Source organism: Salvelinus alpinus, chromosome 18 (assembly GCF_045679555.1).
Source record: "Salvelinus alpinus chromosome 18, SLU_Salpinus.1, whole genome shotgun sequence".
Taxonomy (NCBI): Eukaryota; Metazoa; Chordata; class Actinopteri; order Salmoniformes; family Salmonidae; genus Salvelinus; species Salvelinus alpinus.
The window spans coordinates 42,129,358-42,395,800 of NC_092103.1; the positions used below are offsets into that span (position 1 = coordinate 42,129,358).

The following is a 266,443-nucleotide window of genomic DNA, read 5'->3' on the forward strand; positions in this document are numbered from 1 at the left end:
GGTAGGGCCCAACGCCCCACTGGCTTTTGACAGAGGTAGGTCAATATCCTACTGTGTGTAAATAGTTGATGTTGACAAGCTGACTGAAGCATGACTCCCCCCAGCCTGCTGACTGAAGCATGACTCCCCCCAGCCTGTTTATTATAGACACAGTTCCTCTGTTGTTGTTTGTTTAAGTCATTCAGGTCAATATCAGTTCAACAGTACAACTCAGACCTATTGTATTGACACACAAGCGTGTACACACACATGCATACATACACACAATATCACTCACTGCTCATCTTACTGACGAATACACAGCTTTGTTTACATTTCAACAAGCCATGCGTCAAAGACACCGTCAGTACGTTTCCATCTCATAGATAGCCAGCCATTCATCCAGTGTCTGTCTGCAGTAGAGATGACCAGGGATGTTCACTTGATAAGTGTGTGAATTAGACAAGTTTCCTGTCCTGCTAAGCATTCAAAATGTAATGATCACTTTTGGGTGTCAGAGAAAATGTATGGAGTAAAAAGTACATTATTTTCTTTAGGAATGTAGTGGAGTAAAAGTTGTCAAAAATATAACAAGTAAAGTACAGATACCCCAAAAAACAACGTAAGTAGTACTTAAAAGTACTTTACACTGCTGCTGAAATTCCAATTCCCTTCAATGCTTTTCAATGAGGAAAATGTGGAATTGGAATTTGGTTTACTTTCTGAATTGACTAGAATTGACATGGAATTGACCCCAACCCTGCTCTACAATGGGTAAAATAAATTATATATATTTTTTAATTTCACCTTTATTTAACCAGGTAGGCTAGTTGAGAACAAGTTCTCAATTACAACTGCAACCTGGCCAAGATAAAGCAAAGCAGGGCAGCAAAAACAACAACACAGAGTTATACATGGAATAAAATGGTGCGTCATGTTTGACCTTGCAGGTCTGCGGGGTACACACATGCAGCACGCCTACGACTTCTACAAGCCAGATATGGCGTCAGAATATCCTGTGGTGGACGGAAAGCTGTCTATCGAGTGCTACCTCAGCGCCTTAGATCGCTGTTACTCTGTCTATCGCAACAAGATCCATGCACAGTGGCAAAGAGGTGAGAGAAATTAGCATTTGTACATTTTGTAAGATGCACTTTGCTTGTTTAAAAATTGATAACAACATTGTTCATTTCAATGCATCCACCATACCTTTTCAACAGGCCGTGGTCAATTCAAACACTCGGGTTAATTCAAACACTTTAGGCTAAATCCTAAGTAGGTAAAGTGGGCTTAGGCCAGGCCTATAGTTCCCTTTATAGTCTTAAGTAGTTAACTAAGGTTCATTTCCACTGCGGCCTGAAATTGGTTTAGTGAAAGTAGTGTGTTGCTAATGTCATCGCAGAGGGTAGTTAGGTTAGGTACAGGATTGGACAGTGATCCTGAATACTTTGTCCTTGTGTCACCTACCTCTATAGTATCAGAGAACATTTTAACCAAAGCTTGTATTTTTGCCCACTATCAATATGGAACTTATCCAACCATGAGCTTGATTGAAATCTTGGTACGGCCTTTCTAGCAGACCTGGGTCAAATACATTATGCCAAATACTTCCAATATGTGTATTTCAGGTGTGCTTGACTTAGTTTATAGTTTGGGACTAGTCCATTGTTTCTGTTGTTCCTGAGATAGCTTGGGTATTTAAAAGTATTTGATACTGTAGTATTTGACTCCAGTCTGTTCGGTTTTATCATTGACCATCTGAGTAAAACTTGTGTATTTTGTTTTAGATGAGTTTATTAGTTACATGCACAGGGTTGCAGGGGACAGGGGGAGCAACTAGGTGACTAGTGGTGGCTGTTCAGCAGCCTGATGGTCTGGTGGTAGAAGCTATTGGCCAGTTTTTGCATTATTGGCCAGTTTTTCAGTTTTTGCCACGATGCTCAAATACTGCCCGCGTCTGAGTGATTGAAGCGGGGAGAACAGGCCGTGGCTCGAGTGGCTGAGGTCCTTGATGATGGTCTTGGCTTTCCTGCGACACCTGTCAGTTTGGCTCAAAACATGTCCTATGTTCTACACAGAGGGTGTGGACAAGCGTTTCAGCCTGGAGGACTTTGGCTACATGGTGTTCCACTCTCCCTACTGCAAGCTGGTGCAGAAGTCCTTAGCCCGTCTGGTGCTCAGTGACTTCCTCAGCCACCCCAGGCCGAACACAGAGACTGGACCGTTCAGTGGCCTGGAGGCTTTCAGGTTAGAACTCCACTGTCAGGCTTGCACCTTATTAGCTACGTAGTTCACTACTTTTTGATTGGTCATAAATTACCATAGATATATTATTCCCACACACATCTACAATTTATTTTTATTTTTTATTTAACCTTCATTTAACTAGGCAAGTCAGTTAAAAAAACTACAGGATTGGTGTGTGTCCCCCACGGGACAGTAGAGCTAATGTAGGCTAATGTGATTAGCATGAGGTTGTAAGTAACGAGAACATTTCCCAGGACATAGACATATCTGATATGGGCAATAAACCAATTAGGGTAATAAACCAATTAGGCACATTTGGGCAGTCTTGATACAACATTTTGAACAGAAATGCAATGGTTCATTGACTCAGTCTAAAACCTTGCACATACACTGCCATCTAGTGGCCAGTGTATGTGCAAGGTTTTTGTAAATAAATTAAAATAAAAACTTATTTACATAAGTTTTCAGACCCTTTGCTATGAGACTCAAAATTGAGCTCAGGTGTATCCTGTTTCCATTTATCATCTTTGAGTTGTTTCTACAACTTGATTGGAGTCCCACAGTTAACAGTGCATGTCAGAGCAAAAACCAAGCCGTGAGGTCGAAGGAATCGTCCGTCGAGCGCCGAGACAGGATTGTGTCAAGGCACAGATCTGGAAGGGTACCAAAAAATGTCTGCAGCATTGAAGGTCCCCAAGAACACAGTGGCCTCCATCATTCTTAAATGGAAGAGGTTTGGAACCATCAAGACTCTTCCAAGAGCTGGCTGGCCACCTGGCCAAACTGAGCAATCGGGGGAGAAGGGCCTTGGTCAGGGAGGTGACCAAGAACCCGATTGTCACTCTGATAGAGCTCTAGAGTTCCTCTGTGGAGATGGGAGAACCTTCAGGCCTTTTATGGTAGAGTGGCCAGATGGAAGCCACTCCTCAGTAAAAGGCACATGACCGCTTGGAGATTGTCAAAAGGCACCTAAAGACTCTCAGACCATGAAACAAATCAAATCAAGTTTATTTTATATAGCCCTTCGTACATCAGCTAATATCTCGAAGTGCTGTACAGAAACCCAGCCTAAAACCCCAAACAGCAAGCAATGCAGGTGTAGAAGCACGGTGGCTAGGAAAAACTCCCATGAAAGGCCAAAACCTAGGAAGAAACCTAGAGAGGAACCAGGCTATGAGGGGTGGCCAGTCCTCTTCTGGCTGTGCCGGGTGGAGATTATAACAGAACTATGCCAAGATGTTCAAAATATTCATAAGTGACAAGCATGGTCAAATAATAATCATGAATAATTTTCAGTTGGCTTTTCATAGCCGATCATTAAGAGTTGAAAATAGCAGGTCTGGGACAGGTGGCGGTTCCATAACCGCAGGCAGAACAGCTGAAACTGGAATAGCAGCAAGGCCAGGCGGACTGGGGACAGCAAGGAGTCATCATGCCCGGTAGTCCTGACGTATGGTCCTAGGGCTCAGGTCCTCCGAGAGAGAGAAAGAAAGAGAGAATTAGAGAGAGCCAAGATTTTCAAAATGTTCATAAATGACAAGCATGGTCAAATAATAATCAGGAATAAATATCAGTTGGCTTTTCATAGCCGATCATTAAGAGTTGAAAACAGCAGGTCTGGGACAGGTAGGGGTTCCATAACCGCAGGCAGAACAGCTGAAACTGGAATAGCAGCAAGGCCAGGCGGACTGGGCCTGGTTCTCATCAGACCAAGATTCTCTGGTCTGATGAAACCAAGATTGAAGGAGGAAACCTGGCACCATCCCTACTAAGAAGCATGGAGGTGGCAGCATCATGGTGTGGGGATGTTTTTCAGCAGCAGGGACTGGGAGACTAGTCAGGATCGAGGCAAAGACGAACGGAGCAAAATACAGAGATCCTTGATGAAAGTGCTCAGGACCTCAGACTGGGGTGAAGGTTCACCTTCCAACAGGACAACGCAGGAGTGGCTTCAGAACAAGTCTCTGAATGTCCTTGAGTGGCCCAGCCAGAGCCTGGGCTTGAACCCGATCTAACATCTCTGGAGAGACCTAAATAGCTGTGCAGCGACGCTCCCCATCCAACCTGACAGAGCTTGAGAGGATCTGCAGAGAGGAATGGGAGAAACTCCCCAAATACATTTGTGTCAAGCTTGTAGCGTCATACCCAAAAAGACTCGAGGCTGTAATCACTGCTAAAGGTGCTTCAACAAAGTACTGAGTAAATGGTCTGAATACTTATGTAAATGTGATATTTCAGTTTTATTTTTTTATAAATTTGCAAAGAAATCTAAACCTGTTTTTGCTTTGTCATTATGGAGTCGTGTGTAGATTGATGAAAAAAAAATGATTTCATCAATTTTAGAATAAGACTGTAACCTAACAAAATGTGGAAAAAGTCAAGGGGTCTGAATACTTTCCAAAGGCACTGTATATATATGACTCTAAAAGGCTCTATCCTTCCGTCTGTGTGCTGAGCAGGGAGGTGAAGCCGGAGGAGACCTACTTCAACAGGGATGTGGAGAAGGCCTTCATGAAGGCCAGCACAGAGATGTTTGATCAAAAGACCAAGGCTTCCCTCCTCGTCTCCAACCAGAACGGCAACATGTACACCCCCTCTGTCTACGGCTGCCTTGCTTCTGTCATCGCACAGTAAGTCTCGTCTGAATCAGAGTCAACTCATTTTACATAATTAAATTATCACATGAAAACTTACTACTTGAATTAGTCATCAGCAAGAAGAAATACACATAATATTAGTGTCATTATTACTGTGTAATTATGTCTGAAAGTACAGTGTGACAACGTTTGTAATTACTGTGTTACATTGTCCTTACTGACCTAAGCACAGTGTAAATACAGTGTAACTGTGTTATTACAATAGTTATACAGTATTTAGACAGATCTCAGCACTGTAGCAATAAGGACACTGTAATTAAGTGTTGCTAAAATGATAGTTATGGAGAGGCACACATAGGGAGTGTTTGTGTGTAACACGTTTGTTCCTGGACAGACACACACCTCAGCACCTGGCGGGCCAGAGAATCGGCCTGTTCTCCTACGGCTCGGGGTTTGCCGCCACACTCTACTCCCTCCGAGTCTCCCAGGACGCCACGCCTGGTAGGTTCACCTCACACTGGGGTCGTCACCTGTATGGGATGGGGGAAACACCTTGTCAATAGAGATGGGTTCCACTGATATTTACCCTCCAAGGAACTAGAAATTAACCCGTTTCCCCTTCCCTCTAGTCTTGACACTTCTGGATTAGATGGCTGAGCAAATGAGGGGAAAGAGAATTGTCTAATGCTAGGGGTTATGAACTGAGCTGGTTGTTTTTGGACTGAGCATTGGTTATTTAGTTGAACTATGAATGAGTAGGTATTGGGTCTTTCCCGGGGTCTGTATTTAATGTCTGTTGGTTGGCCGTCTCCCTCCCTCAGGCTCTGGATTGGATAAGATCTGTGCCAGCCTGTGTGACCTCAAGGCCAGACTGGACTCCAGGAGGAAGGTGTCACCTGCCATGTTCGCTGAAAACATGCAGCTGAGGGAAGAGACCCACCACCTAGGTATGTCCACACACACAAAGACACACACACTACACACACACTACACAGACACACACACAAACTACTCACACACACACACACTACACACACAAACACACACACACACACAAACTACTCACACACACACACTACACACACAAACACACACACTACACAGACACACACACACACACAAACTACTCACACACACACACAAAAAGGCCTGAGCCTTTATTGAACTCATGTTTCATTTGAAGCCATGTCCGTCCCTTTCCCATAAAGCACCGTACGTGCCCCAGGGCGCTGTGGAGGAGCTGTTCCCTGGGACGTGGTATCTGACCCGGGTGGACGAAAAGCACCGTCGGGAGTACTCCAGATGCTCCCTGAACGACGACTTGCCCCTGGAGGCTGGCCTGGTCAACTCCACCACAGCCACTGAGGTACAATACAATTGTATTGTTCAACGTAAATCAGAAATCAAATAATTTATAAATGAAATAATATTCCCAACCCCGCAGACACTACTCATACACATAAACTAGTGGCTGGAAGCAGCACATTGTATGGAGGCTAGGTCACTGAGAGACATTTAGTTTGCATGCAGGCACCACACATAAAAATAACTAAATGCACACAGAGACAGAAAAAAACAAGCTCCATTGTTCCTTAATTAAATCATTATATTAGCTACATAAAAAGTGACATTAGAAAACAGGAACTGATTTTTACGTGTGGCTTCCTTATTCCCAGCAGCACATCCCAAGCCCAGTGAAGAAGATGCCCCGCCTCCCCGCCTCCACAGCTGGTCCTGAGGCGGTCACCGTTAGCAATGGGGATCATTAAGCTAAGCTTACCTCTGTGAGGTACAGGTAGACATGGAGGACGAACAACAAAGGACATTGGAAACACAATTATAATGCTAGCAGAGAGGACCTTCTCCTCAGAGATATGTTTTCTAACATATTGCTGAATGCTGCGTAAAACCAAGCTATCACATCGTAGAATTTATCTTCAACCATCATTGCTCTCTAATATGTAACAGGGAGTAATATTATATGAAATGTGTGTGTTCCATTGGATGCATGGAAAGGAAAAGTGTTTGTCAAGGTAGCAGACATTCCTGAAACTAAAATCCTCATGATTCCACATAATTCCTGAGCCAGGGTGAAAAATTTGATCAGATTTCGGCTATTAAGATTATGTTTTACATAAGTTTGCATTTCCCTTTTTCAAAAAGAATAAAATAAAGTATTTATAGCCCAACAAATTCAACAAGCTATTTTTATTTAATTTTGGACCAATTCTTTGTTCAAAATATTTTTTTATCTTATCATGGCGCAAACTTAACAGTGAAAAAAAAAACAATGTAAAAAAATAGAAGCTCCATTTTAAGTCAACTATTATGTTCACTCTTAGCACCAAGAGGAAATGGAAGCTTGAGGAACATGACTGCCTGCAGGCCTTTGGGGATAAAAAGGGAAGTGAGGCCTCAACTCTGTTTGTTTATCAAATGCTGCTGCTACCGTTGCAGCTTGCTGTAATGACTTGAGCTGTACAAAGGAGCTACACCCCTACTATACCTTAAGATTGACCGCTTTCAGAATACTTCTGTTTGCTATATAGGGGAAACAATAACAATAATAATTAGGTGGGCGCTTATATTTATCCTATTTCACACGTGTAAATTGGAAATGAGTTTTTTGCATATCCCAACTCCCCCCGGAGATACCCTCGGAGAGTGGGGTCACGGCCAGGGATCAGACGTTATTGACAGCAACCCTGGAGCAATTAGGGTTAAGTACCTTGCTCAAGGGCACATCAACAGATGTTTCACCTACTCGGCTGGGGTATTCGAACCAGCGACCTTTCAGTTACTTGCCCAATATTCTTAACCGCTAGACTACTAATAGTCAGAATTAGTTTTCTCTTAGGACTCTTTGTTATACCACCATGAACAAATATCAGGGAAGAGGGACTGAACGGTCTGAGTTACATTTAAGTAATTTAGCAGATGCTCTTATCCAGAGACACTTACAGTAGTGAGTGCATACATGTTCATATTGTTTTGTACAAGTCCCCCGTGGAAATCGAAACCCACAACCCTGGCGTTGCAAGCTCTTTGCCCTACCAACTGAGCAACAATTCAACAACATGTTTAAATCATGTGATCAATGTTTCCCACGGCGGTGATTGCACTACAGACTAAAATGAAATGCCTCAATTGAGCATGCTGTTTTATAAGAGCTTTTATTCTCACCAGGCTCTGATAATCTATACAATATGTAAAATAACATTTTGTTTGAGTTCTTGTTTGTCCTTAAATATTTTTGGGGAAAACATTTCAGCAGATAAATCTATTTCCTGGAATTATGTAAATTGACATGGTCAATCTAGTCTCAGTGCAGAAACTTTTAAATCAGTTTTAAAAGACATATGTCCAACAAGTTATTGTTTTAATGTAGTGTGCAGAAGAAAGTCATGTTCTGTGTCCCTACAACGTGTCTTTCCTTACTAGACTTAAGGGACCGGATGCTGTCCTGAAATGGTTGCTTTCTCCGAGGTCTCAAATGTTTTTTGTTGTTGTTTTTTAACACTGACAGGGATAGGACTAGTTATAGACTGTAAAGAAACCAAATCTTGACACAGGCAGAAAATGCTCCGGCAGAAATACCTGCAAACATCAGCCTTAAAGGGAACAGAGTTCGGGGGCATACTTATTTTTTCTTTCACATAAATGTTTTGCATTTCTTCTGCAACGTTGTGCGACAGAGTTGCACACGTGGCTCACTTATAGTCCATTTCCAATCTCTCAAGTTTGAGAAGCCTTACAATAAGCATGTACTAAATGTAGAAAATAGCTATACTCATAATAATGTACAGATATTTTAATTTTAAACAGCCAAGATAAGTTGCCTCTATGTTTATATCTGTGAATGGCTGATGTTTACATTATGTTTCTCTGAGATCAGATAATTAAAAAATATAATTGGTGAGTAATGTATAGTACTAAGATTATTTATATTTGTAGATATAAATAAATTGGCGTCTGATCAAGTGTCTCTTTTATAGCAACGATCTGTATAGAGATGATGTAATAACAAGGTAGAGATGTATTAAGAGATGAACTGAATAATAAATATCTGTTCATTTAAAGTGGCTGTTTCCTGCTTATTATATGGCTATAGGGTGGGGGTATCCAGATTTCCATACCTTTTATAGATGCGGTAAAAAGGCCAATGGAACTCCCAGCTCTCTTCCCAGCTCTGCAGATTCTGCTGTGAGAAGGCAGAGTCATTAGATCATTTATTTTGGTATTGTCCATATGTAGCTCGTTTTTGGTCACAGGTCCAGGAATGGCTGAAGAATTGCAACATTTGCCTAGAACTAACGCTACAGATAGCAATACTGGATGATTTGAAAAGCCATAGTCAATCAATCAATAATATAATCATTATTTTAGCAAAAATGTTTATTTTTAATTTACAATCTGTAGAAGCTATGCGAATAGGAAGGTTCAATTCTTTTGAAGCATCACAGCACAGTTGAAAAATATATGGCAAATAGAAATCCAAAATGGATGATGTTGAGAGATAGATGGGAGGGGTTGAATGGAGCTGAAGGGTGGGACTAATAACAAGATAAACAATGTAAAGCATACGGGATCTGTAAAATGTATATAGGTTCGGAACCTTTGAAATAGCACAGTTACAAATAGAAATCAAACTGGATGGACATCAGAAATAGAGGAAGGACTAAGAACAAACAAGAGAGAACTATTATAAAGTAGACTGTGTCTGTAAAATGTGTATAAGATGTATAAATTGAAGGTAAAAGCAGAAGTGTTTTAGTTTACTCCAATTGGGGGATCGGTTGTAGGGTTTGCGGGGAATAATAATAAAGGTATATTATTTTAAAAAGTATGTGTGTATGTATATATGTGTATGGATATATATATTTACCCCAAAAATATGGGGGATTGGAAATGATGCAGACAATTACATTGGAAGCAACATTCTTTCCGCAATATTAAGCTGATCCACCCCTTAAAGAAAAAAAAGAACTAGGACATGTTCAGCTTCCAGGAATTGTATACAGATCCTTGCGACATGGGGCCGTGTGTCACGTTCTGACCTTTATTTCCTTTGTTTTTGTCTTTATTTAGTATGGTCAGGGCGTGAGTTGGGGTGGGCAGTCTATGTTTGTTTATCTATGTTTTTCTATTTCTGTGCTTGGCCTGATATGGTTCTCAATCAGAGGCAGGTGTTAGTCATTGTCTCTGATTGGGAACCATATTTAGGTAGCCTGTTTTGTGTTGGGTTTTGTGGGTGGTTATTTTCAGTCTTTGTGTGTGTGCACCAGACAGAACTGTTTCGTTTCGTGTTATTCTCGTTTATCGTTATTTTGTTTGTTTAACGTATTCTATTGAAATGGATACTTTTCACGCTGCGCCTTGGTCCTCCTCTCTTCCTCCATACGACGAACGTTACAGAACCACCCACCACAAAAGGACCAAGCAGCGTGGTAACGGGCAGCAGCGATGTCAGGACTCCTGGACATGGGAAGACGTTTTGGACGGCAAGGGTTGCTACACATGGGAGGAGATCCTGGCTGGAAGGGATCGCCTCCCATGGGAACAGGTGGAGGCAGCTAGGAGAGCAGAGGCAGCCAGAGAGAGGAGCCAGCGATACGAGGGAACAAGGCTGGCAAGGAAGCCCGAGAGGCAGCCCCAAAAATTTATTGGGGGGGCACACGGGGAGTGTGGCTAAGCCAGGTAGGAGACCTGAGCCAACTCCCCGTGCTTACCTTAGAGAGAGAGGGACCGGGCAGGCACCATGTTATGCCGTGAGGCGCACGGTGTCCCCGGAGAGCAGGCATAGCCCGGTGCGGTACGTAGCAGCGCCTAGTATCGGCCGGGCTAGAGTGGGCATCGAGCCAGGTGCCATGAAGCCGGCTCAACGCATCTGGTCTCCAGTGCGTCTCCTCGGGCCGAGGTACATGGCACCGACCCTACGCATGGTGTCCCCGGTTCGCCAGCACAGCCCAGTGCGGCCTATTCCACCTCGCCGCACTGGCTTGGCTACGGGGAGCATTCAGCCAGGTAGGGTTGGGCAGGTTCGGTGCTCAAGACCTGCAGTGCGCCTCCATGGTCCGGTCTATCCGGTGCCACCTCCACGCACCAGTCCTCCGGTGGCAGCCCCCCGCACCAGACTGTCTCTCTGTCTCCTCACTACAGGTGCTCCCGTCTGTCCAGCGCCGCCTGAGCCGCCCGTCTGTCCAGCGCCGCCTGAGCCGCCCGTCTGTCCAGCGCCGCCTGAGCCGCCCGTCTGTCCAGCGCCGCCTGAGCCGCCCGTCTGTCCAGCGCCGCCTGAGCCGCCCGTCTGTCCAGCGCCGCCTGAGCCGCCCGTCTGTCCAGCGCCGCCTGAGCCGCCCGTCTGTCCAGCGCCGCCCGTCTGTCCAGCGCCGCCTGAGCCGCCCGTCTGTCCAGCGCCGCCTGAGCCGCCCGTCTGTCCAGCGCCGCCTGAGCCGCCCGTCTGTCCAGCGCCGCCTGAGCCGCCCGTCTGTCCAGCGCCGCCTGAGCCGCCCGTCTGTCCAGCGCCGTCAGAGCCGCCCGTCTGTCCAGCGCCGTCAGAGCCGCCCGTCTGTCCAGCGCCGTCAGAGCCGCCCGTCTGTCCTGAGCCGCTAGAGCCGCCCGTCTGTCCAGCGCCGTCAGAGCCGCCCGTCTGTCTTGAGCCGCTAGAGCCGCCCGTCTGTCCTGAGCCGCTAGAGCCGCCCGTCTGTCCTGAGCCGCCAGAGCCGTCCCCCAGTCAGGAGCCGCCAGAGCCGTCCGCCAGTCAGGAGCCGCCAGAGCCGTCCGCCAGTCAGGAGCCGCCAGAGCCGTCCGCCAGTCAGGAGCCGCCAGAGCCGTCCGCCAGTCAGGAGCCGCCAGAGCCGTCCGCCAGTCAGGAGCCGCCACCCAGTCCGGAGCCGGCCCTCAGTCCGGAGCTGCCCCTCAGTCCAGTGGGGCCATTTAGTAGGGTTGCCAATCCTAGGTCGGCGGCGAGGGTCGCCGTTCCTAGGAGGGCACTAAAGCGGACAAAGACTATGGTGGAGTGGGGTCCTGCGCCAGAGCCGCCACAAATGCCCACCCAGAACCTCCCCTATAGGTTCAGGTGTAGCGGCCGGAGTCCGCACCTTGGGGGGGGGGAATACTGTCACGTTCTGACCTTTATTTCCTTTGTTTTTATCTTTATTTAGTATTGTCAGGGTGTGAGTTGGGGTGGGCAGTCTGTTTGTTTATCTATGTTTTTTTATTTCTGTGCTTGGCCTGATATGGTTCTCAATCAGAGGCAGGTGTTAGTCATTGTCTCTGATTGGGAACCATATTTAGGTAGCCTGTTTTGTGTTGGGTTTTGTGGGTGGTTATTTTCAGTCTTTGTGTGTGTGCACCAGACAGAACTGTTTCGTTTCGTGTTATTCTCGTTTATCGTTATTTTGTTTGTTTGTTTGTTTAACGTATTCTATTAAAATGGATACTTTTCACGCTGCGCCTTGGTCCTCCTCTCTTCCTCTATACGACGAATGTTACACCGTGCATTATCATGCTGAAACATGAGGAGATGGTGGTGGATGAATGGCACGACAATGGGACTCAGGATCTCATCACGGTATCTCTGCATTCAAATTGCCATCGATAAAATGCAATTGTGTTGGCTGTCTGTAGCTCATGCCTGCCCATACCATAACCCCACCGCCACCACGGAGCACTCTGTTCACAACATTGACATCAGCAAACCGCTCACCCACACGACACCTTACACGCTGTCTGCCATCTGCCCGGCACAGTTCAAATCAAATTTGATTTGTCACATGCGCCGAATACAACAACCGAATACAACAGTGAAATGCTTACTTACAAGCCCTTAATCAATAATGCAATAAGAAGTTAAGAAAAGTAAGTGTTAAGTAAAAAAACAGATAAGTACATTTTTTAAAATAAAAGTAGCAGATAATTTAACAGTAGAAGTCAAATAACAGTAGCGAGGCTATATACAGGGTGTACCGGTACAGTCAATGTGCGGGGGCACCGGTTAGTCGAGGTAATTGAGGTAATAGGTACATGTAGGTAGAGTTAAAGTGACCATGCATAAATAATAAACAGAGTAGCAGCAGCGTAAAATAGGGGCCTGGGTAGCCATTTGATTAACTGTTCAGGAGTCTTATGGCTTGGGGGTAGAAGCTATTAAGAAGCCTTTTGGACCTAGACTTGGTGCTACGGTACCGCTTGCCGTGCGGTAGAAGAGAGAACAGTCTATGACTAGGGTGGCTGGAGTCTTTGACAATTTTTAGGGCCTTCCTCTGACACCGCCTGGTATAGAGGTCCTGGATGGCGGGAAGCTTGGACCCAGTGATGTACTGGGCCGTACGCACTACCCTCTGTAGTGCCTTGCGGTCGGAGGCCGAGCAGTCGCCATACCAGGCAGTGATGCAACCAGTCAGGATGCTCTCGATGGTGCAGCTGTAGAACCTTTTGAGGATTTGACGACCCATGTCAAATCTTTTCAGTTTCAGTTGAAACCAGGATTCATCCGTGAAGAGCACACTTCTCCATCGAAGGTGAACATTTCCCCACTGATGTCGGTTCCGACGCCAAACTGCAGTTAGGTCAAGACCCTGGTGAGGACAACAAACACCCAGATGAGCTTCCCTGAGATGATGTTTGACAGTTTGTGCAGAGATTCTTCAGTTGTGCAAACCCACAGCTTCATCTGTCCGGGTGGCTGTTCTCAGACAATCCTGCAGGTGAAGAAGCCGAATGTGGAGGTCCTGGTCTGTTATGGTTACATTTGGTCTGCGGTTGTGAGGCCGGTTGGACGTACTGCCAAGTTCTCTAAAACAACATTGGAGGCGTCATATGGTTGAGAAATTAACCTTAAAATCTCTGGCAACAGCTCTGGTGGACATTCTTGCAGTCCCCATGCCAATTGCACGCTCCCTCAAAACTTGAGACATCTGTGGCAATATGTTGTGTGACAAAACTGCATATTTTAGAGTGGCCTTTTAAGTTGCACCTATGTAATGATCATGCTGTTTAATCAGCTTCTGGATATGCCACACCTGTCAGGTAGATGGATTATCTTGGCAAAGGAGAAATAAGCTTTTTGTGCGTATGGTAATTTTCTGGGATCTTTTATTTCAGCTCATGAAACATGGAACCAACAATTTAAATTTTTGTTCAGTTTAGATTATATGTATTTATTTAAAAAAATATATATATGAATGATCTTTATTAAAAGAAATAAACAGCACAGTCTATTGCTCCAATACAGTACATTTAATGAATTAAACGTTTTGACAGCCAGCTGCCTTTATCAAGATTTCTGATCAGACATTCTGATCTTCAGAACAGTCTTCGACTTACACCGTGCTTTGTCCTATCCTTCGCCAAGCTCTGCTTTGTCCTATCCTTCGCCAAGCTCTGCTTTGTCCTATCCTTCGCCAAGCTCTGCTTTGTCCTATCCTTCGCCAAGCTCTGCTTTGTCCTATCCTTCGCCAAGCTCTGCTTTGTCCTATCCTTCGCCAAGCTCTGCTTTGTCCTATCCTTCGCCAAGCTCTGCTTTGTCCTATCCTTCGCCAAGCTCTGCTTTGTCCTATCCTTCGCCAAGCTCTGCTTTGTCCTATCCTTCGCCAAGCTCTGCTTTGTCCTATCCTTCGCCAAGCTCTGCTTTGTCCTATCCTTCGCCAAGCTCTGCTTTGTCCTATCCTTCGCCAAGCTCTGCTTTGTCCTATCTTTTGCCAAGCTCTGCTTTGTCCTATCCTTCGCCAAGCTCTGCTTTGTCCTATCCTTCGCCAAGCTCTGCTTTCTTGACAGTCTAAGAGGAAACCAGGTATTAATATAAAGTTAGGCTTCAATTTTATAGAAAATGCCTCTGTTAAATACACATGTATGTTATTAAAGTGATGCTAATGCAATTATTATTTGTGGTTCTGAAAATATCCTCAGCCCACAGTGCTCTTTCATATTCCTAAAACATACCTGTAGACGTCTCTTGAGGCTCCCAGGAGGCAGGAGATCTCTTCAAGGGTCTGAGCAGAGTCACTCCAAGCCTTCCACCCGGGCCCAGAGGTGTTTCTCAAAGTGGTTCCTGGGCCAGAGGTTTGTTGGTGGGGAAGCATTGCTGTGTCACTATTGTTCCATTTTCTTCAAATTAAATTATTAATTAATTTGGGCAAATTACCCTGCACATGGATGATGTCCACCTGGATGGTCAGTTTCCTGGGCCAGAGGTGGGGGCAGTCCCTGGTTGGGTCCTGAGCCAGTCTTCCATCTGGGGGCTGAATGATGGCCTTCCTGGTTCTCACCTGGTGGGTGTTATTCATCCCACACTACCAGTAAGGCTTAATCACTTATTGGGCCAAAGGTGTTGTTAGAAGCATTTACTGGGTCACAGTAGGAACTGGTTCCTGGGTCAAAGGTGTTCTCGTTGGGCCCCCCCTGGTCCTCTGGTGGTGCGGTGGCATTGTGGTGGTCTCGTATAGCTGAATGACAAAATTGTCCACATCCGTGAAGAGGTCCCCCTGCAGGGACAGGGTGCTGGCCCATTGTTTGGGGACCATGAGAGGCATCAGGGTGTTCTGGAGGGCCTCAAGATCTAGAGGCTTGATGTTGAAGATCATCAACAGGACAATAAAGCAGAAAACAAATCTGGAAATCATCATGTCAATCAAACCGTAGAGAAAATAAAATGGTAACCACACTAGAGAGGTAGCCGAGTTGTGATTCTTGTTTGCGGCGAGACTTGCTTGTTTCAATGTTTACTGGAGTGATATCATGGTGCTGTTATGCATTTGTTTATGACCTCACAAATGGCAGCCATCCCCTCGTCTCCTAATGATCTAGAATGGTGAGGAGATGAAGTGATGGCTGTCTCTGTGACTTCATAAAAGATCTTGGATCTGATCCAACAACACACAAACCACAGAGTGGATTTTCATGACATTTTGGCACTCTGTGGTATGTGTGATACTAGTCTTTAATAAGTCAAAATGCCTGTTGCTGTTGGATAGCACCTGATGAGGTTCAGTATAACACTGAACAATAAACTATCAGTAATATAGCCCATGTCATAAGTATGACTATAACTATGCCACTACAGGCTACATCTACCTATATGTACAGTGAATGCCATCAATGCTAATACCTGTATCCAATAGGTATAAAGGTGTTAAACTTTCACCCTACTCAAAGGTTGATTTGTAATTCAAGCATCCTGATTTCTGAGGTGTTGGTTGAAATAATGCAAGACTCTGCAAGGTGTTAACCCAAGCCATAGACTGTTCTCTCTGCCACCGCACGGCAAGCGGTACCAGTGCACCAAGTCTGGAACCAACAGGACCTTGAACAGCTTTGACCCCCATGCCATAAGCAGTGGTGTAAAGTACTTTTTACTCCATACATTTTCTCTGACACCCAAAAGTACTTGTTACATTTTGAATGTTTAGCAGGACAGGACAATTGTCAAATTCACACATTTATCAAGAGAACATCTAAGGTCATCCCTAATGCCTCGGATCTGGAGGACTCACTAAACACAAATGCTTCGTTTGTAAATGATGGCTGAGTGTTGGAGTGTTCCCCTGGCTATCTGTAAATAAAAAAAAACAAGAAAATTGTGCCATTCTGGTTTTCCTAATATAAGGAATTTAAAATTATTTTTACTTTGAAGTATATTTGAGCAATTACATTTACTTTTGATAGTTAAGTATATTTAAAACCAATTTTTTTTTAAAAACTTTTACTCAAGTAGTATTCTACAGGGTGACTTTCACTTAGGTCATTTTCTAATATGGTATCTTTACTTTTACTCAAGTATGGCCATAAGACTGCTAAACAAGACTGCTAAATAGCTAATCAAATGGCTACCAGGACTATCTGCATTGATCCTTTTTTTGCACTGACTCTATCCCCCCCCACAACACACACACACACTCACTCACTCACCACATACGCTGCTGCTACCGTCTAGTCACTTTACCCCTACTTATATGTACATAGCTACCACAATTACCTTGTACACCTGCACATCGACACGGTACTCCCTCTATATAGTCATGTTACTTTTTACTCGTTATTATCCACTGTGTATTTATTCCGCTTGTCAATATTTTCACATTTTTATTTTTGCATCTTTATATTAACTCTACATTGCTGGAAAAGGACCCGTAAAGCAAGCGTTTCACTGGCAATCTACACCTGTTGTTTACGAAGCATGTGACAAATAAAATTTGATTTGATTTGTGGCACAACTTTTCCACCATTTTACAGACTTATACACCTGTAGACGCACTGTTATACCAAATGGTGGCAGCATTTCTGCGGTTTTCTAGAGCAGACGCAAAATGACATTCCTAGCTGACCTGTTATGTTTTAGACCTGATGTGGAGGACTCATAAAAACACATTTGGGACCACTAAAATAATGTGTTAGATGCAGCTTTTGTCAGTGGCCTATTGTTACGATTTCCTTTCAAATGATGTCTAATAGGTTATATTAATTGGTGGCTATACTATCATAATACAGTAAGCTACTTTGAAGTTCATCTATTTGCGGGTGAGGTGACGGATGTAACCAAATCTCTGCATTTGGTAACTAGTCGACTTTTTAAAATGGGGCTTGTTAGGCTAGATGTGTCATTCACAAATAATTCAGTGACGTTGCGGTTTAATAGAAAAGTTTACGTCGATTATCACGAAATCCACAAGTTCTGAGTCCCCCTGATACACCGCCCCATGCCTGCATCATAGTGTGCTGTGCTCTTGAATCGCTGAAGGGTGGAGTTTGTACCACCGCCTCTAAAGAACGGGACTAGGGAGGGAGTTGAAAAATCACTATCTGACATTTACCAGCATTTAGAACACCATTTCTGCTGGGGAAAGGGATTTAATTTCGATATTGCACCTTTGAAAGTGGGAAATCTTCGCAGGAAGAGGAACTAAGAGGTGAGTCGAGATACAATGTATGTGTTTTAGGTCAGAACTATGCCTGACTGCGCGTGACGTCAAGTCCGATTTTGAAGTTTTCAACTCCTCCATTCTCTAAACTTCACCGAGTTATGCACTTCGAATAGTTTGAGGGCCGAATAGGCTACCTATTGACAAATCTTTTAGAGCAGTAGCCTAGTCGTAGCTTATATCGAGAAAAAAAGAAAAAAGATTTTGAAACGACCATTTAACAATACGTAAACTGAGCATTCTAACGTTACTTCGATTTCCGGAGCTTTGTAGCTAGAGAAGTGTTTTAATACGGAAGCGAAACAGTGCCTCAAGGCATGAATACATGCATTACAGATCAGTTCTTGGCCTATTGCTCGTAAATAAAGAAGAAAAAAATGAATTTGTATTCATTAAACACATGGCACGCTGTACATTTTGGTATGGAGTAATTTTTCCCTACAATCGTACAACTAGGTCAGCCTACAATCCTAGCCAAATGTAGCCATGTCACGTCCTAAATCTCTAGACTACATTAAGGTGTGTTACTTTGTATCATTCGCACTGTTGGTTGGCTCCGCCACTGTCATCACCACCACTACCCACATTCATATTCTGGCCAGCCAGACTGAGTTGGGTAAGCTGTCTGTAAACAGTTACCTCACTTGACTGGTCGTTCTTAAAACTTTACATGAAGCCAGAATATGGTATCCAACCTGTATGAAAATGTGTCTATTTGGCTTCAAATAACAATATGTAGTAAACAGCAGTCATTGCGTAACCCAATGCCTTTTGCACCCTTGATTTGTCTATAGAGAAGCTTACCTAACACAGATTCACATTTCAAATAAGTTTTCCATGGTCTAGCTTTGGTTGATTAATCTTTTCCCATTGTTGTAGTTTGGATTGCCTTAACTTCTTCAATAATGTTTCAAGGCCTCGTGTGTGTGTTCTGCAGTTGTCAAACAAGCTACAGAAAATATGCAGCCTCTGGGTGTGAATTCCAACACCAAGATGGGGTGTGGTGTCACCATTTCCGTGTGACAGAACAAACTATGTAGCTGTGGGGACACATGTGCCTCAGGAGAAATGGAGCCAATGAATAGCTAGCAATGTGATTGATATATGCTTGCAGGTGAGGGATTTGATAGGGCCTAGCTAGACTCAGCAGTTTTCAGGTAACGCGGCAGGGCATGTTTCCTGTTGCTACATGTAAATGTCCTCTGGGAAGGCAGTAAGGCACACAGTGGACTTCAGAACAGCACTTCTACATTCTTGCTACATGGTGGAAAAAAACATGTTATTGATGTGATTTCCTTCTAGATTTTTTCTGGCATTTAGTTTTATGGTTTTGTAAAGTCTACTCTTTTATACCGTTTTCTGTGTTTTTTCTGCAATGTGTCGACACCTTAACCTGATTTTATTACAATGCGTCTTACTGTTAGGACACGTGCAATGCTGAGTTCTACAAATTGTCAACTAGTAAATAAATTGGATTAAACAGTTAACTGTTTCAATGAAAAAAGAATGACGGGAAGTACACACAGACCCTAATTATTAAAGCCAACAACCACTGTCCTTGAGCAGCGCACAGTCACTCATCACAGCCGTGTGACAGTTGGTGGGGAGGGGAACGGGTGCCATTGAGAAATTGCTCATGACACAGCAATAATTATAATTTATTTGAGGCTAGCCTAGGCCAGTAGTCGGTCTTGTGTGACTCTGATAGTGTCAGAAGCTTGGTTTTGCCTGAGGCTCTCGACTGTTTCACTGTCTGTTACTCTTTAATCGGTGGTTGAGAGAGCATTCAGTTCAATCATGTCTCTGTGCTTGTATTGTGAATTAAATTCTGTTTTGAATGTGTGCCTCGTTCAGGTTATTGAAAGAAACAGTCATTGTTGAGCAACAGGGAGGGTAAAAGTGTTTTCACAAAATGTCAGTTGTCATGTTTGTACTTATCTGGTTATTTCACAACGTTCACAAGTAAGTGTTTATAACATAAAACAAGTGGATGTTGTAGTCTAACCATCATAGCTGAAAATGGTCCATCCATAACACTCATGTTCGGCTATTTGATGTTTCTATGATGGAAAATTCAAAAAGCCAACAAAGGGCCCACTAGTCATTTCAGCATCAGATTTAGATATTTTTTGTTTTTCTGTGGCCCAGAAGCCAACAAAAAAGCCTTTATTAAAGACAGGATGCCAAACAGGACTTCATGTATCTATTGAACACTGAGAGGCTCAATAGACGAGTCGGTGCATCGGCAATGAGGAGTTGAGTGATTCAGCCCAACAGCATGTTTGCTTTATTTCCATGCCTATTTTAATCCTGTAAAGCTATTGTCAGTATCAGAGGTTAGTCTGGATGGTGGATGGTTAGTCTGGATTAAACTATCACCTTGCTCCTCTGTCATGGAGCCTCAAGGCCATCTAGAAGTGCACTTACTAGTCATTCTATTTCTATGGCGTGTACTGTGCATGTTCATCATGAATTATGTCACTGGTGTCTGCTGATCCATTACTCGTCTGATTCTTTACATGGCTTAGTTTGTCTGAAGGTATTCATAAGGGATCACACATGAAGCAATGTATTGTACATACATTTTTTTTTTTTTATAATAGAGCCCCTGTTGCAAGTGTCTGTCAGTGCATTTTGATCCAGGTGTTACAGAACCTGGAAATGGGCTATGTCCTAAATGTGCCCTGTACTTTCTGCCTCAGAAATGGGCTATGTCCTAAATGTGCCCTGTACTTTCTGCCTCAGAAATGGGCTATGTCCTAAATGTGCCCTGTACTTTCTGCCTCAGAAATGGGCTATGTCCTAAATGTGCCCTGTACTTTATGCCCAGAAATTGTAAAACAGCTACACAGTTTCTTCTCAACTTTGATATAGACTTTGAAAGTGAAAGCCACTCAATGGCCTCCATTGCCACTCCATTAAAGTGTGAAGGGCAATGCATTATACTGCCGACGACCATAGCCAGCTCTGCCTCAGACAAAGCCAAGGCTAGGACCAGCATGTGCCACAGACTCTCCCCTGGGTAACAAGGTTGCTATTGAGGGCCACAACTGTGTGGTATTGTACTGGGCTCTGGGGGAATGAAGGCCTCCTTTGTCCTTAGGGGTGTGTGGGTGCTGCAGGAGAATCCTGCTGATTCCTCAGCAGCAGAGAGGTGGGTACGGGCTGATGTTTCTCCTAGGTACAGATCTAGGATTAGTTTCATGAATCCTAACCTTAACCATTAGTGGGGAAAATGCTAAACTGTCCCAAGATCAGTGTCTAGGGGCACCTTCGCACTACACAAGAGAGGTGCACTGTGGGAGGTGCTCCTGCTCCGCCTCTGGATCTAGCCTGGTCCCAGATCGGTTTATAAACAGGTGACCATAGATGTTTGCTATACAGCACTAACATCTGAGACCAAACTACACTGGTCTCTCAACATATCTGGGACCAGGCTACTCTGGTCTCTCAACATATCTGGGACCAGGCTATTCTGGTCTCTCAACCAAACTGGGACCAGGCTACTCTGGTCTCTCAACATATCTGGGACCAGGCTACTCTGGTCTCTCAACATATCTGGGGTCTGACTATTCTCATCTCATGGCTCCCATCTGGCCTAGACACAGTCATGTTGGCAGGAACCTACTCCTATACAGGGACCTACTCCTATACAGGGACCTACTCCAATACAGGGACCTACTCCTATACAGGGACCTACTCCAATACAGGAACCTACTCATGCAAACAACAAATGTCTCTGAGCAACTCCAAGGACCTATATATCGGCCTAACAACACATTCTTCAGCAGTTAATAGTCATTTATGATTCTCCTGTCAACAACTGCAGCATCTTTAAGACGCATCAAACCCAATGCCCTGCATTCACTCAATCATATACTATATGTTTTATGTTAAACTTATGGATGTGTAATGTAGTTATTTTTAGGGCAATTATAGCAATGAGCTCCTACTGCAGAAATATCTTTAATCCTATGGACAGGAAACATAACTTCCCAAGGGAGAGACATGGCTCTGGATTAGGCCTAGCTGTTGGAATCACTCAAGGGTTCCACTGCTGCAAGATAATGTGTAAGGGTGCTTGCCAGCTAAAATATTGTGGTATTTCTTTTGCTGTAGAAATGGCAGTTAAAATGGTAGAACCGCCCTTGTGGTGGTGCAACATACTTCTATTTCTGTTGGTACTCCATTTATAACTGTTTTGTCTTAAGTTAAACCTGCTAAGGTCACATACGTTTTGCCTCCAAGATGTGCTCGAAGCACCCATTTGACACGGCAGCATGTGACTGAATGGTTGTTTGTTGACAGGCGTTTGTACAGGTGAGTAATCCCATTGACCATGGCAAGTATGCATGTTCTCAACAATGTTTTCTCTCTAAATGTTTTGACATTGTCTGTCCAAACAAACTGAAGGGCTTCATTCTCTCGAATGGTAAATACAAGCAGGAGAGAAATATTGCAATGGACCACCTTTTTTATTTTATTTTTTGCACTTTTTTTTCTAGACACTTTTCCTAGACAGTAACATTTCATACAGCTTTTCAACCTTAAAGATGTCCAATTTTAGGTCTAGATCGTCTGTCCCTTTTTTACATATTGACCACTTGTTTTTAACATCTGATAGACCGTCAGTCTACAATTGTGTTAACCAGCCACACTATCAACTACATTCGTACAGCTTTTTCCCCCCTCTTCCGTTGGTTCCTTTTTGTGGGACGATGTCTGTGCGCACAGCTATTGAACTGTATTTCTGCGGGTGTCAAAGTCGGTGTAGGAGGAGGTCATTCACCACTTTTTTTGGAAGGGTCACTGATAACCGTATTTGATATCTTGAACACTACGGCAGGTAGCCTAGTGGTTAGAGCGTTGAGCCAGTAACCAGAAAGGTTGATGGATTGAATCCCCGAGCTGACAAGGTAAAAATCTGTCATTCTGCCCCTGAACAAGGCAGTTAACCCACTGTTCCCCGGTAGGTCGTCATTGTAATTAAGAATTTGTTCTTAACTGACTTGCCTAGTTAAATATGAAAATATTTACTCTGTAAAATAATAAGGCTGGGAATTGCCAGGGACCTCACAATACGATATTATCACCATACTTAGGTGCCGATACGATATGTATTGCTATTGTCACAATTCTATATGTATTGTGATTCGATCCTGTGATTTTATTGCTATTTTGATGATCCAAACTAATTGCTCACTATATGTCTGCTGCAGAGAGACAAGAGACAGCATGAGAACTAGTTTTGGTCAGTCAGGGAAATTAGTCCTGAAAACAGGCTGAGTATTTAGTATTTAAAAAGAAGATTGAGAACAAGCTATAGGATGAAAAATATTGGAGTTTTGGCGCCGGTACAGCCGACTAGCGCTTGCCAACGCTACCTACCGTAGCAATACATAAAAAATAAAAAAAAGTTTATACTTGAAGTCAAATATCAATATAATATCGTCCCAAAATAATATTGCAATATACAACTGGATCGATGTTTTCACCATCACTATAAAATCAACAATATTTTTTCCCCCACACACATACAAATGGACAGGCTCCCTTGGTTTAAATAGGCGTGTTACCGCTGAGCGTAGATATCACGGTAGATGTCTAGACTCCTAAGCAGCATGGGTCTTGCAGTTAAATGTTATATTTAGGCCAGGAATCTTTTTGAAGTTGCCATGTTAGCCCACACCTTAAGGAAGGGTTCTTGGTAATCTCAGAGACCAAATAAGAAAAGCGGAGAGATGAATTGATGAGGGTAATACAGAGGAACAGAAAGAGAGAACCGGTATGGGCTAGGGAACGAGATCTGATCTGCTATGTTTTGTGGTTCATTTCCCCTTTTCATCATTTAAAGTCTCACCTTCTGTTTTGGTAAAAGACTCCACTGAGACAATGTTACTCCCAATCATCTTTTGCAGAATACACAAACATATAATTTGGACAGTTTGCAGACTGTTAAAGAAAATGTATGAAATCTATCCAGCCATATCTCAACATTAAAAGGCACAGTCGAAGCTGGCCCTGGCTGTTACTTTGCAAGTTCAGATTGTGTATAACTTTGGAGAGAAAAAAGATTGACTCAAGGCAAAAATTATGATCTCACTCACAACGGCCATTTGAATCCACTGTGAAATATACCAGAACAGGAAATGTGTATTTCAAATGCTGGCTGCTCAAAATGATGGAAGTGAACATGACCTTTTTTGAGAACCTGAATATCTAAATCAAATTCAACAGTGAAGATCTATTTATGAAAATAGCAATGTGGAAGTACAGGACTATTGCATTGTGGGCCAAAATTGCACTTTGTATATTTCATAGCTGATCTTAATTTGAATAGTCTAAAACAGTGGTGTTCCACAGTGTTTGCCAAACTCCACATTTGTGCAGAGTTGAATGAATGTCTGTTTACAACAGACATATTTTTTTTCTCAGGGTTTACTCCAAGAGCTTTGATCAACAATGAACTGTACGTCAGTGGTTGAACTGTGCTGAGTGTGAGTTGTACTGCTACTCATATCCAGTGATTTTTGTATTTGCATTACACCTACCGTGATCACTTCTGGCTATTCAAAGCAAGTGAAAGATAACGTCATGGTCATTTCCTAAAGCACCGTCTAGGCTGGTGGATGTCTTCCTGGATAGCACAATTATACGTATCCTCCCGGGGAATTACTGTATATGTGACGTCAACCAACTGAGTGCATGAGTCAGAGAAAAGGTAGGTTTTGCAAGACAATGCAACTTCGTATCACTGTCATGTTTCTCTGATGCTACATCCTCACAAACTAGAATATTCCATTACAACCATTTGAGATCGATTGAAGCCAAATATTTTGTAAGATGTAAGAGCCAGACAGAGTTAGCTCAGTAGCTCATTTCAATAATGGAAGGGGAACATTGAAAAGTGAAGGGATGTTCATGCTGTTGCATTGTCCCAGCTGGTCTCTGCCATTAGGCCTTTTCTGAAGTCAGATCCACAGTGACCCCTGGCACAGTGACCACATGGCCTCAGGATGTTCTCCCTGGACAGCCATTCAGAGCTTCCCCTGAGGAAGCCCCATGGGCGGGAGACTGGCAACGTCAACAGGAAAGTCATGAAGAACCTTTACAGCCAATAAAATAGTATCAGGACTGCTCCCATCCATCTTTGATATCAACTCTGTACTAGAGGTCGACCGATTATGATTTTTCAACGCCGATACCGATTATTGGAGGACCAAAAAAAGCCGATACCGATTAATCGGACGATTTTAATTTTAAATTTTTTAATTTGTAATAATGACAATTACAACAATACTGAATGAACACTTATTTTAACTTAATATAATACATCAATAAAATCAATTTAGCCTCAAATAAATAATGAAGCATGTTCAATTTGGTTTAAATAATGCAAAAACAAAGTGTTGGAGAAGAAAGTAAAAATGCGCCATGTAAGAAATGTGCCATGTAAGAAAGCTAACGTTTAAGTTCCTTGCTCAGAACATGAGAACATATGAAAGCTGGTGGTTCCTTTTAACATGAGTCTTCAATATTCCCACGTAAGAAGTTTTAGGTTGTAGTTATTATAGAAATTATAGGACTATTTCTCTCTATACCATTTGTATTTCATTAACCTTTGACCATTGGATGTTCTTACAGGCACTTTAGTATTGCCAGTGTAACAGTATAGCTTCCATCCCTCTCCTCGCTCCTACCTGGGCTCGAACCAGGAACACAACGACAACAGCCACCCTCGAAGCAGCGTTACCCATGCAGAGCAAGGGGAATAGCTACTCCAAGTCTCAGAGCGAGTGACGTTTGAAACGCTATTAGCGCGCACCCCGCTAACTAGCTAGCCATTTCACTTCGGTTACACCAGCCTAATCTCGGGAGTTGATAGGCTTGAAGCACAGCGAAGAGCTTCTGGCAAAACGCAGGAAAGTGCTGTTTGAATGAATGCTTACGAGACCGCTGCTGCCTACCACCGCTCAGTCAGACTGCTCTATCAAATCATAGACGTAGTTATAACATAATAACACACAGAAATACGAGCCTTAGGTCATTAATATGGTCGAATCCGGAAACTATCATCTCGAAAACAAGACGTTTATTCTTTCAGTAAAATACAGAACCGTTCCGTATTTTATCTAACGGGTGGCATCCATAAGTCTAAATATTCCTGTTACATTGCACAACCTTCAATGTTATGTCATAATTACGTAAAATTCTGGCAAATTAGGCGGCCCAAACTGTTGCATATACACTGACTCTGCGTGCAATGAACGCAAGAGAAGTGACACAATTTCACCTGGTTAATATTGCCTTCTAACCTGGATTTATTTTAGCTAAATATGCAGGTTTAAAAATATATACTTCTGTGTATTGATTTTAAGAAAGTCATTGATGTTTATGGTTAGGTACACATTGGAGCAACGATACGCACCGCATTGATTATATGCAACGCAGGACACGCTAGATAAACTAGTAATATCATCAACCATGTGTAGTTAACTAGTGATTATGATTGATTGATTGTTTTTTATAAGATAAGTTTAATGCTAGCTAGGAACTTACCTTGGCTTCTACTGCATTCGCGTAACTGGCAGTCTCCTCGTGAAGTGCAATGTAATCAGGTGGTTAGAGCGTTGGACTAGTTAACTGTAAGGTTGCAAGATTGAATCCCCCAAGCTGACAAGGTAAAAATCTGTTGTTCTGCCCCTGAACGAGGCAGTTAACCCACCGTTCACCTAGGCCGTCATTGAAAATAAGAATGTGTTCTTAACTGACTTGCCTAGTTAAATAAAGATTAAATAAAGGTGTAAAAAAAATGTTTTTTTGATCGGCCAAATCGGTGTCCAAAAATACCGATTTCCGATTGTTATGAAAACTTGAAATCGGGCCTAATTAATCGGCCATTCCGATTAATCGGTTGACCTCTACTCTGTACCACCTACATTTACAGGTCACTTTGTTAAAAGGTGAACTAAGCACTATGACATCATTGTACACAGTGAGGCAACTTCCTGTTTACAGACATCAACAACAGAATTCAAATGTGCCATAGGCATGCTCACATTGGGAAGAGCACATTGTGGCAGTTTTGGCTGAACCATAGCCTTGTAAACCATAGTCTTAATAAATAGCTTTGATGCTGCAATATGTAACTTTTTGGGCTAGCTCACCAAAATAACATAGAAATGTGACTTATAGAACTTTCCTTCTCATTGAAAGCAAGTCTAAGAAGCGGTAGATATGTTCTATGTGCCCTATTTCTATGCTTCCCGTTAAGTATCGTTTTTGCGTCTTACTTTCGGTTTTGTACACCAGCTGAAAATGCTATATTTTTGGTTGTTGAAAATATATTTCACAGTGGTGGTACAATGTTTAGATGGTACAATGATTATCTACATTATATATTGCTTGTTTTGTCACAAACTGAAATAAGACAAACTATTAGAATTTTAGCAACCAGGAAATGGGGGAGCGATTTCTGCATATTGCACCTTTATAAATTAATAAATAGCGTTTAAAAAATGTATCCCTGGTTGTACTGTATAGTAACAGATTGGCAAGCTATACTGAACAAAAATATAAACGCAACATGTAAAGTGTTGTTCCTATGTTTCATGAGCTGAAATAAGAGATCCCAGAAATCTTCCGTACTCACAAAAAGCTTATTTCTCGCAAATTTTGTGCACAAATTTGTTTACATCCCCGTTGGTGAGCATTTCTCCTTTGCCAAGATAATCCATCCACTTGACAGGTGTGGCATATCAAGATTAAACAGCATGATCATTACACAGGTGCAGCTTATGCTGGGGACAATAAAAGACCACTCTAATATGTGGAGTTTTGTTACACAACACAATGGCAAGTTTTGATGGAGCATGCATTTGGCATGCTGACTGCAGGAATGTCCAACAGAGCTGTTGCCAAAGATTTTAAAGTACATTATGCCTCCAAGCCTAGCTTGAGTAAGAAGCCACCTCCAACGTTGCTTTAGAGAATTTAAAAGTATATCCAACCGGCCTCACAACCGCAGGCCACACGTAACCATGCCAGCCCAGGACCTCAACATCCGGCTTCCTCACCTGCGGGATCGTCTGATTTGGGGGAGGGGGGGTGCTGAGGAGTATTTCTGTCTGTAATAAAGCCCTTTGGTGGGGAAAAACTCATTCTGATTGGCTGGGCCTGGCTCTCCAGTCATGTGAAAGCCATAGATTAGGGCCTAATGAATTTATTTCAATTGACTGATTTCCTTCTATGAACATGTAACTCAATAAAATCATTAATTGTTGCATGTTCCATTTTAGATTTTTTTTGCACAGTATAAGTAAAGAAACACCCTAGATTTAATTGATGTCAGTACAGTATGCGTCCTTGCTCATTCTCACTCATGTTTAGAAGATGTGCGTGTGTTTCGCAGGCTGCTCCATGTCAGTGTTTTCAGCCAGCCAAATTTGGTCAAGGCAACATGCACTGTTATTTCTCCAGCTAAAGAAGTCATTTGTTTTGCATTCCCGACTCTGCTAATGGGCTCACTGTGTGTTCAAATGCCAGCGAGTTCAGTCAGTCCAAGATCATCATTTATGATGCTGATCATCCCTCCCAGATTTGAGTTTGCTGTTGACCTTCTGCAAGCTCCAGTGCACTTTTACACAATGTATTTGATTGAGCTTCAGCAACCAGCGGTAGCGCTTTTAATTTGAAAGTTACTTCATGCATTGACAATTAGCTTTGTGGGGGCTTATGCACTTTGTCTATATACTTTGCTTGTTGAGCTACACTAACACGTATAGTTATAAAGGCCACAATTGTACAGTTTTGTAATGTTTCTGACAAAAAGTTGAGTAGAATGGGGCTCCTGAGTGGCGCAGCGGTGTAAGGCACTGCATCTCAGTGCTAGAGGCGTCACTACAGACCCTGGTTCGATTCCAGGCTGTATCACAACCGGCCGTGATTGGGAGTCCCATAGGGTGGCGCACAATTGGCCCAGCGTCGTTAGGGTTTGGCCGGGGTAGGGCGTCATTGTAGATTTAAAATGTGTTCTTAACTGACTTGTCTAGTTAAATAAAGGTTCGATAAAATGAAAATAAAGAATGCGGTGGATTAAGACTGGATACATCGTTTCCTGGTAGTGTCAGAATTGCCCTCAGTCTAACTACTGTATGCCTGTATGTAAGTTTTTGTTCATCCTATTATTTTTCATTCCCCCCCCCCCCCCCCCTGGCTTCCAAGAATGATGTTTTACCATACCGGCAGAAAGCCTACATGACAAGATGACCTGCCGTTACTGGATGTTAAACGACACGCCGTTAATCATGTGGTGGTGGACAAACTTGACCCTCCTCATGGTCTACATAGGAGCCACTGGAGAGGAACACCTATGAGATCTCTCTTTTACACCAAGTCACTCAGCCGAGGTGTACGGTCGGGTTCCTCTTCAGTGTCTAGCAAGGGGGCGTACAGTACACAAACTAGCAGATATTTGGCATAGCTCGCTAGCTGTGTCATTGCTTACATTAGGAGATCTGCCTGCCACTGGCCTCTGTGATCTGTCAAGTGACTGTGTTGTCTTCTGTCTAGACCTGACAGATGGAAAATTGTCATTCTCACCAGTAAAATGTTAGCTTGTGTTTGACAGCGAGTATGTTGTTAGCACGCAGATGCTGATCTGATCGACCTCTCGAGTGAACGTGTGTAAAGGAATCTCTCTGTTTACTAGAGTGGCCCCCCTCCATACCACTGGTAGCCCTACGTCGTCTTCCCCTTACAAGGTATTGTCTTGACTAACTGGAGTATTATTGAATAATAGGATCGAAAAACGGAAGATATTGGCATCTCATTATGTTCTCCTGTGCTTTAGAAATCATCTTTTCAAGATTAAGACATTTATTTCACGAACATTTTTCAGGATTCAGCTGAGAATCAGCTGCCATGTCATATTATCACACACTCTGCTTTTACGGTAGTTCTCAGAATATCTACATGAATAGCCTACATTTGTTGACTAGAATATTGAATTAAGTCCTATGTAAGTAACCATCTGTAATTGAATATACAAACCTACTTTTATTTCTAGTCTGGAATGAAGTGCCTTTTTCCATGACAGAAATAGCCTTACTTTACCCTCTCAAAGTATCTAACTACTTTGTTATAGAATATAGTTGAAAATAGTTTGCTCGAGGCTGCACTTTGCGTCTTTGCAGACATCAGTCGACGTGAACATGAAGGAGGACGTGCATATCAACTTCCTGTTTCATTGTGGGAATGAAAGCGCAAGAATGTGGAACTCCCGTCACTGCTCATATCATGGTCCCATGGCTGCGTGCATCAGGTCCGCTGGTTCCTGAAGCAGCCCTGTAACATTTTCTCCTCTCATAAATGTCATCTCTAATCGTCCACTTCAGTTACATCATACTTGGTTTGAATTGAGGAAGGATCACTACATGGGAGCCAAGTTATAAGGCCTTGCTTAAACTGTTGATCAACCAAATGGGCTTGTTCTGTAGCAATCTCTTGCACATAGACAATACTTACTCACTCTAAAGATGGTAAAGTGTCAACTTTCCCACCAGATTCTCTGCTGACTGTTAGATGCCATTTTAGCATTTAGCTTGCTCTAGGTCTTAATATCTGCAGTGTTGTTGTAGTGCTCTGGCAGACAAGGCTGTAAAAAAAGAAAACTAACGTTAACTGGTAGGATTGTCTAACGTTTGCCTGCTCACAGTACTTGGCACCTCCTGAACAGAGTTTTGTCAGTCAAGACCCTAATGTCGTCAGCTGCTCAACCTTGTTAAAACACTCCAAACCAGAAGGTGGCAGTAGCATTGTTTCGCAATGCATGTCCCTGTGTTGCTTTATGGTCTATAGCCAATGTTGGCTAGCTAGCTAGCCGCGCTAATGCTGCTATTGTTGTAGATAGCTCATGTTGATACCAGTCATATGGCCACAGCTAGAGAACTAGCTAGCAAGAAACAATTTGAATTCACTCTCCATTATCACATACAGCCTATAGATGGATAGATTTTTAGCTAGCTGGCTAACATTAGCTAAACCTAGCTGTTGTGCTAGCTAGTTAATGACATCATTGACTCACAACAGGCTGCTTCATGGAAACAAATCCATTGTCATTTAATTATAACGTTACTAGCTACAGTGGCCAGATAGCTAGGCTTGGAGGCATTTAGTTTTTTTGTGACAGACATTCAGTGCGGCGTACAATACCTATGTGTCCCCAACACCTATGTGTTTTACAACAGTGGCGGTCGGTACTGTTTTAAGATGAGGGAGGACACTTTTTTTTTTCATGAGCATGGCCTTATTTACAGCATATTATAAGACTGTCATTCATATTCCATTCACCGAGTTCAATGTAACAGCGATAGGTTGAGGCTACTACATGATATAATTTTCCCTATACCCATCATGAGGTTGCTACAACCTAGCCTATGAATGAAAGCCTTGCACACTCTTGCCTGTATCTAGCTGATCTAGGGTGTAGTCATTAGTCCAACAGTTGCAAACTTTTTTTTTTTTTTTTTTTTTACAAATTAATGTACGTTTTATCCCCGTCTCGTTCCGTTTGCTTCCATTTAATCAACTTTTGAACAGAATCGGCAGAATGAATACACCCCTGATCACAATTCACTTTCATAGCAGGCATGTTGTATTCATTCACGCATCTATGCGCTCTCTTCTCACCTTTTCTCTTCGCTTGTGGACTTCAATGCACAACACATCAGCTGCATGTGACCAGGCGAAAAAACCTTCCCAAACCATATCATAACCACTACACACAGTCTTGAATTAATTAATTTGTTCAAAACTGTTCAACTATTGTCTTTCTCTTTGAGTCAACTACTCACCACATTTTATTATATATATAGTAATTATGTTTAACTTTTTTAATGAAATGTACTGAGGATGGTCCTCCCCTTCCTTCTTTGAAGAGCCTCCACTGGTTTACAAGCTACCACCCAGTCTACACACACATCTGGCTCTCCGGCATTATGCTAGCCGTTGGAATTTTCCTCAATTCCTGCTCACAACCGTGCTATCAAAACCAGGCAACTTTGACTTCCTGATGCGCTTTGACACACACAGACTTGTCATGTTCACAGTTCACACATGAAATTCAGGCCTGAGTTTTCTTTTGTGCTTTCTAGATCAGCCAAACTCACATATGACTGAACGTGATCATTTGAAAATGAATCCAGAATTCACGATATCTTTGCAAAAGTTCTTTGTGACTTGGGGGGTGTCCCTTGTATCCGTTCCAATTGTAACAGGGCCTTTCTCTTTTACCATATGGCTGAACCAGGCTCCCGAGTCACACAGCTGGTCTGAGTCACACAGCTGGTCTAGGCACTGCATCTCAGTGCTAGATGTGTCACTACAGACACCCTGGTTTGAATCCAGGCTCTATCACAAACAGGCTGTGATTGGGAGTCCCATAGGGCGGCGCACAATTGGCCTAGCGTCGTCCGGGTTTGGCCGGTGTAAGCCGTCATTGGAAGTAAGAATTTGTTCTTAACTGACTTGCCTAGTTAAATAAAGGTTAAATAAAAAAAGTCTCCTGGTTAACTCTTCTTTGATGTCTTCAGCTCCACCAGGCTGCCTGCCTGGCCTGGCGGCCTTGTCGCGAGTGCAGGTCACAAATGTTACCACAATTAGTTTGACACAGATGTTTTCTGAGAGCACACAACTTCCAAGAGTGCCGTGGTTTCACAGTCTAATTGGATTAAAAACTAAGTGGCTAACTCCATTCACTCCACAAAGGAGGTATTCCACTAACTCACTTGCATTTTCTCAGCAAGCATGCAGGGAGGATGTTGTATCGCCTGAGCTGACCATGGCTTTGTTAAGATGGTGTGAACCAACCCAGTTACTTTGTGATCTCGTAAACATAATCTTAGCCAAGGTCATTTAGTTGTACTGCAACACCGGTTTCGCACGACTTTTAGAATCAACAGTGTCATATCTATATCTGGATATGACTCGGATCCACCTAAGCTGTGGGCAGAGGGTGAAGAATGCACTTGGTTGAAGTGAAGGAATACCTCCATTTCAGACCTCCCCCACTGAAAGCCAACAATAATTCATTCTTGTTTTCTCCATAGCATCCCTAATGAAAAGTGGAATGTGTTTTAATTTTAATTTTATTTTTTACTCCAAACATTGTTTGGCTGACTTCATATCAGTTTGTTGGAAGAGTCACAAAAGAGCAACCTGACTTTGGAACAGCCATGCTTGTAGTAGTCTACTCCAAAAGATCCTGAAGGGCTTGAAGGAGACACCAGAAGATTCAACTGCACCAGACTTATTTGTCTACAAGTGACCATTTTTAGGGTTTCTACCCCAGAGGAAAATATGTAGCTGTCATTTTCAACTGCTTGACATTCCTCCTCTGCTACCTTGTTTCTGCTTGGTTGTGTAGATTACGCGCTATTTTCCGTCAACATGCCAACCGAGCTTCTCAATCGGTTCCCTTACATTCTTGCAAGCCTTCGGGAATAAATTAAATTAGTGTGTTCCTCTCCCTTTTGCCAGTGACAAGGGGCCCAAAAAAGAGCCCTCCCTCTCTCCCTCTCCTGGACCCTGCAGATAATCGTAGCGGAATTCCAATGGAATGTGGGATGGAATTCAGATATGGAGCTGGCGAGCCAGAGTAGCCATGCTGTCTCTGAACCAGTCTCTAGCCTAGCTCATGTTGCTGTTCTAAATCTACTACTGCTTTATTTAAGGATGCTATTAGTCTCTGTGGTAGCAACCTGTTGACACTGTATTACTTCAGGGGATGGTTTAACATTGTGGGATTTCTTTTGACCGATATATCGATAGTTGAGAGCTCGCTTTTGAAAGGGACAGTTGTGACTTTTTAACGCCAATCTTTCATTTTGTTTCTTACTCGGAAGTTCTCTGAACTGGTTTCGCAAGTACTTTACGAAACAGTTGGTTGCTGAGTGTGACCGCACTCGGAACTTCTCTCGAATCAATAAACTGATGAAAGGTGTTACAAAATATATTTCACAGGGATTTAGATGGTACAATGATTTCCTATATTATTCAGTGCTTGTTTTCTCGCATAAACTGAAATTGAGCGAACAGTGTAGAATTTTAGCAGACAGGAAATGAGAGAGCGATTTCCACTACATAACACAGCCACAAAGTCGGAACAGCTTTACCATTTTGACAACAGATGCCGCTCCGGCGGGAGAAATCAATAGGGGAATATCACAGCCACAAGCACAACACTGGCGGGTAAGTAATATTTTGAAATGCTATCATTCCACTTTTTACATTTTCTGAAATTGCAATGCAAGAAAGTGTAGCGCAATTTAAGATTGGTGTAAAAACTCAGAAAACAAACACTTTAATGTCACGTTTTCTGTAACATTGTGAAAATTATGAGAGTTGGCTTAATTTGTTTGACAAGTGACAACATGGAGTTACAAAGAGCTTGACCACAGGGGAACGGAGTCCCTTTTCAAACTGGCTCAAAGCACTGAGCAAAGTTCAGATCTTCCTGGTTGCCATGGCTAGCCACTTGTTTCTCATCACTAAGAGGCTTTCCTCTTTACCACTCCATACTCCATTCATTCTAGAATGTGTGAAGGCATCCTATGTGAGTGTCTGCAGAGAGATTTAAAGCCAATGGATTTGCCCTGCAGATTATACTCCCAACAGATGTTCCTGGGCTATTGCTTACAGTTCCCCATTGGTTAAGCCATCAAAGCATCTTCGAGCCTGCCAGCCAGCAGAAAAACATGGAGCCACAGTGGTGAAGTTCACATCAGTGTGCCAGAATTCACAGTTTAACTGCACTCCCTCTGGGAGAGTTTGTGTGTTTTGTGAGCACCCATTCTGACAAACCCCTCACCACAGGTCTAATTTTAACCATATGCTGTAACAGCAGGGTCTACCTGAGACGCATCATGAGGTTGTTATAATGTTACATCAATGTTAAAGCACATCCGGAAGTTGGAATGCTAGTGTTTCATGACGTAGGGATGAATGAATATGTAGTTCATGAACCTAATGTAAAAACACAGTATCCTATGTGCTCTGCGGAACACAATTTGTGTTACATTTTTTTCCATGTAGAATTGTTTTCCATTGACTACACAGAAATGAATGATTCATCAGAATATATATGTATATATTTCAGTTAGTACTACCGGATGATTCATCAGAATATGTATGTATATATCTCAGTTAGTACTACCGGATGATTCATCAGAATGTATATGTATATATCTCAGTACTACCGGATGATTCATCAGAATATATATGTATATATCTCAGTTAGTACTACCGGATGATTCATCAGAATGTATATGTATATATCTCAGTTAGTACTACCGGATGATTCATCAGAATGTATATGTATATATCTCAGTTAGTACTACCGGATGATTCATCAGAATGTATATGTATATATCTCAGTTAGTACTACCGGATGATTCATCAGAATATATATGTATATATCTCAGTTAGTACTACCGGATGATTCATCAGAATATATATGTATATATCTCAGTTAGTACTACCGGATGATTCATCAGAATATATATGTATATATCTCAGTTAGTACTACCGGATGATTCATCAGAATATATATGTATATATCTCAGTTAGTACTACCGGATGATTCATCAGAATATATATGTATATATCTCAGTACTACCGGATGATTCATCAGAATATATATGTATATATTTCAGTTAGTACTACCGGATGATTCATCAGAATGTATATGTATATATCTCAGTTAGTACTACCGGATGATTCATCAGAATGTATATGTATATATCTCAGTACTACCGGATGATTCATCAGAATATATATGTACAGTGAGGGAAAAAAGTATTTGATCCCCTGCTGATTTTGTACGTTTGCCCACTGACAAAGAAATGATCAGTCTGTAATTTTAATGGTAGGTTTATTTGAACAGTGAGAGACAGAATATCAACAAAAATATCCAGAAAAACGCATGTCAAAAATGTTATAAATTGATTTGCATTTTAATGAGGGAAATAAGTATTTGACCCCCTCTGCAAAACATTACTTAGTACGTGGTGGCAAAACCCTTGTTGGCAATCACAGAGGTCAGATGTTTCTTGTAGTTGGCCACCAGGTTTGCACACATCTCAGGAGGGATTTTGTCCCACTCCTCTTTGCAGATCTTCTTCAAGTCATTAAGGTTTCGAGGCTGACATTTGGCAACTCGAACCTTCAGCTCCCTCCACAGATTTTCTATGGGATTAAGGTCTGGAGACTGGCTAGGCCACTCCAGGACCTTAATGTGCTTTTTCTTGAGCCACTCCTTTGTTGCCTTGGCCGTGTGTTTTGGGTCATTGACGTGCTGGAATACCCATCCACGACACATTTTCAATACCCAGGCTGAGGGAAGGAGGTTTTCACCCAAGATTTGACGGTACATGGCCCTGTCCATCGTCCCTTTGATGCGGTGAAGTTGTCCTGTCCCCTTAGCAGAAAAACACCCCCAAAGCATAATGTTTCCACCTCCATGTTTGACGGTGAGGATGGTTTCTTGGGGTCATAGGCAGCATTCCTCCTCCTCCAAACACGGCAAGTTGAGTTGATGCCAAAGAACTCCATTTTGGTCTCATCTGACCACAACACGTTCACCCAGTTGTCCTCTGAATCATTCAGATGTTCATTGGCAAACTTCAGACGGGCATGTATATGTGCTTTCTTGAGCAGGGGGACCTTGCGGACGCTGCAGGATTTCAGTCCTTCACGGCGTAGTGTGTTACCAATTGTTTTCTTGGTGACTATGGTCCCAGCTGCCTTGAGATCATTGACAAGATCCTCCTGTGTAGTTCTGGGCTGATTCCTCACCGTTCTCATGATCATTGCAACTCCACGAGGTGAGATCTTGCATGGAGTCCCAGTCCGAGGGAGTTTGACAGTTATTTTGTGTTTCTTCCATTTGCGAATAATCGCACCAACTGTTGTCACCTTCTCACCAAGCTGCTTGGCAATGGTCTTGTAGCCCATTCCAGCCTTGTGTAGATCTACAATCTTGTCCCTGACATCCTTGGAGAGCTCTTTGGTCTTGGCCATGGTGGAGAGTTTGGAATCTGATTGATTGATTGCTTCTGTGGACAGGTGTCTTTTATACAGGTAACAAACTGAAATTAGGAGCACTCCCTTTAACAGTGTGCTCCTAATCTCAGCTCGTTACCTGTATGAAAGACACCTGGGAGCCAGAAATCTTTCTGATTGAGAGGGGGTCAAATACTTATTTCCCTCATTAAAATGCAAATCAATTTATAACATTTTTGACATGCGTTTTTCTGGATATTTTTGTGGTTATTCTGTCTCTCACTGTTCAAATAAACCTACCATTAAAAGTATAGACTGATCAATTCTTTGTCAGTGGGTAAACGTACAAAATCAGCAGGGGATCAAATACTTTTTTCCCTCACTGTATATATCTCAGTTAGTACTACCGGATGATTCATCAGAATGTACAGTGCATTCAAATGTTTCAGACCCGTTCACTTTTTCCACATTTTGTTACGTTACAGCCTTATTCTAAAATGGATTCAATAGTTTTTTTCCCTCATCAATCTACACACAATACCCCATAATGACAAAGCAAAAACAGATTTTTACATAAGTATTCAGATCATTTACTCAGTACTTTGTTGAAGCACCTTTGGCAGCAATTACAACCATGATTCTTCTTGGGTATGACGCTACAAGCTTGGCACACCTGTATTTGGGGAGTTTCTCCCATTCTTCTCTGCAGATCCTCTCAAGCTCTGTCAGGTTGGATGGGGAGCGTCGCTGCACAGCTATTTTCAGGTCTCTCCAGAGATGTTCGATCGGATTCAAGTCCGGGCTCTGGCTGGGCCACTCAAGGACATTCCGTGACTTGTCCCGAAGCCACTCCTGCGTTGTCTTGGCTGTGTGCGTAGGGTTGTTGTCCTGTTGGAATGTGAACCTTCGCCCCAGTCTGAGATCTTGAGCACTCTGGCGCAGGTTTTCATGACGCATCTCTCTGTACTTTGCTCCGTTCATCTTTCCCTCGATCCTGACTAGGGATGCACGATATATTGGTGAACATATCGGAATCGGCCGATATTAGCTAAAAATGCCAACATCGGTATCGGCCCGGTGTCTAGTTTAACGCCGATGTGCAAACCGATGTCAAAGCTGACGTGTTTACCTATGTAATGTAGGTACATGACGTAATGACGCCACGTAAAATGTTGTGCTACACAGCATTCCTAACCTAGCCCACGATGTCTGCTGTGTGGATCGAGCAGTCAACAAGTCTAGCAGTCAATTTGAAAGTGTAAGAACATTTCAGCGAGACAACTCAAAGGTGAAATCCATTAAAGCCAAGATTGCCCTTGACAATCAACCGTTCTCTGTCGTGGATGATGTTGGCTTTCGCCGAGTGGTCGAGCACCGGTACACACTACCAAGTGCGCTATTTTTCAGATGTTGCCCTACCGGAGTTACACAGTAATAGCGTCACTGCTATTAGCTTCACGACATACATACTATGGACCGCCATTTTGGGTCATTTTGGGTCATCAAGATTCAGTAGCACTGTCAAAGCTGTACAAAAAGTCTGCAAACACCGGCCACGAACGATGTGTTTACAATACCGCTTTGGTAATAAAGCATAATTTGTTCGACCGCAACTTCTGGGGTAGCCAGCTTTAGCGTGGTACCTAGCTAGTACCAATACAACCAGCCTGAAAACAATGACCAGTAGAAACTGCAGTCATTTTCAGTATTCTTAGCAATGACTTAGGAATCCTTGTGAGTAAGTATTAGCTAGGTTGCCACCTGTTGTTCACCTATTGAAATTGAACTTCAGTTTATGAAAATAAATAGCTAGCCAGCTACTTAACCCTGTTGCCCAAAGCTAACGTTATAAGCAGCCAGCTAGCTTCATCTGGCTAGTGAAGCTTGACCTGACCAGGTTATGTGTTGTGAAGCTAGCCACAATAAGGATTAGGCACAATAGTGGAATTTGCTGTTTATGCCATACTTTTATTTTGAAGGCTAACCGCAAAGTCCGGTGTGGCTAGCTTCACATAGATGGATCTGACAACTATTAATCAAATAAGAACGGTCTTAAAAATTCAGGTTATTTTAGATGATGACACCTAGCTATATAGTTAGCTACTGAAACAGAATATGTCGTTTTGCTATGTTTTTGGGGAAGAACATTGTTTGCATCCATGAGCTTGCTAGCTTTATTTTATGAATTGCACTGTATATTTGCGCGAGACTACTTTACCAGCATCATAGCACACGTATCGACGAATCGTTGTGACATATGAAATACGAGGATAGTGTAATCAATGTGTAATAACTACATAAAAAAATGTATTACCACGTTAAATTATGTGACGTGCAGTTATATTCAGGTCCTGATTGGTCGAGAAGCTTATTTGACATGCAAAGACCCAAACGGTGTTCCATAGCAGAGATCCATACAGCGTTCCATAGAAATCCTGGTTGAGAATGAAACGACTGAAACAGCACAGCAAGTCAGTGAAAGAAATAAGTTTTGATGATGTGTGTGTAACCTTTGTTTAACTAGACAAGTCAGTTAAGAACAAATTCTTTATTACAATGACGGCCTATCCCGGCCAAACCCGGACGACGCTGGGCTAATTGTGCGCCGCCCTATGGGACTCCCAATCACGGCCGGATGTGATACAGCCTGGATTCGAACCAGAGACTGTAGTGACGCCTCTTGCACTGAGATGCAGTGCCTTAGACCGCTGCGTCCATGTGTGTGTGTTAACTGTACTAGAATGCTTAAAAGGCTGCTAAAATTTTAAATCTCAGTTATCGGTATCAGGTTTTTTGGCAAGGAAAATATTGGATATCGGTATCGGCCAAAAATGTCATATCGGTGCATCGCTAATCCTGACTAGTCTCTCAGTCCCTGCCGCACCACAGGATGATTCATCAGAATGTCTATCTCGGTGAGCACCACAGGAATGTTGCCCTTTTGGTATTTATTCCTGCTATAGACTCGCTCAACAGGACAAATATAACTCTCCAACAACACACTCAGTAGCAGAAAGGACACAAACATTCTTGTCGCTCATATTTTTTCAGGGTACAATTGTTACAATTTAGAGGACAGGCATTTCCAAACAGACCAGAGACGCCAGTCTTGTGTGTATTGTAAATATGTGGCAATTCGCCCACTGATTTGGGCACGTGCTCTAGGCCTTGGAATGGAATGGGATGGGGCGGCACAACGCTGATTATGACTGATCTCAGAAAGCCGGTCCTCCTCCCTCTGACATGAAAAGATAGTTCATATTAATACTCATATTGTTGTTTTGGGGTTGTTAACTTGGTGTCACGAGATAGGCACGGGGGCAGATACAGTAGTGCCAACTATGCGAACTAGAGAGAAACGGACACAGCCGGGTGGTGGAGATTGAGTTGAGTACAGGGTCAGGGAAGTCATGCTCGTATGCGGCTGTCATTCATACCAGTGGCCCAGGAAGTGATCTGACACTACATGCTGACATTGGAGGGCGAGGGGAAGGGTGTTGGGTCTTTTTCTGGATCCTGTCACATCGTGCTCCCTCTCACCATAAGTGGGCTGTACGTATGGGACCAACAGTTTATGCCGAGTTGGAGGAAACCATTTGTGCTGTTAAAGCTTTTAAGTGGATTTGGGCATGTTTGGCAGAGCCTTCACCAAGTACAGAATCAATAGAACATTGTCTTGACACAATCACCCCAATTCAAAATGAATCCAACTGCACTTGTTTGCATTTTTCTAACACTACCGTTCGTTTTTTTTGTATCCCTTCAAAGTAAGGATGGGTATGAGTAGTCGAACGGACGTCAAAGCTCAATCTTTAACCAGAGATTACATGTTTTTTTTTTTCAAATACAGTACCGCAAAACTATTTGGTGGAATGTGCTTTGTGACTGCCCGAACAGGCAAGTAAAATTTTGTCTTGAAGACTACGTTAATTTGATTAGACTCTAGTGTTCCATTTGTACATGTGCTTTTGCGGGGTACAACAAAAAAAGAAACCAAGCCGTTCTTCTCCCTAAATTCCCTTTCCCCTCCGTTTCTCATTCACTCAATTGTGTTCACACAAGCTCTGTTTAGGCCTACAAAATGAAATGCCCTATGTAACGTAACGAAATAGATTAGGATTTGTTATCAGTAATGGTTAGGATACATTAGGCATTGTTACGATCTGTTGGCATATAGATAAAGGCACTATTTTTAGTCCAGTGCAGGCCTTGTGCACTACCATTCAAAAGTTTGAGGTCACTTAGAAATGTACTTGTTTTTGAAAGAAAATCACTTTTTTAGTTTTTAATTTAAAATAACATCAAATTGATCAGAAATACAGTTTAGACATTAAAGTTGTAAATGACTATTGTAGCTGGAAATGGGTATCTGGAGCGTCAGCATTTGTGGGTTCGATTACAGGCTCAAATAGCCAGAAACAAATAACTTTCTTCTGAAACTCGTCAGTCTATTCTTGTTCTGAGAAATGAAGGCTATTCCATGCGAGAAATTGCCAAGAAACTGTAGATCTCGTACCACGCTGTGTACTACTCCCTTCATAGAACAGCGCAAACTGGCTCTAATCAGAATAGAAAGAGGAGTGGGAGGCCCTGGTGCACAACTGAGCAAGAGGACAAGTACATTAGTGTCTAGTTTGAGAAACAGACGCCTCAAGTCCTCAACTGGCAGCTTCATTAAATAGTACCCGCAAAACACCAGTCTCAACGTCAACAGTGAAGAGGCGACTCCGGGATGCTGGCCTTCTAGGCAGTGTTGCAAAGAAAAAGCCATATCTCAGGCTTGCCAATGAAAATAAAATATTAAGATTGGCCAAAGAACACAGACACTGGACAGAGGACCTCTGCCTAGAAGGTCAGCATCCCGGAGTCACCTCTTCACTGTAGACGTTGAGACTGGTGTTTTGTTGTACTATTTAATGAAGCTGCCAGTTGAGGACTTGTGAGGCGTCTGTTTCTCAAACTAGTGACCCCAAACTTTTGAACCGTAGTGTATGTATGTATGTTTTAATGATTTTTTTATTCGAGTACTCGGGGGAAGAAGAAAAATCATGCGAGTACTCGAACAGTAAAGAAAATGTCAAATGCCCATTCCTACTTCAAAGGCTAGCCTGTCGGGGAAGATAAGCTGCTAGTTTTCGGCACGCTGATAAGCTGTGTGTGTGTGTGTGTGTGAGGATTTGAGCTAATCTCTTCCTGAAAGTGCAGACACGTTCCGGCCGCTCAGATGTAGAGATCAAACAATTATAGGCATAAGGCATAGCTTAATCATACCCGCAAGCCCTAGAAGGGGAGCTGTGCATTACAAGTTGGTCCCGGTGCCTGCTGTAGACAGTCTGTCATACTGCTACGACCTTGAATTTCACATTCATAGGGTTACTGATTTTGGTTCTACTTTCTAGTGATTCTGATTTATTTATTTCAATGATGTCAGAAGTTGTTCACGGTTATACATGTTTTTTCTTTTAAAGGACTTAGAATTCCATTTCTATTAAAGGGATACATGGAGATTATCTACCTCCCCAGAGTCGGATGAACTCGTAGATACCATTTTTATGTCTCTGTGTGCAGTTTGAAGGAAGTTGCAAGCTAGCGTTAGCACAATGACTGGTAGTCCATGGGATCAGCTAGCATGCTATTGCTTTGAAGTACAGCTAGTTCTGTTGTCTTGAAATCTAATAATGGCTAACACAATGGATTCTGGGAAAATGTAATGAACGATATACAGCACTACTTTTGTTATCCTATTTCACCATCAACAAAACAATGTTCCTGTTATGATTTGATTATTTATATTCACTGTGGTTGCTCTTTGTGCATACTTGTGTATTTAGTTTGATGCGTCTTCATTTTCTCCCTTTTGACAGGATGGGGGAGGAGAAGGGGTGTATTTTTGGCCTCGACTGAGCTGGGAATGCAGGCAGTGTTTGGGGAGGAGCTCGTGTGGACACACACACACACACACACAGAGGCTTGAGCATTGAGGTTATGTCAGGCTGCTGGTTGGGGATGGCCGTTGTTATAATAGTGGTGTGTGTGTGTTTGTCCCTATACAGTCTATGGTGTGTCCACTCTGGGCGTTTGCAGGCGTTGGCATTATGCATCTGGAGAAAATATGTCCTCAGTCAGATCACCACTGCCTATAAGATGTTTTTAGGTCTCAAGAAATTCACCAATGACTCACTTTCCATGGCTGTATCATGTGAATGAGGACTTGACTCACCCACCTTCATCTCTTATAATATGAGTTATTGTTTACTTATTACATCCCAAGCTTTAGGTATGTGTACCCCTATTGGATTTATTTATCTCAAACGGTCTTAGACTGTGACAATAAACACATTATTTGGGGAGGGGGGTGTATATTTGTTGAAGTTAAACTGTTGTCTCAAGACTACTCTGTCCTTTTTGAGTGACCAAAACTAGGAACTAATGTGTCCTCCCTTGTGTCCTAATTGTGTAATAATTACAGTAGGCTGCAACAGCTGTATTGTGTCTGGTGCAGATAAAGGCCCCTGACCTGTGCAGTGATCTGTACTAAAAGACTACGGGATGCACTGGAACATGGAGGGTCCCAACACAATGAGTGACCTGTCTGCTGCAGAACACCAGAGCTACAGATAAAAAGGTTTTGTGTTCATGTTTTCTTTGCAACAAACTTGACGATATTGACTTTTTATTGATTTTATTTGGCCTATTTATCATGCCTTTCTAATCAGTCATTGTTTACATTTCAAAAACGATGCCATGACGCATTTCAGAGATCCATTCATCAGCAAAACCTCTTCAACCAAAAGCTGAAGGTTATAGACCAAAGATTGAAGATGAATTAACTTGTATTTATAGAGAAATATAGATTTTTCTCAACTAGATGGTAGTCATAAATGATGCCCAGCTGTTCTAGGCAGGCTGCTGTTCTAGGCAGACTACTGTTCTAGGCAGGCTACTGTTCTAGGCAGGCTACTGTTCTAGGCAGGCTACTGTTCTAGGCAGGCTGCTGTTCTAGGCAGGCTACTGTTCTAGGCAGGCTACTGTTCTGTGTGGTTGTAGATATTGTGAGACATGGAATATTGCACGGTTTCGCCTCGACACATGTCAGCAGCCATTATGCTGTTGGATCTTGGACAAGTAGGAGTACTTGACGATAATGACTTTGGCCTCTGTCATGCACTGCGCAGATGATCAGATCTCACAATGATTGGAGAAGTGTTCAACATCACCAGTACCACATCCTTGTGATCTTGTCATTTAGCACAACGTGACTGCAAAAGAGACAGGTTGGAATGTCAATTCTCATCAAATAAATGTAGGAAGTCTGACTGAAATATTTTTTGTAAATAAGCGGTGTTTTCATTTGTTGATAAAAATGCGGGACATGATTGTTTGGTTGCTCAACCCGCACAATCGAGAAAGTTAGTCACCCTATATTCCTACCAGTATCTGGATCTAGCACTACACTTGCCTGACAACTCAAACTGCTCTACTGCTCTAAACTTCAGTCGTTCTTGGTCAAAATGAGGGCTATTGTAAAAAAAAAAAGAAAAGAAAAGTCACCAGCGATTGGATCATCTCTAACCAATTAGAGTATCAAAGCCAATGACAAATTTTCAAAAATGCCGCTTTACCCATGTGTGTTCTGGCTCTGGCCCAACCCATTAGTTTCTGGGTCCAACTAGAACTCATTGGGGAGGTAATGAGTCTGGATCTAACGTCCGTAGGCGTAGCATTTGGCCGGAGAAAGGAGTTTGGGTAGCAAGGCAAGCACTACACAAGATCCAGTCCAACTTCTCCCAGATAGATTTTCCACTGACTAAATTGATTATGGGGTTGGAGGTTTGGATTAGAGGTTAGGATTACCTTCATTGGTTCATATCTCTGATTGGGTGTTGATGGTGGACAGGTCAGGATGGGTAACCGGTAGGGATTAAATGGGTTACCTTCATCGGTCCATATCTCTGATTGGGTGTTGATGGTGGTCAGGGCAGGATGGGTAACGATGAGGGTTGGTCTATTATAGTTCATCCGTCTGCTTGTTTTGGTGTCTGCTTGTTTTGGTGTCTCCCGTCTGCTTGTTTTGGTGTCTGCTTGTTTTGGTGTCTCCCGTCTGCTTGTTTTGGTGTCTCCCGTCTGCTTGGGAATAATGTAATGTTGCTTCCAGAGCCTTGGTTGTCTAATCTTTATTCCTTGCAAGAGCCTTTTGAGAGGTTGATTCCTGAAAAGTGAATGGTGCCTCATTGATTTGATTGGTAGTGCTAAAGGGGTTTTTGACATTGGGATTGAGAGACCAAGAGAAACAACCTCTTGTCCTAGACGCCTCAGGTAGATCTGAAAGATCTGGATACAGTGCTTTCGGAAACTACACAGAATGTGGAACAAGTCAAGGGGTCTGAATACTTTCCGAATGCACTGTATCCAGGCATTATGGTTATAGCTCCACCTTGCCCTCTGATAGGCTAGTGCCAGTTGGATTTTTCATCGTAGTACTAATATTGTACCTATCCAATTCTTTCAGATCTTCACGTGTGGTCCAATGTAGGGCAGGGCCCTAGAGAGACACAGGGTTGCACTAGGTAGCCTAATTGATGTGAGGGGGGCCATGGTAATATTTCCACAGTCCCCTACTTGCTTTGCGTGTTGAGTGTATATCACTTCTTCTTTCCCAATTAGCAATTCTCACACTGTGACTGATCTAGTCGGCTCCATTCCCCATCTCTGGCGCCTGGTGGAGTCGCTACGGGGGTTCAGTTACGCTGGCAAGTGCGAGGGAGCATATCCTCATGTCACACAGCTATATTTTCATATCAGCGGTGACACGAGGCCCTCCAAAATAAAACTACCACCATGGTGTCACCTTGTTATGGAGGGCCCGCCGATGCCCCCCAAGTTTCTCTGTAGTTGATTGGCTGATTTGAAGTCGAGTAGTGAGAAAAGTATTGGCTCTAATCTTTTACCTCTGGGGGTGATCTTGAGAGTTCAAGGACCAGAAAATAGCAGGGTTCAGGAAAGGCTGGGAACTTTCAGGGAACTCACCATATCATCACCATACAGAGGGACCTCACCATATTATCACCATACAGAGGGACCTCACCATATCATCACCACACTGAGGGACCTCACCATATCATCACCACACTGAGGGACCTCGCCATACAGAGGGACCTCACCATATTATCACCATACAGAGGGACCTCACCATATCATCACCATACAGAGGGACCTCACCATATTATCACCATACAGAGGGACCTCACCATATCATCACCACACTGAGGGACCTCACCATATTATCACCATACAGAGGGACCTCGCCATACAGAGGGACCTCACCATATTATCACCATACAGAGGGACCTCACCATATCATCACCATACAGAGGGACCTCACCATATTATCACCATACAGAGGGACCTCACCATATCATCACCATACAGAGGGACCTCACCATATCATCACCATACAGAGGGACACCACCATATTATCACCATACAGAGGGACCTCACCATATTATCACCATACAGAGGGACATCACCATATTATCACCATACAGAGGGACATCACCATATTATCACCATACAGAGGGACATCACCATATTATCACCATACAGAGGGACCTCACCATATCATCACCATACAGAGGGACCTCACCATATCATCACCATACAGAGGGACCTCACCATATCATCACCATACAGAGGGACAACACTATATTATCACCATACAGAGGGACCTCACCATATTATCACCATACAGAGGGACCTCACCATATTATCACCATACAGAGGGACCTCACCATATTATCACCATACAGAGGGACCTCACCATACAGAGGGACATCACCATATTATCACCATACAGAGGGACCTCACCATATTATCACCATACAGAGGGACATCACCATATCATCACCATACAGAGGGACCTCACCATGTTATCACCATACAGAGGGACCTCACCATATTATCACCATACAGAGGGACCTCACCATATTATCACCATACAGAGGGACCTCACCATACAGAGGGACATCACCATATTATCACCATACAGAGGGACCTCACCATATTATCACCATACAGAGGGACATCACCATATCATCACCATACAGAGGGACCTCACCATATTATCACCATACAGAGGGACCTCACCATATCATCACCATACAGAGGGACCTCACCATGTTATCACCACACAGAGGGATCTCACCATATCACCTTACAGAGGGACCTCACCTTATCATCACCACACAGAGGGACCTCACCATATTATCACCTTACAGAGGGACCTCACCATATTATCACCATACAGAGGGACCTCACCATATTATCACCACACAGAGGGACCTCACCATATTATCACCATATTATGACCATACAGAGGGACCTCACCATATTATCACCATATTATCACCATACAGAGGGACCTCACCATATTATCACCTTAGAGGGAAAAAGAAACGGAATGGAGCTAAGCACACGCAACATTTTTGAGATGAACCTGGTTCAGTCTGCTTTCCAGCAGACACTGGGAGACAAATGTACCTTTCAACAGGACAATAACCTAAAACACAAGGCCAAATCTACACTGCAGTTCCTTACCAAGAAGACACTGAATGTTCCTGAGTGGCCGAGTTACAATTTTAACTTAAATCTACTTGAAAATCTATGGCAAGACCTGAAAATGGTTGTCTAGCAATGATCAACAACCAATTTGACAAAGCTTGAAGAACAATGAGTAAATTTTACACAACCCAGGTGTGGAAAGGTCTTAGAGACTTACCCAGAAAGACGCACAGCTGTAATCGCTGCCAAAGGTGCTTCTACAAGGTATTGACTCAGGGGTGTGAATACTTATTTAAATTAGATATTTATGTATTTTATTTTCAATAAATTTGCAAACATTTCTAAAAACATGTTTTCACTGTCATTATGGGATTTTGTGTGTAGATGGGTGAGAACAAAAATCTATTTCATCCATTTTAAATTCATGCTGTAACACAACAAAATGTAGAATAAGTCAAGGGGTATGAATACTTTCTGATATGCCCAATAGTGTCAAAGCGATGCACTGTGACTGTATTGTTTGCGAGCTGGCTCTTTGTTACTCGGCAGCGGAAACGCTGCAGTAATTGCAGCTCTGGCCGGTGACTTCCTTTTCTCAGACAGGGTGGGGAAGCGTTCCACTCCCGTCAATAGTGGGCTAGCTGCAGCTAGCTGCTTCATACAGCAACTGGCTCAGACCTACAACAGGACACCAAAACTCTGAAGGCCTGGGTAAGACATATTGAGCCACTATGGACCCGACTTCAGTTGTACTCAAAATAAATAAATCAATGTATAAAAAGTAAAAGATATTGAACTAACTGTAGCATAAGCTGAGTGAATTATTAGATCTTTGGTGTCAATGATACTACTAGACATGATGTTATACAGTATGTTCTGTAGATGATCAGAAGACTAATATCTTACACATCACCATGCACTTTCTCTGAGGGATGTGTCCTCACCTAGGCTAGTGTAAAAGTAAACACATGGAAGGTCTGACATTTTGCCCATCATTAGAAATAACTTCTGTCTCCTTTGTGACAACTTGTGCCTAAACACAACTTCTTTGTTTGCATTGGTGTAGTAGTTCTGCGTCTTTCTCATAAGCAAAACAAACCCTTCCTTCCTTTTACTACTAGCTAACTCTTAATTGCACAGGATACAGAGATCCCGGCTGGGGAAAAGTCTCTCTCTCGCTCTCTCTCTCTCTCTCTCTCTCTCTCTCTCTCTCTCTCTCTCTCTCTGAGCCTACAGATGGCTAAAATTCCCTTTTATGGCGTTGGAGGGCTTTTGAAACAGGAAATGACATCACGCTCTGAGGTAGTGAATAGGGAGCTAGCTACAACTCCGTGGCATTCCAAAGCGGGTGAGTCGCAGCTTGCCTGGAAATGAACCCCAGGCATGACTGACACTCAAATCACCTAGACTCAAAAAATTGACCGGGACGGACAACTTTTCAATTGAGATGTTATTTAATCTATGGTAGATGATAGCAGCAAACCAAAATAATGAATGGTGGGTTGCAGTGTTATTGTAGCAGGGGCTTGTGTTGAGTGATGATGACAAAAATATTTGTGGTTTGAGTAAAGTTCCAGGCCTTGAAAGGAGTTCAAACTAGTGTTTATCAGAGAGAACGAGACTAAAGAAAGAGAGAAATACAGAGAGGGAGAGAGAAGAGTTAACAGAACAGTCAGCGGGCGTACCATGCATGTCTCATTCCCTGGGAGGGGCTCGGTCTGTCTGGTCTGGTACTGCTGACGTGCAACACACACGGCCACTCCCTCTAGTAGGAGGAGTGCAGCCAGGCCACTCCCTCTAGTAGGAGGAGTGCAGCCAGGCCACTCCCTCTAGTAGGAGGAGTGCAGCCAGGCCACTAGTAGGAGGAGTCCCTCTAGAAGTAGGTGGAGCTGCAGCCAGGCCAGAGAGAGAGAGGGAGCGGCAGAAGGCTCACAGTGTTCCAATAGCCTTCTAAGGCCTCTTCAGACAGCAACTGTAACAGATTACTCATAATGGGGATTATCAGGAGTCAGACCTCGGATGACGATTCTTTTCTTTCTATGGGGCCACCTGTATTTATAGAGCAGTTTTGAGTGTTCATTTTATTCTTTATTTCAAAATCACGTTGACTAAGAGCCTTGAAACTGCTAGTTTTCTAATAAAATGTTATTGGTCGCTTACACACATATTTTGCAGATGTTATCGCAGGTGCAGCAAAATGGTTATGTTTCTAGCTCCAACGGTGCAGTAATACCTAACAATACAAAACAAAACAAATAATTCCCCCAAAATTTAAATTAATAAATATCAGAACGAGCAATGTCAGAGTCCGGAATAGAGATATATGTCTGTATTTATGTATGTGTATATATCTCTAAACAAACAAAATAGCACCGACTCGTTTCAAACTAAATGTATCATTCCTGTATCGGAGCCCATGTACAGTGCATTCGGAAAGTATTCAGACCCCCTGACTTTTTCCACATTTTGTTACATTACAGCCTTAAAATTGATTAAATTTTTTCCCCCCTCATCAATCTACACACAATACCCCATAATGACAAAGCAAAAACAGGCTTTAAGAAATTTTTGCAAATTTATTACAAATAAAAAACTGATTACATTCCCATAAGTATTCAGACCCTTTACTCAGTCATTTGTTAATTACAGCGACTACAGCCTCGAGTCTTATTGGGTATGACGCTATAAGCTCGGCACACCTGTATTTGGGGAGTTTCTCCCATTCTTCTCCTCTCAAGCTCTGTCAGGTTGGACAGGCAGCTTTGCTGCACAGCTGTTTTCAGGTCTCTCCAGAAATGTTCGATCAGGTTCAAGTCCGGGCTCTGGCTGGGCCACTCAAGGACATTGAGGCTTGTCCCAAAGCCACTCCTGCGTTGTCTTGGCTGTGTGCTTAGGGTCGTTGTCCTGTCGGAAGGTGCATTTTTGCCCCAGTCTGAGGTCTTGAGCGTTCTGGAGCAGGTTTTCATCAAGGATTTCACTGTACTTTAGTCAGGACCGAGGCAAAGATGAACGGAGCAGTCTCCCAGTCCCTGCCGCTGAAAAACATCCCCACAGCATGAAGCTGCCACCACCATGCTTCACCGTAGGGATGATGCCAGGTTTCCTCCAGACGTGACGCTTGGCATTCAGGCCAAAGAGTTCAATATTGGTTTCATCAGAACAGAGGATCTTGTTTCTCATGGTCTGAGGGTCTTTAAGTTCCTTTTGGCAAACTCCAAGCGGGCTGTCATGTGCCTTTTACTGAGGAGAGGCTTCCGTCTGGCCACTCTACCGTAAAGGCCTGATTGGTGGAATGCTGCAGAGATGTTTGTCCTTCTGGAAGGTTCTCCAATCTCCACAGAGGAACTCTGGAGCTGTCAGAGTGACCATCAGGTTCTTGGTCACCTCCCTGACCAAGGCCCTTCTCCCCCGAATGCTCACTTTGGCCGGGCGGCCAGCTCTAGGAAAGAGTCTTGGTGGTTCCAAACAAAAATGTTTTGGTACCCTTCCCCAGACAATTCCTTCGACCTCATGGCTTGGTTTTTTCTCTGACATGCACTGTGAACTGTGTGACCTTATATAGACAGGTGTGTGTCTTTCCAAATCATGTCCAATCAATTGAATGTACCGCAGGTAGACTCCAGTCAAGTTGTAGAATTCAATGGAAACAGATGCACCTGAGCTCAATTTCGAGGGTCTGAATACTTATGTAACAAAGATTATTTTTTAATACATTTGCAAAAATTTTACCGCGTTGTCATTATGGGGTATTGTGTGTAGATTGAGGGGGGAAAAATAACAACTAAATCCATTTTAGAATAAGGCTGTAACTTAACAAAATGTGGAAGAAGTCAAGGGGTCTGAATACTTTCCAAGTGGTGGGTGGGTGTGTGTGTGTGTGTGTGTGTGTGTGTGTGTGTGTGTGTGTGTGTGTGTGTGTGTGTGTGTGTGTGTGTGTGTGTGTGTGTGTGTGTGTGTGTGTGTGTGTGTGTGCAGTATTAGTTGTTATGAAAGTCCTGACATATTGATGAATCATTGTCATATATACAGTGGGGAGAACAAGTATTTGATACACTGCCGATTTTGCAGGTTTTCCTACTTACAAAGCATGTAGAGGTCTGTAATTATTATCATAGGTACACTTCAACTATGAGAGACGGAATCTAAAACAAAAATCCAGAAAATCACATTGTATGATTTTTAAGTAATTAATTTGCATTTTATTGCATGACATAAGTATTTGATACATCAGAAAAGCAGAAGTTAATATTTGGTACAGAAACCTTTGTTTGCAATTACAGAGATCATACGTTTCCTGTAGTTCTTGACTAGGTTTGCACACACTGCAGCAGGGATTTTGGCCCACTCCTCCCTACAGATCTTCTCCAGATCCTTCAGGTTTCGGGGCTGTCGCTGGGCAATACGGACTTTCAGCTCCCTCCAAAGATTTTCTATTGGGTTCAGGTCTGGAGACTGGCTAGGCCACTCCAGGACCTTGAGATGCTTCTTACGGAGCCACTCCTTAGTTGCCATGGCTGTGTGCTTCGTGTCGTTGTCATGCTGGAAGACCCAGCCACGACCCATCTTCAATGCTCTTACTGAGGGAAGGAGGTTGTTGGCCAAGATCTCGCGATACATGGCCCCATCCATCCTCCCCTCAATACGGTGCAGTCGTCCTGTCCCCTTTGCAGAAAAGCATCCCCAAAGAATGATGTTTCCACCTCCATGCTTCACGGTTGGGATGGTGTTCTTGGGGTTGTACTCATACTTCTTCTTCCTCCAAACACGGCGAGTGGAGTTAGACCAAAAAGCTCTATTTTTGTCTCATCAGACCACATGACCTTCTCCCATTCCTCCTCTGGATCATCCAGATGGTCATTGGCAAACTTCAGACAGGCCTGGACATGCACTGGCTTAAGCAGGGGGACCTTGCGTGCGCTGCAGGATTTTAATCCATGACGGCGTAGTGTGTTACTAATGGTTTTCTTTGAGACTGTGGTCCCAGCTCTCTTCAGGTCATTGACCAGGTCCTGCCGTGTAGTTCTGGGCTGATCCCTCACCTTCCTCATGATCATTGATGCCCCACGAGGTGAAATCTTGCATGGAGCCCCAGACCGAGGGTGATTGACCGTCATCTTGAACTTCTTCCATTTTCTAATAATTGCGCCAACAGTTGTTTCCTTCTCACCAAGCTGCTTGCCTATTGTCCTGTAGCCCATCCCAGCCTTGTGCAGGTCTACAATTTTATCCCTGATGTCCTTACACAGCTCTCTGGTCTTGGCCATTGTGGAGAGGTTGGAATCTGTTTGATTGTGTGTGGACAGGTGTCTTTTATACAGGTAACGAGTTCAAACAGGTGCAGTTAATACAGGTAATGAGTGGAGAACAGGAGGGCTTCTTAAAGAAAAACTAACAGGTCTGTGAGAGCCGGAATTCTTACTGGTTGGTAGGTGATCAAATACTTATGTCATGCAATAAAATGCAAATTAATTATTTAAAAATCATACAATGTGATTTTCTGGATTTTTGTTTTAGATTCCGTCTCTCACAGTTGAAGTGTACCTATGATAAAAATTACAGACCTCTACATGCTTTGTAAGTAGGAAAACCTGCAAAATCGGCAGTGTATCAAATACTTGTTCTCCCCACTGTATATCTAATAGTGTAATTCCCTGTGTATCTGAATATTCCAAAGATGTGATATTTAAGTAGCAATATATTAACCTGAAATACTAGTGTAAATAAATGAACTGTGGAGAAAGGAAGTACACACAGCTTTACAGTATGTTGATCCAAAGATAAAGGATGGTCGTGTGTGTGTGTGTGTTGTAATGCTTTCTTATCTGGTGAACCCTGTGTATGACCCCGTTCTCATTATTTGTAATTCATGTGACAAATATGAATGTGACCACCTAGAGAAAACACTTTATCTGTTGTTCACGCTGCCTATTGCCTTTTTAAATGACTCATAATGGATGTGTCCAGTCATGTTTCAACACCACTATCAATCACAGGGCTGTTTTAAGTTACATGGCCCATCCCAAATGTAACCCAATTCCCTATAGAGTGCACTACATTTAACCAGGACCAATGGGGCTCTGGTCAAAATAAATGCACTTTGTAGGGAATGGGGCGCCATTTAGGACGTAACCACAGTTTGTCAAACCGTCACCGCTCATCTCTGACCCTGACACACTTTGGCATTTTGTATGACAGTGTTTCTGAGAAGCTATCGACAGGAACGTCACTTCTAAGCAGCCAGTGTATTCCAGGAGCAGTATTGTATAAATGTCTTGTGTTTTTGCCAGTTTTGTATTTGCATCTATACCTCAGGTCAGTCTTTCAAGAAAACAAAGCATACAACCATTTTAAGTATGGAAAGTTTTAAGACGATAAAAAGTAGATTAATTAAGAGATTGTTAACGACAATTAGCACAGAAGATTCCATATTTACCGTTGGATATCAATCTAATTTTGACTTGTTGACATTGTCATTTAAGCAGCAATCTCAATAATTCGTTACAGTTTAATGAAAAGATTGATCTTGGTTACACTAAACTCCTCCTTTCTGTTTCTCTGCAGCCGGGCAAAGAACCCTACAGCACCATAACCGACTGGGAGGATATCTCCCATTAAGACCAGTTTCTATCAGGTACTGTCTGTAACCTTGTGCTCTACTGTCATCTACCATCAGCTCTACTCACATGTTGTAAAGAAGCATTTTACATGGATGGATATTACTTTATTAATCCCCTTTTGGAAATTGATTTGTCAACGCCAGCAAGAAAATCAATACACTTTTTCCTCTCATGCACAGAGATCCTATAAATTACCACTCTACACTGTGTATAAAACATTAAGAACACCTTCCTAATATTGAGTTGATGTGATATCATCCCGGCATCGTTTGTCATCAAGTTAATGCAATTACTCATTCCATTGATCTTTGTCATTGGCTGTACCAGAGTGGATCTGGATGGGAGTGCATTGATTTGTCCAGGCTGAGTTGTAGCTTTTTAATTAAAGGAAGACTGGGGCTTCTGTCAACACAGGAGGCTCAGATTCAGAACTGGGTATCTTATCACACGGTTGGTGATGTGCACTCACAATTTAGAAGTGTTGAATGTCAATCCCGTCTAGTGACAACTTGTTTTTCCCAAAGAGCTCACTGGTGTGTCGTTTGGACTAAAAGACTGAAGGCATAATTGGCACTGTCGGGCCCATTTGAACAAGCTGAGGAGCAAACAGCTGTGTGGAGAATACCTTACCCAGAGACCACTACTTACAATGGTATCCTGGTTAGTAGGTCTCTTTTAGCTTGGATAATGTCATTCTTCAAACTATTTAAACTATTTTTGATTAGTCTCGCATAGCATTGCTCTGCTTAAATTGGACATATACATTTAATTTGTTAAACTTACCAGACAAGAAGAAGTCGAGTGCCTTTTTGAGGCGAGATGAGTAAAGTCTCACTTAGGAGCTGATCTTTTTGTTCACTTTTCAAGTGAGTTTGTCACTTAGTATGTCACTCACTCTTTTAATAATGCATCCACCATTTAGACAGAAAGTGGGTTGTGTGCTATGGGGGGGATATCTCCCACCCACAGACTGTCAAACAGACTCAGAAACTTCTCAGTGATAGACAGTCTGTAGTAGTCACCTCAGACTTTGACCAAGCCCACCAATATTTCAAAACCAGGCCTTACAATCAATGGTGGCTTTGTGTTTTTAAGCCTTTGTTTAGTCTGAGGGGCAACGTAAAACCAGACCTGACCGAACTGAAGGTCGATCTAAAAAAAACATTGTGATTGACCCTGACCTGACCCACCTAAAGTTGGGTCTAAACAACACCGTGATTGACCCTGTTCCGAATGTGTCAATGGCTGACTGATGGGGTTGGCTTATCACAAGGTCTTGAAAGAAAGTGCAGTTTGTGTGTTTGTCACGGAATCATTTGTCTTACCCAGATATTCTCCTGAACAGGACTGAAACAGGTCTGTCTGTCTTGTAGGGGACATGATACAAAGGACCACAAGCTACAGCTACAGGTGATTTAAAAACGTTGTTTCTCTGACACCACCGAGTTGTGCAGCTCTGACTGACAGCTCTGTGTGGCTGCGAGCACAAGTGCAAGTTTGTTTGTCTTCAAACGTTGCAAGACAGTCAAGTGAATTGTAATATCAACGTATGAGGTGCAGTTACGCAATTGTTCTACCAATGCTCAAATCAAATTTTATTTGTCACATGCGCTGGATATGCTTGCTTTACAAGCCCTTAACCAACAATTTTAAGAAAATAGAGTTAGGAAAATATTTACTTAAAAAAAAAAAAAATTATGACTTTAGTTTATTTAGTAACACAATAAAATAACAATAGTGAGGTGAAGACTTAACTTCTCGAAGCCATAACTGTATTTAAGTACTTATGAAGCTGACTTTGTGTATTGTTTATACCTTCCTATCAGTGGCCACAAGTGCATCACTGGAAAACAAATTCTGCTTTCACCACTGTATTTTACCCAGGAAAAGAGATTTAATTGAAGGAGAGGCATCTTGATTCTAGCCCACTGAGTTCCTCCTTTGTGTAAAAATGCCATTTTGTATTTGAAGGTTGTTCCTTGACCTCTACGACCTCATCTCAGAGCATCTGTAGAGTGAAAGAGCTCCACACAAATAAGTTGATGTTCCCTGAATAGCCTTCGGTTTGAAAAAGGCAGGAAGAATATCACATCTCAATATGTTATTGTCCCTGAAGAGCATTCAAAAGTTTTTTTTTAAATGGAGCATATTCAAAATATAATGTTAAAATTAAACAAAGGCCTAGAAAATTGCAATATAAGATTTTGACGATTTAGTAGTTTCTTTGGCATAAAATCTGAAAGCATACCAAAAATGTTTAGGGGATTTGGTAACTTTGAATGTATTCAGTGAAGTGACACAATTGAATGTTGCCAGTCATGTTGTGAAAGTATCCCCCATTTTGATCTCTTGAAGCTTTATGCTGCATCAGGGAAACATCCCCCCACTGTGTGAAGGACATGACGACAGTGGCGTGACCCAGGGTGGCCACGGCCCTCTCTAAAATCTGATTGGAAATTCTGAGATCTGATAGGTCGTCCCTGAATACATTGACAATGTTGGTTAACCCTGATGGTGTTTGTGATCATGTCCCTTATCATTCAAAAGGCTGGTGCAAAGTGCACTGTTCAGAAGCTGGACTTGATTAGGAGTAGAGGAACTTGGTTCAGGTAACTTAACCTACTTTTTGAAGTGATTTGTTTGACAAAAAATATGGAAAGATCATGACTGGTTGTGTTCATGACACATTAAAAGGTCTTTTTTTTTTACAGTTAAAATACATGTCTTTTCTATAAAGCCCATAAAGCTTTTTTCTTTTCTTTTGTGTACATTTGTTTATGTGTAACTCTGTGTTGTTGTTTTCTGTCACACTGCTTTGCTTTATCTTGGCCAGGTCGCAGTTGTAAATGAGAACTTGTTCTCAACTTGCCTACCTGGTTAAATAAAGGTGAATGTCACGCACTCCGGGTGGCACTTTCAAGTAAATTTACTGCTCTATGCTAAATACCCTTTTATATAAAATCCTGACCTAGAATGTAAACACTGTAGCAAGACTTTTGGAATAGATTTTTATGCTTTATTTGAACTGGGGAATGTACCAGACTGAAAATGAAGCATTTAATGCGTTGAACCATCATAATAACATTTAACAAATCACGTTTTACGTCCCCCCCCTAAACTGGGTCTGTGCCCTACCTTGACCACCACGTTCAAAATATTCTGCACGACAATGCAAAACAAAAACGAGAAGTGAAACTGAAATACATATCACCACAGAGCGTCCTCTGCTATATTCTCATCGCTTGTCAGCTCTCAAGCGGCTTTTTGTGCATCTATTTTCAGTGATGGATTTTCATGAGAGGGACAGCTACATTCTTTGAGTGGGGTTGAGGTCACTGACTCAAGAATTTTATATTTTTTCCGGGCCAGAATGTAGTCTATTTTTTTTACCAAGTCCTTAGCCTTAGTCTCTGCCTCCATGCTACACCTCTTCCAAATGGTTCATTGTCCAAACAGTAGTCAGAGAGAAGGACTGACACTGTAGTAAATGTCTACAAATGGACATGGCTCCAGATGATTTGGTTAGCATGTGGAACTGTGAAGACACTCTCCCTCTTAATTCTACTTTTTCCCTGTAAAAATGTCGTTGATGGAAGATATTTGACCAATCTTCTTAGATGTTCTCTGAACTTAATCGGTTAACAAAGGCTGGTTGTGTGGGCTAGTCTTTGAACTTTGTGAACTCTTAAAAGTTCCCATCATAATGGTGTGGTACATCGCTTGCCTCAAACAAAATTTCTACCATGTTTAAGGAACAACTTGCAGTGCATGCACTTTATCTATCTAGGTTACTTGTAGCAGGCATGTACTATGCCAGCGAGAAATGTGAACTGAAAGTAGTGCTGCCTTCCTCAATGCCTCCCTCAAACTCAATAGCATTAGATAAACTATATCCTACAGAATCTCACCCAGCAGTTGCACCTTGCCACTAGACTGTAGAAGAGCTAGTGAGGTGGCCTGGGCTGGTCTAAAGGATCAGATGTATTGAAAATCTGAGTGCCAATAGGTACTTACTTAGCACTTAGTGCCCTATTCTTCTGTTAGAGGTTTGTGCTCTCTAATTGGCTCAAAGTCAATTTCTCGCCCACTGACAAGCATTGCGATTCTACAAGTAGAAACAGCAGGTTCGTTGGTACTCCGTCGGTACACAGCAGGGACGTATTTTGTTCTTGCAAGAGAAGGAACGGCCTCCTACTGTTATAAATACCTATCGGAAGTTCGATTTTCTCGGTGTCTGTACCAAAATAAACTGCCTCTGGAGTCTGGAACACACATACCGCTGCAGCATGGGTTCGAATCCGGCCTGCTGCTATTTCAGCAGCACCTCTTCTGTCTTTTCTCTCTCTCTCTATCCAACCCAATAGGGGGGACTGCTCCACTCCGTAATAAAAAATGAATGACAAGTGCTACTGACAATGCAAATACAATCGCTCAGTATGCAGGGCATTTTTGCGGTGGAGCTGTCAAAACAGAGGTTTAAGGAGGGTAACAGCTAAATTACTGGTATTTCATGTCATTTTTATATCTCGTGTAAATCTGGGATGCATTTGGTATGTCCAGTAAAAACATGGTTACAGCCAACTCTTAAAGACTGATTCTTCTCAGGAATTTTGACTGAAAACCAGAGAACACACACACAGAGGGACAGCTTGTCCTTTATTGTATTGGACACAGTCACTTATTTATACTGGTGTAAATCACTGCTTCGAGTAGGAATTAAATAATACAGCCTAACTTCATACACATCTTGTAACCTCTATTTAATTAAAGTTGAACACTGCTATATAAACCTCTGTGTTTCATACAACGGGTTAACGGTCTGAGCGTCTCACACACTCAAAGGCCAGAGTGACGTTCTAATTAAGACTTTGAATATTCATATCATTACTCATCTTATAATCCAAAGTCCCAATTGGTTGTGCAGAATGGTAATTTCTTGAGTCACTTTTAGACACGATGAAAAAGTAAATAGAGAACCACACTATTTTGAAACGTAATCTCTGATTTCCCATAAAACTCAACTCAAGAAATGACCATGCTATTCAAATCCTAATGCTGTAAATGTGTTTTTGGCTGTTGTGCAGGGAACTCATCACGATACTGAAAGCCAGTCAGTTTGACCGAAGTAGTAACCCCAAACTTTCAGCAGGCGTTCTATTGTAAGGCAGCAGAGACACCAGCAGGGATCATCAAAACCATCTCACCAAAATGTAAATGACCACATATATAAGGTTTTTCATTGATCCATCTGAAGGGTTTAGCTATTGGAATCTGATGGATGCCGTGTTTATGACTCCATTGTGCTGAGGTTTGGTATTGGTGCATTCCTAAAGGAACATAATGCTCGATATCGGGCATGCTGCTGCAGGAGCTAGGTTACAAAACCATGTTTGCAGTTAACGTCTGTAACTAAGATGTGTGGGAATACATACATGCATACATACAGTACCAGTCAAAAGTCTGGGCACACCTACTGAGAGAATGCCAAGAGTGTGCAAAGCTGTTGTCAAAGCAAAGGGTGGCTACTTTGAAGAATCTCAAAAATAACACTTTTTTTGGTTACTACATGGTTCCATATGTGTTATTTCATAGTTTTGATGTCTTCACTATTGTTACACAATGTAGAAAATAGTAAAAATAAAGAAAAACCCTTGAATGAGTAGGTGTGTCCAAACTTTTGACTGGTACTGTACGAGTTCAAACAGGTGCAGTTAATACAGGTAATGAGTGGAGAACAGGAGGGCTTCTTAAAGAAAAACTAACAGGTCTGTGAGAGCTGGAATTCTTACTGGTTGGTAGGTGATCAAATACTTATGTCATGCAATAAAATGCAAATGAATTACTTAAAAATCATACAATGTGATTTTCTGGATTTTTGTTTTAGATTCCGTCTCTCACAGTTGAAGTGTACCTATGATAAAAAATTACAGACCTCTACATGCTTTGTAAGTAGGAAAACCTGCAAAATCGGCAGTGTATCAAATACTTGTTTTCCCCACTGTACATATGTATAGTGTATACACAATATATCCAAAATATATTTAGTAGATTCTAACAGTTCTTGATCTTCAGAAATCAACTGAACTCAGTGCAGTTATCACTTCAGTGTCCTGTCTATCTACAACAAGTAATTTGACATTGATGAGTAGGCATCTTCCCATAGGAGCCTCTTCAACACTGCAGCTGAGAAGCGGGTGTCAGAATCCTGCCGTAAACCACCCTCTCTCCTTAATATAGAGTGGGTATTGAGCCCCTGGAAGGCTGCCAGCCAGTCTGTCTGTCGCCCCACCACACACAGCCATGCCAGTGCCAATAGACCGAGACGGACCACACCGGGAGACCGGGGACAAAACACAACAGGCAATGAGCTTCTGACTGGCAAATGAGCTCATGGGGGTCTGATTAGATTTAAAAAAATGTTGATTTAACCTTAATCTAACTCGGCAAGTCAGTTAAGAACAAATTCTTATTTACAATGACGGCCTAGGAACAGTGGGTTAAGGAAGAAAGACAGATTTTTACCTTGTCAGCTCGGGGATTCGATCTAGCAACCTTTCGGTTACTGGCCCAATGCTCTAACCACTAGGCTACCTGCTGCCCCCGATAATACCGTATCTACTATTTAATACCGTATCTACCATTGCTAGATTCACACAATAGTGCCGACCCCAACCGTATTGTGCTGGCTTGGATATCTTCTTTTGACATCGTCATTTCCATCACGGTTACAGTGCAGTTCGGCCCGCCTCTGCTCAGTAGTGTGAAAATGGTACCTGTGTGTGTTTTTAGGGATTTAAAGCACTTACTCAGAGGATAACCTCAATCTTCACAGTTTAGATACCATTTTGATAAAACTAAGTGGAATTCGCCTCAGCTCACAGTGGGGGCTGTGGTGGGGGATGGGAGTGTGAGGTGTGAATTGCTTCCAGCTTTGTGCCTGTGTAAGAACATTAATTGGATCTTGATGTTCAGTTCAACATTCTCCGCATTCTGCCAGAGCCGAATATCGTCAGTCACATTAATCATATTTTGATTACCAATATGTTAACCTACTGGGACTTGACATTCTTATCACACGATTTGAACATGGACATGAGTATTGATCTATCTAACGACATGAGTTTTCATGAATAACTTTGGCCTGAGTCCCAAACGTCACCATAGTTCCTTTGTAGTTCACTACTTTTGATAGGCCCATTTCATGTGATTTAACTCATGATGTGTATTGCTATTGGCTCATTACATTTGACATTTTAGTCATTTAGCAGATGCTCTTATCCAGAGCCACTAACAAGAGCAATTAGGGTTGTGTGCTTTGCTCAAGGGCACATCGACAGATTTTTCACTTAGTTGGCTCAAAGATTCGAAACAGCAACAGTTCGATTACTGGCCCAACGCTCCTAACCACTAGGCTATCTGCCGCCCCTGACAGTCGGACAGTCATTGTTAAAATGGTTGCTCCTCAACCACGCCAACAGTCAACATATTATGACCTACGTGCTGTTTCTCTTTCTGTTGGTGCCGTGACTGTGACACTAGCTACTGTTCGTATCTGTGCTGTCATCACTGACCGGTTATAAATAAGTGGCTCGAGCTCAGTCCAGAGTCTAGGCCGAGGGTCAAATCACTCTTGCTACAGACTTATTTTTATATAATTGTTCAGCTGAGGTGTTCTCTGAAATGCTTCGTAAGTTGATTAACTGGTCAAATGCGAGACAGATGCTGATGCGAAGTATGTCTGTCTGTGTCGCGTTCTGTCTCTGTCTCTGTGTCCATTTAAATATCTGTGTCTCTGTCTGTCTCTGTGTCTGTAGCTGTCTCTATTTCTCTGTCTGTCTTTGTCTGTCTGTGAAGAAAACCCTTACAGTGGCCCATGAGTACAACTCCGAGCCCTTTCTCAAACCCTCTCTCTGGCCCTGGGACTAATGGCTTGCACACATCGCACCGAATATGGATGTTGCATTCGTCTGCCGATCATTCAGTGCCCTGTTTTAGGGACCACCCACTGTAAGATGTGTGACTGCCAACATTTTTCACACGATTCTACATGTAAAATTGGTGTGCACTCGGTTCTCAAATTACGCTGAGAGGGGCTTGGTACTCTTGGCCAGCAGACGCTATTGGTGTCGGAGCCCTTCTAGGCAAACTTTGTGACGTTTTACAGCTGAGGTAGGCTACCAACCCCCGACCTCAGGCAGAGTCTATTGTCCTGCGGCAATAGTACTGTTTGTCCATTCTGAGATGCTGTAGCCAGTATGCACTCCCTTTAAAATAGTCAGAATTAATCTAAGATAACTTAAGAAATATGTAATTCATCTTGACGGTTTTGCCAAGGAGATCTTAGTCGCGCAATTTTATATCTAACTAAGATGTTTGGTGTAGTATTTTTCAATGAAAAAAATGTGCATGAAAACGAGTCGTCTCTTGTTGAATGACAACAAAGACTTTATTGAAGAATCTCTACTGTTAACCAATCACCGACGAAGGGGTATAGACTTTCGGCTCGGAACTTCGGCTTGCCTCTAGGAACAATGTTGTCTTCCTGAACAGCTGATAAACCCTCACCGAAGACCAAAAACATCACAAAATGTTGTCATAATATATGCATGAACTCTTCTGAACTGTTTCAATCAAATCAATCAATCAAATGTATTTATAAAGCCCTTTTTACATCAGGCAATGTCACAAAGTGCTATACAGAAACCCAGCCTAAAACCCCAAACAGCAAGCAATGCAGATGTAGAAGCATGGTGGCTAAGGAAAAACTCCCTAGGAAGGCAGGAACCTAGGAAGAAACCTAGAGAGGAAGCAGGCTCTGAGGGGTGGCCTCAGACTGGCCGGGAAGGGATGCCTCTAGGGACCAGGTTACCAGGGAATAGAGTTGTCCCGGTCAATCGGTGGCCTAGCCTGGTGTTGGAGACCCCAGTGTGCCCCTGAACTCTTTAGTTGTCTCCCAAGATGTCATGTTGGAGACAACTTCTAGAAACTCCTGTCTACCTCAACTCACATCTGGACCCTTTCATTCTGCTGGACTCCCTGACTGGTGTGTCTTTGACCATAACCCACTACCCTGTGTGTGTGTGTGTGTGTGTGTGTGTGTGTGTGTGTGTGTGTGTGTGTGTGTGTGTGTGTGTGTGTGTGTGTGTGTGTGTGTGTGTGTGTGTGTGTGTGTGTGTGTGTGTGTGTGTGTGTGTGTGTGTGTGTGTGTGTGTGTGTGTGTGTGTGTGTGTGTGTGTGTGTGTGTGTGTGTGTGTGTGTGTTAATAAAGTGTGAATTGTATTACCTGTCTTCTGCTGGTTATTTCTGTCCACTGGGACAGATGTACCTAAACTGGCACCTCTTTCAGAGACCACCACATTGTGTTGCTCTTTTTCAGTATGTTTGTGTTTGTTCTCTCCTCTGTCTAGAGGAGGACGTTGCTGTTGAGCTGATTGTAATGTGGTGTAGAGAAGTGATACTAGTGATGGTGTGAATAGGACAGGAGAAGTCTGGTCACGTACTCCTCCTCCCTGTGTATTAGGAAAGGCTGATTTGAAATCCCTCTTTTAGCTACAGGCGCCCTCACATCACTGCACATTGCTAGGCAACCCAAATAGATTTACCCTCGGAACTTAAACTTTCAACACCTTTCCCCTAAATTCTGAGATTGTTTTTGAGGGATATTTTTCACAGCAAATGGAGTTGTTTTTCCCTATTGATATTAAATGTCTTCTTTCATTTAGTATGGTAACTGCTTTTGATTCCTCAATTGACGTAATAATCAGTCAAGCCACAAATGTTCTGTTGATGCTATTTTCAGAGGTTGCACATTCAGTGTTCACTAGATATTTCCATGTACTGTTATCTGTCCCTGAGACAGTACTTCTTTTCTCTAAGGCCCCTTTTAGACTGAAACTGCAACTTGTGTAAAGTCCCCACAGAGAGGAGGAACTACATACCGGAAGGAGGGTTAATAGTGAAACACCAGTCTCCTACTCTCTTCCTAGTTAACAGGATGATGGTTAGTGGTGAAATGAGAGCTCACTAGTTAAGAGGAGGATGGTTAGTGGTGAAATGAGAGCTCACTAGTTAACAGGAGGATGGTTAGTGGTGAAATGAGAGCTCACTAGTTAACAGGAGGATGGTTAGTGGTGAAATGAGAGCTCACTGGTTAAGAGGAGGATGGTTAGTGGTGAAATGAGAGCTCACTAGTTAACAGGAGGATGGTTAGTGGTGAAATGAGAGCTCACTAGTTAACAGGAGGATGGTTAGTGGTGAAATGAGAGCTCACTAGTTAACAGGAGGATGGTTAGTGGTGAAATGAGAGCTCACTAGTTAAGAGGAGGATGGTTAGTGGTGAAATGAGAGCTCACTAGTTAACAGGAGGATGGTTAGTGGTGAAATGAGAGCTCACTGGTTAAGAGGAGGATGGTTAGTGGTGAAATGAGAGCTCACTAGTTAACAGGAGGATGGTTAGTGGTGAAATGAGAGCTCACTGGTTAAGAGGAGGATGGTTAGTGGTGAAATGAGAGCTCACTAGTTAACAGGATGATGGTTAGTGGTGAAATGAGAGCTCACTGGTTAAGAGGAGGATGGTTAGTGGTGAAATGAGAGCTCACTAGTTAACAGGAGGATGGTTAGTGGTGAAATGAGAGCTCACTAGTTAACAGGAGGATGGTTAGTGGTGAAATGAGAGCTCACTGGTTAAGAGGAGGATGGTTAGTGGTGAAATGAGAGCTCACTAGTTAACAGGAGGATGGTTAGTGGTGAAATGAGAGCTCACTAGTTAACAGGAGGATGGTTAGTGGGGAAATGAGAGCTCACTAGTTAACAGGAGGATGGTTAGTGGTGAAATGAGAGCTCACTAGTTAACAGGAGGATGGTTAGTGGTGAAATGAGAGCTCACTAGTTAACAGGAGGATGGTTAGTGGTGAAATGAGAGCTCACTAGTTAACAGGAGGATGGTTAGTGGTGAAATGAGAGCTCACTAGTTAACAGGAGGATGGTTAGTGGTGAAATGAGAGCTCAGTCTTTTGTTTCCCAAAGTTATGAACATAATGATGTAATGCTTCATGTATGGTGTTGTCTTTTAACCTTTAACCCCCTGTCCTGTGTGTGTCCCCTGCTGTCCCTGCAGGTGTAACGGCGGTGGAAACGGAAAGCGGCAGTCATGGTGGCCCTGTCACTGAAGATTGGCGTGGGGAACGTGGTGAAGACCATGCAGTTTGAGCCCTCCACCATGGTGTACGACGCCTGTCGAATGATCAGGGAAAGAGTCCCCGAGGCACAGCTAGGCCAGCGTGAGTACACACACACACACACACACACACAGAACTCGGACACAAACACATACCATGCCGATACACACTCTTAAACACATATAGTTTTGATCATAACACACACACCACCGACACACGCGCCTGTAATTTTAGTCATGTCTATGCCTACACCACCTTCAAGTTGTTGTTGTTTTAACAGGTCATTTAGAGTTCACCAAGAATCATTTTGTCTATGAAGAACTAAATATTTTGTTTAATTAATATCAATTTAAACTGTGATTACATGGCCATTATGTGTGACTCGAACTTAAATTGAAGTTTAATTAAAATCCAGGAATAATTTCACTCTTGTCTAAAACATTATCGTCACTGTCAAATGCAAATGAGTGCAGGAGTAGGCGTCAACAGTTTGAAATGGGCCAATAGTGTATAACCCAATGCGTAGCTGTTAAGCTATTCAGTTTATCAGTCCAGTGCAGCTTCCTGGGATGTTGACAAACTAGAGCCTCTGTCTTTCAAAATCACTCATTTGACAACAGGAGATTAGATAGGAATGATGTATGCAGAAGGGATCCAGAAACAAGCAATCTGCTGTAGCACAGGCCAACAGACTTCGATAAATGCCAGCACTTCTCACTAAACCAATACTGACAGGGAACTATCTATTACAGTCTTGAGCAGCTGTCTTTAATAACACCCAATATGACAACAGGAAATTCAAAGAGATGATAACTGTGTCTCTTGTAGGGCAAGGAATTGCCAGGGACCTCACCATGTACGATATGTTTTGCGATTCTTATGAGTCTATATGTATTGCGTTTTGATGCTGAGATATTTATTTTGCGATTCGACGTAACCAACACATTGCTTTTTATTTTTTTTATAACCAAACATATTGCTCGACATACAGTTGAAGTCGGAAGTTTAAATACACCTTAGCCAAATAAATGTAATCTCAGTTTTTCACAATTCCTGACATTTAATCTTAGTAGAAATTCCCTGTTTTAGGTCAGTTAGGATCACCACTTTATTTTAAGAATGTGAAATGTCAGAATAATAGTAGAGAGAATGATTTATTTAATATTTTACTTCTTTCATCACATTCACAGTGGGTCAGAAGTTTACATACACTCAATTAGTATTTGGTAGCATTGCCTTTAAATTGTTTAACTTGGGTCAAATGTTTCGGGTAGCCTTCCACAAGCTTCCCACAGTAAGTTGGGTGAATTTTGGCCCATTCCTCCTGACAGAGCTGGTGTAACCGAGTCAGGTTTGTAGGCCTCCTTGCTCGCACACGCTTTTTCAGTTCTGCCCACACATTTTCTATAGGATTGAGGTCAGGGCTTTGTGATGGCCATTCCAATACCTTGACTTTGTTGTCCTTAAGCCATTTTGCCACAACTTTGGAAGTATGCTTGGGGTCATTGTCCATTTGGAAGACCCATTTGCGACCAAGCTTTAAATTCCTGACTGATGTCTTGAGATGTTTCTTCAATATATCCACAGAACTTTTCTACCTCATGATGCCATCTATTTTATGAAGTGCAACAGTCCCTTCTGCAGCAAAGCACGCCCACAACATGATGCTGCCACCACCGTGCTTCAAGGTTGGGATAGTGTTCTTCGGCTTGCAAGCCTCCCCCTTTTTCCTTCAAACATAACGATGGTCATTATGGCCTAACAGTTCTATTTTTGTTTCATCAGACCAGAGGACCTTTCTCCAAAAAGTACGATCTTTGTCCCCATGTGCAGTTGCAAACCGTAGTCTGGCTTTTTTATGGCGGTTTTGGAGCAGTGGCTTCTTTCTTGCTGAGCGGCCTTTAAGATTATGTCGATTTAGGTCTCGTTTTACTGTGGATATAGATACTTTTGTACCTGTTTCCTCCACCATCTTCACAAGGCTGTTGTTCTGGGATTGATTTGCACTTTTCGCACCAAAGTCCGTTCATCTCTAGGAGACAGAACACGTCTCCTTCCTGAGCGGTATGACGGCTGCGGGATCCCATTGTGTTTATACTTGCGTACTATTGTTTGTACAGATGAACGTGTGGTACCTTCAGGCGTTTGGAAATTGCTCCCAAGGATGAACCAGACTTGTGGAGGTCTGCAATTTTTTTTTCTGAGGTCTTGGCTAATTTCTTGTGATTTTTCTCATGATGTATAGCAAAGAGGCACTGAGTTTGAAGGTCGGCCTTGAAATGCATCCACAGGTACACCTGCAATTGACTCGAATGATGGCAATTAGCCAATCAGAAGCTTCTAAAGCCATGACATCATTTTCTGGAATTTTCCAGGCTGTTTAAAGGCACAGTCAACTTAGTGTATGTTAACTTCTGACCCACTGGAATTGTGATAAAATTAATTATAAGTGAAATAATCTGTCTGTAAACAATTGTTGGAAAAATTACCACTTTGTGGAGGAGTTGAAAAACAAGTTTTAATGACTCCAACCTAAGTGTATGAAAACTTCCGACTTCAACTGTATGTCAGAGAGACGAGACGAGAGAGCCATGAGAAAACCAATTTTCATCAGTCATGGAAATAGTTTACCCTATTAAAAAGAAGATGGAGAACAAACTGTAAAGGAAAAATACTGGAATTTTGATGCAGGTACAGAAAACGAGTGCAAAAATAATATTGCAATATTGCCAAAAGCGATACGATATATCGTCAAAAATAATATTCCGACATGTAACTGTGTCGATTTCTTCCCCCATCTTTTAAAACTCTGCAGTAATCCAAATGGGACTCATTCTAAATTACACCCTATTCCCTATGTAGTGCACTACATTTGACTAGAGTCCTATGGGAGCCCTATGAGCTCTGGTCAAAAGTAGTGCACTACATACGGAATCGTGTCATTTGGGATGCAACTAAGCAATTGCAGCAAACGTTGTGAAAGCAAACGATTTCATGCCTCCACGCCCATCTTTCCTCATACTAACATGTCTGTGTCCATTCCAGCCCTTCGTCGTCTTCTAATTGAATACTTGCCATGAAGTTGATTTCTCTGAGGTCTTGAAGGGTTGAAGACTTTTACTGAGTGTCATTATGGCCTGCTCAACCTTTCCATGTTAATGTTTCCATGTATGACGGCTGAGCAGATGCAGTGCTGATATGAGAAGGAGGATATTTCAGTGATCCAAGGCTCTGGAGACTGGAGAATTCTCCCTTTTGCGTCTTTAATGTTCCAAGATTTTGTCATTCTTCTCCAAGAGTCCCTCATTCTTCTCCAATATTCCCCCTCCCACTATTTCAAGATTCCCCTCATTCTTCTCCAAAATTCCCCCTTCCTCTTTCAAAATTCCTTAATCCCCATCTCATAATTTTATTGCCATAACAGCTCAATGATGCAGACTGGTTGGAATTCAAAAATATGATCACTGTCTGTTTTTAGACTTCTTTGTTGACATCAGTTTCAGGCCAAAAAATACCTATTGGTTCAGTGAAAAAATACTGGAGTGAGAAAAAAATATCTTCAGGAAGCCCAGAAATGTCTCAAATTGAGTGTAACAAAGACAGCTGCGTACCTTATTGAACGGAACCTCTCCTTCTCTGCTTTCCAATGTGCCTCGGTTAGGGGTTACGTACGAAGCTGTGTGCTGTTACGTAAGTGATTCTCTCTGACTGCAGTGGACAGCTTCCCTGTCTCAACCTGTGAGTAATTTTCCCCTTTGAGAGAGAGGGAGAGAGAAAAAAAGAGGGAGAGACGTGTCTTGGCCAACATCAACAGCTAATATGGAATGTTCAGTGTCTTAAATGGCCAGATTCCTTTAGCTCTGGCGAGCTGTGCTAGCTAGGCATCTTTCAGGCCCTAGAGGACAGGAAGTACCGTTTTGAAACTTGGATGTAATCCAGCTAGTGCTGAGTAATTTTTCCTTTTTGAGGTTGGTTCGGTTTTGGTTAGATTTTAAAAAAACAAATCACTGTTTTTGGTTTCCATAATTAATCAATAAAAAAATTGAAATGCACTATGCATTATGTGCTGTAACAACACAGAATAAAACAATGAATAAAAGTACCATGATGGTAGTGACTGTTCATTACTGATTTTCACTTATTAACCAACATTTATTCACTTTACTTTATTAAAATATTTCAGTTGTTGACTGCTGAATACCAACTATCAATCACTTAGATCATGTATTTACATAAATACATACAGTGCATTCTGAAAGTATTCAGACCCCTCGACTTTTTCCACATTTTGTTACTTAACAGCCTTATTCCAAAATGTATTAAATAGTTTTTTCCCCTCATCAATCTACACACAATACCCCATAATGACAAAGCAAAAACAGGTTTTTGGTACCCTTCCCCAGATCTGTGCCTCGACACAATCCTGTCTCTGAGCTCTACAGACAATTCCTTCGACCTCATGGCTTGGTTTTTGCTCTGACATGCACTGTCAACTGTGGGACCTTATATAGACAAGTGTGTGCCTTTCCAAATCATGTCCAATCAATTGAATTTACCACAGGTGGACTCCAAGTTGTAGAAACTTCAAAAGGATGATCAATGGAAACAGGATGCACCTGAGCTCATTTTTGAGTCTCATAGCAAAGGATCTGAATAGTAATGTAAATGAGGTATTTCATTTTTTTATATATATATATGTACATTTCTAAAAAACTTTTTTCACTTTGTCATTATGGGGTATTGTGTGTAGATTGATGAGGGGAACAAAAGATTGAATCAGTTTTAGAATAAGGCTTTAACGTAACAAAATGTGGAAAAAGTCAGGGCGCCTGAATACTTTCCAAATGCACTGTATATAGATCATGTATTTACCTCGCGCAGCAACTGCCCTCTCTAGCTCTGGAGAAACTGCGCATTGAGTTCACAGAAGAAAAAAACGAACAAAATGTAATTCAGATAATTGAACCAACGTTGGTCAATTAGTTGTTTAAAAAACTAAACCGAGTTCCGCACTAAATCCAGTAGAAACAGTCCAGCTGATTTCCGTGTGGTGGCACAGTTTCCTGTCACTTGTTGACGTGTTACCTTCTAGTTTGTTTCCAGCTGACTTAATGCACCGATAAGAACGCTTTTAATCCACACAGTATTTGTTCTATATGTTGGAATTACGTCAACTAATCCAAGATGAGACCCTTTGACTCACTCAATCCAGGGAAAGAAACGCCTTCAGATCGTATCACTTACACACACACACACACACACACACACACACACACACACACACACACACACACACACACACACACACACACACACAACCAGAAAATCCCTCCCAAACCCCCTCCTCAAATCCCTCTCAAGCCGCCTCCTCAATCTCTAATACCCTTTCTCTAATTTCTCTTCCAGCCAATGACTATGGTCTGTTCCTGTCCGATGAGGACCCCAAGAAAGGCATCTGGCTGGAGGCAGGCAAGGCCCTGGACTACTACATGCTGAGGAATGGGGTGAGTGAGTCAGTTGGTCTCCCTGTTCAAGTGCTTTTTAGATCTGTACTCATGAAGTTGAGGTGGTCAGGAAAGAGCTATAGGGATCTTTTGAGAAATATCGGCAGTATCTTCCACAACATCTTACGGAGACGTAGCCAACAACTGTTGTCAGCGATAAAAATCGTCTTTCTTTTCTGTTACCTATCTGTTGTAGACTCGGTGGTAAAAGCTGCACCAGTGACGACTGGGTTTGAAAGCCTGAAACCTAAACTTGTCCGAACGTACCGTATTAGACACTACAATGCATATCAATCACAAAAATTCTCCAATCTTTTTTTAAGAAAAGTTGGGACCTACTGTCTGTCAGTCTGAACATTGGTACGATGATATTAATGATAATATCCACATGGTTGTTCTCAGTTGGTAGAGCATGGCACTTGCAACGCCATAACAGTGGGTTCGATTCCCAAAACCAGCCAAGCGTGAACAATTCATACATGTATGACTGTAGGTTGCTTTGGATAGAAGCGTCTGCTAAATGTAATATTATAATGTTTTATTATGATGCTAACAGTTCTACGAGGGATGTAGCTAGCTAGCTATCTGAAGTATTGTCTAATGATTGTGAATGTGGTTTATAATTAACACATGACGTCTAATAAATATGAATGTGCCCTCTGAGCGAAACACTTAAAGAAAATATGTATTTTAAACAATATTGTTCTCACTGGGTGGTTTTATCAGGACACTCTGGAGTACAAGAAGAAGCAGAGGCCCTTGAAGATCCGCATGCTGGACGGGACGGTGAAAACCGTCATGGTGGACGACTCCAAGATCGTCAGCGACATGCTTATGACCATCTGTGCCAGGATAGGTCAGTTTAATGAATTAGAGATGGGCACGTTCATTATAAGTCATGGCACAAAATGTAACGTAAGTTAGTTGGCTAGCGGTAATTGGTGAATTGGGCTGAAAAGTCTGTTGACGTTAGCATGCATTAACAGTTCATAACTTATCTGTTATGTCATTATAATGGTAGTATTATCGAGGCGTTATGAGTAAAGGGTCAACTCATAGAAGTCTAATGTTACTGCTTGATGATTGGCCACTTTTTCAACTAGTCAGATTTCCAGCTAAAACAAAGGCTCTTTCCTTGATTCCTCACATCCTCTCTCCTTGATTCCTCACATCCTCTCTCCTTGATTCCTCACATCCTCTCTCCTTGATTCCTCACATCCTCTCTCCTTGCCACCTCCTCAAAACAAATTGGAGGATAATTTTATTTTATATTTAATCCTTATTTTACAGGGTAAATTGACTGAGAACACATTCTCATTTACAGCAACGACCTGGAGAATAGTAACCGGGGAGATGAAGGGAGGTGAATGAGTCAATTGGAAGCTGGGGATGATTTGGTGTCCATGATGGTATGAGGGCCAGATTAGACATTTAGCCAGGACACCGGGGTTAACACCACTACTCTAACGATAAGTGCCATGGGATCTTTAGTACCCACAGAGAGTCAGGACATCCTTTTTTTAACGTCCCATTCGATAGACTATACCTTAAACAGGGCAATGTCCCCAATCACTGAAGATCCAAGGCCCCTCTCTTCTGACTTTCTCCTCCAATGAATGTATAGGAAAGACAATATGAGCCAAAAAGTACATTTTTCTTTCAACACTCTTTTGGCAGGTATCACAAACTATGACGAGTACTCGTTGGTGCACGACGTGGTTGAGGAGAAGAAGGAGGAGATGACGGGGACTCTGACAAGACGGGACAAGACTCTGATGAGAGACGACAAGAAGATGGAGAAACTTAAGCAGAAACTCCACACAGACGACGAGTGTAAGACACAGACACAAAGACACACAGACACAGACACAAAGACACAGACGCACGTACAGACACAGACGCACGTACAGACACAGACGCACGTACAGACACAGACACGCACGTAGGCACAGACACGCACGTAGGCACAGACACGCACGTACGCACAGACACACACGTAGGCACATATAGGCACAGACACGCACATAGGCACAGACACGCACATACGCACAGACACGCACGCACAGACGCACGCACGCACAGACGCACGCACGCACAGACGCACGCACGCACAGACGCACGAACGCACAGACGCACGAACGCACAGACGCACGAACGCACAGACGCACGAACGCACAGACGCACGAACGCACAGACACACGAACGCACAGACACACACGTAGGCACAGACACGCACGTAGGCACATATAGGCACAGACACGCACATACGCACGTACGCACAGACACGCACGCACGCACAGACACGCACGCACAGACGCACGTACGCACAGACGCACGCACGCACAGACAGCACGCACGAACGCACAGACGCACGTACGCACAGACACACGTACGCACAGACACAGACGCACGTACACACACGCGCAGACGCACAGACATGCACACAGACACACACACGCAAAAGTGTCCATGACAAGTGTCTCTTGTCATATTCAAAAACAATATGGTGCCAGTTGTCATGTAAAAATCTATTTCACACTGCGAACATTTTGACGTGACACCAGTATCTCTATTGATGTATGTGCTTGTCCTTCATTTTGAATGTCTATTAGGACACCGCTGATTCATTTGTATTTTTGTGGCTTTGATTGACTGGCATCAAGTTGTTTTCTCACATAATTTACATTTAATTGCATAAAAGTTGTACTTTTTTGGTATTGACTGCGTTTTATTGACATGATTTGCATAGATAAACATATATTCCCATTGAGTTGTACTGACTGACATTGAGTTGTATTGATTCCCATTAAATTGTATTGATTCCCATTAAGTTGTATTGATTCCCAAGGAGTTGTATTGATTCCCATTAAATTGTATTGATTCCCATTAAATTGTATTGATTCCCAAGGAGTTGTATTGATTCCCAAGGAGTTGTATTGATTCCCAAGGAGTTGTATTGATTCCCATTGAGTTGTATTGATTCCCAAGGAGTTGTATTGATTCCCATTGAGTTGTATTGATTGTGATTGTCAGTGAACTGGCTGGACCATGGGCGGACGCTGAGGGAGCAGGGTGTGGAGGAGACCGAGATGCTGCTCCTCAGGAGGAAGTTCTTCTACTCAGACCAGAACGTGGACTCACGAGACCCGGTCCAGCTCAACCTGCTCTACGTCCAGGTACTGACCGATACCCAGGCTGCGTCCAAAATGAAAAGTAGTACTCTTCAAAGGTAGTGCACTGTATAGAAATAATCAGGGGTTATTTTAGACACAACCCCAGAATGACCTCTGTTGGTCAAATCCTGCCTGGAGTTTGGAAAGAAACCCAAGGCAGGAATGCGGTTTGGGGTTTCAGTGTTTTGGGAACAAGGTTCTCCTTGTAGGGGTTCATGTAGACCTGTCGCTGTTAATGATTGATCACATTCCAACACCTAACGTGAGATGACCTAACGCGAGATGACCTAACGCGAGATGACCTAACGCGAGATGACCTAACGCGAGATGACCTAACGTGAGATGACCTAACGTGAGATGACCTAACGCGAGATGACCTAACGCGAGATGACCTAACGCGAGATGACCTAACGCGAGATGACCTAACGCGAGATGACCTAACGCGAGATGACCTAACGTGAGATGACCTAACGCGAGATGACCTAACGTGAGATGACCTAACGCGAGATGACCTAACGTGAGATGACCTAACGCGAGATGACCTAACGCGAGATGACCTAACGTGAGATGACCTAACGTGAGATGACCTAACGCGAGATGACCTAACGCGAGATGACCTAACGCGAGATGACCTAACGTGAGATGACCTAACGCGAGATGACCTAACGTGAGATGACCTAACGTGAGATGACCTAACGTGAGATGACCTAACGCGAGATGACCTAACGCGAGATGACCTAACGCGAGATGACCTAACGCGAGATGACCTAACGTGAGATGACCTAACCTGAGATTAATGTATTTACCTCAAACCTTCCACTTCACTCATGCTTTGATGTCAATGGAAGATACAGTATGTGAGAAACGCTTTGCATTTATAAGTTCCTATTCATGCCCTTAGTTACTGTACCAACATCCATTTCCATTGGTGTGAGAATGCACAGTGTCAGGAAGAACAGCTGAGAGTCACAGCTGGAGGCCAGCAGGCTCAAGGTGCCTGTTGACGTGTCAGCCATGTTTTATGTCCTGAGGTGGCAGATGTCATAGTGGTGGTAGGATGTCTTCTCCCAAGATCACCTCCCAAAGTTTGAGGAGAAAATGTTGTTCAGTGTGTGATTGTCTCATATAGACACACACAGTGAAGGAGTGAACCTTTTGTCTTTGAGACTTTTTGCGGTCTTCTACTCACAGAAGCTTCATCTTAGTCTTTCTTAAGACGTCTAGTCTTTGTGTTCCTGCCAAAGACAGTAGTTCTTGGAGCTCTCCTTTCCCTGTTGAAACACAGCTGGACACGGGGGCCCAGGCCAATGCAAGCACTGTCCATGTGGCCTGCCTGCCTGCCTGCCTGCCTGCCTGCCTGCCTGCCTGCCTGCCTGCCTCTACCGGTTTTTGCCAGAGTACATCACAAAATGTTCCCAGTAGTTCATGCTCCTGGTAATATGAAAACAATGAAACATTTGGACCAACATTAAAGTTAATTTATGGGTACATTTTCTCGTCATTCATTTTGATGCTAGAAAGGCATTAGATAGTCTCAGAAAGATGATATTTGATGATATTTTCCTTGGATGTTTTTCAGGGAAGTATAAGCCTGGTCCCAGATCTGTTTGTGCCCCACCACAGAGTTAAGACCATTGATGGCAGGAGTTCCCTAGAGTGGTCACTTGGACCAGCCTAAGGAAATATGCAAAACAGCAGAGGATTCTCTGTTTTATCTATTTTCCTGATCTGGGATTACTTCTGGCTCTGTTTTGGGATCTTCCTTAATGAATGTCTTTGTGGAAAATGTCATTGGGATGTTCCTCTCCCTGTGCAGGCCCGTGATGACATTTTGAACGGCTCCCATCCCGTCTCCTTCGAGAAAGCCTGCGACTTTGCCGGATACCAGTGTCAGATCCAGTTTGGTGACCACAACGAGACCAAGCACAAACCAGGCTTCCTAGAGTGAGCACTGTTTATGGCATAATGCTATGTATATACTTTAACATGAATGACTAAAATATTTTCAATATATAACAAAGATGTATTTGCCTTTTAGCAAAAGTGGTTTACAGCACTGTGTGCATACATAGAGTACATTTTTGATGTAGTATCACTTGAATCCCAACTTGAGTCAGAACTACTGGATTATATTGCCTGCCTTAGTGATTTTGCTGTCTTCTTGAATAAAGTGTGTTTACATTTATTTCTTATTTATTTTCTGTAGTTTGAAAGAGTTCCTCCCTAAAGAGTACATCAAGAACAAAGGGGAGAAAAGAATCTTCCAGGTAAGAACCCCAGGATGTGTGTGTTCGCTTGGGTGCATGCGTGGGTGTGAGTGTGATGGGGGCGGTCGTTGTAAGGCCAGTCATATTTGGGCTGCTTGCTCTTTGCGGTGGGGACATTATTTTTCTCACAGACTGAAAACACATGACCTGAAAAAATAGTTTCCCAGTCTGGTTTGTAGAAATAGTCAGTGTCTCCATCCGTGTAGAGTTCAATGTATGCCAACTAGATTCATTTTTGCTCTGGCTGTAACTGGTCGTATTGATTTAAACGTGTCCCGACTTGCTCTGTTCTAATTACTTCTACTGTGACACTATAGTATAACTGGCTGAGATCTTCAATAAGTCTTCTTTTTGTTTCCCACACAGGCACACAAAAACTACCAAAACATGACTGAAATCGAGGCCAAAGTCAGCTACGTCAAACTGGCTAGGTCTCTGAAAACCTACGGAGTGTCATTCTTCCTAGTAAAGGTACAATGGCACTGACAAAATAACATTCAACTCCTTAAACAACTCTTTAAACAACTCTTTAAACAACTCTTTAAACAACTCTTTAAACAACTCTTTAAACAACTCTTTAAACAACTCTTTAAACAACTCTTTAAACAACTCTTTAAACAACTCTTTAAACAACTCTTTAAACAACTCTTTAAACAACTCTTTAAACAACTCCTTAAACAACTCCTTAAACAACTGTGAATATCTTCTTTCTAACCAATCAAAGCTCTAACATTTTCAAAGCTTTTGAAGTTCCACTCACTGCCTTTGACGGTTGAATGGAATGTGCAATACCTTTTCAAATGTTAAGGTATCATAGTACTGGAGTACTTTTAACCGTGTGTGTGTGTGTGTGTTTTTGTGTGTGTGTGTGTTCCTGCAGGAGAAAATGAAGGGTAAGAACAAGCTGGTCCCTCGTCTGCTGGGAATCACCAAGGAGTGCGTCATGCGGGTAGACGAGAAGACCAAGGAGGTGATCCAGGAGTGGAACCTCACCAACATCAAACGCTGGGCTGCCTCGCCCAAGAGCTTCACCCTGGTGAGTCCCCTGACCTCTGACCTCCTGGTCATCTTTGACCTTCTGGTTGCCTGGTCAGCATTGGAACAGGATGACATTCAGGGTCATGTTCATTAGGAGCCAAACTGAAGAAAAACTGACTGAAACATGGAGGGACTACCTGGACTTATAAGAAATGTTAATTGACCACTTTAAAAAAAAAATATATATATACAACCACTTTAGAAGAGTACACACTGCAAAGATGGTGCTGTGTATTTAAAATAAGTTATTATAGAACATAGAAAATGTGTTTTTTGCAATTGAAAGAACATTGAAAGGCAGTTCATGCTCATTTGAGCATGTGTGGCTCAGTTGGTAGAGCATGGCGCTTGCAACGTCCAGGGTTGTGGGTTCGATTCCCATGTGGGGCGACCAGTGTCAAAAAGTTCCAAAATTGGTATGCACTCACTATAAGTGGCTCTGAATAAGAGTGTCTGCTAAATGACTAAAATGGAGATGTATAGTCATACATACCCATCACCTTATGACTCTAGATCAGCAACATTCAACAGTGTTGCATTCTGGTCATGTGCTGGAGAATGCAGGTCCAAGCTGCACATTGGATGTTTTCATCTAGCGCTGCTTATTTGCCCACAAGTGAACTAAAGGCCCTGAAGGATTTTCACCTGTAAACAAACAGGACTACTTTCAAATATTAACATACCACGAGGCTCCATTTTCTTTGTCAGTTATTTTGTCGGTTATAAACCATTACAGAAAAGAGACTGGCCGTTTTGTCCGTCTTGTTATTATTTTATTTTCTGGGGAGTATTTCCTGGCAGTTCATCGGATAAATAAAATCTAGCTCCATGATGACTTTTTAGGGTTGGAAAGAAAATATCTGCCGCTTATAATGCCAACAAAATGACAGATAATGCATTGTATAACGTCAGTGTTATATTTCAGGGGAGCAATAACTATTCAAACGGCCCTATACTACCCAATCTTTGGAGATTTTTATGTAAGTACCTCGGCGGAGGTATTTGGCAGGCGTTGGTGATTTACAGTGTGCATATAGTATATACAATTAAGTTGTCATTTTGTCTCTCTTACAGTGGTTTAACGGCTGTGTTCCCTCTACGCATCTCTATGGGATTAGTTGTAAAGGAATTGGTCACATATAATCGGACCACTGCCATTTCAAACAAAAACATAGAGATGCATTGAGGGAGCATCCTGTTACAGTAGATATAATAATTGTATTCCAGGACTTTGGCGATTATCAAGACGGTTACTACTCTGTCCAGACGACTGAGGGAGAGCAGATTGCCCAACTGATCGCTGGTTACATTGACATCATTCTGAAAAAGGTACTGCGGTGTCATTGAAGTTTCACAATATAGATGCATTGGAGTATGGTGAAGTTGCCCTTAGACACTGATCTTGGGTCAGTTTCCCCATTTAATGTTTACGGTTAGGATTGAGGGCTGGGAAGCTGATCCTTGATCTATACCTAGGGGAAACTTCACCGCGGAGCAGATGCATTGCTTAACACTAACACAAAATCCTGGTTGCAGGCAGAGATTGTAATTGTAGAGATTGCCAAGATAGTGAATCAAGAGTTCTGTATGACCAGGTCACCATGGAAATCATATTGACAAAAACCTCAGGGTACACTGGAGTTGCCTCTTCAATGTGTCTGTGCACTGCAGTACAGTATGCATAGAGTACTGCCATTTTAGAGTTTAGAGATTCCACACCATATCACATTACCCAGTAATGGTGAGATTACAATTGTTTACAGACAATAGAGTAAAACGATCTTATTATATGGGTTCTGATGAGGCGCGACAGTTGAACTAAGCTCATGAGACATCTAGAAGTTCTATACATCAAGAATCAATGGTCATATATCATTACTTAAAAGTCCCAAAAAATGGATGTACAAATCCCAGATTGCCCCTTTTTTAATTCAATGAATAGAGCTATATCAATCACCCAATAACCTGTCTTGTCTCCTTCTAACAGAAAAAGAGCAAAGACCACTTTGGCTTAGAGGGAGATGAGGAGTCCACCATGTTGGAGGATTCTGTGTCACCCAAAAAGTGAGTCCAGTGCAGCGGTTTCCTGCCGTGTGTGCCAGTGATATGTCACAGCATGTTGGTGACGGCTCACTACGTGTGTGTGTTTTGACCTCAGTAGATTCTATACTGTACTAACTTTCCCTCAGTCTTTATCTATAACTCCCCTACAGATTTTCATCATCATTGTGCATGTATTTATTCCTGTGTAGTGGTTCCATCTGGCCTGTGGGTCCTGTGTAGTGGGTCCTGTGTAGTGGTTCCATCTAGCCTGTGGGTCTTGTGTAGTGGTTCCATCTAGCCTGTGGGTCTTGTGTAGTGGGTCCATCTAGCCTATGGGTCCTGTGTAGTGGGTCCTGTGTAGTGGGTCCATCTGGCCTGTGGGTCTTGTGTAGTGGTTCCATCTAGCCTGTGGGTCTTGTGTAGTGGGTCCATCTAGCCTATGGGTCCTGTGTAGTGGGTCCTGTGTAGTGGGTCCATCTGGCCTATGGGTCCTGTGTAGTGGGTCCATCTAGCCTATGGGTCCTGTGTAGTGGGTCCATCTAGCCTGTGGGTCCTGTGTAGTGGGTCCATCTAGCCTATGGATCCTGTGTAGTGGGTCTTGTGTAGTGGGTCCATCTGGCCTATGGGTCCTGTGTAGTGGGTCCATCTGGCCTATGGGTCCTGTGTAGTGGGTCCATCTGGCCTATGGGTCCTGTGTAGTGGGTCTTGCGTAGTGGGTCCATCTGGCCTATGGGTCCTGTGTAGTGGGTCCATCTGGCCTATGGGTCCTGTGTAGTGGGTCCATCTGGCCTATGGGTCCTGTGTAGTGGGTCCATCTAGCCTGTGGGTCCTGTGTAGTGGGTCCATCTAGCCTGTGGGTCCTGTGTAGTGGGTCCATCTAGCCTGTGGGTCCTGTGTAGTGGGTCCATCTAGCCTGTGGGTCCTGTGTAGTTTGTCCATCTAGCCTGTGGGTCCTGTGTACTTTGTCCATCTAGCCTGTGGGTCCTGTGTAGTGGGTCCATCTAGCCTGTGGGTCCTGTGTAGTGGGTCCATCTGGCCTATGGGGGCCATCTTTCTGATTCTGATGAGGATGAAGAGCCTTACTGTATACAGCACTGCAATATAGTATGTCTTCTGACATCTCTATTCATCCCTCTCTCTCTCTCCCTCCATCTCTCCCCTCCCTCTCGCCATCTCTCCCCTCCCTCTCGCCATCTCTCCCCTCCCTCTCGCCATCTCTCCCCTCCCTCTCGCCATCTCTCCCCACCCTCCATTTCTCCTCTCACTCCCACCATCTGTCCCTCCACTCCCCCAGGTCTACGGTGCTGCAGCAGCAGTTCAACAAGGTGGGGAAGGTGGAGACTGGCTCTGTGGCCCTGCCGGCCATCATGCGTTCAGGGGCCGGGGGCCCCGAGAGCTTCCAGATGGGCTCCATGCCCCAGGCCAAGCAGCACATCACCAGCGGACAGATGCACAGGGGCCACATGCCCCCGCTGGTAAGTCTGGAGGGACACATTGAACTGTAGCAGGGTTGGGGTCAATTCAGTTTTCAAATCAGGAAGTGAAATTCAGTTCAATTCAAGATTTTGAAAAAAGCCCAAATAGGAAATGGTGGTTAATTCACTTCCTCAATTGACTGTTAATTGAAATAACTGAACAGACCCCAATACAATCTCTATATCTGAAGAAAGCCTTTTAGAGGCTAATACACAATAACATTCTCAGTGGAAAATAATTACAAACATGAAGTGTTATTGGCCCTATTTTATTAACAGTACAGAATGAAAAATAAGAGTGTTTCTCGATATGTTCCCCTGTGTGCAGACATCCGCCCAGCAGGCCCTGACTGGCACCATCAACTCCAGCATGCAGGCGTTGCAGGCTGCCCAGGCCTCGCTGGAGGAGTTTGACACCCTGCCTCCCCTCGGGACAGACGCGGTGAGACACCTGGACTTAAACTGACCCCCTCTTCACCTGTACAACCTCCAACCTGTAGCTATAAGAAACTTCTGGATAATCTCGTCTATCATGTTGTCCTCTCAGTTAGTTTAAAGTTAATTATTTCAAATGGATACAATTTTAAAGCATAGTTGTACCAAATAAAGAGAAGAGAACATGCTCCACTCTTATATATTGTAATACAGTGAGTTGGTGTATTTTTCATGTAAGTTGTGTAGAAAATAGTTTAATGTCAATGTGATCTGTGTCTTCCCATGATCAAGGCCTCCCAAGCCTGGCGTAAGAACAAGATGGACGAGTCCAAACACGAGATCCACTCCCAGGTTGACGCCATCACAGCCGGGACGGCCTCTATGGTCAATCTCACCGCAGGTACTGTCTCCTCACTGTGGATACCAACAATGGATGTTGTGGTAACTTCTATCCAGTGATGGAAAAAGTACCCAACTGTCATACTTGAGTAAAAGTAAAGATACCTTAATAGAAAATGACTCAAGTAAAAGTGAAAGTCACCCAGTAAAATACTACTTGAGTAAGTCTAAAAGTATTTGGTTTAAAATATACTTAAGTATCAAAAGTAAAAGTATAAATCATTTCAAATTCCTTATTAAGCGCACCATTTTCTTATTTTTGAAATTTACGGAAAGCCACGGGCACACTCCAACATTCAGACATCATTTACAAACATAGCATTTGTGTTTAGTGAGTCCTCCAGATCACTGGCAGTAGGGATGACCAGAGATGTTCTCTGTTTAGTGAGTCCTCCAGATCACTGGCAGTAGGGATGACCAGGGATGTTCTCTGTTTAGTGAGTCCTCCAGATCACTGGCAGTAGGAATAACCAGGGATGTTCTCTGTTTAGTGAGTCCTCCAGATCACTGGCAGTAGGGATGACCAGAGATGTTCTCTGTTTAGTGAGTCCTCCAGATCACTGGCAGTAGGAATAACCAGAGATGCTCTCTGTTTAGTGAGTCCTCCAGATCACTGGCAGTAGGGATAACCAGGGATGTTCTCTGTTTAGTGAGTCCTCCAGATCAGAGGCAGTAGGGATAACCAGGGATGTTCTCTGTTTAGTGAGTCCTCCAGATCAGAGGCAGTAGGAATAACCAGAGATGTTCTGTTGATAAGTGCGTGAATTTGACTATTTTCCTCTCCTGCTAAGCATTCAACATGTAACGAGTACTTTTGGTTTTCAAGTGAAATGTATGGAATAAAAAGTACAATATTTTCTTAAGGAATGTAGTGAAGTAAAAGTAGTCAAAAATATAAATAGTATAGTACAGATACCCCAAAAAACGACTTAAGTAGTACTTTAAAGTATTTTTTATTACTTTACACCACTGCTTATATCTGTCTTGAAGAACCAGTAGATATGGGATTGCCTTTTTCACAGGCGTGCAATACAGGTCTCTCTTGTAAAATAGATTTTATCTCAATGACAATAACATGTAGAAATACAGCTTAAATGAAAAAAAATGTTATAAAAAGGTATTTAGATTCTGCATTGTAATGTCCTTTAACTAGATATGTAAAGGCTTTTTCAGCTTAAATATTGACTCTGTGGGGGGATGAATAAAACAAAGCAGCAGCATAGACCACGTGAGGACTGCTCATGAAGTTCCCCTCATAGACCACGTGAAGACTGCTCATGAAGTTCCCCTCATAGACCACATGAAGACTGCTCATGAAGTTCCCCTCATAGACCACGTGAGGACTGCTCATGAAGTTCCCCTCATAGACCACGTGAAGACTGCTCATGAAGTTCCCCTCATAGACCACGTGAGGACTGCTCATGAAGTTCCCCTCATAGACCACGTGAAGACTGCTCATGAAGTTCCCCTCATAGACCACGTGAAGACTGCTCATGAAGTTCCCCTCATAGACCACGTGAGGACTGCTCATGAAGTTCCCCTCATAGACCACGTGAGGACTGCTCATGAAGTTCCCCTCATAGACCACGTGAGGACTGCTCATGAAATTTACCTCATAGACCACGTGAGGATTGCTCATGAAGTTCCCCTCATAGACCACGTGAGGATTGCTCATGAAGTTCCCCTCATAGACCACGTGAGGACTGCTCATGAAGTTGACCTCATAGACCACGTGAAGACTGCTCATGAAGTTCCCCTCATAGACCACGTGAAGACTGCTCATGAAGTTCCCCTCATAGACCACGTGAGGACTGCTCATGAAGTTCCCCTCATAGACCACGTGAGGACTGCTCATGAAGTTCCCCTCATAGACCACGTGAGGACTGCTCATGAAGTTCCCCTCATAGACTACGTGAGGACTGCTCATGAAGTTCCCCTCATAGACTACGTGAGGACTGCTCATGAAGTTCCCCTCATAGACTACGTGAGGACTGCTCATGAAATTTACCTCATAGACCACGTGAGGACTGCTCATGAAGTTCTCCTCATAGACCACGTGAGGATTGCTCATGAAGTTCCCCTCATAGACCCCGTGAGGATTGCTCATGAAGTTCCCCTCATAGACCACGTGAGGACTGCTCATGAAGTTCCCCTCATAGACTACGTGAGGACTGCTCATGAAGTTCCCCTCATAGACCACGTGGGGACTGCTCATGAAATTTACCTCATAGAACACGTGAGGACTGCTCATGAAGTTCTCCTCATAGACCACGTGAAGACTGCTCATGAAGTTCCCCTCATAGACCACGTGAGGACTGCTCATGAAGTTCCCCTCATAGACTACGTGAGGACTGCTCATGAAGTTCCCCTCATAGACCACGTGGGGACTGCTCATGAAATTTACCTCATAGAACACGTGAGGACTGCTCATGAAGTTCTCCTCATAGACCACGTGAGGATTGCTCATGAAGTTCCCCTCATAGACCACGTGAGGACAGCTCATGAAGTTCCCCTCAACATCTCTGTCTGTCCCCTTCACCATAGCTGTTGTGCTTAACCTGTCTAGGACTGGTGTTCCGCTAGCGCCAAATTCAATCAACAGAAATCTCATAATTCAATTTAATCAAACATACAAGTATTAGACACCATTTTTAAAGATACAATTCTCGTTAATCCAACCACAGTGTCCGATTTCAAAAAAGCTTTTCGGCGAAAGCAGAACATATCATTATGTTAGGTCAGCAACTAGTCACAGAAAGCATACAGCGATTTTCCAACCAAAGAGAGGAGTCACAAAAAGCATAAATATTGATAAAATTAATCACTAAGCTTTGATATTCTTCATCAGATGACAATCCCGGGACAACATGTTACACAATACATGTATGTTTTGTTCGATCAAGTTCATATTTATATCCAAAAACCTCAGTTTACATTAGGCCTTGCCTCCAAAACATCCCGTGAATTTGCACAGAGCCACATCAAATCACAGAAATACTCATAATAAACATTAATAAAAGATACAAGTGTTATTCACAGATTTAAAGATATACTTCTCCTTAATCCAACCGCTGTGTCAGATTTCAAAAAAACTTTATGGAAAAAGCAAACCATGCATTAATCTGAGTACGGCGCTCAGAGACCAACACAACCCAAGAAGATATCCGCCATGTTGGAGTCAAGTCAGAAATAGCATTATAAATATTCACTTACCTTTGATGATCTTCGTCAGAATGCACTCCCAGGAATCCCAGTTCCACAATAAATGTTTGATTTGTTCCATAAAGTCCATAATTTATGTCCAAATTCCTCCTTGTTGTTCGCGCATTCAGTACACAATCTAAACTCACGATGCGCGGGCAGGTCCAGGCAAAAGTTCAGATGAAAAGTCATATTACAGTCCGTAGAAACATGTCAAACGAAGTATAGAATCAATCTTTAGGATGTTTTTATCATAAATCTTCAATAATGTTCCAACCGGAGAATTCCTTTGTCTGTAGAAAAGCCATGGAACAGAGCTCGCTCTCACGTGAACGAGCGTCACGAGCTCAAAGCATTCTGCCAGACTCATTCCCCTCTCATTCGGCCCCACTTCACAGTAGAAGCATCAGACAAGGTTCTAAAGACTGTTTACATCTAGTGGAAGCCTTAGGAAGTGCAACATGACCCATATCCCACTGTATCCTCAATAGGGAATGAGTTGAAAAACGACCAACATCAGATTTCCCACTTCCTGGTTGGATTTTTTCTCAGGTTGTTGCCTGCCATATGAGTTCTGTTATACTCACAGACATCATTCAAACAGTTTTAGAAACTTCAGAGTGTTTTCTATCCAAATATACTAATAATATGCATATATTAGTAACTGGGACTGAGTAGCAGGCAGTTTACTCTGGGCACACTTTTCATCCAAATGTGAAAATGCTGCCCCCTACCCATAACAAGTTAAAGGACTGCCCACAAAGTATTGAAACCTAAACATGTCTGTCTGTCCCCCTCAATAATAGGCGACCCAGCAGAGACAGACTACACGGCGGTGGGCTGTGCCGTGACCACCATCTCCTCCAACCTAACGGAGATGTCCAAGGGGGTCAAGCTGCTCGCCGCCCTCATGGAGGATGAGGGAGGCAACGGAAACCAGTTGTTGGGGGCTGCCAAGAACCTGGCGTGTGCCGTGTCCGACATGCTAAAGACCGCCCAGCCAGCCAACACTGAGGTAACACACACGAGCACACACTGAATACTGAAGTAACACACTGAATGCTTAGCCATTTTTGTGTACTTCCTGTTTCTGTGTTGCACATGATAATGTTCAGAAAAGCTCATGGTGGAAAAAGATTTTGCAGCTAAAATTGAAAATCGGTGTTCTTATTAAAATATTTTCTCCCATTTTGTGCTTACTGGACATGACCAATGTAACCTGTAAGTTAACGTGAAACCATCTTCATGCATAAGATGTTAAAGAATCCCTTCATGATGGCTTTTCTTCAGTCATGTGACCTGTGCTTTTTGGGCATCTTTTTATTTTTACCCATCAGCCCCGTCAGAACCTTCTGCAGGCTGCAGGCAACGTGGGCCAGGCCAGTGGCGAGTTGCTGTCTCACATCGGAGAGACGGACGCCGACCCCCGCTTTCAGGTAGGCCAACCGTGACCCAGTCCAGAGTGAACTAAACTGACACTGAAAGTGGGACTACGCCACAAGAAAATAAGTTGACCGTTTTCAGACTTGGGGCAAATTCTAACTTACACTTAAGTCAAACGTTCACTTAGTCTCCCATTGACATCAATAAATGGCTAAGTGAAAATTCCTGGAAGTTAGGATTCAGCTCTTCATAAACTTTAGTCTGAATCTTCTGCGCAAATCATCCATTGCTTTCAACACTCTGATTTGCACAACGTTTAAGTTGTCTTAGGATCTTAGGTCAGAACACGGTCCTGATCAGTTCCCTATGTAGAGTTTGTTGACATAATTTGTGCAGTACTGTGTGATTTACTATAACCCCCTCTTTTTTTACACCTGCATTGGTCAGTTTCTAGGTAAAGGATCTTTCAGGGGTGCAAGGCGGAGCGTCTCCACTTATAGTCACATGCTGGTAACAAACGTGTCCTCGAAAGATAAGCCTATCCGAATCACTGTCACTCCCAATGGCCAATCATACTAATCGTTCTTGGATCTTTCACTGTAATTGATATGGACCACACTGGTGTAACGTCATCTAGTAGTGTATTCTTGTCATTTCTAACTGTTTAATAAGCATTTGACAGCAGTTTTGTTCAGTTTCTCTTGCATATCTTCAGGTACTCAAAATGCTCTCGGTTTTCTTATAGGTTTTGATTATTGACACGCAGAAAGAGCAAATAGCTCTCAAAAGCATTTGATTATGAATGTATGCAGCTGAACAGCTCAATGCACTGAGAGAAACTCAGTTTCAGATGAGAAAATTCACCCCAGGGATTAAAAGGTGAACTGTATTTACATGATCATATTCTGCCCTGTCCAAACAAGACTTCTACCCTGTCCAAACAAGACCTCTACCCTGTCCAAACAAGACTTCTACCCTGTCCAAACAAGACTTCTGCCCTGTCCAAACAAGACTTCTGCCCTGTCCAAACAGGGTAGTTTCCATTTGTAGGGTACTGGGTTGATTATTAACTCTTAATGTGGTTGCATTGAGCTCTAGGAGAATACTGCTGTACCTGAAGATATACAGGGAATGTCTGTTTTAACAATTGTGTCCAATATCAAATGAAGGGTTTAACAATAGTAGTAGTAGGGGATCTGTTTCGATAAGTGATGGGAAGCCTGTTACCAATTGTTTTCTCGAAGAGAATTTCTGAATTCCTCATGACTGAACTAAGACCTATTGGCAACAGGTTTTGAATACAGTATTTAACCTTTTAAAATGGGACAAAACGACAGCTCTTTGGTGAAGGTGTTGGAGTTGTTGTTCAATGTGGAGTTATTTATAATAGCCTATACATGTATTGAGGATAAGCACTTCAACTGAAAATGTGAAGAAGTAGCTGTAATGTTACACGTAAGTGATGATAAGCCTACCATACAATGACTGAGCGAGCGCAGAGAACATACTGTGGAGAAATAAGTAGGCCTGGCTAATGCCTGTTCATAAATGCTTGTGGAATGCAGCCTGACCGCAGCTCCTACAAAGTCCTCTGTTTTTTTTTCTCCCCCCTCCCTTTTTCTGCCTCCTCCTCCCCCTACTCCTTCACAAAACAACATGCAGGGAGAGCTGCCCAACTCCTCTGTCGTGATGTCGATAATCCCACTCAAACACCTTCTAAACTGCATAAAAATAATCTCTGGAGTGGTGCGGAGGCTGATGAGTGTTTGCTAGATTAGCTTTTGCAGCGACCCTGTTGCTGATATCCTGTCTCTCCTCAATGACAACCATGTGTTAGCCCACCATGCGTTAGACCCTGTGTGTTAGCCCACCATGCATTAGACTCTGTGTGTTAGCCCACCATGCATTAGACTCTGTGCGTTAGCCCACCGACCGTGCGTTAGCCCACCGACCGTGCGTTTGTCCACCACATTGTTAGCCCACCGCGTTGTTAGCCCACCGCGTGTCTGGCACTTCAGAGGTCACAGCTGGAGTCCCTCCGCTTCCACGTATCATCTTTTGACACACCTCGAGAGCCCTTAGTCACTTTTCTTTCCCCCTAGTCACTTTTCTCTCCCCCTACTCCCTTTTCTCTCCCCCCTCAGTCACTTTTCTCCCCTCCTACTCCCTTTTCTCTCACCCCTCAGTCACTTTTCTCCCCCCCTCAGTCACTTTTCTTTCCCCCCCAGTCACTTTTCTCCCCCCCATAGTCACTTTTCTCTCCACCCTAGTCTCCTCTCCCCCATCAGTCACTTTTCTCCCCCCCAGTCATTTTTCTCCCCTCCTACTCCCCCACCCCCCTTAGTCACTCTGTTTTTGTGCTTCCAAACGTGAAGTAACAGGTTTTGGAAGAACAAAAACGCACATTCTTTAGTTAAAATATATCTATCACGAGTCACAATTTAAACAGTTGCACATGTTTGTGATATATCCCAGACCCAAAACCAGTATCAATGTCAAACCCAGTCTCTGACTAAATCAGCTAGTTGACAAAATATACATTAATATGCCATTGTTAGTCATTCTGTACTGTAGCTGCATTAGCTAGCCCACCACATAACCTTGTAGAATATCCTTATATTACCTTTGGAGGGTAGAGAATGCCGTTATGTTCCTAAAGTCCCGACTTGTGGGGTAGACACAAAGACCAACAACTAAAGGCAGGATAGAGTTGATGATCGTCTTTAGAGCCACCAGGCTTGAATCTCCCCTCCTCCCCAGCCTGGATGGGTTATACTATAGTATATTTAGGTTTAAGCCAATGAATGTGAAGTGCTCTGTCACAAATGGCACCATATTCCCTACATAGTGTACTAAGGCTCTGGTCAAAAATAGTGCTCTATGTAGGGAATAGGGTGCTATTTGGGACGTAGGCTTAGCTTGGCTTCTATGGAAAGAATTCTTGGAGGCCACTTCCTGAGTGGCGCAGTGGTCTAAGGCTAGCTGTGCCACTAGAGATCCTGGTTCGAGTCCAGGCTCTGTCACAGCCGGCCGCGACCGGGAGACCCATGGGGCGGCGCACAATTGGCCCTGCGTCGTTAGGGGAGGGTTTGGCCGGAAGGGATGTTCTTGTCCTATCGCGCTCTAGCGACTCCTGTGGCGGGCCGGGCGCAGTGCACGCTGACACGGTCGCCAGGTGTTTCCTCAGACACATTGGTGCGGCTGGCTTCCAGGTTAAGCCTGCATTGTGCGGCTTGGTTGGGTTGTGCGGCTTGGTTGGGTTGTGTTTCAGAGGATGTACGGCTCTCGACCTTCGCCTCTCCCGAGTCCTTACGGGAGTTGCAGCGATGAGACAAGACTGTAACTACCAATTGGATACCATGAAATTAGGGAGAAAAAGGGGTGTACATTTTTTTTTCAAAAAATAATCCTCAGAGGCCATTATATGGAAGGTTATAGATAGTAGGGTCATCAATAGGGCCTTCTATTCACCTTTGTGCTAAAACTGGCTACCACTGAATTCAGGTCAGACTGTAAGCTGTGGTGTGTATGGCAGGACAGATTTTAAAACTGGAAAAGTCTCTAATTTTCTCATTTTGTAGAGGCTATTTCTCTAATCTCTTTACTTAATTTAATTTGCCAAAATAGACCTTTAACATTTGAGTACTCTTCCTGAAGAGGACAATTCTCTTCCGAATAATTAAATTGATCCTAATTCTTACCAAAATAATGAAATGAGTGCATTGTTCCATAGTTCACCCACAATCTTTTCACCCTATATAACCTAGGTGTCACACTGTTTCTGTTCTCAACAATGCTATACTGTCGTCTTCTTTGCTACGACAACAACAACAAGTTAACTAAAGCAGAAACAGTCTGGTACTCAGGCTAAAGATACTCACAATGAACCACAGTCTCAATCAAAACAGGGCCTCGTTTATGGGCCTGGTATGGAATCGTCAAAATTATATTTTCTCTTTCCACTTAAGCATGCCTTAATTTACTTTATGCTACATGCTAACAAGCATGCTAACTAGCCTGTGTCATCCCTGCCGTTCTCAGGACATGCTTATGCAGCTGGCTAAAGCCGTGGCTAACGCCGCCGCCGCCCTGGTGCTCAAAGCAAAGAACGTGGCCCAGAAGACGGAGGACTCTGCACTCCAGAACCGCGTCATCGCCGCAGCGACCCAATGTGCCCTATCCACCTCCCAACTGGTGGCCTGCACCCGGGTAAGAGAAGAGAACCCCAACATCTTTACCACACATTAACCATCTATTGTCCCATGTTTGTCATTTAGACTTGGGCGGTATACCGTTTACAGGGGTATTTTTTTTAAATACTCCTCCCCCTTTCTTACCCCTATCTCTCCCTCCCCTTTTCTTACCCCTCTCTCCCTCCACTTTTTTTTTTACCACTATCTTTGCCTTTGCTTTTTCTCTCCTTTCTCCCCTTATCCTTTTTTGTCTTACCCCTCTCCCTCTCTCTCCAGGTGGTCGCTCCCACCATCAGCTCTCCGGTGTGCCAGGAGCAGCTGATTGAGGCAGGCAAGCTGGTTGCCAAGTCGGTGGACGGCTGCGTGGATGCGTCTCGGGGCGCCACCGGCGACGAGGGGCTCCTCAAGCAGGTGGGCGCCGCCGCCACGGGCGTCACCCACGCCCTCAACGAGCTCCTGCAGCACATCAAGCAGTACGCCCACGGAGGCCAGCCCATAGGGCGCCACGGAGAGGCCACCGACCGCATCCTGGACGTCACCGAGAACATCTTCAGCTCCATGGGAGACGCCGGTAGGCTGGGGGATGGGAGGGGCGGGGCTACAAGAGGTCAAGGGTCAGCAGTCATATTGGAGTGAGATAGCAAAGATGGTGGATTAAAGATGTCCCACTCATGCCTTTTACCATTGAAGAAAATGGTCACAGTTCAGGTCTGCTTAAGGGGGTGGCTCTCCCATAGGCAGCAATGCGGTAGCAGCTGGGTCTGGTCTGCTTAGTTTATTGACTGTTTATGAACCTGAAAAAAGGAGCGAGTGAGATGTCTCTGGAGTCTGCATCTCAAAATTGCATCCTGTTTGCAAAAAGCAATTTCAAATGTTTGTCTTATTTCCAAAAAGCAGTACAAAAAAAGTCTAATTTGACATGTTTTAATATGACAATATGATGAGGAAGTGGATTGTTGTATAACTTTTTGTTGGTAAAATACTCCCTGACTTTTAAGTTTTAAGAGGTTTATTAAAGGAAAGATCCAAATGCTGCCTCTCCTACCGTTGCCTTTTTCCTAGTGCCAGAATCAATAAAGGTTAGATGAATAAATGAGGATTTAAACTTCAATAAAAACTAGATGAATAAATTAGGATTTAAACATCAATTAAAAACTAGATGAATAAATGAGGATTTAAACATCAATAAAAACTAGATGAATAAATGAGGATTTAAACTTCAATAAAAACTAGATGAATAAATTAGGATTTAAACTTCAATAAAACCTAGATGAATAAATGAGGATTTAAACTTCAATAAAAACTAGATGAATAAATTAGGATTTAGACTTCAATAAAAACTAGATGAATAAATGAGGATTTAAACTTCAATAAAAACCTAGATGAATAAATGAGGATTTAGACTTCAATAAAAACTAGATGAATAAATGAGGATTTAAACTTCAATAAAAACTAGATGAATAAATTAGGATTTAAACTTCAATAAAACCTAGATGAATAAATGAGGATTTAAACTGTATTGCCTGCTGCTTCTCTCCAGGTGAGATGGTGCGTCAGGCCCGCATCCTTGCCCAGGCCACCTCGGACCTGGTCAACGCCATCAAGATGGACGCAGAGGGCGAGTCGGACCTGGAGAATTCCCGCAAGCTGCTGTCAGCCGCCAAGCTCCTGGCAGACGCCACGGCCAAAATGGTGGAGGCTGCCAAGGTCTGTTCCACATGAGCTACTGTTCCCATCCTGTCCCCCGTTCCACCAAGGTCTGTTCCACATGAGCTACTGTTCCCATCCTGTCCCCCGTTCCACTAAGGTCTGTTCCACATGAGCTACTGTTCCCATCCTGTCCCCCGTTCCACCAAGGTCTGTTCCATATGAGCTACTGTTCCCATCCGGTCCCCCGTTCCACCAAGGTCTGTTCCACATGAGCTACTGTTCCCATCCTGTCCCCCGTTCCACCAAGGTCTGTTCCACATGAGCTACTGTTCCCATCCTGTCCCCCGTTCCACCAAGCTCTGTTCCATATGAGCTACTGTTCCCATCCTGTCCCCCGTTCCACCAAGGTCTGTTCCACATGAGCTACTGTTCCCATCCTGTCCCCCGTTCCACCAAGGTCTGTTCCACATGAGCTACTGTTCCCATCCTGTCCCCCGTTCCACCAAGGTCTGTTCCACATGAGCTACTGTTCCCATCCTGTCCCCCGTTCCACCAAGGTCTGTTCCACATGAGCTACTGTTCCCATCCTGTCCCCCGTTCCACCAAGGTCTGTTCCACATGAGCTACTGTTCCCATCCTGTCCCCCGTTCCACCAAGGTCTGTTCCACATGAGCTACTGTTCCCATCCTGTCCCCCGTTCCACCAAGGTCTGTTCCACATGAGCTACTGTTCCCATCCTGTCCCCCGTTCCACCAAGGTCTGTTCCACATGAGCTACTGTTCCCATCCGGTCCCCCGTTCCACCAAGGTCTGTTCCACATGAGCTACTGTTCCCATCCTGTCCCCCGTTCCACCAAGGTCTGTTCCACATGAGTTACTGTTCCCATCCGGTCCCCCGTTCCACCAAGGTCTGTTCCACATGAGCTACTGTTCCCATCCTGTCCCCCGTTCCACCAAGGTCTGTTCCACATGAGCTACTGTTCCCATCCGGTCCCCCGTTCCACCAAGGTCTGTTCCATATGAGCTACTGTTCCCATCCTGTCCCCCGTTCCACCAAGGTCTGTTCCACATGAGTTACTGTTCCCATCCGGTCCCCCGTTCCACCAAGGTCTGTTCCACATGAGCTACTGTTCCCACGAGCTCCTGTTCCCATCCTGTCCCCGTTCCACCAAGGTCTGTTCCACATGAGCTACTGTTCCCATCCTGTCCCCCGTTCCACCAAGGTCTGTTCCACATGAGTTACTGTTCCCATCCGGTCCCCCGTTCCACCGTTGAGGATTTATGAGCGTGGCTGAAGGAATGGAGAGGCCTCCTTTTAGGAGCTGTGTGTGTGTGTGTGTGTGTGTGTGTGTGTGTGTGTGTGTGTGTGTGTGTGTGTGTGTGTGTGTGTGTGTGTGTGTGTGTGTGTGTGTGTGTGTGTGTGTGTGTGTGTGTGTGTGTGTGTGTGCATCGTTTCTGTGTTTAAAAAAAAATAGTTGTTTAGTCTTTTTTAAGTTTAAGTCTGCTGTATTGAGGATTTAGTTAGCAACTTCCTCAGTGTGCTCGCATGCGGGTGGAATATCCTCTTGGTCTAATGGTTATGATGCTGGTTTCCCTAGCGGGAGACCGGGGTTCATATCCCACTTGTGACATTAACGTGCTGATGTGTGTGCAGGGCGCAGCCGCCAACCCGGACAGTGAGGAGCAGCAGCAGAGACTGAGGGAGGCAGCAGAGGGTCTACGCATGGCCACCAACGCGGCTGCCCAGAATGCCATCAAGAAGAGGCTGGTCAACAAGCTGGAGGTGAGGACACAGTCAGACATCCTTCTCTTGATATTACTGGATCTCAACCAGTGTTTCTCCTGTCGTTATATAGATTGGATTGGGTGGGCCCCCCTCCTAACTTTGTTACAGCCCACTGCTTAAAAGAGACTGGTACTTTCCGCCTGGAAATTCAACTAGGGGAAATGCTGACTTTGCTGAAGTGTATGGCCATTTAGATATTTTAACATTACACATTACTACTAGGGCCAGGAGTTTTTCAAGACCACCTGACCTCCACAACAAACAGGCTCTAGTTAAAGGTACTAGTTAAAGGTACACATGGGCACTTCTTTAGAGTGAAAATTCCTTTTCCAGCAATATCAATAAGACAGTATCATGAATATCAAACCGTTTATGATGTAAAAAGTTAGAGACAATTTTAGGAGAAGAGGTGGGTCTTTTAAACAGGCGGATATACTTTCGATTCAAGCCTCTTACCCAAGAGCCCTAGAGTGAAAACGTATCTTAGTCTCTCTGTGTTAAGCCTTGTTTTCATGGAAGTAAAAATAATAAAACATCTCGGCTTCTCATAGCAACCACACAAGTCAAATCAAATCAGTTTATTTGTCACGTGCGCCGAATACAACAGGTGTAGACCTTACAGTGAAATGCTTACTTACAGGCTCTAACCAATAGTGCGAAAAAAAGGTGTGTGTGTGTGTAGGTAAGTAAAGAAATAAAACAACAGTAAAAATACATTTGAAAATAAGAGTAGCAAGGCTACAGACACCGGTTAGTCAGGCTGATTGAGGTAGTATGTACATGTAGGTATGTTTAAAGTGACTATGCATATATGATGAACAGAGAGTAGCAGTAGCGTAAAAGGTGGCTTCCCATAACAGCCAAATAAGTAAGAAGCCCTTGAGTGGTGCAGCGGTCTAAGGCACTGCATCTCAGTGCTAGAGGCGTTACTACAGACCCTGGTTCGATTCCAGGCTGTATCACAACCGGCCGTGATTGGGAGTCCCATAGGGCGGCGCACAATTGGCCCAGCGTTGTCCGGGTTAGGGTTTGGCCGGGGTAGGCCGTCATTGTAAATAAGAATTTGTTCTTAACCTTGCCTCGTTAAATAAAGGTTACATAAAAATAAATATCAGCTGCATGTTCAATCACCTCTCTCTGCCGTACAACCACCTATCTCTGCCATACAACCACCTCTCTCTGCCATACAACCACCTCTCTCTGCCATACAACCACCTCTCTCTTCCATACAACCAACTCTCTCTGCCATACAACCACCTCTCTCTCTGCCATACAACCACCTCTCTCTGCCATACAACCACTTCTCTCTCTGCCATACAACCACTTCTCTCTCTGCCATACAACCACTGCTCTCTCTGCCATACAACCACTGCTCTCTCTGCCATACAACCAACTCTCTCTGCCATACAACCACCTCTCTCTCTGCCATACAACCACCTCTCTCTCTGCCATACAACCACCTCTCTCTTCCATACAACCACCTCTCTCTTCCATACAACCACCTCTCTCTGCCATACAACCACTTCTCTCTCTGCCATACAACCACTTCTCTCTCTGCCATACAACCACCTCTCTCTCTGCCATACAACCACCTCTCTCTCTGCCATACAACCACCTCTCTCTCTGCCATACAACCACCTCTCTCTCTGCCATTCAACCACCTCTCTCTCTGCCATACAACCACCTCTCTCTCTGCCATACAACCACCTCTCTCTCTGCCATACAACCAACTCTCTCTCTGCCATACAACCACCTCTCTCTCTGCCATACAACCACCTCTCTCTCTGCCATTCAACCACCTCTCTCTCTGCCATACAACCACCTCTCTCTCTGCCATACAACCACCTCTCTCTCTGCCATACAACCAACTCTCTCTCTGCCATACAACCACCTCTCTCTGCCATACAACCACCTCTCTCTGCCATACAACCACCTCTCTCTCTGCCATACAACCACCTCTCTCTCTGCCATACAACCACCTCTCTCTCTGCCATACAACCACCTCTGCTGGTGCCCAGCAGCTAGTTCTAGGATGCGTCCCAAATAGCACCCTGTTCCCTATGTAGTGCACTACTTTTGACCAAAGCCCACAGGGCCCATAGTGCGCTACTTTTGACCAGAGCCATATGTAAGGAAACAGGGTGTTATGTGGGATGCTGCCCTAGTGTTAAGTGATATCGTAGGCCCACAAAAGAGCTTTGTAACTGAGAGGGAGGTTTGCAGAACTTATGAATGGCCGTGACTTGTCTAAGCAGAACTTATGACTGTCTGACTTGTCTAAACAGAACTTATGACTGTCTGACTTGTCTAAATCAAATGTTATTTGTCACATACACATGGTTAGCAGATGTTAATGCGAGTGTAGCGAAATGCTTGTGCTTCTAGTTCCGACCATGCAGTAATATCTAACAAGTAATCTAACAATTTCATGACAACTACCTTATACACACAAGTGTAAAGGGATGAATAAGAATATGTACATAAAGATATATGAATGAGCGTTGGCCGAACGGCATAGGCAAGATGCAGAACTAAACAGAACTTATGACTGTCTGACTTGCCTAAGCAGAACTTATGACTGGCGGTGAATCTGTCAGTGAACAGCAAAACAAGCCTTCCGCAATATTACAATCGTGGGAAATCACAGGTTGGAAAGCAAATGTCTACTGCTGAAAAGAGAAGAGGCTAATCCGTATGCTGTAGGCTACCAAAATATTAGATCAACTTCCAAATATTGTTTACAAAGTAAAGCAAGAGAGACAGGCTTTTGGCACGAACGCATCAGCCATCACCGGCAAGTGACCGGTGCATCATCGGCTGAGTCAGTGAAACTGGAAAGCAGTTTTAGGATGATAATTTCCTCCTCAGGTTGTAGCCTACAATATGTGTGTCTGCACACACAGCTCACTATTGATGGATTCAAGACAAGGATGTTTTTATTGATGTCAGTGTCAAAGTAGCCTGTCATTTTGATTATTTGTGCGCAGCATCATGATTGCTAAGATTGATTTGTTTTATTGCTTGCATTTGACAAATTTGATAAACTTAACCTTAATGTATGCATTGCTGAAATTAACCAACCCTGGTGTTAGTTAGCAAGCACATCGGTTTGGAAACCTAAGTTGAAACTAAACTGACAGTCTTTTTTTTTTTCACACTTCGTTTCCTGTCAGAACGCAGCCAAGCAGGCCGCCGCGGCCGCCACTCAGACTATAGCCGCCGCCCAGCACGCCGCCTCGTCCAATAAGAACCCAGCAGCCCAGCAGCAGCTCGTCCAGAGCTGCAAGGTGAGAGCTCCGCTGCCATGACAACCCAACCATCACTCTTCCTGGTTTCTGGTCCTGTGGGGTCAGGCATAGGTCACTGAGTACGAGTGTCATGCCTTCTCAAATTTTCTCTCGCTCTCTTTTTCTCTCTCTCGCTCTCTCTCTTTCTATTTTTCTTTTTCTCTCTCAGGGGTACAATTACTGTAGTAAATCTCAAAGAAAATATTTTTGACTTTGCCATTCTGAGTTAGATTGTAGTTCAGGTGTTCTTCATTGTACTCTGAACATGAGTGTGGAAATATCCCCTTTCTATACACTGAGCTTGTGATTTGCCATGTATGCAGTGATGTATGCAGTCATGTGAGCAGTGATGTATGCAGTCATGTAAGCAGTGATTGCTTCATTGCACTGTAAGAATGAGAATAGAGCATTGTGATTTTGATAGTGTGTGTGTTTAAGTGTATGTTATTGTTTTTACCTTGACCGAACTACACATTTTCCATTTGATTGGTTGGTTGATAGTGTCATTAAGTGGCCCATCTGTTGGTGTGTGTGTCAGGTGGTGGCAGACCAGATCCCTCAGCTGGTCCAGGGGGTGCGTGGCAGCCAGTCCCAGCCCGACAGCCCCAGTGCCCAGCTCACCCTCATCGGGGCCGGCCAGAACTTCCTCCTGGTGAGACCCTCATCTCTGCCCTGCACTCATAATGTTTTTTTTCTTCTGATTCTGATATACTTTCACAAAGAAGGATGCTTGCCTAAAAGGAATATGACACAAAACAAGGAAGCTTGTCCTCTGAAATCTACTGTAGCCAATTTGATTTATTACAAACTACACCGGAACAATGTTTTAGTAGCATGCACCTTTGTAGAAATAAACAAGTTAACCCTTTCCTTCCTCCATCCACTCCGCCCTCAGCCTGGTGCCAAGATGGTGGCGGCTGCCAAGGCCACAGTACCTACCATTGGCGACCAGGCCTCTGCCATGCAACTCAGCCAGTGTGCCAAGAACCTGGCCACTGCCCTTGCCGAGCTCCGCACGGCCGCACAGAAGGTACCAAACACCCCCCAAACGCACTCAACAAGGACCTGTTGTTTGACCTTGTTAGCGCTTTCGCTAGTGGAATTAGCTAGCTAGCTTGCTCCATTTAGCTGAAACACTGTATTAGCGGTTTAGTTTGAGAAATTAGCGAGTTACAGTAGCTTGCCCTGTAACTAGCTAAAATACTGTGTTAGCAGTTTAGCTAGTGGAATTAGCTAGCTACAGTAGCTTGCTCCGTAACTAGCTGACACACTGTGTTAGCAGTTTAGCCAGTTGGAATTAGCTAGCTCACTCCATAGCTAACTTGAGTAACACCACGGTAATATAGCACTAGAGTTAGAGGTTTAGCAGGCCCGGTCTTGCTCAATATGGGGTCCCTATTCTGTTCTGTCTTCCCTTTCTCCACTTCCTGTGTTAACGTCCTGTCATGTGATCCAGGCACAGGAAGCATGTGGTCCTCTGGAGATCGACAATGCTCTGACGGTGGTCCGAGGCCTGGAGAAAGACATGGTGGAGGCCAAGGCCTCAGCTGGCGATGGCAAACTCAAACCCCTGCCCGGAGAGACGGTGAGAGTCACACACACACACACACACACACACAATACACACACAGTACGCCTTGCATATGCCATATGCGTACTGTGCTTGTAGCCTAGCAGGAAGTTTGACACACACACACACACAGACACACAATACACCTTGCATATGCCGTATGCGTACTGTGCTTGTAGGCTAGCAGGAAGTTTCACACACCACACACCACACACACACCCCTGCCCTAGTAGATGGCAAGCACATGCCCAAATACACACATTTTCACAAACACACAGTACTGTACATGCAAGCTAACCACAAGTTGTTCACAACCCATCTCTCCCACGGTCTTCCTGTCACAAGTCATGTGACAGGAATAACTTGTGACAAATGAACTACTGACTTTCAGCATGCATATAGGGAAGGGCACTCAACTTGTACTGCACTGACACAGATGACTGGCTAAAAGAAATGTATAATAAGATGAGTGGCTAAAAGAAATGGATAATCACATGATAGTGTTATGGAATGTTATGTACTATTTTAAACTCTATATAACATTTTAATGTTGCTGGACCCCAGAAGGAGTAGCTTCTGCTTTGACAGCAGCTAATGGGGATCCTTAATAAATTCAAAATACAAATAGTTGGAGCTGTATTGTTAGATTTCAGTGCAGCCTTTGATGTTATTGATCATAAATTGTTATTGGGGAAAAAAACTTTACATCACCTGCCGTCACATGGTTGGAGAGTTATTTATCCAATAGAACCCAGAGAGTGTTCTTCAATGGAAGCGTCTCTAACATCAGAAATCTACAGTGCGGTGTCCCTCAGGGCAGTTACCTTGGGCCGTTCCTCTTCTCTATTTTTACCAATTATTTGCCACTGGTCTTACAAGAAGCTAAAATGACTACGAATGCTGATGATTGAACACTCTACACATCAGCACCTCTAGCCAGTGAGCTCACTGACACTCTTAGCAGGGAGTTGCAGTCAGTGTCAAAATGGGTAATTAACAAGAAACGGGTCTTAAATACATCTAAAACTAAAGGCATTGTATTTGGTTCAAAACATTCTCTAACACCTAAACCTCAAGAGGAGTTGTGTGTAAAGGGTGTGGCCACTGAGGAAGTTGAAGAAGCTGAACTCCTAGATATAACATTGGATGGTCAGTTATCATGGTCAAGTCATATTGACAAAGTAGTTGTTGAAGATGGGGAGAAGAATGTCTGTTTATAAAATATATGTTGCATTTTTGACACAAAAATGAACTGTACTAGTTGTTCAGGCTGTGGTCTGGTCCCAACCTGATTACCGTCTGGTAATATGGTCAAGTGCAGCAAAGCTGCCGCTGGCTCACGACAAAGCAGTACGCTTTACTCTGAACTGCACACACAGAACTAACATGAACAACTTGCGTGATAGTTTTTCATGGTTGAGGAAAAATGTACATCTCTTCTAGTCTTTTCAAAAAAACATTTGTGTGTTGAAAATGCCTTAACACTTGTATAATCTATTTTAAACAGACAGACATACCTCACCAGACACACCACTATGGGTTCCTTAACGGTGCCCAAACCATAAACAGATCTTCACTTAGTTATCTATAGAGTCATGTTATGGTGGAATGCTCTGCTACCAGAAGTTACTCAGTTATCTATAGAGTCATGGTGGAAGATCTGCTACCAGAAGTTACTCAGTTATCTATAGAGTCATGTTATGGTGGAATGATCTGCTACCAGAAGTTACTCAGTTATCTATAGAGTCATGTTATGGTGGAATGATCTGCTACCAGAAGTTACTCAGTTATCTATAGAGTCATGGTGGAATGCTCTGCTACCAGAAGTTACTCAGTTATCTATAAAGTCATGGTGTAATGCTCTGCTACCAGAAGTTACTCAGTTATCTATAGAGTCATGGTGGAATGATCTGCTACCAGAAGTTACTCAGTTATCTATAGAGTCATGGTGGAATGATCTGCTACCAGAAGTTACTCAGTTATCTATAGAGTCATGGTGGAATGATCTGCTACCAGAAGTTACTCAGTTATCTATAGAGTCATGGTGGAATGCTCTGCTACCAGAAGTTACTCAGTTATCTATAGAGTCATGGTGGAATGCTCTGCTACCAGAAGTTACTCAGTTATCTATAGAGTCATGTTATGGTGGAATGATCTGCTACCAGAAGTTACTCAGTTATCTATAGAGTCATGTTATGGTGGAATGCTCTGCTACCAGAAGTTACTCAGTTATCTATAGAGTCATGGTGGAATGATCTGCTACCAGAAGTTACTCAGTTATCTATAGAGTCATGTTATGGTGGAATGACCTGATACCAGAAGTTACTCAGTTATCTATAGAGTCATGGTGGAATGATCTGCTACCAGAAGTTACTCAGCCAAGTTTAGCTTAAAAAACAGATATAAAATACATGATCACAGCGCCTCTCCTATTTCTAAAGATCTGATTGTACTGTATATAACAATATGAATATGTATATATTCCTATATATACAACTCTTGTTTTATTTCTAGTTTGAATTGATTGTAATTAGTTGTCTATTACTGTTCTGTATTTTCATGTATTTGTATGTTTTGTGTGGACCCCAGGGAGAGTAGCTGGCACATTTGCAGTAGCTAATGATCCTATTAAACTAAACTAAACTTGTAGCCACATGCACAGCGGTAGGTAGGCTGGTGTCAACACCCACCACAGAATCAGGTAGGTAGGCTGATGTCAACACCCACCACAGAATCATGAATCATGCCTCAGCACCCATCTATGGGTCTGTGCCTACATGATGATTACAAGTACCAGACTGTGAGAATTCCAACCACAGTGCAGACACTTACGAACACACACGCAGAGAGCAGTCTGTAAAATGAAACCTGATATACCGTACAGTAGGAATAATTAGGATTCTTGACCACTCACTCCTACTCATGTTACTTTATTTAATTTGTTTGTGTGTGAAGATAAGAATTATACAAGTGGAAGTATGTGTGTGTGTGTGTGTGTGTGTGTGTGTGTGTGTGTGTGTGTGTGTGTGTGTGTGTGTGTGTGTGTGTGTGTGTGTGTGTGTGTGTGTGTGTGTGTGTGTGTGTGTGTGTGTGTGTGTGTGTGTGTGTGTGTTTTTGCAGCTGGAGAAGTGCTCTCAGGACGTGGGCAACAGCACTAAGGCTGTGAGCTCTGCCATCGCCCAGCTGCTGAGTGAGGCCACCCAGGGCAACGAGAACTACACAGGTAACTACAGTAGTGAACAAACTGGTCACCCAGGGCAACGAGAACTACACAGGTAACTACAGTAGTATACAAACTGGTCACCCAGGGCAACGAGAACTACACAGGTAGCTACAGTAGTGTACAAACTGGTCACCCAGGGCAACGAGAACTACACAGGTAACTACAGTAGTGAACAAACTGGTCACCCAGGGCAACGAGAACTACACGGGTAGCTACAGTAGTGTACAAACTGGTCACCCAGGGCAACGAGAACTACACAGGTAGCTACAGTAGTGTACAAACTGGTCACCCAGGGCAACGAGAACTACACGGGTAGCTACAGTAGTGAACAAACTGGTCACCCAGGGCAACGAGAACTACACAGGTAACTACAGTAGTGAACAAACTGGTCACCCAGGGCAACGAGAACTACACAGGTAACTACAGTAGTGTACAAACTGGTCACCCAGGGCAACGAGAACTACACAGGTAGCTACAGTAGTGTACAAACTGGTCACCCAGGGCAACGAGAACTACACAGGTAGCTACAGTAGTGTACAAACTGGTCACCCAGGGCAACGAGAACTACACAGGTAACTACAGTAGTGAACAAACTGGTCACCCAGGGCAACGAGAACTACACAGGTAACTACAGTAGTATACAAACTGGTCACCCAGGGCAACGAGAACTACACAGGTAGCTACAGTAGTGTACAAACTGGTCACCCAGGGCAACGAGAACTACACAGGTAACTACAGTAGTGTACAACTGGTCACCCAGGGCAACGAGAACTACACGGGTAGCTACAGTAGTGTACAAACTGGTCACCCAGGGCAACGAGAACTACACGGGTAGCTACAGTAGTGTACAAACTGGTCACCCAGGGCAACGAGAACTACACGGGTAGCTACAGTAGTATACAACTGGTCACCCAGGGCAACGAGAACTACACAGGTAGCTACAGTAGTGTACAAACTGGTCACCCAGGGCAACGAGAACTACACAGGTAACTACAGTAGTGTACAAACTGGTCACCCAGGGCAACGAGAACTACACGGGTAGCTACAGTAGTGTACAAACTGGTCACCCAGGGCAACGAGAACTACACAGGTAACTACAGTAGTGTACAAACTGGTCACCCAGGGCAACGAGAACTACACATGTAGCTACAGTAGTGAACAAACGGGTCACCCAGGGCAACGAGAACTGCAGTACCAGTCAAAAGTTTGGACGCACCTACTCATTCAAGGGTTTTTCTTTATTTTTTTTTCTACGCTCTCTGGGAACAGGGTTGGAGAGCCCTGGCCTAGAGGTAACTTACTGAAGTATGTAAAAATAAAGAATGTAGCTCAGATAATAAAAGGATCATGAAGCTCTCAGCCATGTGCGCTGAGTATAGTATATAATGTGTCTGACAGCATTAAAGCCTAAAAATGTATCTGGTGGGAGTAAGGAAGACTCAGGAGCACCCTCTAGTGGAGACAGATGGTACTCATGCTTTGTCCCCTCTCTCTCAGGTATGGCAGCCAGAGACGTGGCTCAGGCATTGCGCGCTCTGGCCTCGGCCGCCCGTGGGGTTGCCGCGACGACCGCCGACCCTCAGGCCCGCAACGCCATGCTGGACTGCGCTGGCGACGTTATGGACAAGTCGGCCAATCTGATCGAAGAGACCAAGAGAGCCATCGCCAAGCCGGGAGATCCTGACAGCCAGCAGAGACTGGCACAGGTCAGTCAGAGAAAGTCAGACAGTCTGTCAGGTTTTATACTTTTGGATATTTGTTGCCAATACACAAAGAGCTCACTATTAGAATGTAAACCCATCAACAGCCAAGACTGTGCTTCTATGAAAGACCTTAGGAAACATCATATCCACCTACGAAATGCTTCTATTTGAATGTGTTTGGTTGTGTACAGGTGGCCAAGGCTGTATCCCAGGCCCTGAACAGGAGTGTGAACTGCCTGCCTGGACAGAGAGATGTGGACAACGCTATAAGAACAGTCGGAGAGGCCAGTAAGAAACTACTGGCCAATTCTGTGAGTAGAAAATCACACCAAACTAAAATAGGAGATGTGCTGTTCTGACTTTTTGTTTTCTACTATTACTTCTCTCTTCTCCCTTTCATTACTTCTCTCTTCTCCTTTTCATTACTTCTCTCTTCTCCCTTTCATTACTTCTCTCTTCTCCCTTTCATTACTTCTCTCTTCTCCTTTTCATTACTTCTCTCTTCTCCCTTTCATTACTTCTCTCTTCTCCTTTTCATTACTTCTCTCTTCTCCTTTTCATTACTTCTCTCTTCTCCCTTTCATTACTTCTCTCTTCTCCCTTTCATTACTTCTCTCTTCTCCCTTTCATTACTTCTCTCTTCTCCCTTTCATTACTTCTCTCTTCTCCCTTTCATTACTTCTCTCTTCTCCCTTTCATTACTTCTCTCTTCTCCCTTTCATTACTTCTCTCTTCTCCCTTTCATTACTTCTCTCTTCTCCCTTTCATTACTTCTCTCTTCTCCCTTTCATTACTTCTCTCTTCTCCCTTTCATTACTTCTCTCTTCTCCCTTTCATTACTTCTCTCTTCCCCCTTTCATTACTTCTCTCTTCCCCCTTTCATTACTTCTCTTTTCTCCCATTACTTCTCTCTTCTCCCTTTCATTACTTCTCTCTTCTCCCTTTCATTACTTCTCTCTTCTCCCTTTCATTACTTCTCTCCCTTTCATTACTTCTCTCTTCTCCCTGTCATTACTTCTCTCCCTTTCATTACTTCTCTTTTCTCCCATTACTTCTCTCTTCTCCCTTTCATTACTTCTCTCTTCTCCCTTTCATTACTTCTCTCCCTTTCATTACTTCTCTCTTCTCCCTTTCATTACTTCTCTCCCTTTCATTACTTCTCTCTTCTCCCTTTCATTACTTCTCTTTTCTCCCATTACTTCTCTCTTCTCCCTTTCATTACTTCTCTCTTCTCCCTTTCATTACTTCTCTCTTCTCCCTTTCATTACTTCTCTCTTCTCCCTTTCATTACTTCTCTCTTCTCCCTTTCATTACTTCTCTCTTCTCCCTTTCATTACTTCTCTCTTCTCCCTTTCATTACTTCTCTCTTCTCCCTTTCATTACTTCTCTCTTCTCCCTTTCATTACTTCTCTCTTCTCCCTTTCATTACTTCTCTCCCTTTCATTACTTCTCTTTTCTCCCATTACTTCTCTCCCTTTCATTACTTCTCTTTTCTCCCTTTCATTACTTCTCTTTTCTCCCTTTCATTACTTCTCTCCCTTTCATTACTTCTCTCTTCTCCCTTTCATTACTTCTCTCCCTTTCATTACTTCTCTTCTCTCCCTTTCATTACTTCTCTTCATTTATCCCCTCCTCCCCCTCTCTTCTCCAGTTCCCGCCCAGTGGGAAGAGTTTCCAGGAGACGCAGGTCAACCTGAACCAGGCTGCAGCCGGTCTCAACCAGTCAGCCAATGAGCTGGTCCAGTCGTCCAGGGGCACCACCCAGGACCTGGCCAAGGCCACTGGCAAGTTCGGCCGTGACTTCGGAGAGTTCCTGGAGGCCGGCGTGGACATGGCCGGCCAGTCACAGGTCAGAGAAGGACACGGATGAAACACCAGGGTCGTTAGACTGGGGTGAAATGAAATCTATTGCGTTGTGATGTATTGTTCAGGTTGATGTTGTGTAGCTAATTTCATACTGCGTATGATGCAGTGGTCATATGTTTTGTTTAAGTGTATGTTTAGGAGAGAGGAGGACGGGATGTGTCTTGAGATATATGCAGGCAATTGACTCTCATCAGATGTTTCCATGCTTGTGTGTGTCATATGTTACTAACTTCATATGTGCGTGAATGACTGAGAGGACCTTCATGACCTGATTTAAACCGTTTTCTTCCTCTCCGCCCTCCGTTCAGAACAAGGAGAACCAGACGCAGGTGGTGTCCAACCTCAAGACCATCTCCATGTCGTCCAGTAAGCTGCTGCTCGCCGCCAAGGTCCTGTCCACTGACCCCAACTCCCCCAACCTCAAGAACCAGCTGGCAGCCGCCGCTCGGTAAGAATGGCATTAGAGCCTGTCCACAGACCCCTCCCAGCATCCACAATGCAGTTAGCTACAGATAGCAGGCTTGGGTTCACTTCTACTTTCAACACTATTCTAATGAAATATATTTAGGCGTTCATTGAAATTCCACTTTTGTACTGGAAACGTGCTGTCATTTTCACTGGGGATCGTTTCTATTTGAATAGTGATATTTGTTACCCTCTCATGATGCTCCATGATAATTGTTAACATGTGTTCCTTTCCACGTTACTCAAGTTCTTATTGTTAACACACACACACACACACACACACACACACACACACACACACACACACACACACACACACACACACACACACACACACACACACACACAGAGTGACACACACCACCCACTCTCATATACAGTAGACACAGCTCTAACACATTCTCTAACTCCCTGTCACGTTCTTGTATAGACGTGCGTAGAAAGGGTTATATAACAAACTGTCAGTAGGGGTTTATATTGAATGAAAAGTTCAACGGGACACACCTCTCCCAGTTGGATGTCTTGATGACGGGTGACAAGAGCTCTGGGGTGAAGTTTCTCCTATCTACAGACCTAGGATCAGCTTCCCCTCCCCCAATTCTTACCTTAACCCTTAATGGGGAAAATTTAAAGCTGACCCAAGATCAGCATCTAGGGGACAACTTCCCCCTACTCCGCTATGAGACTGAAGGAGAAGGGATGTGACAGGCTTTGATTGAACACTTTTCTATTTTTCTGAAGACACCTCTTGAACACCTAATGTTCTCACTCCCCCTCTTTCGTTCTTTTTATTTACACTGTCCAACTTACTTCCTCTTGGTGTCTCTGTCTGTCTCTCTGTCTGTCTCTCTGTCTGTCTGTCTGTCTGTCTGTCTGTCTGTCTGTCTGTCTGTCTGTCTGTCTGTCTGTCTGTCTCTGTCTTGCTCTCTGTCTGTCTGTCTGTCTTGCTCTCTGTCTGTCTCGCTCTCTGTCTGTGTCTCTGTCTGTCTGCCTGCCTGTCTGTCTGTCTGTGTCTCTGTCTGTCTCGCTCTCCGTCTGTCTCTGTCTGTATCTCTCTCTCTGTCTGTCTGTATCTCTCTGTCTGTGTGTCTGTCTGTGTGTCTGTCTGTGTGTGTGTCTCGCTCTCTGTCTGTCTGTCTGTCTCGCTCTCTGTCTGTCTGTCTGTCTCGCTCTCTGTCTGTCTGTCTGTCTCGCTCTCTGTCTGTCTGTCTGTCTCGCTCTCTCTCTCTCTGTCTGTCTGTCTGTCTGTCTGTCTGTCTGTCTGTCTGTCTGTCTCTCTCTCTCTCTCTCTCTCGCTCTGTCTCTGTCTCTGTCTGTCTCTGTCTCTGTGTCTGTGTCTGTCTCTGTGTCTCTCTCCTGCTTTCAATGTCTATCTTTTATTTTTCACTCTCTGCCTTTCAGTTTCTGATGAGAAAACAGCTCACCAGTTCTCTGTAGAGATTCTAAACACCAAAGCTCTGAAGCGTGTGTGGGCGAACGGCAATTTACAGCGAGAGACTGGTGCTCTCCATCCCTCATTCTCTCTCACACACACACCCTTTCTGTTACTCTGTCACTAACACACTCCCTCATGTTTTCTCACATGCTACCTCCCTTTCTCTCTCTCTCTCTCTCTCCGTCCACAGTGCCGTCACTGACAGTATCAACCAGCTCATCACCATGTGTACCCAGCAGGCCCCGGGCCAGAAGGAGTGTGACAATGCTCTCCGGGAGCTCGAGGTACACCCGTTCTTCTCTCTTCTTTCTATTTGTTGTCATTTTTTTTGTCTTTCAATCTCTGAACAGTTTGTTGGATGACTCATTCAGTTGTTAGTGTATGTGAACGCTGTGGATTGAGGGAGTTGAACGGTTGCTAAGGCTGAGAAAGAGTGTGTTATCTTTCTTCTGGGACTTGTGGTATAGGTACACTGTGTACTGTATTACTGCATGTTGTATTCTGTATGTGGATATTAAAGGGATAGTTCAGGAACATTTACATATTTAAATGTACATTTACAAAGTAAAATTGTAAATTTATGCATATTCATTATCATAAAAACAGTACTGTATGGACAAGGGAGAGACTGCAGTCCACACTTTGTTTAAAAAAAACAAATCCACTGCCACCAACCACTAATATTAGTATTTTTATATTAGTTTATTATGTTTTAAATTTCATTCCGTCTGGCTCCTGTTCCTCTTCTCCCTCCTCCTTCACTCTCTCGCTCCTGTTCCTCTTCTCCCTCCTCCTTCACTCTCTCGCTCCTGTTCCTCTTCTCCCTCCTCCTTCACTCTCTCGCTCCTGTTCCTCTTCTCCCTCCTCCTTCACTCTCTCGCTCCTGTTCCTCTTCTCCCTCCTCCTTCACTCTCTCGCTCCTGTTCCCCTTCTCCCTCCTCCTTCACTCTCTCGCTCCTGTTCCTCTTCTCCCTCCTCCTTCACTCTCTCGCTCCTGTTACTCCTCTCCCTCCTCCTTCACTCTCTCGCTCCTGTTACTCCTCTCCCTCCTCCTTCACTCTCTCGCTCCTGTTCCTCCTCTCCCTCCTCCTTCACTCTCTCGCTCCTGTTCCTCTTCTCCCTCCTCCTTCACTCTCTCGCTCCTGTTCCTCTTCTCCCTCCTCCTTCACTCTCTCGCTCCTGTTCCCCTTCTCCCTCCTCCTTCACTCTCTCGCTCCTGTTCCTCTTCTCCCTCCTCCTTCACTCTCTCGCTCCTGTTCCTCTTCTCCCTCCTCCTTCACTCTCTCGCTCCTGTTCCTCTTCTCCCTCCTCCTTCACTCTCTCGCTCCTGTTCCTCTTCTCCCTCCTCCTTCACTCTCTCGCTCCTGTTCCTCTTCTCCCTCCTCCTTCACTCTCTCGCTCCTGTTCCTCCTCTCCCTCCTCCTTCACTCTCTCGCTCCTGTTCCTCCTCTCCCTCCTCCTTCACTATCTCGCTCCTGTTCCTCCTCTCCCTCCTCCTTCACTCTCTCGCTCCTGTTCCTCTTCTCCCTCCTCCTTCACTCTCTCGCTCCTGTTCCTCTTCTCCCTCCTCCTTCACTCTCTCGCTCCTGTCCCTCTTCTCCCTCCTCCTTCACTCTCTCGCTCCTGTCCCTCTTCTCCCTCCTCCTTCACTCTCTCGCTCCTGTTCCTCTTCTCCCTCCTCCTTCACTCTCTCGCTCCTGTTCCTCTTCTCCCTCCTCCTTCACTCTCTCGCTCCTGTTCCTCTTCTCCCTCCTCCTTCACTCTCTCGCTCCTGTTCCTCTTCTCCCTCCTCCTTCACTCTCTCGCTCCTGTTCTTCTTCTCCCTCCTCCAAGTTATCTCATCAAAATATTTTGTTGCTCAGTGATTTGAATGTATTTTTAAATGATTTGGTAATGGAATCTGAAACTCTCTAAAAGGAGGACATTGACTTGGATAGGTTTGTGAACAAGCTAATATTGTCTTGTGGCTAAATGAACAAACCAACGTGTGGATTGTTCTCCCTCCTTGTCCATAGACTGTTTTCAACGTAAGGAAACAAATACGTGAATATGTAAAATATCGCTGAACCACCACTTCAATGTACTTAGTGGGGATTGGTCAAGAACATGTTACTATTTTTCTACTGTTTTCTACTATTATATATTATTAGTATTAGAAATGTGTAATTAATATATAAACATTGATGTATTAATATCAATATCTTTATGTATTTCTGATATATTTTTGGGGGTCATAGACTTGAAATAATCTCAATATTGGCATGGTTTATCCGTACTTGGGAAATAAAGTTTTACTACCTAATAATTTATCCTATTACACAGTGAAGGTATGATTTGAGTGTCAGATCAAAATTTGTTGTTGTGCCCCAGAGTCTAGTTACACAGCTTCAAGTTGTTGTGCCCCAGAGTCTAGTTACACAGCTTCAAGTTGTTGTGCTCCAGAGTCTAGTTACACAGCTTCAAGTTGTTGTGCCCCAGAGTCTAGTTACACAGCTTCAAGTTGTTGTGCCCCAGAGTCTAGTTACACAGCTTCAAGTTGTTGTGCTCCAGAGTCTAGTTACACAGCTTCAAGTTGTTGTGCTCCAGAGTCTAGTTACACAGCTTCAAGTTGTTGTGCTCCAGAGTCTAGTTACACAGCTTCAAGTTGTCTTCTTTGTCTGGTTCATTAACATGTCACCTGAAGGGTGCATAATTGACAGGTCTTTTGTCTCTCTGTGTGTGTCGTCTGTGTCTGTGTCTGTGTGTCTGTGTCTGTGTGTGCCTTGTGCATGCACATATGTATATGTGGGGTGTGTGTGTGTTCTCTCTGTGTCTGTGTGGGTGGTTCCTAACCCGTGCACTATGTCTCTCCAGACTGTTCGGGGTATGCTTGAGAACCCCACCGAGGCGGTCAGTGACCTCTCCTACTTTGACTGCATCGACAGTGTCATGGAGAACTCCAAGGTAAACAACAGACTAGACACCTCCTTGATCAATATCATTTCATTCCTTCTACATTTCATTTATTTTCCTCTCTCCCTTTCTCTTCCTTTCCTTCTATACTTCCTCCCTACTTCCTCCCTACTTCCCACACACTTCCTCCCTACTTCCCACATACTTCCTCCCTACTTCCCACATACTTCCTCCCTACTTCCTCCCTACTTCCCACATACTTCCTCCCTACGTCCTCCCTACTTCCCACATACTTCCTCCCTACTTCCCACATACGTCCTCCCTACTTCCCACATACGTCCTCCCTACTTCCCACATACTTCCTCCCTACTTCCCACATACTTCCTCCCTACTTCCCACATACTTCCTCCCTACTATGTCCTAGAATATATCCAGGGAAATGGTGGTGTTTTGTTTTTAAAATAAGATTTTCGATCACCTTTATTCTTTATAATGTTGTATAGGTATTTTGTGAAATAAATATATGTTTAAATATATAGAAATATAAGTATTTTAAATATATTTGCCTTGTGTCCTGCAGGTCCTTGGGGAAGCCATGGCTGGAATCTCCCACAACGCTAAGAACAGCAATCTGCCTGAGTTTGGGGACTCTGTCAGCTCTGGCTCTAAAGCCCTGTGTGGCCTTACTGAAGCAGCTGCCCAGGTAAACCACCTTCCAGTCCAGCAGACCAGGGGGTGTCCCAAATGGCCCCCTATTCCCTGTATACCCTATGTGTTCTGTATACCCTATGGGCCCTGTATACCCTATGTGTTCTGTATACCCTATGGGCCCTGTATACCCTATGGGCCCTGTATACCCTATGGGCCCTGTATACCCTATGGGCCCTGTATACCCTATGGGCCCTGTATACCCTATGGGCCCTGTATACCCTATGGGCCCTGTATACCCTATGGGCCCTGTATACCCTATGGGCCCTGTATACCCTATGTGTTCTGTATACCCTATGGGCCCTGCATACCCTATGGGCCCTGTATACCCAATTCCCTGTATATCCTATGTGTTCTGTATACCCTATGGGCCCTGTATACCCTATGGGCCCCGTATACCCTATGGGCCCTGTATACCCTATGTGTTCTGTATACCCTATGGGCCCTGTATACCCTATGGGCCCTGTATACCCTATGTGTTCTGTGTACCCTATGGGCCCTGCGTACCCTATGGGCCCTGTATACCCTATGTGTTCTGTATACCCTATGGGCCCTGCATACCCTATGGGTCCTGTATACCCTATGGGCCCTGTATACCCTATGTGTTCTGTATACCCTATGGGCCCTGTATACCCAATTCCCTGTATATCCTATGGGCCCTGTATACCCTATGGGTCCTGTATACCCAATTCTCTGTATACCCTATGGGCCCTGTATACCCTATGGGCCCTGTATACCCAATTCCCTGTATACCCTATGGGCCCTGTATACCCTATGGGCCCTGTATACCCAATTCCCTGTATACCTAATGGGCCCTGTATACCCAATTCCCTGTATACCCTATGGGCCCTGTATACCCAATTCCCTGTATACCCTATGGGTCCTGTATACCCAATTCCCTGTATATCCTATGGGCCCTGTATACCCTATGGGTCCTGTATACCCAATTCCCTGTATATCCTATGGGCCCTGTATACCCTATGGGTCCTGTATACCCAATTCCCTGTATACCCTATGGGCCCTGTATACCCAATTCCCTGTATATCCTATTCCCTGTATACCCTATGGGCCCTGTATACCCTATGGGCCATGTATACCCTATGGGCCCTGTATATCCTATTCCCAATATACAGTGGGGCAAAAAAGTATTTAGTCAGCCACCAATTGTGCAAGTTCTCCCACTTAAAAAGATGAGAGAGGCCTGTAATTTTCATCATAGGTGCACTTCAACTATGACAGACAAAATGAGAAAAGAAAATCCAGAAAATCACATTGTAGGATTTTTAATGAATTTATTTGCAAATTATGGTGGAAAATAAGTATTTGGTCACCTACAAACAAGCAAGATTTCTGGCTCTCACAGACCTGTAACTTCTTCTTTAAGAGGCTCCTCTGTCCTCTACTTGTTATCAGTATAAAAGACACCTGTCCACAACCTCAAACAGTCACACTCCAAACTCCACTATGGCCAAGACCAAAGAGCTGTCAAAGGACACCAGAAACAAAATTGTAGACCTGCACCAGGCTGGGAAGACTGAATCTGCAATAGGTAAGCAGCTTGGTTTGAAGAAATCAACTGTGGGAGCAATTATTAGGAAATGGAAGACATACAAGACCACTGATAATCTCCCTCGATCTGGGGCTCCACACAAGATCTCACCCCGTGGGGTCAAAATGATCACAAGAACGGTGAGCAAAAATCCCAGAACCACACGGGGGGACCTAGTGAATGACCTGCAGAGAGCTGGGACCAAAGTAACAAAGCCTACCATCAGTAGCACACTACGCCGCCAGGGACTCAAATCCTGCAGTGCCAGACGTGTCCCCCTGCTTAAGCCAGTACATATCCAGGCCCGTCTGAAGTTTGCTAGAGAGCATTTGGATGATCCAGAAGAAGATTGGGAGAAATGTCATATGGTCAGATGAAACCAAAATAGAACTTTTTGGTAAAAACTCAACTCGTCGTGTTTGGAGGACAAAGAATGCAGAGTTGCATCCAAAGAACACCATACCTACTGTGAAGCATGGGGGTGGAAACATCATGCTTTGGGGATGTTTTTCTGCAAAGGGACCAGGACGACTGATCCGTGTAAAGGAAAGAATGAATGGGGCCATGTATCGTGAGATTTTGAGTGAAAACTTCCTTCCATCAGCAAGGGCATTGAAGATGAAACGTGGCTGGGTCTTTCAGCATGACAATGATCCCAAACACACTGCCCGGGCAACGAAGGAGTGGCTTCGTAAGAAGCATTTCAAGGTCCTGGAGTGGCCTAGCCAGTCTCCAGATCTCAACCCCATAGAAAATCTTTGGAGGGAGTTGAAAGTCCGCCCCAAAACATCACTGCTCTAGAGGAGATCTGCATGGAGGAATGGGCCAAAATACCAGCAACAGTGTGTGAAAACCTTGTGAAGACTTACAGAAAACATTTGACCTCTGTCATTGCCAGCAAAGGGTATATAACAAAGTATTGAGAAACTTTTGTTATTGACCAAATACTTATTTTCCACCATAATTTGCAAATAAATTCATAAAAAATCCTACAATGTGATTTTCTGGATTTTTCTTTCTCATTTTGTCTGTCATAGTTGAAGTGTACCTATGATGAAAATTACAGGCCTCTCTCATCTTTTTAAGTGGGAGAACTTGCACAATTGGTGGCTGACTAAATACTTTTTTGCCCCACTGTACCCTATGGGTCCTGGTCCAAAGTTGTGTACTACATGGAGAATAGAGTGCTATTTGGGACGCAAGCTAGCAGCCTAACGCCCACAGGGATGCATTGCATTGCATAGTTGGATGGTCCCACGCTCTAATACATCGGCCTAATTATTCTCTCAGCCAATGAGGCAATTCGATGCTAGCTTAGGAACATCTGGACCTGGGAGTGCATCTCAAATGGAGGGAAGGAGTGGTAGTCACTTTCAACAGTCAGTTCCTCTCTCAAATGGAGGGAAGGAGTGGTAGTCACTTTCAACAGTCAGTTCCTCTCTCAAATGGAGGGAAGGAGTGGTAGTCACTTTCAACAGTCAGTTCCTCTCTCAAATGGAGGGAAGGAGTGGTAGTCACTTTCAACAGTCAGTTCCTCTCTCAAATGGAGGGAAGGAGTGGTAGTCACTTTCAACAGTCAGTTCCTCTCTCAATTCACCTGGGTACATTTTACACAGTAGGGCACACATGCATACTCTCATATAACCACACAAACAAACGCCCGCACATGCTCGCTCGCATGCGCCCGTGCGCGCGCGCACACACACACACACACACACACACACACACACACACACACACACACACACACACACACACACACACACACACAGGCGCCTAATGACTGTGAGTAAGGCCTGGTCATGTGGGTCTGTCAGTATGTGTCTCTCTGAATGCTCCATCTGCTCATTATAGTACAGTACAGTACATTACAGTTCAGTACATCACAGTACATTACAGTTCAGTACATCACAGTACATTACAGTACATTACAGTTCAGTACATTACAGTTCAGTACATCACAGTACATTACAGTTCAGTACATTACAGTTCAGAACATTACAGTTCAGTACATCACAGTACATCACAGTACATTACAGTTCATTACAGTACATTTCATTACAGTACAGTTGATTACAGCTCATTACAGTTCAGCACAGTTCAGTACATTACAGTTCATTACATTACAGTACCTTACAGTTCATTACAGTTCATTAGTTCATTACAGTTCATTAGTTCATTACAGTTCATTAGTTCATTACAGTTCATCAGTACATTACAGTTCATTAGTTCATTACAGTTCAGTACATTACAGTTCATTACAGTTCAGTTCATTACAGGTCATTACAGTTCATTACAGTTCAGTGCATTACAGTACAGTACAGGTCATTACAGTTCATTACATTACAGTTCATTACATTACAGTTCAGTACATTACAGTTCATTACAGTTCATTACAGTTCAGTACATTACAGTACATTATGCTCTCACATTCACAATGGCTCTGCGCTACTGCCCATTGAAGAGTTGACTGTGTGTGTGTGTGTGTGTGTGTGTGTTTTGAGTGCATCTGTGTCTGAATGTTTGTTTCTGTTTCTGTGTGTGAATGCATGTTGCCATGGCAAAGAGTGAGAAGACGAGCATAACGTGAGAGATGTGCAAGATCTTGGAAAACCTTTGTCAATAGACATGTAACATGTTTTGTTGGAACACCGTTTGATAAACTCACTGCGGTGGCTCTACCCACGTGTAGCGCTGCAGATGTTACCGGTGGCTCTACGCACGTGTAGCGCTGCAGATGTTACCGGTGGCTCTACCCACGTGTAGCGCTGCAGATGTTACCGGTGGCTCTACCCACGTGTAGCGCTGCAGATGTTAACGGTGGCTCTACCCACGTGTAGCGCTGCAGATGTTACCGGTGGCTCTACCCACGTGTAGCGCTGCAGATGTTACCGGTGGCTCTACCCACGTGTAGCGCTGCAGATGTTAACGGTGGCTCTACCCACGTGTAGCGCTGCAGATGTTACCGGTGGCTCTACCCACGTGTAGCGCTGCAGATGTTACCGGTGGCTCTACCCACGTGTAGCGCTGCAGATGTTAACGGTGGCTCTACCCACGTGTAGCGCTGCAGATGTTAACGGTGGCTCTACCCACGTGTAGCGCTGCAGATGTTAACGGTGGCTCTACCCACGTGTAGCTCTGCAGATGTTAACGTTGTCGATCAATAATAACACGTAGCTCTGCAGATGTTAACGTTGTCGATCAATAATAACACGTAGCTCTGCAGATGTTAACGTTGTCGATCAATAATAACACGTAGCTCTGCAGATGTTAACGTTGTCGATCAATAATAACATGTAGCTCTGCAGATGTTAACGTTGTCGATCAATAATAACACGTAGCTCTGCAGATGTTAACGTTGTCGATCAATAATAACACGTAGCTCTGCAGATGTTAACGTTGTCGATCAATAATAACATGTAGCTCTGCAGATGTTAACGTTGTCGATCAATAATAACATGTAGCTCTGCAGATGTTAACGTTGTCGATCAATAATAACACGTGTAGCTCTGCAGATGTTAACGTTGTCGATCAATAATAACATGTAGCTCTGCAGATGTTAACGTTGTCGATCAACAATAACATGTAGCTCTGCAGATGTTAACGTTGTCGATCAACAATAACATGTAGCTCTGCAGATGTTAACGTTGTCGATCAACAATAACATGTAGCTCTGCAGATGTTAACGTTGTCGATCAATAATAACACGTGTAGCTCTGCAGATGTTAACGTTGTCATAAACAGAGCTGCTACGTTAGCGATCATCTAATAAAAGCAGCCATCATCGTAGATTTTTAGCTGTAGTTTATTTTATCTACAATGTTTCCATATTTGCTCTAACTCCTGTCTTGTTTCGTTTATCTTGTTTAGTTAATCCAAACCATCCATACAACATTAATTTGTCTGAAAAATGTTACAGGGAGCCTACCTGGTTGGAGTGTCAGACCCTAAAAGCCACGCGGGCCAGAAGGGGTTGGTGGACCCTGGCCAGTTTGCCCGTGCCAACCAGTCCATCCAGATGGCATGCCAGAACCTGGTGGACCCGGCCTGCACTCAGTCCCAGGTAGAACACACACAAACACACACACACACACACACACACACACACACACACACACACACACACACACACACACACACACACACACATATGATCGTATGAATGAACACTCATGCATTCATACACTCACCTGCTTACTCAAGGTACATGGATAAACACACGCATGCACACACAAATAAACACACACACCTGCAAACTCTCATACACTCACTGACAACCTCATTGACTCCCTCACTCACACGTCATACCACACAGACCATACATCTAACCAACCGAAACTTGCTCTGCGTACCATTTTCTGTCCGCTGTATACAGAATCAAGGTGAATAAAGAGGATCAATGTTTCTGAACGGAAGCCGTGTTTTCCGTCTTTTAGCTGCCTACTTCAGACACCTCCTCTTGTTTCCCAAGGTCCTCTCTGCCGCCACCATCGTCGCCAAGCACACGTCAGCGCTGTGCAACGCCTGTCGCCTGGCCTCCTCCAAAACAGCCAACCCTGTTGCCAAGCGACAGTTTGTCCAGTCTGCTAAGGAGGTGGCCAACAGCACAGCCAATCTGGTCAAGTCCATCAAAGTGAGTAATAGTAACTACTTTCTGAATTCATATGTACTATGTGCCATTCAATGTACAGGTTAGGGCTGCAGCAAGGTACATCGTTAATGTGACAGACACTTGCAGGGTGACTCCATGCCCCAAGTTTATTGGCAATTATCTAACAACAACCCATGCAATGAGAAATACACTTCTGAAATATCTTTCTGACAGTGCAGTTAAATCCACCTTGGAGCAAATGTTTATATATATATATATATATATTTTTTTACTGCTGATTTAGAATGTCATTCCATCACTAATGAATGTAACCCTGTTTGTGCGTTGTGTCTGTAGGCTCTGGATGGAGCGTTTAACCAGCAGAACAGAGAGAAGTGTAGGGTCGCCACAGGGCCCCTGATCGAAGCTGTGGATAACCTCACCGCCTTCGCCTCCAACCCAGAATTCGCCAGCGTGCCCGCTCAGATCAGCGCTGAGGTACTACAGTTCACTGGCCTTCCCTACTGTCTCTGTGGTTACGCTGTCCCTTCCCTACTGTCTCTGTGGTTACGCTGTCCCTTCCCTACTGTCTCTGTGGTTACGCTGTACCTTCCCTACTGTCTCTGTGGTTACGCTGTCTCTTCCCTACTGTCTCTGTGGTTACGCTGTCTCTGTGGTTACGCTGTCTCTTCCCTACTGTCTCTGTGGTTACGCTGTCCCTTCCCTACTGTCTCTGTGGTTACGCTGTCCCTTCCCTACTGTCTCTGTGGTTACGCTGTCTCTTCCCTACTGTCTCTGTGGTTACGCTGTCTCTTCCCTACTGTCTCTGTGGTTACGCTGTCCCTTCCCTACTGTTTCTGTGGTTACGCTGTCCCTTCCCTACTGTCTCTGTGGTTACGCTGTCCCTTCCCTACTGTCTCTGTGGTTACGCTGTCCCTTCCCTACTGTCTCTGTGGTTACGCTGTCCCTTCCCTACTGTCTCTGTGGTTACGCTGTCCCTTCCCTACTGTCTCTGTGGTTACGCTGTCTCTTCCCTACTGTCTCTGTGGTTACGCTGTCTCTTCCCTACTGTCTCTGTGGTTACGCTGTCTCTTCCCTACTGTCTCTGTGGTTACGCTGTCTCTTCCCTACTGTCTCTGTGGTTACGCTGTCCCTTCCCTACTGTCTCTGTGGTTACGCTGTCTCTTCCCTACTGTCTCTGTGGTTACGCTGTCTCTTCCCTACTGTCTCTGTGGTTACGCTGTCCCTTCCCTACTGTCTCTGTGGTTACGCTGTCTCTTCCCTACTGTCTCTGTGGTTATGCTGTCTCTTCCCTACTGTCTCTGTGGTTACGCTGTCCCTTCCCTACTGTCTCTGTGGTTACGCTGTCTCTTCCCTACTGTCTCTGTGGTTACGCTGTCTCTTCCCTACTGTCTCTGTGGTTACGCTGTCTCTTCCCTACTGTCTCTGTGGTTACGCTGTCCCTTCCCTACTGTCTCTGTGGTTACGCTGTCTCTTCCCTACTGTCTCTGTGGTTACGCTGTCTCTTCCCTACTGTCTCTGTGGTTACGCTGTCTCTTCCCTACTGTCTCTGTGGTTACGCTGTCTCTTCCCTACTGTCTCTGTGGTTACGCTGTCTCTTCCCTACTGTCTCTGTGGTTACGCTGTCCCTTCCCTACTGTCTCTGTGGTTACGCTGTCTCTTCCCTACTGTCTCTGTGGTTACGCTGTCTCTTCCCTACTGTCTCTGTGGTTACGCTGTCTCTTCCCTACTGTCTCTGTGGTTACGCTGTCTCTTCCCTACTGTCTCTGTGGTTACGCTGTCTCTTCCCTACTGTCTCTGTGGTTACGCTGTCTCTTCCCTACTGTCTCTGTGGTTACACTTCAACGCCGAGCCAACATTATGAACCTGCCATCAATGTCTAATGTTAATAGATTTTAATACTGATGACATGAGATACTACCTTGTCCACTTTTTTGGATGGAGAGACAACGGAGACGGGAACATCAGATATTACACAGTCAACCAGAATGTTGTCTCTTGTTCCAACCCCCAGGGCCTGGCAGCGATGGAGCCCATCGTGGCTGCAGCTAAGACCATGCTGGAGAGCTCCACAGGTCTGATCCAGACCGCTCGCTCCCTGGCCGTCAACCCCAAAGACCCCCCCAAGTGGTCAGTGCTGGCCGGACACTCCAGAACTGTTTCCGACTCCATCAAGAAACTTATCACCAACATGAGGTAACAGTTAACATGTTCAGTTACCACAGCAGAGATAAATACTGTGTCAACATGAGGTAACAGTCAACATGGTCAGTTACCACAGCAGAGATAAATACTGTCAACATGAGGTAACAGTTAACATGTTCAGTTACCACAGCAGAGATAAATACTGTCAACATGAGGTAACAGTTAACATGGTCAGTTGCCACAACAGCGAAATTACGTACATGTTTGTAAAATTCCCAGGTTACTGGCGTAAAGCTACTCACTGGGTTGGTGTTTAATTGTTAGGAATATTCATGGAGCCATTGAGACATATCTCTGTGAGAGAGAAATAAAGTATCTTTATTCCAAGGTATCAAGGTTAAAAAACACAAATCTTTAGGAAGTCTTGTCATTTTGGCTTCTCCAAAACCATTTCTCAAGTACTGTGTGTGTCTATGCGTGTGTACAGAGACAAAGCCCCAGGTCAGAGGGAGTGTGACGAGGCCATCGAGGTGCTGAACAACTGTATTCGGGAGGTGGACCAGGCCTCCCTGGCAGCCATCAGCCAGCAGCTCACCCCAAGAGAGGACATCTCCCAGGAGGTGTGTGTTTCTGTCTGGGTCTTGTCTGGCTGTTCCTCTGTCTGGCTCGCTGGCTGTCAGTGTAATGTTTCCTGTAGAGGTGTGTGTGTGTGTGTGTGTGTGTGTGTGTGTGTGTGTGTGTGTGTGTGTGTGTGTGTGTGTGTGTGTGTGTGTGTGTGTGTGTGTGTGTGTGTGTGTGTGTGTGTGTGTGTGTGTGTGTGTGTGTGTGTGTGTGTGTGTGTGTGTGTCACCAAGCTCATTTACAGTGCCTTCGGAAAGTATTCAGACCCCTTGACTTTTTCCACATTTTGTTACGTTACAGCCTTATTCAAAAATTGATATAAAAATACTCAGCAATCTACACACAATATCCCATAAAGACAGGTTTTTAGAAATTTTTGCAAATGTTTTAAACATAAAAAAACAGCTTATTTACGTACAGAACCAGTCAAAAGTTTGGACACACCTACTCATTCAAGGGTTTTTCTTTACTTTTACAATTTTCTGCAAGCTGTCATCAAGGCAAAAGGTGGCTACTTTGAAGAATCTCAAATAAGCAATATATTTAGGTTTGTTCAACACTTTTTTGGTTACTACATGATTCCATATGTGTTATTTCATAGTTTTGATGTCTTCACTATTATTCTACAATGTAGAAAATAGTACAAATAAAGAAAAACCCTTGAGTGAGTAGGTGTGTCTAAACTTTTGGCTGGTACTGTAAGTATTCAGACTCTGCGATGAGACACGAAGTTGAGCTCAGGTGCATCCTGTTTCCATTGATCGTCCTTGAGATGTTTCTACAACTTAATTGGCGTCCACTTGTGGTAAATTCAATTGATTGGACATGATTTAGAAAGGCACACACTTGTCTACATAAGGTCCCATAGTTGACAGCGCATGTCAGAGCAAAAACCAAGCCACGAGGTCGAAGGAATTGCCTGTAGAGCTCCTAGACAGGATTGTGTCGAGGCACAGATCTGGGGAAGGGTACCAAAACATTTCTGCAGCATTGAAGGTCCCCAAGAACACAGTGGCCTCCCTCGTTCTTCAATGGAAGAAGTTTGGAACCACCAAGACTCTTCCTAGAGCTGGCTGCCTGGCCAAACTGAGCAATCGGGGGAGAAGGGCCTTGATCAGGGATGTGACCAAGAACCCGATGGTCACTCTGACAGAGCTCCAGAGTTCCTCTGTGGAGATGGTTGTTCTTCTGGAAGGTTCTCCCATCTCTGCAGCACTCCACCAATCAGGCCTTTATGGTAGAGTGGCCAGACGGAAACCACTCCTTGGTAAAAGGCACATGACAGCCAGCTTGGAGTTTGCCAAAAGGCACCTAAAGGACTCTGATCATGAGAAAAGATTCTCTGGTCTGATGAAACCAAGCTTGAACTCTTTGGCCTGAATGCTAAGCGTCACGTCTGGAGGAAACCTGGCATCATCCCTACTGTGAAGCATGGTGGTGGCAGCTTCATGCTGTGGGGATGTTTTTCAGCGGCAGGGACTGGGAGACTAGTCAGGATCGAGGCAAAGATGAACGGAGCAATGTACAGAGAGATCCTTGATGAAAACCTGCTCCAGAGTGCTCAAGACCTCAGACCGGGGCAAAGGTTCACCTTCCAACAGGACAACGACCCTAAGCACACAGCCAAGACAGCGCAAGAGTGGCTTCGGGACAAGTCACGGAATGTCCTTGAGTGGCCCAGCCAGAGCCTGTACTTGAACCCGATCAAACATCTCTGGAGAGAACGGACAATAGCTGTGCAGCAACGCTCCCCATCCAACCTGACAGAGCTTGAGAGGATCTGCAGAGAAGAAATGGGAGAAACTCCCCAAATACAGGTGTGCCAAGCTTGTAGCGTCATACCCAAGAAGACTCAAGGCTGAAATCGCTGCCAAAGGTGCTTCAACAAAGTACTGAGTAAAGGGTCTGAATACTTATGTAAATGTCATATTTAATGTCGTATTTTTTTTTAGAAATTTGCTTAAAACAATTAACCTGTCTTTGCTTTGTCATGATGGGTTATTGTGTGTAGATTGATGGGATTGATGATAGAATAAGGCTGTAACCTAACAAAATGTGGGAAAGGTTGAGGGCTTTGAATATTTTCCAAAGACACTGTAGATGTGTGCATGACTATACTGTACCATTCCATACTATACCATACTATACTATACCTTACTATAACTTACTATACCATGACATACCACACAACACTATCCCATACTATACCATACTATCCCATACTATACTATGCTATACCATACGTTACTATACCATACTGTACTATACTATACCGTACTATACTGTACCGCGCCATACTATACCATACTATGTCATACTATACCATACTACACTAAACCATACTATGTCATACTGTACTATACTATACTATTCCATACTATACCATTAAGTAATACGGCCCGAGGAGGTGTGGTATACAGTCTGATATACCACGGCAATCAGCGTTCAGGGCTCGGACCACCCGATTTTATAATATACTATACCATTTGTAGCTTTTTCCAGTACATCTATGTGTTTGTGTATTTGCTTCTACCATGTTGTGTGTGTGTGTGTTTCAGGCTCTGCATGAGCAGCTGGCAGCTTCGGTCCAGGAGATCAGCAATCTGATAGAGCCGGTGGCCATCGCAGCCCGCTCTGAGGCCTCCCATCTGGGACACAAGGTAAGAGATCCCATCCTCTTGGCCTATTTACATTATCCACATCTGTCTGGCTTTATACCTTACAGTCTAATAAAGGAAATTACATATTTAGTATCCCAACGTGCTAAGCTTTTTTTCTATCATAAAAAGCCTTCAAAGGTTGTATTTATATCATATCTAGTGAATTTGTATCTACTTTACTTTGGTTCAAAGACTCGGTGCAGCTGGCTGGAGTTTGACAAAAACATACAGCAATGTGATAAAATAGAAAATTTCTCAACAACAATTGGTCCTTGTCCAGCTCTTCAAAGTAGACCCTCCCTGTCTGATTCCTCACGCTCTTCGTTTCTCTCTCTCTCTTCCTCCTCTTCAGGTGTCTCAGATGGTGAGCTACTTCGAGCCTCTCATCATGGCAGCCATCGGGACGGCCAGTAAGATTCAGAGCAGCCAACAGCAGATGGCGGTGTTGGACCAGACCAAGACGCTGACCGAGTCAGCCCTGCAGATGCTCTACACGGCCAAGGAGGCCGGAGGAAACCCCAAGGTCTGCTTTCTCACTATACTGTACTATACTATACTATATGCTATACTATACTGTACTGTACGTGTCAGCCCTGCAGATGCTCTACACGGCCAAGGAGGCCGGAGGAAACCCCAAGGTCTGCTTTCTCACTATACTGTACTATACTATACTATATGCTATACTATACTGTACTGTACGTGTCAGCCCTGCAGATGCTCTACACGGCCAAGGAGGCCGGAGGAAACCCCAAGGTCTGCTTTCTCACTATACTGTACTATACTATATGCTATACTATACTGTACTGTACGTGTCAGCCCTGCAGATGCTCTACACGGCCAAGGAGGCCGGAGGAAACCCCAAGGTCTGCTTTCTCACTATACTGTACTATACTATACTATATGCTATACTATACTGTACTGTACGTGTCAGCCCTGCAGATGCTCTACACGGCCAAGGAGGCCGGAGGAAACCCCAAGGTCTGCTTTCTCACTATACTGTACTATACTATACTATATGCTATACTATACTGTACTGTACGTGTCAGCCCTGCAGATGCTCTACACGGCCAAGGAGGCCGGAGGAAACCCCAAGGTCTGCTTTATGACACTCATGGAAAAATCATCTATTCCAGCTTTAATGTATTTGAAAGTATTTGACATTATGTGTTATGTGGTCCTCTGTAGCTCAGTTGGTAGAGCATGGCGCTTTCAACAGCAGGATAGTGGGTTCGATTCCTGGGACCACCCGTACGTAAAAAAAAAAAAACATGTATGCACGCATGACTGTGAGTCGCTTTGGATAAAAGCGTCTTCTAAAGGACATATAACATATACATTTAACTCCGGTCTAACCAGGGACAGCAGGGCAGCATCCATATCATCAGTGTTAATGGCAGTATTATGGATTTTAATGCCTTGACATAGCGAGGTACTGTCTAGGTCTATTCCTAATGTAAGTGGCACTTAGTCGAAAACACGACATGGTAACACTCAATAGAAATGTATCTACCAGCGGCCCAGCTATGGTTTGATGTGTACGACATTCCACTGATCTTGTCTGTCTCTGTGTCTCTGTCTGTCTGTCCAGGCGGCCCACACCCAGGAGGCTCTGGAGGAGTCCGTCCAGATGATGAAGGAGGCGGTAGACGACTTGGGCGCCACCCTGTCGGAGACAGCCAGCGCTGCGGGCGCCCTGGGCGGCATGGTGGACTCCATCACCGCCGCCATCAACAAGATGGAGGAGAGCCCAGCCGGCGAGCCCGATGGCTCCTTTGTGGATTACCAGACGACCATGGTGAAGACTGCCAAAGCCATCGCCGTCACCGTGCAGGAGATGGTGAGGAAGGGTGGAGGGGGGGGTTGTGAGTTTGTATGTGGGTGAGTGGTTGTGGGGGGGTAGTAAGTTTGTGTGTAGAACTGCGGGGATTGTAGTAGTTGGATGTCATCATCAAACCATGAATGACATACACTTCCTGTGGAATGACATCCACTTCCTGTGGCATGATAGTTGTGTAATGGTTATATGTCTGGTAGAGAAATCTTGTTTTCCATACAGGACATTTTCTTCCCTCAGGAAAAAAATATAATGAAAGATGATTAAATAAAAGGCTGTGTCTTGTTTTCAGGTGACTAAGTCCAACACCAACCCAGATGACTTGGGAGGTCTGGCCAGCGAGCTTACTAATGAGTTTGGAGAGCTAGCCACCGAGGCCAAATACGCTGCCATCACTGCAGAGAACGACGAGGTATCTGATGACAATATGTATTATATTAATGTGACTGATATGTTTGACTAAGTAGAAATGAATACATATTCTCAATGCCAGTGTGATAATGCAGTGAAAAAATGCAGTTTTATTAGCATGATAATTCTCCCAGTCCTTGGGTTGGGGAAACAGAAATACTACAGAGGAGATTCAATATCATAGAGATTCTATATGTAGTTCTACAACAGCACTGGTTTCACTGATGGCTGTTTTATGGAGGAAAGTGTTTTACTTGTAGTGACAGTGATATGTGGTTGTCTCGCCTGCCTTTGTTGAAAATGCGCTGACTGACAGTTGGATAAGAGGTTCTGCTTAATGACCTTTTTTTTTTTTTTTTTTTTTCAAAAGTACATTACTGAATGATACTGCACTGACAAAGAGCTTTCTGAAGAGTCCCAACTCCTCTGTCCTTGTCCAGATTGGTTCCCACATCAAGAAGCAGGTTGGGGAGCTCGGCTTCAACTGTACTGGGCTGGTGACTAAGGCCGGAGCTCTGCAGTGTAGTCCCAACGACTCATTCACCAAGAAGGAGCTGATCGACAGCGCACGCAAGGTCTCCGAGAAGGTGAGCCATAATGACCTATCTGTATTTCTTCCTACCTACATGTAGCTAGCCCCTGTTTTTTAAGAACATTTTATATTTGTACTGTCCTCTGTTTGTTATTTAAGCCTACTGTGTTTCATGTTTTATAAACCCCTCCAGATAAGAATTTCCCTCACAGGAACAATAAAGTTATTTGAATGTGAATTTGAGTTAACATAGGAGAGACCGTTGTAGCCCCTGACAACCCAAAGGAAGCCTGGGTATCTGTCTGTTTTGACTGGTGATGCCTTCAACAACGCTACATTGTGACCTTGCCAGGACAAATTTTGAAATACACTGGTTTCCCGGGGATTGACAATACTCCGATTGCGATTGAAATGTTGTCTGTTTGGTCTGGATCTTAATAAATCACAGTTGGAGCATGTCAGAGTTGCAGACATTAAACCTTGGTTGATGCAGCCATACGATGTCACCATATTCATAACATCTCTTCTCTCCGTCAGGTGTCTCATGTGCTGGCGGCCCTTCAGGCTGGTAACCGTGGCACCCAGGCCTGCATCACAGCGGCCAGTACCGTGTCGGGCATCATCGCCGACCTGGACACCACCATCATGTTCGCCACCGCCGGCACGCTCAACCGTGAGAACTCTGAAACCTTCGCCGACCACAGGTACTGTATATCCAGTAGTCTGGTGTAATATTTGATGCTGGGGTTATTAACTATGGTAGCCTGGTGTAATATTTGATGCTGGGGTTATTAACTATGGTAGTCTGGTGTAATATTTGATGCTGGGGTTATTAACTATGGTAGTCTGGTGTAATATTTGATGCTGGGGTTATTAACTATGGTAGCCTGGTGTAATATTTGATGCTGGGGTTATTAACTATGGTAGTCTGGTGTAATATTTGATGCTGGGGTTATTAACTATGGTAGTCTGGTGTAATATTTGATGCTGGGGTTATTAACTATGGTAGTCTATTATACTATTATACTCTAGGACCGGGACGATACCAGCATCACAATATTAACTATTATACTCTAGGGCCGGGACGATACCAGCATCACAATATTAACTATTATACTCTAGGGCCGGGACGATACCAGAACACAATATTAACTATTATACTCTAGGGCCGGGACGATACCAGAACACAATATTAACTATTATACTCTAGGGCCGGGACGATACCAGAACACAATATTGACTATTATACTCTAGGGCCGGGACGATACCAGAACACAATATTAACTATTATACTCTAGGGCCGGGACGTTACCAGAACACAATATTGACTATTATACTCTAGGGCCGGGACGATACCAGAACACAATATTGACTATTATACTCTAGGGCCGGGACGATACCAGAACACAATATTAACTATTATACTCTAGGACCGGGACGATACCAGCATCACAATATTAACTATTATACTCTAGGGCCGGGACGATACCAGCATCACAATATTAACTATTATACTCTAGGGCCGGGACGATACCAGAACACAATATTAACTATTATACTCTAGGGCCGGGACGATACCAGCATCACAATATTAACTATTATACTCTAGGGCCGGGACGATACCAGCATCACAATATTAACTATTATACTCTAGGGCCGGGACGATACCAGCATCACAATATTAGCTATTATACTCTAGGGCCGGGACGATACCAGCATCGCAATATTAACTATTATACTCTAGGGCCGGGACGATACCAGCATCACAATATTAACTATTATACTCTAGGGCCGGGACGATACCAGCATCGCAATATTAACTATTATACTCTAGGGCCGGGACGATACCAGCATCGCAATATTAACTATTATACTCTATGGCCGGGACGATACCAGCATCGCAATATTAACTATTATACTCTAGGGCCGGGACGATACCGGCATCGCAATATTAACTATTATACTCTAGGGCCGGGACGATACCAGCATCGCAATATTAACTATTATACTCTAGGGCCGGGACGATACCAGCATCGCAATATTAACTATTATACTCTATGGCCGGGAAGATACCAGCATCGCAATATTAACTATTATACTCTCGGGCCGGGACGATACCAGCATCACAATATTAACTATTATACTCTAGGGCCGGGACGATACCAGCATCACAATATTAACTATTATATTCTAGGGCCGGGACGATACCAGCATCGCAATATTAACTATTATACTCTAGGGCCGGGACGATACCAGCATCGCAATATTTTTTCCCATATATTTTTTTTTAACACGAAGCAGATCCAGGTCTTTGGTCCCTTTAAAAACCTGCTGTATGTAAAACCTTGTGTGTTATAGCTTGTTAAATAAATACATGTGACTCTGGATGACAACACAATGATGTTTGTTTCCAACATTAGGGATGTTTTCCTAAAGAAGTTCCATCCGCTTCGTGTTTTGTTTCCTTGCCACGATACTAAGGAGTATGGCGATACTGGTGTCGTCCCACACCTATCATGCACATCACTGCACATAAACGGCTCTAAACGGTGATTGATATTACATAAATAACTGTGAATACATATGTCTCATGGTGCCCCTCCCAGAGAGCACATCCTAAAGACAGCCAAGGCGCTGGTGGAGGACACCAAGCTGCTGGTCTCTGGTGCCGGGGCCAGCCAGGAGAGACTGGCCCAGGCTGCCCAGTCCTCTGTCATCACCATCACCAAACTGGCCGACGTGGTAAAACTGGGCGCCGCCAGCCTGGGCGCCGAGGACCCCGAGACACAGGTACGACTGTTAGAAGCATGGTCGTCCCATATTGTTCCCATCCAAAAAGCACTGACATTTTTATTCAGGGTGCCAGTAATATCTCTTGTTAATGTTAGTGTCACTTAAAATAAGGAGACTCTCACATACATTGGAGTTTAAAAATTGATTCAAAAGAAGGAATTTCCCTACACTATTCTTGCTTTGAAACTTTTACTTTTTCATTTCAAAAGCCAATATCTGGGTCTATCGACTTTTGTCAAAGCAGATATGTGAGTAGTAGTAATAATCGTCTAGTTTTATAGTAAGTAGTCGTTTTGTAGTAGTAGTAAGTAGTTGTTTTGTTGTTGTTGTAGTAGCAGTAGTAGTAAGTAGTGGTTTTGTAGCAGCAGCAGTAGTTGTTTTGTAGTAGTAGTAAGTAGTCGTTTTATAGTAGCAGTAGTAAGTAGTGGTTTTGTAGCAGCAGTAGTAGTAAGTAGTTGTTTTGTAGTAGCAGTAGTAGTAGTAAGTAGCTGTTTTGTAGTAGTAAGTAGCTGTTTTATAGTAGTAGTAAGTAGTCGTTTTATAGTAGTAGTAGTGAGTAGTTGTTTTGTAGTAGCAGTAGTAGTAGTAAGTAGCTGTTTTGTAGTAGTAAGTAGTCGTTTTATAGTAGCAGTAGTAAGTAGTCGTTTTATAGTAGCAGTAGTTGTTTTGTAGTACTAGTAGTAGTAAGTAGTGGTTTTGTAGTAGTAGTAAGTAGTCGTTTTATAGTAGCAGTAGTTGTTTTGTAGTAGTAGTACTAGCAGTAGAAAGTAGTTGTTTTGTAGTAGTCGTTTTGTAGTAGTAGTAGTAGTAAGTAGTCATTTTATAGTAGCAGTAGTTGTTTTGTAGTAGTAGTAAGTAGTTTTTTTATAGTAGTAGTAGTCGTTTTTATAGTAGTAGTAGTTTATTGTAGTCGTTGTTTTGTAGTAGTAGTAAGACCTTGCAATGTTTCTTATACTAGTGTTTAATCGAGTGCTCTCTCTCTGTGCTTGCCTTCCTCTCTTCACTCTTCCTCTCTTCACTTCAAAAGGCTCTTTTTTCTTCCCACGGGACAGATCTCTGTACAAATGTGGGTACTCTCTTCCCTTTTGTCTGAATATGAACTGACTCAAAATGTCCTTTGTCTGTGCTCTTTGGAGTAGCCATCAGTTATAGTGTATACACTACCACAGACTATAAAGACATCTGTCTGTGGTTGAGATTAGGATGAACAAAGACACACTGGGTGACCCACTGAGGTCCGTTCATTCTGTTGTCCAACTTCGGTCCTGGAGAGTTACTGGGTGTTCAGGCTTTTATTCCAGCCCATTTCAAACACACCTGGGCCTGTATCCACAAAGTGTCTCAGAGTAGGAGTGCCGATCTAGAATCTGTCCATATAATCTTATTCATTATGATCTAGGATCAGGTCCCATCTGTCCATATAATCTTATTTTTTATGAGGCAAAACCGATCCTAGATCACTCTTACCACTGAGAGACTTTGTGGATACGGGCCAAGATTTAAATAATCAACCAATCATGATCTTCAGGGCTGTATTAAACGCGTGCAGACACAGCAGATCTTCATGACTAGAGTTCAGAGAGCTACAGGAGGAGCCAAGTGTAGCAAGATGTTTTGAGTTGATAATGCTACTCTCCATGCCCCTCCCTTCAGTAGCTACATTAGCCACCACATGCCTCAAACCTGCTACAGACGTATTGACTTTTTAACTGTGGTGGACGTTCATTCTTCAGCTAATGTAATTTAAGGGTTCTCGGCTGAATTGCTGACGTGGTTTCTATGCTTAAGCACAAATAGCCTTAAGAAACCACCAATGTGCATTAAAGTTTCCAAGAGCATCAGCATTTACGAGCTTCCTGTTTACAAGGTCGGCTATGCAGACAAAAACCAAAGGCATATGTGAGGTCGTTATTCATTCTGATGGTTTTCAAGGGTGTGTTCTCATCTCTAATACTTACGGCATACGGTTGATTTGAAACGTTTTTTAACGTTTTTAATGTTTATTTGCTGCCGGGCTCTGACTAACTAGACACCCTCACTTTGTACAGCTTCGATTCGATTGAGTTTGATTGTCTCATATTTGATGGGTTGGATTTGGCTCATTGATTGGTCCATTTTCCGATCTGTCCAATGGTGTTCCATTTTCTTCTAGCTGCTGCTCCCCACTCTGCTTGGCTCCTCCCTAACCATCCTATTGGTAATCATGCCCCACAATGCATTGGTGAATGCGCTAATTTGAACAACAGGCTGTTTTTGTTCAACCTGCTTATTCCCAGTAATTACTACTTTGTCTGGAGAATTTGTCTGATTTACAATGTCAGTGGGAATCCAGGAAGACTGGCTCTACTGAGCCAGTGGTCCCACCTTTATGACTATAGTCTATGACTATAGTCATCCAAAACCTAACTGCTTTTATCTGCTGTCTCATCAAGTCTGTTATTGGTATGAATAGACACTGTTATTGGTATGAATAGACACTGTTATTGGTATGATTAGACACTGTTATTGGTATGAATAGACACTTATTGGTATGAATAGACACTTATTGGTATGAATAGACACTGTTATTGGTATGAATAGACACTTATTAGTATGCATAACTGTTATTGGTATGAATAGACAGGGTTATTGGTATGAATATACACTGTTATTGGTATGAATAGACACTTATTGGTATAAATAGACACGGTTATTGGTATGAATAGACACGGTTATTGGTATGAATAGACACTGTTATTGGTATGAATAGACACTGAGGTTTTTGGTCAGATTCTCTATTACCTGTGAATCTCTTACCATCCCATTCCATCATTCTTCACGAGGATGTGTGTGTGTGTGTGTGTGTGTGTGTCATTCCATCATTCTTCACGAGGATGTGTGTGTGTGTGTGTGTGTGTGTGTGTGTGTGTGTGTGTGTGTGTGTGTGTGTGTGTGTGTGTGTGTGTGTGTGTGTGTGTGTGTGTGTGTGTGTGTGTGTGTGTGTGTGTGTGTGTGTGTGTGTGTGTGTGTGTGTGTGTGTGTTACCAGCCAGTAGATGTCATTGTTTTACCATTGTAAACCTCCAGTCACTTGTTTCCTTCTCTGGTGGGCCCTCTATAGGTGGTCCTGATCAACGCTGTCAAAGACGTTGCCAAGGCTCTGAGTGACCTCATCAGCGCTACCAAGGCCGCTGCAGGCAAGCCTCACGACGACCCTGCCATGCTGCAGCTGAAGAACTCTGCCAAGGTAAAATAGTCCTCTTCTGGGCCTGAGGTTGATCCAGGGGATAAGGCCGCTGCCCTTGGCACATATGCCATCCCTTGCCTGCGTGGGATCGAATCCCAACCTGTACCGGTCTTCACACTATGTTCCATCTATCCTACTCGTCTTCATTTCTGTCTATCCCTTTCAATAAAACTGGAAAAATACTTTCAAATATATTTATGTAATAGTCCCCAGTTTCTCTGTAGCTCTGGACTGCTGCTAAGGCTGTGATGTCACTAACACGTATTGGGTCTCTAACACCAGTCTCCCTCTTATATACAGTAAACGATTTAAATGAATTGCACTGTTATATTTATTTATTTATATATACACTACTGTTCAAAACACACACACACACACACACACACACACACACACACACACACACACACACACACACACACATTCAAAAGTTTGGGGTCACTTAGAAATGTCCTTGTTTTTGAAAGAAAAGCACATTTTGTGTACATCCAATTGATCACAAATACAGTGTAGACATTGTTAATGTTGTAAATGACTATTGTAGCTGGAAACGGCAGATTTCTTTTTTAATGGAATATCTACATAGGTGTACAGAGGCCCATTATCAGCAACCATCACTCCTGTGTTCCGATGGCACATTGTGTTAGCTAATCCAAGTTTATAATTTTAAAAGGCTAATTGATCATTAGAAAACCCTTTTGCAATTATGTTAGCACAGCTGAAAACTGTTGTTCTGATTAAAGAAGCAATAAAACTGGCCTTCTTTAGACTAGTTGAGTATCTGGAGCATCAGCATTTGTGGGTTCTATTACAGGCTCAAAATGGCCAGAAACAAAGAACTTTCTTCTGAAACTCGTCAGTCTATTCTTGTTCTGAGAAATCAAGGATATTCCATGCGTGAACATGCCAAGAAAATGAAGATCTGATACAAGACTGTGTACCACTCCCTTCACAGAACAGTGCAAACTGGCTCTAACCAGAATAGAAAGAGGAGTGGGAGTCCCCGGTGCACAACTGAGCAAGCGGACAAGTACATTAGAGTGTCTAGTTTGACAAACAGACGCCTCAAAAGTCCTCAACTGGCAGCTTCATTAAATAGTACCCGCAAAACACCAGTCTCAACGTCAACAGTGAAGAGGCGACTCCGGGATGCTGGCCTTCCAGGCAGAGGTCCTCTGTCCAGTGTCTGTTCTTTTGTCCATCTTAATTTATTAATTTTTTTGGCCAGTCTGAGATATAGCGTTTTCTTTGCAACTCTGGCTAGAAGGCCAGCATCCCGGAGTCACCTCTTCACTGTTGACGTTGAGACTGGTGTTTTGCGGGTACTATTTAATGAAGCTGCCAGTTGAGGACTGCTGCTAAGGCTGTGATGTCACTAAACTTGATGTTATTTTAATTGACAAAAAATTTGCTTTTCTTTCAAAAACAAGGACATTTCTAAGTGTGTGTGTGTGTGTGTGTGTGTGTGTGTGTGTGTGTGTGTGTGTGTGTGTGTGTGTGTGTGTGTGTGTGTGTGTGTGTGTGTGTGTGTGTGTGTGTGTGTGTGTGTGTGTGTGTGTGTGTGTGTGTGTGTGTGTGTGTGTGCGCCTGTATATACATACATACATACATACATACATACATACATGCACTCGTGGTCAAAAGTTTTGAGAATGACACAAATATACATTTTCACAAAGTCTGCTGCCTCAGTTTGTATGATGGCAATTTGCATATACAGTAATCCCTCGTTTATCGCGGGGGTTACGTTCCGAAAATGACCCGCGATAAGTGAAATCCGCGAAATAGAAAACTTCTTTTTTTTTTACAATTAGCAACTATTACATGTATACAAATACAGTGACTCACGTGTAGGCCGTTTCACTGCTCTTCAGACTGGGCCGCTGCATCCTGACTGCGCTCTGCAGTGTTCTCTTCTTCTGAAGCCCGCGGTGCAGGTGTGTTTGTTCGGGAGAAGAGCATAGTGATAGGCAGCTGTTGTCGCTCTTTTTTCTTCTTTGCAAAAAGATCCTTGTACACCGACATGCCACCATCGATTACGTTGGAGAACTGTAATGAACGGCTCGTCAAAGGGTCCCATTCCTCAGCTACTCGCTTAAGTTCAGTGGCCATTCGCACCATGGTTGCTAAGCGACCAAGCGTTAGTCCTTCCTTCCTTCCTGGCCAACTTAATGTAAATTTGCCAAGCTGTTTTATGTACGTACACATAACTGCACGAGACGACAAAATGATAGCACAATTCGTAGCATGTTTTGATACAAGAAGCGGGAGTGAGTTTTTAGCGAATCAGAATGCAGAGCACAATGCACCAAAAAAAAATAAAAAATGCATTATGAAAATCCGCGAAATAGCGAATCCGCGATAAGTGAACCGCGAAGTGGCGAGGGATCACTGTACTCCAGAATGTTATGAAGAGTGATCAGATGAATTGCAATTAATTGCAAAGTCCCTCTTTGCCATGCAAATTAACTGAATCCCCCAAAAACATTTCCACTGCATTTCCACTGCATTTTTTCAGTGATTCTCTCGTTAACACAGGTGTGAGTGTTGACGAGCACAAGGCTGGAGATCACTCTGTCATGCTGATTGAGTTCGAATAACAGACTGGAAGCTTCAAAAGGAGGGTGGTGCTTGGAATCATTGTTTTTCCTCTGTCAAACATGGTTACCTGCAAGTACACAATCATCTCCTTTGTCTTGATCACGTTGAGAGAGAGGTTGTTGTCCTGGCACCACACGACCAGGTCTCTGACCAGCTCCCTATAGGTTGTCTCGTCGTTGTTGGTGATTAGGCCTACCACTGTTGTGTCATCTGAAAACTTGATGATGGTGTTGGATTCGTGCCTGGCCAGGCAGTCATGAGTGAACAGGGAGTACAGGAAGGGACCGAGCACGCACCCCTGAGGGGCCCCCTTATTGAGGACCAGTGTGACGCATGTGTTGTTACCTACCCTTACCACCTGGGGGTGGCCCGTCAAAGTCCAGGACCCAGTTGCAGAGGGAGGTGTTTATTCCCAGGGTCCTTAGCTTAGTGATGAGCTTTGAGGGTACTATGGTGTTGAACGCTGAGCTGTAGTCAATGAATAGCATTCTCACGTAGGTGTTCCTTTTGTCCAGGTGGGAAAGGGCAGTGTGGAGTGTAATAGAGATTGCATCATCTGTGGATCTGTTGAGGCGGTATGCAAATTGGAGTGCGTCTAGGGTTTCTGGGATAATGGTGTTGATGTGAGCCATGACCAGCCTTTCAAAGGACTTCATGGCAACAGACGTGAGTGCTACGGATCGGTAGTCATCTAGGCAGGTTACCTTAGTGTTCTTTGGCACAGGGACTATGGTGGTCTGTTTGAAACATGTTGATAATACAGACTCAGTCAGGGACAGATTGAAAACGTCAGTGAAGACACTTGCCAGTTTGCCAGCGCATGCTCTGAGTACACATCCTGGTAATCCGTCTGGCCCTGCGGCCTTGTGAATGTTGACCTGTTTAAAGGTCTTACTCACATCGGCTACGGAGAGCTTGATCACACAGTCGTCCAGAACAACTGTGCTCTCATGCATGCTTCAGTGTTACTTGCCTCAAAGCGAGCATAAAGTAATTTAGCTCATCTGGTAGGCTCATGTCACTGGGCAGCTCGCGGCTGTGCTTCCCGTTTGTAGTCTGTAATAGTTTGCAAGCCCTGCCACATCCGATGAGCATCATAGCCGGTGTCGTACGATTCAATCTTAGTCCTCTATTGATGCTTTGACTTTTTAATGGTTCGTCGGAGGGCATAGCGGGATTTCTTATAAGCTTCCGGGTTAGAGTCCCGCTCCTTGAAAGCGGCAGCTCTACCCTTTAGCTCAGTGCGGATGTTGCCTGTAATTCATGGCTTCTGGTTGGGGTATGTACGTACGGTCACTGTGGGGCCGACGTCATCGATGCATAGGTAGGCATAGGTCTACCCACTTGGGAGCCAGGCCCAGCCAATCAGAATACATTTTTCCCCACAAAAGGGCTTTAATACAGACAGCAATACTCTTCAGCACCACCAAATTCTTTAGAACAACATTGGAGGCAGCTTATGATAGAGAAATGACATCTGTGGCATTGTGACAAAACTGCACATTTTAAAGTGGCCTTTTATTGTCCCCAGCACAAGTTGCACCTGTGTAATGACCATGCTGTTTAATCAGCTTCTTGATATGCCACACCTGTCAGATGGATGGATTATCTTGTCAAAGGAGAAATGCTCACTAACAGGGATGTAAACAAATTTGTGCACAACATCTGAGAGAAATAAGCTTTTTGTGTATATGGAAAATTTCTGCAATCTTTTATTTCAGCTCATGTAAAGTGTTGGTCTCATTTTTCATGTTGCATTTATATTTTTGTTCAGTGTAGTACTTTACATGATTCGGGGGGAGGGGGGCACGTATCACACACACACACACACACACACACACACACACACACACACACACACACACACACACACACACACACACACACACAGCTGTCAGTAAAGTTTTCCTAAGGTACTTTATAGCCAAAACACTGACCTCAACCACACCCTGTACTTTATCCCTTCTTTAAGTCTGTCAGTCATAAATCATCTGATTCAAGACTGAAGTGTCTGTTGACAGCTGAGGGTGTAACTCTGCACTAATCTCCCCCTCCTCCCCCTGCTGACCCGGAATGGAGCATAGGGCAAGGCTATCACACTGGGGCAGTTTGGCAGTACATCGCCACTCGCTGGGAGAAGTGTGTGTGTGTGGCCGGCCTTCCTGGCAACCTTAGAACTCTACCCTGTCCCTCCACTCCATTTTCTCTTCATAATAATAATAATACATGGGTTTTATACAGTGCTTTTAATGGAACCAAAGTCACAGTAGTCTCTCCCTTTATCTCTCTCTCTCTCATCCCATTCTCTCTCTCTCTCCCTTTATCTCTCTCTCTCATCCCATTCTCTCTCTCTCCCTTTATCTCTCTCTCTCTCTCTCTCCCTTTATCTCTCTCTCTCTCTCTCCCTTTATCTCTCTCTCTCTCCCTTTATCTCTCTCTGTCTCTCTCCCTTTATCTCTCTCTCTCCCTTTATCTCTCTTTCTCTCTCTCTGTCTCTCTCTCTGTCTCTCTCTCTGTCTCTCTCTCTGTCTCTCTCTCTTTATCTCTCTCTCTCTCTCTCTCTCTTCCCAGTCTCTCCCATTCTCTCTCTTTCTCTCTCTCTCTCTTCCCTCTCCCATTCTCTCTCTTTCTCTCTCTCTCTCTTCCCAGTCTCTCCCATTTTCTCTCTCTCTCTCTCTCTCTCTCTCTCTCTCTCTCTCTCTCTCTCTCTCTCTCTCTCTCTCTCTCTCTCTCTCTCTCTCTCTCTCTCTCTCTCTCTTCCCAGTCTCTCCCATTTTCTCTCTCTCTCTCTTCCCAGTCTCTCCCATTTTCTCTCTCTCTCTCTTCCCAGTCTCTCCCATTTTCTCTCTCTCTCGTCCCAGTCTCTCCCATTCTCTCTCTCTCTTCCCAGTGTCTCTGTCTGTCTCTGACTGAGAATACACCAGTTCCCTTCTCTCTACCATACCTGAGAATACACCAGTTCCCTTCTCTCTACCATACCTGACTGAGAATACACCAGTTCCCTTCTCTCTACCATACCTGACTGAGAATACACCAGTTCCCTTCTCTCTACCATACCTGACTGAGAATACACCAGTTCCCTTCTCTCTACCATACCTGACTGAGAATACACCAGTTCCCTTCTCTCTACCATACCTGACTGAGAATACACCAGTTCCCTTCTCTCTACCATACCTGACTGAGAATACACCAGTTCCCTTCTCTCTACCATACCTGACTGAGAATACACCAGTTCCCTTCTCTCTACCATACCTGACTGAGAATACACCAGTTCCCTTCTCTCTACCATACCTGACTGAGAATACACCAGTTCCCTTCTCTCTACCATACCTGACTGAGAATACACCAGTTCCCTTCTCTCTACCATACCTGAGAATACACCAGTGTGGTTGAGAGCTCTGGACTTTAAGGGGAAGAATAGCTCTGATCCATGAGAATGTCCCAATATATCTGTCCCCCAACTCTTTCACATAGTAATAACACGTCTACTGTATGTCTGTCCCCTTGTCCCCCCAGGTGATGGTGACCAACGTTACGTCACTCCTGAAGACAGTGAAGGCAGTGGAGGACGAGGCCACCAAGGGCACACGGGGACTGGAGGCCACCATTGAACACATCAAACAGGAACTGGCTGTGAGTGGCACTGGCACACAGAAATAGAATAACTAGAATTCCCATTCAAGTCACTGTTCTGTCATTCTATTTATATGCTGTCACATCAGAGGACAGTTGTCTTGAAGTGTCACTGGACAGCAGAAGTTTCAACTCAAAATCAACTAGCTTTCATTTGAGAATAGTATAATAGAATACACATTTGTCAAGTTTGAGATGGAAATGTGCCTTCTGCTTCACCTCACAAGTCATTTAACATAATCACTCATCATACACACGTCATACAATGCTGTAATACCGTATTCAAAAATTATCTGTACTTCAAATACACAATAGTGTATTTATCATCACAGTAAGTTATATTGTTAAGTTGAAAAACTATTTTGAAGAAAGATATAACATATTATAATCCTATATACACGTATGGGCCTTTTTATAATGTCCTATTATAACAAATAATCAAGTATTATAGCTACCAACAGGCTAAGTAAATAGTTACTGTTTTGTTCTCTCTCAGGTGTTCAGCAATGGTGATCCTCCCCCCAAGACGTCCACTCCAGAGGATTTCATACGCATGACCAAAGGCATCACCCAGGCAACAGCCAAAGCAGTGGCTGCTGGGAACTCGTGTCGCCAGGAGGACGTAATCGCTACGGCCAACCTGAGCAGGAGGGCCATCGCCGACATGCTGCACTCGTGCAAGGTCAGAAAGGGGTCAAGACGACCCTTAGATAACCTTCAGATAACCTTTATCTTCTCTAACTCCTTGGAGCTTATCGCCCTCGACAACCTTAAAGGGATACTTCAAGATTTTGGCAATTAAGGCATTTTTTTCTACTTACCCAGAGTCAGATGAACTCATGGATACCATTTGAATATCTCTGTTTGAAGGAAGTTGAAGGTAGTTTCTGGAGCCATTGATAACTAGCATTAGCGCAATGACTGGACGTCTATGGGAGCAGCTAGCATACTAGCTGGAATGACGAGCTCTCTAATACCTTTTTGTAATTATCGAAATGAATATTTATGAATACAGCAAAGAAAAACCCAATGTTATCTATTTGTCCACCAGTCATACATGTCCCGTACTAATGTGTGTCTGTGTGGTCTCCACAGCAAGCCGCCTACCACCCAGAGGTCAGCAAAGAAGTTCAGAGCCGTGCCCTGCGCTATGGCAACGAGTGTGCCGTGGGCTACCTGGGTCTGCTGGAGCATGTGCTAGTGGTAAGATTACATGTATCTCTTAATAAAATATTATTTTATTTAAGCGGTAAGAAATGGCCGCTGTTTGTCAAAGTGCTGATTTTTGCAGGGTATGGTTTGATGTGTAGGCGTTGGTTCAAGCCCACTAGCACTAAACAACATGAATCACTGAATCAAGGTGATGATTAGTTGAATCAGGTGCGTTAGTGCTGGGCTGGAACAACATGAATCACTGAATCATGATTAGTTGAATCAGGTGCGTTAGTGCCAGGCTGGAACAACATGAATCACTGAATCATGATTAGTTGAATCAGGTGCGTTAGTGCTGGGCTGGAACAACAGGCTCCACACACAGTAGATATCCAAGACCAGGGTTAGTGGTGACCACCACTGCTGTCAGGGTTAGTGGTGACCACTGCTGTCAGCGTTGTGGGGACTAGGGAGGGTATATTCTTACATGGGAGTTAATCTCAAGACCAACACCCCCCTTCACCCCACATCCCGCTTCAACCCACACACCCCCTCACTTCCATCACCCCACATCCCCCTCCACCACACACACCCCCTCCCTCCGTTCCTTCACCCCACATCTTCCAGAGGGCTCTGGATGAGACCGTTTCAAACAGCAATTCCTATAGGTCCCAAAATACTAGACCTGCCCCTCTGCCCCCATAACTGAGCAAAAAGTGTCAATATTGTCCCAAGAGGTGTTGCCAAGACACACAACCACCACCACACAGAGACACACAAATACACACACAGAGAGATTCATTTACCATGTGATTTATGACATATCTGTTGCCATGGGACATAAAAAGCCTTATCTATCATTAAAACCAACCCATAGCCCCGCTCCCACTCCCAATGTCAGAGGTCACATATAATGTCAACGTCCTTTTTCCTCCTCAACACCCCTTGTCTAAGACGGGTCTAATTGGTGGGCGGGGAGCGCTAGGTGTTAAGCCACAGTCATGTCTATTATAGAGATGGTGTATAGTAATCTCACTCCTTTAAGAAGGAAGGGATATCGGTTAACATGGTGACCACTAGAGCTCTTGGATTCCACTCAGGAACTAATCAGCAAGGGACTTCCTCAGGGTGCAGGGATATTGGAACTATTTTTGGGAGCTGTTAAATTGCTTGTTTGGTTGCAAAAAGAGAAATCAAAAGGGACAAATCGTAACTTGAGATCTGTGTTCTTACTTGGACGTTGACTTACTCAGACTTTCACATAAATCATGCATTGATGTCAATGGGAGATTTCAGACATTTTTTTGTCACATGCACAGATCTCAAGATAGAATTCTGCCATGATTAAGTTGTTCATTACTATAGATATACATGAAAATCAAACGATATAAAGATGATATCACATTACGAACCATTTCCATGCACATTTTCTCACCTGGTATTTTCTTATACTTTCTCCACCGTGAAATTGAATGTCCATTAAAATGTAACCGAAAGGTCCTGATGAATTTCCTCTCCACCCTCCCCCCCAATTTCCTGTGAATGTTCTGGGTCTCACTGTTGACTGTGATGATGTAGCCGGTGAGTATTAGTAAGGCTATGTGATTGACTGCACGAGTGTGGAGCTACATTGACCCAGTTCTGGGGACATACTTTCACCGCCCTGAGAACACTGTCCTCAGCAGATCCTAGATCAGATCCACACATCTCTCCTTATCTGGCTCTAAAGTTGTTAATAAAATTATATTACCTCAGATCAGATCCACACATCTCTCCTTATCTGGCTCTAAAGTTGTTAATAAAATTATATTACCTCAGATCTACACTTACCTGGCTCTCAAGCTGGTTTCAAAGAAAAGGTTAGCTTTTTTTTTTACAACCCAAATAAAATGTTTTGGTTTCACTTGTTTTTGAGAAACCAGAGATTCACTTCCTCATCCTCATTGTATAGTATGGAAGCTCAAAAAACACAAAAATGTGTATTTTTTCAAACGGAAACTCTCTCAGCATAGTGATGCGGGTCTTTAAAGGTTGTACACATGAAATTGTGTCGTTCCGAACTTTATCCACAACATAATTTCACACAAAATGTAATATAATATGAGAGCTACTAGAAGTGGTAGTATCCTAATAATAGAAGTGGTAGTATTCTAATACTAGAAGCGGCAGTATCCCAATACTAGAAGCGGTAGTATCCTAATATGGTAGTATCTTAATACTAGAAGCGGTAGTATCTTAATACTAGAAGCGGTAGTATCCCAATACTAGAAGCGGTAGTATCCTAATATGGTAGTATCTTAATACTAGAAGCGGTAGTATCTTAATACTAGAAGCGGTAGTATCTTAATACTAGAAGCGGCAGTATCTTAATTCTAGAAGCGGTAGTATCCCAATACTAGAAGCGGTAGTATCCTAATATGGTAGTATCTCAATACTAGAAGCGGTAGTATCTTAATACTAGAAGCGGTAGTATCCTAATACTAGAAGCGGTAGTATCTTAATTCTAGAAGCGGTAGTATCCCAATACTAGAAGCGGTAGTAATCCTAGATAGTGGTAGTATCCTAATACTAGAAGCGGTAGTATCCTAATATGGTAGTATCCCAATACTAGAAGCGGTAGTATCCCAATACTAGAAGCGGTAGTATCCTAATATGGTAGTATCCTAATTCTAGAAGCGGTAGTATTCTAATATGGTAGTATCCTAATTCTAGAAGTGGTAGTATCCTAATACTAGAAGCGGTAGTATCCTAATATGGTAGTATCCCAATACTAGAAGCGGTAGTATCCTAAAATGGTAGTATCCCAATACTAGAAGCGGTAGTATCCTAATACTAGAAGCGGTAGTATCCTAAAATGGTAGTATCCCAATACTAGAAGCGGTAGTATCCTAATACTAGAAGCGGTAGTATCCTAATATGGTAGTATCCCAATACTAGAAGCGGTAGTATCCTAATACTAGAAGCGGTAGTATCCTAATATGGTAGTATCCCAATACTAGAAGCGGTAGTATCCTAATATGGTAGTATCCCAATACTAGAAGCGGTAGTATCCTAATATGGTAGTATCCCAATACTAGAAGCGGTAGTATCCTAAAATGGTAGTATCCCAATACTAGAAGCGGTAGTATCCTAATACTAGAAGCGGTAGTATCCTAATATGGTAGTATCTTAATACTAGAAGTGGTAGTATCCTAATATGGTAGTATCCCAATACTAGAAGCGGTAGTATCCTAATACTAGAAGCGGTAGTACCCTAATATGGTAGTATCCCAATACTAGAAGCGGTAGTATCCTAATATGGTAGTATCCCAATACTAGAAGCGGTAGTATCCTAATATGGTAGTATCCCAATACTAGAAGCGGTAGTATCCTAATATGGTAGTATCCCAATAATAGAAGCGGTAGTATCCTAATATGGTAGTATCCTAATACTAGAAGCGGTAGTATCCTACTATGGTAGTATCTTAATACTAGAAGCGGTAGTATCTTAATACTAGAAGCGGTAGTATCTTAATACTAGAAGCGGTAGTATCCCAATACTAGAAGCGGTAGTATCCTAATATGGTAGTATCTTAATACTAGAAGCGGTAGTATCTTAATACTAGAAGCGGTAGTATCTTAATACTAGAAGCGGCAGTATCTTAATTCTAGAAGCGGTAGTATCCCAATACTAGAAGCGGTAGTATCCTAATATGGTAGTATCCCAATACTAGAAGCGGTAGTATCCTAATATGGTAGTATCCCAATACTAGAAGCGGTAGTATCCCAATACTAGAAGCGGTAGTATCCTAATATGGTAGTATCCTAATTCTAGAAGCGGTAGTATTCTAATATGGTAGTATCCTAATTCTAGAAGTGGTAGTATCCTAATACTAGAAGCGGTAGTATCCTAATATGGTAGTATCCCAATACTAGAAGCGGTAGTATCCTAAAATGGTAGTATCCCAATACTAGAAGCAGTAGTATCCTAATATGGTAGTATCCTAATACTAGAAGTGGTAGTATCCTAATATGGTAGTATCCCAATACTAGAAGCGGTAGTATCCTAATATGGTAGTATCCCAATACTAGAAGCGGTAGTATCCTAATATGGTAGTATCCCGATACTAGAAGCGGTAGTATCCTAAAATGGTAGTATCCCAATACTAGAAGCGGTAGTATCCTAATACTAGAAGCGGTAGTATCCTAATATGGTAGTATCTTAATACTAGAAGTGGTAGTATCCTAATATGGTAGTATCCCAATACTAGAAGCGGTAGTATCCTAATACTAGAAGCGGTAGTACCCTAATATGGTAGTATCCCAATACTAGAAGCGGTAGTATCCTAATATGGTAGTATCCCAATACTAGAAGCGGTAGTATCCTAATATGGTAGTATCCCAATAATAGAAGCGGTAGTATCCTAATATGGTAGTATCCTAATACTAGAAGCGGTAGTATCCTACTATGGTAGTATCCCAATACTAGAAGCAGTAGTATCCTAATATGGTAGTATCCCAATACTAGAAGCGGTAGTATCCTAATATGGTAATATCCTAATACTAGAAGCGGTAGTATCCTAATATGGTAGTATCCTAATACTAGAAGCGGTAGTATCCTAATATGGTAGTATCCTAATACTAGAAGCGGTAGTATCCTAATATGGTAGTATCCTAATACTAGAAGCGGTAGTATCCTAATATGGTAGTAGTCTAATACTAGAAGCGGTAGTATTCTAATACTAGAAGCGATAGTATTCTAATTCTAGAAGCGGTAGTATCCTAATATGGTAGTATCCTAATACTAGAAGCGGTAGTATCCCAATACTAGAAGCGATAGTATCCCAATTCTAGAAGCGGTAGTATCCTAATATGGTAGTAGTCTAATACTAGAAGCGGTAGTATTCTAATTCTAGAAGCGGTAGTATCCTAATATGGTAGTATCCTAATACTAGAAGCGATAGTATTCTAATTTTAGAAGCGGTAGTATCCTAATATGGTAGTATCCTAATACTAGAAGCGGTAGTATCCCAATACTAGAAGCGGTAGTATCCTAATATGGTAGTATCCCAATACTAGAAGCGGTAGTATCCTAATTCTAGAAGCGGTAGTATCCTAATATATGGTAGTAGTCTAATACTAGAAGCGATAGTATTCTAATTCTAGAAGCGGTAGTATCCTAATATGGTAGTATCCTAATACTAGAAGCGGCAGTATCCTACTATGGTAGTATCCTAATATGGTAGTAGTCTAATACTAGAAGCAGTAGTATTCTAATACTAGAAGCGATAGTATTCTAATTCTAGAAGCAGTACTATCCTAATATGGTAGTATCCTAATACTAGAAGTGATAGTATCCTAATACTAGAAGCGGTAGTATCCTAATATGGTAGTATCCCAATACTAGAAGCGGTAGTATCCTAATTCTAGAAGCGGTAGTATCCTAATATATGGTAGTAGTCTAATACTAGAAGCGATAGTATTCTAATTCTAGAAGCGGTAGTATCCTAATATGGTAGTATCCTAATACTAGAAGCGGCAGTATCCTACTATGGTAGTATCCTAATATGGTAGTAGTCTAATACTAGAAGCAGTAGTATTCTAATACTAGAAGCGATAGTATTCTAATTCTAGAAGCAGTACTATCCTAATATGGTAGTATCCTAATACTAGAAGTGATAGTATCCTAATACTAGAAGCGGTAGTATCCCAATACTAGAAGCGGTAGTATCCCAATACTAGAAGCGGTAGTATCCTAATATGGTAGTATCCTAATACTAGAAGCGGTAGTGTCCTAATATGATAGTATCCTAATACTAGAAGCGGTAGTATCCTAATACTAGAAGCGGTAGTATCCTAATACTAGAAGCGGTAGTATCCTAATACTAGAAGCGGTAGTATCCTAATACTAGAAGCGGTAGTATCCTAATACTATAAATAATGTTTGATTTTTAGCAAGTTGACACATCAATGCATTGAGAAATACACAGATTATTCTTAACAACACATATGTAACTAATGTTATCTTGCTGCATGGAGATTTACGTTTGTCATAATGTGTGTACAGGGTATATGTACATAATGTGTTTGTGCCCGAGTGTGTTGGAATTCTCTGCCTGAGTGCACAATACACACAACTCATTACTTTCCCATGCCCTGTATTGTTTCAAAAGTATAAGTTCCTTATTCTAGTTCTCCATGACCTTGGGGCTCAGGTCAACTCATTACGTGTGTGTGTTACTCCCGTGTGTAAATGTGACTTTCCTGTGTGTGTTGCGTCCCTGTGTAGACCTACGTACAGTATGTATTTGCGTGTGGCTAGCGGCCATGCCACCCATTCCTGTGCAGCCACGCTGCTCCTCTTGTCTTTTCCTAGTAGCGCATCTGAATGAACTGGAGCGCAGCATGCCTCGGCGCAGCGCGTCCCACAGGCACAGAGCACTGTTAATGCCCTGCACCTGTCATCTGCCAGGCCCAACTGGCCAGGTCCATCTCACTGGAGGACACTCTGAGGACACTGACACACACACACACACACATAATGAGTGGGGCACTGCCTGGGACTGGCTAGAGCCATCTACTGTATATTATATACTGAGTTTGACTGTTTGTTTGAGGCTAGACGTCTATAGACCATGCCATGTTGGCACCAAATGTTCCAATGCTGGTCCTTTCTGCATTGTAATGGCTGAACTCTGAACTAGTTAGCTGAACTCTGTATCTATGGCTGAGTCTGAAAACATTACTAGCTGTCAAATCTTGTGTCCTGAATTCCTGTCAAAGCTCATTGCAGGAGGACCGAGGGAGGTACTTTGGATCCTCTCATCCAATGAGCTTTGAGAGGAATTGCAGAAACCAGTATGGGGAAAGCAAGGATTTGATGTCTGGTAACATATTCAGACACTGCCTATGGCTCTGGGATAACCCACCCTTTCCCACTACCACCCTGCCACTACCAACTAGCAAGCTCTTCCCACATGATCACCTATGTCCACATCCAATTGGACTAAACTGCTAATGTGCTTTGGCATGTGGAGGCTGAGTGGTTTATGTTTGTTAACAAGGTGTCTTTGTAGCACCTTTATTTATTGCTAAATGTAAATAGCCTGATATCTTTATCTTAAATTTGTCACCCAATTATTTTTAAAGACCTTTAACTGTCAGTTAGAAATAGTCTTATGGTCCCAAATGGAAGACCCAGCAGTGTTACATTTTCATGGTCCCAAATGGAAGACCCAGCAGTGTTAGTAGGTACAGCAGGTGACAGATGATTGAATTGCAATGTCTTGAAGCATAAGCAATCTAGCTGAAGTCTGAGGTGTCAATGGGGGCTGTGGCTCAATTAGTATTTCTAGGATTCCTCCTATCTCCTCCTCCTTGACTGTATTAAAGGAGAAGGTCCAATGTGTTTTGAGGAGAGAGGATTCGAGGAAAGATTCATTGCGAAAGATCCCCTGTCTTTGGCTGCAGTGTTAGTCCTACAAATACTCTAGTAGAGAGAGAGAGAGAGAGAGACTGACTAACTGTTGTTGTCTCTCCTTTGTCCCCTTCCCACAGATCATCCAGAAGCCCAGCCACGAGCTCAAGCAGCAGTTGGCTAACTACTCCAAGCGCGTGGCAGGCTCCGTCACCGAGCTCATCCAGGCCGCCGAGGCCATGAAGGGTACCTTGACCTCTTATTATTACAGAACTACATTTCCCACGTGTCACTCTTCCACCTCTCCTCTCCTTAAGGCGTCAGCATGTTTCAGTTTGGCTGGCGCCTAGCTGAACTCAGCTAGCCGAAATGAACTCCCTTAAAATACTTGCTCAATATTTGCTTGAAAAACAAGGAAAAAGCGGCATAGCCATAGCCACTATTCACTTCCTCAAAATAGTCAGAATTAATCTAAGATAACTCAAGAAATCTGTCATAAATTTTCATCAAACTACATCTAATTAAGTTGTTTGGTGCAGTATTTCTCAAAAAAAAAAAAAATGTGCATGAAAACAATTAGTCTCTCGTTGAATGACAAGAGACTTTATTGAAGAATCTCTACTGTTAACCAATCACTGACGAAGGGGTGTAGACTTTCTGCTCCGAACTTCGGCTTGCCTCTAGGAACAATGTTGTCTTCCTGAACAGCTGATAAACCCTCACCGAAGACCAAAAACATCACAAAATGTTGTCATAATATATGCATGAACTCTTCCGAAATGTTTTGTCTGGGAAGCATGAGGACGCACGCCTTTATCCAAAAGGCAGTATGGCAGCTTTCCACGGCTGTAGTTTATTTAGTAGGCAGCATGGCAGCTTCCCATGGCTGTAGTTTATTTAGTAGGCAGCATGGCAGCTTTCCACGGCTGTAGTTTATTTAGTAGGAAGCATGGCAGCTTTCCACGGCTGTAGTTTATTTAGTAGGAAGCATGGCAGCTTCCCACGGCTGTAGTTTATTTAGGAGGTAGCATGGCAGCTTCCCATGGCAGCTTTCCATGGCTGTAGTTTATTTAGTAGGCAGCGTGGCAGCTTTCCACGGCTGTAGTTTATTTAGTAGGAAGCATGGCAGCTTCCCACGGCTGTAGTTTATTTAGGAGGTAGCATGGCAGCTTCCCATGGCAGCTTTCCACGGCTGTAGTTTATTTAGGAGGCAGCATGGCAGCTTTCCACGGCTATAGTTTATTTAGTAGGAAGCATGGCAGCTTTCCACGGCTGTAGTTTATTTAGTAGGAAGCATGGCAGCTTCCCATGGCTATAGTTTATTTAGGAGGCGGCCTGGCAGCTTTCCACGGCTGTAGTTTATTTAGTAGGAAGCATGGTAGCTTTCCACGGCTGTAGTTTATTTAGTAGGTAGCATGGCAGCTTCCCATGGCAGCTTTCCATGGCTGTAGTTTATTTAGTAGGAAGCATGGCAGCTTTCCATGGCTGTAGTTTATTTAGTAGGAAGCATGGCAGCTTTCCATGGCTGTAGTTTATTTAGTAGGTAGCATGGCAGCTTCCCATGGCAGCTTTCCATGGCTGTAGTTTATTTAGTAGGTAGCATGGCAGCTTTCCATGGCTGTAGTTTATTTAGTAGGAAGCATGGCAGCTTTCCATGGCTGTAGTTTATTTAGTAGGAAGCATGGCAGCTTTCCACGGCTGTAGTTTATTTAGTAGGTAGCATGGCAGCTTTCCACGGCTGTAGTTTATTTAGTAGGCAGCATGGCAGCTTCCCACGGCTGTAGTTTATTTAGTAGGCAGCATGGCAGCTTCCCATGGCTGTAGTTTATTTAGTAGGCAGCATGGCAGCTTTCCATGGCTGTAGTTTATTTAGGAGGCGGCCTGGCAGCTTCCCATGGCTGTAGTTTATTTAGTAGGTAGCATGACAGCTTTCCACGGCTGTAGTTTATTTAGTAGGCAGCATGGCAGCTTCCCATGGCTGTAGTTTATTTAGTAGGCAGCATGGCAGCTTTCCATGGTTGTAGTTTATTTAGGAGGCGGCCTGGCAGCTTCCCATGGCTGTAGTTTATTTAGTAGGTAGCATGACAGCTTTCCACGGCTGTAGTTTATTTAGTAGGCAGCATGGCAGCTTCCCATGGCTGTAGTTTATTTAGGAGGAAGCATGGCAGCTTCCCATGGCTGTAGTTTATTTCTGAAAGTTGTCCGCTCCCCTTCTGGCCTAGCTTGCTATCGCGTCACACATCTAATAGGGCAGGATAGGTGTTAGCAGTATGACTGAAACCCTGCGGAGATATTGCTTACACCTATACCTAGTCATGTCAGATTTGTTAAGCACATCGAACGAGGGCAGAACGAATGGAAGGGTAGCACCTCTGGAATGAGACTCAGCCCAAGTCTGTCAGAGGGGGGCGGCCGCCCCGCATAACGTTGAGGCTCAATTTACAGCACCCCCACTTAACTGCTGCCCCGACGGGCCCTTCTCTTTCACACGGCCGTCTCCAGTCCCCATCCCGGAGGTGTCAAGAACAAGACAGCACCATGAGCACATCGCCCACCGATTTAGAGGGTAAATACTAAAGCCCCCCCCCCCCAAGAGCAATCTTCTGCAGTCCCCGATAGAGATGCTTTAGCCTGAAAGGGAATCCTCGCCGCTGGCTTGGTGATAATGCCACGTCTTGATTTAACAGACGATGAGACAGGAACGTCTATATCTGCTCTCTGGTAAAAGACGTGGAGATTGATGTGGTGAGCAGTACGTGGTAACAGCCCACTGAAAGGCTGTCCATCATATCGGCAGTATGAATACAGTAGCAATCTAAAGGCATGAGTAGGACAGAGGATGTGGAAAGCAGTGGCGGTCTGTGCCGTTTAATATCAGTGAGATTTATGACCATGTCTTTATTTGTGTTACAGCATAATGGATGACTCTCATTCATATTCCATTCACCCAGCTGAATGTAACATCGATAGGTTTAGGCTACTACACGATACTAAAATTTTCCCTATACCCATCATGAGGTTGCTACAACCTAGGCTACAAATTAAAGTTTATAACATAGGTGCACAGGTCAAGAGACAAATTTGAGTAATCAAGGTGACAGACAGTGACACATTCAATACCGCCTTGCACACTCTTGCCTGCATCTAAGCTGATCTAGGGTGTAATCATTAGTACAAAGTCAGGTAGGTTTATCCCCATTTCGTTCCGTTTGCTTTAGTTTAAGAAAAGTTTTTCAACAGAATCTGCGGAATAAATACACCCCCGATCACCCGCCCAAACAGTTCACTTTTGTAGCTGCCACATACAAACAGCATCATCACTTAGCCTTAGCCAGCTAGCTAACATAAATATAATTCCTTTCTGTTTGAACCGAGTGTTTGAGTAGGCTAAATTAGCTAGCTACATTAGCTAGATAAGTGAAAGTGAAAAAATAATACAATCAAATATATATAGCTAATTTGTTCAAAACTGTTCAGCTATTGTCTTTCTCTTTGAGTCAACCACATTTTATGCACTGCAGTGCTAGCTAGCTGTAGCTTATTCTTTCAGTACTAGATTAATTCTCTGATCCTTTGATTGGGTGGACAACATGTCAGTTCATACTGCAAGAGCTCTGATAGGTTGGAGGACGTCCTCCGGAAGTCGTCATCATTACTATGTAAGTCTATGGAAGGGGGTGAGAACCATGAGCCTCCAAGGTTTTGTATTGAAGTCAATATACCCAGAGGAGGATGGAAAATAGCTTTCCTCTGGCTACACCATGGTGCTACCCTACAGAGGGCTGTTGAGGCTACTGTAGACCTTCATTGCAAAACAGTGTGTTTTAATCAGTTATTTGGTGGCGTGAATAGATTTATTATAGTTTTATCTCAAAAGGATAACTTTTTAACTTAACTTTTTTTTAAATCACTTTTTTCACTGGTGGAAAGGAAATCTATATTCCTTTAGAAGAGAACTATAACAGTGTATATATGGTAACCATGTGATGTTGAATGTGATGCACTGGACCAATGGGCTCCCAACACAATGTATATACCTGCAAAATGAATGTTTATTACCATTCCATTTTCAAAGTACAACTTTGTGGCATAATGTTCTGTGTGACAAAAACTGTTATGAAGATAACCATGTGATGTACTGTACAGGAGCATTCAGTAATGCCTCATAGTGACCATAAATAAGAGTACTGTTGTTTAGCACTAACATGTCGTTTGTGTGTGTCAACAGGAACGGAATGGGTGGACCCCGAGGACCCCACGGTCATCGCTGAGAACGAGCTTCTGGGAGCTGCTGCCGCCATTGAAGCGGCCGCCAGGAAACTGGAGCTGCTGAGGCCCCGCACCAAACCCAAGGTCAGGAGGCTTTTTCTGCCCACGTCAGGAGGTCCCCATGCCTCGCCCAGCCAGCTAAGCCTCTCTGCGGTTTACAAAGTCACACACTAACCCTCCACCTATGGATCAGAGACCATGTGTTGGTGCTCCACTCCTTGTGCAAAGGTTTACGCAGTCTTGACCGCAAGGGTAGAGGCCTCCTGGACTAGTTAGCTGTCCGCTGTCCACTTTGAACACCCTTACAGTAATGATACCGTCCACTTAAAATGTCTAGATATCCATTTAGATGTTCATGTTTGAGTCGAGGGCTTGAGTTACATACTGTAGTTGACACCTTCTGTGCTCATCATAGTGGTGTAGAGTAGAACAGGCCTATTAACACCACTTAGGATGTGTATTGTAACCGCGTCCTCAACTTGTCGCGCCATAAAGTAGGTTATGGCGTGTTTAACGTGTTTCCTGACTCCAACATTCTCTGTGTTTTGTTAACAGGAAGCGGACGAGAGCCTGAACTTCGAGGAGCAGATCCTGGAGGCGGCCAAATCGATCGCAGCCGCCACCAGCGCTCTGGTCAAAGCTGCCTCAGCCGCCCAGAGGGAACTGGTGGCCCAAGGGAAGGTAAGCGCTCCAGAGTTATCAGTACGGTATGGGGCCTAACCAGGGTGCAATTCACTGGTTGAAATAATGTAATTATGACGTCTTTTCAACCAGTTTTGCCCAGCTGTGTCTACTGGGTAGTAACGTCTAACTGTAACTCATGCTCTAGTCATTCAACCCGTCTGAGTGGCCCGGGCCTGATTTACACTCTCCCCAGGCCTGATTTACACTCTCCCCAGGCCTGATTTACACTCTCCCCGGGCCTGATTTACACTCTCCCCGGGCCTGATTTACGCTCTCCCCGGGCCTGATTTACGCTCTCCCCGGGCCTGATTTACACTCTCCCCGGGCCTGATTTACACTCTCCCCAGGCCCGTGTGCCCAGACTGACTCTCTCCCCAGACCAGACTGACTCTCTCCCCAGGCCTGTGTGCCCAGACTGACTCTCTCCCCAGGCCTGTGTGCCCAGACTGACTCTCTCCCCAGACCAGACTGACTCTCTCCCCAGACCAGACTGACTCTCTCCCCAGACCAGATTGACTCTTTCCCAGACCTGTGTGTCCAGACTAACTCTTTCCCCAGACCTGTGTGCCCTGACTAACTCTCTCCCCAGACCTGTGTGTCCATACTAACTCTCTCCCCAGACCTGTGTGCCCTGACTAACTCTCTCCCCAGACCTGTGTGTCCAGACTAACTCTTTCCCCAGACCTGTGTGCCCTGACTAACTCTCTCCCCAGACCTGTGTGTCCATACTAACTCTCTCCCCAGACCTGTGTGCCCTGACTAACTCTCTCCCCAGACCTGTGTGTCCAGACTAACTCTCTCCCCAGACCTGTGTGTCCAGACTAACTCTCTCCCCAGACCTGTGTGTCCAGACTAACTTTCTCCCAGACCTGTGTGTCCAGACTAACTTTCCCTCTCTCTTTTGCTGTGCTCTCTCAGGTTGGCGCCTGCCCAGCCAATGCAGTGGATGATGGACAGTGGTCTCAAGGTCTCATTTCAGCCGTAAGTGTCACTGTCATTCCTTAACCAGTAGATGAGGTATTTGAACATTCCTTAACCAGTAGATGAGGTATTAGAACATTCCTTAACCAGTAGATGAGGTATTAGAACATTCCTTAACCAGTAGATGAGGTATTTGAACATTCCTTAACCAGTAGATGAGGTATTTGAACATTCCTTAACCAGCATATGAGGTATTAGAACATTCCTTAACCAGTAGATGAGGTATTAGAACATTCCTTAACCAGTAGATTAGGTATTCGAACATTCCTTAACCAGTAGATGAGGTATTAGAACATTCCTTAACCAGTAGATTAGGTATTCGAACATTCCTTAACCAGTAGATGAGGTATTAGAACATTCCTTAACCAGTAGATGAGGTATTAGAACATTCCTTAACCAGTAGATGAGGTATTAGAACATTCCTTAACCAGTAGATGAGGTATTAGAATATTCCTTAATCAGTAGATGAGGTATTAGAATATTCCTTAACCAGTAGATGAGGTATTAGAACATTCCTTAACCAGTAGATGAGGTATTAGAATATTCCTTAACCAGTAGATGAGGTATTAGAATATTCCTTAACCAGTAGATGAGGTATTAGAACATTCCTTAACCAGTAGATGAGGTATTAGAATATTCCTTAACCAGTAGATGAGGTATTAGAATATTCCTTAACCAGTAGATGAGGTATTAGAACATTCCTTAACCAGTAGATGAGGTATTATAATATTCCTTAATCAGTAGATGAGGTATTACAATATTCCTTAACCAGTATATGAGGTATTAGAACATTCCTTAACCAGTAGATGAGGTATTAGAATATTCCTTAACCAGTAGATGAGGTATTTGAATATTCCTTAACCAGTAGATAAGGTATTAGAACATTCCTTAACCAGTAGATGAGGTATTAGAACATTCCTTAACCAGTAGATTAGGTATTAGAACATTCCTTAACCAGTAGATGAGGTATTTGAACATTCCTTAACCAGTAGATGAGGTATTTGAACATTCCTTAACCAGTAGATGAGGTATTAGAACATTCTTTAACCAGTAGATGAGGTATTTGAACATTCTTTAACCAGTAGATGAGGTATTTGAACATTCCTTAACCAGTAGATGAGGTATTTGAACATTCCTTAACCAGTAGATGAGGTATTCGAACATTCCTTAACCAGTAGATGAGGTATTTGAATATTCCTTAACCAGTAGATGATCAAAATCTACCTAAAGTAGCACCATTACTAAGGAATATAACTTATTAAATTTATGGTGGCATCATTTCTTGTCTACACATGTGAATTAATAATAGAGGCATTCATTTATCTCACCGATTTGATGACAAACGGAATACATTCACAACCCTCTTCTCCAACTCTCTGTTCCACTAGGCCCGAATGGTGGCAGCAGCGACCAGCAACCTGTGCGAGGCAGCCAACTCGGCGGTGCAGGGCCACGCCAGCGAGGAGAAGCTGGTCAGCTCAGCCAAGCAGGTGTCTGCCTCCACTGCCCAGCTCCTGGTGGCCTGCAAGGTCAAGGCTGACCAGGACTCCCAGACCATGAAGAGGCTACAGGTCAGAGTGCTATGTACTTATAGAGCTTCTTCTATTGTGTCCTCTACCCCCCCGGCAGCTGCTCTGTCTGCTCAGTCTATACATACAAACCAATGTGACAGGGGGAGTCAGTTGATGATTAACAGTCAGTCAAAAGGTTTTTCAATGGTGACACAGTGGTAAACTTGCTATGACTCTGTCATAAAGACTGAGTATCCCATAGGGCGGTGACGTGTGTCTTTGTTGGTTTTAGCACAGCCTTATCCCTCGCAGTGAAGCAATTCCTGATTTGGTCACAGTGATTTCCGTTTTGTATGCTATTAGTCTTTAATGGCTACAGACCCTGTCAATACCCACTGTAATTCTTTTGGCCTAAACTACGTCCCTGCCATTTGATTTTAATTGTGGCTTTTGTCTCTACTGCCTCTTCAACAATAATGTTTAGACCAGCTTAGACCAGTCCTTCTGGGGTTCTGCAGTTTTTATTTCTTAGGAAAAAAAACTTTTTGGGGGCGTCAAAGACCACAGTTAGGGCTCATTTGGAGGAGGCCGGAGCTGAGAAATGGTTTCCGAGGGAGGGAGTGAGATGTGTCACGGTCTAAATCAATGGCTCTAAATCAATGGCTCTATCTATTAACATCCCATTGCTACAGTATTTCTAGAAGTGTCTGTTGTTCCATAAAGAAAAGGACAGGTGAGGAGATCCACCCTCGTCTATTGTCTCCAAAGGCCCCAATCTTTTTCTCCATTTCATAAGTACTGCGAGGAGCCAACTCATTCAGACTTCAGTAGAAACGTATCTATCAGTATTCTCTGGTGACACAGCAGAAGAGACATTTAACTTCCTGTTTAGCAAACTATCTTTTAGAGGTGTGTCGTCATGGAAACTCATCATTTCCACAATCCATATATGGAGGGTATTCTGTTTCAGAACTGTGTGTGAAAATCAGAAGTCCAGCCTATCAAAGCTGTCCCAGCATTACTGACGTGGGCCATCCACAGTCAGTCCTCTCTCTGGAAATAGTCGATCCTGTGTAGTTACAGGATCTCCCCCCAGCTCTATGCACACCAACCAGCCAACCGGCTCATATTCTCTCATCCCAATCAGCAGCGGCTTATCTCCTGCTGTTCCGGGCTTGCAGCTGCTGCTGGGTCATTCCCATATAGTTGTGTATACAGTGTCTCTCGAAACAACATACATTGCCTTTGAAAATGTCGTAACCCAAGCTGCGGCCTTTGATTACTGCCACACTGGAGAAGTTGAAGACTCCACGTTTGTTTCCAATCCCTTTTGGAAGGCCATGTAGTTAGTCAACGTTGCTTGGTTATTAAGGCCGTTAAGATTAAGAGTCGATTGTAGTGCTGTGTGTAAGGCTTGTGTGGTAGGTACGTGGCCGCGGGGTGTATGGGTATTCTGACTGTCCCTGACATGAAGCGAAGGCAGCAGGGGGTATCAGACCAGAGGGGGTTAAATAGAGTCATTATACAATGGTTGGTTTGGAATTCCCATTGTTAGTCTATCCGGATATACTAGACAACATACACATGGGCACATTCATAAAAAGTGCCATAGGTTACATCGTTACTTAGCAACGCACTGCTACTACTACTACTACAGATCCACTGTCTCGTCTGCCCAGCCATGCAACTTATACATCTGATTTCCACTGTAAAAAGCCTTGACAATTGATAAACACGAAAAAAGAAAAAAAGAATGCAGCTAGTTTGAAGTGAATTGTCTTAGCTGTGTAGTTGGCTAGCTAGCAAGGGGGGTATAGCCTCCATAGCAACCATTTTTGTTTGCCATAGCAACCTGCAAAGTTCTAGAACAATCAACCAGTGCTTGGGTAGTTTTGCTTTACACGGCAGAATAAAACTGAATAAAACTAACAACCAGTGAACGCCTAAAATTGCACTTGACAACCAATGTTGGTGAATGTAGCATCACGTTTTGTTGAAAAATGTATAGTTTGGAAATAATCTGGCTTTTTAATGCTGGTAACCCTTGGTATAAAATCAATAATGTTATGACATGTTTTGTCATGGCTGTGATGTGGTGATAGCCATGAGGCAAATTGCTAAATGAAGCCATATACTGCACATCCCTGACATACTCGACAAATGAGAGAACGGACCACTGACAGCAGTGTTGACTGCTGTCGTATCAAAGCGGTATGGAAATACACCTCAGGAAAGGATAGCAATCTATTTTTATAATTGTGTAAATCAAATGTATGAAACAAAACCACTTGGTTTGTACGAGATATGTTGCCTTGGGCATAAAAAATAAAACCATGAACCTTTTCCCACTACTGAACCAAACTGTACTGCCCCAGCCTGGTGACGATTCCTCCATAGTTGCTGGAAGGGTGCTGAAAATGACTATGAAAGAAAAATATCCATGCCAGCACAAGATGGTTCAGATTTGCACAATAGTGTGAAAAGAGTTTTTAATTTTGACAGTTGGTTTTATCCAATTCAACCTCCCACACCTGTACGCTATTTTGGTCAGTACCAGGAAAACAAACCTGGCGTCTTTTACTGACTAGCAGCTGTTGGGGATCCGACGGGGTTGTCTAGCATTGTGTTTTATGTCAGGGCTAAGCTAACAGTGACATTCCGACCATAGAGATAGTGTAAGGGGAGGGAGAATTGGACAGGAAAGCAGCTCTGGCCTTGCCAGCACGGTACCTATTTTCTCTCAGCGAAGCCTCAAAAGGAGAAGGGTGGAAAAAAAACACGTCTCCTTGTTTGTAATGGGCTGCCAAGTGAGTCTTGGTAACAAGTATGTTTTGCTTCAAGTGAACTACGGCGAACAGCTCCGTATTGCCTTTTAAAGCAATCCCCAAGCGTGAAGAGAGAGCAGGGTGTTTTGGTCCTCTCCAGTAGCTCTGGCGGAGACAGACATTCCCTTTCCAGGGGCACTGTTTATGAACAGTAGGAGTGGAGAAGTCATGGTCTTAACCGAAAGCTATGTGTCAGTCAGTCGTCAGTGTTCCACACCCCTTTTGGGAGCCCAATTCACTTTTAAAATCCTGTCTGGAATTTCGTTTTTTTTTTCTTACAGGGCTACATTATTGAAATGTGATTACACTCGTCTTTAAAAGGCCTGCACACAGTGTGCTGAATATCACAGAAAAGTGTGTGTCTGTAAGCATCTTAAAGTGTGAATGCTTTGGGTTTTGGCTTAGAGTTTGTGTCACCTTGACCCCACTGTCCATTCTGAACTTCCACAGGCTGCCGGAAATGCTGTTAAGAGGGCCTCTGATAGCCTGGTGAAGGCGGCACAGAAAGCAGCCTTTGACGCCCAAGACGAGCAGGCCGTGGTTGTTAAGAGCAAGATGGTGGGCGGCATTGCTCAGGTAAGCAGAGGGCCACGAGAGCCTGCTGGAATTTTCACACAAACTTCCCATCGATGTAAGGACTATTTCAGTGCAATAGAGGAAGACAGTGTCATTCTATGACAACCGAATTCACATTCAGAATTCCTTTCTTAAAGATCACATATGAGGCATGTTTTGTATATCTGTTGGTGTGTATACCTGTTTCCATGCGCCTATCTGTTAATCTATGTATGGAAGGAGGTGTGTTCTGGGTGTTAACCAGTTGTGTTCTGTCTGTTAGATCAGGGTGTTAACCAGTTGTGTTCTGTCTGTTAGATCAGGGTGTTAACCAGTTGTGTTCTGTCTGTTAGATCAGGGTGTTAACCAGTTGTGTTCTGTCTGTTAGATCAGGGTGTTAATCAGTTGTGTTCTGTCTGTTAGATCAGGGTGTTAATCAGTTGTGTTCTGTCTGTTAGATCAGGGTGTTAACCAGTTGTGTTCTGTCTATTAGATCAGGGTGTTAACCAGTTGTGTTCTGTCTGTTAGATCAGGGTGTTAACCAGTTGTGTTCTGTCTGTTAGATCAGGGTGTTAACCAGTTGTGTTCTGTCTGTTAGATCAGGGTGTTAACCAGTTGTGTTCTGTCTGTTAGATCAGGGTGTTAACCAGTTGTGTTCTGTCTGTTAGATCAGGGTGTTAACCAGTTGTGTTCTGTCTGTTAGATCAGGGTGTTAACCAGTTGTGTTCTGTCTGTTAGATCAGGGTGTTAACCAGTTGTGTTCTGTCTGTTAGATCAGGGTGTTAACCAGTTGTGTTCTGTCTGTTAGATCAGGGTGTTAACCAGTTGTGTTCTGTCTGTTAGATCAGGGTGTTAACCAGTTGTGTTCTGTCTGTTAGATCAGGGTGTTAACCAGTTGTGTTCTGTCTGTTATATCAGGGTGTTAACCAGTTGTGTTCTGTCTGTTAGATCAGGGTGTTAACCAGTTGTGTTCTGTCTGTTAGATCAGAGTGTTAACCAGGTGTGTTCTGTCTGTTAGATCAGGGTGTTAACCAGTTGTGTTCTGTCTGTTAGATCATTGCTGCCCAGGAGGAGATGCTGAGGAAGGAGAGGGAGTTGGACGAGGCCAGAAAGAAGCTGGCCACCATCCGACAGCAGCAGTACAAGTTCCTGCCCTCCGAGCTCAGGGAGGACGGGCAGGAGCAGTGATGAAACGTGCACACACACACACACACACACACACATACATATATACAGCGAAGACAAATCCGATGTTCAGGGCCTACACGCCCAGGCTATATTAGAGAAAAGAGGAAAACGAAGAGGTATTATGCTTGAAGAGGAGCAATATTAGGGTGTGATAATTAAAAAGAAAGGAAAGGGGTAAAAAGTGAAAGCATTAGGGTGTTTATTTTAAGTGAATTTTTTTCTTAGATTATTTGTCACGTTCAAGAGCGTTACAGTGCCACTGGTTTTGTTTTTGGATAATGCTAAAAAAATATATATATATGTATCCAAGTCTTTGAGGTAGTCCTTGATAGTTTGTGATTTAATTGAGCGTTTAGGTCCTAGATTGCATGTGTTCACTGCCGCTTCACCGTTTTTATTAAATTCACATCCTCCTGCCAATAACCGATATTTGCCTTTAACGCTAGCATGCTATTATTTTAGTGAGCACAATAACTATCTGTTTGGCGGTGTCTGTTTTTTGCTTTTTTGGATTCGAAAAATGCAGTCACCAAAAGGTGGTCTTACAGCGCGGGTAAGTGTTGAGATCTTACTTGACTGACCAATGATTTTAACTGGCCAGGGTGAACGGTAAGAGACGGTCGGTCACCCTGCAACACAGAGCTCAGCTAGGTGTTTACCATAAACAACCGTGGCTTTGGTCAGATCCCAAAGAAGACATTGTTTAACAAGAATGTGTGTTGTCAGGTAGGCTCCTCCTTTTTATTTGAACCAATGACATTTAACTGTATTTTGTTGCAATTTGGACCAGAGGTGCAATGATTTACTTTGCGATTAAACAATTCATAGAGAGAAAACAGATCTTTTTTTTTTCTTTTTTTTTTAAAGATAAATAATGCTATGAAATGTGTTACAAATGGTATCTTCTATTACATTTATATGTTAATAAAGTATATGTGAGTATTTGTTTGTGTCATCATATGAACTTTTGGACCTGATATTATCTGTGTTTGAAGCTCATAAAGCCATACTTTGCTTTCTTCAGGACATTGTTTAGAATCATGAATGACTGTTCCTTCGGGTGCTATTGATTGGTTAAAATCTTTATCAGATGTAGACTGTGTAATATGCATCTAATAGCCAACTGTAACCAGTAGATCTTTAGACACAAATTTAGATATGTATTTTGGGGTAATTTCTCTTGTCACACAGTACAATCCTATGATGGCCATTGTATGCAAAGGATAATGTGTCCAATGTTGTTGTTATTAACCGTCAGGTACCCTGAATTGCCAGCCTATTTCACATTGTCAGAGGCCTCATTGTAACCTAACCTTCTTTCAACATATCATTGAGTCAAAAAGTGCCTGCTATATGTATTTTACAACTAATTGTATTTAACTGTTAACGTTTTCCCATCTTCAAGTGCACTTATCCATTTGTTTAACTTAACACATCATATAAATCCACTCTTTTACAAACATTTGTTCTCTCTTTTCTCTTAATCGAAATAGTTGGATAGAAAACAACTGTTAAGTTGCCTATGTGTTGATTACAAACATAGGGAAAGCGTGAGTGTTTTTTTCTTTTCATTTTCTAATTGTTTTGTTGACCTTCCTGATTTTGATACTATATACATGTATTAACAGTGCTATAGTATTGTAAAAGAGATTTATGGTCAATAAAGCTGGTTTTCTCTGAGAAGTTATTTTATTTCTCTTTATGAAACATTAAAATGTTGAAGAAGTCACTTCTTTATCAATGCTTCATATCATAATATGACCTGCTATGCTGATATTCAGACAGGTTAACATGAGTAAAATAGACTTGCCATTGTGAACGAATTCTAGTCGCATCAAGTCTACAGTAGCCTAGTCAGTCACAAATACATTTCCCCATGGCTCCTTACTGTACCTTGTCGTTTGTGACCGGTCATTCTTCACCAAAGACCAACTTCGTCCCCAGGTGGCTGCTGCTAACCGGCACCAACTACCCTCAATCTTGGCAACATAACTTTTTACTGTTGTTACAACTTGTTTCTGTTATTTTCCCTTCTTTGAAATACCATAAGAAACAGCCCATGCCCTGACAGACTTTTATCAATGAACAAGCCTAGTTCAGGCGAACAAACTAAGACGACACTGGCTGTAATGTCGTCAAGTGTGCAAATTGTATTAAATGTGGACATAAATGAACCCATGAAGAGGAAGAGCGCATGAAGGCTATAACTTTTACATGAGCTGGTTAAAACCATGCCTAATTGCGTCCCCCAGTGCGCTCGGGAGTGAACGGCAAATACAGGGGAAATTAAATACACACAAGTAGACCTATTAAAGATGGCCAACCTTTTCATTACATGATGTGGGCACCTATATCCCTATGTCTACAGATATATTTAGGTCCAATATCATACCACAGACATTCGAACGTTATATGAAATCGGAGCCTTCCAAAAATGGACAAAATCTGTGCGCCTAATTCCTACCCAACGCGTTGAACGAATCACAGGCGCGCGACGTCACTCTAGCTCGGGCGTGATTTATCTGAACTTTCCAAAAAAAGTATTGGGCTCTGGACAGAATTACATCCTCCCATCCTCCCTTACCTAATCCAGACTAGCTTTGTCTCATCACTCGGCTCGAGGTGCTGCTTCTGTGAACTTCAGTCCTCTGTCCTCTGTGTGGCTCGTGCGCGTCCGTCGAGAGCACCAACTCTGAACCCTTTTCGCCTGTTATTAGGAGAGAGAAAAAAACAACAGTAACCATGGAAGCCATCAAGAAGAAAATGCAAATGTTGAAACTGGATAAGGAGAATGCTATTGATCGGGCAGAGCAAGCAGAAGGAGACAAAAAGGGGGCAGAGGACAAATGCAAACAGGTATGGGAATATAACTAACTGAACAAGAGGGCATTCCCTGCCTTTTCATTGCTTGAAGGGAGAGGGGCAACTGTATCTAATGCCAATAGAAATTGATTTTACACTGATTTATTCAATTTAATGATTATACTGCTCCCCTCTGTCAACTATGAAGTGGTTTGGTCATTGACAGACAGTATGTCATCCACATATGGTAATCCATGTACAATCTATTCTACAATATACAATAAACATACTGTAAAAACTCAGTGATTTTATTAAATATTTTATCAAATATTTACTATATTTCAAGTATGTAGTTTCTACCCTGAAACACATGGTAAGACAGATGTCCAACGTCTATGTGGAAGATAGGTAAGTGTTTGTTCTAAATATCCTCTTGTGAAGTTATCCATGAAGCTACTTCAGACTTTTGCAACTACAAATAATAAATGTCCTTATAGTCTCTTCAATGGTGTTTCATGGGTACAGCGGGCCGATCGGAGTGAAGTGGATTAGATAGATGGACAGATCCCACCAGACGGCCCAGCCAGTTTGAGGTTATTACGGGCAGTGTTAAATTCCCCGAGTCAAAGCACATTGATGAAGGGGGCATAAGCTGACTTAAGGAGTACAGTGTGAATGAGTGTTTCATTTTGAAGTATAAACTGGGTGGTTCGAGCCCTGAATGCTGATTAGCTGACAGCCGTGGTATATTTAAGCAATAATGCCTGAGGGGGTGTGGTATATGGCCAATATTCCACGGCTAAGGGCTGTTCACAGGCACGACGCAAGGCGGAGTATACCACGGCTAAGGGCTGTATCCAGGCACTACGTGTTGCATCGTGCTTAAGAATAGCCCTTAGCCGTGGTATATTGGCCATATACCACACCCCCTCAGGCCTTATTGCTTAAGTAGCAAACCCAAATTGTCAGTATTGACCCAATCAGGGAACTTGAGAATACCAGTCTTCCCAATGATCATATGTCCAGTGTCATCTCTCATTTGTTATAATTTAACCATTGAAGATGGTCAGATTCTGTATTATACAAGTGTTAGCTAGCCTTCAAGAAATAGACACAATTTAAGGTGTTTGAGTTTTAACCCTGTCACGTCCTGCAATCAACTTCTGCCACTTTTCTGTTGGAAAATCAAGTCCGGGATAGAATGACTAAAGACACTCTCCAGTCATCATTTTGGATCCAACCCCATCTCAGAATCAGTTACATCTTGGTCCGAGCTTTTTCATGTTCTCCCTCTCAGCTGTTACCCATGGTCTGTCTATGATGAACACTTCTCATAATGTTGACATTATGGCTCCATAGCAGCTTAGCCCTTCTCCCAGTTTCATTCTATTTTCTGCCTTTGGACATAGGCTACTCCCTACCATCCCCCATGGGAACAAGAAAACCATCTTTCTGCTTTGTCTTGAGCATTTGGAAGTAAATGATCGAACGCATATGCACCTTCAGAGCTGTGGCATTTAAAAAAAAAAATCATCCCTACCTACACAACTTGTCAGATTTGGCAACAACTGATTGTGTAGCTATACCTGGACCTGGACCTGGACAAGAGAAGATACACCATCTCATTCTACTGTACCTAATTTTTACTGTTATGAAGCTACTTCCTACCTCAGCTGCCTCAAGAACCCAGATTAATGATGGAGATTTGGAATGGATCCTCCTCCTGAATAGAAAATAGCTTGAGCTTATATGGACATGTACAGTACTGAACCAAATTGCTTCTGGTCACTTTAGACTTGACTAATATTACCCATTATGTTATGTGAGTCCTCTCTTTCCGTTTAGTTCCCAAGTAACGAAAGCCACCAGTGGCTTGGAATGGAATGGAAATGGAACCCCCCCCCCTTGTCCTTGAACATTTGTCTACCCCCCAGTGTGTATTTGTGATACCATGGAGAACATTTGCTTCCGTGGCGGCGAATAACTAATGGTCTAATCGCTTCAGCTTTTGTTGGCGTCTAAATTTTCCATTCTACTCATCTGTCATGTTTAATTGACGTAGTCAGCTAGAACCAAATGGAGCCTCTCTATAAATAGGAGTAGTCTTCCCTCACAAGTATTTGTTCGCAGATGACCACACCTTGGGCTATTCTGATTCCAGCACCGACATTTCTCTTTGGAGCAGCCTTGACGGTGGCATGTCTATTGGAATTGTTGTTCAACAAAGAAAAAGGGGATCAAGGCTGGAACCAAAATAACATGAAAGAGCAGCAGGCCTGGGATCAGAATGGCCCTCTCACATAGCTGGAGCCCAAAAGACCGCTGTAATCTGTCAGATGTAATAAAATAATGACATTCATCACAAGGACATAGTGTTCACGGTTCACACACTGCCGCTGTCATTCACATTCACAATGGGCTTTTTCTAGGTTAGAGGGGATCTTTTCTATCGACGATCCTAACCACATGAAGCTTCTTTGGTTGTAGCCTAGACATTTTTAACACTCGTCAGGAAGATTTTTTTTTAATTACATTGGGAAAGATAGCAAGAACTTAGATATGATGAGGTGAACAGGGGACCCCCCAAAACAAGCAACCCTCCTACAGGTACACTCAACTCTCAAAAGCTTCAGTCTATGACCAGGGCACCATTTTTCTCTTTTTACTTTACTTGACCTTTACCATAAACAGTAGTAGCAGAGAGTCGCTATCGTCACAAGAATACAATTAATAGGTGTCTGCTTTTACGAGGCCGCGGAGGGAGCTATGTCCGGCTGCCAGGCTTGTGGATAATGCACAGGGGTTTATTTGATGCCCGTTGAAAGGGGAGACTGAGCGAACATCACCAGCTGCAGCCCCAGTCACTCTGAGACTATGTTTAGTCACAAATGCCACCCTATTCCCTACATAGTGCACTACTTTTGATGGGCACTGGTGAAAGGTAGTGCACTAGTGAAAGGTAGTGCACTATGTAGGGAATAGGGTGGCATTTGGAAAACAACCTATGACTCTGGAGGGACACTATGACAGCTTTCCCTTTATAAGTCTGTCCTCATGCCTGGCCCAACCTGCCCTGGTCAGCCTCAGGCAGTGCTCTGTTATACCCAGACACATCGACTGGAGAATAGATTATAACCTTCAACAGGACAGTTCTTGTACTGCCAACTCAATCTATATGCAGTATGGGTCCCACTTCAAACTAAAAAGGAATTAGCTTTTAAGGCATACTGACGCCTTCATAAACCCTTCATAAACCCTTTATAAACCCTTCATAAACCCTTTATAAACATTCATAAACCCTTCAAAACCCTATGTAAATCCTTCATAAACCCTTCATAAAACCTACATAAACCCTTCATAAACCCTTTATAAACCCTACATAAGCCCTTCATAAACCCTACATAAGCCCTTCATAAGTAAACGATATGCTTAAGGCGGCATCAAGGACCGTGCCATATTAAGCGTCATATATATAAGGAGCTGTTATATCACTCTTTATGCAGTAGGACTTTGCTTATGAATGATTTGTGAAGCATCTATGTAGTGCTTATGGAGACTTCTGTGAATGCTCTTTAGAGTAGGTTTGATATGAATCGGTTATGTATCTTATTGAATCGGTTATGTATCTTATTGAATCGGTTATGTATCTTATTGAATATGACTCTAACAAACAAACAAAATGGATTGGTCCCCTGACATTATTGTGTGTGTGTGTGTGTGTGTGTGTGTGTGTGTGTGTGTGTGTGTGTGTGTGTGTGTGTGTGTGTGTGTGTGTGTGTGTGTGCGTGTGCGTGCATGTGCGTGCGTGCGTGCGTGCGTGCGTCTCCTAGCTGGAAGAAGAGTTGCTGGCCCTGCAGAAGAAGCTGAAGGGAGTAGAGGATGAGTTGGATAAATACTCCGAGTCGCTGAAGGACGCCCAGGAGAAGCTGGAGCAGGCTGAGAAGAAGGCCACAGACGTGAGTGACACAGGGCAACACTAGGGGGTCACTACGACCACGGTGACGTCAAATCACGGCACACACACACGCGCACACAGACACACACCATTAAGGCATGTACATACACACACCCCAGTTACAGATATGGGTGACATGGTAGTGCTTTTAGGCAATGTATCACTGCAGTACACAGACGAGCAACTGACTCCAGAGACTACTGCATAATCCCCTCCTCTTTGTTGATTTTCACTGGTCATTTAGATAATAATATGTCAGAATATGTTATGGCTAAAGCATTTCCCCTACTAAGTTATTGTCATAAATTCACCTATAAAATGAAACACTTCATTGGGATTTAGGATTGTATTTCATCAAGGATGCCAAGATCCTCCAGCCATATAGTTTTCACAATTTCACCATTGCTGCCTGTCATTAAAGCACACTTGTAATGTTATACTATGTAAAAGTATACACAGCTAAATGTGTCGTCAGGTCATAAATCAGTAGGCTGTCAGGCCCCAGGTCCCGTTGTCTCCCCCTGGTGGGATAAACCCGCACTGCACAGTGTGGGCAGTATGCTTCTGTCAAACCTCCCAGGTTTTGTCCCAATTATCTCACCTTCCTCCCAATGTGAGCGCTTGTTCACTTGCCCTTGCTGATTTGAATGGAAATGACTAATATGAGAAATATGGTGTAAACTCCTACCAGCCCACATGCCTCCACCAAAGGAAATATTATTGGGACGCACCTCAAGTTCCATCCTCTCCGGCCATGCCCATCAACATCTGAAAACCAAACTCTTCAAAGAGAATCTTAAATAATCCCACAGCGCCCCCCTCCCTCCTCATGAGAATATTTGGCTGTGTTTACACACGCAGTCCAATTCAGATCATTTGACAATTATTTGGCATATATGATACCTATCTGATCTTTTCCCTAATATGTAAATAGCAACAAACAAAAAAACACATGGAATCTGATCTTTTGACTTCCAATTTACACCACCTCCATATGTGGATCTCAATCCTGATACAATTCAGTCTGGATGCTCAGATCTGATTTATTTTGCTCTGAAATGTTTTCTTTTTGCACATACCATGCCGTTACCACGTCAACTACACAAAATTTAAAGGAACAGTGACAGGAAATGAGCATTGCATCTGTGTACTACTTCAAATGCTACATCAATGTGAATCCACAAATCTGATATGGGCCAGTTGGAACCCCATTGATCAAGCGACCTTGCTTGTTGACAGCTGCGACGGAGAAGGTGCCGAACCTCGACCTGTATCACATTTTGCAAACACAGCATAAAGCTTGTCAGCACCTTGGAGTGAAGGCAGGGAATGATTTGGTTTGAGTTTCTTTGATTGCTGTGTTCTCTGGTCCGCACTTTGTCTGACTCCGGTCAAATACAGGTCTAATGTGTCAACATGGTGTCAGAACGGTTCACAGAAACCGTATAATACAGTACGCTGCAGGAAACCTTTACGCCGGATTAGCAGTGGTAGTAAACTATAAGTAAACCTTCAGTTGTTGGTATAACTTTTTGTCATCATTCGTACTGTACCTTAAGACAGGACGATGTTTTTTCTAAATGATGTCTCATAGCCTTTCTTATGATTTTATGATCTGGTATACACATTCACGTTACCTTATATAGTATTGTTTTATATGTCATCATAGGCCTTTCCCCATTGAGTAGGGGAAAAAAGGGATCCGAAAGGGTTCTTTGGCTGTCCCCATAGGAGTATCATTTTTGGTTCCAGGTAGAACCCTTTTGGGTTCCATCTAGAACCCTCTGTGGAAAGGGTTCTACATGGAACCAAAATGATTATACCTGGAACCAAATAGGGTTCTTCCAAAGGTTATCCTAAGAGTATAGCAAGACAACCTGTAACACAGAAAAGGCAGCCACCCTAACAACCCAATTCAGATTAATTTTTATTCATATCCAATCTTTTTTTCTGACTGTCCACACTCAGTTTTATATGTGGCCCATATCAGATTTGTGCATTCACATTGATGTAGCATTTGAAGTAGTACACAGATGCGATGCTCATTTCCTGTCACTGTTCCTTTAAATTTTGGGGTAGTTGACGTGGTAACGGCATGGCATGTGCAAAATGGAAACATTTCAGAGCAAAATAAATCAGATCTGACCAGACTGAGTTGTATCAGGATTGAGATCCACATTTGGAGGTGGTGTAAATTGGAACTCAAAAGATCAGATTCCATGTTTTTTTGTTATTGCTGTTTACACATTAGGGAAAGATCAGATAGGTATCAGATATAACAAATAATTGTCAAAAGATCTGAATTAGGTTGCCTGTGTAAACACAGTCAAATATTCTCATGAGGAGGGGGTGCACTGTGGAATTATTTAAGATTATGGACTCCCGAGTGGCGCAGCGGTCTAAGGCACTGCATCTCAGTGCAAAGGGTGTCACTGCAGGACCTGGTTCGTCTCCAGGCTGCATCACAACCGACCGTGATTGGGAGTCCCATGGGGCAGCGCACAATCGGCCCAGCGTCATCTGAGTTTGGCCGGGGTAGGCCGTCATTGTAAATAAGAATTTGTTCTAAACTGACTTGCCTAGTTAAATAAAGGTTAAATATATATATTTTTTTTTAATAATCTTTGAAGAGTAGGGTTTTCGGAAGATGGGCAGGGACTCGGTTCCACCATTGGGGTGCCAGGACAGAGAAGAGCTTGGACTGGGTTGAGCGGGAGCTCAAGAGACAAGATGTGGCTCAAGAGACCAACTTGGGTTGGGTTGGGGTGTAGAGTTTGAGCAGAGCCTGAAGGGAGGAGCAATTCCTCTTTCTGCTCTGTAGGCAAGTACCACGGTCCTGTAAGCGGATGCGAGCTTCGATTGGAAAGAGGGAAGAAGAAAAGTAGTTGAGCGTCATCCACATAGCAATGATAGGGGAGACCATGTGAGGACATGACGGAGCCGCGTGACTTGGTGTATAGAGAGAAGAGAGGGCCTAGAACCGAGCCCTGGGGGACACCAGTAGTGAGAGTACGTGGTGCAGACAGAGATCCTCTCCACGTCACCTGGTAGGAGCGGCCTGTCAGGTAGGATGCAATGTGTGTGCAGAGCCTGAGACCCCCAGCCCTGAGAGAGTGGAGAGGATCTGATGAGTCACTGTGTTGAAGGCAGCAAATAGATCTAGGAGGATGAGAACAGAGGAGAGAGAGACAGCTTTGGCAGTGCGGAGAGCCTCCGTGACACAGAGAAGAGCAGTCTCAGTTGAGCGACCCATCTTGAAGCCTGACTGGTTAGGGTCAAGGAGATTGTTCTGAGAGAGATAAAGAGAGAATTGATCAGAGACAGCATGCTCAAGTGTTTAGGAAAGAACAGAAAGAAGGGATACCGGTCTGTAGTTTTTGACATCAGAGGGATTGAGTGTTGGTTTCTTAAGGAGGGGAGCGACCCTGGCCATCTTGAAGTCAGAGGGGATGCAGCCAATGGTCAGGGATGAGTTGATGAGGGAAATGACGAATAGGAAAAAGTCTCAACTGCCCGCAACTCTGTTCTGTAAGCTCGCAATGAGTCACTCAACCATGGAGCAGGAGGGGATGGCCGAGCAGGCCGGGAGGAAAGAGGACAGTGCGAGTCATAGGATGCGGACATTTTTTATAATTTATTTTATTTTATTTAACCTTTATTTAACCAGGTAGGCAAGTTGAGAACAAGTTCTCATTTACAATTGCGACCTGGCCAAGATAAAGCAAAGCAGTTCGACACATACAACAACACAGAGTTACACATGGAGTAAAACAAACATACAGTCAATAAAAATAAGTCTATATACAATGTGAGCAAATGAGGTGAGATAAGGGAGGTAAAGGCAAAAAAAGGCCATGGTGACGAAGTAAATACAATATAGCAAGTAAAACACTGGAATAGTAGATTTACAGTGGAAGAATGTGCAAAGTAGAGATAGAAATAATGGGGTGCAAAGGAGCAAAATAAATAAATAAATACAGTAGGGGGAGAGGTAGTTGTTTGGGCTAAATTATCGATGGGCTATGTACAGGTGCAGTAATCTGTGAGCTGCTCTGTCAGCAAGTGCTTAAAGCTAGTGAGGGAGATAAGTGCTTGCAGTTTCAGAGATAAATAATAAATAAATAAAAATGAGGAGATGGACAGGTGTGTGAGGGAGAAAAGAGATAATCTCCATTTAGGAGAAATGAGCAGCCCTGTGCCACCACCACGACGACCAAATCCTCTCGGAGTATGAGAGAAAATGTTATCAGATGAAGAGACAGCAGCTGGGGTAGCAGTGTTCTCTGGAGTGATCCATGTTTCCGGAAGGGTCAAAAAGAGACCAGGAATTCCACGTGGGTTGTGCGTGCAGGGTAAACTAAATTAGAATGGTTGCAGCCAAGGGGTGGGGAGCATCTGTAAAGCCTACGGGAGAGGAACGAACTGGGATAGAAAAACACACACATAGTTGCTAAAGCTACAAAATAGCAAATGAGATCATCTAAAAAATTACTAGGTAAGCTTCTCAAGTGAGAGAGTGGCATGTAAGCAATAGCTGGGACCAGGCTAATTTCAACTCTGTACAGTACAGTTATGCTTCAGAGTTCCAATCAAGTTTCACCATGTCCATATAAGGACTGTGGCTGTCAGCATTCTAGACTAACTGTTCTCAAAATCCTTCCTAAAAACACAGTTTATAATTTCCTGATGTTCCACCCCTCCCGACCGCCGCCTCTTCCCGCTCCATCATCACGCCACTGTGATGATGTCACCAGAGTTGTAACCGTGCCAATAGAGGACAGTCACCAATAGCTGTCACTCTGATCTATTTAAAGACTGTGGCTATACCTGATGAGAGAGATGATTAGTTAATTTTCAGGCTTACTCATGATAGAAACCTGATAGACACTACCGGTTTTAAATATGTAAAGTTTAGTTATTTATACATAATTATTTTCAATAATTGAGTCGGGACGCTTTTTCAATGGCAAACCCAATGACACATGTAGCCTATTGGTATATTAACACTGTGGTTGATTATGCCACATATTTAAACACACAGAAATTACAACTTAGTAATTATGATACTCGTGTAAATCTTAAGCATGCGTGACATTAGACATCTCACATTCAAAACCTTTAACTTGTAACATTATAATGTTACCAAAGAAGGAAAAGAATTGAAAGAATGCAGTCTTGTTTATAGTGAAGTGAAGTCATGCTTTCCAGTTCATGCTCACAGCTTCACAATTAGTCTATTTTTCAGACTGTGTTTGGACAAAGCTCGCTCTCGCTCTCTCTCCCTCTCTCTCTCTGTCTCTTTATCTCTCTCTCTCTGTCTCTCTCTCTCTCTCTCTCTCTCTCTCTCTCTCTCTCTCTCTCTCTCTCTCTCTCTCTCTCTCTCTCTCTCTCTCTCTCTCTCTCTCTCTCTCTCTCTCTCTCTCTCTCTCTGTCTCTCTCTTTCTCTCTCTCTCTCTCTCTCTCTCTCTCTCTCTCTCTCTCTCTCTGTCTCTTTATCTCTCTCTCTTTCTCTCTCTGTCTCTTTATCTCTCTCTCTCTCTCTCTCTGTCTCTCTCTCTCTCTCTCTCTCTCTCTCTCTCTCTCTCTCTCTCTCTCTCTCTCTCTCTCTCTCTCTCTCTCTCTCTCTCTCTCTCTCTCTCTCTCTCTGTCTCTTTATCTCTCTCTCTTTCTCTCTCTGTCTCTTTATCTCTCTCTCTCTCTCTCTCTGTCTCTTTATCTCTCTCTCTCTCTCTCTCTCTCTCTGTCTCTTTATCTCTCTCTCTCTATCTCTCTCTCTCTCTGTCTCTCTTCTCTCTCTCTCTCTCTCTCTCTGTCTCTCTCTTTATCTCTCTCTCTCTCTGGACAGGTTAAAAGAGTCAGACCTCTTATCAACTAAATGGTATTACATAAACACACATTGGTTACACTCAAATAACTTATAACATGGTAAATTACAGATTCAACTAATGATAAATGCATAAAACTAAAAACCATATGTACTTTTCTGAGGCTACCATCAACAGCACAAGGCAAATAATCTAAATGTATATTTTTGTGGCATTGTATTGCTTTGAATTAGGATAATTATGCAATAGTCTACCACACACAAGTAAATAATTACAAGATCATCATTAAGTAGCTTGTCCTATTAAAGCCCTTTCATGGAGGAAAAACAGATACATAATCTGAAAATACTTGAAGACAAAACAGTAGGTAGCTACTAAAGTACACAGTTTAGGTCTCAAACGTTGAAACAAATAAATCCTGTTCATTCATATACTGTTATTCGAGATAAATATGTTTAAATAATGGTTAGTAGGCTACAGTTAAACACTTTTTAAGAATATTAACTGACCCCCAGTCACAAGTAAATCTAAAGCCCACTGCTCCCGAGTGGAGCAGCGGTCTAAGGCACTGCATCTCAGTGCTAGAGGTGTCACTACAGACACCCTGGTTCGATTCCAGGCTGTATCACAACCGGCCGTGATTGGGAGTCCCATAGGGTGGCGTACAATTGGCCCAGCGTCGCCCGGGTTTGGCCGGGGGTAGGCCGTCATTGTAAATAAGAATTTGTTCTTAACTGACTTGCCTAGTTAAATAAAGGTTCAATTAAAAATGTTAATTAAACACATTTTTTGTATATATTCATACAGTGAATAGATTTACAGAAGCTCAGAAATGTGAGCGCCAATAATATTGATGTAGGATTGGCAAACAGAAATCCTTTTCTTTATTTTGAATAATATATTATTAATGTTATTATTTAGCTTTATATTTTTTTATGTGGATAGAGACAGCTGATTAGAAATGTATATGTGTATGCCATGCCACCTAGGTTACAATAACTAAGTAGAAGCTCATTCATCAACGTCTCTCTTCAGCAAGTTTACTTGCTACACCTGTTTTCTCCTGTGCGATCTATACCGTATGCTCAGCTCTACACACAGATCTCTCACAAAGTTGAGTATCTGTTTGAGAAGTTATCTTTTTACCCCTATTGTCCAGGTTAGTGAGCTTCCTCTGATGTTTCTTTTAGACATGTACCGTTTACTGAAGTGGGCTAAATCAGGGTCACAGAGTGTTTCTTGGTAAACAAATCAACTTTGAAACAAGTATACACCTCACACATATGGTTATGGGCTTTAAAAAAAAAAAGAAGACACCTGTACCATGTCAGATATAGAGTTTAAATGTATTACATTTTGACTTTGCTTCCCAATTTTATATACATCACAAAATATAACAAAACATAGAAGCACTGGATTTTCTTAATTATGAAAAATATTAATAACATTCCACCCATGATGCCTCTAGAGGGCGATGTGGTCATTTGACTGCAGGAAAGGGTTTTTATAGAGGAAACAGGGGAAATAATTTGGCCACAACAAACAAAATAAAGTGTAATGGAGTGTGGCTGGCTATACATCCACCACTGGGGTATATTATGAATTTGGCCATGTTCGTATGTGCATCATATCAAAGTAGAGATAGCCTATCCTCAATAACATTACATTTAAATGTTGATGACCCAATGGGCATAACAATGTAAATACAGTGCCTTCAGAAAGTTCAGACGCCTTGACTTTTTCCACATTTTGTTAGGTTACAGTCTTATTCTAAAATGTATTAAATCGTTTTTTCCCCTCCTCAATCAACACAAAATACCCCATAATGACAAAGTAAAAACAGGTGTTTAGAAATGTTTGATAATTTATAAAAAAATAAATAAGTATTCAGACCCTTTACTCAGTACTTTGTTGAAGCACCTTTGGCAGCAATTACAACCATGAGTCTTCTTGGGTATGACCCTACAAGCTTGGCACACCTGTATTTCGGGAGTTTCTCCCATTCTTCTCTGCAGATCCTCTCAAGCTCTGACAGGTTGGATGGGGAGCGTTGCTGCACAGCTATTTTCAGGTCTCTCCAGAAATGTTCAAATCGGGTTCTTGTCCGGGCTCTGGCTGGGCCACTCAAGGACATTCCGTGACTTGTCCCGAAGCCACTCCTGCATTGTCTTGGTTGTGAAGGTCGTTGTCCTGTTGGAAGGTGAACCTTCACCCCAGTCTGAGGTCCTGAGCTCTCTGGAGCAGGTTTTCATCAAGGATCTCTCTGTATTTTGTCCGTTCATCTTTGCCTCAATCCTGACTAGTCTCCCAGTCCCTGCCGCTGAAAAACATCCCCACACCATGATGCTGCCACCTCCATGCTTCTTAGTAGGGATGGTGCCAGGTTTCCTCCTTCAATCTTGGTTTCATCAGACCAGAGAATCTTGTTTCATGGTCTGAGAGTCTTTAGGTGCCTTTTGGCAAACTCCAAGCGGGCTGTCATGTGCCTTTTTCTGAGGAGTGGCTTTTGTCTGGCCACTCTACCATAAAGGCCTGATTGGTGGAGTGCTGCAGAGATGGTTGTACTTCTGGAAGGTTCTCCCATCTCCACAGAGGAACTCTAGAGCTCTGTCAGAGTGACTATCGGGTTCTTGGTCACATCCCTGTCCAAGGCCCTTCTCCCCTGATTGCTCAGTTTGGTGGTGGTTCCAAACTTCTTCCATTTAAGAATGATGGCGGCCACTGTGTTCTTGGGGTCCTTCAATGCTGCATGCATTTTTTGGTACCCTTCCCCAGATCTGTGCCTCAACACAATCCTGTCTTGGAGCTCTACGGACAATTCCTTCGACCTCGTGGCTTGGTATTTGCTCTGACATGCACTCTCAACTGTGGGTCCTCATATAGACAGGTGTGTGCCTTTCCAAATCATGCCCAATCAATTGAATTTACCACAGGTGGACTCCAATCAAGTTGTAGAAACATCTCAAGAATTATCAATGGAAACAGAATGCACCTGAGCACAATTTCGAGTCTCATAGCAAAGGATCTGAAAACATATGTAAATAAGGTATTTCAGTTTTGTATGTTTTATACATTTGCAAAAGTGTCTAAAAACCTGTTTTCGCATTGTCATTATGGGTTATTGTGTGTAGATTGATGAGGGTGAAAAAGTATTTAATCCATTTTAGAATAAGGCTGTAACGTAACAAAATGTGGAAAAAGTCAAGGGGTCTGAATACTTTCCGAAGGCACTGTATATGCAGGTCTACAACAGAAAGAGACTAAGAAGCATAGAAACAGGTCTCAAATAACATTTTAGTCATCTTATGTATTTAGTTCTGGGCCATCATTCCCAGTAACACGGTGGACACATTCAACAGCATGTCCAAAGTGTTGCCTTTCCTCAAGATAATATTGAAAATTTGCTCTAAGAATCAGCCCTCTAGTCCAGGGTTTCCCAAACTCGGTCCTGAGACACTCCATTTAGTATGATATGTTAAGTTTCGTAGGGTATGTATTAATTTGTGTATGTCCATCACCCATTTTGTATGATATGTTACGAATTACAATCCATATTATATGTTACGAATTTACAAAATGTACAATATGTTACAAATTTGCAAAATGTACAGTATTTTACGAATTTGCTAAATGTATGATATGTTACGAATTCTAGCTAGGTGGCTAAGATTAGCTAGCTGGCTAACGTTAGTTAGGCTAGGGGTTAGAATTAAGGTTAGGGTTAAGTTTAGGAGGTAGGTTAAGGTTAGGGTTAGCTAAAAGGGTTAAGGTTAGGGCTAGGGGAAGGGTTAGCTAAAAGTTTTAAGGTAAGGGTTATGGGAAGGGCTAGCTAGCATGCTAAGTAGTTACAAAGTAGCTAAAAAGTAGTAAGTAGGTGAAAAGTTGCTAATTAGCTAACATGCTAATGTTGTCCGTGGTGAGATTTGAACTCGTGTAACAGTATAACTTTACGTCCGTCCCCTCGACCCGGGCGCGAACCAGGGACCCTCTGCACACATCAACAACAGTCACCCACGAAGCGTCGTTACCCATCGCTCCACAAAAGCCGCGGCCCTTGTAGAGCAAGGGGAACCACTACTTCAAGGTCTCAAAGCGAGTGACGTAACCGATTGAAACGCTATTAGCGCGCACCACCGCTAACTAGCTAGCCATTTCACATCCGTTACATTCGCAACCATTGGGTTGCTAGACATTTGCGTTATACCTTCGTTTTTGACTTAAGTAACTGTCTGTAACCATACAAATGTAACGTATCATACTAATTTCAGTGTCCTGGGTTTACATTTGCTATATTACGTCTAGTCTATGAGATCAGGCTACACTAGGGGGTTCTTTAGGGGTACTCCAGGCAGAGCAAGATTCAGTTGGTGGTACAGTAACCGAAAAAGGTTGGGAACCAAATCAAATCGTATTTGTCGCATGCATAGACCTTACCGTGACATTCTTACTTACAAGCCCTTGGTCTAAATTGCATATGGCCTAAATGACATATGCATGGACATACAGCATTGAGACACACATGCTTTATTTCAATAGAAAACAAAGAGATGCAGAGAAAAATTAAATGCTGCTCTTCAAAACTGGAAAAACGTTGTTTTTTAAAAATGCTGCTATTCCTTTAAACTGCGGCCGACCTGTGACATCATCTGAAAGATAAGAGAGGAGGCGGAGAAAAGAATGTAGTAACTTTGTACCCTAGCTACTGAATTCTGATAACGCATTAACTGGCAGGAGACTGCAAGCATGTCGCTGAATTAACAAGATCGTTTAGGCTTGCATATGGATACTAGTGGCACAAAATAACTATATTGTAGACTATCACTGGGCCGTCGCTCTTACAAGCCGCGTGACTCATCAATCCAGGTGCCTCTGTAGCGTTCTAGGCAACGAGACAACGTCGCGTTCATAGCAGCTTTGTCTATTGAATATAAGTAAGTGTTACATAGATACAGTTGCAATGGCTGGAATAACATCTATTGAAGCCGTGAAAAGGAAAATTCAGACATTGCAGCAACAAGCTGATGATGCGGAGGACCGTGCCGAAACGCTCCAGAGAGAGGTTGATGCGGAGAGACAGGCCAGAGAGCGGGTAAGAGACACCTAGAATAAACCGATTAATCCGAGTTGGAGCCTATGATCACCATTTCTAGGGGAGCATGGATGCAGCCCACAAAATAATTGCTTACACACGGAATATAATTACCTAATATCGCAAAGTTTATCTCTGCTGGTACAGAGGGAGCTGAACATGTGGAGTGTTTTACGCAGTGTGCATTTGGCAAGCTACAGCCGTAGGCAGCCCGGTCAGCACACTCTAGTAAATTACTCCATGTTTGAACTTACTCGTGGTCACAGTCCCGGAGAGAGCCACGTAAGGTTAATACCAGTTAAAGCAGACTGGCTCTTGGCAAAGTGTTACTTCAAACGTTTGATATGCCAGAGTAGACTCCCATATGAACTCAATACTTCACTAAAACTGGATGTAAACACATTACATTGAATTTAAAGATGCCCTATAAAGGAGAATGTAATTTGATATATCTGTCCCTGTATAGCCTGCTGACTTAAGTTACTACTTATCCTACTCTATTATTCATCTTCTATTCAGTTTGAATGTGGACAGTGGCAGTCCCTCAAAATGGAGGGTGGGTGTTGGCCATGATGTATGCATGGAAGTTGTTCTCTTGATGGCCTACGATTCTGCCATTTATGAAGCAGTATTATTGATGTGCTGTTTTCCCATGGCAAGCAGGCTTGACCTTGATATGGTCTTTATTCCATCCAGATGCTGTACAGAGTTAGTTTTTGGTGAGCCATGATGCTAATGGGCATGCATTGTAATGCCTACACTAGAGAATAAGCTGGCTGTTGAGCTTGCTGCCCTTGCATGAGCGCACCTCAGTAGGCTAATTTGTTTATCGCCCACCTTCCACAAGGGTTTTGGGCTGTCAAGGGAATTAAGTTGTGCAGAGCATGCATACATATAGAGAAGTGGCTGCACGTTAGCTGATCATGTTTGGCTGTAATGAGCCCTTAACATAGTCCTCAATGTATTATTTGCTCTTTCTAGTTTTGTACATGAAAGATGTTCATTCAAATGTTTCCACATAATTAGATATAAACCTCACTTGAACACTAATTGATGACTGGTTGTTAAATTGTACAAATCACTGGGAAATGAGCCAGTGCACAGTAGGGAGCTGAAGGGATGAGGGCAGCTTTTATTTAGCAGGTCTCTCTTCCTGACTCCACTCCCTGTCTAGCCAGAGTCGCTGTCTGTATTTCTTGCTGTCTCATCTCTGGCAGTTGAGCAGGTTAATCATTTCCTGACCAGAGTTTTAGCTGAGAGAAAATGGCCTTGGGTCCATTCAGTCAGCCCAAAGTCACTCAACCATTTAAAGGAGCAGTTCACTATTTTACAATATGTTGTTTTGTGGTTCCTCACCCTGAAAGTAGGCTATGAGTAATCCAAAGTTTGGTTATCTTTAAACGGCTACTACAGTTTTCAGCTAACTTAAAAAATATATGTATTTAATAATAATCCTGGCCCATAGTTGGTTCCTTACATTGAAAGTAGTCATGTTTTAAAATAGTAAACTACTCCTTTAACAGAGCAACTGGACCTCAACCTTTCTGCCTACCATGATGGGAATATGACTATCATTAATGTAAACAGCTTTGAAGTGCAATCATACACACAGGTGATTTAGGAAATATTTCAGTAAGGGGCCAAGTTCACCCAAGGGGAGAAACACTGACTGTCAATCATACTACAATATGGCTTCGGCTTAGGGCCTAGGCCTGAAATATAAAAATTGCCCAACAAAAGAGCAAGCTTATTGTTCCCGTTCTGTCCCATTGCCAAACAATCTACACTGAGAACGTGTTGGTTCTCTCTGAAATGGTAATCTCTTAACAGTTTGCCTGGCACGAGTGCCACATATCAATTATTTGACTAAACTGAGCCAAATGAAGTGTGGTATTAACCGGTCTGAGTGAAAGGCTCTGGAATGTTTTCAATGTCACAGATGGCATTCCACCGCTTCCCCGGCGAAGGCCCGGCAGAATGGGAACAGATTTTTGGGATTTGGCTGAGAGGGGGGTCTAATTAGCTGTCTTCTGCTGCTGGGGGGGACAATGGCTCTTTTGTTTTGCCGGCAACTCCGTCTCTATCCCCCAGCGGGAACATTAAGAATGCTGGAATGCGGGGCTCTCGCCATCCAATCATCTGTCATCATCATCTACTCATGGACTCGCTGCTTGATCAGCCCCCCACCTGCTTCATCGAGTCTTTGGAGAGTTGCTGCCTTGTGGAAATGGACTGTTCTACTGATATCCATGTGGCTGAGTCTAATGTAGTTCACATGCTGCTGCTTGTTTTCTACGTTTACAGCTACCCTTTGTTAGGCCAACAGTCTGTTTTTAGAAAGCCTTAGAAAGCCTGTCTTGTTACCACAAGACAAAAGGTAGAGCCCAAAGGGACCCACTTGAGGTATCAAAGGGTGCAGAATTATTTTTCTCAGGAAGGCCAATGTGACAGTACCAACAAACGTTGGCTCAGGGTAAATAGAGGCTCAAAGGGCCCCTAACTGGACAAATAAACCTTTGGCACTGTCATTACTGTCCCTTGTGACCATAAGGGAACACATTCCTCCTCCCACTGCCTCAATGCTGGGATTGTTTGCGTTTGTCATTAACTGTGGTATGATGCCACTTCACTTCCCCATAGAGCAATGTACAATCCATCAGAAGGCCTCTGCTAATCCAATGAACCACGGTCATTCTGTGTCAAGAAGGTTCTTTTCTAAATGCTTTCAATGTTTTGAAAAGAAGGTTCTAAAGCAAACAATGAAAAGACAGTCTACAAAGGTGTTGATCAGTATCCATGGTATTTCAATGGTGAAAACTAGGGACACCTGAGAAAAATGTATGCTAGATGGATGAACCCAAGGGCATATTGAAGGTGGTTATTCTTTACGGTGTGGAACTTAGATATGGTTGCTTGCACTGCAATGATTTGATAAATCTGTCAGCTGTACGCCTACCACATGTAACCTAGTAACCATATCCCAGATGATTTTCCTTCCTCACTGGCAGCTCAGTTAGGGTGTTTGGGTGATACACCAACCAGGCTAAGAAAGTTCTCTAATGTGGAATAAATGGGGGCAGTTGGCAACCCAGATACTCATTTGGGGTGAGTTAATTTCACAGTGCAGTATTATCTTTAAAACAAATGCCTTCCTAGAAAGCTGTCATCTGCCTGTGATGTGGTGTCCACATCAGTTTGGTTGACGATACCCAATTCCTGTGGGATTAACTGACAAAGTTGATCAATAAGAACTGTATGTACTGCGTACATTGTACAGTTATTTGTGCAAGCTAGGGTGCATTCAGTGATGCGAAACGTTCGGAAACGTTGCCGATAATGGAATGAATAAAGCTAACAATTGTCCTTATTCTACATGACCCACAGTCATATCTGTTCTACATAAAACATTTTATATTCGAACCTTGCACTCTCCTAAATAGGCCAGTGGTGAGTGCTACAATGCTACAGCACATTATTGTGGCTGACTTGAGTGTTTTCTCTCCCCCACCAGGCAGAGGCAGAGGTGGCTTCCCTAAACAGACGTATCCAGCTGGTAGAGGAGGAGTTGGACAGGGCCCAGGAGAGACTGGCCACTGCGCTGCAGAAGCTGGAGGAGGCCGAGAAGGCTGCAGACGAGAGCGAGAGGTGGGACTTCCGTCTCCTGTTTTAGGTTGTGTATCCGATGCATGCCAAATGTTACAACACCTGGATAGGTATTTTACGTGTCCGCTAACCACATCGTATGTTCTAGCAATCTGATGCCCGACTGCACAGTTAATGACGTGGCATGCAACCATTGGTTGATGCATGCAACGTCTGAGCAGGGGAGCACCACCATCTAGAGCAGAGTTTCCCAGTTCTTTCAGACTAGGAATTGTGGAAGGAAGTAGGAAGAAACGCTAACTAAGACATTCAACACGCCCCAATAGGTTTTCAGAGTTTCCTTCAGCAGTTACTATTAGCATTGAAACATAAGAGTGGACAGGTCAAAGTATTTTTGATATTAAAGAAAGTACACATCGAAAGTATGTTCCAACCACTTCTCCATCACCATGACTTCTCTCTGTCCTGTTGCCTGTGGTGTCCCCCAGAGGGATGGTGATGGAGAACAGGGTTGGAGATGGAGGTCCATACTGTAGCTAACCCTGTGGTGATGGAGAACAGGGTTGGAGATGGAGGTCTATACTGTAGCTAACCCTGTGGTGATGGAGAACAGGGTTGGAGATGGAGGTCCATACTGTAGCTAACCCTGTGGTGATAGAGAACAGGGTTGGAGATGGGAGGTCCATACTGTAGCTAACCCTGTGGTGATAGAGAACAGGGTTGGAGATGGGAGGTCCATACTGTAGCTAACCCTGTGGTGATAGAGAACAGGGTTGGAGATGGAGCTCCATACTGTAGCTAACCCTGTGGTGATGGAGAACAGGGTTGGAGATGGAGGTCTATACTGTAGCTAACCCTGTGGTGATGGAGAACAGGGTTGGAGATGGAGGTCCATACTGTAGCTAACCCTGTGGTGATGGAGAACAGGGTTGGAGATGGAGGTCCATACTGTAGCTAACCCTGTGGTGATGGAGAACAGGGTTGGAGATGGAGGTCCATACTGTAGCTAACCCTGTGGTGATGGAGAACAGGGTTGGAGTTGGAGGTCCATACTGTAGCTAACCCTGTGGTGTTGTTTCTCCAGAGGAATGAAGGTGATAGAGAACAGGGCGTCAAAAGACGAGGAAAAGATGGAGATCCAGGAGATGCAGCTAAAGGAGGCCAAGCACATCGCTGAGGAGGCCGACAGGAAGTACGAGGAGGTAGGTGTCCTTCTGCCCTAAAGTATCGTTGCGTTCCAGGGCGTCTTTTTATTTTTTTAAAGGTTGCTAAATCGTGTTTACTATAGTTTCTGAGATGTTACCTTTGACACACAGTGCGACCTGGAACGTGCCCATTGACTAAAGCCAGACTACTGTAGAGCCGTGTCATACGCTGGCATCCACCACTTTTCATAATTTTGTAGCCCCTTTAACAAGCATATCAACATTTTATTTAAGATTGTTTGGAAAATGGAAGCTGTTATGTTCCCTTCGTGGTAGCGTTAACATCTGTGGTGTTTCTTTATAACAGTACACAGACATACACCCACACTGCACACCCCTTTCTCCTTTGTAGCATCAGTTTAGTCTGCTACATGTCAGATCAAAGGAGGCCCCTTTGTGGAGGCCCGCCATCCGTACCTCTGCCCAGGCTTCATTATCCTAACATGACAAGATGCATTTCCAAGTATTCTATCAGGTCTTAAACATACCGTTTGGTCTTTTCCTTCCCCCGATATATTTTATTTTCAATGCCTGTATGTGTTATATGGAAAACTCATCATTTCTACAGTACACTAGTAGTTTTGAGCATAACACCACACTGTGGCTGTTTCCCAGGATCCTGGACTAAAAAGCAAGATCGATCTCTGTTGAATGTGATTTTTGTCCAGGATTAGGCTTAATCTGGCTCCTGGAAACCGGCCACCTAGTATAGAGCTAAATTTAGCTTGCTTAGCTAAGGTCATACACAGGTACCACGGTATAGGGTCATGTTGCCCCTAGATGCTGACCCTGGGCCAGTTTAGCATTTTCCCCACTAATAGTTAATGTTAGGATTGGGGAAGGGGAAGCTGATCCTAGATCTGTACCTAGGGGGAACTGATTAGCAGTTTAGCCTGTAGCCTATGTTGATTGCTCATGGCCCGTGGCTTAGACCTGGAGGTCACATGAGCCCACATCCCAGAGGATTACACTGACAGACAAAGTAGCCGTCTAATGGACTTATACAGAATGACACCTGTCATTGACCGCCCTCCCTCGATCTCTCTCACTAACACTCAGCCAGTCTAGTGCACTTCCCCACTGAGGGCAGGCACCAGCTTCACCCTGGGAGCTGGCCACACATTTGATCATGGGGGTTGTAGACCTGCCACTTCTGGTACACAGTATATAGTCCTACGGTATGTTGGTTCATCCTATAGAGGGTTATAGGCCTACGGTATGTTGGCTCATCCTATGGGGGGGGGTTATAGTCCTACGGTATGTTGGTTCATCCTCTAGGGGGGTTATAGGCCTACGGTATGTTGGCTCATCCTATGGGGGGTTATAGTGTATGTTGGCTCATCCTATGGGGGGGTTATAGGCCTACGGTATGTTGGCTCATCCTATGGGTGGGTTATAGGCCTACGGTATGTTGGCTCATCCTATGGGGGGTTATAGGCCTACGGTATGTTGGCTCATCCTATGGGGGGTTATAGTGTATGTTGGCTCATCCTATGGGGGGTTATAGGCCTACGGTATGTTGGCTCATCCTATGGGGGGTTATAGTGTATGTTGGCTCATCCTATGGGGGGGTTATAGGCCTACGGTATGTTGGTTCATCCTATGGGGGGTTATAGGCCTACGGTATGTTGGCTCATCCTATGGGGGGTTATAGTGTATGTTGGCTCATCCTATGGGGGGTTATAGTGTATGTTGGCTCATCCTATGGGGGGGTTATAGGCCTACGGTATGTTGGTTCATCCTATGGGGGGTTATAGTGTATGTTGGCTCATCCTATGGGGGGTTATAGTGTATCTTGGCTCACACTATAACCCCCATAGGATATGTTGGCTCATCCTATGGGGGGTTATAGTGTATGTTGGCTCATCCTATGGGGGGTTATAGTGTATCTTGGCTCACACTATAACCCCCCATAGGATATGTTGGCTCATCCTATGTGGGGTTATAGTGTATGTTGGCTCATCCTATGGGGGGGTTATAGTCCTACGGTATGTTGGTTCATCCTATGGGGGGTTATAGGCCTACGGTATGTATGGTTCATCCTATGGGGGGTTATAGGCCTACGGTATGTTGGTTCATCCTAGGGGGGGTTATAGTCCTACGGTATGTTGGTTCATCCTAGGGGGGGGTTATAGTCCTACGGTATGTTGGTTCATCCTAGGGGGGGGGGGGTTATAGTCCTACGGTATGTTGGTTCATCCTAGGGGGGGGGGTTATAGTCCTACGGTATGTTCGGTTCATCCTATGGGGGGTTATAGTCCTACGGTATGTATGGTTCATCCTATGGGGGGGTTATAGGCCTACGGTATGTTGGTTCATCCTATAGGGGGGTTATAGTCCTACGGTATGTTGGTTCATCCTATAGGGGGGTTATAGTCCTACGGTATGTTGGTTCATCCTATAGGGGGGTTATAGTCCTACGGTATGTTGGTTCATCCTATAGGGGGGTTATAGTCCTACGGTATGTTGGTTCATCCTAGGGGGGGTTACGGTCTTACGGTATGTTGGTTCATCCTATAGGGGGGTTATAGTCCTACGGTATGTTGGTTCATCCTATAGGGGGGGTTAAGGTTGGTTCATCCTAGGGGGGGTTAAGGTCTTACGGTATGTTGGTTCATCCTATAGGGGGGTTATAGGCCTACGGTATGTTGGTTCATCCTAGGGGGGGTTAAGGTCCTATAGGGGTTATAGGCATTTTATCTCTGATTTTTTTTGCTCTTTTTTTAACCCACCGCTACCGCCCCTCATCGTAAGAACTTTTTATTACATTTTTATTTAATGATTTTCTCTTAAATTAAATCTCTTGTTTTTTTTCCTCCCTCTTCATTTTCTTTTTGACTATTCAATGTACTGGTCAATACAGAATTTAGTTTGGCGTGTTTTGATGCTTGTGCCAGCTTGAAGGTCTGTTTCTGCACATTCTTAGTGCCACCATCTCTGTTCAGATGTTGCATGGGAATAGTTTCGTGTGTGTTGGAAGTTATTGGAAGTGTTTGGCCTGTGTACTTTAATGTGTGTTTTGTCTGACTACAGGTGGCCCGTAAGCTGGTGATCCTTGAGGGTGACCTTGAGCGCTCTGAGGAGCGTGCTGAGGTGGCTGAGGCGTAAGTTTACCCTCCTTCATTACTGACACACAAACGGCACCGTATTCCCTTTTATAGTGCACTACTTTTGACCGGGTCCCATAGGGCTCTGGTCAAAAGTAGTGCATTATATAGGGAATAGTATGCCAATTTCCATGTCTTAGTCCCTATTCTCCACCCTTTTCTAGAAGTGTGAACTTGCACACTTCCCGTCGGGGATTTTACAGCAAATGATTGATGTAAGCATTGGCTGGAGTGAGTTTTCACCATTTTTAAAGTTCATCCAATCAAGTGTACGCTTTGGGAGAAGGGTGGCGAATCAGAACACAGTGCTGGATATCGCACTTAAAAACTTTGTTAAAACCAACAAATTCCTCGTATTTCAGTTCCATTGAAATGTGGTTGTTTAAGGCAAATGTGGTGTTTTAATGTGAATGACATGTTGATGGTTCATCAGTAGACTTTACTAGGCCCATCTCTTATTTACTTGAGCACATTTGGGAATTTACGCATATATTTTTATCATGGCGTGTCGCACCTAACCATCTAATGCATTTTGAAATATACATTGATGAGGCCTCTCCTGAAAAATTATGTTAATATTAATTTGACTTGTTGCATGGACCCACCTTCCTGTTAATAAAATTACTCATGATTGGATGGCAACTGAAACAAGCTAATGACCTCCGTGGGTGTATTGATTTCGTTTGGCTTAACAACGGAGAGTCCAGTAGCCGTCCCTTTAACCAGTAGCCGTCCCTTTAACCAGTAGCCGTCCCTTTAACCAGTAGCCGTCCCTTTAACCAGTAGCCGTCCCTTTAACTGACAGCAAAACATATATTTATTCCCAGGTAGTCCCATGATACACCATGACACTAATGTCCTAACCTCGTCCACCAGCAGTCTCTCTTTCTGTCGAACAGTCTGTTCTCACAGCGCCTCAGAACGGGACTTGACTGGATGTCTATGGCAGAAGTGGATTCATTGTTGTTGTTTTTTTACACTGGTTTTAGTTGGCTGATCTATGTCCATCGCCATCTAGCACAGGGATGGGCAACTCTGATGTGGGTGGGGGCCACATTAAACTGGACTCCATCATGAGGGGCTGCAGTGGCTCGTGGGCCTGCGACCATGCTTCCTACAAGTTTAGTTAGCTGGCCTCTAGACTAATTACATTTTTTTTTAGCAGACATGGGCTAATTGAGTGACTGCTGATGCACAACCAAAATTTGAAATTCCACCTTGTGTATTCTATTATTCTAACTGTCAACAGTAAGTTGAGACCCCAACTGAATTCCCAATTACTTTTTTCTTCTAATTTTGTTTGGTCCGCGGGCCTACATTGGTCCATAACCATTAACCCCCCCCCCCCTTACATTGTGGACTTAAAACACGAGCAGGGCAAGTGAGTTTGGAAAATCTTAAAGTACTCATCTTAGGAGTCGTTTTCGCATATAAATGTTATATGCCCTAACTCAGAATCAATTGGTCTTCCAATGTGGTTAATAATATGGTCAATGTGACAGAACACTCCCCCCCCCCCGTGGGAAACACGAGACAATGGGATACACTAACCACAACAGGCACCTGAATGTGTGTGTTCTCTCCCCTGTGTTTTATGTAATGCATGCCTGAATCCAACACCACCAACACCCCTCCACCTCGGATCACCTTGTGTGTGGGTTCCCTGACCCCTCCTGCCCCCACCTCCTACACCCCTACCTACCTGACTGTGGACTAACCCAGTCGAGTCAGGGAGCTGGAGGAAGAGCTTAGACTCATGGACCAGAATTTGAAGTCCATGATGTGCGGAGAGGATGAGGTACTGTCTGCCCCCCCGTACCAGGACAAACGTCCCGGTTCCAAACCTCTTTAATACCTGCTTCCTTTCTGCTCTCCTCCGCTCCTCTGGCTTATGCCCTTGACTCGCCCTCCAAGCCTCTCTGCCTCGCAGCTGTGCTCCATGGAGGGCTCCCCTGGTGGTTGACGTGACAGTATTGCTGTGGTACAAAAGGACTAATGTCCTACAAGCCATACTGTCCCTCGCCATATCTTCAACCTGAAGCCAATGGGATCCTTGATGTGATACTTGAGATTGAGGCATACAGATTATACATGTATGGATTTTATACATGTATTTGTAAAAATCATATACTCTAAGTATAGGAAATAATTTGTCAGATATTATCCATCAAGGATCCTGATTTAACCCTTCCATCTGATGGGTAGGTGACATTAACCCCTTCAGGTAAGTGTGTCATTAACCCCTTCAGGTAAGTTTTATTCTTCTGCCAATGCACTCTCCCTAATAGGCGAGTCTCCTTTGTCATGTCCTCTCCTCCCTCTCAAAACGCTCTCTCTCCTTTCTTTTCCCTCATTTTCCTCCCTCCCTCCTGCTGTTGCACAGTAAATCTGGTGATCTTGAGGAAGAGTTGAAAAATGTCACCAACAACTTGAAGTCTCTGGAGGCCCAGGCTGAGAAGGTACTGTAGGAGAGGGGAAGTAAGCTGGGCCCGAAGGTCAGATACGATGCAGGATAGTCCAGCTGGATAAAACACACACAGATGCCCCTCAACACACAGTCTTAGTGTAGGATATCTAGCTATAATACATGTTTATTTGTCATATGCACAGAATACAGCGTAGTGTCAAATTAAATGGTTACACACAAGCCATCCTCTCAAAATATCTATATACTTTTTAAAAATCCATAACATTGATTTTAAAAAGTGTAGGGATTGACCTGTAGTCCAGGCATAACGTTAGATGGGTGTAAAATACATTTAAAAGCAGAAGATTGATTGAGGAGAGTTTGATGTTTTGTTCTTAGGACCCGCTTGCATTATGACAAGCCTACGCTGAGACTTTAGCTAGCCCTCTTAGCTTCGTTTTCCCAGCCAACCTTTCAGGTCTCGTGTTGTAGTCTCCTCTCCCTAGCCAACCTTTCAGCTCTCGTGTTGCAGTCTCCTCTCCTGCCTAGCCAACCTTTCAGCTCTTGTGTTGCAGTCTCCTCTCCTGCCTAGCCAACCTTTCAGCTCTCGTGTTGCAGTCTCCTCTCCTGCCTAGCCAACCTTTCAGCTCTTGTGTCGTAGTCTCCTCTCCTGCCTAGCCAACCTTTCAGCTCTCGTGTTGCAGTCTCCTCTCCTCCCTAGCCAACCTTTCAGCTCTCGTGTTGCAGTCTCCTCTCCCTAGCCAACCTTTCAGCTCTCGTGTTGCAGTCTCCTCTCCCTAGCCAACCTTTCAGCTCTCGTGTTGCAGTCTCCTCTCCCTAGCCAACCTTTCAGCTCTCGTGTCGCAGTCTCCTCTCCCTAGCCAACCTTTCAGCTCTCGTGTCGCAGTCTCCTCTCCCTAGCCAACCTTTCAGCTCTCGTGTCGCAGTCTCCTCTCCCTAGCCAACCTTTCAGCTCTCGTGTCGCAGTCTCCTCTCCCTAGCCAACCTTTCAGCTCTCGTGTCGCAGTCTCCTCTCCCTAGCCAACCTTTCAGCTCTCGTGTCGCAGTCTGCTCTCCCTAGCCAACCTTTCAGCTCTCGTGTCGTAGTCTCCTCTCCTCCCTAGCCAACCTTTCAGCTCTCGTGTCGTAGTCTCCTCTCCTCCCTAGCCAACCTTTCAGCTCTCGTGTCGTAGTCTCCTCTCCTCCCTAGCCAACCTTTCAGCTCTCGTGTCGTAGTCTCCTCTCCTCCCTAGCCAACCTTTCAGCTCTCGTGTCGTAGTCTCCTCTCCTCCCTAGCCAACCTTTCAGCTCTCGTGTCGTAGTCTCCTCTCCTCCCTAGCCAACCTTTCAGCTCTCGTGTCGTAGTCTTCTCTCCTCCCTAGCCAACCTTTCAGCTCTCGTGTCGTAGTCTCCTCTCCTCCCTAGCCAACCTTTCAGCTCTCGTGTCGTAGTCTCCTCTCCTCCCTAGCCAACCTTTCAGCTCTCGTGTCGTAGTCTCCTCTCCTCCCTAGCCAACCTTTCAGCTCTCGTGTCGTAGTCTCCTCTCCTCCCTAGCCAACCTTTCAGCTCTCGTGTCGTAGTCTCCTCTCCTCCCTAGCCAACCTTTCAGCTCTCGTGTCGTAGTCTCCTCTCCTCCCTAGCCAACCTTTCAGCTCTCGTGTCGTAGTCTCCTCTCCTCCCTAGCCAACCTTTCAGCTCTCGTGTCGTAGTCTCCTCTCCTCCCTAGCCAACCTTTCAGCTCTCGTGTCGTAGTCTCCTCTCCTCCCTAGCCAACCTTTCAGCTCTCGTGTCGTAGTCTCCTCTCCTCCCTAGCCAACCTTTCAGCTCTCGTGTCGTAGTCTCCTCTCCTCCCTAGCCAACCTTTCAGCTCTCGTGTCGTAGTCTCCTCTCCTCCCTAGCCAACCTTTCAGCTCTCGTGTCGTAGTCTCCTCTCCTCCCTAGCCAACCTTTCAGCTCTCGTGTCGTAGTCTCCTCTCCTCCCTAGCCAACCTTTCAGCTCTCGTGTCGTAGTCTCCTCTCCTCCCTAGCCAACCTTTCAGCTCTCGTGTCGTAGTCTCCTCTCCTCCCTAGCCAACCTTTCAGCTCTCGTGTCGTAGTCACCTCTCCTCCCTAGCCAACCTTTCAGCTCTTGTTGTAGCCCTCATTTTCATTAATGGAATCTTTATCCAACAGTGTTTACTTTAGTGGATGTGAACAGTAGGCTATTAATTGAATGCTACACTGTAGACGTTGTCATAAAATAAATACATACATGTGTATTGACTGTCTATATTTGAACTAGAATACTGCCATATATTTTAAGTTGTGAATGTTTAAGGAGAAGCTCTCGTCATAACTCTTGTGCTAATATGAATCTCCATTATTTCACTTCTAGTACTCACAAAAGGAGGACAAATATGAAGAGGAAATCAAAGTTCTTACCGACAAACTTAAAGAGGTGGGTACTGTAGGGTCACCATATCTAATATTTTAGTATGAATGGTTCTTCAAATGGTATCTTAAAGCCTCTTATCTTCCTCCCACTCTTATGCAACCTAATGTTAACCAAGATATTACGTAGATATGTAATTTGGTGCTTGGAAAAATGTATTTGAGAAGCATTGTGCTCGGATGCTCCCCCCCCCCAGGCTGAGACGCGTGCTGAGTTTGCGGAGAGGTCTGTGGCTAAGCTTGAGAAAACCATTGATGATTTGGAAGGTACGTTTTCAACGCTTCTTTCATTCACAAACATTAACGCCTCTTGGAGTTCCCAGGAGCTGATGTCACTAACTGCATTTTCAGCAACCCATTCACTTTATCTGAATCCCAAAATGGCACCCTAATATGGCACCCTAATCCCTGTATAGTGCACTTCGTTTGACCAGAGCCCTATGGGGGGGGGGGAAGGGTGCCATTTGGACTCACTCTTATGTTTCCTTTGTGATAGCGTAACAGACGTTTCACTAACAGAAAGATTTGCCCCTATAACCATGAGTTGTAACACTGAAGCCTGTTGGGTACCCTCGCATGACTTGTTAGTAGTGTATTATAGCGGTAACATACCTGTATGTTTCAATCATTAATAAAGACTCGAAATAGTCGAGCAGCATTGTAGATAGTAATTTACAATTTACCTTCCAACTTTGAGTACCGTTAGAAACAGAGGAGCACCGATGTGAATGGATTTATTAATATGGGTTTAATAGATTAACCAATTATTTGGTAGATTAACTCCCATTAACCTGGCTCTGTTGTCCAGGGATCTAAATAGAACAGATTGCAGTTGAAATCAATGATGGGCAATCCGTATGATTGTGCCAGATAGACAAATGTGTAGATTCTGAGTCTTTAGCTCTGAAGAATAATAGTCTGCCTGTAAGGCTGCGTTTACACAGGCAGCCAATCATTCTGAACTTTTTCCAGTAGCCGGTCTTTTGACCAATCAGATCAGCTCCTTTGCCAATAATTGGGCAAAAGATCAGATTTTGGCTGCCTGTTTGATTGGAGCATAACTGTGGAGCCACAGCTTCACTTTCGATTGCTTATCCTGTCTGGTTATTATTATAATTATGTAACCTTTTATTTAACTAGACAAGTCAGTTAAGAACAAATTCTTATTTACAATGACGGCCTAACCCGGACGACACTGGGCCAATTGTGCGCCGCCCTATGGGACTCCCAATCACGGCCGGTTGTGATACAGCCTGGAATCGAACCAGGGTCTGTAGTGACGCCTCTGAGATGCAGTGCCTTAGACCGCTGCGCCACTCGGGAGCCCTTGGTGTTGCCTTATCTCATATTGATCAGTTTGACTGATTGATTAGATCCTATAAGGTTAGATTTGAGTTGTAGTACTTGGACTACGAGCAAGTTGGATTCTTCCAAGGTTTTGCCTTATTTCTTATATACGTTAGGGTGTTGTCGATTCATCCACAGTTACTCAATCAAATGAGTGGTTATTTAGCAATAAGAATGGGCTTGTTGTGGAGAGCTTAATGTCTTGTTGCATTTTGGCAGACTTTGGAAATGTCATGCATGAGTGTGAGTAGGTGTTATCTGGTGTGTTGTTCAAGGAGTTTGAATTATTGATGTGACTTAACTTTTAAACAAAATTGGGATCCTTAACTTTAAGAGAGTTAACTTTAAGAGAGTTGTCCAGTAGAAACTCTGGTTTTAGTTACTGTTTGGACTAATGATTACACCCCTGCTCTATCTCTTCGCTAATGATGCCAGTGTGTGTTCAGTCTTCGGTCTGTTGCGTGTAGCATATCCTAGCCTATTCATTGATGATAGGCCTTGCTTTGAATTTGCGAGACATTGCAAGCCAAGAAATTACGATTTACAGTATTCCATTGCGAGACAGCTTTTGATTGCCGATAGATAAGCCTAGTGCATGGTTTCCCCAACTCGGTCCTGGGGCCCCCCCCTGGGTGCACGTTTTGGTTTTGCCCTAGCACTACACAGCTGATTCAAATCATCAAAGCTTGATGAGTTGGTTATTTGAATTTGCTGTGCAGTTCTAGGGCAAAAACCAAAATGTGCACCCAGGGGGGTGTGGCACCAGGACACAGTGTGGGAAACCCCGGCCTAGTGCACGGTTCTGACCTGCCTGGTGGCCGACCTGCCTGGTGGTCGACCTGCCCTGCCCGGTGGCCGATACTGTGGCCCTCGTTCTCCGTTCCTCATTGGCGCGCTATGAAAGATGCGAGTGTTTTGTGCTCTCAGAAGTACGGCAACTAAGCAGTCTCCTCCGTTCCAAGAATACTGACTCTCAGGAGTTGATTCCTATTGGAATCTAATCTGGACACTCGACTTGCAAGGAGTCGAGGAATCAATTATTTTGGAGTCTACTCTCCAACACTAGGTCATCGTCGTTAACAGTTGCAAGAATCAGAGAATGGCAAGTGACAGAAGTGAAGTCCTGTATGGCAATAATTTTTGAAGTTAAATGAGAAGGAAATGAAAACTTTGCCAGGTGGAATTGAGGCTCAGTAATGGTGGTACAGGTGCAATGCTAAACCATCGGAAAGGGACGCACCTTGAGACCCGTTGCTGGCAGCAGCACGGCTGCATTGTAAACTCACGTGGAATTTTATGCATTTTTCTTATCGTTTTAACGTAAACTTTTTTTTAAATAAATAGCAATTTAAATGTTAAGAATTTTTTTCCCCCATTTGTCACATCCCTAGTTTGAAGTGGAGCATGCCTGTTCAGTTGGTGTTATCTGGTGTTTTGTTTGAGGAATTTGAATTGGAACATGGCTTTTGATGCTGCATGACCCTGATAACCTTGAGTGGATTTGTCTTTTCCTGAAGGATGAGTTTTAGTTGATTTTTAAACTGGAGTGCGTTGTGTTAACTGTTTGATTCTGTGTTAATGATACGCAACTTATTAATATTCTAACATTTTGGGAATTTGGTTCATTTATTTTTTTACAAATCTAGAATTTTTGTAAGGTATTTGATTGTCAGATTGCTACTGCTGAAGGAATTTGGTGGAAAAGTTATTTTTGGATTTTGCATTTTATTATAATTTCTTTAGATGTGCATAATCCTTTTTGAAGTTAAGATTTCTGTTATCTGACTTTTCTTTTCTTGAACTTTTTTTCTTTTTTCACTCACCTTGTTCTGTTTCCATCTTGTGTGTGTCTGTCCATCTTTCTGTCCATCTTTCTGTCGTCTGTGTTCATCCCTCCCTCCAGACGAGGTGTACGCTCAGAAGCTGAAGGGTAAAGCCCTCAGTGAGGAGCTTGACCTGGCTCTCAACGACATGACTACACTCTAGACACTCCCTCACTCTTCCTCCTCCTCCTCCTCTCTGACGCTCTCCACCTTCATATGGCACCCCTGGGGTTCAGACATCCTCCACTTCCTTTCTGTCCTTTTTTTCATTCCACAACTTTTCAGACAGAACTGTGATCGATCTCTCAATACCCTTGGTTACGAAGTTTGTATGGTGAAATTGAAAAAAATGTGGTCGTAACTAAGTTTACAAGACTTGCTGATTCAAAATACCAAGGGATATAAATGTGGCCCCAGGCAGATTGTCCCCCCCTACCCCCGTCAAACCCATTCCCCCTTTTTAGTTCCTCTCCCTACTGTTGTGTCAGGTGTCAGCATTGTTCAGTGATCCTCTTACATTTCTATAGATGTAAATAGGAAAACCCACACCCAGTGGTGTTGTCTGGCGCTGTGTCCATACCTCTCCAAAGATCTGGGTTAGGCTTGGTCTTCTGTATTGAGATACATACTTGTTTTCCCTTTCTCTGTAATAAATGTCCTGAAACCGCTACTGTTTTCTACTGTCATTATCAGCATTTGGTTTCTCATCATAATCACCTCATAAAGTTTAGAAGGTTTGTCCCGAATATTACAATCCACAATTTGCCATACCAATATACCTGACTACACTCGCGGTACATGGTGTTTTAGTGACTACATTTAATATAGCCTACATCTTTTGACTACCTTTACCGTTTTATTGAGAATTTTTTTATATTTAATATTCATATTAAATCTGAACTGTTGTAAAATGTTATGATGGAGATACACAAGTCATTCGGTGAATTACTTATTTTACGATACAAGGGAATCGGTGTGAATGAATCTCATTTTAGTACTGTTCCCACCACACCGTATTAACTGTTTTTGAACATTTCTGTAATTATCTGACCAACCCTGACGACACAAGGCATCAAAATAAATCTGACCAAAAGAGGTGCAGTTCTGAACAATCCCTCTGATTTTCCAACCACTCCCAGTTGAACCAATACATCTCTTTAATGATTAAGGGAACATGATATTTAGTTTTTACAGTGAGAATTATCCTGTCTAAAGAAACCTGCGGCTCAGTACTTTGGAGAATCTTAAAGGGATTTGCTGTCACTTTTACCTCCCTTTCTTATCCCCTGACCCCAGCAATATGAATATGTATTGCTTCCTGCTATAGTTGCTTAAAGGAAAATTACACCCAAAAAACACATTTTGGTATTTGTTTCATTAGTCCATTGTTGAGTCCCAACATGTTTTGCTTGTCAGCAATCAAGTTAAGATATGTAACTTTCAACAACAATTCGTATAATTGTTTTCTAAGTACAGAAGTCATCCCTGTATTATGCTGCATTTTGCATCATATTTTGATAATTACCTAACTTGATTGCTGACAAGCAAAACATTTTGGGACTATGTCAAAAATGGACTAATGAAACAAACTTTCCTTTTAATGTCTTGCAATGATTGTGTTCAATTCAAGACATTTCAAGCATTGTCAAGTGAGCTGTAATTGCTATAGGTGCTGATTTACCTCTGTCAGACGAAAAAAGCAACTTTCGGCAGTTCTTTTTTTCGTGTCTTTCATTGCCCTGTGACCTTTTATTGCACTAACCTGTGACCTTTTAACCCTTCCCTCTTTCTCTCCCTCCTTTCTCTCTGTGTATCTTCACACTGGCTTTCATTGACTCTTCTGGCACCACAGAACGTTATCACAAGGAGGTGGAGAACAGCCGCATCCTCAGTAACGAACTGAGGGTTGTTCTGAACGAATTTAACAGCTGAGTCTGAGACGGAAGCTTTGGCAAACTTCCTTCCGCTATCCCACTCTTCCAATATGCACTTGTCTCTGAGTAAACTTGGAACCCGATTTTCTCATACCCCCCTCTAGAAGGCACTGGTTGTACATTCTTCAGTATGCTGTCATTAGGGTGGAGTCAATTCGTGAAAATTCAAGTCATAACATTGAAGTCATTTGCAAACATGACATTCAAGTAATTGACCAATCATATAAAACATTTACATTTAATACATGGAAAATCTGATACAATTCATCAAGGGAATTGAGTGTGAATGAATTTGCCCCAAACTTGGAGTGTTGTGTGTAATTTGGGTACTGGTAGGGTACAGGTACAGTAATTCATCCCCCCAAAAAAAATCATGTAACCTTTTTTGTATGAAATTTGGTTCCAAGTTTTTCAGAATTAGGAAAGTTAGTTTTTCACAAACTTGAGGATACTCACTTGCTGCACATTGTAGAGTTCCACTGCTAAAACATGAGGGAGTTTAATGGACCAAATGGAGCACTTTGGACTGGACACCATCCCACACCTGAAGTTTTCAAAGCATGTGGAATAATTAGCATTTATCTGGAATAATGGATTATTCCATTATTATTTCTTTCAGGATTATTTATTCAAAAGAAATACCCAAGTTTGCATATAGGACAGTTTGCTGTAAAACTTCAGATTGTTTGCATGCCATCCTGCCTATATACTCTATCTATAGATAATGGTATAGCAAAAAAAAAATATATATATAATGCCATGAAATCTGCCTCATATCTGGTGAATGTTATACATTTTTTGATTTCACAAATGTTTTGCTATCGCTCAGACTCTCTTACATGTATCCATCCAAAGTCAATGATATGTAAACGTTTAAGATTTACACAGGCTTGAAACTACACAGGACGTTTAAGATTTACACAGGCTTGAAACTACACAGGCTCATGCATTTCTTTGAATGTAGAGTTTGTAGTTTAGTGTGATGAAACATATTTTGTTTTATCATTAACTATTATAGTACTTATACATACTAAGTATACACTCTGGGTGCAGTATTAGATTTCTGGGGTTAAAGTCTCTCTACACTTGGCTTCGCTACAAGTTACCCCATATTATATCCACACCCATTCGTTTACATGGATTCCTTTGGGTGTTTTCCCTGTTAAGAGTCCTTAAGTAACTTCACTATTTTGCATGGTGTGCTATAGTGAACTTGGCTAATTCCAAGTTGTGCTACATTTACCTCATGACTTTCCACAAGTTAGCTGGGCTAAATATATAAATGTTTTGCCTCCTTGTATTGACTAGCATTACTTTCATTGCACCAAGTATCTTCACGTTTTAGCTTCCCTCACCACCTGGCCCATTGAGTGGTGTGACACGCAGAAAGCATCTGCTGTCCTCTGGAAACGCTCCTTTGTACACACTGAAATTGAAACCTCACCTGACATTCTGTGCACACAAGGAGCACTGTCCTCTCATTGGGTCTGGGAAGGCACTAGCTATGGTAGCTCACCAACATGTAGAAGACGTCTGAACTAAGAATAAAAACAAAAGTTCATATTCATTTTTTTGTTTTCATCTAGATTGGCTGTCCAGGAAAGTTGAATTCTTGCTTCAATTGTATATAACATGGATCTTTTCAACAGCCTAGCTCTGTTTATTGTCCACCTGTGCTTCTTAGTGACCACTTTCGCTGTTTTAACTGACACAAACATATTACTGCAATTTTACACGAACACACTTGATATATGAATGTGTAAAATACAGTATGCTTTTGAATCACATTGTTAGATAGTACTGTTAATTTTTTTGATTTCCATGTTTCATTGTCCTATTCCTGAGCCAACTGAGAGCTTGCTTGTTGGGGTGTTCACCTGTTCTTTTGTTTCCCCGTCACCAGAGAAACTAGCTACAGCTAAAGAAGAGAACCTAGACATGCACCAAACGCTGGACCAAACCCTCCTGGAGCTCAACAACCTATAGAGCGAGCTCTGTCTGTCTGGGCCCATGAACAAGAGGCCTAAAACAAAGCGAAAGAAAAAAACACAAAGCTTTCATAATGCTCATTGATACACACTTGACCAAATCCTTTAGTTGACTTGCCCCTTTGGGAACAGGACAGTCTTCACTTGGCTTTAATAGTAGTAAAGGCTTACGAACAAGGCATTCCGTTTAGTTAATGAGGGTCTCTTGCACACATGCTAATTAATGGCAAACGCATGCTGGCTACAGAAGATAACATGGTTCAGTATAACAGCAGAACAGCATAGAGTTGAACAGCATAGAGTTGAATGCTATCGAGGTTGATGTTTGTATTTAGCATGTGATTCAAGTCTTTAAATTGACATCTCTTTTCTAATCTGACCTCTGAGGCCTCCTTGAAGTGAAATTGCATTTGCTTTACTCTTTAAGCTTTGTTACCTCAAACTCTTTTTTTTTTTAAATTGAAAGTATAAAGTTTTTGTAATCCTTCAAAACAATTAAATGGTAAACATATTCTTTACTTACTGTTTGGTAAGATGTGCCACTCATTGTTTTAATTAATACAGTATAGTATTTGTGTAGAACTGACCCAAACAGGGAAAAAGACTAGCGTTCACATTTTAATATTTGGACTATTTCGGATAAATAGCAGTTTGTTAAATGTACGTCTAGGGTAGTTTATATGGTTCAAAATGACTAGCAAAGGTATCAAATAATGTAATACAAACGAAATACAATAGGGACATTTAATTTAGACACAGGATTCTTTTGACAAAGTTTTTGAATTTTCAAAATTGTTGTAGTGACCTTTTGGGGGTTTGGATAATAGTTTAATATTAGATATGATTTTGGTATTCTAATCATGATGATGTGGTACCTCGTATTCTAATCACTTGCCTTTTTCTTTTTTGACAAAGATTTTTGAGAATGCCCATAGTTGTTAGAATCTGAAACGTCTCTTAATTTTTGAAACACCTTCTCAATAATTGGCCGGTTTAACTGTTACATGGTCGTTCCACGAAACGAGTCTCTTTTTGAGTAGTGTAACTACTTGCTCAACCAGGGCTCAACCCAATGTTTCCCCCCCACAAAACACCACAAAATGTCCAGAAAGACTAGAACCAGCTCACCTGCTTTTACACTGATGTGATTATTAGATGGGGGGGGGGGGGATATATTAAATATTCACCATATTAAAACAAAAGTTCAGATTACAGGATTGACCTTAAAATGAGGGACATGTTTAAGTGTTTTACCTTTACAATGAATCACTAATCACATGAAATAGATAATCTTCCAAATTGACTTTTGTCAAAACAGCCAAATTGACTTTTGAGGATAAGTGAGTTAAAATCTGAGAAGTCAGATTGCAGAGGGAAATGTCAAAATGCTGAATGTTGGCGCTAACTCTTTGATTATAAAAAAAAATCGAAGTCTATTAAATGGCACTTCATTTAATATGGCAGGCTTTTAAAATCCAATATTGGTGCAACATTTCTACTTAAAATATCAAAGGGATGCAAAAGGGACTCATTTTGTGGAACTACCCTACAGCTGTAAACTTGTAAGGTTGATTTCAAGCTGATGTAAATTATATCTTAATTTACATGTGTCAATACTTCAGACTAGTCAGAATGCTTATCGGTCTGAAAGTTTTAATTGGGGGGAATTATTCAATATTCTGGAGGTATTCAAATAATTGTATTAAGGTTTATTACTCATGTATCCTATGCAATGAATCAACTGTATAAGCTCTTAAGATGATTAAAAAATGGCCGGCAAAATAAATGGTTGTTTTGTACATTTCTTCTAGTATTTCCTTAAACCAGATCACAGTGCAACAAAGTCTAATAACACTTATACTTAAGTTTGTTTACAATGGTGAACTGATCAAGACAACTTTTTGGTTTCTCTGAATGATGCTGGCTACCACTACTACCATTTCGCTAACGTTTTGGCGTAACAATTCTGGTGTAACTGCTTCTGTGTCATGTTTCCGCAGCAACAGGATGGTAGCTTCAGATCAAGTTTGTCTGCACAAACTGTTAGAAACCATGTTTCAGTCAGGCCAATCACATCAAGATTATGATCAGTGATTAGTTCATTGACTATAACTGCCTTTGAATTGAGGGATCTAACATTAAGTAGCCCTATTTTGAGATGTGAGTTATCCCGATCTCTTTCAATAATGGCAGGAATGGAGGAGGTCTTTATCCTAGTGAGATTGCTAAGGCAAACACCGCCATGTTTAGTTTTTCCCAACCTAGGTCGAGGCACAGACACGGTCTCAATGGGGATAGCTGAGCTGACTACACTAACTGCTAGTAGCAGACTCCACTAATCTGGCAGGCTGGCTAACAGCCTGCTGCCTAGCCTGCACCCTATTTCATTGTGGAGCTAGAGGAGTTAGAGCCCTGTCTATGTTGGTAGATAAGATGAGAGCACCCCTCCAACCAGGATGGAGTCCGTCACTCCTCAGCAGGCCAGGCTTGGTCCTGTTTGTGGGTGAGTCCCAGAAAGAGGGCCAATTATCTACAAATTCTATCTTTTGGGAGGGGCAGAAAACAGTTTTCAACCAGCGATTGAGTTGTGAGACTCTGCTGTAGACCTCATCACTCCCCTTAACTGGGAGGGGACCAGAGACAATTACTCGATGCCAACACATCTTTCTAGCTGATTTACACGCTGAAGCTATGTTGCGCTTGGTGACCTCTGACCGTTTCATCCTAACATCGTTGGTGCCGACGTGGATAACAATATCTCTATACCCTCTAAACCCTCTTAAATCATTGACATGTCGCATCATTGACTTACAGTACCTTTCAAGGGTTTTTCTTTATTTTTACATTGTAGAATAATAGTGAAGACATCAAAATTATGAAATACCACATGGAATCATGTAGTAACCAAAAAAGTGTTAAACAAAGCTGTCATAAAGGTAAAGGGTGGCTACTTTGAAGAATCTCAAATATATAATATATTTTGATTTGTTTAACACTTTTTGGGTTAATACATGTGTTATTTCATAGTTGTGATGTCTTCACTATTAATCTACAATGTAGAAAATAGTAAAAATTAAAAATAAACCTTGAATGAGTAGGGGTGTCCAAACTTTTGACTGCTACTGTATGTCATCAATGTGTGTCTAAAGTTATTATTTTGAAAGAATATCTGTCCAAGAATTTGCATTCATGAATGGACAAGTAAATGTGGTCACAATGCGGACGCAGTGGACTGCTAAGAGTCACATTTTAATACAATGTGTTGATGTGTGCACAATCAAAATGTTGTAAAACAATTTCGTATGGGCTATGATTTTTATCAGGTCACAAAAATATTCATATGAATTCTATTCTAACTAGATAGGAGTTTTCCTTACACACGCACACACAACTGCAATTAGATCATATCAAATAGAAGGGATGAGCTTTATGCAGGGTTACCTCAAGCATTCCTCGTGAAGCTGGTTGAGAGAATGCCAAGAGTGTGCAAAGCTGTCATCAAGGCAAAGGGTGGCTACTTTGAAGAATTTGTTAAACACTTTTTTGGTTGCTACATGATTCCATATGTGCTATTTCATAGTTTATGTCTTCACTATTATTCTACAATGTAGAAAATAGTAAAAATAAAGAAACCCTTGAATGAGTAGGTGTGTCAACTTTTGACTGGTAGTGTGTATATATAATATTGTGTTCAATATTTCTATATACATACATTGTTAAATATCTATATAATATTGTGTTCAAAATATATATATAAAATAGTGTTCAAAATATATATATATAAAATAGTGTTCAAAATATATATATATAAAATAGTGTTCAATATATCTATACAGTGCATTCGGAAAGTATTCAGACCCCTTGACTTTTTCCACATTTTGTCACTTTACACTACAGCCTTATTCTAAAATGTATTAAATTGTTTAACACACAATACCCCATATTGCAAAAACAGGTTTAGACATTTTTGCTAATTATAAAAAACTAAATATCACATTTACATAAGTATCCAGACCCTTTACTCAGTACTTTGTTGAAGCACCTTTGGCAGCGATTACAGCCACAGGTCTTCTTGGGTATGACGCTACAAGCTTGGCAGACCTGTATTTGGGGAGTTTCTCTCATTCTTCTCTGCAGATCCTCTCAAGCTCTGTTAGGTTGGATGGGGAGCGTCGCTGCACAGCTATTTTCAGCTCTCTCAAGATATGTTAGATCGGGTTCAAGTCCGAACTCTGGCTGGGCCGCTCAAGGATATTCAGTGACTTGTCCTGAAGCCACTCCTGCATTGTCTTGGCTGTACGCTTAGGGTCGTTGTCCTGTTAGAAGGTGAACCTTCGCCCCAGTCTGAGGTCTTGAGCACTCTGGAGCAGGTTTTCCTGAAGCATCTCTTTCTACTTTGCTCAATTCATCTTTCCCTTGATTCGGGCTAGTCTCCCAGTCCCTGCTGCTGAAAAACATCCCCGCAGCATGATTCTGCCACCACCATGCTTCACCGTAGGGATGGTGCCAGGTTTCCTCCAGACGTGACGCTTGGCATTCAGGCTGAGTTCAATCTTGGTTTCATCAGACCAGAGAATCTTGTTTCTCATGGTCTGAGTCCTTTAGGTGCCTTTTGGCAAACTCCAAGCGGGCTGTCATGTGCCTTTTACTGAGGAGTAGCTTCCGTCTGGCCACTCTACCATAAAGACCCTGGAGTGCTGCAGAGATGGTTGTCCTTCTGGAAGGTTCTCCCATCTCCACAGAGGAACTCTGGAGCTCTGTCAGAGTGACCAGCGGGTTCTTGGTCAAATCAAATTTATTTATATAGCCCTTCTTACATCAGCTGATATCTCAAAGTGCTGTACAGAAACCCAGCCTAAAACCCCAAACAACAAGCAATGCAGGTGTATAAGCACAGTGGCTAGAAAAAACTCCCTAGAAAGGCCAAAAAAAAGGCCAAAAACAATCAAAACTAGAGACTGGGATGTGTGCTGAGTCACCTCCCTGACCAAAGCCCTTCTCCCCTGATTGCTCAATTTGGCCGGGCGGCCAGCTCAAGGAAGTCTTGGTGTTTCCAAACTTCTTCCAATTAAGAATGATGAAGACCGCTGTGTTCTTCGGGACCTTCAATGCTACCGAAATGTTTTGGAACATTCCCCAGATCTGTGTCTCGACACAATCCTGTCTCGGGGCTCTACGGACAATCCCCATGCTGTGGGGATTGCTTGGTTTTTGCTCTGACATGCACTGTCAACTGTGGGACCTTATATAGACAGGTGTGTACCTTTCCAATTAATGTCCAATCAATGGAATTTACCACAAGTGGACTACAATCAAGTTGTAGAAACATTAAGGATGATAAATGGAAACAGGATGCACCTGAGCTAAATTTCAAGTCTCATAGCAAAGGGTCTGAATACTTACGTAAATAAAGTATTTGTTTTTTATTTTTAACACATTTGCAAAAATGTCTAAACCTGTGATGCCATTATGGGGTATTGTGTGTAGATTGATGAATGGGGGAAAAAAGCTATTTAATCACTTTTAGAATAAGACCACGATAAGAAAATGTGGAAAAAGGGGTATGAATACTTTCCGAATGCACTGTATATATCATAGTGTTCAGAGGTTCATTTCAGTAAATCATTTGGATAGAAAAGGTATTAAATATTAAGTAGTCAAGCTGAATCTTGAATCAAATTTGAACACGTTCACATTTTCCTGACGTCAGTTGGTCTGACTGAAAAAAATAATCTAGTTTTCATGATGTTCAAAATCTGTCTGTGCCCTCAAATGAGCAATTAACGTTAAGTGCCTTGCTCATTTAAGTCTCTCCGGATAAGAGCGTCTGCTAAATGACCTGGAATGTAATGAGTTACTTATTTCTATTGGGATTGATATGTTTTCAAATTCCAGAGGAAAGAGTAGAGCTTGAACGTGATTGGTTAAGATGCACACAACCGCAGCACAGATGAACAGTGTGCAAGATGACTAATCACAAGACAAATCTGCCAACAACAAAAAAAAACAGTAGTTTCCACACTTTGTCAATATTTTTATTATTTCAAATTAACAGTAGTAGGGTGTTGCGAAACCTGATGAAACTGACTGGGGTAAATGCCAGCTCACCACACGTTTTCCGGCAGCCCTAACTGTGCTGTTCCACTGTTACAGAGGCCCTCACTGGTAAAATCCAAAGACCGTCACGCACTGAAAAAATTGGAAATATTCTCCCAGTGAATGCGTGTGTACCTGTGTGTATGTGTGTGTTATTATCAATGTCGTAGAATGATAGCTCTCCTCTGTCCCTGTTCAGCTGAACTCTGATCCTGTCCTTACCTCTGGAGTTGTGTCTCACGGGGAGGTAAATGGTTTCAGTATTTGGGCAACATACTTTATATACATAATCAAAGTCTTTCTTATAATCTGTATTAAAACTATCAACATGGCTAACACCCCAGACTTCATCTCTAGGATCAGACCTATTGATAGACTCAGTGGCCACACCTGCAAACCAATACTCGTCATCAATCTCAATGTCCCAGCTGTGTGTCCCTGAGGTAAAGCCCTCAGAGCCCATGGCCCATCCCTGGGCTAACCTCTCTGGGTTGTCAGGACGCTGCTGGAACTCACCACCCCATACAAAGCAATCATCATACCCAGTCCAGGTCATGTAACAGAGTAGCTTTGAGTGCACAGTATTAGGGTCCAGAACCACCGGAGCTGAACAGAGAGAACAGAGACATGCCACGTCAAAACTAAACAGAGAACAAAATAAACGATCCGTTCGGCCTACATGTCAAGCGATCATTGAATCTATTTGGAATAAATATGACTCACTGTATCGAACAATCTCCTTCATTTTCTCCCAGATTCTGAACATGAGGTTGCCCCGGTGTTTAGCCACATCTATCAGCGCTCCTGAAACCCTCACAGGATCAGGCAGCGGGCACTGGGTTCTGGAGAACATTTAGGAGTCATTGCTGCTGTGGGGTTAGGTTCAGAACCACAGAGTAGAGAGAGACAGGAGGCAGATCACTTACCTTTTCATTGTGGCATTGTAGTTCTGCAAAGTAACAAAAAGAGCAGCTTAGCTATCAGTGTTATTAATGATCAATCAGTATTCATTGTGGCATCCATCTTTAATAATATTGAATGATTATGGGGACAGACATCTGTACCTGCAGGAATGAGATGTCTTCAGCTTCCAGCTCTTTCTCTATGGCTTTGATTGTGTCTGAAAGTGATGATATCTGTCCGCTCATCTCTTCAATCTTCACCTTCATCGTCTGACTCTTCTGCTCCTCTTCCTCCCTCAGGGCAGCTATCTTGGCCTCCTCCTCCTCTCGTAGAAACTGGTGAACCCGCTCAAAGTCCTCCTTAATCGTTATCTCTGTGTCCTCAGCCTGGCTCTGGAGACAGAGAGCACTAGAACTCTACCTTGGTCCTTGTAACACGGATGAACAGTCAACTCTGTACAGTTGTTACATCACTCAGCATTCTTACCTTGATATGCTGTGCTGTTTGTTACATCACTCAGCATTCTTACCTTGATATGCTGTGCTGTTTGTTACATCACTCAGCATTCTTACCTTGATATGCTGTGCTGTTTGTTACATCACTCAGCATTCTTACCTTGATATGCTGTGATGTTTGTTACATCACTCAGCATTCTTACCTTGATATGCTGTGCTGTTTGTTACATCACTCAGCATTCTTACCTTGATATGCTGTGCTGTTTGTTACATCACTCAGCATTCTTACCTTGATATGCTGTGCTGTTTGTTACATCACTCAGCATTCTTACCTTGATATGCTGTGCTGTTTGTTACATCACTCAGCATTCTTACCTTGATATGCTGTGCTGTTTGTTACATCACTCAGCATTCTTACCTTGATATGCTGTGATGTTTGTTACATCACTCAGCATTCTTACCTTGATATGCTGTGCTGTTTGTTACATCACTCAGCATTCTTACCTTGATATGCTGTGCTGTTTGTTACATCACTCAGCATTCTTACCTTGATATGCTGTGATGTTTGTTACATCACTCAGCATTCTTACCTTGATATGCTGTGCTGTTTGTTACATCACTCAGCATTCTTACCTTGATATGCTGTGCTGTTTGTTACATCACTCAGCATTCTTACCTTGATATGCTGTGCTGTTTGTTACATCACTCAGCATTCTTACCTTGATATGCTGTGCTGTTTGTTACATCACTCAGCATTCTTACCTTGATATGCTGTGCTGTTTGTTACATCACTCAGCATTCTTACCTTGATATGCTGTGCTGTTTGTTACATCACTCAGCATTCTTACCTTGATATGCTGTGCTGTTTGTTACATCACTCAGCATTCTTACCTTGATATGCTGTGCTGTTTTATCACAAGTGAGTTTGACTTTCTTAAAGACTTCCAGTTTCTCCTGTAAGGACTTCAGGGTAGGCTTGAGTTCCTCCTGGAATTAAACACTAGGTTGTTGTCCAATACCATATCACACACTTATTCCAGTTAAGACTGAATAAAAAATGCTGAGGGATAGTCACTTTGTTACAAAATCAAAACTCCAGATCACATACCTACTCTCACGAAAAGGAAGTTCATAAATGCATATTGTCAGCAAAAAATGTACTTGTAGGCCTATTGTGTTTTTCACTTTCACAGTGAAGTTGAAATTATTGTTAACTTTCTGCATAACGCCCTGACTTAACAAAATCATTGGTTTACTCTACCTTAAGATCCTGTACAGCTTCATCTATGGGGATGCAGTCATGCGTTTTATGTTTCCTTGAATCACGACACACCACACAGATAGGCTGTTCATGCTCCAGACAAAAGAGCTTGAGTTTCTCTCCATGCAGACTGCAGAGCACCCCAGACCCTGCTGAAGCTCTCTGACGCCTCTCCTGTAAGAAGGCCTCACATAGGTTCTTAAGAGCCCGGTTATTGGGAGGCTCAGACCTTGACGATCTTCTCCTGCAAACTGGACACTCCTGCCATTCCTTCTCTCTCCAGAATTCTTGCAGACAGGCTTTACAGAAGCTGTGGCTACAAGACAGGAGAACAGGATCCTTGAAGATGTCACAGCACACAGGACAGGATAGATCCTCCTCTGGGAGAGTCGATTCGCAAGCCATTTTTCTGAATCCGTCAAACTTGTTTCTCTATAATGGCCTGTAATAGCATAAGAAGCAATGTACTTTACCCCTTATTAATAACGCACTAAAGATATTTGGTGTGCTTTCCTTATCTCCTTCAGTATCTGCTCTGAAATGTTGACATTAATCTAGTAATGAGAAATAGATCCTGTCGTGTATGTTATCCTTGTTGAACAGCAGATAGCTGAACATTAGCTACATTTTAAATGGCTTGACTGACTTTTACTTCCTGTATCACTGTGTATGAGGGGAGAACCTTTGCAGTTGTTCTTCTATGATATTATGGCGGTCCACAGAACATACGTTCGAGGTGCATACTGCCACCTACTGCGTGGGGTGAAAACTGGCATTTACTGCAGAAAACATGCAGGGAAACAGCTCGGAGATTTAACAATGCAACTACAACGGTTCTAAAGATGAATTTAACCTGAAGATACTTTTGGGAAACCGGTCTCTGGTCACTTTGATTGACTCCACTTTTCCCTGTCCGTCCTCCAACATCTCCTTGACCGCAAATGGATCTCCCCCAAAACACATCCTTATGCTTCAAGCCTACCCTGTACAGGATCTTAAGGTAGAGTAAACCAATTATTTTGTTAAGTCAGGGCGTTATGCAGAAATGAAACATACTCCAACACCGGAGCAAGGCATTACAAGATCGAGGCATATCTTCATTAACACCCGTAGCCCGTTTTGCTCCATTCTCCCATGTTAGTTTTCCACTAATTTCCCTTAACTTTCCTCAACGCACCATCCAACTCAGTGGTTCAGCTTCCACCATCACCTTGACCTTTGCAGTTAGTTTTCTTTGAGATATAGGCCAAGCATGAATGCGTTCTGAAACTCAAGCACACGGTTGTGCAACATTTCCAAATACAACCGGCCAGAAAAACAATGTTTTTAATGCAATTACTGTTGCAACTGTTGAGAGGACAGTCTCCGTTTCTGTGGGTGTCAAATGTATTTCTCACCACTCATTACTGAGTGGATGGTATCGTTTTACAAACAGTGGTTTTGAGATAAAACGGCCATTCGCTGTTATGCTGGGGCTGGGCGTACATTGAATCAGGGAATCCGTCCCAAAACGCAATGCTTACCTCTGCCCCCTCCCGGTTTGGTGATAAATTTCGAGTGGATCATGGTCAGTGTTGACTTCCCCACTTCCCCTATGACATGGGAAACCTACAACTTAACTGATGCTTAACCCTTCTGCTTTGCAGAAAAAAATGAAGTCCATTGTTGTATGGGTCAGATTGACCCGCACAGTTTAAACACACTCTAGACAGTCAAAGAACCAAGTAAAAACAGCCAAAACTGTATTTTGTCTTGTCAGACCTTTCAGAAAGAAGAAATACAAAAACATTTGATTTCAAAAACTCTATATTTAAGAACTATTTGTTAAACATATTTCCTTTCTCACAAACAATCATTTTCTGTTTGGAGCTCATTTTGAGTGTCTATGTCAGAAATCTGCTGCTCTGGCACTGAGAAGGAGAAGTTTGGGAAAGCTCCTTTTCACCCAAACATAATTATAAATGTGCAACTAGAACCAGTCAAAACAAAATACATCAAAAATACTTGTTTTCAAATGTAACTGGGTAAGATTGAAATTCCGTTTATGCTTTACAAAACAATCATACCGCAACATTATTTTTCTGCAGTTAGCAGGTAGATTTGCTTTTAGCCAAATCCTTTTAGAGCAAGCCAAATAATTTCATGTTTTAAAAGTTATCCTAGATCAGGATTCATTGTTGACCCAAAATGACCCACAACATCATGTTTCTATACAAAATCTACACAGACATTCCACAACACATCTGTGTGTCCACATTTTGAAGTTAGGTTCATGACCCTAAATGAGGAAAAATTATTTAATTTCATAGAGAAAAAGAGAGGTTAACTAGTATTTTTAGACAACTCAAAATTGGAAATTGGTCAAATTGACCCGCAACATAATAGGAGGGTTAAGGAAGTCTAAAGTACTCCACGTGTACTACGACGCATGTCAAATAACAACACAGAGGGTATCCTACAGGCTACCAAGATCCTAGGAATATACATCTAGGGAAATCTAAGATGTTCAACACAGATAGAGAAATATGAAAAGGCCAACCGATGTCTAGTTCTACCTCTTTCGCAGTGTGGCATGCGGCACTAACCATCATTCAATCAGACACCATCGTGGGCACGGACTACACCTCCTACTTAGATCCATGGATCTCTTATCACTCTAAACAGGGAATGTCTCCCAAGGTCCTTTACAAGTTCTCTACTACAATCCGACCCCTACTGCCATATGCTCCCGCCTCAATTATCGTATGTTTGTCTACGCCCGACCCACTCACCTAACTTGGACCTGATCCACCGCAGGACTGAGCGTTTCCTTTTCAGCACCATCCCAGCCTGAATAGCTGACGATGAACATGTATTGTATTGATGTATTTTTTTGATTGTGTTTTGTTATTATGATTTAGTTAGTGTTCGAAAATTTTCATATTTCAAATGTAAGTTGAACTCCCATTTCAACTTGTTGCTGCCCCTTCTGCAATGCCTCGTCGAAGAACAGTTAAAAGAAGATAAAAAATATATATTTTTCGTATTCAACGCGCGCACTGGACAAAAAGGTCACGTGGTTGCAAATTGTCAAACACGGAAGTACAAAATTCGACAAACAAAAAGCTTAGCTAGGAAATGAGAGCATGGAGGGGTCTAAATATTAAAATATCGATCAATAAAATCGCTGAACGAAAGGAAATATAGCTACTTAAAGATTTATGCTAAAGAAAATAATTAAATTATTGTAAATGTATTGCTAGATAGCAATGGATATCGGTATGAAGTTTATCTTCTGCACTGATAGCTAACGTTAATTATAGCTAGAGAAAATTAGCCCGCTATTTTGAAACAGACTTGCTTTTTCAATTTCAAGAGACTAACTAGCTCTATGGTTCAAATAGCTAGCAATCCAGTGTGCGTTTATCTTATGATAATTATCATTTCACCTCGTTATTAATCCGCTAACGTTAGATTGCTGAGCCAAGAAGAACAAGTTCAGATAGTTGCAATGACTGCTGCAGTGTTTTTTGGGTGTGCGTTCATTGCGTTTGGGCCAGCGTTTTCCCTATTTATTTTCACTATCGCCAAAGACCCATTGCGAGTCATCATTCTAATTGCAGGGTAAGCTATTTATATTAGTGTTGATAACTTGTGGATTTGTTATTTAAATTTGGTTTGACAAATGATAATAGACCTAGATCAGTGGTTCCTAACTTTTTTTTAAAATGTTTTAAGTTGTAGTGGAACGCACAAGGTGCAATTTCGAAATTGGGTAGTGAATATATCAAGGTCCCTTTGCTGTAGTAATTTTCTCAATGAAAAATGGCCACCTAAATGTATCCCTAATTATTAACACTATAATTACATCCATAAGTACATACATTTTTCAAAAGAGTGTATGTTAAATTTGCAATGATACGTTTTTGGAAACTAGTAAGATAGTGAAATGTTCACTGGTGTGTTTCATTGCATCAACAATGACAACTGTTTCTCTCTCTCTCTTCAGGGCCTTCTTCTGGCTGGTGTCCTTGCTGCTGTCCTCTCTGGTGTGGTTCATAGCCACAAAGGCCACCAATGCCCAGGACCTGACCCTGCAGAAAAACCTGCTCATATTTGGCAGCATTTTCTCAGTCATACTGCAGGAGGTGTTCCGCTTCGCATACTACAGGCTGCTCAGGTCAGCATACACACATCTCATTCTCTTACTGTCTTTATCATGCTATCTCACTCTGGCAGGGGTACTCAACTCTTACCCTACGAGGTGTGGAGCCTGCTGGTTTTATGTTCTACCTGATAATTAATTGCACCCACCTGGTGTGCCAGGTCTAAATCAGTCCCTGATTAGAGGGGAACAATGAAGACTGGAACTGGTCCAGAGTTGAGTTTGAGGGCTCTATGTCTTGTCTGTCTTGCTGTGTGTCTCTTTCTTGGCATGTCTCTCACTCTCTGTCTGTGTGTCTCTCTCTGTGTGTCTTGCTTGCTGAAGTCATACAAGCACATCTAGGATCAGTTTTGCCTTTTAGATTATAGTAAATAAGATTACATAAACAGGATGGACCTGATCCCAAGACCCTACTCTGTGTGAATGTGAGTCCTAGTCTATTAAATCCATTATAAACCACATCAAATCAACCTGTACATATTACCTCGACTTACCTTGACTAACCTGTGCCACTTCACATTGACTCTGTAACCGGTACCCCCTGTATACAGCCTCACTACTTCAGTTTATTTTAGTTAATACTTTCTTAACACTTATTTTTCTTAACTGCATTGTTGGTTAAGGGCTTTTCACTGTTGTATTTGGTGCATGTGACAAATAACATTTGATTCCTTTATACAGCACATTTCAAACATGGAATGCAACATAATGTGCTTTCACAGGGAAAAAAACAAATAACATTGAAAATAAATCCTGAAATATTTACAACACAACAAACGTAAGAGAGGGGAAAAATAAAATAATAATAAAAAATGAAAGACTAAAAAGCACATCTCTTTTAAATATGTCCACAGTTTTGTCCCCCCTCAGGTTCTCTGGCAGGCTGTTCCAGAGGCTGGAGGCATAGTAACTAAAGGCTGCTTCTCCATGCCTCTTCGTCCTAGGCTTTGGGAGAGTTAAAATACCTTTGCCTGAGGAATCTACTGGGTACATAACTTAAAAGCATGTCTGACATGTATTGGGGTGCACAATTGTGGAATCGTAAAAAATCTTAAAGATGTATTCTAAAAACTAAAACTCAGAGGCAGCCAGTGCAAAGACCTTTAAAACCGGTGTAATGTATGCTCGTCGTCTGGTCTTGGTCAGTACCCGTTTTGCAGTTGACCAATGGCTTTCTTGGGTAGACCAGCCAGGAGAGCATTGCAGTAGTCAAGCCTGCTTTTAATAAAATAATGGATGAGTCTCTCTGTATCAGTCTGAGAGAGAAACTGCTGCACCGTGGCAATGTTCCTCAGTTGGTTAAAAAGCAATTTTGTTCACATTCCTAATGTGTGATTCAAAATTGAGTTCAGAATCCAAAATAACACCTAGGTTTTTTTACCTGGTGTTTTGTCATTATTGCCCATGAATTAAAATATGCTCCCAGATTCTCTCTGTGCTTTGGCTCCAACAATAAGTCCCTATGTCTTTTCTTGATTCAGCTGCTCACTATATGTCTGCTGCAGAGAGACGAAAGAGCGTGAGCAAATTAGTTTTGATCTGTCATGGAAATAAGGTGTTAAACATGTTGGCTAGTTATTTAAAAAGATGGAGAACAAAGCTATAGGATGAAAAATACTGACATTTTGGTGCCGGTACAACTGACTAGCGCTAACTAATGCTACCTACAGCAGCGTTAGCTACTTGGAGTCAAATATCGATATATATCACCCCCCCCCCCAAAAAAAAAAAATTGCGTGTGTAACAGTATAGATTATTTCCCCCCTTCACAATGACCTAACAGGCCTGCCCAGGTATCAATGTCCCTAGTTAATGTACAACCAGGGGACTATTCACTAGGAAGCAAACAGGCTCAACAGGTAAGGGACTTACCTGAATTTGTCCAATAAGAAACACTTATTTTAGTTTTCCTACGCTTTGCATGACCAGGGATGAGGAAGCTGTGGTGCAGTATACATGTCAACATCTTTGCCATTTTACAGCGTCCAAAGTTATGGGGTTGTCATAAATCCTGTTAGTGTGACTTCTAACCGGAGAATTCTCAGACTCCGTGTTTTTAATAGTCACATGTACAGGGTTGCAGGTGTGATTGCAGGATACAGTGAAAATCTTGTGCTTGAAAATCTGCAATGTTTTATCGGAGCTCAAGGCGGGTCACCCTCTCGGCGCCATACTTATCCATCTTAGCCATATCTGACTACAAAGTAAATACTCATCAGTACAAGTTGTATTTGTGGTCTTTAGGCTACATTGTTACTTTTTTCAGAACACAAAAACACTGATATTTTGTGATAAAGTTTCCACTGTGTTACTGCTATTAACATCTTCTTTCCACTGTATCATCAGGAAGGCAAATGAAGGACTGGCAGCCATCAGTGAAGAAGACGGCCCTGCCCTTTCAGTCCGAGAAATGGCCTATGGTATACCATTATCTTTACGTTTATTTACTTTAACATATTAATTATCTAATTAAATACTTAATTAACTGATTTAAGTGTGTGTGTGTGTATATAGTCACATGACAGACAGCTATCATCTTACTTGGCTTTAAGAACACTTCCTCTTTATTTTGTATTACCACTGTGGGCCAATCGGGTATGATTTTGGAAGTGCATGTAGCCTATCATTGTCAGCGGAATGCTAGGTGATATGAGTTTGACTAATCCGCTGGCTGGTGCTCAACACTGAACTAATCTTACCCTCTACCGCTGTGATTGTTGACAGGTGAACCCAGGTAAAGATTCATGACCGTACTAAACTCCCATTAAACCTCAATATTAAGTATTTGTTATTTCATACACCCATGTGTATCTGTATGGTTCTTTTGATCTGGACAGCTAATATGGTTACTTCTAGGGCAGTCTTTCTAAGGAAATGGCAATGGCCAGTATTTATGGTCATGTACTTTGGCATTGAGGCATAAAGTGAGTCAGAGCAAGATTTCAAATGTCTTCTCTAATCAGATCTTTCTGTTGTTAGCACAATAAAACGTACCCAAGACTGCATAATTCTCTGTTGATGTGCAAACACTCTTGAGACCTGCTTGTCTAAATAACACACCGCAGAGGTGAAATGTCAGTGGAAGCTCACTGTAGTGAACATTATTGTCGGTTTTAGATATGATTTAAATTATTTTTGTCATTAACATTGTGAATGTATTTATTTTTCCAACTAGATTTAATGCTACAAGAAACTCTCTAAAATCTCTAAATTGACAACTTGATCAAAATGTCACAGACAATACTCAAATAATGTTTATTATATACTGCATGTCTAGTCATTGACTGTGATGTTGACTATGTAGGTCTAGCAGTTGACTGTGCTGATGTTGACTATGTTGGTCTAGCAGTTGACTGTGCTGATGTTGACTATGCAGGCCTAGCAGTTGACTGTGCTGATGTTGACTGTTGGCCTAGCAGTTGACTGTGCTGATGTTGACTATGTAGGTCTAGCAGTTGACTGTGCTGATGTTGACTATGTAGGTCTAGCAGTTGACTGTGCTGATGTTGACTATGTTGGCCTAGCAGTTGACTGTGCTGATGTTGACTATGTAGGCCTAGCAGTTGACTGTGCTGATGTTGACTATGTAGGCCTAGCAGTTGACTGTGCTGATGTTGACTATGTTGGCCCAGCAGTTGACTGTTTGTCTGTCTCTACAGTGGCTGGACTGGGCTTTGGCATCATGAGCGGAGCCTTCTCCATGATCAACACTCTCTCTGACTCTCTGGGCCCAGGGACAGTGGGCATGTTTGGAGACTCCCAGTACTACTTCATCACCTCAGGTGTGTGTCTGTCTGTCAGGGTTTGCACAAGGTGCTTAATATGGATGAGATACCGCTAACGGGATCGATATGACAACAGCCAGTGAAAGTGCAGGGCGCCAAATTCAAACAACAGAAATCTCATAATTATAATTCCTCAAACATACAAGTATTTTACACCATTTTAAAGATACACTTCTTGTTAATGCCACCACAGTGTCCGATTTCAAATAGGTTTTACGGCGAAAGCACCACAAACGATTATGTTAGGTGAGTGCCTAGTCACAGAAAAACACAGCCATTTTTCCAGCCAAAGAGAGGAGTCACAAAAAGCATAAAGATAAATTATTCATTAACCTTTGATCTTCATCAGATGACACTCATAGGACTTCATGTTACACAATACATGTATGTTTTGTTTGATAAAGTTCATATTTATATAAAAAAATCTCAGTATACATTGGCGCGTTATGTTCAGTAGTTCCAAAAACATCTGCTGATTTGCAGAGAGCCACATCAATTTACAGAAATACTCATCATAAATGTTGATGAAAATACAAGTGTTATACATGGAACTTTAGATAAACTTCTCCTTAATGCAACCGCTGTTTCAGATTTCTAAAAAGATTTACCGAAAAAGCACACCATGCAATAATCTGAGTACAGCGCTCAGAGACCAAAACAAGCCAAACAGATATCCGCCATGTTGTGTCGTCAACAGAAGTCATAAATAGCATTATAAATATTCACTTACCTTTGATGATCTTCATCATAATGCAGTCCCAGGAATCCCAGTTCCATAAATGTTTGATTTGTTCGATAAAGTTCATAATTTATGTCCAAATACCTCCTTTTTGTTCGCTGCGTTTAGCCCAGTAATCCAAATTCATGACTCGTGAGCAGACAAAGTCAAAAGGTTCCGTTACAGTCTGTAGAAACATGTCAAACGATGTATAGAATCAATCTTTAGGATGTTTTTATCATAAATCTTCAATAATGTTCCAACCGGAGAATTCCTTTGTCTGTAGAAATGCAATGGAAAGCAAGCTAACTTTCACGTGAACGCGCATGGTCAGCTAATGGCACTCTGCCAGACCTCTGACTCAATCCCCTCTCATTCGCCCCCACTTCACAGTAGAAGCATCAAACAAGGTTCTAAAGACTGTTGACATCTAGTGGAAGCCGTAGGAAGTGCAATATGACCAATATCCCACTATCTTCAATAGGCAAAGAGTTGAAAACCTACAAACCTCAGATTTCCCACTTCCTGGTTGTATTTTTTCTCAGGTTTTTGCCTGCCATATGAGTTCTGTTTTACTCACAGACATCATTCAAACAGTTTTAGAAACTTCAGAGTGTTTTCTATCCAAATATACTAATAATATGCATATCTTAGCTTCTGGGACTGAGTAGCAGGCAGTTTACTCTGGGCACCTTATTCATCCAAGCTACTCAATACTGCCCCCAGCCATATTAAAGTACTTGAATATGGCACTCTGAAAAAGTACTGGAATAATTAAAAAATCTGACATTTTCTCAAGTTGGTACTTTAATTAAAATGAGAGGAGAACAGAAAATGATCAAATATGGTAATATATATATTTTTTACATGTATTGGTCTTACGAATTCATTTCTACTGAGTTTTATTTCCTCACGTGTTTTTAACTCTGGTTGTCAGGCAAGCATGCTCATTCCACTCACACTGCCACTCAGCCAGGCAGGTACAGAACTGACTGATTAGGCACTGATTGCTAAAATGCCATGCAAATGTAGATTCAATCTTGCCTTTTGTGCGTATGGAAAGTTTCTGGGATCATTTTTCAGCTCATGAAACATGGGACCAACACTTTACATGTTGTGTTTTTTTATATTTTTGTTCAGTCTAGTTAACCTACTTTTTTTTTGTTTTACTGCTACATCACTGCGCCCTCGATATTGCGCTAAATCAAGCGGCAGCCTTGCTCCTGCCATTCTGGTGGACGTTCACATCCACTTCTCCTCACACAGCCCACCCGCCCTTCTCCCGACCGGCGACACCACTAAAGCTGCCAGTCGGACGCAAGACGTTTTTTCGTAGCTATTAAGTAGTAAAATCCTGAATGCCCAGTAAAAATACAATAGTCGTTAAGCTGTAATTGTGTATTAATGTGAATAATGGTGTTTTTACCAGTAGGCAAATCAAATGTTATGTCAGATGCGCCGAATACAACAGGTGTAGACCTTACAATGAAATGCTTACTTTACATGCCATTAATCAAAAATGCAGTTTTAAGAAAATACCTATAAAACAAGTAAGAGGTAAAGAGCAGCAGTAAAATAACAATAGCGAGGCTATAAACAGGGGGTACTGGTACAGAGTCAATGTGCGAGGGCACCGGTGTCGAGGTAATTGAGGAAGCATGTAGGTGGGGGGGCAGCAATGTAAATAGTCTGGGTAGCCAAAACTCTGCTCATCACTACTCCAATTACACCATCAGTACTGACTTACTACTCATGTATGTAGTGAAACACGTATTATTAAGTAGAACTTACAGGGTTACCTTTTTTTTTTCATGAGGTTGTAGCGATACTGCCATCTGGTGGTGACTAGAAACAATTGCATAATAGGAACTATTACAAATTGATGGTCCTGGAAAATAAATATTAGTGCTTGAAAAAGTACTTAAGTTCTTTAATTTGACTTGCCACTGTCTTTACGATCACTGGTCTGTCTGGCAGCCTTTATATTCCTGTGGAAATTCCTCATCTCTACTTGCTGTATACTGTCTACACCCAAGCCTTGTATATCTTTGCAGTCATTGTGTGCTTGTAATGAATAGACAAGTATAGAATAACTTTTGCACACTTAACTTCTTTAGCACAGGACTTTTGAGAAAAAAAATGTAAAAGGACTTGAGTACACACTTGTGTACTAGCAACAAAACAAATTAAGTGTGACACTTCTGTGACTGATGACCCCTTTGACCTTTGCCCCCCCTGTAGCCCTAATGACCCTGGCGCTGACGCTGCTCCACACCTTCTGGGGGGTGGTGTTCTTTGAGGGCTGTGAGAGGAAGAGATGGTGGGTGATCGCTGTGGTGCTCTGTCTCCACCTGATGGTCTTCAGCCTGGTGAGTGTACACACACACACGGACACCCACACGCACACACGGACACCCACACGGACACCCACACGCACACACGGACACCCACACGCACACACGGACACCCACACGCACACACGGACACCCACACGCACACACGGACACCCACACGCACACACGGACACCCACACGCACACACGGACACCCACACGCACACCCGGACGCACACACGGACACCCACACGCACACACGGACACCCACACGCACACACGGACACACACACGGACACCCACACGCACACGGGGACACACACACATATGGACACACACACACATACGGGGACACACACACGCACACGGACACACACACAGGGTTGGTTGTTTAGCGAAAGAAAATGCTGCGTGCGCAGCGGTTGGCTTAGATTGTTGACAACATGTAAACTATATTTTGTCTCCAAACATAAATACATTTGCACTTGTTCTCTCAAATACATTGTTACAGTTGTTGGTTAGCTAGCTGGCTAATTTTAGCAATATTAGAATTTCACATGAAATCAGTCAAAACGCATCAAAACCAGACATGGGTATCAATAACAAGATACAACGAGCTGAAACGAGCCCCCTACGATTCCCCACATGGCGGCAGCTTGTCATTATTGCTAGCTGTCTGACCGCTCAGATTCGTGACGTTGTCAACCAACCTGTCTGTCGCCCATGCCATCATGAGAGTTGCACTAGCATGAATCAGTCACAGGAGGGAGTTGTTAGCTTGTGTTTAAAAACTCTATACCTGACTGTATTGTCTTTTTTTTTTTTTTAAGCAATTTGACAAAAAATACAGCTAAAGACTGAATGAGTTAAAGTTTGTCTTATTAATTTCAGAATTTGTTGAATGGATTCCTCATGAATCCTAATTCTGTTTGTATTACATATTTTATATGAAAAGTTGTGCATAAATGAGACTGGCAATACATTTTTCTAGAGATTGACACACCATTTTTAGAGGACCATGTTGTAGATGAACAATCTCCTCCAGTCTCACAAAAAACCCAGCCCTGTATTCAGACCACAGTGTCACAGAAAGATAGTCATTCATTATATACATGCCAATGATTTTGTAGCGTTTCTTGAATGTATGGAAGACACTATGTGTGTCCCAAATGACACCCTATTCCCTATATAGTGCACTACTTTTTACAAGGGGGCCCCGGTGAAAAGTAGTATACTATATAGGTAGGGAACAGAGTGCCATTTGGAACGTAGACACTGTGTTGGGCAATAGGGGGGGGGGGGGGGGGGGTGGCTTGACCAGAGCCTGGACATATTTCCAGGACACTGCACAGGAATGTTCTGTTCTCCCTCTATAAGGGATTGTACTCATACAGGGGGAAGTTTTAGCATACGCTTCCCCTCCCCCAATCCTAACCTTAACCATTAGTGGGGGGGGGGGAATGCTGAAGATCAGCGTCGCTAGGGGCAACTTCACCCTACACTGATTCTACTGCAGGCACCGTAGGCTCTCGTTTACCAAGGGTTACAGAGATCATTATATTAATGCTACTACTACCTAGGTGATGAGTGTGGTCTGGGGCTCCAATCAAAATTGTTCTCATGTCAAGCTTAGGACACTTTTTGTCAGACAGAGAAAAATGGTTAATGAATAACTTCTGAATAAGTTGTGACTTATGATTCTCTGTTTTATCATCCTGAGTGGCATCTGCATTCATGAAGGGGGAAAAGCAGTAGATTTGTATTGCTTTTATGAATAATGTCCCAGAATATGTTTAAAGTCTCTGCTCGTAGTAGACATGCATTTGGTGTTGAGCTAATAATCTGTCATGTTCAGTAGGGGGTAAATGTTTTTTAAACCGAGTGAACTCTCAATTACGAACAGGTTTTCATTTTCCATTGCAAAACGTTTCGCTACGCGGTGCCGTAAGTGAACACAGCCCTGATTTTTCTTGAATCTGGTTTTCAGTCTCTCATGGTATCTCTCTCTCTTTCTCGGTGCCAGTCTCTGTTGAATCCGTTCTACGTGGGCAGCATTCTCCCGGTCTACGCCATCATGCTGCTGATGGCTGCCTGGGCCTTCTTCTCCTCCGGAGGCTCCCTGCACAACATCACTCTTCTCTGGACGTGTAAGACCCTCCTCAAGCCTATCTGATACAGCAGCTGTACTAATCCCTGGGTCCTGTTCATTAGGCACTAAACTGAAGAAAACTTCCTGAAACAGGGAGGGACTACCTTTTAGTTGTCTATTAAGAAACCCCTCGTTTTTGCTCGCAATATGTTTTGTAGCGGTGTTCCCTAATGAACACGTCTCTGTGGTTATCGGTCTAAAGGCCCACTTTGTTTGCTGATTGTCACTCCAGTGGAGCATTGGTAGAGGATATGTAGTTAAACAGATTAGTTCCATCTCCTCTCTGCTGCTGCTCCTCCCCAAGTCATTGTTCTTGGTCAACTTGCCTTTGCAAAATAAGGATTCATTCAAATATAAATGAGCCACTTGGCTGAAATAAACAATGAAATTATTAAGGTTATGTTCATGTGGACTGGCACTCTTCTTGTAATTTAGAATGTACCTCTATTGGTCCATTAGAGTGGGGCTGATGACACCGCTTTTATACCTGCATAATACATGCAGGTCTCCTTTGTAGAAGAGGTCTTCCGACCTCAAAATAACGTCATTAAAATGCCCTTCTACTGAATTGAATGTCCACTATCACCATGGTAATATTTGACAGATAGGTGATTGGTGCAGGATATGAACAATATATAAGTCCACAGCAGGTGAACCTTTTATTAAGTAGAGCTATAAAGTAGCATCGACGCACCAAAGCGTGGTGGATCCTCTCAACTGGTCAGGAGCAAATCAAACCCTGTTCAGTTTGGTCGTGGTTGGTCACAGGTTCTATAGTCAGGTGCACTACTTTTAAGACCACATGTTCATCTGTGACCCGCCAGTCATCAAACATGCCAAGCTTGTGACTTACTACCTAAGCAGCATAACTGTATCAGGTCAATGTCATCTTAATTAGAAAGTACTTCTTGACCCCCTACCATACTGAAGTTATTTTTGTCTGTTTTGCAGGTAGGAAAAGTAACACGGAGACGTCGTCATAATTCACATTCCATGTTGATCTCGCAGAGGTCGAAGGGCAATAGGAGCTTCTATCGCTGCAGTGCTGTGTACAAACCAAAGCCGCCAATCAAGAGACTACACAGTCTCCACATCAACCAATCTCCACATAATATGGATGGGCTGAATCAGAGCCCAGAAATCAGCACTTCACTGACCTATGGAGCTGACCAAGGGAAATCCTTCATACTGTATATAGCTTGAATAACACTAGTTTACACACACTTAGGCATGTGTAAGCTTTTTTCAATGCAAGGAAACAACCTTTACGTTTTTTTTTACGTTCTTTGTTTCTTCACAGATTTTGCTTTGTGTGGACTTTTAATCAATCCACTCCCTTGCGTCAATTATTGATCTTTGGTTTACTTAATTTCTATTCGTTTTTTTTAAGAATGATCATTTGTTAATGTAATGCGAAGGGCAGAGCAGCACAAATCAAATGTTATTTGTCATGTGCCGAATACAACAGGTGTAGGTAGACCTTACAGTGAAATGCTTACTTACAAGCCCATAATAACCAACAATGCAGTTTTAAGAAAAATACGTTAAAAGTACAAACAATAAGAAATTAAAGTAACAAATAATTAAAGAGCAGCAGTAAAAATAACAATAGCGAGGCTATATACAGGGGGTACCGGTACAGAGTCTATGTACGGGGGCACCGGTTAGTCAAGGTAATATGTACAGGTAGGTAGAGTTAGTGACTATGCAACAGACTGTTGGTTCTGGTCAAATGAAGATTCTTCACCAGGGATTCCTTAACTTTTTTGTACCCTCAACCCCATTTCAATTTTTTTATTTTACATTTTAAATCACGACCCACCATTTTTTTTGTGATGTAATCAATGGACAATGTTAACTTTTTTTATTTGGCCTATGACAGTCTTACAAATCAGTCTGGCAGTATTTTTGACTGTGTTTTAATCTGAAGACCATTTGGTTTGAATGGACTGAAATGTATTAGGAAATGCAGAAGATCATCAGCCAATAATGTTTGATCTTCTGTGTAGAAAAGAACCTTGGAAGAAAACTGACTTAACCCCGGTTCTATGAACCAATCACCAATTTGCGATCGTGACCCCCATTTTCAAATCCCCTAGTTTGGGGAAACCCTGTTATACACACATACAAAGGTATGCAACTTCACTATATTATGCATGATCTGCCCTGGCAGACACTGCCATGTGTAGGACACATGTACACATCACAGGAGGTTGGTGGCACCTTAATTGGGGAGGACGGGCTTGTGGTAATGGCTAAAGCGGAATCAGTGGAATGTTATCAAATACATCAAACTAAATGTTTGATGCCATTCCATTTTGCTCCATTCCAGCCGTAATGAGCCATCCTCCCCTCAGCAGCCCCCACTGGTACACATTATGTAAGGTATTTTAATGTTTTTCTTATGCAAATAGAATGATCATGTTCTTGTCGTTTGGCAAATGACCTTGATCCACCAAATACAGGTGAAAAAGATGACTGAATCATATTCACTAAACGATGCGGGACTACCTGAACCAATAAGAAACTTGTTTTTTCTACGGTTTGCGCTAATGAATATGTCCGTCTTCTAATAGTATTATGACTGGTCAGTCACTAAACGGTGGCTTTTTTTACTCTATAACTGAGTGATTATAGAGTAAAAATTATTATTACTACCATCGGCAGCAATACCATAGAGTTTTGTATCTTTTTTTTTAAACCTCTGGGTCCTCACAAAGCGTCTCAGAGTAGGACTTCTGCTGATCTAGGATCAGTTTTGTCTTTTGGATCATAATGAATAGGATTAAATGGACAGGGAAGACCTGATCCCAGATCAGCACCATATAGGCCCTTGGGCTTTTAAAGGCAATTTCCATTTGAGCCGACATGCAGCGTTTACCGTGAATGCGATCTCCGGCGAACAGCAGGAACGTTGCCTTTTAAAAGCTGCGTTGTCTAAAACCTGTGATTTGATTGACCCTTGTAAATTGACCTTTTTTTGTATTTCACCACAAAAGCTGCTTGGCCAAGTGTCTTGGACGATACCTGTTAAGATGCCAGCTTGTTGGATACAGTGTTTTATAAACTGGGTGGTTCGAGGCATGAATGCTGATTGGCTAACAGCCACGGGTATTACAAAACATGTATTTTTACTCCTCTAATTACTTTGGTTACCAGTTTATAATAGCAATAAAGCACCTCGGGGGTTTGTGGTACATGGGCTCTGCTTTGCGCCGTGCCTAAGAACAGCCCTTAGCCGTGGTATATTGGCTATATACCACACACACACACCCCCCCCCCTCGTGCCTTTTTGCTTAAAAATAGCCTTTCCACTCTATCGTGCTGGCCAGCTCTGGTATTTTCTTTTCGCACTGACTGGCCTTTCAAGCACGGTTCCAGCCACTATGATCGGTTTAGTGTGAAAGGGAATTAGTCTCGATGTTCCCATTTTGAATGGCTCGAGTTAGTTAGGATCCCCATTGGCCAGTTACTCCATTAAACCCATCATTTCACCAGCTTTCCTAATGAAAGAGTTGAGATGGGCTCAGCTCACCCCAATACATAAAAGTCTTCGCAGTTTATTTACTGTTGATGGTTGACAGGGTTTTCTAATATATCATTTCAATAACTATTGATGGACGGCAGGGCTTTCTGACATATACAGCCACGTCAATGCAGATCCTCCATTGATTTCATTATGATTTTTTTATTTTTGATGGCTTGCTTTCTGCATACATACCCATGTTGTGTTGTAAGTGTGATTGGCAGGTGCTGTCTTAGTACTGGGGGGGGGGGGGCAAAATATTAATGGTTTGGTAGACTTGCTCTGTTCCAGGGTTTATCAGTCAAGCAATGGAGAGGTGCCAAGGTCTTTTTCTTTTCTTGCGTAGTTTGGTTGGTGAGCCATTGTTCAGCCAGAAACCATTGCCAACCGCCAGGCACCAGCTCAAACACGCCTGCAATACAGTGTGTGTCCCAAACATCACCCTGTTCCTATGTAGTGCACTACTTATGACTAGATCCTTATGGGCCCTGGTCATAAGTAGTGCACTATAAAGGGAATAGGGTGACGTTTGGGACCTGGTGTAAATCAAGAACCGTGTTCCTGACTACGCTGAGAGATGGCAGCGCTACCTCGTTGTGAAGTCACACTGAAGTGACCACACACACACACCAGCACTCACATTGTGGACAAATCCCACTGACGCACTACTGGGGTAGTGAAGGGCGATCCAGCACTCCTAAGATTGTGCATATCTACAATGGTTTTTAAAATCCCTGACACGTGGCATATGCCGCCACAATCTTTCCAATGAATGTGTTTTATTTGTGTTGTATGTGGTGGTCCTACTCACCTCTGTGTAGGAGTGTTAGTGGACAGTGGGTCCCCAACAATTGGCAAGTCACACCAAGTGGATTGTCAGGAAATGGATTGCACCGAATGTCCCTTATTTCATGTTGTTGGAATTCCAGCACATTCGCTGTCGTTGTTTTGTGCTGATAACATGTTGGTAAGGCAGAAAAAAAACTGGGAATCTACCTCCGAAGAATGAGGGAGAATGTCTTGTCTTATTGTATTGTCTGAGTTGACTCAATTTCCAAACATCTGTATTTAACTCTGATTATACTACTTCCTATTTGATTACCTAAGCCACCTAGCCATCTTTGCATGTGAATTTCTCATCATTGATGCTTATAGGGATTTTGATCAATTAACTATTATGATCCTATAATGGTGTAAAGAATGTATCAATAAATCTGCCAAATGGGAATAAATTCTGACAGATCATGCTTTTCTTTTTTAAATTAAGATGTATTATCTGAGCTTTGTGTTGTGCATATCATTGACAGGACTCCATTCCACATAATAGTAAACTAATACTGTAGCTTAAGTATGGGCTGGTTTTCCAGACTTTTTACATTTTTATTTACCCAGGCAAGTCAGTTAAGAACAAATTCTTAATGACTGCCTACCCCTAACCTGGACAGGCAGACCAAGGTTCAACCTACTCCTGGTAGTTAGTCTTGTCCCATCGTTGCAACTCCTGTACGGACTCGGGAGAGGCGAAGGTCGAGAGCTGTGCGTCCTCTGAAACAACCCAGCCAAGCCGCACTGCTTCCTTAACTTCTTATGGCTGCAGGGGCAGTATTGAGTAGCTTGGATGAAAGGTGCACAGAGGTGCCCATAGTAAACTGCCTGCTCCTCAGTCCCAGCTGCTAATATATGCATATTATTATTCGTATTGGATAGAAAACACTCTGAAGTTTCTAAAACTGTTTGAATTATGTCTGTGAGTATAACAGAACTCATATGGCAGGCAAAAACCTGAGAAGTTCCACTTCCTGTTTGAATTCTTTCTGAGGTGGCAGATTTTCAACCAAGCTCTCATTGAAATTACAGCGAGATGTTGATGAGTTTTCACGTCCTACGGCTTCCACTAGATGTCAACAGTCAATAGAACTTTGTCTGATGACTCTAATGTGAAGGGGGCCCGAAGGAGACAGGAATTAGTCAGGTCTGCCACGAGCTGACCATGCTTTCACATGAGGAGGACCTCCGTTCCACCGCTCTTCTGAAGTCAATCTAATTCTCTGGTTGGAACGTTATTCAAGTTGTATGTTAACAACATTCTAAAGATTGATTCAGTACATCGTTTGACATGTTTCTACTGACCGTTACGGAACTTTTGGACATTTCGTCACGTTATAGTGGACGCGCTTTGTGACTTTGGAATTGTTTACCAAAAGCGCTAACCAAAGTAGCTAATTGAACATAATTGTTTCTGGTGTCCTTTGACAGCTCTTTGGTCTTGGCCATAGTGGAGTTTGGAGTGTGACTGTTTGAGGTTGTGGACAGGTGTCTTTTATACTGATAACAAGTTCAAACAGGTGCCATTAATACAGGTAACGAGTGGAGGACAGAGGAGCCTCTTAAAGAAGAAGTTACACATCTGTGAGAGCCAGAAATCTTGCTTGTTTGTAGGTGACCAAATACTTATTTTCCACCATAATTTGCAAATAAATTCATAAAAAATCCTACAATGTGATTTTCTGGATTTTTTTTCCTCATTTTGTCTGTCATAGTTGAAGTGTACCTATGATGAAAATTACAGGCCTCTCTCATCTTTTTAAGTTGGAGAACTTGCACAATTGGTGGCTGACTAAATACTTTTTTGCCCCACTGTATGTTAAGGAATTTTAATTATGAGATTTCTGTTGTTTGAATTTGGCGCCCTGCACTTACTGTTGTCATATCGATCCCGGTAGCGGGATGCAGCCATAAGAAGTTAACCCAGTAGCCAGCCGCACCAATGTGCACCTGGTGACCGTGTCAGTATGCATTACACCTGGCCCACCACAGGAGTCACTAGTTCACGATGGGACAAGAACATCCCTGCCGGCCAAGCCCTCACCTAACCCGGACGATGCTGGGCCAATTGAGCATCGCCCCATGGGTCTCCCAGTTGCGACAGAGCCTGGACTCTAACCAGGTTCTCTAGTAGCACAGGTTCCCTAGTAGCTCTGTGATGCAGTGCCTTAGACCACTGCGCCACTCCGGAGGCCCCAGCCTTGAACTTAAACATGAGAATAGAATGCTATTCACCCGCTATTCATTTTGAGTGGAGGTCCAATAAATGAAAGTGGAGGTGTGTCTACAGATATGCCTTATTCTGACCATGACTTCATTCCCTCATAATTCCACCACCTTTATGCGCGAGGAAACCATGGATAAGGTCTAGCGAACCTAACAGTTCCAAGTGGAAAAAGCATCTACTTAATTGTTTCCCATGGAAATAACACTATTATCCATACACTGTAATTTACAACTTGATGAGAGCTACTGATAAGAGCTAGGTAAATGAGTCATCCATTTGAATAAGGGAATTGTAAATATAAATGACAATTAGAACTTTCTCATTCTCAACTCCGATGGCTGTTTCCCTGCCTTGTCATCTGTCCCTATTGGAATGGCCTGTTCTACCTGGAACTTGTCTGCCAAGGAAGTCGTCTCCATCTGCTTCTCTTCCTCCCATCTTGTAGTGGAGTAGACAGAGAACAGCAAGAAGACTTTTCCAATCAGCGCTGGTCCCATTTCACAAGTTGTGGAAATGGAAAGCAGCGGCATGCTGCGAAGCGGATGGAAGTGACTGCGAGAGGTTGGGAGATTGACATAAGGAATAGCTTCGCTGCGCTGGTGCCTGATTTACCTGGGCCTTCATCTCTGGGATTGTCTACGCTGTCTCCAACTACGCTGACTCCAGCAGCGGCTTCGTCATCGAGTTCGCCTCCTTTCCCTCTCTCTGGCTCTGACAGGGCACAGCCTGTTGTGGGAGGTCTGGACCTATCGCCGGGAGCAGTGGGTGTACGCTATCCTGCTTTTCGTGGGCCTGTGAAAGGGTCAACGAATTGTGTGAGGGGTAGGAATGGGCGGATTTGTCCATTCCCTTCTCCGGCCGTTGTATTGGGCAGTTCAATGGTAAGAAATGTCTCAGTTCCTGGCGCAAAAACATTGTGCTACCCAGGAGCACGAGTACAGGACATCAATAAGCTGCTCCCAAACATTTTAAACCAGCATCAGGATGTTGAGTCTATTATAGTTCATGTGGGATTCAATGACATTGTCAAGGGCAGCTCAGAACAGTTGAAGATGGATTTTAAAGAACGAATTGGTTCACTACTTGACACCAACAAACTGTGGCATTGAATGGTTCAGCAGACTTTTAGCCCTCCATAACTGTCTAGGAGACTATTGCAGCTCTGTGGGTGTAACATTTATTGACAATTCTGATACCTTCTGGAAACAAAGCTTGTTTTATAAGGAGGATGAGATCCACCCAAATCATTTGGGCTCCTGGATCCTTTCACAGCATTCTAAGGCTGCGTTGAGACAATGACTTATCAATGATCGAAGCCCAGCTCAGTTAATCCCTACCATTGTGTCACTGAGTTGTCATAAAGCTTCAGCAAATGTACATTATCCCAGTTGCATTGGAAGACACAATGTAAGTAACCTAATGTATGTCCCTCTTACTGCCCTGAATGCCTCTGCTGATCCCACAGCTATTGTATACAGTAATCATGTGCCTATGAACCAGAGTTATACTATTAGCGCTGAGGCCGTATACCCTAGTAGGAAGTTCACTGTGTGCAGCTCACCCTGCACTAACAGAAATAACATTAGCATTTCTACTTCTGCTAAGCTTCCCAGTAAAGCAATGAAAAGAATCAAGCATCCCAGAAAAGTGCTAAAAATAGCCCATGTTAACATATGTAGCTTAAGAAACAAGGTTCATGAAATCAACAATTTCCTAGTTACAGATTACATTCATATTCTGACTATCTCTGAAATTCACTTAGATAATACCTTTGATGATACAGTGGAAACAATACATGGTTATAACATCTACCGAAAATACAGAAATGCCAAAGGTGGAGGTGTTGCTGTTTATATTCAGAACCACATTCCTGTAAAGCATCTCATGTTAAAACTGTTGAAGTAATATGGCTACAGGTTCATCTGCCTCACCTAAAGCCCATTCTGGTGGGAAGCTGCTATAGACCACCAAGTGCTAACAGTATCTGGATAATGTGTGAAATACTTGATAATGTATGTGATATCAACAGAGAGGTATATTTTCCGGGTGATTTAAATATTGACTGACTTTCATCAGGCTGCCCACTCAAGAGAAAGCTTCAAACTGTAACTAGTTCCTGCAACCTGGTTCAGGTTGTGATCAAAACATGTTGATGATTTCATTCCTGTGCCATTTGTAACTACCCTGGTAGGTTGACTAATATCTTTACTAATGCTGCAGAAATTTGCTTTAAAGCAGTATCCAAATCCATCAGATGAAGTGATCACAATAGCCATATCTAGGAAAAGCACAGTTCCAAAGGCTGGGCCTAATATAGTATATAAGAGGTCATACAATAAGTTTTGTATTGATTCCTATGTTGTTGATGTAAAGAATATTTGCTGGTCTGTGGTGTGTAATGAGGAGCAACCAGACGCTGCACTTGACACATTTATGAAATTGCTTATTCCAGTTACTAATAAGCACAAACCCATTAAGAAAACGACTGTAAAAACTGTTAAATCCCTGTGGATTGATGAGGAATTAAAAAATGATATGGTTGAGAGGGATGAGGCAAAAGGAATGGCAAATAAATCTGTCTGCACAACCGTTTGGCAAACGTACTGCAAATTGAGAAATCATGTGACTAAACGGAACAAAAAGAAGAAGAAACTACACTATGAAACAAAGATAAATGACATAAAGAATGATAGTAAAAAGCTTTGGATCACTTTAAATTAATTTTGGGAGAAAAAGGCAAACTCAGCTCCATCATTCATTGAATCAGATGGCTCATTCATCCCAAAACCCACTGATATTGCCAACCACTTTAATGATTCTTTCATTGGCTAGCAAACTTAGGCATGACATACCAGCAACAAACACTGACACTATAGATCCAAGTATAGAGTACCAGTCAAAAGTTTGGACACACTTAGTCATTCAAGGGTTTTTCTTTATTTGTACTATTTTCTACATTGTAGAATAATAGTGAAGACATCAAAACTATGAAATAACACCTATGGAATCATGTAGTAACCAAAAAAGTGTTAAATCCAAATATATTTCAGATTCCTCAAAGTAGCCACCCTTTGCCTTGATGACAGCTTCATGAGGTAGTCACCTGGAATGCATTTCAATTAAAAAGTGTGCCTTGTTAATTAACAGTTCATTTGTGGAATTCCTTTCCTTAGTGCATTTGAGCCAATCATTTGTGTTGTGTCAAGGTAGGGTTGTTATACAGAAGACAGCCCTATTTGGTAAAAGTCCATATTATGGCAAGAACAGCTCAAATAAGCAAGGAGAAATTACTGTCCATCAATACTTTAAGACCAAAAGCTCAGTCAATGCCAAAAATTTCAAGAACTTTGAAAGTTTCTTCAAGTGCAATCGCAAAAACCATCAAGCGCTATGATGAAACTGACTCTCATAAGGACCGCCACAGGAAAGGAAGACCCAGAGTTACCTCTGGTGCAGAGGACATGTTCATTAGAGTTCAAGTAACAGACACATTTCAACATCAACTGTTCAGAGGAGACTGTGTGAATCAGCCGTTCATGGTCGAATTGCTGCAAAGACCACTACATAACATTTTTTATTTTATTTCATCCTTATTAAACCAGATAGGCTTGTTGAGAACAAGTTCTCATTTACAACTGCGACCTGGCCAAGATAAAGCAAAGCAGTGCGACACAAACAACAACACAGAGTTACACATGGAATAAACAAGCATACAGTAAATAACACAATAGGGGGAAAAACTGTGTCTATATACAGTGTGTGCTAATGGCGTGAGGAGGTAAGGCAATAAAGAGGCCATAGTAGCGAAGTAATTACAATTTAGCAGATTAACACTGGAGTGATAGATGTGCTAATAATAATACCCCATATTGACAAAGCAAAAACAGGTTTTTATACATTTTAGTTAATTTGAAATATCACATTTACATAAGTATTCAGACCATTTACTCAGTACTTTGTTGAAGCACCTTTGACAGCGATTACAGCCTCGAGTCTTCTTGGGTAGCATCATGTTGTGGGGGTGCTTTCCTGCAGGAGGGACTGATGCACTTCACAAAATAGATGGCATCATGAGGCAGGAAAATGATGTGGATATATTGAAGCAACACATCAAGACATCAGTCAGGAAGTTAAAGCTTGGTTGCAAATGGGTCTTCCAAATGGACAATGACCCCAAGCATACTTCCAAAGTTGTGGCAAAATGGCTTAAGGACAACAAAGTCAAGGTATTGGAGAGGCCAACATAAAGCCCTGACCTCAATCCTATAGAAAATGTGTGGGCAGAACTGAAAAAGCATGTAGGCAAGTATGTAGGCAGGTCTACCAACCTGACTCAGTTACACCAGCTCTGTCAGGAATGGGCCAGAATTCACCCAACGTATTGTGGGAAGCTTGTGGAAGGCTACCCGAAACATTTGACCCAAGTTAAACAATTTAAAGGCAATGCTACCAAATACTAATTGAGTATGTAAATGTCTGGCCCACTGGGAATGTGATGAAAGAAATAGAAGCTGAAATAAATCATTCTCTCTACTATTATTCTGACATTTCACATTCTTAAAACAAAGTGGTGATCCTAACTGACCTAAGACAGGGAATTTTTACTAGGATTAAATGTCAGAAATTGTGAAAAACTGAGATTAAATGTATTTGGCTGAGGTGTATGTAAACTTCCGCCTTCAACTGTATCAACTTTCCCACGCTAAAGTTTATGAAATGCTGTGCCATTATGCAGAATTTTAACTGTATGGCCTTTTAACTTGCAGGGATGGGCACTGTCAAATGTCTTAATTATAGGCTACCCCGACTTTCTCTGTCTCCTGTTTCTATCGTGTTAAATTCTAGCCACTATCAGTATCGACCATCAGACGAGAGTATAGCCTATACTTGGCTGTGACGTCACACAGTTCCATGGTTAGTGCAGGCAATAGACGAGGGTATAGCCTATACATGGCTGTGACGTCACACAGTTCCATGGTTAGTGCAGGCAATAGACGAGGGTATAGCCTATACATGGCTGTGTCATCACACAGTTCCATGGTTAGTGTAGGCAATAGACGAGGGTATAACCTACTATTGTACACTATTCTCCCTACTATAATTATATGTACACTTATCTTCCAACATTACCATGAATTAAAGAACTGAATGTGGCAATTTTCAAAAGGAATCAAACCACCGTTTTCTTTCGTGTGTAAACCCTCTCCAAACCAGTTTTTTATGATTCAGAAGTACTTTCCTAACCCTAAATAATCTACAAGATCAGAGTATTTTTACATCTACCAGTTGGTGCTGAAACCGAGAGTAATATGCATATATTTAGATGGCTTGCTTTCATTGATCCCTAATATTCTCAACCTGTTCTCTCTATATATTAAATTGGGTCTGTCAACAAAATACTAACTAAAAGGTACACCATATTTAAAGGGATGGCTTCAGATAAATGTACTGAAAACCCTATTGAATGAAAACTCCTTGAGAAAATCTGTTGGCCAGCAAGTGGGAGGCTTTTCAGTGGTTGAATTACATTTATTCAGCGCAGGCAAGGAAACTATGCCTGTAAGGTCCGTAACGGTAAATCTGAATACCAACTACTGAGAAGTGCATAGGAACTTCCTGTGAAATTGGCGGATTTTCACATGCAGGCTTTAATGTGCTGGGCTTTGCTGTTTAAATACAAATTTTCACCTCATAAATGTTTTATGTGGAACAAATTTCATATTTCATAGAAACAAGATGATATTTTACCGTAACTGGTTCTCGAAAAACATTGTCCTTGTCAGCCAATTAGCTAGTATTAGTGGGAATCTATTTACACGGTGAGAATCTATGGAAAGATACAACTTTGAGGTTTCAAGCAAGGAATGTTATTAAAGCTATACCTAGTGGGATAAAAACTTTACTTCAGAATAATGCATATTTTGTAATATCTCCTATTGTAAGCGATATCCAGGTGAATGGCATAGGTCTACTTGATAAGAAATTCAACAATCGTTTATTAAGGGATATTTTCTACAGGAAGTCTATTCAAACTGCTATATTTTGTTGGGCTTCATCGTTTGATGTAAACTGGCGCTGAGTTTGGCTCACTCCACACAAATTTATGGTGATCAATAAAGTAAAGGAGATCTCCTTTGAGATTATCCATAGATTATATCCGTGTAATAGCTTGATTTCTAAATATATACCTGAAAAATGTATTCGCTACAAGTCTGTATTTGAATTGATATAATGTGGATATTGTTTTTAAATTGTAAAATGTATTCTCTTATTTCTTTGTGGAATCCCTCTGGCTGTTTTGTTTATGTTTTGCATGTTACTGTTTAGTACCCCCCCCCCCATTTAAAAAAAATAAAAAATAAAAGAGAACTGCATAGGAAAGGAGCGGGTAAGAAAGGCGTCATTTCCTAAATCGGAATCGGACTAATAAGCACTTTCAATGGAGATTCTCTGAATTTGTGTCCAGGAAACCGGCCCTATCTCTAAACTTCTGCTCTACTGCCTCACATCTGACTCACATCTGACTCATATCTGAATCACATGTCCACTGCTACCAGTGGAAGTTTTGCAGTGAGAAACGTATTAACATAGAACGAACTAGACTGACACCTATCAAAAAAGAACTTGACCAGGACACAACTTGCTTATGATCTTGAGTTATGTAAACTGGCATGAACGCCTCATTTTCTATCCATGTCATTTAGTTAAGCATGTACTGTAGCCAAAGAAAATAGATAGGAATTTCACACTTTATTTAGAGCTCTTGATGTCATTGAAGTGGATTTGAGAAGCTAGCTAACGGTACTTAACCAATTTCTCAGGAATTAATAAGCTCTATTGCCACATTACACCCAGAATGTTCATACAATACCTTAACAATTTGTCACGCAACCAGTACATGTCTAGAAGGTATTGTACGTAGCTATGTCCATGGACAGTCTGTCATGGTAGATTCAAGTATTATAGACACATGAATCAGTCACCTCTGGAATCTGCCTGCATCGCTCCTATAGGCCTGTCCAGTACAGAGTGTCCTGTGCATGTTCTCTTGGGAGTTACAGAAGAACGTCCAACACTGTATGTCAGGCTGTATCCTCAGAGTAATGGAATGTGGTGGAGTTTTAAAAAACACACGGAAGCTAGAGAGGTTCTTTGCTGAGTTATAGCTACTGAACAGACCACATTAATTGCATAAGGTAGCCTAGAGGTTAGAGAGGCGGGCCAGCATCCAGAGGGATGCCTGTTTGAATCCCAGCTCAGACGCCGAATATATAGTGCAGTGTGAACTGGCATTCTCTATTGTCCCTGGCTGGTTGGCTGCCTGGCCTCTCTTGTCCCTGGCTGGCTGGCTGGCCTCTATTGTCCCTGGTTGGCTGGTTGGCTGGCTGGCTGGCTGGCCTCTCTTGTCCCTGGTTGGTTGGTTGGCTGGCCTCTCTTGTCCCTGGTTGGTTGGCTGCCTGGCCTCTCTTGTCCCTGGCTGGCTGGCTGGCCTCTATTGTCCCTGGTTGGCTGGTTGGCTGGCTGGCTGGCTGGCCTCTCTTGTCCCTGGTTGGTTGGTTGGCTGGCCTCTCTTGTCCCTGGCTGGTTGGCTGCCTGGCCTCTCTTGTCCCTGGCTGGTTGGCTGCCTGGCCTCTCTTGTCCCTGGCTGGTTGGTTGGCTGGCCTCTCTTGTCCCTGGTTGGCTGGCTGGCTGGCTGGCCTCTCTGCCACCACAGTCATAGACTGTTCTCTCTACTACCGCATGGCAAGCGGTACCGGAGTGCCAAGTCTAGGACAAAAAGGCTTCTCAACAGTTTTTACCCCCAAGCCATAAGACTCCTGAACTACCTGGACTATCTGCATTGTGTGCACCCCCCCAACCCCTCTTTTACGCTACTGCTACTCTCTGTTTATCATATATGCATAAACACTTTAACTATACATTCATGTACATACTACCTCAATTGGCCCGACCAACCAGTGCTCCCGCACATTGGCTAACCGGGCTATCTGCACTGTGTAACAAATGAAGAAAAAAAATCTGAAATACACCTTTTAGTTTGATTTCCCTTTCTTCTGTAGATCGTCTTTATATTTGTATATTCTAAAAATGGTAACTTCCACCACTACTATGAAAAATACTAAGACAATTGATAGAAGCACACAGATTTTCTTCAGAAAATGAACTTATTGGTAGTTTATATATTCAAGCCGGTGTGCATCTGCTTATCGTTTTAGCCATGTCATATGGCATTCTTTAATTCACATGCATGTTATGGCCTTCTTCCAGGGAGTCTAGAGATAGTGTTGATACATGGCACCACCATGTTCTGGGTTGACATGATCTTGGCCTGCTGGGGTTCATGGTCAGCTGACATTCCCCCCAACTGTTCCTCTAAGACATGCACACACACACGGTATGTTGTCTATATGATTCCCTGATCACACTGAGTATGTCAATCAAATCAATCAAATGTATTTAGAAAAAACCATTCTTACATCAGCTGATGTCACAAAAGTGCTGTACAGAAACCCAGTCTAAAAAGCCATGTCTATTACTATAAATGCTATGTGGAATACAGTAGATTGTTTTTTTCTTCTTTTTTTTATACATAGATGAGAACCCATAAAATGTATTACTGTATAGCTCCAGAGTGGCACAGCGGTCTAAAGCACTGTATCTCAGTGCAAGAGGCGTCACTATAGTCCCTGGTTTGAATCCAGGCTGTATCACATCCGGCTGTGATTGGGAGTCCCATAAGGCAGCGCACAATTGGCCCAGGTCATCCGGGTTTGGCCGGGGTAGGCCGTCATTGTAAATAATAATTTGTTCTTAACTGACTTGCCTAGTTAAATAAAGGATAAATATAAAAAAAATAGCTATTTACTGTAGCATTTTACTGATGATTGATTGACCATACTAACTACACAGTGGCTTCATTTAATCCCCATTTTGGTAGATTTGTATTGCTCATAGTTAATAGATGGCATATGAGACAGACTTTATAAGAATATAACACATTTATTGTACATTTCAAGGTCCAATTGCACATCAGTATACACCATTGTGGAGAAGTTGAGAGGTAAACTACAAAACAACTTAACGGTATTAGTGACAAGTGTGAATACATTAGAGGATATACAGTAATAACAATACAACACTCATATAAAACACTTCCTGCATGATATCCAACACACACGATACAGCATAACACTTTCATCTGCAGCTCTAGTACTTGTAACGAAGTGAACACCCTGGGAAAAAGTGATTTGACTTTCTTCGACAGTAAGTCAATTGTATTGAAGTTAGAACATCGACAGGTGGATTGTATTCATGAACATCTTATCATTTTTCCATCACAATTAAATAGAACAGATTGTATACATTCCTACTCGGGTGGTAACTACAGCTATTCTTCTACACGTACCATATACACACATCACAGGAGGTTGGTGGCACCTTAATTTAGGAGGACAGGCACGTAGTAAAGGCTGGAGCAGAATAGGTGGAAAGTGATCAACAACATCAAACACATGGTTTCCATGTGTTTGATGCCATTCCATTTGCTCCGTTCCAGGTATTATTATGAGCCGTCCTCCTCCAACCCAGCAGCCTCCACTGACACATATTACATACTTAAACCACTTTGCATTAGTAACAAAGACAAGGACAATCATTCTGAGCAAATGTCAAACTTGGTTTGAGCAATATGAATTCTCTATCATAACTCTTTTAAAGACACCGGCTCCGGAACATTGGCAACGACTAAGTCTTTTTTTAAACATCCCACCTTGGGCTGGATGTGTCAATGTGTAGTTCATACATGCATAATCTATTATCAGAATGACTGTCTTACCGTAATTAGCCATGAAATCCCTAGCTTGAAAGCGACTGTTTTTCTGGAAGCTGTGCTGGTCCATTTTCCCTCCATTTTCCAGTTTGATTTCAACTAATGAGCTTCAACCCCTCATCATAATAGTGACAGCTAGCAAGAGGCACATCATGCACAGTAGAGCGAGCGAGAGAGCGATGACGGGCTGCGCATACAGTATCTGCACATAATCTGATATAGTACGCAATTTTCAGGGACCACTTTTGGCTTGAGAGAGCTACTTTCAGAACTACTGGCTAAAAAGTCTACAAAAGTACTGGATAATCTCTTTAATTCTTATTGAAAATAGTTTGAATATGGAATCTGAATAGGACTCCTTTCCAGTGACATCTATGCCTCTTCTTTAGTTGCTGGTTTGTAGATAACGTTCTGTCTGGAGTCCTTTTTGATACTGCAGAGAAAGGAAATACACAGACAAAATGTGTACCTGCAGCCTCTGCTTAACTCATTGGCATAGGAGTGTACGTGTAGCCCGTATGTTATGACATAACAATGGTCGATATTGACCAGTTTATATAGGTGTATGTATAGCTGTATGCATGTAGTATAGTATGTTGGGTGCAGAGGGTCCAATCATTAGAAAACATGACGAATCCCGGAATCAAGGGAACAAAGGGTCACAAAATGACTTATTCTTATTCAAACAATCTTTGACAAAGGACATTTTGGTCTTTGACGAAGGACATTTGGTCTTCAGCAATGAACATCTGTTGCATACCAAAACAGAGGCATCTTTCCATGGACATTTGGTTTTATGATTGGACGGGCCGGCCAAAGACTGTCTTTATTCTGGGAAATGCCGGGAACAACACCAGAACTCATCATTTGTCAGAAATGAGAAAATCAAGGAGTCTTACCTACCTCGAGTATTTTTTACGCTGTTGGTATGCGTAGAGCGTGAATAGCAGCAAAGTGACGGCAAAGAGAGCTCCAAAGGCTATGGCCAAGATATCTCCTGTAAATCAAGAGATAAATGAGATGTTTACCATCTAGATGTCTTTATGAACCTACCTTAATTGGGCAGTTACAAACCAATTCTGAATTTTGAAAATTTAACATCATCAGTTATCAATTACATATTTTGTGTTTAACTTCATTTAAATACTGTTTAAGAAGTGAATACATGGGAAAGTATTTAAACCGTTTAAACTGTATATCTTATATTTAGTTAGAAGTTGTACACGTTGGATTTGTATTACAGTTGAGCACAGCTTACCTCTTGCCAGGACCTCTACAGAAACATGACAAAAAGAGAGAGGAATATTAAAACATTTAAACATACACTCCATCATGTAAAATGTTAAACAGTCCTTCATATAAACAGTCTGTGTTCTTGTCACACAGGTAAGGTCAGCATGGTGAACGTATAACATCAGCTCAGAGCACAAGGCCTTGTTTAACTTCTGATATGTACAATCTACATCGAAACGCCCCGTCAGACACTGATAATAGTGCTCCGGGGTGAAGTTTCCCCTAGGTACAGATCTAGGATCAGCTTCCCCTTCCCCAATCCTAACCTTAACCATTAGCGGGGGGAAATGAAATACTGACCCAAGATCAGCGTATTGGGGCAACTTCACTCTACTCCAATAACAGTTTACCTTTACAAATAAAAGCTCTGGCATCAAAGCCAGTGACATCTATCACATCAATAATGAAAAGTCAAGATGCTGTGTACACACTGCACAGTACACACAGGACTCCAGTTAACTGTATGTCAAACAGCCTAAGAGCATGTTCAAGAAAACATTAAGATAAGGGGAGTATGGCTACCATGCGCCACCTGCCCTTATAAAACCCATGTACGTCCAGAGAATAATTGTCCTATGCACCACCAGCATTTTAACCTGGTCCCAGATCTGTTTGTGCTCGCCAGCGTTTTAACCTGGTCCCAGATCTGCTTGTGCTCGCCAGTGTTTTAACCTGGTCCCAGATCTGTTTGTGCTCATGTCAGCTGCTTGTAAACTCCTTGTCACTCTTTGTCATGCCAAACAATATTAAAATGATAGCACAAACTGATCTGGGACTAGGCTACCATATTTCTTCTAAATGGATGACAATTGGGCCCTGCATAGTCAACAAGTGATTATTAGCGGCCATTTAAATGACGTGGTTGTCCTTACATGTCTAGACTCTCTCGGTGCTCCGCGTGACAGCGGCTGTGAGAAGCCACTATTATATATCCTATAACTCCAGGCTCGTCAGAGTTTGACTTTAATCATACTAAAAAATAGTCTTTGGATTTATAATAGTTTGCTTACCGGATGGCCCAGTTGATGGCCCTTCACTGTTAGAGGCATCAGTCTCCGACAAGGTGTTGATAGAGATACTTGGATGTCCTGCGACTGCAAGCAAAAACAATGACTTATCTCAATGTTAACGGGAATAGATAGAAAGTACAATATGAATAAATAATCATATTTATACAAAACCTCAACAAAAAGTCTCTGGCTTGTAAGAGTTGTGCAACCAGGACCGTAACCCTTGACCTGGGCTCAGCTTCTCAAATGACGTTGGTCTATAGTTTGTGAATGTCTCACAAGACAGCGAGGTTGCCTAAGGTGGAACACACGTCAAGTGTGCATAGGGGGACGATGTTTTACTAACCGACTATGGTGGGAGTGTCTGTGAACGAGGCGAGGACGTGTCTCCCATATAGAAGCTGAGGTGCTCTGAAGTTCTTGGTCAGGTGCTGGTGTTGGCCTGCTTTCAGGGTGTCCTCCAGAGCAGCCAACTGGAGAACAACACAACATGGACACCATCAACATGGAGATCCATTACCATATTGTAGATTGAAGATAGATTCTACTGTTATGTTCAGCCCACATGACCAACACAGTTTTCAAACAGATTACCATATAATTGAATTGAATAAATGTCTCGAACAAATTAAAACAGTATCTAGTAGTGCTCTGTCTAAAGGTTAGATTTATCTTGTTTGAAGATCTATTTTTAGACATGAAAATACAGACATACAGTACAAGTAGTAGTGGATCTCTTGTACTCTCAAGGAGGTATTCATGATGCAAGTCAATCTGTAAATCAATCTCCTGGGTTGGTGACCGACCTGCCTCCTGGAAACCCTGGTATCATTACTGACCTGCCTCCTGGAAACCCTGGTATCATTACTGACCTGCCTCCTGTACACAATGGTATCATTACTGACCTGCCTCCTGTACACTATGGTATCATTACTGACCTGCCTCCTGGAAACCCTGGTATCATTACTGACCTGCCTCCTGGAAACCCTGGTATCATTACTGACCTGCCTCCTGTACACAATGGTATCATTACTGACCTGCCTCCTGGACACTGTGATGGTATCATTACTGACCTGCCTCCTGTACACTGTGATGGTATCATTACTGACCTGCCTCCTGGACACTGTGATGGTATCATTACTGACCTGCCTCCTGGACACTGTGATGGTATCATCACTGACCTGCCTCCTGGACACTGTGATGGTATCATTACTGACCTGCCTCCTGGACACTGTGATGGTATCATTGCTGACCTGCCTCCTGTAGAATATAGTATCATTACTGACCTGCCTCCTGTATACTATGGTATCATTACTGACCTGCCTCCTGGACACTGTGATGGTATCATTGCTGACCTGCCTCCTGAAGAATATAGTATCATTACTGACCTGCCTCCTGGACACTGTGATGGTATCATTACTGACCTGCCTCCTGGACACTGTGATGGTATCATTGAACATTGTCCAGTTGACTGTTTGGAAGCAGGGAGGAGTGGTAAGGGAGCCATTATATCTGTAGAAGCGCTCCAGCTTGTTTGGCAAAAGATGACGGACATTGAAGGCAGGGATCTCAGTGTTAGACTCTGGAAAGGTGTAAAATAGTTCATCAATTGTGTGGACCATGTGGGTCCTTAAGCTGTCATTTTGTTTCTCCTTAATGTTTATGTCCCTCCTTCCGTTGTGGATTTCTTTTAACGCACTGCAGGTTTTGTATGGAATACACATTTCTGTGAAAACTGACATTAAAGTACTATCTAATCTAATCACTAAGAATGTGAGAAACACCATGGGGGTTCTTAGTAATCTCTTGTGGACAGACGCACATAAATGCTAACTCCCGTTCGTATAATTTAAGCTGGTAGCATAGCTAGCATACAGAAATCTGTGGTGGTAGTCAAAGTTGTTTTTAACTGTAATGCAGCTGATTGGTGGTGATGACGTGAACATGTATTGAGTTTAACATCCATATAAGCATTATAATCTGATTTTACCTCAACATAGTGTGAAATACATATAAACATTAGCTTAAATGCAGGCAAATTTTGCTGGGGGGCAAAGAGGAGATTCGGGATCTTTCCCCAACCCGTTTCCATGGCATTCCCATTGTTTTGGTTGAGTTCCATTGACCTCTTTCCGTATCTATGGAAGGGGAAGCTTACCACAAAGAGTGAAGACGGTTGTAGGATAAGCTCATAGAGCTAAATGAATGGTTGAAGTGGATATGCAGGTGGGAAATGGCTGAGTTCCTATGTCAAGCACCGGGAAATGGATTCCAACATCTCAGAAAAGGTAAAGTCTTGTCTTTTCATTTAGCCAGTTGCTCGTAATTAGCTGGATGGCTAGATTAGCCCTGAATCTCTAAGAGTATTGAATGCGTATGACAGCCCCCCCGAAGCACAAGAACTATGAATGCTCTTACTTCTGCAGATGTCAAATCTCGTAAATGTTGTACGGCCACTGAATTCAAATTGGAATTCATATAACTGTTGGGGATAATACCAAAGTGGGAATTGAATTCTTGGAATTTACCTAACTTCTGAATTGAGAGGAATTCAATTATTTCTGAATTCAAAGACTAACCTGGAATTTAATTTAATTAAATGGAATTTACAGGGAGAGGGAATTGAATTAGAATATAATTTGCAGAATTGACTACAACCCTGCTGAGAGTTTCTGTTTAGGGGGGTGACGACTGTGCTCGTCTTGTTAGCATCTTTTCTCATATATCTCCTCTAGAAGCTAACGGAGCATCTGATGCAATTATGCAAGATTTTAGTTCTGGGTTTCCGAGATTAGATTCTCAGTAATACAGTGCTGTTTAATTTTCAGTCAATTGTCAAAAAATATCTTGTTATGTTAATTTTGTGAACCTAGAAAGCATAAATGAGAAAACAGTCTCCAATCCGTTGGAGACAACACAAGGACATTTCAAGAAAGGAGTATGTAAACCACATCCAATGCTGTAGTACACAATGTTTTGGCCACAACAACAAGGTCTATGGCTAGAGGTGTATCACGGGGTTACCTTCGATGCTGACATCAGCGAGAGCAGACAGGATCTTTTCATAGTTGTCATTCTCATGAAGACCAATCTAAATCAAAAAGAGTCAGGAAGTGATTAAAGTGATTACTTTTGTATATGTATTATAATCTTGAGGATTCTTCTGATTAATGTCTGTTTTTAAGTGTGTCAAACCCAAGACAAATGTCTTATCCTAGAATCTTATCCAATAGTGGTGCATGAAAACAGACTAATGATGAGTTATTATGAGGGTACTGGTATAATTCTACATGTGTGGAATGACTTACCCCGATGAAGCCCCCTAATACAGCCAGGCCATCTGATTTGCTGGCTGCCTCGGACAGATTTGCATATTTAGAGTTGTAATGAACTATGTGGATCTGGGAAGAGAAGCATGGGAACATGTCCGTCACTGTTTGGTACAGTATTATTTAGAGCCATGATTGCACGGAACACCCTTCCATCTCCTACTGCTCAAGTGAACAGCAAACCTGGTTTCAAAAATCAGATAAAGCAACACCTCTCCCCTATTTGACCTGAATATTTTGTATGCATGTACTGATATGTAGGCTATGTGTAAGTGATGGCCTTGATGCTACTGAATATACATGTAATATATGAATATGTAAATGTTAAAGGCCTAGAATATGTAAATGTTAAAATCCTCGAATCGTAGGTTTTTATTCTCAGCGTTGAGTCAGCACAGACACTGCACGTGTCAGTGAAACTATGAACACCAGCTAGAAAGAGTTAGTAGTGAATAATGTAAGTGATGCCCCAGTTGCTTCTGGATGTAAATGCAATGTATGAATATGTAAATATGTAAATGGTAAATCCATAGAATATATGAATATGTAAATGTGTAAATGGTAAAGCCCTAGAATATGTAAATGTTAACGCCATATAATATATGAATATGTAAATGGTAATGCCCTAGAATATATGAATATGTAAATAGTAAAGCCCTAGAATGTGTAAATATGTAAATGTTAAAAGCCTAGAATATTAGGTTTCCTTTCTCTGTACTGAGTAAGTACAGAACCTTTTTCTTGTTTTACATTTCTGTAGTTCTGTCCTTGAGCTCTTCTTGTCTATTAATGTTCTGTATTATGTCATGTTTCATGTTTTGTGTGGACCCCAGGAAGAGTATTTGATGCTATCGCAACAGCTAATGGGGCCCTAATAAAATACTAAAATTGCTGTGTTGTCTTGTCAGTGTTGTCGCTTTTAGTATGTTGACTATGAGCCACATGCCAAAGACAATTTCCCGTCTTGACATATACATTTGACGGGCAATAAAAGGATTTTGAGTTTAAACTAATTGAACCTGCAATAATTCTGGGGCATTTTTTCATTTCCCCAGTATTTCTGACTTCCTCACCTCTGCAGGGAAATGGACGTTATCTATGGTGTGTTCAGATCCTGGCACCTCTTTGGTCCCCCAGTGGAAATGCAGTTGGGCGGCCCGAAACTCGTTGTCAAACCCACTGGTGACGCGCATGGTGTTGGGCAGGACAAGCTGCACTGGAGACACACACAGGGCACAACAACTACTTGATTCTATTTCGTTTTTACAGAGTAGAACCCTCTGCAAAGCCATCCACGTTTTGGTACAGCTTAATAAGGAAAAATGTTGCCTAATAAATGTTGCTTGTAGCGTCAATATAATGCATATTAGACGGCCAGGAACTTACAGGTATGGCCGTTGTTCAACAGTGTCAATGCTGAGCTGTCTGTCAGATCATAGCCCTCCAGTGTTATGGGTGGCAGGCTGCGGTCATAGAGGGCTCTCCTGGTATCAATGTCAATGGGAGACTGGGATTTTCCACTGCAGTGTGAGAACTCAGAGGACCAGGCAGCTTGATCTGTCAATAGGATGTGGGGAAATTATTAACAGAACAATGGCCCTTCGGCAGTGTGACTTAGTTAATGATAAGACACGGCTCTCTTCTTATGAACACAAGTTTTTTTTGCACATGAGATTTGCACAGGAAGTCAATATGCATGACACTTCAAGTGTCAATGAAACTATGAACACCAGCAAGAAAAAGTTAGTAAGGAATCCTGAAATACTAAATAGTGATGACCACCAGGAAATAGTGATGACCACTGGGAAATAGTGATGACCACTGGGAAATAGTGATGACCACTGGGAAATAGTGATGACCACAGAAAATAGTGATGACCACCAGGAAATAGTGATGATAGTTTCCCGTCTAGGATGTCCTAGTGATGACCACCAGGAAATAGTAATGAATAAGCTGTATACCGTCTTATTTAACTCCAGGACGACAATATTTATGTGGGAGTATTAATGTGTTTAGTTTAACACCTGTAACAAGAGGCTATAAATTAAAGTTCCTGATCACCACCAGTCATAAAGAGATCAACAATAGAAAACACAATTATTATTATTATCAATGAACTGTTTAATAATCTTAGGTCACGCTAATTTCACTCATTCAGTTACATTATGGCTTCTTCTCACTAAGTAATACCAAGCTACAGGTACAAGATCGATCGTGGAGGAGGACATTAACAGTGGGATGTTCCACTCATATCAATGAAGACTAGATGCTAAGTAAGGTGTCTTGAGTATTGGTAGAGTTGATACCTCTGCCTTACATTATGATCTTATTTTACCACCGTTACTAAATCAAAATATGGTTCTCTCTTTATTACAGACATGATAAGCCTTTCTTTGAGCGACAGAAAAAGAGACTTGTGTTGGTAACTGATAGTTAGACTGATAAGGCAGATTAGCCTGTGCAGAGAAAAGGTTAGAGTGCATGTATTCTCGTAATAACAACGGTTGTGTATATTTACCTTCGTAGCCCCAGTGTCCACCGTGAGGGACACCTGCAGAAAAAGAGGGAAGAGGATTAATTCATCAGTGATTTGTAGTGAACGGCAGCAAAACAATATGAGCAGCATGAATATGTGCATTTGTGAGTTTATAATTTTACTGGTTACTAAAAAGTTGAAGTTGTTAGAGAATAATAATTCAAACTGTTTTGTCTGGTAGTGGCTAAAGCGTCAGGTTAACAGGTTGTCTCGGGATCAGATATGTGGGACCAAATAGCTGATCTTGAAATATTATGTCTATTAAAGTTAATTGCAAACTATGCTTAAGCAATATCAGGCTATTGCAGCAACCAAACAGAAATTGGCCAAATGCACTCATCAAAAAATCACTTGGATTATAAGGCTGGGACATGGAACAACTGTAACCCATTCTTATGTGTTAGGCTAACCCAATACATATCCATTTACGACGAAAGTACACATTTAGGCATAACTGTACAATTCTGGTCAACCATTCAGGATGTATTTAATCAGCGCAGGTTCCTTAAATGGTTAAAAGGAAGCAGCCAAGTTGAAAGAGCCAGGTATCTGAGCACTCTGGTTCTGGATGACGCAGATATTTGCTATTACTCTTTTAACCACACACACAATCCTAACTGTATGCTATTGTGTGAACGTGTCCATTATCAATCCCCACTGTATGCCCTTGTGTGAATGAGTCTATTATCCACCCTGCCAGTAAAGGCGTCAGCATGCTTCAGTTCGGCTGGCGCCTTGCGGAGAACCGAACAGTAGAGAACCGAACGAGTGTACTCACATACTCACTTAAAAGACTTTCACTTGAAAAACTTGAAAAAAGCTGCAATAGTACTATTTGTCCATTTTGAGACACCGTAGCCAGTATACACTTCCTCAAAATAGTCAAAATAAATGTTTATTTGAATTATTTCACCTTTATTTAACCAGGTAGGCTAGTTGAGAACAAGTTCTCATTTCCAACTGCGACCTGGCCAAGATAAAGCAAAGCAGTTCGACACATACAACAACACGGAGTTACACATGGAATAAACAAACATACAATCGATAATACAGTAGAAAAATCTATATACAGCATGTGCAAATGAGGTAGGATAAGAGAGGTAAGGCAATAAATAGGCCATGGTGGCGAAGTAATTACAATATAGCAATTAAACACTGGAATGGTAGGATGTGCAGAAGATGAATGTGCAAGTAGAAATACTGGGGTGCAAAGGAGCAAGATAAATAAATAAATACAGTATGGGGATGAGGTAGATTGGATGGGCTATTTACAGATGAGCTATGTACAGGTGCAGTGATCTGTGAGCTGCTCTGACAGCTGGTGCTTAAAACTAGTGAGGGAGGTAAGAGTCTCCAGCTTCAGAGATTTTTGCAGTTCGTTCCAGTCATTGGCAGTAGAGAACTGGAAGGAGAGGCGGCCAAAGGAAGAATTGGCTTTGGGGGTGACCAGTGAGATATATCTGCTGGAGCGCATGCTACGGGTGAATGCTGCTATGGTGACCAGTGAGCTAAGATACGGCGGGGCTTTACCTAGCAGAGACTTGTAGATGACCTGGAGCCAGTGGGTTTGGCGACGAGTATGAAGCGAGGGCCAGCCAACGAGAGCATACAGGTTGCAGTGGTGGTTAGTATATGGGGCTTTGGTGACAAAACGGATGGCACTGTGATAGACTGCATCCAATTTGTTGAGTAGAGTGTTGGAGGTTATTTTGTAAATGACATCGCCGAAGTCAAGGATCGGTAGGATGGTCAGTTTTACTAGGGTATGTTTGGCAGCATGAGTGAAGGATGCTTTGTTGCGAAATAGGAAGCCGATTCTAGATTTAATTTTGGATTGGAGATGTTTAATGTGAGTCTGGAAGGAGAGTTTACAGTCTAACCAGACACCTAGGTATTTGTAGTTGTCCACATATTCTAAGTCAGAACCGTCCAGAGTAGTGATGCTGGACGGGCGGGCAGGTGCAGGCAGCGATCGGTTGAAGAGCATGCATTTAGTTTTACTTGTATTTAAGAGCAGTTGGAGGCCACGGAAGGAGAGTTGTATGGCATTGAAGCTCATCTGGAGGTTAGTTAACACAGTGTCTAAAGAAGGGCCAGAGGTATACAGAATGGTGTCGTCTGGGTAGAGGTGGATCAAACAATCACCAGCAGCAAGAGCGACATCATTGATATATACAGAGAAGAGAGTCGGCCCGAGAATTGAACCATGTGGCACCCCCATAGAGACTGCCAGAGGTCCGGACAACAAGCCCTCCGATTTGACATACTGAACTCTATCAGAGAAGTAGTTGGTGAACCAGGCGAGGCAGTCATTTGAGAAACCAAGGCTGTTGAGTCTGCCAATAAGAATGTTGTGATTGACAGAGTCGAAAGCCTTAGCCAGGTCGATGAATACGGCTGCACAGTAATGTCTCTTATCGATGGCGGTTATGATATCGTTTAGGACCTTGAGCGTGGCTGAGGTGCACCCATGACCAGCTCTGAAACCAGATTGCATAGCGGAGAAGGTACGGTGAGATTCAAAATGGTCGGTAATCTTTTTGTTAACTTGGCTTTCAAAGACCTTAGAAAGGCAGGGTAGAATAGATATAGGTCTGTAGCAGTTTGGGTCTTAAGCTAAGATAACAAAAAAAATATGTCATTAATTTTGACGTTATGCAGAGATCTTAGTCACGCAATTTTACATCTAACTAGGATGTTTGATGCAGTATTTTTCAATGAAAAACATTGCATGAAAATGAGTTGAAGGGGTGTAGACTTTGGCTACCGACTTCAATTTGCCTCAAGAAAAAAAATTGTGTGCCCGAACAGCCGTAAAAAAACCCACTGAAGTCCAAAATGAACAAAAACTTTGCAAAGTGTCTTCATAATATATGCACGAACTCTTCCAAACTGTTTTGGCTGAGAAGCGAGTGGACGCCTTTAAACCTTGCTCAGGGGGATCAGACGGGACAGAGAGCTAGGTTCCTAAGGGGGCAGACGGGTCCAAACAGCCTGATTGGAAAACCCCGGGTCATTGTTGCGTTACATGGCCCCTGAGCCACCAGGGAGACCGGGGAGACAGACTGGGCTCCATTGTAAATAGCTCCTCCGTCAGTTTCACCATTATGAGCATGTCATCACCTAAAGACATGCCTGATGATGATATCATCAGAATGCTGACATCACTAAAACCGTGATCCAATTTGGAATACGGTTATCCCCCTTTAAGAATAGACCATAGGACTGGACTGAGGAATCTTAGTGAGAAGTTTGACGCATTGAACAACTGGCAGTGAGACTTGACTGTGAAAACCTCACTGTGTCTGTCTGAGACATACTTTAGGAAGGGAGGTGACCCTTAATTTTGAAACCGGTAGTTCTGTGATGTGACGTGTTCAGACTTAATTTAGAAACTGGTGAGAAGTCACCCACTGCACACAGCCAGACTGAGTTGACTTTCAGTTAGGTTTCATTTTCTCAAAAGGTTTCAGTTTTTTATTTTAATTTCAGTTTACACATTTTCCCCCCTAGTTTAAGTTTACTATAACAACCTCGCCAACAAGTTTGGAGGGAACGTTCAGTTGATTCACCTGTCTGTTTGATGTATGGATATACTTATTGTACCACTGAGAAAAGCCACAAGCAGAACCCCATGTTTAACAGTTGGTCAGTAAATCATAAATTCAATATTTTACCCCAACATTGGTGATGCCTCTTTTTTTATTCTACGGTTTAAAAAGAGCCACCATACTATTGGTTTGTGGACGTGTCTCTGCGGTAGGCAGCCACACAGAAGACGGTAGTGTATTACTGCTATTGAGTCTGACACGTGGAAGGACTGGCTGATGAAATGCCGGACTGCACATTCTGAATCACTGCACCTTTTGCCAGGGCACACAGACTCTACGTGCCTTTAAAAACGTACAGTCAAGTCTCAAGGCAGAATGTGCTGTAATTCAGACTGTGCAGTCCGGGATTTAGTACGTCACTTCTTCCACAGTGAGTCAGTAGAAGGGAAACCATGATGTCAGCATTTTTTAGTCATTTCAAATAAATGTTACCATATTAGTCCACCTCATTCGAAATAATTGCATTATTACGCCAAAAGATGCTAAAGAAGCACAAATTTGCTTTTATTTTTGGTTAGTTGTAATTTGACTTTTATTTTGCCCATAAGGTGGATGAACAAAGGTAATTATGGAAATAATTACAGTTAGGTTACAATGGTTACAATTTAATTGGGTGTAAATCCTTTTCTATAAACTACTTTACCAAATCCCACTGCATCCGATTATTGTATCAAAAGAAAGATAGAGTTAGAAATGAAAGCCCTTCCTATTCCTCACAAGGATGTGTTAAAGTAAATGTTGAACTTTTCTTTAGACAGTTCAAAATACCGGTGAGGCCAAATTTAGTTTCAAACAACCATCATGGAAGCATGTCTCTGTGTGAAAATAAACAGAAAATGTGTTTGTTCTCACAAGTGCTTAATATGGATTCGTAAACTCACTGTTTTGGTATTTGTAAACACTGAAACCCTAATGAGTTTGTTGGGCAACTTCCATCGATGCCAAAAATCTTGTTTTAAAAGAGCTAAAGGATTCCTTGTTTTTGGAACTAAATGAAAATCTTCAAGTATTTTCAAAGGTCTGATTATTTGGACCAAATAATTGAACTGTTGATTTTTTTTATAATGGGATGTTCTATCCATATTGGCTGTCTATTTTAACAGCGATCTTCAAGACATCCCCATTTTGCTTCATAAATCCAATGTTACAGAACGTTCATCCAGAAGCTAGAAAAGTTTTTAGTTTAGTCTTGTTCTTCATGAAAACCTGTCTCAGTCATATCAAAAACCTTATGTGTAAAATCATGTGTATAATATTGGCTAGACCCAATGTTTGGGATCAGATGCTGCCAAGGCAAGTGTGTAGTCTACAGTGTCAACACTAGTCTTATGAGTGGAGACATGGTTTACAGGACTTGTCTTGCTGTCTCCACTTTGTAACTTCCTGTCAAAGACAGACTGAGACAGCCACGATGAAACATATCGTTAGTTTAGTTGTCAGTACTCCCAATACAGCACGTATCCCAGTGACTGTGCCTGTATCCCCCCCGAAATACCACAGACGCCAACACTGTTGGCTGAGGAAATGACAAACTTTTTTCTTTTTTGAATGAATTCCTGTGAGGCTCGTGTTCAGATCTGAGGTATTTTCTTTGGGACGGAGCACTTAATTGTAAGCTCTCAGTAGAGTCCAACCTGACGGAAATTGGTTTTACAGTGCCAATATTAAATAATTTAAATTAAGAAATTAGGCTGCCATTGGCATATTCATAAAGAGCAACAATTGAACGTTTACATGTCATGAAAAGAAATGTATGTAAAATATGATTTTGAATCTTGAAATCCTTCCTTTGATTAATCAGGTATGCCTTTTAATGAAGGAACATCTCAAACCAGCTTAAAACAATACAATGGTACAATAGAATGGTACAATAGAATGGTTACTGTATATTGCCTAATGTTCTAATCTCAGGTGTAGGCCTCCTCCTGTTGAAATCAAAGACATTGAACTAGGAAGCACTAAGTCATCACTTGGTGGAATATAATACTCTGCATAAACAATATCCTCAAACTATTTGTTGAAATTTGAGATAATACTATAGGTTATAACAGAATCAATACTCCTAACCTTGCCCCTGTATGTCTCGTCCATTGTCCAAAGTCTAAAGGAAGGACTCGTTTATCTAGGTGGTAATTGCGTCTGACACAATTAGGTGACGTATCTGCACTGGTAAATAAGCCTGAGGTGATCTGGACGAGTGGTGAAAAACACTGGCTCTATTTTCCTCGTGTTAGAACGCTTACACACACACATCCGCAGCTTTGGCTAATCACTCTTACAGGCTTTAAAACACATGTTTTGGGTTTAAATATGTTTTAATGAACTTTAATCAAAACCATTTTGATAAGACTTGCATAAAAAGGTGAAAACTATTGCTGGAAAGACTAGCTTTTGAATACAAACTTGAGTAACAGTCTTTATTGAGATGTTACAATAAAAAAAGCATTATTGTAAAAAACATTTTTATATCTAACCAAGTATTCAAATAAAAAAGTGAATCATGAATGAATCTCGAAATGAAGCAATGATGCAATACCAAAGACCTTGTCTTCTGAACTGAAACCAGGTCCACTGTCCATTCAACGTTTAGCCAACTTCTTCTGAAGCACCATACACATCACACTACTACACACATCACACATCATACTGCTACACACATCACACCACTACACTACTTCATTCATGCCTCAGGACTACCTGGCATGATGACTCCTTGCAGTCCCCAGTCCACCTGGCCGTGCTGCTGCTCCAGTTTCAACTGTTCTGCCTGCGGCTATGGAACCCTGATCTGTTCACCGGACATGCTACCTGTCCCAGACCTGCTGTTTTCAACTCTCTAGAGACCGCAGGAGCGGTAGATATACTCTTAATGATCGGCTATGAAAAGCCAACTGACATTTACTCCTGAGGTGCTGACTTGCTGCACCCTCGACAACTACTGTGATTATTATTATTTGACCATGCTGGTCATTTATGAACATTTGAACATCTTGGCCATGTTCTGTTATAATCTCCACCCGGCACAGCAAGAAGAGGACTGGCCACCCCTCATAGCCTGGTTCCTCTCTAGGTTTCTTCCTAGGTTTTGGCCTTTCTAGGGAGTTTTTCCTAGCCACCGTGCTTCTACACCTGCATTGCTTGCTGTTTGGGGTTTTAGGCTGGGTTTCTGTACAGCACTTTGAGATATCAGCTGATGTAAGAAGGGCTATATAAATACATTTGATTTGATTTGATTACACACATCACACTGCTACACACATCACACTACTACACACATCACAAATCACACTACTACACAAATCACACTAAACAACATAAAACATCCCATCTGACCAGTTGAAATAACACCACCACTAAACAACATAAAACATCCCACCTGACCAGTTGAAATAACACCACCACTAAACATAAAACATCCCACCTGACCAGTTGAAATAACACCACCACTAAACAACATAAAACATCCCACCTGACCAGTTGAAATAACACCACCACTAAACAACATAAAACATCCCACCTGACCAGTTGAAATAACACCACCACTAAACAACATAAAACATCCCACCTGACCAGTTGAAATAACACCACCACTAAACAACATAAAACATCCAACCTGACCAGTTGAAATAACACCACCACTAAACAACATAAAACATCCCACCTGACCAGTTGAAATAACACCACCACTAAACAACATAAAACATCCCACCTGACCAGTTGAAATAACACCACCACTAAACAACATAAAACATCCCACCTGACCAGTTGAAATAACACCACCACTTAACAACATAAAACATCCCACCTGACCAGTTGAAATAACACCACCACTAAACATAAAACATCCCACCTGACCAGTTGAAATAACACCACCACTAAACAACATAAAACTTCCCACCTGACCAGTTGAAATAACACCACCACTAAACAACATAAAACATCCCACCTGACCAGTTGAAATAACACCACCACTAAACAACATAAAACATCCCACCCGACCAGTTGAAATAACACCACCACTAAACAACATAAAACATCCCACCTGACCAGTTGAAATAACACCACCACTAAACAACATAAAACATCCCACCTGACCAGTTGAAATAACACCACCACTAAACAACATAAAACATCCCACCTGACCAGTTGAAATAACACCACCACTAAACAACATAAAACATCCCACCTGACCAGTTGAAATAACACCACCACTAAACAACATAAAACATCCCACCTGACCAGTTGAAATAACACCACCACTAAACAACATAAAACATCCCACCTGACCAGTTGAAATAACACCACCACTAAACAACATAAAACATCCCACCTGACCAGTTGAAATAACACCACCACTAAACAACATAAAACATCCCACCTGACCAGTTGAAATAACACCACCACTAAACAACATAAAACATCCCACCTGACCAGTTGAAATAACACCACCACTAAACAACATAAAACATCCCACCTGACCAGTTGAAATAACACCACCACTAAACAACATAAAACATCCCACCTGACCAGTTGAAATAACACCACCACTAAACAACATAAAACATCCCACCTGACCAGTTGAAATAACACCACCACTAAACAACATAAAACATCCCACCTGACCAGTTGAAATAACACCACCACTAAACAACATAAAACATCCCACCTGACCAGTTGAAATAACACCACCACTAAACAACATAAAACATCCCACCTGACCAGTTGAAATAACACCACCACTAAACAACATAAAACATCCCACCTGACCAGTTGAAATAACACCACCACTAAACAACATAAAACATCCCACCTGACCAGTTGAAATAACACCACCACTAAACAACATAAAACATCCCACCTGACCAGTTGAAATAACACCACCACTAAACAACATAAAACATCCCACCTGACCAGTTGAAATAACACCACCACTAAACAACATAAAACATCCCACCTGACCAGTTGAAATAACACCACCACTAAACAACATAAAACATCCCACCTGACCAGTTGAAATAACACCACCACTAAACAACATAAAACATCCCACCTGACCAGTTGAAATAACACCACCACTAAACAACATAAAACATCCCACCTGACCAGTTGAAATAACACCACCACTAAACAACATAAAACATCCCACCTGACCAGTTGAAATAACACCACCACTAAACAACATAAAACATCCCACCTGACCAGTTGAAATAACACCACCACTAAACAACATAAAACATCCCACCTGACCAGTTGAAATAACACCACCACTAAACAACATAAAACATCCCACCTGACCAGTTGAAATAACACCACCACTAAACAACATAAAACATCCCACCTGACCAGTTGAAATAACACCACCACTAAACAACATAAAACATCCCACCTGACCAGTTGAAATAACACCACCACTAAACAACATAAAACATCCCACCTGACCAGTTGAAATAACACCACCACTAAACAACATAAAACATCCCACCTGACCAGTTGAAATAACACCACCACTAAACAACATAAAACATCCCACCTGACCAGTTGAAATAACACCACCACTAAACAACATAAAACATCCCACCTGACCAGTTGAAATAACACCACCACTAAACAACATAAAACATCCCACCTGACCAGTTGAAATAACACCACCACTAAACAACATAAAACATCCCACCTGACCAGTTGAAATAACACCACCACTAAACAACATAAAACATCCCACCTGACCAGTTGAAATAACACCACCACTAAACAACATAAAACATCCCACCTGACCAGTTGAAATAACACCACCACTAAACAACATAAAACATCCCACCTGACCAGTTGAAATAACACCACCACTAAACAACATAAAACATCCCACCTGACCAGTTGAAATAACACCACCACTAAACAACATAAAACATCCCACCTGACCAGTTGAAATAACACCACCACTAAACAACATAAAACATCCCACCTGACCAGTTGAAATAACACCACCACTAAACAACATAAAACATCCCACCTGACCAGTTGAAATAACACCACCACTAAACAACATAAAACATCCCACCTGACCAGTTGAAATAACACCACCACTAAACAACATAAAACATCCCACCTGACCAGTTGAAATAACACCACCACTAAACAACATAAAACATCCCACCTGACCAGTTGAAATAACACCACCACTAAACAACATAAAACATCCCACCTGACCAGTTGAAATAACACCACCACTAAACAACATAAAACATCCCACCTGACCAGTTGAAATAACACCACCACTAAACAACATAAAACATCCCACCTGACCAGTTGAAATAACACCACCACTAAACAACATAAAACATCCCACCTGACCAGTTGAAATAACACCACCACTAAACAACATAAAACATCCCACCTGACCAGTTGAAATAACACCACCACTAAACAACATAAAACATCCCACCTGACCAGTTGAAATAACACCACCACTAAACAACATAAAACATCCCACCTGACCAGTTGAAATAACACCACCACTAAACAACATAAAACATCCCACCTGACCAGTTGAAATAACACCACCACTAAACAACATAAAACATCCCACCTGACCAGTTGAAATAACACCACCACTAAACAACATAAAACATCCCACCTGACCAGTTGAAATAACACCACCTTGCTGGGTCAGTAGCAGCCACAACACTCACCTTTAGGATGATGCTCCCCGCTGTCCTTCTCACTGCTCCCGCCATCCTCCTCTTCGGAGGATGAGGAAGAGGAGGATGCATTTAGCACCAGACCATGGAGGAAGAGGAGGGTGAGGAAGATCTTGAGAATCATCTGGTCAAGGTATTGTTAGGATCTCCTGTGTCAAACAAGCACTGTGGTAGTTCTCTGAAAATGGTCTGTCAAGTATTCAGTCGACAGTTAAACTATGTCATGAAGTTTACTGTCTGTCTGTTAGGTAGTCTACAGTTAGACTATGTAATGATGTCTACTGTCTGTCTCTCAGGTAGTCTACAGTTAGACTATGTAAGGAAGTCTACTGTCCGTCTGTGTTCAGTCAAACTGTCTTTAGTGAGACAGCACCCAGCTAGTTATCAACCGGACACTCAGTAGTCATTTTGTCCTGAGAAGAGAAATGTTCAGCTAGGCAACAGAGCACGTTTCAACAAAGCACACAAAGCAAGAAGGTAAGAGGAGTAAAGTTGTATTCAATATGCCAAGCTTCAGTCTTCATACTCTCTCTTCACTCATTGACCGGTGTCTCCTCTCCTTCACCGTTACTGGATCCAGGGCCAGGTCATCTGGGCTGGGCTTTTTAAAGGCAACTCGGAGGACAGCCTAGGCACCAATCAGGAGCCTAGGAGCTGCTCAAGGTGCCTGGTACATCCCCTGTTCACCCCCACCTCCCTCTCTTTCTGCTGGACTAGACCCACACACAGTCGGTCAGACACACACACTTGTGCACAATTTCTCACACACACACACACACACACACACACACACACACACACACACACACACACACACACACACACACACACACACACACACACACACACACACACACACACACACACACACACACACACACACACACACACACACACACACCCTATCTAATCTCCTGCCTTGTCAGACTCTCTCTTTCTCTATCTCTCAGTCCTTATAGCTGCACAGAGCAAAGTCCAGAGGACTGCCAAGAAGAGGTGTGAGAGGGGGAATTTGATGGAGTGAGGAGAAATGCAGGTAATGATAAGGGCAGCCAGGAATGAATGAAATTTCAAAGTGAAAAATAAATAAATAAAGATGTATTGTCACATACACCGGATAGGTGTGGTGAAATGTGTTGTTTTATAGGGTCAGTCAGAGTAGAACTGCGCCCCTGGAGCAAATTAAGGTTAAGTGCCTTACTCAAGGACATATAAACATGTTTGTCACCTTCTTTGTTCTGTCTGACAAGGGGGTGTAACTACACTTTGAAAGATAAACACATTTACTACAGCCAGGGATTTTTACTATTACTTACACATGTTGTTCACTGGCAACCCTAACAACAACCCCAACAACAACAACCCTAACAACAACAACAACCCTAACAACAACAACAACAAACCCAATAACAACAACCCCAATAACAACCCCAACAACAACCCTAACAACAACCCCAACAACAACAACCCTAACAACAACAACAACCCTAACAACAACAACAAACCCAATAACAACAACCCCAATAACAACCCCAACAACAACCCTAACAACAACCACCCCAACAAAAAACCCAATAACAACAACCCCAATAACAACCCCAACAACAACCCTAACAACAACAACAACAAACCCAATAACAACAACCCCAATAACAACCCCAACAACAACCCTAACAACAACCACCCCAACAACAAACCCAACAACAACCCCAACACCAACTCCAATAACAAACCCATTAACAACAACCCTAACAACAACCACACCAACAACAAACCCAATAACAACAACCCCAATAACAACCCTAACAACAAGCCCAATAACAACCCTAACAACAAACCTAACAACCCCAACAATGCCAACAACAACCAATAACAACCCTAACAACAACCCCAATAACAACCCCAATAACAAACCTAACAACCCCAACAACAACAACCCCAACAACAACAATGCCAACAACAACCAATAACAACCCTAACAACAACCCCAATAACAACCCCAACAGCAACCCTAACAACAACACCAATAACAACCCCAACAACAACCCTAACAACAACCCCAATAACAACCCCAATAACAAACCTAACAACCCCAACAACAACAACCCCAACAACAACAATGCCAACAACAACCAATAACAACCCTAACAACAACCCCAATAACAACCCCAACAGCAACACCAATAACAACCCCAACAACAACACCAATAACAACCCCAACAACAACCCTAACAACAACACCAATAACAACCCCAACAGCAACCCTAACAACAACACCAATAACAACCCCAACAACAACCCTAACAACAACACCAATAACAACCACAATAACAATTCTAACAACAATCCACCGTACCTTCTTCGCTGTGCAATCTGATTTCCAAGCTGGTCACGGGTGCACCTCAGCCGTGCTCAAGGTACTAAACGATATCATAACAGCCATCGATAAAAGACAGTACTGTGCAGCCGTCTTCATCGACCTAGCCAAAGCTTTCGGCTCTGTCAATCACCGCTTCTCAAATGACTGCCTCGCCTGGTTCACCAACTACTTCACAGATAGAGTTCCATGTGTCAAAAATCAGAGGGCCTGTTGTCCGGACCTCTGGCAATCTCTATGGGGGTACCACAGGGTTCAATTCTTGGGCCGACTCTTTTCTCTGTATAAAGCAACGATGTCGCTCTTGCTGCGGGTGATTCCTTGATCCACCTCTACGCAGACGACACCATTCTGTATACTTCTGGCCCTTCTTTTGACACTGTGTTAATAAACCTCCAAACAAGCTTCAATGCCATACAACACTCCTTCCATGGCCTCCAGCTGCTCTTAAACGCTAGTAAAACTAAATGCATGCTCTTCAACCAATCGCTGCCCGCACCCGCCTGCCCGACTAGCATCACTACTCTGGACAGTTCTGACTTGTGGACAACTACAAATACCTAGGTGTCTGATTGTAAACTCTCCTTCCAGACTCATATTAAGCATCTCCAATCCAAAATTAAATCTAGAATTGGCTTCCTATTTCACAACAAAGCCTCCTTCACTCATGCTGCCAAACATGCCCTCGTAAAACTGACTATCCTACCGATCCTCGACTTCAGCGATGTCATTTACAAAATTGCCTCCAACACTCTACTCAGCGAACTGGATGCAGTCTATCACAGTGCCAACCGTTTTGTCACCAAAGCCCCATATACCACCCACCACTGCAACCTGTATTCTCTCGTCGGCTGGATCCTCGCTACATATTCGTCGCCAGAACCACTGGCTCTAGGTCGTCTAGTCTTTGCTAGGTAAAGCTCTGCCGTATCTCAGCTCACTGGTCACCATAGCAGCACCCACTCGTAGCACGGGGTCCAGCAGATATATCTCACTGGTAATCCCCAAAGTCAACACCTACTTTGGCCGCCTTTCCTTCCAGTTCTCTGCTACCAATGACTGGAACGAATTGCAAAGAAATCGCTGAAGTTGGAGACTCATATCTCCCTCACTAACTTTAAGCATCAGCTACCTGAGCAGCTTACTGATCCGATGCTCTGATTTTGCTCTTTTGCACACCAGTATATCTACTTGCACATCATCATCTGCACATCTATGTGTGTTAATTTGCTAAACAATAACAACCCCAATAACAACAACTCCAATAACAACACTAACAACAACAACCCCAATAACAACAACCCCAATAACAACAACTCCAATAACAACCCCAATAACAACAACTCCAATAACAACAACTCCAATAACAACACTAACAACCCCAATAACAACAACTCCAATAACAACCCCAATAACAACCCCAATAACAACAACTCCAATAACAACCCCAATAACAACAACTCCAATAACAACACTAACAACAACCCTAACAACAACTCCAATAACAACAACTCCAATAACAACAACTCCAATAACAACACTAACAACAACCCTAACAACAACTCCAATAACAACAACTCCAATAACAACAACTCCAATAACAACAACTCCAATAACAACACTAACAACAACCCTAACAACAACCCCAATAACAATAACTCCAATAACAACCCCAACAACAACCCCAATAACAACAACTCCAATAACAACTCCAATAACAACCCAAATAACAACCCTAATAATAAAAAATAATTTAAAACAACAACCCCAACAATATTTAGCTGCAATATTGAAACATTATTTTTTTTTCTCAAATAATTTCTGGGAAAATTTGCATTTTGCAACAGGAGAAAATGTGTCATTCTTACTCCCTATTCTGTGGAAGCCACATTCACCCTCCATTTTGTGGAATTCATGCCTTCCCACTGCAACACACACACACTTTGGCCCTCGAGGGCTTGAGCAGAGTCTATCTCAAGCTGGATGTCATCAGGGATCGGTATGATCCCATCTCTCAATAACCATCATGGTCACCTAATAATCCCCAGTTTACAATTGGCTCATTCATCCCCCTCCTCTCCCCTGTAACTATTCCCCAGGTCGTTGCTGTAAATGAAAACGTGTTCTCAGTCAACTTACCTGGTAAAATAATGGAGAAATAAAATAAAATAAATAAATCACGCATACAGATTCATTCCATAGATAACTGATCCTACTCTAAGATTACAGTACATGAGGCTATTCATATCTCCTGTTTAGGCACGTTATATATATACAGTGGGGAGAACAAGTATTTGATACACTGCCGATTTTGCAGGTTTTCCTACTTACAAAGCATGTAGAGGTCTGTAATTTTTATCATAGGTACACTTCAACTGTGAGAGACGGAATCTAAAACAAAAATCCAGAAAATCACATTGTATGATTTTTAAATAATTAATTTGCATTTTATTGCATGACATAAGTATTTGATCACCTACCAACCAGTAAGAATTCCGGCTCTCACAGACCTGTTAGTTTTTCTTTAAGAAGCCCTCCTGTTCTCCACTCATTACCTGTATTAACTGCACCTGTTTGAACTCGTTACCTGTATAAAAGACACCTGTCCACACACAATCAAACAGATTCCAACCTCTCCACAATGGCCAAGACCAGAGAGCTGTGTAAGGACATCAGGGATAAAATTGTAGACCTGCACAAGGCTGGGATGGGCTACAGGACAATAGGCAAGCAGCTTGGTGAGAAGGAAACAACTGTTGGCGCAATTATTAGAAAATGGAAGAAGTTCAAGATGACGGTCAATCACCCTCGGTCTGGGGCTCCATGCAAGATTTCACCTCGTGGGGCATCAATGATCATGAGGAAGGTGAGGGATCAGCCCAGAACTACACGGCAGGACCTGGTCAATGACCTGAAGAGAGCTGGGACCACAGTCTCAAAGAAAACCATTAGTAACACACTACGCCGTCATGGATTAAAATCCTGCAGCGCACGCAAGGTCCCCCTACTTAAGCCAGTGCATGTCCAGGCCTGTCTGAAGTTTGCCAATGACCATCTGGATGATCCAGAGGAGGAATGGGAGAAGGTCATGTGGTCTGATGAGACAAAAATAGAGCTTTTTGGTCTAACTCCACTCGCCGTGTTTGGAGGAAGAAGAAGTATGAGTACAACCCCAAGAACACCATCCCAACCGTGAAGCATGGAGGTGGAAACATCATTCTTTGGGGATGCTTTTCTGCAAAGGGGACAGGACGACTGCACCGTATTGAGGGGAGGATGGATGGGGCCATGTATCGCGAGATCTTGGCCAACAACCTCCTTCCCTCAGTAAGAGCATTGAAGATGGGTCGTGGCTGGGTCTTCCAGCATGACAACGACACGAAGCACACAGCCATGGCAACTAAGGAGTGGCTCCGTAAGAAGCATCTCAAGGTCCTGGAGTGGCCTAGCCAGTCTCCAGACCTGAACCCAATAGAAAATCTTTGGAGGGAGCTGAAAGTCCGTATTGCCCAGCGACAGCCCCGAAACCTGAAGGATCTGGAGAAGATCTGTAGGGAGGAGTGGGCCAAAATCCCTGCTGCAGTGTGTGCAAACCTAGTCAAGAACTACAGGAAACGTATGATCTCTGTAATTGCAAACAAAGGTTTCTGTACCAAATATTAACTTCTGCTTTTCTGATGTATCAAATACTTATGTCATGCAATAAAATGCAAATTAATTACTTAAAAATCATACAATGTGATTTTCTGGATTTTTGTTTTAGATTCCGTCTCTCATAGTTGAAGTGTACCTATGATAAAAATTACAGACCTCTACATGCTTTGTAAGTAGGAAAACCTGCAAAATCGGCAGTGTATCAAATACTTGTTCTCCCCACTGTATAGAGGTAGCTTGCTGCATTCATCAATCAAATTCATTCATATCTAAACTGGTTTTCAAAAGTATGGACCGACAAGTCATTGGAGGGGGGAGGGGGATCCGTTTTTCTCTGTGCAGATAGGCATCTATAATACCCATATCCTCCTTCTTCTTCCCTAATTCTTGGTATTTTCAGAGTCATTGGGTGTGCGGGCATTTGGGAGATCAACATGAGGTCAGCCCTGGATGATGAAAGATAATGAATCAGGTAGAGAAGACAAATAGCAGTAAGTAGCCTTGCCTCATAGTAGCAGGAACCTATCTCCGGTTTCTGTAGCATGAGGGAGCTTGATGTACAACTACACCCCCTCAACAGGACGCTAGTCTATCGCAGGGCACAAGTACAGTGAAATGCCTTTATTGCAAACTCAAAACCCAACAATGCAACAATCAATAACAATGTATTACTAGAAAAAAAACAAAAAAAACACAAGAAATAAGAATAAGAAATACACTATAAAGTAAGTAAGTATACTATATACAGGCAATATTTAAAAAGTCAGTTCCAATACCATATTTACATGTGCAGGGAAACTGGAGTGATGAAGGTAGATATGTATAGGGGTAAGGTGACAGGGATACTGGGGTGATGGAGGTAGATATGTATAGGGGTAAGGTCACAGGGATACTGGGGTGATGGAGGTAGATATGTATAGGGGTAAGGGGACAGGGATACTGGGGTGATGGAGGTAGATATGTATAGGGGTAAGGTGACAGGGATACTGGGGTGATGGAGGTAGATATGTATAGGGGTAAGGTGACAGGGATACTGGGGTGATGGAGGTAGATATGTATAGGGGTAAGGGGACAGGGATACTGGGGTGATGGAGGTAGATATGTATAGGGGTAAGGGGACAGGGATACTGGGGTGATGGAGGTAGATATGTATAGGGGTAAGGTCACAGGGATACTGGGGTGATGGAGGTAGATATGTATAGGGGTAAGGGGACAGGGATACTGGGGTGATGGAGGTAGATATGTATAGGGGTAAGGTGACAGGGATACTGGGGTGATGGAGGTAGATATGTATAGGGGTAAGGTGACAGGGATACTGGGGTGATGGAGGTAGATATTTATAGGGGTAAGGGGACTAGGCAACAGGATATAAGATAAACAGAGTAGCAGCGGATTGTATGTGAGTGGGTGTGTCAGTCTACATGTATGTGCATATAATGTGTGAGTGAGCAGATGATGGGGTGAGTGACAGTGTGTGTGAGTGTGTGTGTTGGAGTGACAGTGTGTGTGAGTGTGTAGGGCCCTGTGAGTGTGTGTGTTGGAGTGACAGTGTGTGTGAGTGTGTAGGGCCCTGTTAGTGTGTGTGTTGGAGTGACAGTGTGTGTGAGTGTGTAGGGCCCTGTGAGTGTGTGTGTTGGAGTGACAGTGTGTGTGAGTGTGTAGGGCCCTGTGAGTGTGTGTGTTGGAGTGACAGTGTGTGTGAGTGTGTAGGGCCCTGTGAGTGTGTGTGTTGGAGTGACAGTGTGTGTGAGTGTGTAGGGTCCTGTGAGTGTGTGTGTTGGAGTGACAGTGTGTGTGAGTGTGTAGGGTCCTGTGAGTGTGTATGTTGGAGTGACAGTGTGTGTGAGTGTGTAGGGTCCTGTGAGTGTGCATAGAGACAGTGTAAATACTGAAATAAAAGGTCAATAAAGATACAAGGTAAACTCGGTCCGTCCGTGTAGCTATTATTCCGTTTTATTGCTTGGAGAAAGAAGCTGTTCAAGAGCCTGTTGGTGTCAGACTTGATGCACCGGTACCTCTTGCAGTGCGGCAGCAGAGAAAATAGTCTATGGCTTGGGATCTTTGACGATTTTACAGGTCTTCTTTTCACACCACCTGATATAGAGGTCCTGGATGGCAGGGAGCTCAGCCAAGGATCAAACTCACAACCTTCCAATCTCAGGGTGGACACTAAGCACGAGGCTACAGAGTTGGACAAATGCCGTTAATCCTCCTGAATCACAATGGGGATCAGCCCCCCCCCTAGTGGCTCGACAGGCAGGTGCAGCTAGGTCGCTTTCTCAGGTTCTGCTTGTGAGGGGGAAAAAGTTATTTACAGTTTACAATATACTTGTTTCTTTATCACACAATAGTTTCGCACTGGGCACACACTGGTTGAATCAACATTGTTGCCACCAATGTGGAATAGACGTTGAATTGAGGTCTGTGCCCAGTGGTTTACTCTCTGTCACTACAAGCAGCTAAATTACCTCTCTTCACACTGTGCTGGAGCGGTATTTGGAGAAAACATGCTTTTGACTGATGTAGCGACGTCACGCTGCAACACTAGATCTCAAATACGGAGTCGTCCCCCACCACCCCTCTCGTCCATGCCGTCTGGCCAGGAAGGACACCTTCTCTCAATCTGCATTTCTCAATCTACAAATTAACACTAAAATGGAGAAGGCTGCCCAATCTCCAAAAAATCACAGAAGGCGACACCTTTCCACCAGGAAGTAGGCCCCCCATTCTACTTCAATGGCTTCACCTTAACCAGGAAGGCACCCAGCTGAGAATCCTTCTCCCCCTCATTCAAATGGAGATTAGACTGAGATTAGAATGCTGCCAAATGGCTGTGGTTGGATAACAAAGGAAGTAGCCTAATGGTCTGTTATCAATGGAAGACTATTCTACGTTTGCATAACAAAGGAGATATGCAGAGTGTATGTCCTGGATGACACCCAGGAACCAGACAGCTACAGTAAAAAGTCCCTGAAACTTCCATTCACTTCTTCCTTTACTTAACCTTTATTAAACTAGGCAAGTCAGTTCAGAACAAATTCTTATTTTACAATGACGGCCTACCCCGGCCAAACCATAACGACACTGGGCCAATTGTGCGCCGCCCTATGGGACCCCCAATCACGGCCGGTTGTGATACAGCCTGGATTCAAACCAGGGTGTCTGTAGTGATGCCTCTAGCACTGAGATGCAGTGCCTTAGACCGCTGCACCACTCGGGAGCCAGTCCCTGGAGAACTATAACTACTGTGAATGTTTTAGAGACCTGACTTCTTATCTTTTATCTCATTAAAGTTGGTTTGAATTAAAATCAGGTTATGAAATAAGCTAATTGCGTTTTGATATTTGATACTGCTCCCGACTGGCGCAGCGGTCTAAGGCACTGCATCTCAATGAGCAGAAGCTCTGCACTATCCAATCAGGCTCCAGTCCTACCTACCTATTCAATGCTCAGAAACTGTCCGTGTCCCCAGAAGCACTGCCTGAATGCTTTGTCGAAAATCATTATCCCAAAACACTTTTCCTTTATTCTGTACCAATTTATCTTGTGTATTGTTGGTTTGTTTTATTGTTTAATAAATGTTGTTTTTACAAGTGTGTTGTTTCTGGTACCACACCGTTCTAACAGCTCTATAGATTTCACTATACCTTCAGATAGACCAAGTTAAGCTAATGTTCTAGTTTTATCTTTTGTAGTTATTGTTAAAATAACTCATAAGTCAGGTCTTTTTAAGACCCATTTTGTCCAATAACGGACTGGTGCCCTGATTTCATAACTTGTAGTAGTAACTTGACACTGCCTTACACTGATATAAATAGGATTAAAAGCTACGTTTGCCGTTGTAATCCCTCATTAATTTCACGCTTTCCTGAAGGAAGTTTTAATGAATAACTCCTGTCTTTCCAATTCCCCGTGGACTGTGCAAAGCTTCCGCTTGACTTAGCCGACCCAATGCTTTTACAGGAGCAACAACGCAGTTGGTTAATGACATAAATGTCTTATACAAGTATCATACTTCTCAAGGTGGCCTCCCTTTGTAAGTAGTGACAAAGACATTTGTGACTTAATTCAAATGCATTCAGTTTCAATGTTCCTCGCACATTTTCCAAATAAAGCAACCAAAAAAGAGCCATTTATGTACTAAACAGCTCAACTGAAACAATTTTCCCCCTGGGGAATAATATAATATACAGGTTAATATAATAATATACAGGTTAATATAATACAGGTTTTTGGATGATCACAGTGAGTGGAAGTACATTCATTAATTGTTCTCAAATTGGTATATGGTTGAGACTAAAGCAGGTAGCCTAGATGTTGGCCAGTGGTGGTTGGATAAGCCCAGCTTTAGCATAACCTTCTGTTATAGGAGGGATGTTGGTTGGCCAGTGGAAGGCACTCTTTATTCTTTAAGATCAATAGTGGATAATTGCAGAACATATTCTATCCCAAAATGCACGTGCCTCCTCCATTTCTACGAGCAAGATACACTACAAAAGTGTGTGGACACCTGCTCGTCGAACATCTCATTCCAAAATCATGGGCATTAATATGGAGTTGGTCCCCCCTTTTCTGCTATAACAGCCTCCACTCGTTTGGGAAGGCTTTCCACTAGATGTTGGAACATTGGAAGCAAGTCCCTACAGTATTCAGCCACAAGAGCATTAGTGAGGTCGAGCACTGATGTTGGGCGATTAGGCCTGGCTCGCAGTCGGCGTTCCAATTCATCCCAAAGGTGTTCGATGGGGTTGAGGTCAGGACTCTGTGCATGCCAGTCAAGTTCTTCCAAACTAATCTTGACAAATAATTTCTTTATGGACCTCGCATTGTGCAAGGGGGCATTGTCATGCTGAAACAGGAAAGGGCCTTCCCTAAACTGTTGCCCGAACCATGAAAAACAGCCCCAGACAATTATTCCTCCTCCATAAAATCTTTCCAGTTGGCACTATGCATTGGGGCAGGTAGCGTTCTCCTGGCATCCGCCAAACCCAGATTTGTCCGTTGGACTGCCAGATGGTGAAGTGTGATTCATCACTCCAGAGAACGTGTTTCCACTGCTCCAGAGTTCAATGGCGTTGAGCTTTACACCACTCCAGCCAACGCTTGGCATTGTGCATGGTGATCTTAGGCAGTATAATACTACTATTATACTGAACAAAAATATAAAAACACAACATGCAATAATTTCAAAATTTTACTAAGTTACAGTCAATTTAAATAAATTCATTAGGCCCTAATCTGTGGATTTCACATGACTGGGAATACAGATATGCATCTGTTGGTTACAGATACCTTTAAAAAAATGGGCCTCAGGATCTCGTCACGGTATTTCTGTGCATTCAAATTGTCATCGATTAAATGCAATTGTGTTTGTTGTCCGTAAAATACAGTGCATTCAGAAAGTATTCAGACCACGTGACCTTTTCCACATTTTGTTACGTTACAGCCTTATTCTAAAATGGATTACATTTAAAAAAAATGGCCTCATCAATCTATAATTGTTCTTGTCTGACTTGCCTAGTTAAATAAAAATGTTAAATAATAAAAATATATAATCAATCTACACACAATACCGCATAATGACAAAGAAAAAACAGTTATGAACATGTTGCTAATTTATTACAAATAAAAAACAGAAATACCTTAATTACATAAGTATTCAGACCCTTTGCTATGAGACCTGAAATTGAGCTCAGGTGCATCCTGTTTCCATTGATCATCCTTGAGATGTTTCTACAACTTGATTGGAATACACCTGCAGTAAATTCAATTGATTGGACATAATTTGAATAGGCACACACCTGTCTATATAAGGTCCCACAGTTGATAGTGCATGTCAGAGCAAAAACCAAGCCATGAGGTCAAAGAAATTGTCCCTAGAGCTCAGAGACAAGATTGTGTCGAGGCACAGATCTGGGGAAGGGTACCAAAAAATGTGTGCATCATTGAAGGTCCCGAAGAACATAGTGGCCTCCATCATTCTTAAATGGAAGAAGTTTGGAACCACCAAGACTCTTCCTAGAGCTGGCTGTCCAGCAAAACTGAGTAATCGGGGGAGAAAGGCCTTGGTCGGGAGGTGACCAAGAACCCGATGTACACTCTGACAGAGCTCCAGAGTTCCTCTGTGGAGATGGGAGAACCTTCCAGAAGGACAACCATCTGTGCAGCCCTCCACCAATCAGGCCTTTACGGTAGAGTGGCCAGATGGAAACCACTCCTGAGTAAAAGGCACACGACAGCCCACTTGGAGTTTGCCAAAAGGCACCTAAAGGACGCTCAGACCCTGAGAAACAAGGTTCTCTTATCTGATGAAAACAAGATTGAACTCTTTGGCCTGACTGCCAAGCGTCACGTCTGGAGGAAACCTGGCACCATCCCTAAGGTTAAGCATGGTGGTGGCAGCATCATGCTGTGGGGATGTTTTTCAGTGGCAGGGACCAGGAGACTAGTCAGGATTGAGCCAGAGCCCAGACTTGAACCCGATCGAACATCTCTGGAGAGACCTGAAAATAGCTGTGCAGCAACACTCCCCATCCAACCTGACAGAGCTTGAGAGGATCTGCAGAGAAGAATGGGAGAAACTCCCCAAATACATGTGTGCCAATTTTATAGTATCATACCCAAGAAGACTCAAGGCTGTAATCGCTGCCAAAGGTGCTTCAACAAAGTACTGAGTAAAGGTTCTGAATACTTATGTAAATGTGATATTTAAAAAATATATATATACTGTCGCAAAAATGTCTAAAAACCTGTTTTTGCTTTGTCATTATGGGGTAGTGTGTAGATTGATGAGGAATTTAAAAAAATATTTTTTTTTTTAGAATAAGGCTGTAACGTAACAAAATGTGGAAAAAGTGAAGGGGTCTAAATACTTTCCAAATGCACTGTATGTCTGCCCATATCATAACACCACCGCAACCATGGGGCACTCTGTTCACAACATTGAATTCAGCAGACCGCTCGGCCACACAACGCCATACACGTGGTCTGCGGTTGTGAGGCCGGTTGGACCATACTGCCAAATTCTCTAAAACAACGTTGGAGGCAGCTTATGGCAGAGAAATTAACATTCAATTCTCTAGTGAACATTTCTGCAAATCAGCATGCCAATTACATGCTCACTCCAATTTTGAGACATCTGTGGCATTGTGTGACAAAAATGCAGACCCCAACACAAGGTGCACCTGTGTAATGATCATGCTGTTCAATCAACTTCTTGATATGCCACACCTGTCAGGTGGATGGATTATCTTGGCAAAGGAGAAATGCTCACTAACAGGGATGTAAACAAATTTGTGCTCAAAATTTGAGAGAAATAAGCTTTTTGTGGTAGTGGGGTCTGGCTTGGGTTTTGCAGTTTCCTGTTATTCTATCATTAACGTGTGTAAGCTACCTCATGCGTACAGGTAACTTCCAAAATAAAGGAAACACTTGAGTAAATAATGGATATAAAGTATATTGAAAGCAGGTGCTTCCACACAGGTGTTGTTCCTTAGTTAATTAAGCAATTAACATCCCATCACACTTAGGGTCATGTATAAAAACTCCCAGTTTCCAATTATTTTGGCTACCATGGCTAGAAGAGATCTCAGAGGCTTTGAAAGAGGGGTCTCACAGGGCCATAGGGGTTTAAAGGGTGTGTGTGTGTCTCAGTCACCACATTTCAACCCACTTATGAGAGATTCTGAAGCAACTCCTGAGACAGTGTAGCGACACCCCCCTTTCGACCTCCTCCTTTTCCGCAGCAAACAGTGATCCGGGTCAACAGCATCAATGACTTTAGACCGCCCCCTCGCCCCGACCCGGGCGCGAACCAGGGACCTTCTGCACACATCAACAACAGTCACCCACGAAGCGTCATTACCCATCGCTCCACAAAAGCCGCGGCCCTTGCAGAGCAAGGGGAACCACTACTTCAAGGTTTCAGAGCAAGCACCACCGCTACCTAGCTAGCCATTTCACATCGGTTACACATATACAGTAAAACTATGTTCACAAACAAATAAAAAGATAGTGACAATTTATGTTTTTGTCACTACCATCGGTACTGTCAACCTTTGAATCCTCTAAACTAACAGACATAGGAGGCTATCCAGTTTCACATAAGACGTGATTCCCATCAGATCAGGCAGACTCTATGAAAGCCTGATG

General features: G+C 42.8%; 6 protein-coding genes across 24 annotated transcripts in view; 4 read left to right on the top strand and 2 right to left on the bottom strand.

Moving 5' to 3' along the window:
* The window catches only part of hmgcs1 (3-hydroxy-3-methylglutaryl-CoA synthase 1 (soluble)), a 13,555-nt gene extending 4,653 nt beyond the window's left edge, over positions 1–8,902 (top strand). For 5 of the 7 annotated variants that reach the window (XM_071351909.1, XM_071351912.1, XM_071351913.1 and 2 more), the window contains 8 exons: positions 1–35; positions 930–1,094; positions 2,058–2,226; positions 4,686–4,856; positions 5,218–5,324; positions 5,645–5,770; positions 6,032–6,189; positions 6,500–8,902. The exon at positions 1–35 is cut by the window's left edge and continues 91 nt beyond it. In XM_071351909.1, coding sequence (XP_071208010.1) covers positions 1–35; positions 930–1,094; positions 2,058–2,226; positions 4,686–4,856; positions 5,218–5,324; positions 5,645–5,770; positions 6,032–6,189; positions 6,500–6,592 — 1,024 coding nt within the window. In that variant the 3' untranslated portion in view covers positions 6,593–8,902. The remainder of the gene's footprint in view (positions 36–929; positions 1,095–2,057; positions 2,227–4,685; positions 4,857–5,217; positions 5,325–5,644; positions 5,771–6,031; positions 6,190–6,499) is intronic. The other 2 variants (XM_071351911.1, XM_071351908.1) reach the window with 1 other exon arrangement.
* An 8,631-nt stretch (positions 8,903–17,533) lies between these two features.
* Positions 17,534–159,702, top strand: tln1 (talin 1). Of its 2 annotated transcripts, XM_071351904.1 has the most exons (57): positions 17,534–17,725; positions 53,915–53,984; positions 65,087–65,249; positions 70,554–70,651; positions 71,378–71,507; positions 72,329–72,484; positions 73,685–73,827; positions 75,641–75,768; positions 76,031–76,091; positions 76,458–76,562; positions 76,972–77,127; positions 78,357–78,458; positions 79,117–79,193; positions 80,467–80,647; positions 80,976–81,089; positions 81,374–81,482; positions 85,489–85,697; positions 86,020–86,118; positions 90,107–90,274; positions 90,535–90,829; positions 91,799–91,965; positions 93,562–93,690; positions 96,867–96,980; positions 97,519–97,632; positions 97,876–98,010; positions 98,437–98,565; positions 101,671–101,773; positions 103,271–103,479; positions 103,668–103,787; positions 105,128–105,325; positions 105,651–105,790; positions 107,433–107,526; positions 110,096–110,185; positions 110,715–110,837; positions 116,311–116,454; positions 116,863–117,024; positions 117,340–117,480; positions 119,018–119,199; positions 119,636–119,768; positions 122,328–122,429; positions 122,782–122,952; positions 124,018–124,266; positions 124,556–124,675; positions 125,115–125,261; positions 125,744–125,910; positions 127,813–127,996; positions 131,099–131,224; positions 137,342–137,458; positions 137,955–138,140; positions 138,554–138,661; positions 146,147–146,252; positions 150,235–150,359; positions 150,831–150,956; positions 151,878–151,940; positions 153,329–153,511; positions 156,727–156,852; positions 157,885–159,702. In XM_071351904.1, exons 3-57 carry the CDS (start codon positions 65,120–65,122, stop codon positions 158,017–158,019), a joined length of 7,629 nt encoding a protein of 2,542 aa, XP_071208005.1. In that variant the 5' UTR covers positions 17,534–17,725; positions 53,915–53,984; positions 65,087–65,119; the 3' UTR covers positions 158,020–159,702. The 2 variants fall into 2 exon arrangements, with proteins under 2 accessions (XP_071208005.1, XP_071208006.1); XM_071351905.1 differs by lacking the exon at positions 53,915–53,984 and having other exon boundaries at positions 17,567–17,725.
* Positions 159,703–160,566: 864 nt separating this feature from the next.
* On the top strand, positions 160,567–197,320 carry tpm2 (tropomyosin 2 (beta)). 12 transcript variants are annotated; one of them, XM_071351917.1, is made up of 9 exons: positions 160,567–160,875; positions 164,652–164,777; positions 179,202–179,335; positions 180,378–180,495; positions 183,532–183,602; positions 185,328–185,403; positions 188,387–188,449; positions 188,640–188,709; positions 195,450–197,320. In XM_071351917.1, the coding sequence occupies exons 1-9, from the start codon at positions 160,762–160,764 to the stop codon at positions 195,530–195,532; spliced, it is 855 nt and encodes a 284-aa protein (XP_071208018.1). In that variant the 5' UTR covers positions 160,567–160,761; the 3' UTR covers positions 195,533–197,320. The 12 variants fall into 12 exon arrangements, with proteins under 12 accessions (XP_071208018.1, XP_071208016.1, XP_071208021.1 ...); XM_071351915.1 differs by lacking the exon at positions 185,328–185,403 and adding an exon at positions 185,989–186,064; XM_071351920.1 differs by lacking the exon at positions 195,450–197,320 and adding an exon at positions 193,465–195,443.
* A 4,233-nt stretch (positions 197,321–201,553) lies between these two features.
* LOC139544598 (E3 ubiquitin-protein ligase TRIM35-like) lies at positions 201,554–206,987 on the bottom strand. Its single transcript, XM_071351914.1, has 6 exons — positions 204,250–206,987; positions 203,880–203,975; positions 202,695–202,925; positions 202,557–202,579; positions 202,354–202,472; positions 201,554–202,236 (listed from the first exon to the last, which is right to left on the bottom strand). The coding sequence occupies exons 1-6, from the start codon at positions 204,652–204,654 to the stop codon at positions 201,662–201,664; spliced, it is 1,449 nt and encodes a 482-aa protein (XP_071208015.1). The 5' UTR covers positions 204,655–206,987; the 3' UTR covers positions 201,554–201,661.
* A 315-nt stretch (positions 206,988–207,302) lies between these two features.
* On the top strand, positions 207,303–222,135 carry LOC139544600 (gamma-secretase subunit Aph-1b). Its single transcript, XM_071351927.1, has 7 exons — positions 207,303–207,852; positions 208,238–208,408; positions 210,740–210,813; positions 212,053–212,175; positions 215,138–215,265; positions 217,252–217,375; positions 218,329–222,135. The coding sequence occupies exons 1-7, from the start codon at positions 207,740–207,742 to the stop codon at positions 218,358–218,360; spliced, it is 765 nt and encodes a 254-aa protein (XP_071208028.1). The 5' UTR covers positions 207,303–207,739; the 3' UTR covers positions 218,361–222,135.
* A 10,800-nt stretch (positions 222,136–232,935) lies between these two features.
* ca9 (carbonic anhydrase IX) lies at positions 232,936–252,927 on the bottom strand. Its single transcript, XM_071351371.1, has 12 exons — positions 252,253–252,927; positions 241,935–241,967; positions 240,803–240,973; positions 240,490–240,632; positions 239,396–239,488; positions 239,112–239,178; positions 237,512–237,669; positions 236,434–236,560; positions 236,088–236,171; positions 235,043–235,057; positions 234,688–234,781; positions 232,936–234,217 (listed from the first exon to the last, which is right to left on the bottom strand). Exons 1-12 carry the CDS (start codon positions 252,383–252,385, stop codon positions 234,157–234,159), a joined length of 1,179 nt encoding a protein of 392 aa, XP_071207472.1. The 5' UTR covers positions 252,386–252,927; the 3' UTR covers positions 232,936–234,156.
* Between the last annotated feature and the right edge of the window lie 13,516 nt (positions 252,928–266,443).

Coding starts and splice junctions, on each gene's coding strand:
- tln1 (XM_071351904.1), top strand. CDS start 65,120: ATGGTGGCCCTGTCACTGAAGATTGGCGTGGGGAACGTGGTGAAGACC. Junction 76,092..76,457: donor GGGAGAAAAGAATCTTCCAG/GTAAGAACCCCA, acceptor TTTCCCACACAG/GCACACAAAAACTACCAAAA. Junction 96,981..97,518: donor AGCTCGTCCAGAGCTGCAAG/GTGAGAGCTCCG, acceptor TGTGTGTGTCAG/GTGGTGGCAGACCAGATCCC.
- tpm2 (XM_071351917.1), top strand. CDS start 160,762: ATGGAAGCCATCAAGAAGAAAATGCAAATGTTGAAACTGGATAAGGAG. Junction 164,778..179,201: donor CTGAGAAGAAGGCCACAGAC/GTGAGTGACACA, acceptor CTCCCCCACCAG/GCAGAGGCAGAGGTGGCTTC. Junction 188,710..195,449: donor AACCATTGATGATTTGGAAG/GTACGTTTTCAA, acceptor CCCCGTCACCAG/AGAAACTAGCTACAGCTAAA.
- LOC139544598 (XM_071351914.1), bottom strand. CDS start 204,654: ATGGCTTGCGAATCGACTCTCCCAGAGGAGGATCTATCCTGTCCTGTG. Junction 202,580..202,694: donor AAGACATCTCATTCCTGCAG/GTACAGATGTCT, acceptor GTTACTTTGCAG/AACTACAATGCCACAATGAA. Junction 202,237..202,353: donor GAAGGAGATTGTTCGATACA/GTGAGTCATATT, acceptor CTCTCTGTTCAG/CTCCGGTGGTTCTGGACCCT.
- LOC139544600 (XM_071351927.1), top strand. CDS start 207,740: ATGACTGCTGCAGTGTTTTTTGGGTGTGCGTTCATTGCGTTTGGGCCA. Junction 212,176..215,137: donor GTACTACTTCATCACCTCAG/GTGTGTGTCTGT, acceptor CCCCCCCTGTAG/CCCTAATGACCCTGGCGCTG. Junction 217,376..218,328: donor CATCACTCTTCTCTGGACGT/GTAAGACCCTCC, acceptor TCTGTTTTGCAG/GTAGGAAAAGTAACACGGAG.
- ca9 (XM_071351371.1), bottom strand. CDS start 252,385: ATGATTCTCAAGATCTTCCTCACCCTCCTCTTCCTCCATGGTCTGGTG. Junction 239,489..240,489: donor ACGTCCATTTCCCTGCAGAG/GTGAGGAAGTCA, acceptor TTCTCTTCCCAG/ATCCACATAGTTCATTACAA. Junction 236,561..237,511: donor TCACAGTGTCCAGGAGGCAG/GTCAGTAATGAT, acceptor GTTGTTCTCCAG/TTGGCTGCTCTGGAGGACAC.